Genomic DNA, 288358 nt, shown 5'->3' with positions numbered 1-288358 from the left:
CAACTTTACAAAAATCGACACTTATCTCAAGGAAATATTAAGTGACAGGATACAAGCTAAATTTTAGCAATCAGTTTCTCTCAACTATTACTGTGATTTATACATGTATATAGTTCATTGCCTGTGACATATTTTCCGGTTAAATTTTAGACTCATGTAAAACAGAATGCCTGCCGTGCTTTGACGGAAATTTACGGCGAAATGAACTTCGACCAATCTTCAAGTGCTCAAATTAGTGAAATTTACGAAAAAGGATTTGCTCAGTTTTGGAACTTTGTCCCCTTAAGCTTTTATTCAAAGGGTTGTCGTCAGTGAATCCAGTTTTTGACCCAAAAAGCAAGGTATTTTCACTAATCCTTCTGTTGAAGACGCGTCACTTAGCGATCAACATCCATATATCATACACCGCTTGAAAAATTCGGAGTCAGAAATTTAGCTTGCTGTGTCAACGCTGAACTTTTTAAGCTGATGTAGAAGTTCTTTCACCGATCATTCTGTCGAAGAACTGTCATCTGGTAAATCAAGTATATCATACTGTGTTCCATTTGAAAAGTTCAGAAACATCTATTAGTGTCACTACATTCACATTATACTTTCAGGACTGATAACTAGTCGAAGGTACTTTTACAAATCTTACTGTTGAAGAACTATCATTCGTGAAATCAAATATCATATTATATTCAATTTGAAAAATTCAGAATCATCCATTAAATTCACTTCATTCACGTTAAACATTTATAACTGATGTCACGTTAAGCATTTGGAACGAACATCGTCAAGGGTGCAAACATTCTAGCGACAAAACTTTTTCAAATGTGTGCAAAACTCATTACTTGAAATTATTTTTATCTTTCTGATGCAAAAGCTGTCAATTATTGTCACAAATGATTGATTTAAACACTTGCACCATCATCCAGTACAAGCACTATCAATTATGCATCTCAAGCAATAAACTTTTAAAGAAGAAACATCAGTGAAAATTCTCCATAAACTTCTTGTCTTCAACTTTTTGGACCAAAGTTGAAAAGTTCCTGCAAACATCTGACCTCTTATTAGCCATTAAAGTCCCTAAATTCTTCGCTGAGGTAATAATTGATCATTAAGCTATTATTCATTATTAGACTCATATATATTTTTTGGTAATGATAATAATGCTGTCCATGTCTGTTTATTAGTCAAAAATTGTATATTCTCCTTCCCGTCATAGTGTTCTTCACTGAGTAGCAGTTTCCAACTTCAACTTCGTATTCTAATATTATTTTTTAATTTATAATTGTGTGCACGATTTAGAGGTTCTTCCAAACATATTAAAGAAGCTTATCGATCTGTTTCTTTCAAATAATCAAGTGATTTCATACACTGATTGGGTATCAATCAAAAAATAGATCCAAGTGCCAAATCGAAATTATTTTGGAAATTCAGAAATGCGTACAGAGTATATTGAATGATGTTGCGTTGAAATTCAAGATTTAATAAAGGTGCGTACGCTGCAAAAAATTAGAAAGCAAACATTTAACCGTAACTTTTCATAATAAAACTTTGACTGCAAACCAGTAATTCAGTTTCATGTTAAATGGTGTTTATAAAAAACCATTTCTTCAAATTCTAACAGCTGAGAGACATTTAATTCTTTGAAATATGATTTCTCTTGCATTTGAAATTAAACTATGTTTCTGGTCGGTGATATTGCTCATTCTTATTTTGCCTTATACGATATCAGAGCATCGTAAACTCATCCCAAAATGCTCCAACTCCTGTCTAAATCCAGATAGCGTTAGACCATTGAATTGCTTCTGTGACATTAAATGTTCCATGATCTACAATGACTGCTGCTTGGATGCACCGTACAGAATGTTCAGAGTTAACAACAAGCGATGGCACAACAACCACTGCTTGTTTGTCCACGGGGAAAACAAGCACTTCTGGATGGTGGACACCTGTAAGGATACCTGGTCGGGACACGAGTATATACGTGAGAAGTGCGAAAATCATGACGCCTTCAGCAACGACATCATGACTGCCATCCCAGTGACGAGTCCATCAGAAGCTGTGACGTACAGAAACTATTACTGTACTCTGTGCAATGAAGAAGATGCCGAAAACCTATTGGAATGGCGGGTGAAGGCTCTGTGCAGGAATGAGTCCATCACTGAAGCAGATGTTCAACAAAACTTGACCTTCGTCGAAGATAGGCAACAATGGGGTGTGTGGAAGAATGGTGATCTCGAATTCCACGATTGTTTCTTATTGTTCCAAAGGCCTCCAGGTATCGATGATGGCATCAGGGAATGTGTTTCAGGAATGGTATCTACTTGCCCCTCTTCGTGGAAAAATATTGTGGTACGCAGAAAATGCAAGTCATACGTAGATCCCATAAAGTTTCCTGATAGTCCTGTGTACAGAAATATCGACTGTGCTGTTTGCCACAACAAAACGAAAGAAGATTTCAGGTGTGTCCACGATGTCACCAAAGGTTCCAGTGCTGTTATGTTGGACAGAGCGTTTTTAGTAGATTTGAGTGCTACTGGACAGTGGCTGTGATTGACAGTAGAAGAAATTAGGTTTTTCCATGATGTCCTAAAACGTTTGTTACTTTAAGCAGTGGTGTTACCAAATATTGTATTAATGTCAGTGTAAAGTGGATCGAGTAAACTTTTGACTAAGCAACTTTTGTCATTCTGGTGATTAATTCACGAAAATATTCCTTTGGCAAAGCAATAAAACTATTATTTGGCAACAATTATGCACACATTCAGTGATGCGATTTAGCAGGTACGCATCTACCAGTTTGCAAAGATCTGCTCACCGGTTGTAAAAAATGCACAAATGATTTGAAATGGCATGTAGTTAAACTCAATAGTTTTAAATGCGGCATTTAATTTCCATAACATTAAAGAAAAAAAGCTTTTCGTACTTTGGTTTGCATTTTACTTCGTTATCAAGCACGTCAGCAACTTTTTAATGCAATTTTTGAATAATTTCGACTATGATTTTTTTAATATTTTTTACACAATTATTTCTTGTGGCTTAAAGTATGAAATATCGCTTCCCTTCGAAAATGGTCTTTTACATCCAATATGGAATCCTTCTTTTTAGTTGAAAACAGAAAATTAAAAAAAAAAGTTATAATGAATTAAAATTCATGCTCTGCCTATACAGATATACTTCACTAATTGATCATATACATGTCAGAAATCATGTCAACATGTTTCGTATTTTATCGAAACCATGTCATTCGAGACTTTTTTATAAACAGTTTTTTTACTTATTTTTTAAACCAATTCATCATGTACGTGTCAGAACTCATGTTAATATGTTTCGTGTTATATCGAAACCGTGTTGTACGAAACTTTGAAATAATGTGAATCAAGGAATGTGTACCATGTTATATCGAAACCAAGTCTTATGGTGCAAATTTTATAATAGCAGAAATTTCGACTCAACAGAACATACAAACAGGGGCGTGCACAGAAATTTTAGGGCCCATCAAAAAAGACTTTTCCGGGCCCTCCTCTCTATTGTTTACCCCTATATTTCACCCCTAGTTTTAAAAATATTGGACCTTATTCAGGCTCGGGCCCGGGTCAACAGGTGTCCCTTCTCTCCCCCTCCCCTTGTGCTCACCCCTGCATACAAACGAAAACAAGCAACCAGAACATGTAACGGCCCACTGATCAAAAATTAAGAGTTGTTATAAACGATATAACTTAATTATTTTACATACCTCAAATTAAAACTGTTATGCACAAGTAAAACCTTTATCAACTTCCTTTACAAAGCAAAAAAGCGCATTCTATCAGAATAAAAAAAAAAAAAATCTAAGTTTTTCCATTTCAAAAAAGTTCGTCTGATCAACAATACCGAAACAAATTATAAAATAAGTAAATAAGAATTATTCCATTCATTTTATTTTATACTAGTGGTACCCGCACGGCTTTGCCCGTAATAGAAAATTAAAAGGTCTTTTGGTTCGCCTGTATATTTAAAAATAATGTATGGTAAATTTTCTCGCCAATTGGCTTGTACCCATGTTACGGTTCCACGTTATGATAATTTCGTAATTTACTCGTCTTTCTTGTAACATTTTTGTTCTTAAAATTGGATTGGAAAAGAACCACATCGAAATTTCGAAAAATCGCTTCGAGGTGCACACCCTTATGCTACAAACTAACTTTGAGCCAAATTTCATGAAAATCGGCCGAACGGTCTAGGCGCTGTACGCGTCACAGAGATCCTGACAGACAGAGGGTCATTCAGCTTTATTATTAGTAAAGATTTTGTTTCAAACTACATTTTTTTATTAATCGTTTGCCAAATTTATCTTATGTTTAATCTTAATGTTATTTTCTTACAATGCATTGGAAACAATAATTTTGATCATCTTTTTGTTTTTAGAGCACTGATGAGAAAAATAAATTATTTAAAAGTTAGTACGGGGGAAACCACACAAACATTCGAGCGAAAAACGGCAAAATGTTCGCAAAAGTTTCATAAAAACAAAGTAAACATTTATTAGTTACTAGCAAAAATACCCGGCGTTGCCTGGGTCAGTAATAATTATTAGAAAAAATCGTTACTTGCTTTTGTTTTTTGTTTTAAGTAAAAAAATTTAAAACACATCTTTTTGACGTGATTAAAAATCGAGTTTCATCCTTACCCATAAAACTAAAATAGCAATAAGTATAAAGAACAAAGTAGTATTGATTTAGAAACGAAAGCACTATATTTAAGCATATACAAATTTAAAAAACATGAAATTAATCTTCTCATGTTTAAAAAGATTAATCTGTTGATACTTTTTTTTTAACATGGAGTCTAAAACCTTCTCTGTATGGCTAATTAAGTACGAAGTGATTAAAAAAAGTAGCTGCGCTCGTAATCCCCTTATACTTGCTTTAGTTATTTCGGGAAATTTCAATCATTGTGGCTCTTGGTGCGATTTTACCGAATTTGCGAAAGTCGTTTCGAGGTACCTTCGATGATGCTCCCCCATTCTTTCCTTACTTTGTAAAACGATATGATATTAATTTTCGTTACAGAGATATCGTCGCCAGATGCTGAGATATTTTTGGTCACCATAAAATGGCACTAAACAGTTTCATCCGAAATGTTACCAAAATAAGTAATAAAATTTGGTGATTGTTTGAAACTGTGCAAAAAGAAAAATTAATGGAAGTTTTTGTGCTGTTTATGGATTTGCCTAATTTAGTTGCTGGATTATTTAACACAGTAAAAAAAGTCTTTTGAAAATTCTTTGATTGGCGATATTTTGTTTACATGGTGAAAGCTGAGAAACATTATGACGTAGTCTTCGGCTTCAAAAACAGCAACGTTGAAAAAACTGCCAAATGCGGCAGCTACGGAAATCTTTCTGCAAAAATTTTGGCGATCTGCTGGTTGTTTGGATAATGAGTAAGTGTTCAATTAGCATAAATAATAATAAAAACCATTAATTACATTAAAGTTCCGTTTAAATGGAAAATCATCAGCCAAATCATGTATTATTTGCCAATCTTGTGCAAAAATCTTACTTCAAGATTTGACTTGAGAAAAGCCTTGAACAATCACGAAAAGCAGAGAAAGTCAACAATACAACAATTGTCGCTATCGACAGGGAGTTGAGATGATACACTAAATACTGTATTGAGTTGAGGAAAGCCTTCGAACATGGATCTAAAAAGCTCATAACTCGTTTTTTATTCTACTTAGAAATTTCGAACAGGTGCCATCTTCAGCAGAAAAATCAGAGCTTTCGATGGACATATAATGTAAATATGTGCAAGTATTTTTTCATCCCAATATTAGAGAATTTATACAAAAATTGTGTTTTATTGCCCCCCTAAGGGGGTTTTGCCCCCCATAACGGGACGAAAACTACCCTATGTGTTATTCTGATGCATAAGCTATATTATTGTAAAGTTTCATCAAAATCCGTTCAGTAGTTTTTGCGTGAAAGAGTAACAAACATCCATACATCCATCCATACATCCATACATCCATACAGACAAACTTTCGCATATATAATATTAGTAAGATTATCATACATTTCTTAACAGTTGTAACAAAGCAAAAAAGGAAAAAATTCCATCTTTTAAGGGGTCACAGTACCTTTCAAACATTTTTTTAAAATTTAAGTAAATTTTATATTTCTTTGAAACCATAACATGCATACTTATTTCTTAATCAATAATTTATTTTCAAAATTTAAAAATACTGCCTACTTTTTTTAAAAATTCGAAAAATTGAAGAAAATTTCAATTTTTTGAAATCCCTAAGGCTTTTTTATTTTTGCACTAATTAAAAAAAATTTTTTTTTGCTAAACGATCACTATAATCATCTCTAAAAATCTGTGCATTCATTTGCTTATGAGTTTATTAGAAAATTTTCTGTGATTAATTATGTAAAAAATCAAAGTTTTTTTTTTTTTAAATTGGTTTTTAAACGTTTAACATGCTCTAAACATTTGAGTAATTTATAAAATGCTTATCCAATGCACAGTTTTGTCAAATATGTTGTCCCAATTGCAAAAAGTATTACTTTAAAGCTGTATCTTTAATAGAAAAAAATCCTTAGGGATTCTAGTGACATGAAAACACAGTTTAAAGTTTTTCTTTTAAACAAGAATACATAGGGAGCATGTCCTAAAACCACTCATAACTTTTTAAATATTTGAACTAAAGCAATGAAACTTTTTCCCTGTGTTCAGAATAGTTTTTAGTTTTGAAATAAGCAATAAAATTTTTTTGATCGTTTCATCATGTTTGAGGTACTGCAACCCCTTAAAATTCGTTTTTCATTAAAACCGTGTAGTATTAAATTCAAGTTTTGCACCGTGTAATATCGAAACCGTGTAAAAGTACTAATTGCAAATTCGGTACCGTGTAATGTCGAAACCGTGTTGTAGAAGTATCGTGTTATACGAGGGAGACGTCTGTACATTCAAAATAACAATCGTTTAAATTTAATAGTAAAAACACTGAAGATTAAGCCATAATGCTAATGCTATTAGCGTTTTGACGTCACTGCTGTTAAATGATTTCGTTGGCTTCCAATTTTGGAGGCTCCAGTTGAAGGCTAACATTTTCCCCCTCTGTTACTGCTTTAATTTGTTTAAGGGGTTTCAGTATCTGAAAAATGATGAAACGATCAAAAAAACTTTTATTGCTTATTTCAAAACTAAAAACTATTCTGAACACAGGGGAAAAGTTTCATTGCTTTAGTTCAAATATTTAAAAAGTTATTCGTGGTTTTAGGCCATGTTCGCCATGTGTTGTTATGCAAAAGAAAAACTTTAAACTGCTTTTTCTCGATGATGTTTTTTTTGTGTTTTCATGTCATTAGAATCCCTAAGGATTTTTTTCTATTAAAGATACAGCTTTAAAGTAATACTTTTTGCAATTTGTATAACGTATTTGACAAAACTGTGCATTGGATAAGCATTTTATAAATTACTCAAATGTTTAGAGCATGTTAAACCTTTAAAAACCAAATTAAAAAAAAAACTTTTATTTTTTACATAATTAATCACAGAAAATTTTCTAATAAACTCATAAGCAAATGAATGCTCAGATTTTAAGAGATTATTATAGTGATCGTTTAGCAAAAAAACTTTTTTTAATTAGTGCAAAAGATAAAAAAAAACTTTTTTTAATTAGTGCAAAAGATAAAAAAAAAACCTTAATAATTTTAAAAAATTGAAATTTTCCACAATTTTTTGAATTTTTCAAAAAAGTAGGCAATATTTTTAAATTTTGAAAATAAATTATTGATTAAGAAATAAGTATGCATGTTATAGTTTCAAAGAAATATAAAATTTACTTGAATTTTAAAAAAATATTTGACCCCTTAAGTTATTTAATCATGAAAGTTCAAGAATAACAAATAAAGAATTTACTACATCACGAAGCTACTTCAAGCTATCATGAAGATGAAGATTGAAGAGTCTGATGAAACAACAATATTATTTGAGAACTTTGGAGCAAATCCAAACCTCCAGAAAGTTCTGACGCACAATTTCGTTATGATTTTCTTCAATTGATACGAATTTCGTTTTTTCTTTTTCTGTAAACTGATGGTTTTTAAACACTTTAGAACAATTGGAATTTTTTCTGGGAATCACACAAAAAAAAAAAAAAAAAACATAACTTAAAATAATTTTGGAGGCTTAGGCCGACTAACTTGATGCATTTAAAGTGGTGTGGTATCCCCATAACATTATTTATTTATATCTACTGGACATGAGCAATGAAGTTCTTCTTTAATGATGCGTTCATTGAACTCGTTCATTTGAACGATTTCGTTTATTTAAAGAATTTATTTAAATTTTAAAAAGTCAAAAAATATAAATAATTAAAAATTCATTAAATTATAAATAATTAAGCACCGGAACAGTGGATCCAGTTTCTTTTTACTTCCTTTTCCAAAAAAGGAAGTATTGTATTCGCGAAAAAATTTTCACCCAAAAATCGGCCTTAATTTCCATTTTGCTCACCCCCGAATGAATGTTGAGTTTTTTTTTTTTTCGACCCAACCACACGTGGATATATGTCTAGAAACGTAGAGACACCTGAAATATCTATTTTGACGACCCCTGAGTTAATTACAACGAATTTTCTCGTGACGTCCGTATGTACGTATGTATGTGCGTATGTGTGTATGTGTGTATGTATCTCGCATAACTCAAAAACGGTATGTCCTAGAAAGTTGAAATTTGGCACGTAGACTCCTAGTGGAGTCTAGTTGTGCACCTTCTCTTTTGGTTCCATTCGGATGTTCCTAAGGGGGTCTTTTGCCCCTTTTTGGGGGGAAATCATTGTTAATTTCGATGTAAACTCAAGTGGTGTTATAATTTGTCGGACACTTGGCGATGTATCGCCAGTCTTTTAGTCGCCAAGTTTTGTCGCCAACTTGGCGACAAATTTGCGATTTTTTTTAAAATCTGGTTTTAATGTGGCCATTGTTGGTGATATTTAGAGAGTAAGAGAGAGAATCACATTAAAATTGCCCAAAAATATGGAAATGACATTAAATTGGAGTAAAAGGAAGTCATATGATGCACACATCAGCTCGTTTTGTAGGTGATCATTAGTCGTTTTGGGGCAGAAGTACTTACCAGCGTAAACAAGATAGTAACGAAAAGCTAAACGAGCTGACGTGTGCATCACATGACTTCCTTTTCCTTCAATTTATTGTCATTTACCCGTTATTGGCAATTTTAATGTGATTCAATTGTTTACTCTCTAAATGTCACCAACAGTGGCCAAATTAAAACCAAATTAAAAATTTAAAAAAAATGCCAAATTTATCGCCAAGTAGGCGACAAATCTTGGCGATCAAAAAAAGGTGATATATCGCCAATTGACCGACAAATTATAACACCACTTGAGTTTACATCGAAATAAACAATGATTTCCCCCCAAAAAGGGGGCAAAAGACCACCTTAGAAACATCCGAATGCAACCAAAAGGGAAGGTGAACAACTAGGCCCCACTAGAAGTCTACGTACCAAATTTCAACTTTCTAGGACATACCGTTTTTGAGTTATGCGAGATACATACACACATACGTACGTACATACGGACGTCACGAGAAAACTCGTTGTAATTAACTCGGGGGTCGTCAAAATGGATATATCGGGTGTCTGTAGGTTCCTAGGCATATATCCACGTGTGGTCGGGTTGAAAAAAAACTCAGCATTCATTCGAGGGTGAGAAAAATGGAAATGAAGGCCGATTTTTGAGTGAAAATTTTTTCGCGAATAATACTTCCTTTTTTACTTTCTTCTATAGGGTCTGGTGGGGGAAAGTGGTCAATGGGGTAAAGTGGTCATAATTCAAATAAATGGCTATAGCTTGGAAATTAATGTTCGAATAAATGTAAAAAATTTATTTTAGGGTAGTGCATTTATAAACTATATTTCGAATACAAAATTTTACAACTGGCAAAATTTTATTTGGTAAAAAAAAATATTTTGTGTAAATATGAAAATTCTTAAAATCTAAACACCTTTTTTAACTTTCTTGGGAAATTTTGTTTGTTAGAATTATGAACAGATTGACTGCACAGGAAGCTTCCTACATGTCTCAAGAACTCTTACTCATTAGCAGTTAGCTGAATCTATTTTAGGTAGTTTTTTAGAACAATTTTAGTAAGATGGGGTAAAGTGGTCATAATATTAGGCTTAACGAATATTGTTCTTCTAAAGTCACTAAATCTTTAAGTATAAGGCAGATATAAATTAAACATTAATTTCACTTAATATGTATTGTTTTTGCAATAAACAGGGTTAAATATGTGAGCATATGCGTATGTATACGCATATACTCGTGTAGGCACGTATATATATTCACATAAATGCACCAATAAACACGTATTTGGGTACCTGCAAGTATTTTTTATCTATACAGATATACATTCGACTATACACGTATATTCCTGCTTATATGCTCGTATATATACGAACAATTATATACTCAGGGAGACACGTATATACGCGTACGTACTCGAGTAGACACTTGCATACAAGCATATGATATACATGTACACAGGGTGAGTCTAAACTCTTGGTCAAATTATTAAAAGGTGTTAGACGGGAGGATAAGAAGCAAGAATCATAAGAAATATCCAGAATCAAACTCAAGGCTGACGCGCTACATGCACGCAAAGTCAGAAACTGATGGATGCAAAACATGTCACAAATTTATTACACAAAGACAATTTTACACAACATTTTAGGTTTTAAGAAAATTTTAAAGTTATTGATGAAATTTGCGACCGGCAGATGTAATACATGCATCGCAATCACTCTGTTGCAATTACAAGACTTTTGAAAAACTTTCATCAGTCGCTGCACCTTCGTTGCGATGCGTGTATTAGAACTACTAGAGGCCGTAACTTTTAACAACTGCTCTAAATATGTCTTAAAAACTAAAATGTCGGATAAAATCATCTTTGTGTAACAAATTTGTGACCTGTTTTGCGAACGTCAGTTTCTGACCTTTTGTGCATGTAGCGCGTCAGCGACCATAAGTTCCTTATGATTATTTGCTTCTTATCCTCCCCTTTCACACCACTTAGATTTTGCAAAAATGTTTGGATTCATTCTGTAAGCATACATGTATATTAGCGGATATACTCGTGGATATACGTGGATACATGCACTGGTGTATACACGTAAATGCACGTATAATACGTCTAACAGGTATATAATCGTGTTTACACGTAAACGTACGAATATACTCGTGCTTTCATATATATTTACGTGAGTAGACACGTACAAACACGCACTGGATATATCCACGAATTAACTCGTGTATACTCGTATAAGTATGTATGTACACTTATATATGCGTATATACGTCAACTGTACACGTATATAATCAGGTATGCACGCATATACTCGAGATACAAGCGCAAAACACGCATATGATGTTCTTTTCTATGCTTTACTCGCATATACACGTGATACGTATATACTCGTGTAGACACGTATACACTCCTATAGGTAATCACGTATACATGCATGAGTATATACGTGTATACACTCGTGTATACACGTATATACTTGAGTAGGCATGTGCATGCATCTGATGTATATATGTATATATTCATATATGAACATGTTTACTCATGTCTACACAACACGTATAGTTTACTGGTGTATACCCGTACATATACTTGTAACAATAAAAATAACCGAAATATACAAAAAATAGGGTTATTTGTAACGGTTTTGCAGTTTTTTTAAACTACGACCACTTTACCCCATGCTGTGACCACTTTCCCCCATCCCATGGGGGAAAGTGGTCATAAATACAAAGGGAAATGAAATTGTTATAAAACTACTTAAATTCAATATTTTTTTCCTGAAATGCAATGTACCGTGTTCTTTAATAATGCAATGTAAAATAACAACAAAAAAGTTGAAGTGTATAAAGAATTTATTGTTTTTATTATCCACCTAAGTTGAAAACCTACGATTTTATGACCACTTTACCCCACCAGACCCTATCTAATATATAGAAGAAAGTATTGGATTCGTGCAAATTTTCGAATTTCGAATTTTGACGGATTCGAACGTTTTGAGGTGTGCTGAGTTCATTTCGACTATTTTTGGAAAATGTCTGTCTGTCTGTGTGTGTGTGTGTATGTATGTATGTGTGTGTGTATGTATGTATGTGTGTGTGTATGTATGTATGTGTGTGTGTATGTATGTGTGTCACGTCTGTGTGTGACCAGTTTTTTGTGGCCGCTCTACAGCAAAAACTACCGCATGAAATCGAACGAAATTTGGTACACATATGTGCCCGTATGTGAACTTGTGCCCATTAGTTTTTGGCGCGAATTCCTCCAAGGGGGGTGGAGCAATGGGACGTTTTTTGAGTTACGCGTGCTTGCTATTCCTCAGGAAGTAACTGGCGGAATCAAACAAAATTTGGTCTATATGTTGCCATTAACAGGAGCAGGTGCTGATTCAATTTTGGTGTCAATAACTCAAAGGGGGGTTGAGCTATAGAACGTTTTTTGTCGTCAATTGTGACTGCTGTATCTCAAGAAATAACGAACGGAATCAAACAAAAATTTTTTGACAAGTAGCCCTTAGTGGGTATAAGAGCTGATTTTATTTTGGTGTCAACAGCTAAAAAGGGGGTATCGCAATCGCCCGTTCTTTTTTTCCATTGTGAGTGCCCTATCTCAAGAAGTAATGCTACGTTCTGGTTGAAATTTGGAATATATGTGAATCCATACGTAAACAGGCTTTGGTTCAATTTTGACTCCAATCGCTCCAAGAGGTGTTGATTTTTTTTTTTCGAATAAAAATAGTTTTATTAATGCAACAATAAGAAAGATAAATCGTAATAGATTGTCGTCTGCGTATTTCTCGTGATTTGAATTGTATGGAAATGATCGGAAATATTATCTCAATGATTTAAAATTTTTAAGTGTTGCCACTAATGTTTGTTAATAAATAAAATATTTGTAATTAATTCAAGTAAGGCTTTTAAAGTAACTTTCAATTTTCGCTCTTTGTTTTCTTTTTACAATAATTCAGACATTGGGATGGTCGTCAAGTTTTTGCATGTGTAATTTTGTTTCTGTTAGGAATATTGCTTCCTCGTCAAGCATGGGGAGGGATCAGAAAAAGGAAAAATATAGAAGAAAGTTTCGTGATGGCCACAACATACTAGTTGTAAAAGGAAGTAAAAATAGGTGATGCTGAATGCTTTGTTAATTAAGTAAGAAAAGAGAGAACCAAAGCAACTTATTTACTAGTGTAGTATTGCATAAGTAAAAGTAAAAATGAGTGAACGAACGAACTAAAACACATATGTGTTTTCAGTGTTCTAAACCGTTCACCATTAAAAGAACGAACAAACAAAGTGTAGCAAGAGTACCATTAGTGCATCAGTAGGTACAATGTTCCAAGTTCTAAACTGTTTATTTTGTAGGAGATCGTACTGCAATATTCATTTTAAGGGATCTGTCTTTTAGACCAGTTCGTTCATGAACGGGTCTTTATAACACCACCATATCACACGCATCTTTATAAACCACCATAGTAGGATTGGCAATATGTGTGTTAAAACCAAGATTTCTGGTGGGGTTGACCCCTAAAACCGCGACTGACATGTTACGTATGAGTGTTTAAATATATTGTTTGAGTAGAAACTAACTGCCCCCCGCTGTCCCCCCCCCCCCAAAAAAAATAATGGATAAAAATATACTGGGAATGAGCGAAAATCTCCCGCGAAAAGTTTTAAAGGGGTAATTAATTCCACTGCATCTCTTTCTCTTTCTTTACTCCTCGTAACTCCTCAACACGAATGAATGTTCTTTTTATTGTAGTTTGTATCCTTATTTGTCCTGTCAAGCTTCAAATTACTATGACCAGCTCCAGAGAAATCATTATCAGTTGTGTCAGACTTTTAAAAAAATAAAAAGAAATTTCTTAAATGTTTTCTGACCTTCGTTCTTGTATTAACTTCTCTTTGGTATCAATTTCTAGAGTCGTTTGGAGCTTTGCTACGCAAATCATGTAACCTCACCTTCGACGATCAAATGTAGATTCATTTAACGAGCGATAAAAATGCACCACTGACACTTAACTGTTTCGCTGGTGAGCTGTTATTAATTTACTTTTATGGTCGCGTGAGTGAAAAATCGTAATCAGCGATTTGTTTGGCATTATTACGATTTTTACTTCCTTTTACAAAAAAGGAAGTATTGTATTCGCGAAAAAATTTTCACTGAAAAATCGGCCTTAATTTCCATTTCACTCACCCCCGAATGAATGTTGAGTTTTTTTTCCACCCGACCACACGTGGATATAAGCCTAGGAATCTACCGACACACGAAATATCCATTTTGACGACCCCCAAGTTAATTACAAGAATTTTTCTCGTGACGTCCGTATGTACGTATGTATGTGCGTATGTGTGTATGTATCTCGCATAACTCAAAAACGGTATGTACTAGAAAGTTGAAATTTGATACGTAGACTCCTAGTGAGAGCTAAATGTGCACCTTCAATTTTGGTTGCATTCGGATGTTTCTAAAGAGGTCTTTTGCCCCTTTTTGGGGAGATATCATTGTTAATTTCGATGTAAACTCAAGTGGTGTTATAGTTTGTCGGACACTTGGCGATATATCGCCGGTCTTTAGGTCGTCAAGTTTTGTCGCCAACTTGGCGACAAATTTGGCGATTTTTTTTTGATTTTAAATTTGATTTTAATTTGGCCACTGTTGGTGATATTTAGAGAGTAAACAATTGAATCACATTAAAATTGCCAATGATGGAGAAATGACATTAAATTGGAGTAAAAGGAAGTCATGTGATGCACACATCAGCTCGTTTTTTCTTGAGATGAGTGGAAGTTGTGATTCCAATAAATATTCGGCAAGTTTTTTTCTCTTACTCTTTTCTTATCCTTTTTCTTTTTGCATCAATGCAACAATTTCGTGTCCATCATGCTATTTAACGTTCGAACTAACACGGCAAATTGGAAAAAATGGAGAATGAAATAATGAATCTATGAGCTTAAATAAATTTAAAAATGAGCAGAAAAAAATTTAATTTTCAGCTTCCCAGCTAGCACACGAACGTTGGCCCAAGGTTATCATATTACATCGGACCAGCGTCGGCATCTTATTAAAACGGTACGTCAGAAAACGGTTATCTAACGGTTGGTCATTGGTTACTTTCCAACGTTTTTCTAATGTGAAATACGACAGTGAACTATTTCCAAACGTAATTTCGATGTAAAAAACAACGCTTAACCAACATTTTCTAATGTTGTTCCAATGTAAAATACAGCGATATACCAACCATTTCTAAACGTTATTTCGATGTGAAAATACATCGCTTAACCTACATTTTCTAACGTTATTTCACTGTGAATTTCAACGCTAAACCCAACGATATTCTATTTTAATTGCAACGGTTCACCAAATAAATGAAGTGTATTGCAAACGAGCTGTACTAATTTAGGCGTGAATGTAAAACAGGTTGTTGGTTGGAATTCGGTTGGAAATGCGTTTAGTTAGAATTCGGTTAAACACACCTCTGATCGTTTGAATGATCGGATGAACGCATGAAATGAACCAATATCTAATCAAACGTATTTCCAACCATTGCGATGTATTTTCAACCTTTTCCCAATGTAAATCCGATGGTTTGTGCTACCTTGGTTGTTATGTACATTGTACAGAGTGTTCTACAAGAGTGAAAAGTTTGAAAAATAATGATAAAACTAGAGCTCCGGGCAGCTGCCCTATTTGCCTGACCAACCTGCCTGCGTAATCAAATCTGCATATACGACAGAAAGACAGCATAACGTATTTCGCTTGTTCTGGAGTTGGTTTTCACCTGTTGCCACCAGTGGCGGCCCGAAGCTAATATTTTGGGAGGGCAGAAACTCTGCCGAATGGAAATTCAAATTTTGCCAAATGATGATAATTTTGCCGAATCGTCGGGCAAATTTGTCGAATGGTGATTATTTTGCCGAATCGTCGGACAAAATTTACCTAACATTGATAATAGGGAAGTTGCAACCTATTAAATGTTCATATTTTAGCTATTGGATATTGTTAATTGACCCTCAAAACTAAAAAATTCAACATCGCCGAATTTTAAAACACCGTGGTTGATTTTTAATGAATTTTTAAAAATCCACGCTCAAAAGTGCGCTCTTCTGAAACGTCACGAGCCTACGTCACAGGGCGCGAATGGGCAGCCTTCCTCCGAAGATCCCTTGTTTTCGCTAGGGACATTTTGAGCGCGCTGATATTTTTATTTCTTAGAAATTCAATAATCCTTTTAAACACGTATGGAGGTTGGATTCGTTAAAGCACAATCTAAATAATCTTCCTCAAGTAATATCAATGATGATATTCGAATATTTACGAGAGGATGAGAGGTTTAATGTTCCAGAAACGCGAGGAGTTAAATGCGAGGAGATAAGCCTTTTACGTTTCGTCTTCCAAGTTAAAAGCACGTTCTCCGGTTTCTCCCATGACATGGGAACCGGTTCGCTAGCGTTTCTCTCCTATCGGAAAGCGCATGACGTCACTTCCTATGCCATTTGACGTCACAAGGGCTTGAACTTTAAAAATTAATTTAAAAAAAACTACTTATTGTATTGCAAAAATTTTTTCACCTATGATGTTCATACATGTTACTCTATCATATAAAAATAAAATTGAAAAATCGAAAACTTCCCTATTTTGTCGAACTGCCACACGAAATTTTCCGAACAGGGTGAAGTCACAACGCCAGGAGGTCACAGTGACCTCTAGTGACCTCCGATCGGGCTGTCCCTGGTTGCGACAAATCTTTGCTTTTCTGCGTAAGTTACTGATTCGACATCATGAGTTACTGAATTCGACATGCCCATTTTCCGATCTCGTACTCCGACTCTCAATGGCCTTCGGTTTTGTCCAATTAAATTACTTTCAGCCGGGTAACCACCACTTGTTTACTGCTATGGAATATGATTTCGTCGCATGAAACATTTAAATCCTCAATAACTCTCATTAGTCTGTCTCAATCGATGTGAAATGAACATTTCATTTAAATACACCGACTCGGGGGGTTTTTGCAATGCCTTAGCACTCCCAGATTTTTCGCAAATTTTTACAATCATAGTAGTATTCGTTTTTTTTTACTTCCTTTTACCAAAAAGGAAGTATTGTATTCGCGAAAAAAATCACTCGAAAATCGGCCTTAATTCCCATTTCGCTCGCCCCCGAATAAATATTGAGTTTTTTTTTTTTTTTTTCAACCCGAACACACGTGGATATATGCGTAAGAACGTATAGACACCCGATATATCCATTTTGACGATACCCGAGTTAATTACAACGAGTTTTCTCCTGACGTCTGTATGTACGTATGTATGTGCGAATGTGCGTTTGTATCTCGTATAACTCAAGAGCGGTATGTCCTAGAAAGTTGAAATTTGGTACGCAGTATCCTAGTGGGGTCTAGTTGGCGACCTCCCGTTTTGGTTGCATTCGGATGCTCCAAAGGGGGTCTTTTCCACCTTTTTGGGGGGAAATCGGTGTTAATTTCAATGCAATCTCAAGTGGTGTTAAATTTTGCAACCACTTGGCAAAATATAGCCAAGCTTGGTGTTTTTTTTTTTTTTATCTGGTTTTATTTTGGCCACTATTGGCGACATTTAGAAAGTTAACCATTGAATCACATTAAAATTTCCAATATTGGGAAAATTAATCTGAAAAAAGTTTTTTTTTTTTTTTGCTTCGGTTCGCAACAAACTTGGGGTGAAAATATTTGAAGTGTTTCTTTGCTTACATCAGGCAGCTCGTTTCTTCTTTGAATGGATTTTTAGCGTACTCTCTTTCATCGTTGCAGAAAAAACTGTTTGATTGAAATAATATTTTAAACTTTCTGCCAAATATTTCCCATTAAGGCAAAACAACTCCGTATTTTCATTTTTTGATCCCTTCCCTCAATTTTTTACTTGAGCACCTCCATTGATTATCAAAACCCAAATAATTAAATGCAAATTATGTAAAGACGCTGGCTCATGATTTAGAAAAACAGGCTTGGTCTTCCCTCTCCTGAATTTTAAAACCATCATACAATTGAAGGGCTCTTGGCAAAAATGTGACAAGCCACATATAGTAATCTTTCAATCAAAGTTTTTGTTTCTCATAACTAAAATTGAAATGAACGTGACAATGGATTAAGTCATTTGGAGGAAAACATATCTGGTTTTAGTAGATAGTAATGCCCACTACTATCTTTACTAATGATAAAGCTGAAAATCTGGGTGTCTATCTCTGTCTGAATCTATCTCTGTCAGGATCTCTATGACGCCCATAGCGCCTAGACCGTTCTGCCGATTTTCATGAAATTTGGCACAAAGTTAGTTTGTAGCATGGGGGTGTGCACCTCGAAGCGATTTTTGGAAAATTCGATGTGGTTCTTTTTCTATTCCAATTTTAAGAACAAAATTGTCATAAGGTGGACGAGTAAATTACGAAATTATCATAACGTGGAACCGTAACATGGGTACAAGCGAATTGGCGAAAAAATTCACCACACATTATTTGTAAATATACAGGCAAACCAAAAGACCTTTTAATTTTTCTATTACGGGCAAAGCCGTGCGGGTACCACTAGGTAAAAATAAATTCACATCATGTGGCATATCGCATTCTTGCCGCGAGCCCTTCAACTAAAAATGTGTGCGTGAATTCTGCACCCCTGCCTATATCGTCGGTTCAGAGGAAAAACTCACAAACTGCACTTTGATTAACTTCCGGAAATGTGGAGAAAATGTAAAAGATGGTTATTGAAAAATAACTAAGTGCAAATTTTTGATGCAATATGTTTTTTCTTGATGTTCAAGTTTTATTGTAATTTTGGATTCAACATCCCAGCTTTTAGTAACCAAATGTGGTAACACCTCAAAATGGATTTAAAATGCGCTTAGTGAGTTTTTCCTCTAAGTTTAACGGACGATAAAATACAGTGAATTCGCGATAACTCAAATCTAAAGGGACCGACGAAAAACTTCGACTTATCGGAAGTTTGACTTACTGCTAGTTTTGATTTTCGACATTTTAATATTAAAAACCATCGAATATTTTAATTAATATGTTCATATAACAAATAAAATTACAGAATTTTACAAATTACTATTAAAATTACAGAAGTTTTTTAGTACAATATGCACAGTTTAATCAAAAATATTGAGAGAGAAAAATCAAAATAATGGTTTTGATTTCGCTACTGCTGGAACCAATTGAATAGAGCTGATTCTACTTCAGGAAAGGTACACTTCTTCATTCGTTTCAAATTCGGATTCATGGATTAATACCGTTTTTTGAAGCTTCTCTTTTTCTTTTAATATTATTGACAGTACTTGCTTAGATATCTTTAACAGTAAAGAAAACTCACTCTGTCTCTCAAAAATGTATCAGCAAATGATCGAACTAAAGAATGAATGGGAACGCACCTAAACTTAAGTCAGCCTTTGAATAAAGGTACAGTCAGTTAATTTGACAAATTGATAGCTTAAAAGCAAATTCGTAGTCAGGCAACATGTCAAAATGTAAACAGAACAGAACAACAAAAGCACGTATACTAAATAACTCCTTTATCGCACATAGGCTCAACAGGTGCTGTTCTTGCTTTAGAGGTCTATTGGGCAGGAATTGTAAGTGAAGGTGAATTAATTTTTCTCTCATAGTCACTTCTTTCTTTCTTTTTTTTTTCATTCTTCCGAAATAAATTTCAAGTCATCTTTGAAAAAGACTTCGAGTTAAAGAAAGTTAACTTTGAGATATTGAGAATAATTAGCATGGAAATTAAGACAAAGGGGTTGGGACTTGCTTAAAACTTCGAGTTATAGTAATATTCGCGTTATCTCGAATTGACTGTATGTTTCGAGTATATTTCCTTTGCCCCCTTTCTCTTCCCCTTTCCCGGGAAACTTTGAAACTCAGGACCGGTACAGGCTTATAAATAAAAACTCCTCCGAAAATTCTGGTCACGTTAATGATTTCTTGCAATTACAAAACAGTCACAATCGTAATGGATGCTGAATCTTATTTCGTCTTTAATAACTGGATTGCCTAAAACTGCCGTAATAACTTATAATAACACCTCAGCCGGAAGCGGCGAATCTTCTGAACATCACCCTTCTCTTTCATTGTAAAAATATCAAGTAATATTTACGAAATACGAGTCATTTATTACTTCCTCGTCTGTCAGAAAAAAACCTTAACCTTGACTGAGGAAAAGTGCGAAATTCTTTTGTGATTTTCCCAACACTTCGGACAAACCGATTCCTTCATTGTGTCTTTTGTCCTTTCTCTCCTTAGAGGACGCATGATCGGAGGCTGATTGACATTGCCTAAGGACATCATTAATTCTCAGCGAGGAAGATTTTTAACTGTTTTTCGTGCGAAAGATGCATTTTGTGCGCAAATGCAGAAATGCGAGAGTTAAACTGCCGCACGAGAGAAAAACGAAGGGAAAAAATCGAAATCCATTTAATTTTGACTGATCAAATGTTTCTCAATCCTGGATTGCTTGTTGGCAGGCCCGGCTCTTGGGGTAGGCAACCTAGGCAATTTTAGGGGCGGCAAAATTCGAAATTGATTTTTTTTTAAAGTATGAATATCTGTTTTAGCGTGTTAAGATTCACTAATTCAATGCTAAATAAATTTAGAGTGTGTACCAGTGCTTGGATATGCAAAACATAGTTCGGAATTAAACTAGAAGTTCAATTTACTTTTAGAGGTGTCATATTGCGCGGTTTAAAAATCATTTGAAAATATTAATATCTGTTTCAACGCGATAAGATGCACTACTGTAACGTTGATAAAAATATAAGTTAAAGCGTGTACCAGTGCTTGGATATGCAAAACCCAGTTTGAAATGTAACTAGAATCTTTCTTTATTCTAAACATTTAACAATTATTTTTATTTTATTAAAGTATCATTGTTTTATATTAGTATTATTATTATTCAATGGGGGGGGGGGTGCACTTGTCAATATCGCCTAGGGCGGCAGAACTACTAGAGCCGGCTCTGCTTGTTGAAAAAGTTGCAACGCATATAAGAATGCGGAGTCGGACTGGTTTTGGGGTAAATGAGTTGGAGTCGGGAGTCGAAGGCTTTAAAATTCCAAGAGTCGGAGTCGGTCAATTTCCTTCCGAATCCGCCTTTCTGCCAGTGCTGCAGAATCGGACTGGGACTGATTTTGGAGAATAGGAGTCAGAGTGGAAGTTGAAGATTCCAAAATTGCAGGAGTTGGTCATTTTCCCTCCGACTATGAGCCCTAGGTGGTACAAACAATTTGATGGTTGTCGAATCAAATTTCAGTGACGTATCTAGAAATAAAATTCGAAGGAGCATTTGGTTAATTTCAGTTTCCTCTTATTGTCAAGGAAAATTTCCGAGTTTCTTTCGGGGATATATCCCTAAATCCACTCTTCCGGATACGCCTTTATGAAACTTTACAAATACTCCTGAATTAAAAAGAATGATCTAGACAACCTCAGATAAGCTACAACGAGTGATAGGACGTAGTTTCTATAGCAGAAACCACGCTTCTAAAATCAGTGCCTTGAACAAAATACAGGACGTTTGGTAAAGCAAAAGTCAGAAGAGGAGCTCCCAAACCACAGCACGTGGGTTCGAATCCCTAATGCCATGGATACTTTGTTAGTACGCACCAGGCTTGGAGTAATCGCCGATTACGTAATCGTAATCTGCGTAATCGATTACATTTTTGTGTAATTGTAATCATAATCATAATCTGTCAATGGGACACTCGTAATCTTGTAATCGTAATTTTAATCAAGTGTTTCTTGCATAATCGTAATTGTAATCTAAGTTTAGATAATCGTAATTTTGTTCCATAATCGTGTAATCCCGACTTGCTGAAAGTGAAAACTTTCAAGTTGCGTTTCTACAATGCTATGCAGATAATGGGATCTGGACTGAGGAAAAGATAAGACTTCAATAGAAACGTACAAAGGACTAGGCAGCAGAGCCTTTAGGCCCTGCTGTTAAAAGGGCTCGTTGGCGAAGGGTCATAAACATGCCGCATCTTAGTGGGTTTTGTACCCTGTAGGTGTCATTGTCAGGAACGCGTCCCCAAGTTGGATTGGTCATCAATTTTCCTTTTCATCTGTGAATGACAGACAAACAAGCGGAGCTACCGCCTCGGAAAGAGAACAATATCAACAGTGCTGTACGAACACATGTTTTCGTTTCGACAAAGTTCTAAAAAAACAGTTTTATGCCTTTGGTGTTTTTTTTTAACTTTCATTGGCGGAAGAGGAGGAATTTTGTCAAAAAAAGAGCGAATTTGGATTTGCACTTCATTGCTCATTCACACGCACTATCTTAGCGGTTCTTTGATTTTTGTGATAACATCACTCTGGTAAGTGATTTTTCAAAATATTTTCACATCTAATTTAATCTTAAATTTATGCTTTATATTTCAATGCTGATACTTTTTAAAAGGTATGATTTTAAAAACATTTGTTTCAACCTTTGTAAAAACATTTTTTTTTGAAACTGAGATATAAAAATATCATTATAAAATGCTTATGCATGTGGGGGGAAAAAAATGCCTGGAAATCATAGCAAAACTTATTATACTCATTTTTACTTTTTAAAGTGCTTTCCAATTATATTGCTTTGAGAGTGTTAAAGTACCAGCTTGAGGACCTCCTGACCAAAAATTTGCAATACTCTAATACCGACAGTAAAAAAGCTGTTGTCAGCACTAACTTCTAGAATGAGTCACTATGAAGAATCGGAAGCATTTCAAGTGGCTTCATTTTTAGACCCAAGGCTCAAATGCAACTGGTACGATTCAAGCACAAAAAATAAAATAAAAGAAATTATCAAGGAAGAAATAATGTCTAACAAAGACTGTCATAACATTTGCACTGAATCAGAAGATAAGGACACAAAAGATGTGTCACCAAAACAGCCTGCAAAAAAAAGGGAAATTTTTTGCATTTTTAGAAAAACCAGCCAGCATTTAGAAAAATAATAATTATTTAATACAGGAGAAAATCGAAAGCGAAATAAATGCGTATGAAACTAGCGCACCAAATGGGCATAATATTGATCCCCTAGAATACTGGGGATCCAATATTCATGTGTACTCATTACTGAACAAAATTGCTCCCAAGTACTTGTCAATTTGTGCATCATCTGCACCTGTTGAGCGGCTATTCAGTATTGCCTGAAAGTTTTATACCTCACAGAGAAAGAGGATGAAACATGATACATTTAAAGCATTGGTATTATTAAAATGCAATAAAAAATTGTCTTGATTGCAGTATTTATTTTGAACATTTATTTTCTTATCATTTATTTATACTATTTGAATATATTTTAATACTATGCATGTTTTGCAAAATTAAATACAAAGGGTTTTTTTTTTCTTCAAAAAATAGGTTGAATTAAATAATATTATAGCAAATTGTAGAGAATAGAATGTAGAAATACAGTACATAAATTTTAGGAACTGTATTGGTTGTATGAAAAATAATAATGAAATTTAAATCATGTACAAAATGCATTATAATGTGGCAAGTCATTTGGATATGGGACACCTAATTACCTGTGCAGGATATATGGTCAAAATAGTTATGTAGCATTTAAAAGCACAATCAAAAATCATAATTTTTTAACTATGACATTGTTGCCGCAAAATAATAATGAGAATAATATAGTATATGTGCGCATGTATTTTCCTCTCACGAGTCTGTAATCGTAATCAAAATCGTAATCGGCACATCGTAATTGTAATCGATTACATTTTTGACATAATCTAATCGTTGCTGTAATCGTAATTACGTTTTGGCAGAGGATTATAATCGTAATCATAATTGTAATCTCCTATTTTTCGAGCTGGTAATCATAATCGTAATCGATTACATTTTCTCGTAATCAACTCCAAGCCTGGTACGCACATATGAAAATATACTCCAATAGTATTGAAAGTATTGAGGGGGTTTGAATCAACCCTCTAAGAGCTCTTTGTTTTACCAATCCTAATACGGTAATTTTGTAAGCATGCAAAAACTGTTGTTAATATGCCGCCAACCAGGGGCGGACTGGGTGCAAATAGTCTTGTTTCCCAAAATGGCGCACAGGTTCATGGACAGGGGAAAAAAACGAAGGTTTGCAGGTTTGAGGGTGGGGAAAAACTCCGAAGGCAAATAGGTTTGAGGGAGGAAGAAAAACTTTGAAAGCACACAGGCTCGAGGGTGTTAGAAAAAACCGAAGACGCACCAGCTCTGGAACGTAAAAATAAATAAATAAATAAAAAGTAGTAGAGATTCGAGAACGTAAAGAAAGATTGAAAAAAAAAAATAAAATAAAATAAAATAAATAAATAAAAATAAAAGAAAAAAAATTAATTTGAATTTTGACCTCTTGAACTCAAATTATGTTTTTCGCAATCACGAGTGTGTGTATGTAGGCGTGTGTGTTTGTGTGTGGGCGGTATGTGTGTTTGTGTGTGGGGTATGTGTATGTGTGTGTAGGCATGTGTGTTTGTGTCTGTGTGCTGGCATAAGTGTGTGGGAAGTTGTGTGTATGAATGTGTGTGCGTGGGGGCGGGGTATGTGTACGTGTGTGTAGGCACATATGTTTGTGTCTGTGTGCAGGCATGAATGTGTGGGTAGTTGTGTGTGTGTGTATGTGTAGGTGTCTGTATGTATGCGTGTGTGTATGTGTTTGTGTGTGTATGTGTGTGTGTGTATGTGCGCTTGTGCGTGTGTAGTTGTGTATGTATGCGCGTGTGTGTAGGACATGGATGCAACCTGGAGACGGCTTTCGCTAGAGGAGCAGCACCGTGAGAAGCCGGTCGACGGTGATGCTGCAGAGGGTGGCGGTGGGAAAATAAAATGATAGCACGCCAAAAACTGTCAAATGAGAGCAATAAGCAATCGTGATGGCTCAAAAAAAAAAAAAAAACTTCACACTGGTTTGAGGGCGCAGGAAAGAAAAAAAAACGAAGGCGCACAAGAAGGATTGCGCACCGATCAGCGGGCCAATGAGCAGGCGGACCATAATGGTGCGTACCATAATGGATATATAATGGTAAGTAAACGAGCTGATGTGTGCATCACATGACTTCCTTTTACTCCACTTTAAAGTCATTTTCCCATTATTGGCAATTTTAATGTGATTCAATAGTTTACTTTCTAAATATCACCAACAGTGGCCAAATTAAAACCAAATTTTTAAAAAAAATCGCCAAATTTGTAGCCAAGTTGGCGACAAAACTTGGCGACCAAAAGACTGGCGATAAATCGCCAAGTGTCCGCCAAATTTTAACACCACTTGAGGTTACATCGAATTAACAGTGATTTCCCACAAAAATGGGCAAAAGACCCTTTTAGAAACACCCGAATGCAATCAAATGGGGAAGTGCACAACGCGACCTCACTAGGAGTATACGTACCAAATTTCAACTTTCTAGGACGTACCGTTCTTGAGTTATGCGACATACATACGCACATCTGCACATACGTACATACAAACGTCATGAGAAAGCTCGTTGAAAAAAACTCGGGAATCTTCAAAATGGATATTTCGCGTGTCTATACGTTCTTAGGCACTAATTCACGTGCGGTCGAGTCAAAAAAAAAAAAAAAACTCAACATTCATTCGGGGGTGAGCAAAATGGAAATTAAGGTCGATTTTTGAGTGAAAATTTTTTCGCGAATACAATACTTCCTTTTTTGTAAAAGGAAGTAAAAAATTAAAAACAAAAATAAATAAATATGAAGATGTATTCAGTAAATTAGCGCCAATTAGCCAGGGCCAGTTCAGTCATTTCCAGCCGAGGACTGCAGTTTCGTGCTTATTAGCACTCATCAACCCGGCATAGGAAAGTGACTGAGCTGGAGATGGAAAATCTCTTAAGGAAGCCAAGAGGGCCAAACAAACTGGTAGCTAATGTAGAATTAGCACAGAAGCCGAGTGATTTCGAGTTGAACCGAACCATTGCTTCGGTCACTCGGCTGGTCTGCTAATTCTATATTAGCTACCAGTTTGTTTGGCACTCTTGGCTTCCTTAAGAGATTTTCCATCTCCAGCTCAGTCACTTTCCTATGCCGGGCTGATGAGTGCTAATAAGCACGAAACTGCAGTCCTCGGCTGGAAATGACTGAGTTGGCGGTGTATTTCAAATATGAAGATGTTGATACAAAACAAAAAGCAAAAAAAAAAAAAACTCTTTTTTTTTGGCGAAGAAATTGCTTTTTGTGTTCAGGTTTCAGAATTTCAATATAAATTAGCCAATAATTTAGCTAGAATAGCGATAGAAAAAGTCTCCCCAAGTCTGTACGGTTTGACGGATAACTATAGGCTGCTAGCGGGAATTTCAATAACCGGACTGAAGAGTAATCTTACCAGAAACAGTCCCAGTCATAAGTCGAAAAATATTTTCTTCGTGCCTGTCGCTAGACGGATATCCGTTTGACCACTTCCTGCGGAAAACAAATGCACACCATACTAATTTTGTGGGAAGACTACAAAAAGAAATAATTGGACGCCAGAACCTTGCAATCTTCTGTTTTCCCCCAAGAATGGCATTTCCGTCAAAATGGCTGAAAAGTGGAGACAAGAGTTTGATACGTTTAAATGGCAGAAGTGATTTTCGTATGAGTTTGATTAGCGAATTTGAGAATTTCTGACTTGAAGATAAGTGTGTTGACATTATTTCTTGTAGAACTGACAACCCTTGTTCGCATCCGTGCCTTAAGATATGCTCGGAACATTTTTTTAACCTTCTACCTGGATTTACATACATCTCTGGTGAGTGGTTTTAGACTAATGTATAACTGGCTAAATTATAGTATATTATACTGGCTAAATTAAAATATAGTTAATTTCAGATGTTCAATCGAATCATAAGCATTAGAACTCTGTTATTCAGGATATTCGTCTAAAAATTGTCGTGTACAGAATTTTGTTCTCTAGTTTATTCAGGTGTTCAAAAAGCTTGAATATGTCTATGTGTTGAATCTCTTTTTAACATGAAATGTGTTGAGTATGTATATTTGAGCCCTTTTCCCGAAACTTTTGAAACGGCGAGGTTTATTTTTTGTCAGTTTGTAATTATTCGTGTGATATTGTGTTGAATTTTGTGAAAGTGAGACTAATTTTATGACTTCTCTCTCTCTCTCTCTTTTTTTTTTTTTTTTGTAAAAAAAAGGGGGTGGGGACAGTGCGAGGGAGAAATCTGGACAAATTATCATATGAAAATAGCTATTTTAATTTTAAGATTGCTTTCTGAGAGAATGTCTTACTAATTTTGTTAAGTCCGTTTTTCGACATCTCGATTTCCGAAAAGGGTTTACTTTTGTGATCTTGGTTATCATGAAAACGATGTTTTAGAGGGGTACATTGAAATCTCGGTTTTGGGAAGGATAAATTTTTGTAATCCTCGTTTTTGTGGTTACTACTTAACACATGATGAAATAGTGTAGCAGCTATACTGCAATTGTAATATTATTGGTTATTGCGAAGTTTCTTATTTCCATTAATCATTCGTGAGTTGCATGTTGGCACTTGGGATGTTCCGCCTTCCGCTATAATTGATGTCATTACCTAAATCTGCAGTCATAAAAAAGAAATAACCGAGGAAAATTTGTATTAATAGCCACTCTTTTCAACCATAGCTCTCTCATATCGCCGGAAGGGGAAAAAAAGTATATGAAGTCAGATTTAAAAAAAAGCTTGTCAAAGAAGATAAACTATGACCCCAAACTTAAACTATCAATTATATCTGACTGGATGATTAGTGACGTCGCATTTCCGAGCTAGCTCGGCAAAGCATCAGACGGCTTATCGCATTCTTGTATTTGATCTTGGGTCTGAAACCTGTTTTTGGAACTCCATCGCAAAGGAATGACTTTGGAATATTATATTCTTATTAACTCGAAAGGATGTAACGTAGGTGAGTAGATTTTATTTCAAATTGCGGTTTGTTGTTGTTCTGGACATAATATTAATGCGTGTTTTTGTACGGAGTATACACTTAAGTGCATTTGACCCATGCTAATCCGTGTTCTGGACGTAATATTAATGCGTGTTTTTGTACGGAGTATTTACTGAAGTGCATTTGACCCATGTTAATCCGTGTTCTAGACATAATACTGCTGCATGTTTTCGTACGGAGTAATTGCTGAAGTGCATTTGACCCATGCTAATCCGTGTTCTAGACATAATATTGCTGCATGTTTTTGTACGGAGTAATTGCTGAAGTGCATTTGACCCATGCTAATCCGTGTTCTAGACATAATATTGCTGCATGTTTTTGTACGGAGTAATTGCTGAAGTGCATTTGACCCATGCTAATCCGTGTTCTAGACATAATATTGCTGCATGTTTTGTACGGAGTAATTGCTGAAGTGCATTTGACCCATGCTAATCCGAATTAGATGGGACAAAGCAGCCAAAACTTCGGACAAACTGGAAAATTGCTATTTCACTGGCTGATTTAATGTCAGTTTTATTTGCATTGTGCGTGCGTGTATAATTCCTGCTGTTAGGGACAATTCCACGGATGACTAATATTTTGAAAGCAAACTGCAAGCATTTTGTAACATTCAATGTTAAGTATATACTATACAGAAGATATTTTCATTTGGGTTAATTGAATTTTTTAAGCAAAATTCTGTACCTCGGAGCCAAAAGGACGCAAGTCCAAAAATTGCGATTTTCCGTTTGTTGGTGCATTGTTTGCATAAGCCTATTCCTCATCATCGAGCCATGTGAACGTATTTTTTTTTTTTTTAATACTTTTCAATATTTTACCACTTTTAACAGAGCGCGCTTCCCATTCTTCGCTTGCGCCAGAAAAATGTTTTTCCTCTTTCCTGTAAAATCACCATAAATTACGTTCCTCTGGCTCTGAGGTACGGAATTGATGGTATAATTTTGAAATCCGAAATACATTTTGAACTATTTCAGAAGAATTGTTAAAAACGTGGGAATTATCTGACATGCTTTTTTTATTGATGTCAATCAGTTACGATGTTTTAAACATTTTTTTAAAAATCATTTAGCTTAAAAAATAATCTAATCCAGAGGAGAATATCTGTTGAAAATGTGTACTTTGCGTTGAATGTTACAAAATACTTGATATTTGGCGTTGAAAAGTCAGTCGGTTACCCGTGGAACTGTCCATTATGTATAAGTATGTAACGGGCAGTAAAAATGTCATAATTAGTAGGTTCACGGTGGCGACGATCCGGGGGGGGGGGGAGGCAAGGGGGTAATCACCCCCTCACTTTTTATAGCTAACTTATTTATTTTATTTTCCAGCTTAGGAACAAAACCTATAAATTATAAATTATAAATGTCAATATTTTAGAACTTAATTATTTGTTTTACTTTGCATGCCTGTTTACAAAACATTACTTAGCACAAGCAGTAAATTTTAGCTTATGTATTCATTGTTTTGATATTAGTTAATCAATTGTTTTACTTAAACAAGTCACACTTGTTTAATGAAATTATTACCAAGTGTTTGTGATGTATCAAAATACTTTGGGATAAATAATGCAAGTCTAATTTATGTCGAAGTGTTTCTTCGGGGAAAGTTATTGTGTACATAAACTCATCAAACTCTTAAGAAAAAAACCTGACTTAAGTTGTTGGATTTACATCAATTACCACTTATCTGTTCTCAAAACCAGCCCTAAAAATTTTTCATACTTTCTCTCTCTCTCTCTCTCTTTTTTTTTTTTTTTCTTAATTTTTGTGCTGCCGCTAAAAGTCCTATGACTTTTTTTTTTTTTCAGTTCCTTATGTTTGTCATTAGAGCGAAAATCAGAAGAATATATACATTATGCCGAGGTATAATGTAGCTAACAGCACTCTTAAAACACGTTAATTTGTCATATTCTATTTTCATTGTCATTTACAATAACTTAAACATAGACAAGAAACATGAATACCAGCGAGGAGAGGGGCATTTGAAATTTGGGGCAGAGGGGAAGGGGAGGTTTTAATTTTTGGCAGATTCTTATTCTTGAAGGATATGTTTCGAAACGATTGAGGGGGTGTGCCGCTACTAGTGGCGGATGGAACAACATGAACCGGCCCTGGCATTTACAGGCCAGTCGGCCCCGATAGAAGCGCACACATAAATGTTGATATGTGTGTGTGTGCGAATTTTATATTTATGACTAATCTAAGAGGATAAATGATGCAAGGTAGGACTTGAATAAGTATACTGAATTTATTTTATGTTATCTTTAAGTAATAGTCAGCTTATTTATTTATTTATTTTTTCACCGGGCTGCTCCTAAAAGAGGAAAATTAGAAAGATCTGACCTTTCGACGCAAATTCAGATCACAATCAAACAGTCTATAGTATTATGGCCAAAAAAAGAGATCAAAGAACTCGGGGGAGGGTGTGTGAAATTTACAACCTCCCCCTATGTTTTTTCAAATGAAAGACAGCCTCTGTTTTTAAAAGGCGGTCACACATCACTAGAATTTTCAGCGATCATATGAGGAGAATTGCGTTTAAACATGCGGAGAAAAATGATCAGCAATACGAACAAGTAACCTAGTAATCAATGTAATATCCGTGCAGATGTTGGGGGGTCCGGGGCACTCCCCCGGAAAAATTTTTGAAACTGTAGCTCCAAAAACACATTTTTAGTCGATTTTTAGTTGATAGGCTATGCATGGGAGAGAGGTAATTCTCAAATTTTTTTTAAATTGGAGTCGTAAAAACGCAAGCCATCTTTGCTAACAATAGGAGAAAAGACTGGGGTTCAGGAATTCTTTCTAGGCAATATTTCTCAACTGAAGTTCCAATAACTCAAATTTAGACGACATTCGAAGCTCTTTGGGGAAATCTTGAAATTGAAGCCTTTTAACAAGTTCGTTACGGATAAATTGTTTCCCTCCGACGGCAATATTTGCTGGCACACCTTAAATGCAATGCTGATTGAGGAGAAGAAAAATTTTTGTTTTCATGCGTTATCGCGGAAAAATGTTACGATATTAGAAAAGGGGGATTAGAAAGCACTCCCCCAGAAAATTTTGAAATTTTAAGTTTAAAAAATGTAGGGGAATGGGGGGACAAAGGGAGCTAAGATTACAACTTTTTCAAAATGAACAAATTGGAAATTGTTTTGAAAATCTCAAGTGATACAGAAATAACAATGTATTTTATAATAAAACTTGGATTGAAACATTATTTTTTACTTTTGGCTGTACATTTATACAATCACAAAAAAAAAAAAAAAAAAAAAAAAAAACGGAAAATGTTCACTTTTTCTTTTTTTTATGGAGCAAAGTGAAATATAAAATATTTTTCTAATGAGATGTTGTCTATTTGTCTATAAAAGATATGTTTGTTCAAATGAATAAGTAAATAGAAGAATGAATAGATAATGAAACAGTAAAGAAATAAAGTAATTAATTAATAGATGAGGAAAATAACTGAGTGAATAAAATAATGAATGAATATGAAAATAAGTGATTGAATAAATATAAAGAAATCATTTTATGGTGAAATGTAAATGAATTAATTAACAAAAGAATATGTAAGTGATTTGATAAATGATCGAATAAGTAATCGAAATGAACTATTTCACTTTGCCCTGCATGTACGTGACTAATTGTGCAAAGCATTTAAATTACAAATCAGATCTTAATGCTAAATAAATACTGCACCGAATATTAGTAGATCTCAATCAATATTTAAAATGTCAATGAACTTTATCATTTTATTTAAAAAAATAAATAAATTTTGAATTACAGCAAAGTATTACAGTATGAGTAACAAAATTGCTTGTAGCATCAAATGCTTTGATCTTCAGAGATGTTTTTTTTTTCCCCTAAAGAAAGATATTATGAACATAAAATGAATTTATAAGAAATATATAGTGGAATAGATTACTTGTATTACTATCAGTTGATGTCTCCTTGACGCAGGGACGTTTCAATTTCAAAAAAGTTTTTTTACATCTCCCGTGCGTGAAATCGGCGGCCGTTTAATTATTTCAAACGTATCTTAAATACAGAGAGAAAGTTCAGTTTCTCGTTTAACAGCCAGTAACTATTAGATCTAAGTATTGACTATGCGAACCAAATCATAAGCATAATATTTACTCAAAAATAAAGAGGTCCACAGTGTTATCGCTCAGGAGTTATTCTCGAGTTGGTAGTCTTAAAAATGCTCTTCAGACGATCTTAGGTAATAATAAGAAAAAAGATCTTCGAGGCGTCTCCCCGAGAAATTTTCGAAATTGAAATCCAAAAAACTATTGTAGGCTATGTTTGGTAACTGTAAGGGAACCGGCAAGTTTTCGAAATTGATGCCAATAAGTATGCTGGCGGTTTATCTAATCTAGCATGTTTATCTATTCATTTTTTGACCGAAGTTTATCATGGGTTTGCACTATACATTGAGTATTCTTTTTCTTCGTTAAAAAAATGTTTGACACATGCATTTCGGCTGCCCTTATTTAGGGAAATTATAATAAATTGGTTTCTAATAATCTTCAAAAGATTACATTTTCTTTTAAACTTTTGCAGAAAAAATGCTTTTTGTCGCTTCTGTTCCAATCGTTAGTATCTATTTCAATTGTTTCATACTGACGTTTTCCTTTGTTTTAAATCCCTAAATTGAAATTGGAACTTCTGAAATTGGCCATTTCTGAGAGTGGGTGGGGGGGGAGGGCAGGGTCACCACCCACTCTTGATTTTTGATAACATCTCATCTTGATTTTTGAGGACACTGGGCACGAACTTCATTTGGTGCGCCCCTCCTCCCTCCCCCCACCAACTTTTATTTAGTCCCATATAGTGAGGAATTAAAATATTTAGTCTTCACCTGGAATTAAAATTTAAATGTCATGACATGAATATAAGCACAAAGCTAAAAGTTTTTGATGTGGTTCATTTAAAATTCATGTTTTGAGTTTTCGTTTAACAATCGAATCTGAACTCTTCCAAAACTTTTTCAGGTATCATTTGTGTTTTTAAATAAATGTGTAGTAAATGTTTAAATAAATACATTCTTATCCTAGTAAACAATTTCAACCATAAAAATACATTAAAAAGGAAAACAACACAAATGCTTTCTAGTATATTAGTTTGCAATATGCTTCTCAAAAAACTGTAATAGTTTTTTTATTATTAATTTATTTTTCTTATTAATGTCATTTAGATATTTATTTTCTTGAAAAACACTGATAATTCTGAAATGGCTTTGCGCTGCAAAATACTGTCGTGTGATTGGTCAACTAATAATAGGACTAAAATTCTCTCTAAATTTCTTTTTTATGGAAAAAATCCCTATAGGTAGAGTCTTCCTGTGGGTCAAACCTACCTAGTTTCTCCTTGTTAAGCATAGAGAAATTCACTGGATTTTCATTTTGTCCTATTTCGTGCATTTGTCGAATATGTTTCGGCGTCAAGAACTTTTTACGAAAATGCGGACAAAATATCAACCCTAATAAATAGTATGCTATAAATACAGAAATAAAAAAGTTTAAATGCACCATGTTTTTAAAATGAACCAAAAAGTATAAAATTTCTCCAAACTTCGTGTAGATTTAAACCTTTTACAATTTCAGAATTTCCTAAAGACTGGAAAATTTGTGATAATGAGTTTTTAACAGCTATTAAAATACTTGTGAGCTTTAAAAGGAAAATTATGGGGCGCTGGCAACGAAAAATGCATGCATTTATAATTTAACTATTTTATCGCTCTGCAAATAGTATAAAGGTCCTAAGTGGCGGGAGAATTTTGAATCCGCTTAGTGGTGCATTGAAATGATATTCATAACAGAGATCAACCGAAATGGTAAAACCTTAGCAGCCAGGAAAATATTTTATCCGCCCGACATTATTTCTCAGAGTTTATTGGAAAATTCAGTGAAACATGCGGCTTTTAAAATTTCTCGTTCTGAAATTAATTAGTAGCGAAGGTGTTTGCTGGACCCTGTTGAGAAGCATTGTTTTTCAGTTCTGGATATCTATACAATACTTGAGGAAATCAAGATCAAGACAACAGCTTTCTAATAGCCTAATCATAGCCAAAGTGTGAAGGGCAATTGTAGAAAACTACATTTTTTATATCTACCTATTCACTTCTAAATTAGACTGACACCTATAGTTTGATTTTGATAGGCGAGTAATGACTTGACAACGCTTATTTCTTGCGAAGTTCAGTCCAAAAGGCATGTGTTATTGGCGCGGATTTGAGTAGGAATACTTTCACAAAACAGCAATGAAAGTAACCCAGCTTAATTCAGTATTAAACATCCTTCCTCTTTATACCCCGGAAAGAAGTAAACCTATTCAAAGTCACGGTTCAATTTATCAGAGATGCGCTATAAATTTTACTTCATTGAAAGTATGTACTTCAATAGTTCTCACGCAGAGAGAAAAATCTCTGAAATTGCTTATAATCTAATTGCGATGGTTACTGTGACCTACCAAAATACTTTCAGTTTCGGCAAATTTTCTCTTATGATTCGGAACATTGGGAGATTATTGTCATGTTGCCTTTTGTTTCAATGCTACTATTTGTCCCTCCTCATTAAGTAAATCAAGGGTGGTCACCTGGGGGAAGGGGGTCATGACGCAGAATGCGCCATTGAAATTTTTAGGGCGGGTGTGTTGAGGTGTTTTTTCCTTTTTTTTATGAGGAAGGGGGGTGCTCTTTCTTTTGCGAGGTCTTTGCGATATTTAGGGGGTGTGCCCTTGCTTTTGGGGGTTGGCACCCCTTAGTAAATTGCGAATTTTCCCCTCCCAAAAGTAACAGGACGAGATGCCTCTGCAAATACCTAAACTTTTCCTTAAAATACACCGCCAGATCAGCCATTCCATCCGAGGACAGCAGTTTCGTGCTTTTTAGCACTCATCAGCCCGGAATAGGAATCACATGAGCTGGAGGCGAAAAATCTCTTAAGGGATCCAAGAGAGCGAAACAAACTGGTAGCTAATGCAGAATTAGCAAACCAGATGAGCGACCGCAGCAATGGTGCGGTTCAACTCAAAGATTGATGGCAAAGCATGATAACATAATGGCATGTAACTTACTACAAAATACCTAAACTTTTGCCAATCTGAACAAGGGCCAACCGGATAATCAGTACTCTGCTGTCTGTAAAGTAGAAATGTGGATCAAAAACAATAGAAAGAGATAAGAAGGAACCCTGGAAGTCATTTCATGTGTCGGAAATAGTCCGGACGTGAATATGATCGACGACAGTCGGAACGAATAAAAAAATTAAAATATTCATGATCAGGTCATGAGCAACAAACCCAATTCATTGATACCTTTGTTAGAGAGCACCAGAACCCAAAAATGCCTGCACTGTTAAAAATTTTCCGGAAAATTTACGGTAATTGTTACTGGCATCCATGTTGCCAGAAACTATTACCATAAAAATCAAATGTCACTGTAAAATTTTACGGTTTCCTCGGTAAGCCACAGCAACCAGTTGGCGCTGGGATCGCTTATTTCTCCGGTATAAATTACCGTAAAAATCAGCGATGTTGCAAGTCCGCCATTTTACAGTAACAATTACCAGAAAATCTTCCTGGATTTTTAACAGTGTGTCTCGATTAAAAAGCATTTTTCTTTAACGTTGCCAAGAGATTTGCTGCTCATTACATAATTTAGAGAATAAGGAAAGTATTATATTGGGGATAATGTGGGGCAAAGTGAAATACTTCAGATGACTGAGCTTTTTAAAAATGAACAAATTGGAAATTTGTTTTGAAAATTACAGTATATAAAGAACATTGTACTTTATTATAAAGCATGCATTGAAACATTATTTTTTTTATTTTTGGCAGTAAAATGGTGCCCTCAAGGAAATTTTTCACTTTTTTTTTCTTCACGGGGCAAAGTGAAAAATGAAATATTTCGAATGAAATATTTTCCATTCGATTGTGAAAAATATTTTTGAATAAGATTATGAGCAAATAATAGGATGATGTAACAAATGAAAAGATAATGAAACAATAAGGTAATAAATTTATTTATTTATTAAGTAATACACGAGGAAAAATAAATGTTCGACTAAAATAGTGAATGAATAAGAAAATAAGTGAAAGACTGAATTCATAAGTGAATTATTAAATGAAAGAATGTAAATAAATTCGTTAATTAATGAATACGTAAGTGATTCAGTAAATGATTGAATGAGTAAACGAAATAAACTATATTTCACTTCGCCCCATCCACATTGCCGCGCATGCACTTGACTAAGTGTGAAAAGTATTAACAATACAAATAAATACTGCAATGAATATTAGAAGGTTCCAATTAGTATTTAAAATGCTAATAACATGAACTTTATTATTTGATAATATCGAAATAATTTGTGATTTACAATATAGTATTACAATTTGAGTATCAATTTTTAAAAATTGCTTGTATTATATGCTTTGATTTTCTGCGATATTTTTTTTCTTGTCTAGAATAAACTACATGTGTTACTACATAGTTAAAATATCACTAGATAGGTGGCGCTAATAGCCGAGTAAATATTTCACCATTTCCCCGTTATTTCCCTTTGCCCACCGTTCCCCTTCGAATAGGGTAATATTTAGTTATATTATGAAAATCTAATGGAGGGTGTCTTAGCAGCCAATGCAATCGCTGAAAAGTGATGATGTAGAAAAATTGAGCATGATCAATGTTTAAAAATATGAACGAATCGAGAAATAATCAATGATGAAAAATATTAATAAATCGAGTTTAAAAATCATAAGAGATTTACAATTTCAAGCGAAATCCAAAAAAATAAACTGAAAGTTTGCACAATAGATTAAAGGAAAACTGGAATTGCACGAATTTGTGGCAATATATATATGTATATATACAGTTGAACACCGTTAATACGAAATGCCAAAAATCCATGAATTTGTACGTATTAGTCGTTATTCGTAACAACCGTGAATGAGTGATACTGTGAAAAAACGATGAATGCTTACCTATATTAGAACAGGGTCATTCCATAGAAATGTCAACCTCAACCTCAGAAATTTTTTTTCCACAAAGCCTTAATTGTGACCTATCATTTCATTCAACATACTTTCTAGTATATAAATCCAGTAACAGTTTGCAAAAATTTCCTTCGGTGTTTTTCTTTTGGCTCTAAACGTGCGAGGTTGTAGAAAAGGCTTAGCATATGCAAAAAACATGCGTCTACGTTTTCTTGTGTAATGTAAATTTTTTTGCAAATTTTTAAAAGAACTATGTTTATTCTAAATTATTAGATGTTGGCCCAATAAAATTAACTGTTCTTTTTGCATACATTATAAGATAAGTATTTTAATTAGTTTGGTTATTTCGCTGAAAATATTTACGTTACATTAGTCACGAAAATTTACTATTTTCTGCTTAAAAACGAAACCATATGATTGAACCAAACAGCACTTTTTATTTTCTTACATCAGTGTCATATCTACTTAAAAAGTGCAAAATATTTATTTTAGTATTAGTAGATATAAAATAATTAGTGTGACTAACGTAACATTTGAGCTGTGACTAACGTAACAGTTTGCATGTGACTAATGTAACATTTTAAAAATGACTGCTAATATTTAAATCTTATTTAATTTAATGTACATTTTCATGAACAGTTTTGAATATGTAGGCATTCTATATTGATTAAAAATTTAATGGGTGAAAAATATCAGTAATATTACATTGTAGATCATCTGTTTACTTAGAAAAATACTTTTTACAAGTCTTTAAAAAGATACTTCCAATCTAAAGAATTATTTTAAAAAAAATCTGAGTAAAGCAAAATGAGTACTTTTCTGAATGTGCATTTAACACAAGAATCCAAGTTTAAAAATTAGGATAATAGAAATACAGTCTTAACAAAGGAGAACGTCTCTATTTTTTAGAAAATACATCTCTACCTAAGAAATATTTAATATTTAATTAGCCCAAAATAATGTTATTCAGTTTGTAAAAGCAGCTTTTTTTTTTTTTTTTTTTTTTTTTTTTTTTTTTTTTTTTTTTTTGCACATTCAAATTGAGTTAATTGAACTGAATCCCTCCATTCAATTTCTTACACTGATATAGAAAAAAAGTAAAAAAAGAACCATAATGCAGCCCAAAGAAGTTTCCTGAAAAGTGTAAAAGTAATATAAGAGCAAGAGATTAATCACAAAAAGGTTTTTTATATGCATTCATTGCTTGTTATTCGATGGTTACGTTAGTCACTTTACGTTAGTCACACACAGTTTTTCGTAAAAAAATCATTATGAGTCAAAAAAGCGTCATCTGTAATAAATCTGTAGTACATTTTAAAAAATAGATTGTTTACCTCTTACAAATATATCGGCCAATTTTAAATGCCTGCGTAAGTTTCAGAAAAATTTGCCTTGTAACATAAGCATTGTTTCTCAAGGTTGCAAAAATGTTACGTTAGTCACGATGCCTTTTTTGGTGGAAAAAAACCTGCCAGCGCTTATTTTGCTTCAAATTCTTGATAGAAATGTAAAATAGTCACCTGTACATTTTAAATCTGCATATTAAACCAAAACACATTTATTTTTACTCCCGGTGTAAGTAAAAAGAGTTTGAAAATCTGCTGCGAATGTTACGTTAGTCACTATGGAATGACCCAACATATCACTACTAACATACACATTGTAACCTAACTATTAGTAAGTTAAGAAAAAAATCACTTATTTCTTACGAATGTCTCGATACGCAATCGGATTTATACTACCGAACAAAATAATGAATAATCTCTAAAAAAGAAAGTTACAGTATTCAACCACGAACATTTTAAGTATAGCGGTCTGAAGTTTTTGTTCTTTTTAGCCGATAAGTTCAATTTAATGTACGTATTATATGTGAACTTGTAACTAGATAGCAAACCAAACTTAACGGACAAAATGTTCGCTTTAGCCGTGTTTTCGTATTAAATGTGATTGTATTAAGACAGTTCAACTGTATACAGTCAAGTCCCGACTTACGCGAGGGATGCGTTCCTAAGTCGAAATTTTGCGCTGCGGAAAAATGTACGTATACAATTTTTTTAGAAACATACCAAATCCTTTTAAGCACTTATAAACACCCCCTCAACTGTACATTACAGTTTCTTACATAAAGAACTAAACTTTTGCTGTAGGTATTTTGAAAAAAAAAAAAGTTGTTTTATTCAACATGAAATACTCCAAGGTGTAAAAATGAATGATCAATGAGAGGAAAATACCTAAATAAAACAACACGGTACGCAGAGTATGTCGTAATAATAAAATGCTGCGCTATAACAGTACTGTACAGTAGATACATTAATAATATTTATGGGGAGTTAAGAAATGAAGATGATGATGATTTAAGCTTCATTATTTTTAAATACGTTTGTTCTGCCTTTTCTTAACGTTTTCATTTATAGAAACAGCCCTTCTTCCTTATCCCTTCAATCCACAATACAAAAGCAGCATCTATTTTCAAATTATTTACTTTGGTTAGACATTACTCTGCAAGCTTCAATGTTGAAACTAAGTTCTGAACTTTTACGGATATCTTTTTGTTTTGACTTCTGTAATTGTATGTATGGGAGATTCACTCATACTTCTTGTCGTGCTACTGTCGACGTTTTGTATAGTTGTTCAAGCATATCGAGAATCTTTACCCCCCCCCCCCCACCTTTTTTTTTTTTTTGTTTTGTCAGAAGCTTTCTTTTTCGTCCCATCTTCACAAACTTGAAATATAACAGCGCACTAAGATGCCATTATATTTCATTAACTTTTATATTTAGAATGAAAAAAAAGATAAATGAAAGATAATGAGTGGTTATTTGGTGCACTACCAGCCGGATGCGTAAACTGATTTGGTGTGAGAACTTTCACCGTCAGTGATGCTAAAAGGAAGTAATAATATTCCCGAAATCAGTATTTAGTAACCAGTAACGAAGCCGATACTTACTTCAAAAACAATTCGTGTTGTGAACTCCGAATTCGCGTTAGCTATAAATTGGTTACTCGTGAAAAATTCGCGTTATAGCCATGTCGCGTAAGTCGAATCGCGTTGTAGCGGGAGTCGACAGTGTGAATAAATGCGTTTGAAATGAGAATAGGTGTTCAATGTGGGAGGGGTATTTTGTTATTTGAAATTTTGGCACAATCGTCAAACTTTTGGCAATTATTGCTTCATTCTGGAAACATCGGATATTCGAAAATATCATCTAGAATATATTGTCATGGACAAACCATTCGACCCGTAAATGATGACAGAATTGTTACTTTTTCCCTTTCGAATGGCAAAAATCAAAATAATAAACATATTTTAATACTTTTAGCATACTTCCCCGGAAAAGTTGGGAAAAAGAAGAAAAGAACATAAAAGAAGACTTGCTTAATGCATCATACAAATGTCGCAAAATCTATCAATACATATAATAAAATAAGATGTTTGTGTGTGTGTGTGTGTGTGTGTGGCGCGCATCCCGGGAAAACGGTAAGGCCTAGAAAGATGAAATTTGGTATGCAGGTACAGTTTTTGCTGAAGTTGTGCACCTCGGGCTTCGATTTTTGATATTTTAATTAGAAAAAAAAGTTATTTAATGTTATATGTGATTTTTAGCACTTTTTCTTACTTTTAACCTCACAGACCCCGAACCAATCGCGCCAGACAAATATTTTTTGTACTATAGTGTCGGAAATTTAATTTTAAATATGATGAACAAAAAAATTTTGAAAATAGAGCAATTTTTGTATTTTTTACGAATTTTTGAAAATACCTTTAATTTGCAGCTTTTCATGGGTTTTATTTTTTTCTAATATCATCCTGCGAGAAGTATCAAAGCCTCATTTCTAAAATTTAAGTTGATAATAGTAAAAACATTTCTCCCTCTTCAGAAGAAAAAAGTTCTTAAAAATGAGCAATAGTTTTTTTTTTTTACAATTTTTTTAATGCTGAACACATCATGTCTTTCCACGCATCGGTCGAAAAAAGGTTCTTCATTCCTTTATGCCTCTGACGTCACTACTTGGATTGGATTGATTAATAATGCTGCCAAATTTATTTAAACAGCCGCCTAAGGCGGCAAACTTGAATTAAAAAGGTAAATGACAAGGTAAATGAGCCGTAGGTGGCTGCTTGCACAGAAAGGCGAATGGCGTAAGAAGGCGAACCAGCTGGTCGCCGCAGGCGGCTAGTATAAAAATAAATAAATAAATACTGAAAATATAAAAGAATTAGAAAGTAAAGCTTTAAGATGGGAGGAAATTTGTCTGTCGGTCTGTCTGTTCTCCCTAATAACTTGTGAGGAATTAATCTTATTCAAAAAAAAAACTTTTTTGCTCGAAAGATCTGGACGAAAAAACCTTATTTTAGCATTCGATTTTTTGTTTGGAATAATTTTCCGTTCAATTCTGAACAGTTCAGCAATTTTTTATCATAAGCGCTCACGGAGAAATTTAAAATAATTACATTAATTCCGAATTAAAGGGTGGTTTTTACTCAATTAAGCTTTGTTAGAAAAAACTCTTGACAAAAAAAGGGTATGTATGTTTTTTTATGGGGGGAGGGGGTTCAAGGGTATTATGAAGAATTTAAAAAAAAAAAATTAGCATTAACGACTGCGAGAGACTTTCAAACCTTATTATCCTAAAAAATTTTTTTTTAAAAATCCTAGAAAACACCAAAAATTACTGTAGTAGTAGAAAAAACTGCTAAAAACTAAACAGTACAGAAAGCTGCAGATTCCTAGTACGTTCTTAATTTTTATTTTCCAATCAAAAATTAGAAAAAAAGTTACCAATAAAAATCGAAATACCAGCTCTCATAGAAATGACATTGATTCAAGTTAGAGATTGATTGACTCCGGCAACAAAATAAAGGGAAATCAAAATGCAAATTATTTTAATGTGCATATAAATGACTAGTAGTACCCGCACTGCGTTGCTCGTGCTAAGAAATTAAAGGAAGTCCGTTGAATAAAAACATCCATGCAACCCTCCCCCCCCCCCCCCTTTCTGATATGAAATAATCATTTTTCTTCAACTAAGATGCGTACACACCTTTTCAAAAAAAAAAAAAAAACATTCAAGTCTCTGGAATTCGAAACTATTCGCCAAAACACATAAAAAGATAGCCTGGGGCGACCAACTGGTTCGCCTTTCTAATGCAAGCAGCCCCAAAGGTGGAGGGGGGGGGGGACTCTCAATGCTCATTTTGTTGGAATCAAAGTCCACTTTTATGTGAATACTTTATTTTTTTAAAACCGGGGGGAGGGGGAATTGATCACCCGTTGAAATTCCGTAAATACGGGCCGTAAATACTGACCATCGACCTCTATTTATCTATCGATCTACCTATACGATCTTTGCATATCTACCTCTGATGGTAATTAACAATCTTTTTTCATGTATATAAAAGAAATATAGTTAAAATAGCACCAAAAAAAAAAAAAAAAAACTTTGTTCCCCGTAGTATGCAAAAGATTTAAAAAAAAAACTCACTGCTTTTATTGAATCAAATGCACGCAAATATGTATTATTAAATAACAACAGTAAAACGTCGGGGAACGGGGTGGGAGAAATGAATAACATTCCTAAATGGAAATAAAAAAAAGAAGCAAAAGCAAGCGCTGCAGTTGGATCACGTGGTCATGACGTCAATTCCATGACGTAATGACCATCCTAAATTGAAGATTGACAAAACTTCGGCTATGCTTGGAAGTCTGCTTCGCATTAAAAAAATTGCACAAAAATAACTATTGCGTATTTTTGAAAATTATTTTTTTTTCTGAAGAAAATGAAATGGCTTTATTATTATAGAGTTAAATTTCAGAGAAGAGGCCTTTAAACTTTTTGCGGGATGAGTTTAGAAAAAATTAAACCCAGGAAAAATTGCGGAATATTTTTTTTTTTTTTAATTCATAAAACATACAAAAATCGCTCTATCAGCAAAAATATTTTTTTCACCATACTTAAAAATAAATTTCCTACATTTTAGTACAAAAAAAAATTTTTTATGGTGCAAATTGGTTCGGGATCTGTGGGGTAAAAAGTACTAAAAATTGCTAAAAATCACATAAAACATTGAATAACTTTTTTTCTAGTTAAAATATAAATGCAAATTATAGCTTCCTCAATAATTGGACAATTCAACACAAAAAGAATTTTCCAATTCGAACCAGTAGTCCCTGAGATTAGCGTGTTCATACAAACAAACAAACTCTTCATCTTTACATTATTAGTATAGATTGTCGGAGGTAATTTCTTATATTTTTCATTCCGAAATTGAAATTTATTGTTTTAATTTTTATCGACTGTAACTTCAACGTGCCCCCCCCCCCCCTTTCGGTAAGAAAAAAGCGGCAGATGACTTTAGCTTTGATATTTTCTTTCCTTCAAACGGTTAGAGAATTATTTAGTAAAAAAGTTAAATAATATATTAGTTGCATTGGCATTGTATAACTTTTTACCTATTCAGATTCGATATAATATTTCAACAGAAAATTTCTTTTGTAATTCTATTCTTTATTTTTTCTTTCTTAAAATTGCACTCTTAAATATTAAACAAAATTGTTGAATTTAAAATGTCCTTAATAGAAAGTTCACTAATGTTTGAAATTTACTGAAAAATAGTCCCTTGTGTTTGTAATAAATTATGCGTCATAAAAAAGAATTATATTATTTTTTTTTTACATGAGAAAAGCATACCTTGCCTCTTAAAACCAGTTTCAAACGTCCAAAAGCGGTTCTTGAAATACAGTCGACTCCCGCTACAACGCGATCCGACTTACGCGAAACGGGTATAACGCGAGTTTTTCAGGAGCAACGAATTTTAGAGCTAAAGCGAATTTCTCGCACTCAACACGAAAATATTTGGAAAGGAGTCAAGATGCAATGTTTAGTAGCCAATAACAAAGCGTTTCGGCTTTGTTATTGACTACTAAACATTGACTTCGTGAATGTACTTTCATCCTTTTAGCATCACTGACTACGCAAGTTACCACGTACCACACTATGAACATAGCTTTATTAGTGTGTATATATCACCACTCCTCATTTTTCGTTTATTTATTCTAAATATTAAAGGTGATGAAAATTTGTGGCACTTAGGCACGCTGTTTCATCTAAAGTTTGAAGATGGAAACTAAAAGCGAAAAATTGCGACAATTTATTGTAGATTATAGAAACCCTGAAAGAGGGGTGTTACCACAGATGTAAATGTTATAAAATTAAATGCGAAGCTACTGTATTAAAAAATATATTAGAATAACGATCCGATTGCGCAGCACAAATCATCATCTTTAATTTTTAAGTTATAAATGTAACCTGTTTTATTTTTATGTTTCTTTCTCCCATTGATTGGTTTTGTGCATCGTAACAGCATTTTATGTTGAATAATGCAACTTTTTTTCAAATTACATAAAAAAATTCAGCTCTATATGTAAGAAACTGTAATATATAGTTAAAAAATGGTCTAAAACAGTTTAAAAGGTGTTAAAAATGTCAAAAATGATTGGGTATGTTAATTAAAAAATCATGCACACAACGATTTTCTATAACGCGAAATTTCGACTTACGCGAGGAGTCTTGGAACGCATCTCTCGCGTAAGTCGGGATCCGACTGTAATACGCAACTTCAACTAAGTGAGAAACTATTCATCTGATGCAAGAAAATCGGAGGCGGAAAAATTGCAAAGTATAGGCTCGTTTAGCTCCAGGACGGAATTTCTTGTTTGCACTTCTTGTTGCGAAATAAATATTAATTTCACATCAGATCTTGTGAATTATAGGATTCATTTAAATTTTATGCTTGTCCATTTTTGCATTTATTATTATATTGCAACTTTTCAGTCCAATACAAGTTGACGCGTCATTGTTGTCCTTTGATAAATTTACTTAATAAGTTCTGTTTGAAGAAACAGTTCCGTTTTTTGTAATTGCGGCCGAACTCGGGGAGACTGACTGAACAAACTTACTTTATACTTTTGCGCTCTACCTTTGAAGTTGTGCCAATAAATGGGATTAAAAAACGCTTTAAAAATTTGTGAAGCAAGCCCGATATTTCCACGAAAAATTAGAAGTAAAATAATCTTTATTTAAGTGGGCTCAAAACTAGTTTGCCTCCAGTTTTTTTTTCTTAAATGTAACTATAGTGTTTAGGAATAGCCAGTGGTTTGCCAGTTTAGTCATACGTCAAGAGGTGCGTGTAAAAGCAAATAGGTCCACTTTGAAAAACTTTCGGGAAAACGCGAAAAAATTATTTATGTTGAACTTTACACCAACAAAAAGTTGTTAATATTGCTCGGTTTGTGCTTAGTGTTAATATTTTGCGTTATGTTTTGATAGAAATGTGCTAATTTAACGTTAAATAGTGAATGTGTTCTGTTTTGTTTGAACTAGGTGTGTTTGTGTGTTTTTTGCGTGGACTAGGTTGGGATATGTTCTCTTTTGCCTGGACAGTTTGTTTTCCTAATTTATTTAGCAACCCCCCCCCCCCCCAAAAAAAAAACAATAATACAGTGACCTCTCACCTATACGCAACCAAAGGGGACAACGAAATTTTCGCGCACAAGTGAAATTCGCGCATAAATGAAAAACCGAAAAATAAGCTTAAATGCAATAACTTAACATCAGTTATACTAATACTAATAGGACACTACTAATACTAATGAATACATACGCACATAATTTCCGCTTATGCGTTGTAATTTAATAAAAATGCAAAATTAGAAGTTGTACGTTTTGTCATTTTTTATAAACTGTACAGTACGTAAGCAAATTCCCCAAAACCTAAAAAATATGTCGCGTGATCAGAGCTGATGCAAAAGATCCTCGATAGGCTATGTGAATGCTTTTTTTTTCCTTGACCACAACTTTGACCGCTTGACCACAACTTTTAGTGACGTCAACCTTTTCGTATGTAACCCCCTCGGTTTCAATCACAAGACTAATTTCTTCCCCAATCACACACTTGTGCGAAAAAGAACGCGTTCTTGGAAGAATCCGAACAATGGAATAAAGGCGTGTGAATGTATTCCAAGAGATAAAACAAGGAAGGTACAATCTTCCGATAAGCAAAGCGTGAATACGCGATTTAACTAAAACTTAAAAAAATATTATCGCGCATAAGTGAAAAAAGCGTATAACAGAGGTCGCGTATAAGCGAGAGATCACTGTATATAGCATGATAGTTTCAATTTCAAACCTAATCTGTAGCAATAGCAGCAAATATCACTAGCTGGTGATTTAAAGCCGATGTTAAACTCGCAAAGTACTCTACGAAGCATAAACTTTTTAACCTCTAATGGGACATCAACAGAGTTGATGTCACATTGGAAGTTAAAAAGTTGTAGAACTAGAAAAAATTTGTGACACTAAAATCGTAATGCCAATAAATTCTCTTCCAACTTTTTGGGATTATAGTGACTTTTTCGTCCTTTTAGCTTTTTCAAGAACTCTCGAATAGAATTCCCCCCCCCCCCCCCCGACAGATTTTCTACTAGTTCAATCAGCACCACGATTCTCTTTTAGACTTTGATTTGTAATCAACTTTTTAGCTATATTACTAAACGTTGTTGGATTCACTTGAGCAAGGTGCATAATTTTTTTTTACTCACTGCAACTTCTTTCTTCTTTCCCGTTACTATTGAAAATGCTATAGTTAACACTGAATCCATGTGTGCATTGTAGGAGTCAAATGACCAAACTACAGCTTCACATTGGCTGAGGTGGATTTGCTCTTGTTCGCTTAGGATACATGTATGGATAAGTTCTTTTACACGCAGAACTTCAATTTTCAAAGCTCTAAAATAATAGCATATGTTTTTACTTTCTTCTATATCTAATATATAGAAGAAAGTATTGGATTCGTGCAAATTTTCGAATTTCGAATTTTGATGGATTCGAACGTTTTGAGGTGTGCTGAGTCCATTTCAACCATTTTTGGAAAATGTCTGTCTGTCTGTGTGTGTATGTCCGTGTGTGTGTCACGTCTGTGTGTGACCAGTTTTTTGTGGCTGCTCTACAGCAAAAACTACCATATGAAATCGAAAGAAATTCGGTACACATATGTGCCCCTATGTGAACTTGTGCCCATTGGTTTTTGGCGCGAATTCCTCCAAGGGGGGTGGATCAATGAGACGTTTTTTGAGTTTTGCGTGACTGCTATTCCCCAGGAAGTAGCTAGCGGAATCAAACAAAATCTGGTCCATATGTTGCCCCTAACAGGTACAGGTCCTGATTCAATTTTGGTGTCAATAGCTCAAACGGGGGTTGAGCTATAGAACGTTTTTGTCGTCAATTGTGACTGCTGTATCTGAAGAAATAATGAACGTAATCAAACAAAAATTTATCGACAAGTAGCCCTTAGAGGGTATAAGAAATGATTATATTTTGGTGTCAACAGCTGAAAAAGGGGTGGGGCAATCGAACGTTCTTTTTTTTTCAAAGATAAATCGTAATAGACTGTCGTCTGCGTTTAGCTCGTGCTTTTAATTGCATAGAAATGATCGGAAATATTATCTCAATGATTTAAAATTTTTAACTGTTGCCATCTTGTGTTTGTTAACAAATAAATGTTTGTAATTATTTTAATCAAGGCTTTTAAAATAATTTTCAATTTTCATTCTTTGCTTTGCTTTTGAGACAAATCAGGAATTGGGATGGTCATCAAGTTTTGGCATGTGTAATTTTGTTTTCGTTGGGAATATTGCTTCCTCGTTAAGCATGGGGAGGGATCAGAATTATAAGAAAGGTATAGAAGAAAGTTTCGTGATGGCCACAACATACTACTTTTTTTGGGGGGGAGGGGGGGGTGAAACCAACTACACTACCATATAGGAATGAGGCTAACAAATACAAGTCAGTTATTACCTCAATTTTTCAATTTTGGGGATTTGTTTGCTTTTAGATGGCACCTTCTCATGTGTAACCCTGAGACGATGAGAATAAATAAATAAAAACAAGGAAATTGATCAAAATAGAACTTTGTATCTGTTTCTTATGTTTTAATATTTTAAACATTTTGGCGACCGAGAGATGTTTACTTAGTACTATATTCTTTGTTGTTCCTAGCTGGAAATGAATATAATAACAATTTCTAAATCAGCCATAATCAGAAATTTAAAAAAAAAAATCGCGATACGGTTTAGGTAAGAAGTTTGAAAAAAAATGTTCGCGTATTTTTACTAATGCTCTTATAAATAGCACTTTTTTTTTTTGGTCATTTCGAATAGCATGGGCTGGTTCTCAAGCAATGCTACGACACATTTCTATCATGATTAGCAGCATTTCCATCACTAGTCAGCATGATAGGATAGACTAACACGCCCTTGTGTGCCTGTTCGAAACGAAGTGCAAGAAGTGACATAAGTGTTTATTGTTTGTCATTTAACAAAGCTTTTATTTTTCAGGAAGATAGCAAAAGAGCATGCAGCATCCGCAGAAGCTTTGTTCCTACAGCAGTCGGTTTTTCCTGTGAGCAACATCTTCAGTCATGAACATTGAGAGACAGTTCTTCCTCTGTGTGCTACTCGGTTCGAGTTTGGTCCACATCGCTCGCTGTTTGGACTACAGCGATCTGGAAGGATTCGGGCTCAACTGTCCCAACAGATTCAGTTGCTCCCTTATCAGTAACAGACAGTCATTTGGCAGCCGGAACTGTGAATGTGATCCCGCCTGTGTTGCTTACGATGACTGTTGCATCGATGCGAAGCCCTTAGTCCGAAGGCGACAGAGGCCCCGCCCTGTTAACAACAAAAGGCTTTGCCTTCCTTATGGTGGTTACAAAACTTTGGGCGTATATGTAGTCAACCAGTGCGCGAGAGGCTGGGACGGACCACCAGAGGTACTCTTCAAGTGTCGAGGGCCCATGGATCTTAGGGACCCACTAAACGCAGTGCCGCTTACCAGTGTGTCGCAGGGTCGCACTTATCGCAACAGATATTGTGCAGAATGCAATGGCGGCAATCCGTCTGATCTACTCACTTGGAGGATTCACCTTGATTGCGAAAATCTTCCCCTGAACGTCTCCAACTCGAATGTGTGGGAAAACCTCGAGTGGAGTGAAACCACAGAGCAGTGGGGGGTGTACAGGTGGAATCGCAACAGGGGTGAAAGGACGTTCTATCCTTGTATGCTGGTGTTCGATATCCCGCCATCGGCCACCACTAGTGTTCGCCACTGCAGGGCGGGGATGATATCGACTTGCAAAAGGGACTGGACCCGAGAAAGTGTCAGGAAGGCTTGCGAGTCGTACATGGCTGCGGTCTACACTGGATCCGAATCGTACCGCAATCCGCATTGCGCTGTATGCAATCACTTGACTCTTGATAAGTTCTCGTGCGAAGAGGGCTTGACTTCGAGGAAGAGACCTCTCTCGTTCGCCCTGCTCTTGGATGTCAATGGTGAAGGTGATCAAGTAGGCGTGTCTCGCCAAGTCACGCCCCGGTGTCCTTCTGGGGAGATGTACGACCCTTTCTTCAAGAAATGCAGGGAATTGGTGTGTGCCCTCCCCGGATATAGGATGAGAAATGGAAAGTGCCAACCGCCTTGATATTTTTCCTCGTCGGTTTTTACCTTTGGATTTGAAACTGTCAGTTTTACTGGATGAATTTTAATGTCTGAAACTTAGTGCCAAGTATTTAATTTTTAGCCTTATTGTAAGTCATCGTATGAGTGTTCCCAGCAACTCGAAATAAGGATTCCTTTATCCAATCTTTTCAGTATGTAGGGTAGACTAATCAGTGAATGAACACTTAAGCGCATTTTTTATTTTCAAAAATTCGCAGCATCGTTAAAAATTGTGGTACCTGCCACATGACAGTAAGAACGCATTAAATGATGAACGCATTAAAGTTACTTTAAAAAATAATGTAAGAATTTTTATGGTTCTGTATCAAGGCTTTTTGGAGTGGTTGAAATGAAAGAAAGTGCCCCGACTCAATGAATGAACTCTCCCCTCCCCCTCCAACCATTAGACAAACACAGCATTTTCTAGTCATTTTCTTTCTGGAAATGGGTAGAAGGGAGTTACAATTTCCAATTCATCATTGAAAAATGTTTTTAAGCATTTTTTTTCACAAAAACTACGAGGAATCCACTAGGTGATGGTCATCCACTGGTCGGTCTACCCTAATACTCAATTTTCTATAGGTGTCAAGATAGTGATAAAGTACTTTTTTTTAAAGTACTTTAAGTTTGGATATTAATCGAAAAATATAACAGCTTGTATATACAAATATATATAAATGACTTTAGACTTACGGCCCCAAAAAATATACTTTCATTTTCAATCCTTCTGTGTCGCTGTTGGATGAAACTAAGGTGAGATTGCTAAGCCATGTACAGGCAAGCGTGTTTGGGAAAGCACGGCCACTTGATAACCTTCACCATTGGTCACTTTCCCCGCGCATTTCTGGAAGGGGTGTTCAACCCTTCAGAAAAAATACAGAGAATAAGTACGCTTACTCCTTGGACATATAATGAAGATTCCTACCACGTTATCTTTTTTTATGTAATATGTTTTGTCAATTTTTAGCTTTAGATTTCGTGTTATGGATGAATAATTAAGATAAATTGACAGCTTATTTACTCATTTACTTGTTACTGATGCACATTTAATAACTGTGTATCCAAATGAACCCGTTGCTCAACTCTTGCTTATGTAATCAAAAGAAAAGTGTAATGCTTTATTTTTTGCGTATCATTGAGATTGAGGTTTAAAGTGCAACATTTACTAGGCTAATGATTTTTTTCCTCCTGATTATCTTTTATAGTTTGCTTATCATTTTGTTATTTCAACTTGAAACAGTTCATCAAGAGTGATTTTTTTACTTTTAATCCTCGGAATTATAAGTTTCTAACAACACTAAATTATTTTACTTTGCATGCCAGCATTTTATTATCAGTAATGTTTTGCATTTACCGTTTACAAACGCGTTGAAAAATGTAATGAAGTTCTTTATTGTTATTGCCAAATGAATCGGGTGTTATCTTTATTTTCAAAATATCTATTTGTGAAACCATAGAAAAGAGACAGTTTGAATCAAAACTTGTTTTGCTTCCTCTCTGTTGTGTCATTTTATTTCTCTTTTAAGTATATGTTTGAAATAAAAATGTAAAATTTTGGATTTTGTCGTGGAATTATGATTAGCTTCCATTATATATAGAGAGAGACATCGATTGTTTTTTTTTTTTTTTTTTTATTAATGGACTATTTTTCAGCTCACTTTGTCTGTCATCATCCCTTGGTTTTGCTTCGATTTTTAACTGTTGCCAAAAAACAATGAAAATAATAGTTAATATTAAGTTATAATTCTTCCGCTTTTTAATTGTTACTAAAAAACAATGAAAGATTAATAAATTTAACAACTTAATTTCAAGGCTGAACCTAAGCAAGCATATATTTGTGGATGTTTCTAAAACCTTTTTTTCCCCTATACTTGTTCAAAAGTGCTTTTAAATTCGAGCGCACAAATCAGCAATATTGAAAAAAGATCTTTTATAAATGTAAAACATTCTTTCTTCATGTGCAGTACATTTGTATTGAAACGATAATCAATACCCTTTTTATTTTCCTTTTCAAAGAAGGATAGGTAACGAATATAAAAACTTTAAAATAAAATATAAAAAATGTTTTTTAACTTTCAAAGACAATTTCTATACGCTTGGTTCGCACTAAAAAAATAAATAAAAGATATATGATTTCTTGATTGCAGTGATCTTCATATCTTTATGTTTATGTTAATTCTAAAGCAGCCAATAAAATTAAAATTAAAAGTTTGAAAGAGGAAATATAGGCAGTATAGTAAAAGCTATATGTACAAAGCCTATTTCTTCTCCCAGATTTTTAATATTAATTTTATTGGCTGCTTTAATATTAATATAAACATAAATATATTAAGGTAAATTTCAGTTTTTGAGTGTGGCAATCAAGAAATCATATTCTTCTTTTACTTCATACTTTTTAGAGCGAATCAAGTTTGTAGAAAATGGAATGGCTCTGGAATTCAAAAAAAAAAAACATTTTTCATATTTTATTCGATGTTTCAACACAATTGCCAATCTACGTTCCTTTGATGGTTATAGAGTAATATGAAATGATTGCGAAAACGAGTGACAATCGTTTTTAAACATAAATGTAAAACTTATATCAGGCAAAAGTTCTTGCGAATTTTTAATTTTTTGGAAATATATATGTATAAAATACATGTTTTTACCCCTTAAAAATGGGCGTTTTTGGAAAAACTGCCAAAAAATGATCGATATATTTTTTTAAATCGAAAATGAATACACAGATATAGTTTAAGCATTTTTTTTTTTTTTTTGCAATTTTAGTTGTGTGGGGAGGAGAGTGACTAGGATACAGGGAGGTGAGGAAACTCTAGTTGAAGCTAACCTTACCTGGCAGCGTCTTAATGCTGTGATTGGGATCTGCGTATAGCTTTCACAATGCTACCAGTTAGCGGAAAGTGGTTATACAATCAAAGCGTAAACGATTTGATTACATGTTTTTTTCTTTTTTTTTTTTTACACGCTTTTATTAGCTTCACCTGTATGTATAAATGCATCTTGTTACGGAATCTTGCAGCTCAAATTTCGCCCACTTCCTGCGATCGGATTCTTTTGAAATTTGGCACGCGACCTCAGACCCGATGACAATGCAATATTCTATAATCAAATTGATTCATTAACTCTTTTAATTGTTAGTTTCCTCCAATTTTAATCAATATTTTGGCATAAATCCAACAATGTGAAAAAGGAAAAATTAAAAAAAAAAAACATTAAAAATTGCTCGGAAACATTATTTAAAAATATCTACAAAAACCTTTAATTTTTCTGCTTCAGACAAAATTTGTTCCAATGTTCCAAGGTAATTAGAACATGAAATATAATTGTTTTCAACTAATTTCATGCCAAAATTTAGGTGAGCCTTCAATTGGAAATTCATTGCTGATCAGATCATTGTTGAACAAAACTTTTATTCAAATGCATCTCAAATTTTCAAAGTAATGTAGATATGATTTCCGCACACATACATCGATGACTGAGATGGATTAGCTGGATTAGACAATTACTCCACAGGCAATTTATCAGCGAAGTTGAATGTTTTTAGAGCTTGGCTATTACACTTTAAGGGGTACAGTTGGTCTTTTTGGAGTTCGAGAGACCACGTTTCGAATGCCACCCGAGACCTTTAGTCGCTTTTTTTTAGGCAAATTTCGTGAATATAAAAGATTTTGAACAATGTTGAAATGAATATTTTTTCGTAAAGCAAGTTAAACTAAAAAGAAAAAATAATAAAATAATAGTTTAAAAAACTAAAAAAACACGCTTTCGTAGCAAAATGAACTAAAAAGTGAAAACTAATCTTTGGATGATAGTAGTTGACCAATCACTTAATTGTAATGTCATACAAAAAAGCGTGGGGGGCTTCTTATCAGTTGTCTTGAATTTCTTCCATTTGTTGTACATGCAAAAATGTAAATAGACAGCACCCCACGGTTTTTTGTATTACATTAAAATTGAGTGATTGGTCAACTACTATCACCCAAAGATTATTTTTCACTTTTTAGTTCATTTTGCTGCAAAAGCGTGTTTTTTTAGTTTTTAAAACTATTATTTTATTATTTTTTATTTTCAAAGTATTAAAATTAAATTAAATCGAATGGTCATACAAGATTAAGAGCGGTTAAAAATTTATTTTGCCAATAAAAATGAATACATTACCTTTTCAATACCAAAGGATTGCTTTATGCAAGGAAAATTAGTTTACACAGGAAAAATGCTACATATTTGTGTCATCTGTGGTAAATAAGTTCAATAACGATCTAGCCTATTTATTTTCTTGGAACGGATTTCCGACGGGCATTAGAAACAAAATAACATTCAGTATCATTAAAAATAACTGACACTGTTGCTGATATCAGGCAATTTCTCTGGAACTTGATGCACTAAGGTATGTGTGTTCTCGAAATGTCAAAATTCTTCGAGAAACAATTAAGGATACATTTATTAACCTGCACGAGCTCTTAAAACGCTCCCCCTCCTAACAAAAAATATCGCTTTTAAAAATTGGTTGTTATACCTCTATGGTTTGATTTCTGAATAGTCCAACCAGGCCGTGGCCTAGGTCGCTTGCTATGTAGGGTTCCAAAATGGCAAAAATTGCTTTCTCCAATGGCTAAAATTGCAGCAATTTCAAAGCGTTATTTTTCAGAAAAAAAGATGAAAATAAAATGTCCCACAAACACACAAAAATAAAATACAAACTAATTCCAAAGAGTTGAAATTGCAATTAAAAAAAAGTTGAGGAAAAAATTGTAGAAAAATCGTTAGCGATAAAGTTAATCGGCAGCAGATAACTCTGCATCGGTCGAGTATGTTTTTCCAATCGATTGAATGCTGCTAATTTGCTAATCCTTAGTTAACAGGGTAACGAGCTCTTATAGGGTGTTTGGTATTATTATCCTACACGTTACTTCGTAATAAATAATCTTTTCCTAATATTCCAGCAAAAAGTAAATAAATAAAATATAGTAGAACCTCGATTAAGGGACACTTCCGAATAAGGGACACCTCTATTTAAGGGACATTTTTTCTGGCCCCAGTCCCTTTGAATAAGGACCTCCATGCATTTACCTCTAATTAAGGGACACCTCTATTTAAGGGACATTTTTTTCTGGTCCCAGTCCCTTTAAGTAGGGATCTCCATGTATTTACCTCTAATTAAGGGACACCTCTATTTAAGGGACATTGTTTCTGGTCCCAATCCCTTTGAATAAGGACTTCAATGTATTTACCTCCAATTAAGGGACACCTCTATTTAAGGGACATTGTTTCTGGTCCCAGTCCCTTTGAATAAGGATTTCCATGTATTTACCTCTAATTAAGGGACACCTCTATTTAAGGGACATTTTTTCTGGTCCCAGTCCCTTTGAATAAGGACTTCCATGTATTTATCTCTAATTACGGGACACCTCTATTTAAGGGACATTTTTTCTGGTCCCAGTCCCTTTAAATAGGGACTTCCATGTATTTACCTCTAATTAAAGGGACACTCTGTTTGAGGGACAGTCACAAAGCCAAAAAATGCAGAAAATAATGTATAAGCGCATAAGAAACAGTGAATTTACTGAAATTCAAGTTTCACTTTTCCTCCAAAAATATAATTTGAGTTAAGTTTGACTTAAACATAGGTATGTGAAGGAAATAAGTAATGTATTGCAAGAAAAAAAACTTGTTGAAATTAACATGTACGGTTTGCGCGCTCAACAACTTTTTTAAGTAGGTTCAGGGCCGACGGAGAGTGCACAGCAACTAATTAGCTTTGCATATAAAACTTAAAATTTGAACATTAATTTTAATTCACATACTAGTATTATATTGTAATTTACGTAACATAAAGCAAATATATGTAATGAATGACTTCAAAATTATTTCTGTATGATACAAAACTTTGCCATTACAAAATTTTTGATTAAATTTTAATTGATAAAATAATATAAACTTAGAAATTTGAATTAATTATGAATTTTATTTAGCATATAACAAACATTTTCAGTATTTAATCATAAGGATTAATTGTCTTAGTGTTAATGTTTATTGTGATATTATACTACTAAGTACATGGCATGCATCAATTCATCCTCTTCCCAATAAGGGACACCTCAATTTAAGGGACAATATGTCTGATCCCCTTAGTATCTTTTATTGTGAGGTTTTATTGTGATATTATACTACTAAGTACATGGCATGCATCAATTCATCCTCCTCCCATTAAGGGACACCTCAATTTAAGGGACAATATGTCCGATCCCCTTAGTATCTTTTATTGTGAGGTTTTACTGTAAAATAAAATAAAATTTGAGTCGTCTTATCCAGGATTTCTTCCAAGAGCGACATCTATTGTCCGCAGGTGCAAAGCCAAGCCCGAGTTTTAACTCGGGGCCCTCCTTCCAACAATTGCAACGCATGCAATCACGACGCATAATAGGTATTAGTACAATACAATTCCACAAATAATAGCAATTTAACAATAAATTAGTATTAATAATTAATAAATAATCATCTTTACTAATAATAAAGCTCAAAGTCTCTCTGTCAGGATGTCTAGATGTCTGGATGTCTGTGACGCGCATAGCGCCTAGACCGTTCGGCCGATTTTCATGAAATTTGGCACAAAGTTAGTTTGTAGCATGGGGATGTGCACCTCGAAACGATTTTTCGAAAATTCGATTTTGATCTTTTTCTATTTCAATTTTAAGAACATTTCCCGGAGCAAAATTGTCATAAGGTGGACGAGTAAATTACGAAATTATCATGACGTGGAATGGGAGAGAGAATGAACATAGCCAATTGGCGATAAATTCACCATCCATTATTTGTAAATATACAGGTGAACCAAATGACCTTTTAATTTTCTACTGCGGGAAAAGCCGTGCGGGTACCACTAGTTTAATAATAAATTAGTATTAATAATTAACAAATAATCATAAGTAATAAAGTAATTTCAAAACAGATATTCGCTCATACGCAAATGCTGTGGCTTCAACACGCAATGAGGGGGGGGGAGGATAAAAATTAATTTCTTAGTGTGAGAATAGGCAGGGCCGACGAGAGGCCATGTCAGCCAAGTCGGAAACTTAGGGCCCGTCCTTTAGGAGACTCTCTTTGGAATTGGAGCATATATTTTTTACGAAGAAGGGATCTCTTGGGACTAGAGTCCACCACCCCGGCGCAAATCAACCCTTCGTACGAGACACTATTATTTCGAATCGTTCCTTCTAGAACAGAATATTGAAATTCCGTGATCAAGTTTACCCAACCCTCTTTTGCATCCTCAATTTTCCTGTCCTTCAAGAACAAAAACGTGTTTTGGAATAATGAAAAAGGTCGTCGCGTGTTTGATTGCAGATAACTAAAGGGCTGCATAAAAACTGTATTGAGATTTTGATCTTGAGATCTGGTGACTTTTGTAAACAGGAAGTTCTAAAGCGATTCAATTCGACAAAACAAAATGGCTCTTTACAATTACTCTGACAAAGATAACTATATTATTGTCTCAAATGAGTGATGAACACATTCGGCGATAACAAGGGCGCCCATATGCAAAATTGCAAGGTGGGGAGGGCTCAGATATTTTCCCCCATGGTTTAGCGGGATATTTTCCCCATGGAAACCGATTTCAGGACAGATTAGAGTCAATAAAATTTGACATTTTTAAAAACTTATTCATTAATGGCTCAAAAAGAAATGTTTTTACATTTTTGCAAAGAAAAAAGCACTAAAAGCAAGTAAGTTCTAATTTGTAAGGGGGGGGGGGGGCTCTAGCCCCCCTTGCCCCCCTATATGGGCGCCCATATGCAAAATTGTAAGGGGGCTCAGATATTTTCCCCCATGGTTTAGCGGGATATTTTCCCCATGGAAACCGATTTCAGGACAGATTAAAGTCAATAAAATTTGACATTTTTAAAAACTTATTCATTAATGGCTCAAAAAGAAATGTTTTTACATTTTTGCAAAGAAAAAAGCACTAAAAGCAAGGAAGTTCTAATCTGTAAGGGGGGGGGGCTCGAGCCCCCCCTTGCCCCCCTATATGGGCGCCTTTGGGCGATAAACATTTTGAAAGGTATGTTACACACGAAAATGAATTTTGAAGAAATTGCACTTATTTTTATAAGAGAATCAAAAAAGAAAAACATGTTCTGAAATAGTGTAATAAATTATAGAGAAAAGGATAAAGCTACTTCACGAAAATGTTAGAAAGGCTTCAGAATTTTTTTTCGTCTGGATTCATTTATCAAAAAATATATCTCTATTGAAATAAAACAAGAGATATTTCAATATATACAGGGCGAGTCCAAACTTTTAGACAAAACTTTAAGGGATCTGACAATACAAAGCAAGTATCACTTGGAAGATATGGTCGTAAGACGCAATGCGGATGCGCTACATACACACAAAGCCGGAAACGGTAATAGCAAAACAGGTTCATTGCGATGCATGTATTACAACTACAGGCCGCAAATTTGAACAACCGCTTTAATCCGTTCTTAAAAAGTAAAATATTGCGTAAAATCGTTTTTGTGTGATAAATTTGTGACCTGTTTGCACCCATCAGCTTCTAGCTTTGTGTGCATGTAGCGCCTCAGCATTGCATTTGCAACCAAATAAGGCAGCGAGAGCAGAGGGATGCAATTGGAAATTTTAAAGTTTTGAGAAAAATGCTTTTTCAGTTCAGATCCTGGGTAAGCTTTCATTGAAATGTTTTTCTAAGTCATGCTGAATAGCAACACCCACCTGGGCTACTATAATTATCTCTTGCCCCCAAACAAAGGGATATTTTCTTACCACTTGTACAGGCCGAATTGTTAAATACTTACCAATTTGTTAATTTTGGCAGAGCCTGATTACCACAGGCGCATGTGGGACACTGGCCCCTCCTCTTAGATTTCAGGGGGCCAAAAATCCCCTTAATTTATCATGCTAATTAAAATAAATAATGATTTCACTCAGAATCTACAGTATAATGATGTCATTGATACTGTCTGCCTCTGGCAAGTTGAGCTCTGCTGGTCGGTTGCTTAAACGATTCCCTTTGTTGCAAATAGGGGTGAGGAAACATGGCTGAAGGTCACAAAGATTGATGGCCTCTCTCTGCGCTAACAATTCCTTTTCTTACTGTTTGCTCTCCCTTGAAAGAAATGGAGTTGCTTGAGGCGACAGCTCAACTTCTCAGAGGTGAACAGTGTTTTTGCAAATCCCAAGACAAAGAATCTCTTATTTGTTGATAAAAATTCCCCTTAAAAATCTAATCTCTTTGCAAATTTTAAAACAACTTCAAGTTTAGTCTTTATTTAATATTAAAAGTTATATCATTAACGTTGATATTTACGGTAAACTGACAAAGTTTAACCACATCTTACATAATTATCGTATACTAGCTCTTGCCCGCGGCTTCGCTCACGTTGATGTAGTTTTCTTTTCAATTGATTCAAGTTAATGTTCATTACAGGCAGAGGTCAAATAGTTACCAAAACATTGTTTGTCTCTAGTTTCGCCAACATTTCAAATTGCCTGCCCCCTTCAATGTATCAAAAGGTATGATTAAAACTGAAAACTAGGGGGAAAGGGAGTAAATGAACTGTTGGCAAAATTGAGAAGAAACCCAATAATCACAAAAAATAAATCACGAAAACGTTCAGGAGTTGTAAGGAGGTCAGTTTGGGTAATTCCCAAAAAATCCAATTCGAGTGAGGTCAACTATTCTTAAATAATGTAAAACAGTTCACTTATAATCCCGATCTCCATCAAATACATAATCGCCAGCGCTACACCGGCAATCTAAATTATTGTATAATGTGTAACTTCTTACCGTAAAAATCGTCCCAAAATAGGGTCAACAATGATGCTACCCGAAATGTTTCCAATAAACAGTAAAAATTTGGCAATTGTTTGAAATTGTGTAAGACAAAGTAATGGAAGTTTTTGCGCTGTTTATGAATTTGCGAATAAGTTGGCGAATTATTTTACGTGTTAACAAATTTAAAAAAAGAAATATCAAAGAAATGGCGATATTTGGTTACATGGTGAAAACCGAGAAACAGTATTGCGTAGTCTTAAGCTTCAAAAACAGCGACAGGTGAAAAAAAATGCCAAATGCCTTAGCTATTGAAATGATTCCGCAAAAAAAGTTTGGCTACATTCCAGCTGATCGATTAAATACCCAGTCAATACAAATAAATAAAAAAAAAAACATTAATTGCCTCAAAGTTGCATTAAAATGGAAAAAAATCAGCCAAATCCATGTATTATTTGCCAATCTTGTGCAAAAATCTTACTTCAAGATTTGACTTGAGAAAAGCCTTGAACAGTCAGGAAAAGCAAAGATAGTCAACGATACAACAATAGTCGTTATCGACAGGGAGTTGAGATGATACACTAAATATTGTATTGAGTTAAGGAAAGCCTTCGAACATGGAACTAAAAAGCTCATAACTCGTTTTTTATTCTACTTAGAAATTTCGAACAGGTGCCATCTTCAGCAGAAAAATCAGAGCTTTCGATGGACATATAATGTTAGCAAGTATTTTTTCATCCCCGTATTAGAGAATTTATACGAAAATTGTCTTTTATTGCCCCCCTAAGGGGGTTTTGCCCCCCATAATGGGACGAAAACTACCCTATGTGTTATTCTGATGCCTAAGCCATATTATTGTAAAGTTTCATCAAAATCCATTCAGTAGTTTTTGCGTGAAAGAGTGACAAACATCCATACATCCATACATCCATACAGACAAACTTTCGCATATATAATAGTAGTAAGATTCATCAAAATCCATTCAGTAGTTTTTGCGTGAAAGAGTGACAAACATCCATACATCCATACATCCATACAGACAAACTTTCGCATATATAATAGTAGTAAGACTATATTTCTTCTACCATAAGATTTAGCATGGTTGTGTTAATACGCAAGCATTGAAATATTTTATAGCTTCAGAATAAGCGGGAATGGGGGGAGGGGGCGCAAAATGAATTTCATGCCCAGCGTCTTCAAAAATCTTAGCCGGACATTGGGGTGGGGGGGGGGGAGGCTGAAATAGATGGTGTGCCCCACGTCCAGTATCAGAATTATCGGGCTCTGCATTTTGGCACTTACTTCCCTTTGTTTCTCACTGCCTCATATGTTCCTATGTGATTTTTACTTCTTATCCTCCCCTTTAACATTCCTTTAAAGTTTAGACTCACCCTGTTATATGGTACCATATGAAAGGTCAAAATTGGAGAGCGTCTACTTTCACCGGTGGTTTACTGGAAATATTCGGTCTTTCGCCGATGTCTTGGATGCTGATATTCACTGGCTAACTTCGATATTTACAAAGATTTCTGACTCGAACGGTAACATATATACTGCATGTCTACTTTTAACCGGAACGACGTATATATTTTTCTAACCGTTGGTCATAGATACTTACAACAACAAAAGTGATCAACCTGAAGTGCTGAGTTACGATATTATAGCATTTTGACTTGAGGGGAAAAAAAAATAAAATAATAGTTTAAAAAACTAAAACAAAAACACGCTTTAGTAGCAAAATGAACTAAAAAGTTAAAAGTAATCTTTGGGTGACAAGTATGTAAAAGAATTGACCAAACAGTTAATTTTACTGTAATAGAAAAAAACGTGGGGGGCTGCCTATTTACATTTTTGCATGGATAACAAGTGAAAGAAATTTTAGACAACTGATAAGAAGCCCCACACGCTTTTTTTCTATTACAGTAAAATTAACTGTTTGGTCAATTACTTTATATACTTGTCATCCAAAGATTATTTTTAACTTTTTGGTTCAATTTGCTTCAAAAGCGTGTTTTTTTAGTTTTTTTAATTTATAATGGAATGTATCTTAGTATTCCATTGCATTATTTGCATCAGACATTTTGAATGCTTTCTGGTAACTTCATGTGCAAAGATTGTTACACTCCGCAGCTCTGATTTGTACGTTGTAAGTAATTCTAATAAGCCACTGGCTATTCGTCCAAACGAAAGTTGGACCCACAAACATACAAATTAAGCTAATAAAAGCGTGTTAATTAGAATAAACTAATAACTTATCGTTAATAAACTAATTTGATTATAAAATATTGCATTGTCATCGAATCAGAGGTTGAATTCTAAACTTTTAAAGAATCCGATCCCAAAAAGTCGGCGAAAATTGAGTTGCAAGATTATAAATTTAATTTCGGTGTAGGCGGGATTGGAACGCACGACCAATGATTCCCGGAGGCGGACGTCAGCGAAGACCTGCGCCTTAGACCGCTCGGCCACGAACGCTCACGAAGTGGTGGAATGTACTAACAGTAATAAGCCACTAGCTGTTAGTCCAAAGGAGAGTAACTCACAAACATACAAGTGAAGCTAATACAAGCGTGTTAAAAAAGTGATTGCCGATAAAACGAAGCGATGATGAGTGGATGTGATTTCTAACTAAAATGCAACACTAATCTGTGATCTCTCAATATAATGATTCTCTTATAGCCATTACATTTTGTACTTTTTGTCGAGATCTTCCACATTTTCAATATCCATTACATTACAACGCAAAGTGTTCGCTGTAACTTCCGTCATTTTGAACAATCATTGTGAGTTTTTCTAATATATCACATAATAGAGTTGCTTAGGCGGAGATCTTTTCCATATTGAACAGGCCTACGTTTTCACACAGTTTGCGATCAATCTTTCAAGTTACTGCAAACAGAGTTTTGTAAGATTTCAAACTCCTTTAATATCAATATGATATTTTTAAAAACTTACACAAGCACGAACTTTAGCCTAAATGCAGTATTAAAATGACATATTGTTCACATTTATGTTCATGTCTTATCAACACTGTTGAAGGTTATTGTTTTTCAATGATTTTTAAAGCAAAAAGGAATCATAGTATCTGGTGACTTAAGAGGGAACACATTTTCGATTCTTTAAAGTAAAACCTGGAATTGGACATTCGATGGTACGACACTTTTTCGAAAAAGGATCATAAACCTCTTCTTCACCACACGTTTTGTCAACATTTCCAACCGCGTCCCCATGTCTGAGGTCTATGTCAAGCAGAAGTCCAAAAGACATGGTTGGGCTCTTGAACAGTCTCGTCGCATTGATCGAATCGTGGCAAGACAGATTCGACAGATCCTCCACACCATTACAAATGGCACAGTGAACGTTGCGATATGCCTCTTCGTTAATATATATTGCACCCATGTAGCTTTTGCACAGTTTTCTGGTTCGTGAATCTTGCCACGATGTGGGACAATCGGAAATCAGGTTGGGACGACAATGTTTCACAACATCTTTGAGGCCTGGTGGGACATGGAAGTGGATCGGGAGGTACCGAAACTTCCAGTCTGATTTAGAATCCCAAGACCACAGCCCCCATAGTCCCTTTTCACTGATGTACACCATGTTGTTGAGCACAAAATCTCTGTTCTCTGTGCACATTTGCATGTAGTCATTCAAGGAGGAGCAGTCCATCATGACTTGCCACATTGTGAGATCAGTCACATTTTCGCTGTTGCAGAGGGCACAGAACAGAGATTTGTACGTCTTCTGCGAATAAGGATTCGTTACTGGTATGTTGTTGAAAGGATCGCTCCAGTTTTTAGACGTCTGTTCACATCTCCGCCGGATAGCCATTGCTCCTGCATAGCTGGATGAGCAATCCTCTATCATGAAGATAGCTTCCTGGGACTGCCCAAGGTATCGACAGGTGGCAGGTCGGTCATACTTGCTGCTGATGTTCAAGACATGCGAATCGATGCAGCAAGTGTCGTAGAGCACGCAGAGGCTGCTGCAGTCGCAGTTGTGGTCAGCCGAGTTGTCGAGGTCTCTCGGTAGGGCGCAGGTGTCTTTGGGGCTGCACGACGCGTTCAGCTTCAGGATCTCGTTGTAGCTGTAAGCACGGGATTGGTGGAACCAGAGAAATGCTACTGCAATATGCAGTTGTAGAACTTGGGAGAAATTCATCAGGCAGTTTTGAGCATTTGTGGTCTGGAGGGAATCTGCCTGAGAAATAAAAAGATGATATTCAATTGGAAAAGAACGAAGAGAAAAGAAACATACATATTCAAAAAAAAAAAAAAAAAAATCCAAAATAAATAAACCAACACAAGAACAGACTTTGTTTCTGATAAACTAAAGATTTCACAATCAAGAATTGCAGCCAGATTTCAAAACTTTCTTTTTTTTTTTGGAAATATTCATTTACATTTTTCCGAGTTCTCATGCTCCATATTTGATTACTTTGTTTGTAAAAGTCATAGTACTTCATATATTTCTGACAATATTTTCAAATTTTTTGTTCATCATACTACAAAAAGGACTGAAAAAAGGTACTACTACATCTTACACAACAAAAAAAATTTAATCACTTAAAATGCTAAACTATCTAAAATGAAATAAGCATTAAAAATATCTGTGAAGTAGGAAATGTGCATAGTTGTAATCTTTAGATAAACAAGACACTAACTTTAAACGTGTATTTCCGGACTATCTTCGGAAACTAGCGGACCGATTTCGTTCAAATTTTCAGTTTGTGTTGGTTACTGTTGGAAAGGTTTATAGACAGTTTCCGGAAAAAAAAAAAACCGTTTTTTATGTTCGAAATTAAATTTTTTGATCCAAAAACGGATTTTTCTTCTCGAAAGAATTATCGTATCGTCTCAACTTTATTTTCATTGGAAAGAGTGGAAACATTACATTATTAGAAATTTTTATACCTATGGTAAAAAGAATAAAGACGATTCATTAAGTGAAAAAAATTGATAGGCATTTTAAGCGAGGAAAAAGCAATTTTAAATTTGACGTTTGAATCTTTGCCGGTTTCGATCAAATGTGGAGAATTGTTTTTAGAAAATCGGAATCCGAGGCTCACCTTAAGTCAGAGCCCCTACATGTACTCAGGTCGAACTATCCGCCATTTTGGATAAAGAGAGTTGGTTTTGGCTAACCCCTTCCCTCTCCCAATTAGATAGTGGTATTCGAAAACTAATAATTTTACACCTATGCTCTAATGACATCTAATAAATATGTGAAGAAAAAGGAAATTTCAACATAAATGCAAAAATAGAGAAAAAACTTAATTTTTGCAATTTTAATGTAAAGATTTTTTACCTTCTCAAGTTCGAAAATATTTTCGCACATTATACGGTTTTTCGTTGTCAACAATATTGCATCTTGAAGTTGTGTGAACTTTTAATAGAAAATTAACTTAGCATTTAAAAAAGGAAAAGCAAAGTTAGCACCACAACTTGTGAATTACTAACTCATTTTTCCAAGAATGCCATGAAGTTGATCGTAAAAATGAATGATAAGCAAAAAATGATGATCATCCAAATCGAAAATATTTCAAATGGCGTAATATGACAGTTTAGTTTCTTTTGTGAACGTTCAATTCGTTTTGCTACTTAATTATAAGAATACATATTTTTGTCCTTTATTACCCTTTAGTATTTATCATAACTATGTTCCTGTAGTGAATTTGTTAATTCTTTGAATTTCCAACAGTTATAGGCAAGCTAGTATTATTTGGAGCTTAACATTTAGTGTATTAACAATTTTATCGAAAATTTTAAACTTGTGAGTAGATAGTCATAATTTTACTTCCTTTTTTACAAAAAAGGAAGTATTGTATTCGCAAAAAAAATTTCATTCAAAAATCGGCCTTAATTTCCATTTTTGCCACCCCCGAATGAATGTTGAGTTTTTTTTTTTCGACCCGACCACACGTGGATATATGCCTAGGAACCTACAGACACCCGAAATATCCATTTTGGCAACCCCCGAGTTAATTACCACGAATTTTCTCGTGACGTCCGTATGTACGCATGTATGTGCGTATGTGTGTATGTATCTCGCATAACTCAAAAACGGTATGTCCTAGAAAGTTGAAATTTGGTACGTAGACTCCTAGTGCGGCCTAGTTGTGCACCTTCTCTTTTGGTTGCATTCGGATGTTCCTAAGAGGGTCTTTTGCCCCTTTTTGGGTGGAAATCATTGTTAATTTCGATGTAAACTCAAGTGGTGTTATAATTTGTCGGACACTTGGCGATAATCCCCAGTGTTTTGTTCGGCAAATTTTGCCGCCAACCTGGCGACAAATTTGGCGATTTTTTAATTTTTAAATTTGGTTTCAATTTGGCTACTGTTGGTGATATTTAGAGAGTAAACAATTGAATTACATTAAAACTGCCAACAATGGGGAAATGACATTAAACTGGAGTAAAAGGAAATCATGTGATGCACACATCAGCTCGTTTAGTAATACGTTTCCTAATTAATTATAAGACTATTTTTGCCCTTTACTACCCTTTAGTATTTATCATAACTAATGTTCCTGTATACTGAACTACTCGACTATTCGTGAATTCTTTGAATTTCCGAGAGTTGTCGGCAACCTGGTATTCAATGGAGCTTAACATTTAATGTATTAACAATCCAATCGAAAATTTAAAATTGGAGCGTTGATAAACATAATTTTTTCGATAATTCCTTTCATAACAATAAAAAGTACTCTTATTGTTTACTAAACAATGTTTACTTCTTTTCCACTTCAGAATTCTAGCTCCAGATTTCAAACGCATCTTCAGTTAATTATCGATTTTTTTTTCTTTTTTCTTCTCAATTTTGACATTTGAAAGGAGAAAATTCTTTTTGTGTATTTATTACAGTTCACTGAGGCACCGTCACTCATTTTTATGATCCTAGCATTCTAGTTTGCCTTCTTATTAAGTTGTCCCAAAAGTTCAAAAACACTTGCTAAAAACGAAATTTTTAGCTTTTTTTTTTTTTTTTTTGCTATTACTTGCAAATAAAATTTCAATTTTTTGCAAGTGCTTATGAATTTATGGGACACTCTTAGTTATAGTCCAGCTCAATGGTAGCGGATCAATATCAGACGACTCTTTTGGTCCAAAATGGCGGATGAGTGGACTCTCTCGTTATATGGGGCCTTACCCTGAGCAAGTCCAAACGACTGTAAAGAATTCTCCGAGAATAAAATCAAAAATTAACGATGAATGGAATTTATTTTCGCAGAGAAAATTAATTTTTCGTTCTGTTACCATGGTTACGTCTTTTATTTCCTTTGTTTCGCTTCGTTTCGTTTTCCTTAGCATTTTTAATAATGCACTTTATTTTGCAGACGTTACAAGCCCTTTCGTCTTATTAAAATGAAAAATTGAAATATTTTAACTGTTCGGTGAAAGTCGTCCTCTTTTACTTTCTCAGTTTCTATGGAAATATGTTCAGTAAAGAATTAAAATATCGTATAGTAAGCGCTTCTGCAACGTTCTTTTCTTAAATATTGAGTTTTGGGGAAAAAATGTATTAGTTTGCTTTTTAAGGAAAGAAAACTTCCTTCTGCTTTGATAAACTTTTGTACGGCTTCTGTTCGTTTCTCTAAGCAACAGAACTTGTCTTTTTAAAACTTATGTTTTACTTTCATACTTTTAATGAATTCTATTTGAATTGTTACTAAAATTTAAAATTCTTTTATTTTGCGATATCGAATTATTACTTCTAATTCTAATGTATAACGTTAATATTTCCTTCTAAATAATGAAAACGTTTAAGTTCGAGCAAAATTGAATGCATTTGCATCAAATATAACAAATAAGTGTGCTTATTATAAAATAGGTCTAAGGAATAAATTCAAGAAAAAAAAATGTTTTAGAAATTCACAAATCGTAAAGCTAAGGTAGCGGACAGTGGTAGTGGTAGTAAAATCACGTAAGGTAATGGGACAGCAGTGACGTAATAAATTGGCTAGCATTTGACTACAACTTTGTGGTATTTCGTCCAATTTGAAGCCGAAAATTATGCACCAAATTTAGTGCCAAGCATACGTGAAGACAGTTCAGCTCAAGATTGTTGGCACTCGACCTTGGACAAGAGAAGCGTGGGTTTCTGCCTTTAGAGCAGGAATCAGCAAATGGAGGGAACAAGTTCAATCACTGGCTAAGCAAGTGTTGAGGCAAAGACTCCAAGTCACGTGACTGAACAGCGACGGATGACTGACAAGTTTTGCGTGAAACTAGCGAAAAAAACCCGATTTCTTCCAATGCTTTAAAATCTATCGAGTGACTTGGGGTCTTTGGTTCTCGAAAGAAGGTCTTCACTTCCTCCAATTTATCTCTCCTCAAAGGGTTCTGCAATCAAGCCTTGACGAAACAAGTTTTTGTTTTCGTGAAGCGGAGTTTTTGGCTTGTAATAAGAAATACAGTTTCAGTTGAAAACTGATGCCTAAGTCCCAGATGAGGAGTCATTGTGGAAGTCTTAATTTACCTATCGCGTTTACAGTTCTCTACATTGACTACGTATTCGATGTCTTCGACACTTCCACAGAGCGCCAACAATACTGAGCCACACTTTACATGCAACCATTTCTTTGTTCTCTTATGCATTTTTCTCGGAAGAAGTATCGCTATCGATGTTAAAGAGACCAAATAAGGGGTAGTCATAGGAGGAAATTTTTCAAATCTACCGAAAATATGTAGAGTTAATAATTATTATGCTCGTAAAAGACATTACCTGTAAATATACCGGTGAAACAAATGGCCTTTTAATTTTATACTACAGGCAAGGAGGCCGCTAGTACTAAATAAAATATACTGTTAAAAATTTATACTACTAAAGTAATAAAAAATATGCAGTTTCAAATAGAAAAAAAAATAACAAAACATAAAATATAAGAAAAACTAATTCTGCTAAATTTCTTCTGTATAAATCTGTATTGCCGCCATAGCCTCGGAATAGGTCGTAACGTCCTAAATGAATAATTAGATGTTAATTTGCTAACACGTAGCAGTATGGTGGAAGTTAAAATTTAAATCACTGAATTACATTAATTGTCGGCTAAAAAAGAAAAAAAGAACGGCAGCTAATGAGCGGGAAGAAGTGGAACTTGCTCTTTCAACAAATTCTACGATTCAATTCTGAAAAGTTATAACTCCAGTTCTAATCAACTGAAAAGCCAGAACAAGTTCCATTTTTTGGAGAAAAAATCACCCCATGTTGGTGTGAAAAGTTTTAAATGTGCGCGTAGGTTTTCATTACCAATTGTGCGAAGAAATGCAAAATTGCATTTTTAAATAATATCTCCTTTGTTCAAAGCCCTCGGAGGATGAGATTGGGCTACGTCAGATTGTTGGAAAATTTTAAATTTTTTTATACCTGGCCCGACCCTGAACTCAAGGCTGTTTTCGTGATGACGTGCCGTACAAAAAACATGTTTGTTTAAAGGATGATTCAAAAAAAAAAGTCGGAACGCCCCTCTCGGTTGCATAGATAACAATAAGCAGTCCTAGATTGCATTTTGTTGCTTCCTTTACTTCAAATTTAATTCTTTCTTTCTTTCTTTCTTTTGGTGCTTAATTGCACAGGTTTATTTTGATGAGGACTACAATCTGAGTGTTTTGCCTCCCTTACTCATGATATATATATTTTTATTGGACATATAAACAACACATGAAAGAATTTACATCACAAAGAAGGGAAAGTAAAACCGGAGCGGGGGTAGTAGTCGAACCCACCGCCTCAAGTGAGCCAATGTCAAGCAGTCACTTAGACCGCTCGGCCACTGAAGCCCCCGAAATTTAATTACACATTATGAGTAACTCCGTGACCGAGTGGTCAAAAGAACTAGCTCCGACAGCTGCCTTCGTGCAATAAAGGTGGTCGTGAGTTCGAGTCCCACCTTCTACAGGTAAATATTTAATGCATTGTTTTGTATACAGTAAACTGTATCAATAAAGTGTTATTAATGGGCCTCCGTGACTCTGTGGTAGAAGCTTCGTCTTCTAAGCCGGAGGTCGTGGGTTCGATTCCCACCGGTGCCCTGGGTGTTATTTCCTTCTCTTGTGCTGTAAGTCTTTTCTGTATGTCCGGAGGCAAGGCGCTTGGCCACGCAGTCCTCTATGAATGTGAAACTATTTAGCTTCCGAATAAATAAATCAATAAAGTGTTATTATCATGTGTGACGGAGGCGTGGCGTCTTGTTCGCTGTCCTTTTTGAATAACGTGATGAGTGGCACCTAATGTAGTAAGAAATAATAAAATAATTCCCGCCTTCAAAACCATTCGCATTCCATGAAAACATTCTGTTTTTTACAAATTACCCATCTACTGTTAATAGCTAAGCAATTCCCAAGAGAAACAAATATTGCAGACGATAACTTAATCAAGAGCAAAAGAAATATGAAGAATTATGGCCATTGAATAAAATTAGCACTGCAGACGATAAATAAATGTAAAGCACTGCAGACGATAAATAAATTTTCAAATATCAGTATAGCTGATTGGCTTTTTGTTGCCATAATGAGGATAGTATTTTCCAAAGTGGTTATTAATTAGTTGAACCAGAGTGTCGCTGTTGGCAGTAAAAGAACATGAATGTGTTTGTTGTAGTTAATAGTAGTTGTTGTTGTTATTTTATTCTTGTGGAATCGATGAATTGTATGCCTGTAGTATGGATAGATTTTGCTGCCTTTGCAAGCGAATAAGTGTAATATTTTCTGCCAGGAAAATGAAATCCTGAACATTTTAGCTATGCTGTTCCACTGCTAGTATAATGTGACGTACAAATTTGGTGTTGTCAATCCTGCAAAAATGACTATTTTCTTCGTGGTGAGTTTTAAGGGGAAAATATCGCTGTTTTTAAAATGGATTGCTGTGTCTACATCAGTCAACAACTATCAATCTACAAAGCATGAGTAGTAAGTTTCAGTTTTTACTATTAAAACTAATATTGAACTAGAGATACTTTCACATGAAATACATTATTATGCATGTGATTTTTCTAAAAAGTTCTGTGTATGTGAAATAACAAGTAAATATTTTTTTATATTAGTAAAAACTGTGTACGTAAAAGATTTTAAAAGGATTGTTTTGGGAAATTGAATGTTAAACACGATCTGAGGGATTATCATGAATATTAGTGTGTAAAAAATATAATAGTGTTCAAGTGAGTTTACGAAAGAAAGAACTTACACTAGCATTCTTACATTTAGTGTTATTGGACATCTTGTTGTTCAAGACAAATACTAGTTTTTGAGTGAATTTTTAAATGTAGTGCACATTGGCTGAGTTCAATCTATATCTAGCAAAACATTAATGTGCGAGTGATTTTTGAGAACATTATCAAATGAATTAATCCTTATTACGCAAATGATTTCTATAAGCAATCGTATTTCACTGGTTTCAGAAGTAATTATATGTGATAATTTTTTTTATTAGCAATAGTATGTTGCTTGTACAAATGTTTTTTACGTGAATTTTTATACATAAATCGCATGTTCGTGCAGTATTAATATGAAGGTCATGTTTACAAAAAGAAAAAAAAAAACTGCAAAGGAGCATTGGTATGTAACTAATTTTTGTAACTAAAGGTATCATGAGACATTTATATCTGAACGATTTTTTTGCAAATAATGTATCAGTGATACAATTTTTACTTTTTAAATGATTTTTCTCAGCAAAATCTATAAGTAAAACATTGGGACGTGATTGTTTTTTAAAGCGAATCCATGGTTTTTTACAGAATAAGAAGAAAATTAGTTCATACATTTTACAAGCAATAACAGTTAGATATTAGTAAAACATAGTATATTTATGATCAGTAAGTAAATGAAAAGTGACTGTTAAATCGCTAATATTTTTAAATTTTGCTTGTTCAAAAGCAAAATAAACCATGACTGATGGTTTAACTTTGATATAGATTGATCTAAATTTTCATGGGAACTCGCGGAGGTTCAGCTCATGTAAGTCTTCTTAGTTGTATGGTAATTTTACATATTAGTAGTCGGAATTACGGCTGTTAAAATATGAAGAAAAGTTCCGACTACTATAAGGCTCTTTTGCTAGAAATAAAACCCTGGATTGAGCAACATTATTAAGGGGTCTCAGGAGTTTTAAAATCTTAACGCAACGCGACAAATATCCATTATTTAAAAGATTTTTAATAATTTCTATACAAGCTATGATTAAAATTTTAAAATTTAATTGGTAGCTGAAAATATGGAAAAAAAATGCATAGTATAACATACAGTAAAACAGCACAATTTTACTATAGGAAAAATAAGAATTTTTCTTTCTAGAGTTAGAAAAATAGCGGCCCACTCTCTCTCTCTCAAAAATGCATTTTTAATTCCAATATTAATTGTAAAGTATTGCTATGTACTTTTCTCAAGATCTGAACCTAAATTTAACTTTAAAAAATTACAAGTTTATTTTTTGAAATTTTAAAAATAAATATGAAAAACTGTTATCATTTAGGGAGAAAATTATTATTACTACTTTTTAAAATTAAGTTTTATTTATGTTTTTAAGTAAAATTTAGGTTCAGGTCATATAGATAGGCCAGGCAAACATGCATGAAAAGTTTTTTGAAAATATATAAAATACTTTTTGACATATGTAAGCGCAAAACGAAAAATAGAGCTCTGAGAAAAAAGGGCTTAAACATCTACTGCTAACAAAAATCTCCATGTTATAGTTTAGGCTTTTTTACGATAACTTGAAAACTTTTGTGCGGATGGTAACAAATTAGGTATTAATTTGTTCAGAATTAAATAATACAGAACACATATATTTTTTCCCAAAAAATGGACATTTTAAAGGTTATTCTTAAGACGAATGTACTGTACGTCAAACTCGTTATAAAGTGGGAGGTCAAATTTATGTTTATTTAAAAGAATTTTTTCCCACGCATTTTAATCCTACTTTGCCAGCATTTTTTTAAAATGCGTACCTTATCTATATGACACGGTTTCACATTTATTTCCCTGTAAACATCATTATAGATGTTCATGCATATTTAAATATTTAGATTTCTACTGTGTAAAAAATATTTTTAAAAAATACTGCTTCTGGCTGAAACTTGTCGTAAGTTTCCATACGTATTTATACGAAACATTATTATTTACAGAGGATCATGTTGATGTAAAAGTTTAGCTTTTTACTTTATGTAAAAAGATTACAGTTTCTGGCTGTAACAATTAAAATTCTATACACCCTTTTTGTGATCATCAGTATATAAGTGCACAAAATACATTTATAGGTAACGTAGGTGTTCCAGATTAGTTATTGTTTTTAAAAAAACCATTTCGAGGATAAAACAAAGCATAATTGTTTTCCTGTAAGTACTACCTAAAACGTAACTAACGACCAATATTTGTCGTTTATTACGTTTGAAAATGAGCCTTTGCTCGGTTAGGGGAAAAAAAACAGGTGTTTTAATTATTTAAATTCTTTTGTGCTTACTCTGAGGCACTATTATGTTGTATTTTTGTTCTTTGCAGGCTCTATACGGTTTTTGTCTAATTCCAAACCTCAGACGCTAACAAAAACATCGCCTTTCTTTACATTTCAAACTGTTAAGATTATTAAACAGGCGTACAAGGAAGCAGTGTGAGGTTACGCATAAGATTTTCTATTATAAAGAAAATGTCAATACAATGTCCGTCTGATCGCTTAGTAATTCAAAACTTATCAGTCTTAGTAATCAATGCAATGTCAAAAAATAATAATAATTTGAATTTTGACCTCTTGAATTCAAATTATGTTTTTCGTAATCACGAGTGTGTGTGTATGTAGGCATGTGTGTTTATGTGTGTTTGTGTGTAAGGGGGTATGTGTATGTGCGTGTAGGCATGTGTGGTTTTGTCTGTGTGCAGGCATGAGTGTGATGAGTGTGTGGGTAGTTGTGTGTATGAGTATTTGTGTGTGGGTGGGGAATGTGTATGTGTGTGTAGGCATATGTGTTTGTGTCTGTGTGCAGGCATGAGTGTGATGAGTGTGTGGGTAGTTGTGTGTGTATGTGTAGGTGTCTGTCTGTATGTAAGCGTGTGTGTATGTATGTGTTTGAGTGTGTGTGTGTATGGTGTTTGTGTGTGTGTGTAGGTGTATGTAGTTGTGTGTCTGTAGTTGTGTATGTATGCGCGTGTGTGTAGGGTATGGACGCAACCTGGATACGGTTTTCGCTATAGGAGCAGCATCGTGAGGAGCCGGTCGACGGTGATGCTGCAGAGGCTGCTGGAGGGAAAATAAAATGATAGCAATAAGCAATCATGATTGCTCAACAATCAATCTTAGTAATTCAATGTTCAAGATGGGAGAATGCTCTACTTTTTGAAATTTTTTCGAGAATCACAAAAACCGTTTTGTCTTTACATTTAGCACTAGAAAGTCACCCGTTAAGGGATGACGGGTGAAAATTACTTCTACATTTTTACGAAGCAATTGCCTAGTTAGTGATGTTTTGATAGTTGAAATTTTAACCCTAACTCCAGTGGATGAACCCTAAACTCCAGTGGGTAGCGTTCATTGTTGACCACATTTTCGTTTCTTCACTCGCCAAAAATGACTCTTACTAGTAAAACAGTTAAGAGACCGGATTTAGTTCAGCCTTGTCAAAATAAAGCATTTCGCTGCATGTCAAACACTATCACAAAATATTATCAAATCATCATACTGTGGCGCGAGTTTCATTGTTGATGACTTCAGAGCGTTACTCTATCAGTGAATTCGCTATTATATTGATGAGGATTATCTTCCTCTAAGAAACCAAATTCAACGTCGCTTTGATAAATTATTTTACCTGAATGCAACTAATTTTTCCTGTTGGCGCTGAAGCTCTAAATTCTTAAATAATAGACATACATTTTTGGAATTTTAACAATAACCCAAGTTCTATTTGGTTTTAATAAGAAAACAATGTTGTGACAGAAAACTTTAGTTTCAAAATAATTCAACGAAATAGATGTTATTTTCCTTCGTTTTCTCCCCCCCCCCTAAAACATAGCTTATTATTAATTCTTTTTAAAAATATATTATGGAACATTTCGTTGGAAATCTCGCGTTCTTGTACAAGAAAAAAAAAAAAAAACTTTAAAAATTAATTTGGATTTTGACCTCTTGAATTCAAATTATGTTTTTCGCAATCACGAGTGTGTGTGTGTTTATGTGTGTGTAGGCGGTATGTGTGTTTGTTTGTGGGGGGTCTGTGTATGTAGGCATGTGTGTTTGTGTCTGTGTGCAGGTATGAGTGTGTGGGTACTTATATGTATGAGTGTTTGTGTGTGGTGGGGAATGTATTTGTGTGTAGGCATATGTGATTGTGTCTGTGTGCAGGCATGAGTGTGATGAGTGTGTGGGTAGTTGTGTGTAGGTGTGTGTGTATGTGTAGGTGTCTGTATGTATGCGTGTGTGTGTTTGTGTGTGTGTATGTGTGTGTAGATGTATGTGTGTGTAGGTGTTTGTGTATGCGTGTATGTGTAGTTGTGTATGTATGCGCGTGTGTGTAGGTGTCTGTATGTGTGTGTAGATGTATGTGTGTGTAGGTGTTTGTGTATGTGTGTGTGTGTGTAGTTGTGTATGTATGCGCGTGTGTGTAGGACATGGATGCAACCTGGAGACGGCTTTCGCTATAGGAGCAGCATCGTGAGGAGCCGGTCGACGGTGATGATGCGGAGGGTGGCGGTGGGAAAATAAAATGATAGGACGCCAAAAACAGTCAAATGAAAGCAATAAGCAATCGTGATTGCTCAAAAAAAATCATATTTTCTTCCTACATTTCTTTGTTGTTGTTGTTGCTGTCGTGTGCCAGCTAGACTGATAATTTGGGGTGCGCTGCTTCACTTTTCCAAATGTACCGTAATTTGGTGTGAAGTCCGACTTCCACAGTACACACATGCCATAAGGACCCGTTTATAAGGCAACCATTCACAGCATAACAACACATTCCCACAAAGCAAGGACAAAGATAGTAGAGTCCAAGCCCGAGCCTTGATTCAAACCCGGGCCTTCCTGTCGCAGTCAGACTTTGCTGACCACTAGACAAGGCACACACAAAACCGGCAAAAAACGAGGCTGGCCCCTTCTTTCATCAGATCCTCAATTGCTATTGTGCACAATTGGCGAAAAAGGAATCATTTACATTTTAGTTAATACTCTATTTTCATGTTTCTCGATTAAACACAATATATATTTAGAAACTAACATTAGCTTACAGTTTCGGCCAGTAACTAGCGCTATATACATAAAATGGTTGAACTCGACATTATCGGTAAAATCTGCGGGTAATATTTAGCTGTGTTTATAATACAAAGTAAATTTAAATGTATCCTCCACTAAATTGACACAACTTATTATCCAAATGTTTTTTTGATATCGGATTGTCTCTTGATTATGAGACACCTCTGAATAAACAAACATTATCAAGTAAATAAATTAAGTAATAGACAGTAAGAGAATAGGAAAGCTGCAACCTATTAAATATTCATATTTTGACTATTGGATATTGTTAATTGACCCTCAAAACTAAAAAATCACCATCGCCGAACTTTAAAACACCGTGATTGATTTTTAATGAATTTTTAAAAATCCACGCTCAAAAGGGCGCTCTTCTGAAACGTCACGAGCTTACGTCACAGGGCACTAATGGGCAGCCTTCCGCCGAAGATCCCTTGTTTTCGTACGGACATTTTGCGCGCGCTGGTATTTTTATTTTTTAGAAATTCAATAATCCTTTTGAACACACTATGGAGGCCGGATTCGTTAAAGCACAATCTAAATAATCTTCCTCAAGTAACATCAATGATGATATTCGAATATTTCCGAGAGGATGAGAGATTTAATGATCCAGAAACGCGAGGAATTAAATGCGAGGAGATGAGCGTTACATTTCGCCTTCGAAGCCAACTTCGCGTCCTTCGGCTTCTCCCGTGGTGGAAGAGCGCATGACGTCACTTCCTGCGACGTTTGACGTCACAAGCGCTTGAACTTAAAATATTAATTTTAAAAAAATTACTTATCGTATCGCAAATTTTTTTTCACCTATGATGTTCGTACATGTTACTCTATCATATAAAAATAAAATTGAAAAATCGAAAACTTCCCTATTGGCAAAAAAGAAAGGAAACTAAATGAATGCAAATGGCTTCAGCTGAAGTTCACACTGTTTATTTACTTTGTTTTTAAGAAAAGTAAAAGAAGTAAAGAAGCAATTCAAATCTCGGAAGAAAATTTTCTCCGAAGTTTCCAGTCGAAAACTCGTCCTTCCGAAATGGAAAACAAACTTTTATGACGTGGGAAAAAGCCTTGAACTCGGAGCGAGGCGTCAGTTTTGATAGAATCGGACAAGTCGCTGCGCCGGTTTAAGTAAAACAGAAAGTCTTAAGAATAATAGCGTAACTTACAAATGGCCAACTGCGCAAACTAATCACTGCATAACAGGGGGTTGGTTATTATTCAATTGATATTGTAACTAATCGCAGGGGTCGAAGTAGTCCTATATATCCTATATTTTCAAAAAAAGCCTCAAAATCGTCCTATATTTTTCAAAAATGTCCTATATTTTCTATATTCCCGTTTTATACCATATATATCTTTTAAAAAGAACGGTAAATAAACTTTCTGACATCGGATTTTTCGTTGAAAGTACGTGCCTAAACGAATTTCAAATTAAAAAACTCAACTGACTAAATTCTGCAACAGGCATCTTCTCTCATTGGCTACAGCAATGTGACGTCACTCTATAGTGGATAGATAGTGTCTATAAAGTACACTTTTTTCAAAAATTATTCTTTCAACTACAGGAAAGTCATTATAGATGTAAGGTATTTTGTTTGAGGTTTTTTTTTAAATAAAATCAGAATAACTGAATAATATATGATATGTATTATTTCTTTTTTCATAGCAAAATTATTCATATAATGTGTCCTATATGTCCTATATATATCCTATATTTTTTGTGGAAAATGTCTTATATGTGACAAGTCAGTCACTTCTACCCCTGTAATCGTGAAATGCATACCCACAAACTAAGCAAAAACAAGCTGGACATTCATGAATTTAAACTTGACTGAAAGTGTTATACCAGAGGTGCCCACCTGGGGGGGGGGGGGTCATGGCGCTGGGGGGACTGCGCCATTGAAATTTTTAGGAAGGGGGTGTTTTGTGGGGTATTTTTCTCATTTGGGGGGCTCCTGCTTTTGAGGACTTCGCGATATTTAGGGGGTTGTGCCCTTGCAGTTAGGGGGGGGCACCCCTGGTTATACGCATCAATGGCCGTAATTATGATGCTCAACTCATCTAAAAACAGGCCCGTCATTTGGGCGATGAGAGTGGTCCATTGACTCCCCCTCCCCCAAGGGTCGACGAGAGGTCATGTCAGCCTAGTCTGAAACTAGGGGCCCTTCCCTTGTGGGGGCCCGGCTTGAACCGGAGTAGTATAAATTTGACAAGTTTTATAGGGGGTGGGGCTCGGTGGTCCTGCCTCCTCTCTCCTAATTGAATTTTGAAACATTATGATGCATTTTTCTGAAACAATGCATTGAATATGCATTACGATGTGCTCCAAAACCTATAAATTCGTCACACTTAATAAGTAGTTATGGCCTAAAAATAAGCAATATTACTGTTTGACCACGGATTGTATGGAATTGGCAAACATCCAGCTAAGCCGACTCCATCTGAATGAGGGGAAAAATAAAAATTTCATGCGCGTATTCCGCTTATTTGAATGAGACTCTGCTTAATTTAGAAGCTAAAATACATCTGCAAAATCTGACATCCCTGAAAACTAATAGATGCTTCCATTTCCGCGAGTAAACCGGATGTTTGCCTTTCCATACAATCCGTGGTTAGACAGTAACTGGTAAAGCCTCTTTTGAATGCGGTTTAAACCGAAATTGAATCAAATAATATGTATTTCACGTAAAGGAAAAGGTTTGAACGAAGTAAATACTATACCAAAGGAATGAGTAATTATGAGAAAAGACTGCGGATGAATTTTTGATATGTTTCTTACAATATACAAGCAAGCCCGGCTCTTGGGATAGGCGACCTGGGCGGCCGCCTATGGCGGCAGATTTTAGGGCCGACCTTTTTTTAAAAGTATATGATAAAAGTCTGTTTCAGTCTCGCAAGATTCACTGCTTCAAAGCTTTAAAAAAAAAATAATAATAATTTAGAGTGTGTACTAGTGCTTGAATATGCAAAACATTGTCCGGAATCAAACTAGAAATTCAATTTACTATTGAATAGTAATAGAATAGTATTCAATTTACTACTAGAAGCGGCAAACTGCACGATTTAAAAATCATTTGGAAATATTAATATCTGTTTCAGCGCCGTAAGATACACTACTTTAATGTTAATAAAAATCTAGTTTTAAAGTGTGTACCAGTAATTGGATATGCAAAACCCAGTTTGGAATGTAATTAGAAACTCCGTTTAACCCTTAATAACCTAGAGTTTCAATTTTGATACCAATCTTTTAAACCGAACCGAATGTTCACATTACTATTAGTTTTTTTTTATAGGTTGGCTGTACGTATTTTACTGTTGTATAATATTCTTTCCAACGAAATTAAAAAAAAAATCAAATGTCATTATTGTTTTATTTTATCTATGACATATTACTCGCGCGGCAAAGTGAACAAGTAAACACATTTAACTAAAAGTTTTGTTGAATACAAAATATTGTGTATTGTAAATATTGTAAAATAAATATTATGATTTTTTTAGCTATATTTCCCTTCATCTAGACCCTCAAGCAAACACAGTAATATTAAAAATAAATCACTTTCGTAAATCAGGCTACTAAGGGTTAATTGTAAACACTTAACTATTATTTTTATTTTATTGAAATATCATTATTTAATGTTAGTATTATTATTATTTAATGGCGGGGGGGGGGGGCAGCACTTCTCAATATGGCCTAGAGCGACAGAACTAATAAATCCGGCCCCGTGTACAAGTTTTTTTTACTGTATAGTAAATGTTTATATTCATTACAGAAGCTTAACGTAGTTACGGGGTTAAAATTACTAAGTTTTGAGAAAATGAACAAGCAAATAAACCAAAGAATTTAACCTTAACCCCAACCTTCCTAAAAAAAAACCTGATAATTGCTCAAAATTTTTTGCACATTTTCTTTTTTAAATTTTAGAGCTTCATTAACAAGAAAGCATTTTTTTTTTTATTTGTAAAAATTTTACAGAAAAGAGTAATTTATTAACAGTACGCTATCAAATACAAAATCGCAGTAAAACCATTTAAACCGCACGTCTCAAATCTTCAGTTTTGAACACTAGATATTCGCAACTCCAATAAACTATAGGGGGCGCTGCAGCCACTGTCTAATGACGGATGAAAAAGGTAAAACTAACAAATGCAGTAACTCATAACTTGCATCTACGCTTCGTGAATGGCAGTAATTTTTCATCGTGTTTGCGGTAAACTTTCTTTTCTATTCTGCTGAAATTATATTACATCACAAACTGTCTGAAGCCTGTAGCTTACCCCAAAGAAAACACGTGGAATGGAATGTTTTACCTTTTTCTTTAGTATTGTTATTTACCGCAAGGTAGCGTATTCAAGTTCTGAAGTTGCAAATATTCCCCCCCCCCCCCCAAAAAAAAAACTTGGACTGATGCGTAAAATAATTCGAGAGAGATTTCTTTTTAAATTCGTTAAAAGAAACGAAAATATTTGAAACTTATTTTATTTGATGAATTTTAATTAAAAATCTATCGATTTTTCCAAACGATTTTTTTATTATTATTTTTATTGATTGAATACTTTTAATCTGTTCTTAAAAAATGTTTTTTAAGGTTCGGAAATAGATTTGTAAATGCAATTTTAAAAATCATAGATGTAATTTTTTAATGAGTCAATCAGTATTTCTTTTTTTCTCATTCGTTCTAAGATGTATTTAAAAAAATTGTCTGTAGAAAAAAGGGGGAAAGAAGAAAAAGCGTAATGAGTTTGTTGACTGAAGAATGTAAAAAGTTACTAAATCGATAAATAAAAAATAAATAAAGAAGAAATTTGAGGGAGTTTTTTTTTTTTTTTCAGTTTATTTTATTTTTATTTACTAAGTCTTTATTTATTTATTTTCCCTTTAACGATGTTCCTCTTTGGCTGGAGCGAATAAAAAAAAGGGGTTGCTCTAAAAATAGCTGAAAGTGAAATCGATCGATAAACTAGTTTGATTCAACTTCACGAAATTTATTTTCAAACCCAAAACTCAATTTTCCAAAACTTCAATCATTGAATCTCTTTTTTTTTTCTCTTTACATTTTTGCTTCATGCGTCAATCTTTTTCATCATCTGGAGCATTTTACAATAGTTTTGTAAACTAACTGTAGATAAACGTAACATCAATGTGAAATTAAACGTCAATCAAATGTTACTGTACTGACTGATGAGAAAGGATTTCACAAAGTTATTCATTGTAAGCGAAATTTTGCAATAAAATTCAAATTTTGATGGGAAAAAAATAGTATCTAAAATAAATAAAATCATAAAATTTCATAATGTCTCGAACTATCTAATAATAGAAACGTTTTCTAAAGAAAATACCATATGAAGCGTTTAGTATCAAAACCAGCTAAATGAATTTTTAAAAATTTATAGGAGAAACACAGAACATTTCACGTCTTGCTCATTTAATTGTTACTAAAACTGTTTTTCGTTCGAAAAACATTAGGTGTATGACTTCATTTTTGTTTACTTTTTTTCAAATTAACACTATCGTGTAATTATGTACAGATAAAAATAATTCGGATTGAGTTTATTTTAAAGGAAATTTTATTCTTACCTTATTTTATTTTGACATTTTGATTTTTCATCCAAAGAAATTCCAGTTCGTTAATGAATTTATTATATAAAGGTAACGTTGAGGTTATCCGTTCGTTGCGATATGGTAAAAACCTGAACTGAGTCGCTTTTGAAGTAAAACAGGTTTTTGGAAGCGGTTTTTGACCTGATTGAGAGAAATTCATTCCAAATCATTTTGTGGCGTGATAGTCGAGACCAGTGGTGCCCAACCAACGACCCGTAAGCCTTATCTGGCCCACGAAGCTGATCTGTATGGCCCGTTGTTTTGTTTCTAGTTACAAATCGAAAAGCAGGAGCAATGATAATGTGACACATTTGAAGCCAAATATTCAGAAATTGGTTTCTGAAAAACATACAATTGATGAAATACGCATCAAGTAATGTTGATAACAGCAATTATTTCTTAGTAATTTTTCAATTTTACTTTCCTTCTCCGTATTTCCTCACGTTATTTAGAAAAGAATGAAATATTTTGAAGCCTCTGACCCGCGAAAATGGTTTCAATATGAGGTGCGGCCCTCGTGCAGAAAAAGGTTGGTCACTACTTGTATAGTGAAACAAGTGTCAGATAATGTAAAAAAATCATAGCTTTTGAGTTGGTTTTAACACTGCACGCCACATACTATTATTTTTTATTATTATTAGTTTCCAAACACACTGAAATGGCCATTGCAGACGTAATTCACGGGCTAACCGTTTGTTTTTGTTTGACCTAACAAAACCCTTATAGCCTATGAAATTTAAAATTTGAAAGTTTTAGATTTTTTTTAAATTTTTGAAAGTTCTGCTCCCTCTATATGAATTCTTGGGCAGTAAAGTGGTTTCGTATCTACTTTGGCGAGGGTCTGATACAAGGGCGGATCCAGAAATTTTTTAAGGAGGGAGCGATTGTTTTTCAGCTGACCTCTTACTACGTGTCTGATTTGCACCTACTGGGGGTGAGAGGTGGCATGACATTTTTTATTCAATTTAGTTAAAATATCAAGAAGTTCCCCGAATCTATTTCTTTCATTTTCCGTTCATAGAAGTATCCTAAAAATACGTTTTAAAAGTTCAATTTCGTAAAAATTCAGGGGAAATGTTGTCGAAATCCATCTAAAATTGCGGTTTTAGGGACTTAAATTTCCAAAAACTACCGGATTGAAGTCAGTGAACACACTTCTTCCCATATAACCCGATTCCTTTCCTTAAAGTCATCTCAAAGACGGCCAACACTTTCGTTTTAGGACTACAATTCGGGAAAAATTTCCGGAGCAGAGTCCCTCAAGGGAGTGGCGATCGCCCCCATCGCCTCTCCCTTGAATCCGTCCTTGGGATGTCAATAGGATCTTTATACAGAGCATACACACACATACATATACATTCATCTATGTTATATAAGCCTTTGAGGGTAGAGACGGTAGGAAGCTTCGGCCAGGCCGAATCATCGGGCGTGATTCGTCCGACTCGATTAATAACAATTTATGTTGTGAATATTCTTTTTACAAAAATCATATTTGCGTAAAATATTCTTTTTTAAGCAATGCACAGTTGTACCATATAGTAAAACATGGAAGAAAATTACATCTATATATATATATAAATGAATGTTTGTCTGTATGTCATCCATGAACTCAAAAACTACCCGGCAGATTTGGCTGAAACTTTCACCGTTTGTTATTTTTGGTACTGGGAATGTTTATAGACCAGTTCGAAAAAAATCCGATCGATAGTTCCTTTTTTATTCCAATTTAAGTCACAATCCAATGGATAAATACGAATAAAATTATCCGCTGCAGAAATTAATTCGCGTGAAAGATCTCATTGATAAGAAGTTAGCTGTTGCCATTTTTCTTGAGTTTGAACAAATAAATTCTTTCGTTATTGTTTTATGGCTTTTCATGCAACGGGGGGGGGGGGGGGGGGGATTTAAAACGTTTTCTATTTGATATTTTTAGCGATTGATTGATCTTGCAAACTGCGTGAGTACAAAATTTGAGTATAGTCACGGCTTCACTTGATACCTGGACCGATTATTATGAAAATTGCTACATATATGTATTTTTCCACGGAAAAGGTGCATAATATGCTCATTGAAGCCACTCGCCACCAGGTGGCACTGCAGAGTAGCAACTTCTGCCCCGTTCAACCGATTGTCATGAAAATCAGTATAATGATGTATTTTTTTGTTGGCGTAGCAACGCGCGTCGGGTACAGCTAGTGTTATATAAGCCTTTGAGGGTTAGTAGGAAGCTTCGGCCAGGCCGAATCATCGGGCGTGATTCGTCCGACTCGATTGATAACAATTCATGTTGTGAATATTCTTTTTACAAAAATCATAACTGCGTAAAATCTTGTCTTTTAAGCAATGCACAGTTGTACCATATAGTAAAACATGGAAAGAAATTACATTTAACTATAAAGTTCGCGTGCAGTAAGCCTTTGGACCCAGAAACTGTCCAATAATTAACAGTATATTCCATTTAACTTGAAAGTTCCTAAGAAATAAAGTCACATTACATTATATTTAATTAGTAATTATATGAACAACTTAAAAATTAAGCCATTTAAATATGGAATTCTTTAAGCATTTCAAGCTTTGTGACTAAGGCAAAATTAGCGTCATTGTTTTAAACATCTGCTAGGACAGTTGTGCCAGTCATAGGCATCCTTAAAATATAATAGTTTACTGCGTTATAGGTTGAGTTTTTTTTTTAACTTATTAATCTGCAGAAAACATCTAACCTATTTCACAGTCATTTATCAGGATTATCAGCAGAAATTTAAGATTATAAAACGTCCAGAGAATTATCAAAAAATTAAAAAAAGCTGAACTTGTATTATTTTCTTTTCATAAAACAAAACATGAGAATGTCCATTACTTGCACTTCCACCGTTGATCCAAATTTTAAATATTTAATCCAAGCAATTAAAGCCATATGCAAAATGAACATTCATATTAGACTGAAATAGAAAAGTGAAAGACTTAAACTTTTGATTTCATTTTTTATTTTATAAAGTACTAGCTGTACCCGACGCGCGTTGCTACGCCAACAAAAAAAAAAAAAAAGAAAAAAAAATCATTATACTGATTTTCATGACAATCGGTTGAACGGGGCAGAAGTTGCTACTCTGCAGTGCCACCTGGTGGCGAGTGGATTCAATGAGCATATTATGCACCTTCTCCGTGGAAAAATACATATATATATATATAGCAATTTTCATAATAATCGGTCCAGGTATCAAGTGAAGCCGTGACTATACTCAAATTTTGTACTCACGCAGTTTGCAAGATCCATCAATCGCTAAAAATATCAAATAGAAGACGTTTTAAATCCCCCCGTTGCATGAAAAGCCATAAAACAATAAAGAAAGAATTTATTTGTTCAAACTCAAGAAAAATGCTAACTTCTTATCAATGAGATCTTTCACGCGAATTAATTTCTGCAGCCGATAATTTTATTCGTATTTATCCAATGGATTGTGACTTAAATTGGAATAAAAAAGGAACTATCGATCGGATTTTTTTTCGAACTGGTCTATAAACATTCCCAGTACCAAAAATAACAAACGGTGAAAGTTTCAGCCAAATCTGCCGGGTAGTTTTTGAGTTCATCTATGACATACAGACAAACATTCATTTATATATATATAGATTTCAGAACTGCTATGAAACACCCTGTATATACCTTTCTTTATAATATGCAGTAGTTATTGTACTATTACATACTTCAGCAGTGCTTTCTAAATTATGATCTGTTATTTAAATACTGGGATAGTAAATTTAGAGAGAATCTCATAAATATTTTTATCCAAGCTCGAAAACTTTCAATTTTTTAGCACGTGCTCAAAACTTTTTAACATTCCTCAAAAAAAAAAAAAAAAATCTGTAATTTACTTTAGTGGTGACTGCTTTTAGTCCAATAAGTTAAGTAATTTATTTTACATCACTTTTGAAACAAAAGAAAAATGTCTTTAAAATTCTACAAACAATTAGTGCTCCTTCAAAATTTCAAGGAAGAATTTTTTTAATTTCACTTTATCGTCACTATTATTAAAATTTCATTAAAAAAAGTGATTTATCTATATCAGTTCAGAAATTTAAAAAAAAAATACTGATGTGAAAAAATTAGTTTCAATGTTTGTAAATAAGAGGTAAAAAAATATTTTACTTTTTCAACCCGTTTCTAACCTTTTTACATGTGTATAGTTGTGTAGTATTATGTGTATAGATAAATTTTATTAAGTGATGGAGAAACACTAAAATAAGTTAGTTCACCTTTTCTTTAAAAAAAAAAATATCTGGGGGTACTTATGCAAGGAACTCTTCTTCTGCCATAGTTGATAGAAAAATGAGTCCACAGTACCAGTGAGCAAAATGTAGGAAAAAAAAAATCCACTTGATTTCATGTTTTCTCTGTTTTATATTTTCTAGTAAATAAAACTTTATAGAACTGATTTTGGATTAACCAAGCTCTTACAAAAGAAAAGTTTGGTTCCGAGAACTTTTTATATATATAAGTTAAATTCTTCACACTTGAACGAAACGTTAGCACACATTTCCAAATATTCAAATGTTCATTACCCTCGAATATATTAGTGACGGAAAAAAATAATTTTCTGCTACAAATTATTTTTTAAAATTATTTGTCATTAAATCTTTGTTAGTAATGCTGTGGCAGATTTATTTTTGCACACATTAATTTAAAATGGGTAAAAGAAAAAAAAAACCAATTACTCCGCTTTATTTCATGTGTTTTATGCAATGTTTTTTATACTATGATTTTCATGCAAAGTTTTCTAGTGAATTAAAAATCTACAAAATAAATTTATAAACTTTTCAAGTAAAATTATACGCAGTTAGCAGAAAAGTTACCGAACGGTACCTGCTATTGAAACCATTAAAAAGCTTTAGAGAGGGAAAAAAAATTCTGTTCCAAAATATTTTTTTCATTTATTTGCTATTGATTGTTTAAAAAAAAAAAAAAAAAAATCACGCAGAAAGTGGACGAAAGAAAAATGACAATTCATCCACCCCCGCTTGATGTCATATTTTCTCGATTTTATGCTTTGCAGAAAAAAAAATAGCCCCAAAATTAATAGCTGATCAACCAAGAACTCATTTGCAAAACAAAATAAGTTCAGTTCGAAAACATTTTAAGTTAAATGATACTTCCCCCCCCCCCCCCCCCCCCCCCGCCAAATTTTACGTTATCTTTATCTTATGTGTGCTAGTAAATAAAAAATCTACAAAATAAGTTTCTGATTAACCAAGAACTTACTTGCAAAGAAATAAGTTCCGTTCCAAAAACATTTCAAGGTACATTTTTGCAGAAAAACAAGCATGCATCGCCTGCAATATATTTTCTGTCACAAAATTATTTTATAAATTATTTGTTACTTGTTAACAATTTAATAGTTTTTTGACAGATTTTTCTTTGATTTTCCTATTTTTTTCTTGGCTACAGAAACATGACAAAAGAAAAAAAAAAATCACTCTTTTACCTCCACTTAGTTTCAAGTTTTCTAGTAAAGAAAAATAGACAAACTGTTTTTTGACTAACCCAGAATTTGGTTGCAAAGAAATAAGTCCAGTTCCGAAAACTTTTTAAGTTAAGTGATTCACAGTTCGCAGAATAACAAGCACACAGTACCTGCTAATCCAATGTTTACGACCATCGTGTAATTTTCTGTCACAAAATTATTTTTAAAAACTATTTGTTGGTACTTGCTTGTTAATAATTTTATGACAGATTTTTCTTATTTTTTTTCTTTTAACGTAGAAACAAGTCGAAAGAATAAAAAAAAAAAATCATTCATTCACCTCCACTTAGTTTCAAGATTTCTAGCAAACAGAAGTTGACTTTTTTTTTTGACTAACCCAGAACTTATTTGCAAAGAAATAAGTTCATTTCCGAAAACATTTGAAGTTAAATGATTCGCAGTTCGCCAGAAAAACAAGCATACAGTACCTGCTAATCCAATGTTTACGACCGTCGTGTAATTTTCTGTCACAAAATTATTTTTAAAAACTATTTGTTGGTACTTGCTTGTTAATAATTTTATGACAGATTTTTCTTATTTTTTCTTTTGACGTAGAATCAAGTCGAAAGAATTAAAAAAATAATAAAAATCACTTATTCACCTCCACTTAGTTTTAAGATTTCTAGCAAACAGAAGGTGACTTTTTTTTTTTTTTTGACTAACCCAGAACTTATTTGCAAAGAAATAAATTCAGTTCCGAAAACATTTTAAGTTAAATGATTCGCAGTTCGCAGAAAAACAAGCATACAGTACCTGCTAATCCAATGTTTACGACCGTCGTGAAACTTTCACCGCCACAATCGAATCCATCGCTTCAGTGGCTATGTCAACATTACGAGGAAAAACGGAGGACTCGAGTTATCCTTGTTGATGGTTCTCAAACGCTTCCAAACCTGAACGGGAAATTTATTTTTACCTCAACGCGTTCGGTTAAACACATTGACCTTCAAAGATTCACTTTCGTTTTTTTTTTCTTTTCAACTTTCCGCTTTGAACGCCGCGTGCAATTAATATTGACAAGCTTTCCGTAGTTCGTTTGTTCGTTTTTGAAACATGTTCGTTATTAATCATACCGAATAATATGTCGTTGTGTTTCTAGTTGAAACAGCGGGTTGTCGTGTTTCATCGACGATGTTGTCAGGGTTAATAAATAGTGGGTGATGGTTTCCAGGTAGATATGGCGAATGCACAGTTGCGTCTGTGGTGGGTAACAATTTCAAAAAAGTTTGTCCTACGTCAAACTTCAAGAAGAAATTAAAGTTTTAGTTACAGGGAGGGTGAGCATAGGTGGAACTTTCTAGATAACCGCATTTGAGAGAAAAATGGACCCCCGTCACTTTCACCATGATTGCAGGTTGTGTGCAATTGGATGATGAATTAGCTGAGCAGCAATTTGGCATGGCACGTGTCAAATGTGGTTTCAACATTCACATGAGTGCCTAAGGTGATGATAAGTCCCATTTTGAACGGGACAGTCCCATTTTATTGCATCCTGTCCCGTTGTCCCAGCACAATCTGAAATATCCCGTTTTCCGAAGGGACAAAACGGAACAGCGAATGCTTCAAGTAAAAGTCACTAGGTGGAGCTGTTTAAGCATTTTCATACCAATAAATTAAACCATGCAAAATTATATCACGTATTTTATAAATACCCGAGCGTAACGCACTCATAAAAAGGCTATTTTAGCTTATGGCTGATTTGTAGGCTAGCGAAAAAGCAGTTTCAAATCAGTTGTTAAAGAAATACCGATTTTAAAAAAAAAATGTTTGAAATTCTGCCAAGAATTTCGTTATTATATAAAATCAACACCAAATGTTATGATTCCATTTCTGTTTTTGTCTGTAATTAAATATATATGGGAATATTTCTAAAGGAATTGCTTATTCGATTTTGTGAAGAAATAACAATAAATCATTCAATGATTGTTAAGGAAGCAATCCCTTTGTAAATTACAAGCTATTTATGCAAGACGATGCATATTTTTTATTACAAGTGTTCAAGAATTGAGGTTATTTCTTTAATATTAATAAAGCAATGCATTTTTTTCCAGTAATATATTTTTATAATCATTTCTACCCATTATTGAACCCTGATATCACCTTTCTTCCTTTGAGGTTAAAAAATGCGATAATTCTTCCATTTCCAGTTTTTTACCACAGCGAACGAAACACTTTCATTTCTACATACAAATCGTTAATTTTTGATGACCTTTGTGGATGTTGAACACGTTGAGTGACATTTTTGTATTAATGGGGATTTTTTCCGTGTGAACATACAATTACCTGACTTATACGTATTTTTTTTTCGGTGCCATTTTCGTTGATGAGATGATATCTACCAAAATTAAAGTTGGAGGCTTGTTTACTTTCTAGCTTGTCACAAATAGAAAAATGTCGTTTGTGTCGCGGACACGTTTACTACTCCAATTTCAATTTTGAATTTTAATGGAACCTTTGAAATTTGTTTTTTACGACTCGATATATTTATTTAACTGGGTAATTTACATTTTAATTGAGATTTTAATGATATTTATTTTGAAGAGGTTCTAATGAAGAGGTGGATTTAATCACTTTGGGGGCACTTTGCGATGCATTTTTGGATGCCAACCTCGTCTAATGCAAAAGAAATTTCATGTGTAGTTTTGATCCCTTTCGCGACCCTTATGTAAAGTGGATCCCTTGCAATTGCGACATTTACAGCATGGTAAATCTACCATTGAATTAGGTGGCTCTTTATATTTCATTTTAATGGAGTTTTTAATATTGTAAGTTTAGTAGGATAAGTATTTTACACTTAAACGGAACCGTTAATGCTACTCAATGGCTTGTTTTGTATGATTTTGCTTTTACATGGCTTAATTTATCTTTCTTATATAAAAGTTTGGTAAGACCCCATTTGAAGTATGCTGTTCAGTTTTGGTCTCCTTACCTTAAGAAAGATATTAATGTATTGGAAAGGGTTCAAAGGCGGGATACAAGGCTAATAAATGGACTTTCTCATTTAGACTATGATTCCAGGCTTAGAAGGCTAAAAATGTAGTCTTGAGCAAAGAAGTGACCGAGGGGACATGTTTCAGTTGTTTAAATTTATTAGAATGAAAGATGTTACGGGGCTGAAGTTTAGTACTGAAAACAGGACAAGGGGTCATTTTTTTAAGCTATTTAAATCTCAGGCTAACATGGATATAAGGAAAAATTATTTTTATAGCAGGGTAGTGGAACCTTGGAACAGCTTACCGGAGGAGATGGTAATGAGCAAGGGAGTAGATAGTTTTAAGAGGGCCATCGATCTTCACTGGGGATTGTAAATTGACTAGGACCAGTCTAGCTGGGCCCAGAGCCTGTTGCTGGTCGTCACTTTTGTATTTGTTTATTTGATGAATTATTTGAAACTTAAGTGGAACTCTTAATCTTGTTCAGTGTTTGTTTTATTTAAAAATGAGATAAAGACAGCACATTGAAAATATGTTGCAAATGAGTAGTTTCCACGTAACTTTGCTAAACAGGGGAACAAATGCTATGGTTGCTATACAGGTGAAGAACTACGCCAAATAAGAAGTCGTTAATTTCCAATAGCGATAAATCCATTGTATCGACAATTCACCGATATTTTACCCGCTAACCTTGACAATTTTGTTAAATTGAATAGAACCTCTAACACTGGGACGAAATTAATATCTGAAAATCGCAAAATTTACAATTCATCATATCCTCGCTACTTTATCGGTCTAAATAGATCCTAATTACGTGAAGCAAAGGGAAAAAAACATATTTTCAGATTTACGTTTCGGTCATGTGACAGATTCTTCCACTCATTTACTAATGTTAGTAGAGAAATTTTTGAAATCACTTTTAAAAAACTTCTCTGTAGCAGAAGTATTCTAATAACGTTGCATTTTATTCGACCACAAACCAAAGACAATTTAAAACTTGTAGTAAATCTAATTTTTCACTCAAACTAGTGTCACATATCTCATGCAACATCCTTTGCACATGATCCATTCTTGATGACGTAACCTGGGATCGCACATTTCATGGATCGACACTTTTTGAAGAACGGGTCATAAACTTGATCCTTACTGCATGCGCGAGTTTGACCCACCTTTTCACCATCTTTTTGGTTCACATCCAGTAGCAACGCAAAAGACAAAGGATGTTGAGTTTTACGACGTTTTGACAGTGGACAAGCGACCTCCAAGTTTGAATCCTTATTATTGCATAAGGCACAGTGAACGTTGCGATACATTTTAAATTTCCCACCAGACATAATTTTAATTGGCGCATAGTAAAGACGACATTTCCTCTGCAAATCAGAATTTCTTATTGGTGGTGGACATTGGGAAATGATTCCAGGATAGCATGGCTTCACTAATTTGTATAAAGACTCTGGAACTACGAAATTTAATTCCAGTCTTTGAAATGTTCCTTGTGCTCCTACCGTCCCCCAAGCATTTTGCTCAGAATTAAATTGAAAATTATCTTGCAAGTGACTTCGATTTTGGGTACCAGTAACAGCTATGTTCCAAAATACGACATGATTGGAATCAAAATTGCAGACCGCGCAGAAGTAGTTCTTGTACGATATTCCAGTTTGGATACTGGTAATCGGAAGCTTCGACATTGGATCATTAAGAACATCTTCTTCCTTTTCGCACTTTTCATAAGTTGGTGACTTCTTTTGCCAGCGCCTGGAGCAACTGGATACCATCAAAACGTACCGGGACGTTAATTTAACCTTTTGGCACTTTTCAGTTGATAAATGAGAATTTTTCTGCGTGGTGGACAGGAAGGGAGAGTCAACACAGCATGTGCCACTATAGCTACACTGTCGTCCACATTCGCAAGTGTAGTTGTCCCACAGGTTGTCCAACTCTTCGGTTCTGCCTCCAGAACAGGAATCACGCGGGTAGCATGATCCTCCGAAATGTTGAACTTCTGAATACGTTACTGTTGATGCGTTAATCAGATGGCCGAAGTAAACAGTAGATAATATTATTGTTATGGCGGATGGCATTCTGACGGTGGTAGAGGAACCTGAAAGGAACAAAACGATGACATTTAATTTTAGCAACATTAATACAGTATTGTGGTAGTTAATTGGAAAATGCTATTTTTTCGCTTTATCACACGTAAGCGAACGAGTACGCACTCAAATTCAGATCAGATTTAAAATGGCAGTTATTGTCAAACTAGTAGCTGTTTGTACGCATCACATAAGTAGCAGGCATATAAATTCTTCCGCCAAGTGGCTAGAAGTTGGCAGTTTTAGTTGCTCGCTTGTTGTCGGAGTAATTAGAGTCTTAGATATCAGCCCTGAAATGAATGCTAAAGTGATTGCACTAAGTGATTGCACTTGATCTAAAACGTTAGAAGAAATAGGCAAAATATGTGGAGTGAGTAAATCAAGTGTCGGGAGGATATGGCAGTGTTTTAAGACGACATGAAATGCTGGAACCAACCGTATTGGAAAATGCGGCCGAAAAAGATCAACTTGCGCTTGTGACGACAAAAGTTTACATCGAATGAGAGTTATGCATTAGAGATGTGCCGTTCATGAACGAACGGGTCAAAAAGAACGAATCCTTAAGATGAACGGTTCCGTTCGTTCACTTAAAAAATGAACGACCGTTCTTTTGAACGGTGAGCAGTTTGGAGCATTGGGTTGATGTACTTGTGATAAAATCGCAGTTTCTTAATTTTATTTTTTAATTGCATTCATTTTTAAATTATCGACACTCAATCAATCTCAAATTTCGTTTTTCTCAGCACAGTTAGAGCGAGTTCGAGTAAGTGTGTACCCTAAGTTTCAAAGATCAGTTTCTGAAGGATCGTGCTCTGTTAAAAAATCTTGTACATTTTCCAAATTTTTACGGTTCATTTTCAGGTCCTTTCTTTAGGTTTTCAAGCATATATTATGGCAATTAAACCGCAAGCAGAAGCTTTAAGATCTCTTTTAAGGCAGTTCTTCTAAGGGTCACACTTGCCCCACATGGCGGGGTAAGAGTGCGACCCTTGACCATTTTCATTACCCATTTATATTTACATTGAATTCTGCATGAATGTTACGCTGTATTAATGAATTTTAAAGTATATTTTCCGTTAGAAACCTATAATGTATAGGGTCTGGTGGGGGAAAGTGGTCAATGGGGTAAAGTGGTCATACGTCAAATAAATAGCTATAGCTTGGAAAAAAATGTTCGAATGAATGTGAAAATTTTATTTTACGATAAGGCAGTTAGAAACTAAATTTTGAAAACAAAATTTTACAACTGTCAAAATTTTATTTGGTAAAAAAAAATATTTTGCGTGAATATGAAAAATTTTAAAATCTTAACACCTCTTTTAACTTCCTTGGGAAATTTTGTTTGTTATAATTATGAACAGATCGACCGCACAGGAAGCTTTCTACATGTCTCAAGAACTCTTACTCATTAGCAGTTAGCTGAATCTATTTTAGATAATTTTTTAGAACAATTTTAATAAGATGGGGTAAAGTGGTCATAATATTACGCTTAAAGAATATTGTTCTTCTAATGTCCCTTAATCTTTAAGTATAAGGCATATACAAATCAAATAATAATTTTACTTAATATGTATTGTTTTTATAGTAAACGGGGTTAAATATACGAGTATATGCGTATACATACGCATATATACTTGTGTAGGCACGTACATAGACGTAGTCACATAAATGCACCAATAAATACGTATATGGGTATCTGCAAGTATTTTTTACCCATACAGCAATACATTCTACTACACACTTATATGCTCGCTTGTACTCGTATATATACGAGCACTTATATACTCAGGTAGACATGTATATACGCATACGTACTCGAGTAAACACTTGTATATAAGCAAAAGGAATACAAGAATACAGGATGAATTTAAACTCTTGAGTAAATTATTAAAAGGTGTTAGAGGGGAAGATAAGAAGCAAAAATCATAAGCATTGTGTTTGTGACCCACAAACACAATGCTGACACGCTACATGCACGCAAAGCCAGAAACTGATGGATGCAGAAAAAAGGTGACAAATTTATTACACAAAGACAATTTTACACAACATTTTAGGTCTTAAGAAAGTTTTAAAGCGATTGATGAAATTTGCGGCCTGCAGCTGTAATACATGTGCGTCGCGTCGCAATCACAAAGCACTCTCTGTTGCAATAACGAGACTTTTGAAAAACTTTCATCAGCCGCTGCGCCTTTGTTGTGATATGTGTATTGGAGCTACTACAGGCCATAACTTTTAACAACTGCTCTAAATATTTCTATAAAAGTAAAATGTTAGGTAAAATCATCTTTGTGCAACAATTTTGTGCCCTGTTTTGCATCCATCAGTTTCTAGCTTTGTGAGCATGTAGTGCGTCAGTGATTATAACTTTCTTATGATTCTTTGCTTCTTATCCTCCCCTCTCACACCCCTTTGATTTTTGCCCAAGAGCTTAGATTTACTCTGTAGGCCGACATGTACATAAGCGTATATTCTCGTATATATACAAGTACTGGTGTATACACGTAAATGCACGTATATACGTCTATACAGGTATATAATCGTGTTTACACGTATACATGCGTACATACTCGTGCTTCCATATTATATAAACATGAGGAGACAGTACCAAAGACGCAGTGGATGTATCCACGAATTAACTCGTGTATACCCGTATATGTATGTATGTACACTTATATATGCGTATATACGTCTACTATAAACGTATATACTCAAGCATGCATGTATTTTCTCGAGATACAAGTGCATACGCGCATATGATGTTCGTTTATACGCATATATACTCGTATATACACGTGACACGTATACACTCTTGTAGGTTACGTAAACATGCTTATATACTCGTATATTCACGTACATACTTGAGTAGACACGTGCATGCATGTATCTGATGTATACATGTATCTACTCATGTAGGAACGTGTTTACTCGTGCATAACACGACACGTATATATTCGTGTATACACGCATGTACTCGTGAATATACTGGTCACTACAAAAACAACCGAAATATATAAGTATTAGGGTTATTTATAATGGCTTTGTATCTGTTTTTAACTATGACCACTTTACCCCATGCTATGACCATTTTCCCCCACCCCATGGGGTAAAGTGGTCATAAAAACATAGGGAAAATTAAAGTACTATAAAACTACTAAAATCAATATTTTTCTTTCTAAAATTCAATGTACCATGTTCTTTAATAGTGCAATGTAAATTAACAACAAAAAAAGTTGAAGTGTTTAAATAATTTATTGTATTTATTATCCACCCAAGTTGAAAAACTACGATTTTATGACCACTTTACCCCACCAGACCCTAGTTTTTGTACATAATTATGCTTTTTAGCTAATTTAAACGAGAAAAACAAATGAAATAAGTACTCGAATTGAAACAATAATGTAAGAAGCAGACACTTTATTTATTAAAAAAGAGGAAAAGAAGTAGCTACGTGCAAAATGATACAAAAAAAAAATATGTTATGAAAAATCATGACACTGTGATTTAAAACTTATGAATGTAAACGAGAAATCGAGCTGTCTTTCTTCGACCCACAGTTAACTGTGGGTGAATGCAGAGAATTTCAACTCAATTTCTCATTGATTTTACTTTTATATGTGTTTATAGATAAAGTAGCACCAGTTTTCGAATGTATTACGTAGCAATCTCTCTTAGCAGATTGACTTGATATCTCTTATACATACACTGCTCAACATTGAAAATGCAACACCAAGAAGGAGTGGTCAGAAAGTGATGAAATTTGGAAAAAAGAGACAGCAAGGAATAATAAATGATCGTAATTTCAAAATGATAGGAAGAATACAGAGCGAGAACGGCGTCGGCTCAGTAGGATGTAGAACCACCGCGGACAGCGATACACGAAGAAACACGTCTAGGCATAGAGTCGATAAGGGTGCGGATAAGGCCCCTACATACACGAGCCGACGCATCAGCTTAAGATCAGCCTTTTTGGATCGGAGCGCGTGTTTAAGTGGTTGTCTTTTCTGGCGAGTTATCGGGTTGGTGATTGTTCACTGTAAGCATTTATTAGCGACACGTGAATTTTTTATAAAATAAAATATTACTTTCTGCAAATTTGACGAAATCCGAAACTTTTGCTGTGGTAACCCAAGCCGTGCAACAATAAAAAATCCGATCCAAAATGGCTAAACTTAAGCTGTTGCGTCGACCTATCTATATAGCGGCTCTAGTGCGGATGGTGTCCAGAGGAATGACTCTCCATTCCCTTTCAATCATTTGCCATAGTTTGTCTTTTGAACGAGGTAGGGACAGAGTCTGCAAACGGCGTCCAATCACATCCCACGCATATTCGATTGGTGACAGGTCAGGAGAGTATGGTGGCCAGGGGAGCATCTGTGTGCCTTGGAAAGCACGTTGGCTGATGCGAGCACTGTGTGGTCGGGCGTTACCCTGCAAAAAAATTGCATTAGGTAGCCCTTGAAGTTAAGGGATTGCCACCGGCCGCAGCAAATTATTTCCACAGGACGTTCCACAGTTATTGCCGAATCAGATCTGTCTCCACGTCGAAGCCACACACGTATGCGGCGACTATAACTGGATAAACAGAAGCGGGATTCATCTGAGAACACGACATTTCGCTATTCTGTAATAAACGTCGCTCTTGTCCGGCACCATACTAAACGCTGCTGTCTATGTTGTGGGGTCAATGACAGTCTTCTTAGCGGACGCCGTGATTTCAGACCACGTGCGACCAAACGACAGGAAATGGTTCTGGTTGACACGGGAACATTCAGGGTATCTTGCGCCTGCTGCAGAATCGATGAACAAGTAACTTTTGGGTCTGCTACAGCTTGTCGGTGGATATGTCAATCCACGCGTTCTGACGTCACTCTGGCTGCCCCTGCACCCCTCAATCTTGCCACATTTCGTTGTTCCAACCATCTTCGGCACAGCCGATGCACCGTGCTCGCATCCATGTGGGTATCAGCTGCGATTTGACGTACGGACCAACTTCCCCTTCTAAGTCCGATCACCATACCCCTCGTAAAATCGTCTATCTGCTGGACGTGCCTTCGTTGACGGCGGCCTGGCATTCTCTCGTGTTACACGTATCCTCCAACACAAAAACAAAATTTCTTCGATAATTCTCCAGTCAGAAATAACGACACGAATATAGCAAGTTCCTTCCCTTATATCTTACTTCATGTGCGTCGGAGAGCTGCGTATTTCACATCATTTACATAACTTAGTGATGCACGTCTAGTCTAAAATTTGCATAAATTTCTGAACACTCCTTCTTGGTGTTGCATTTTCAATGTCGAGCAGTGTATTTTTATTTGCTTATTCTGCAGAAGATATGGACCTAATCTCCCTTTTTTATTTTCTAAAAATTTAATATTTTCTGATTTTTGGATTTCTTCAGTCCGTAAATCTTTATCGTTGATTGCTTTTTAATTCATTACGGTCACATAATCGTTGCTTTTATCTAAACTGTGTTCTTTACACTAATTGAAGAATCGCAGTAACTCTTCCACACAGACATATCCAGCCTCACCTAGCTTTTAAATGCACTACAAAAGTTTGTTTTGGAATACCAAATTATCTAACTGCTACGTTAAAATTATCTAATTGACCAATCATTTTACAATTTTTACAAAGACTAATGTTGCTTAGAGTTTATCCTTCAAATACGATTTCTCTTGATCCGTTCTCTCGAGCATAGGTTCTCACCATTTTCCAAATTGAATGCGAAATTGGAATTCATTATAAGTTATTGAAAAGGGTAAATAAAGAGTGAACTGAAAATAGGAATTCCAAGCAAAATTAAAGGCAAATGAAATGAGTCGCTTGCCCCCACAACATGGAACGCACTTACCCCATTTTACTTTAAAATGAGTGAAAGTGCGAACCCCTCTTATAAACAAAGTCTGGTTACGGTTACAGTAATTAATTAAAACACGCCATCTACGTTAGTAGTAACTTACATGAGGCCTTAAAAAATACAACTTACACTTGCTGAGAGATCGCCTGCAACTTTTTTCAAATGAACGAAGTCGTTCAAATGAACGAGTTGAATGAACGGATCAAAAGAATGAACGATCCTCTGATGAACGGATCATTGAAAAGAACGACAATGCCCACCTCTATTATGCATCCTTGACTGACTAGTTTTGATCTGTTCAAGTCCATGGTGGCAGCTGGAGTTGACATTGCACCTTCAACAGTGAGATACTGGCTTTTAAAACGTGGGCGGAAAGCACGTCGACCGTTCAAGAAGCAGTTTGTCACGCTTCGCATGAAGAAACGAGCTGATGTGTGCATCACATGACTTCCTTTTACTCCAATTTAATGTTATTTCTCTGTTATTGCAAATTTAATGTGATTCTCTCTCTAACTCTCTAAATATCACCAACAATGGCCACATTGAAACAAGATTTTAAAAAAAAATCCGCCAAATTTGTCGCCAAGTTGGCTACAAAACTTGGCGACCAAAAGACTGGCGATATATCGCCAAGTGTCCGCCAAATTATAACACTTGCGTTTGCATCGAAATTAACAATGATTTCCCCCCAAAAAGGTGCAAAAGACCCCTTTAGAAACACCCGAATGCAACCAAAAAAGGAGGTGCACAACTACACCCCACTAGGAGTCTACGTACCAAATTTCAATTTTCTAGGACATACCGTTCGTGAGTTATGCGACACACATACGCACATACATACGTACAACGTACATACAGACGTCACGAGAAAACTCGTTGTAATTAATTCAGGAAACTTCAAAATGGATATTTCGGGCGTCTATACGTTCTTAGGTACATATGTACGTGTGGTCGGGTGGAAAAAAAACTCAACATTCATTTGGGGGTGAGCAAAATGGAAATTAAGATCGATTTTTGAGTGAAAATTTTTTCGCGAATACAATACTTCCTTTTTCGTAAAAAGAAGCAAAAAAGATTAGAATGGGCGTAAAAATACAAAACATGGAGTGAGAAGGACTGGGAAAAGGTTTTTTTTCCCTGACGAAACACGTTTTGTGGTTCAGGGATTCGTGAAAAGGAGCAAAGGAGAACCTTTTCGTCCGCAACACATTAATCAAGCACCCAAGTATCCGCCCAAAAAGACGTTTTGGGGTTGATTCTGTGTTTCAGGCACAGAATCCCTTGTTCCCGTAGAAGGAATGATGACAGCTACGAACCGATACTGACCCAAAATGTGCTTCCAACCATGTCTAAACTTTGGCCGAACTAAGATGGCCTTTTTCAACAAGACGACACGAGATGTCCTACATCGAAGCAAATTGCCAATTGCTGCTTTAAAAACAAACTCACTGCACTGGATTGGCCCGGAAACTGACCGGGCTTAAATCCGATTGAAAAATTTGTGGACTATCGTTGAAAAACGTCTTCATAAGTTTGACAGTACTACGATGGAAAAGCTAATTTCGTCTGTTATTAACATATGGTATAAAGACGTTGAACTTAAAACTATATGTGCCAGTCTAGTACATTCCATGCCAAAACGTGTCTGTGATGTTATCAAGCCTCGGGAAGGTCATATTAATTATTAGTTTCAAATGTATTCATGAAAAACTTGAATAAACTTGATTTTTTTTTTTTTTTTTTGAAAAAAAAATGCATTTCCCAATTTATTGCCACAATACTGTAATTTAACATTATATTTAATTTAACGTAAAAAAAAGGGTCGATTGAATGTTGTTAGTAGTTTCGGCAGTAACGCTTTCGTTAATACATTTATCAGTTGCACGTCAGTCCAAAGCCTGACTAACTAAAAGTGAGGCCCAAGGCGCACAATACTTTAGAGGCCACCCCCCCCCCTCTCTATTCTATCAATTTAAGTCAATGCGAAAAAAATGTTTAACATTTACTTAAAAGAGGATTTTTTTTATTATTTTCTCAAAAATGCATAGTTTTTTAGTGCAATGCATAGGTTTATTTTTTAAAATTTGGGGTGCCTTAGACTGATGGGGCCCCGTAGTACCAGGCCTAGTTGGTCTGTGAATTAATCAGGCCTTGCGTCAATCTCATTGAAAAACTTATTCCCAATTTCAGTATCGTAGTGCATTATTCTGTACTGCCTTCAATTATTTACACAAAATTATTCTAACTAGCTGCGTCGCCCGGCTTTGCACGGTCCACCTCGAAAATAAAAGTTATGTCAAGTGACGCGAGTTCAACACTCAGGCTTGAACCAAAAAAAAAAAGTCAGTGAAACTTTGCGGCAGATTGCGGAAAAACCTCAAAAAGTAAACATTTTAAATCCCCTGATTACAGGAAAAGCCTCAAAACAAAAACTTTTATCTCAATGATTTTCTTCACGCTATACATTTTAATAAAGAACAGCATTGTTGTGGAAAGTCGAGATGAAGCACTGAATAATAATTTGAATGGAGGAAAGCCTTCGAAAAATAGGGATTTTATGTCGAAATCCAAGCATCATAATTGATATCTCCGCTAATTATTATCGGAGGATTATGTTAAATAGCCAAACATGAAGACGGGAGGATGACGAATCCATCAATACCTGGTTCGATGTTCAGTTCACTGTCATTCGGGAGAAGAAGCTTGGACATACATAGATACGCTCAGTTTTTAATTATATAAGAGATTCTTACAAGTGATAATTTTTTGAAACTGCTTTTAAAACTTACAAACCATTATAACATAATTTTGATTACATCACATGGGCAAAGTTATGTAATAATACGTCATATGTTTCCAACTTCATTTGTAACTAGAAAATTGCCCATCAAAAGTATGACGGGTGAAAATCGTTTCTACATTTGATAGAAGCAATTTCCTGTTTGGAAATAGTAAAACCTGTAAAGTTGACCACCCTTGTAAGTTGACCACCTGTCTATGTTGACCGCTTTTGTCAGGAACGGAATTAGTCTTATCTCATATAATGAAGGAAAACCTCTGTAACTTGACCACCTCTCTATCTTGACCACCTGTCTATCTTGACCACTATTGTACGCCAAATTTAGTTTGGAGTATTGTAAAAAACCCTTTGTAAGTTGACCACTTGGTTTATTTTTTTAAACTTTCTTCAGCAAATTATTTTAGTTTATTATTTATTTACTTTATTATTATTATTATTATTATTTGATAGCTTTGTAAGAATGTTTTTAATGCTTTGATGACAGACTAGCATTTTACTGACTAAACAGCAGCATAAAGCTTATGCTGCTCTTTATTCTCCAAACTTGTTTTTCATTTGTTGTTCTATTTGAGATAGCTTTTTGTACTTGTTCAATGAAAATAGGTGTCAGTAGAAAAGTTCAAAATCTTTTCTTTCAGTTGCAATATGTTGTGGCAACACAGGAATTGTGCAAAAAGAGCTGGCCCGGATCTATATATTTTGGGCCCCCCTGTAACAAAATATGTTGGGCCCCTCCCTAGTGGTCAGCAGTGTCTATTTGTAAAGTGCATAAGTCTTAGTGCTAGTTTTTTTTCTATTTTTTCTTCAATTTCTAGGGCCATTAGTCCCTTTAAGGAAGTGGGCCCCTCACACTTCGGGTACACAGATCTGGGCCTGCTAATGAGTAAAGTTACATGTTTCTGGTGCAAGGGATTAAGAGATAGGACATTTTAATTTTGACTTTATGAACTGGGAGAGTCGAGCTTGTTACTCTTTGTGCTGTACATAAAAAGGCTTCAAAAAGAAAGTTAGTTGAACTTGAGATTAATAAAAAGTATGAAATATTAAAATTAATTGAAAATGGAGAAAGCCAGAGAAAATTAGCTGGCATATATGGAATTTCTAAACCTACAGTGTCTAATATAATTAAAAACAAGGAAAAAATAGCAAAATTATTTGAATAGTATTTTTAATCATTGTTTCACTTTTAATAAAATGTTAAACACTGAAAGTGAGTTGAACAGAAAGAGTAAGGGTGAATTCCTCAAAAAATGAAAACATGGTGCAAGAAATGACAAAAAAAAAAAAAAAAAAAAAAAATTACCGCCTTTTATAAGTTGACCACCTGCCTAAGTTGACCGCCAAAGTGCTGCACCGCGAGTGGTCAACTTACACAGGTTACTGTATTTTGATAGTTGATATTTTAACCCTAACTCCAGTGGATGAGCCCTAAACTCTAGTAGATAGCGTTCGTTGTTGACCACTTTTTCGTTTCTTCATTCTATTAAAATGACATTCTTACCAGTAAAACAGTTAAGTTACCGGATCCAGTTCAGCTTTGTCAAAATAAAGCATTTCCCTGAATGTCAAACATTACCAAAAAATATTGTCAAATTATCATTCCGTGGTGCGAGTTTCATTGTTAGTGACGTCATTCCATCCAATGTATATTTTCTGAGGTATGTAGCTTGACAGCTTGTCTTTTGCAATTTCAAAACAGGGAAAAAAAATGTTTATTTCGAGTCAATACTTAAAGAATACGATCTTGAACCTTGTTTTGAGATTGTTTACTAAGCGTAATTTCTAACTTAATTCGCTATAAGTAGTTAATACGTATATTTTTGCATTGATTTTTGCTTTTATCTTTAAGAATGTGTATTCCAAAACAATTTCGTTAAAACAAAAAGCGAACATCCAGAAGATTAACGTTAGATAAAATGAATAAATGTTTATATGCAAAATTCATTAAATAATTCAATTGACCACATAAGCACACCTTATGAAAGTCATCTTTACGTGTATACAATAATTCCGTGCATACAATACTATTAACAATGCTGCGGGGTAAATCTCATTTGGAGTTACACTAAAGTTACGAGTTTTTTTGAGCAATCACGATTGCTTATTGCTCTCATTTTACTGTTTTGATGTCCTATGATTTTATTTTCTCACCACCTCCCTCTGCAGCATCACCGTCGACCGGCTCCTCACGATGCTGCTCCTATAGCGAAAGCCGTCTAAAGGTTGCATCCATGTCCTACACACACGCGCATACATACACGCACCTACACACATATATACATACACCTACACACACACACACACGCATACATACACACACATACACATACCTACACGCATATACACACACCTACACGCACATACACACACCTACACACCTACACATACACACAACTACCCACACATACACATACCCCCCCCCCCCCCACACACACACAAACACAGGCCTACATGCACACACACACTCGTGATTGCGAAAAACATAATTTGAATTCAAGATGTCAAAGTTCAAATTAATTTTTTTTTAATTATTTTATAGGTGGATCTCAGAACTTCGTTTGTACAAAAATGAGAATAATTTGCTTTAACTCTATAAGTTATTTAAACAGGGTGGTTAAAATTAAAGTTTCCCTACTAGGAGCCACATTAGAGTGTGTCCTAATGAACTAAAGTAATTGAAACTTGGTACACAGGCTCAAGGCTGTATTTAAGGGGTGGGTTAAAACTCATCCCAAAAAGAGCTCTTCGTTAGTTCGTTCGTCTTTTGTTCGTTGCTTCGTCTTTTTTTTTTTTTTTTTTTACTTAGCTTTAAAAAATTACGATTACTATTTCATTATTCATTTATTTTGCTTACTTATTTTTTCAACTTCATCTGTAAAAGGAAACAATTATTGTTGAAGAATTGTTTCACACAGCTCAGTGCACTGTCTGAAGTATTTACTTTTAGTGCAGTTATTCTTAACATTAATTCCTACAAAATAGTACAGCGGTTTCCCTCAGATTTTGAATACCTGGCGCTAACATGAGTATCACAATTCTTTAAATTTGAAAGTACCAAATTCATTATTTAACGTGTTTTATAAACGTCAATAAATATGAATTTAAGAATTGTTACTTCGAATGTGCGTATATGAGTACATGTACCTACTTTTTTGAGTTGTTAAAACGACATTGAATATTTAACATCGATAAAGTTATGTAGTACACACATGAGATTTTTAAAAAAATTATTTAAAGAGATACTTCATGTTTTACCGTTTGCTCATGTTAATGCCAGCAGCATCCCCCAAAGAGCCTAGTGTAAGGAAAATTAATGGAGGATAAGAATAAAATCCAATTGAATTGATCATATGCAGGGTGTTCCGTTTTAACCTGCACGACCTTTATTTTCGCAACCGTTAGTAATCGATGTATGTTTCCAATTGCAAAAATTTTCAAAATCAGTTTGAAAGTTTGAAGTAAAAATAAAAATAAATCAAAAATTACAAAATTTAATTTTTTATACGGGCCCCATGTCCCCTAACTTATGTTTAGGGAAATATTCTCCATTGGAAAACAATTCCAATGCAAAAAGTTTGAAATTAGTACGACCAATATTCACCGAGATATGAAACGCAGCGTTTTGTGACTTACACCAGTTTTCACTCGCCGTCAATAACGCCTTTTAGGGGAAAATATAGCAGTTAACATGTGTTTAAAATTATACTTGTGCTTAGAGTGTGGTTTTTCAAACTGTTTGAGGTTTTGTCGTGTGTTTTTGCGTATATCACGGCATAACATTTGCATTTATTTTTGAATAGCAATGAAAAATATAAATACCTTCAGTAAATTACCGTCCATTAGCCAGGTGGCGGTGTATTTCACGTATAAATACCTTGTTTTTTTTTACTTTGGCGACCTGTCATTTTTCTGAAAGTGCGGTAAGTTCCAATCTCATCTTTTGTATGGTCCCTCAAAACTTTAACCTGGAATATCTCACTGAGTTCTGGTCGCACAAATGTCAAGCTTTTTGTGTCAGTAATAACTTTCAATGGAGATTGTTTCCCTGAATATAAGTTAGGGGACATGAGGCCCGCATAAAAAGTTAAATTTCGTATTTTTTGACTCATTTTTATTTTTGCTTCAAACTTTCAATATCTTAACTCTGCATCTGATTTTGAACCTTTTTGCAATTGGAAGTATACACCTAGGACTAACGGTTGCGAAAATAAAGGTCTTGCAGGTTAAAACGGAACACTCTGTAGATTTCACGAAAAATGTGTTTGGTAAAACCTTTCTCGAAACGAAAATCTGGCACCGGCCGTATGAATCGTGTACTAACCCATTGATCTTTATAAAGAGTCACACAGAGTCTCTTCATAAAGAGTCACTATATCACAGTTTCTTGAAGATTTTGCCTTCTGCCAATAACATTGCGGCTATTAAAAGAACATTTTTTTGAATTATTTGCAGTTGACTACCCGAAAATGCAAATCCGTAGCAATTGATATTTATAGAAAATAACATTGAACCGAGGATTGTATTTAAAATGAAAAATTAAAAAGTGTATTTAAAGAAAGCTTTTTCATAAAGCTTTTAAACCTACAGAATTCACGCCGTGAGCAAAATACCCACACAAAGAAAAATATATTTTTTATATTTTGCTTCATGAAATATTTCATTTTTTTCATTAAATACTATTACAGTCGTCTCTCGCTACTTCGCGCTTCGACTTTCGCGGCTTCATTATATCGCGGTTTTTTCTAGGGTTTTTTCTTCTTCTCAAATACAGTAATTAGCCTTTTTTATGCGCTCGTGTAAACTTTTTTCTACAAAAGAATAACAAAGTATATGTCTTTCAAGTAAGGTCTGAGGGGTTAGTTGTATGTGGAGGTACAAAATCGCCGAAGAAAGTGTAGGGAATCGCTATCTCATTTTAACCGTTAAGCACTAACTGGAAAGTATAAATCACTGTATTATTACTAGGGGATAAATACATCTGTAAATGGTGTTCAACAATGCACTAGCTTTTTAAGTTGTATACGTAAATGCAGAGAGGGGGAAGAACGGGGGCTCCTGCTTTTACGGTCACTAACGGGCAATTGATTCATCGTCGAACAAGTTGAGGCTTTATAATAGACTAGTAGTAGTGTGTAAGAACTGCATGTGTGTGTTGTTTATTCCCCAATAATTAACAATGTGATATCTATTACGTCTAACATACCTAATTTTCTCATATTTTGTGCAATATATTAAGTTATACAAATGTAATGATGGCTAAGGGTGCTGTTTTATGTCTAGGGGGCTCTAACTATGATAAAAACCTATTTAAATTGCCGTAAGTAAGTTTTATGCGCTCTAAGTAGAAAAATATATACAGAATCCTACTTCGCGGAAATTCAGTTACCGCGGTAAAGTCTGGAACGAATTAACCGTGATAAACGAGGGTTGAGGGGCTTTGGTGTTGAGAACAAGTAATAAATGAAATATTTTTAACTAAAAAACATTTCAAATATTTTTTTTCTTTTTTGAGAAAAATGTGGTGTGAGAAAACTTTTCACTCGTGAGTTTTCCAGTCACTGACTTTGACGTGGGTTCTCGAGAGTTAAAAGTGAAGACTTGAATCGGAGGAAAACCTATTTGAGGAGTTTCTTGAGTTTGAGGAGTTTTAATCTATGTATGCCTTGAATTACTTCAGTCACAATATTAATTTGTTGTCTTTATAAACAATGAATTTTATAATTACTATTATTAATTTGTTGGCAACAATTAAAAAATTCGTTCCACCAACCCAAACCAACAGTACAGTGCAAGAATAAAAAAAGACTATTTAAAAATGGCACTTACCGGCTCTAACTAAACGTGTTCAGCAACAACTTCACATCTGAGTTTGACAGACATAATGCCAGACGATGGCAAGCAGTCTGATTCAGACAGATTTTTTTTTTTACATCATTATTTTACATAAACTGGGAAAACCCACATAATTAGCACTTTAAAACTGGTTTCGAATAGACTTACTTAGCTTGTCACTCCGTTCTTTTGACAATGGAACTTTTAGTGCTTTTTGGAAACTTGGAAGAGTACTTCTTCTCTCGTCAAGCATAAGGGAAATTTAGCTTGAATCCGGATTCGAAAGGGCAAAGTGTTGACTCTTTGAGTCTAAAATAAAAACTGCTGTCACGTTTTTGATACGTTAAGGTCCTGGTTCCTCCATCCTTACCTGAAATCTTTTTCCACCCATCAAATAGTTTGTCCTAGAGTACGCACAAATATTGTTTGAGTGTTTTGTGCAGAATTTTTGCTCCCACTGGTGCAATCTACCAAAAATGTGTTTTAAATGAAAGTGTGAGAATGTGAAATAAAGAACAAGAAGTTCATCCAGAACTAAATGAGTCTGCTTTTTCAACATTGATTTTCGACTAGCAGCCAAATACGTATCTAGCCAGCTCAACATGGGAGGAGGCAAGCGTTTGGACAGTCGGAGACGGGTCAATTGCCCGTCCCCCAGATTTAGGGATCAATGTAATTATGCTCTTCTGCATGCATTTTGTTGTTTTTAGAATTGAACTGCATTGAGTATGTACCACCCTTTGATCCTCCCCCCGCTAGAAGATTCTCAAATGAAAAGCCTAGAGGAGGATTTTTGCGAAATTTAAACTTTACCCTGGTGTATAATAACATTTTTTCAAATTAAAAAAAAAGAAGCTTTTTGAGCAATCACGATTGCTTATTGCTTTCATTTGACTGTTTTTGACGTTCGTTTGATTTTTCCCACCAACACCCTCCGCATCACCACCGTCGACCGGCTCCTCACGATGCTGCACCTCTAGCGAAAACCGTCTCCAGGTTTCGTCAACATCCTACACTTACGCGCATACATACACACACCTACACGCATATACATACATACACCTGCACACACATACATACACCTACACATACACACACAAACACACACACACCTACACACTCACATACACACAATTACCCACACACTCATGCCTGCACACAGACACAAACACATATGCCTACACACACATACACATACCCCCACACACACCTACACACATACAAAAAACTACCCACACACTCATGCCTGCACACAGACACAAACACATATGCCTACACACACATACACATACCCCCCACACACACCTACACACATACACACAACTACCCACGCACTCATGCCTGCACACAGACACAAACACACATGCCTACACACACACATACCCCTCACACACAAACACACACGCTTACATATACACACACACTCGTGATTGCAAAAACATATAATTTGAAATCAAGATGACAAAATTCAAATTTTTTTACTTATTTATTTATTTATTTATTTGTTTATTTTTTTGAGAGAGAGTTTTTGCCAAGTGAAGAGTTTTTGTTACTGTATTACCTTTCGTTACCTTCATAGTGGTATTAACCGAACAAAACGTGGATAACATTTTCTTTGCAATGAGCTCCAAAATATGAAATATACACTTAAAAAATCTATTGAAAACGTATTAGGGAAGAACTCATCGATAACTTTTAGAAATTAAAGCACATGTCAATGGATTTGTTTTCTAATTAATTTTCTTGGGGTTTTATTCTGTTTTATTTTAAATATTTTGTTTTGAACAGGGTGGGAGCTGTTCTCTCTTGCCCCTGTTTGAGTACAATCATGACAACAGTTGTATTTCTTCCTGAAATAATTTTTCAAATGTAGTCATTCAGGAAAACTTTGAGTCACAATGTCTTTACTATAAACTGCTCCACTTCTAATTTAATAGTTCTGGTCTTTTTTTGGTATTAAATAGAAGAAACACTTTGAAACTATTGTATATTTTTCCGAAATTAAGAAATAATATTTGCGAAGTTCATTTTAAATTATTATCCCGGTTTAAAATAATCTCACCATTTATGGTCACTTTGAGTCAATGGGATACAAAAAAAAAAAAAAAAACACCTAGTCTGTTTCTTAGATGAAAAGATTCAAAATTCTTTCGCAGGCAACAATGTTAAAAAAATTTGAACTGTTCAAAAAGCACCAGCCAAACCATTAAAAAAATCTAGAATTTGAATTTAACAACTCGAATTTAAATTACGTTTTTCGCAATCACTAATTGCGATAGGATCCTTCTGGTAGGTTTTCTTGTTTTTTTAAATGGCTGGTATCGCAATTATAATTGCGAAAAACATAATTTGAATTCAAGACATCAAAATTCAAATGAATAAATAAATGATGGTGAAGTAATGAACAAATGAATGCATAAATTAATTAATAGTTGAGAAAAATGAATTAGAGCATAAAATAGTGAATGAATGAATAAATGAGTAAATAACGAAGTAATAAACGAATAAACTAATTATGAAGCGACAAAAAAATTAATGAGTGAATAAAATAGTGAATGAGTGAATAAAAGAACAAATAATGGAATAATAAGCGAATAAATAAATTTAAATAATAAATGGTAGAAATAAATGATTAAATAAAGTAATGAATGAGTAAATAAGTGAATTAATAAAGGAAGGAATGTAAATCAATTAATTGCTAAATGAGTGCGCAAGTAATTTAATAAATAAATAAATGAATGAATAAGTAAATGAAATGAACTATTTCACTTTGCTCCATTCACTTTACCCCGCCTGTACGCGACAAATGTAAGTTGTTGATTGAGCTACATCAAAAATGGAATGCAAATCAATTAATTGCTAAATGAGTGCGCAAGTAATTTAATAAATAAATAAATGAATGAATAAGTAAATGAAATGAACTATTTCACTTTGCTCCATTCACTTTACCCCGCCTGTATGCGACAAATGTAAGTTGTTGATTGAGCTACATCAAAAATGGAATGCAAATCAATTAATTGCTAAATGAGTGCGCAAGAAATTTAATAAATAAATAAATGAATGGATAAGTAAATGAAATGAACTATTTCACTTTGCTCCATTCACTTTACCCCGCCTGTACGTGACAAATGTAAGTTGTTGATTGAGCTACATCAAAAATGGAATGCAAAATAAGATGTTTTAGTAAACCTAGTGCAACTTTAATACAGCGAAATAAAACATTTAAATGTTTTAGACTCCCCCTTTGTTCCTTCCCATCACCACAAGATTTTAGTCATTTATTATGCTGCATACAATATTACAATGTAAAAAGAATATTATCAAAAACTTAAAAAATAGCTTCCAAACAGTTACTTTAGAACTATTAAATGATGCAGCGAGCGGTGTACTATATTATAGTCGGTGTACTGTACTATATTAAGAGTCGAAAACAAAGTTCATAACCTAAGGCGATAACAGAGCGGTGTCTTCTAGTTTTTCTTAAGTCAAGTATACTAAAAAATTTGAAGTAACGCGAAGTTAACCGAAATGGCTCACTGTTATATAGGTTGACTGTACGTGTACATCTTTTAAACAGTTACAATAGTATTCTCAAAAAAAGCATGCATTTAATATATTGAGAAAAAATGCAGACGTTTTCTGTCAGTACACTCGAATATTCAAAAAATAAATATTTTTTTTTAAATGATAAATAAATAAATAAAAATTTTAAAAAACATAACTGTGAGTAGATCACAAATTCAATTTTCGTGCTTTCGAGCTTTTCGGAATTACATTTTATTAAATACAAACTTTTTTATGTTTGTAGCCTGTTTCTGCGTGAAATAAATAAATTAATAAAGTGATAAATTAAAGTTTCACATCTTGAAAAAAACAATGAATATTTAAAAATAAATGTTCTGAAGGGCTTTGGAAATGGGTACATGGGTTCCCCCCCCCCCCTCCCTCCCCAATGGCTTTTAAACACACCGGCAAACGAAGAGTTGACGCACTTGTTAGAAGAGGATTAGGTTCCAAGGCTCCATTGTTGTTAGCTTAAAGATTTATTTCTGCACTCCGCCATTCTTTTATTTTCGTTTAATTTTTTTCTCTTTTTTTCCTTCCTTTTTTTATTCCTTTACTTTTTAAAACTCATGTTTTCTGTTTAATTTTCTTTAGGCTTCTTTTTTTGTATATATTTAAAAGTAAAATTCTTTTGAGCTCCCAAAAGCCTTGAGCGCATTACTGAAATGAGGGGAAAAAAACCCTCCCCCAACCCCCCCCCCCCCCCACACACACACACAGACGCATTTTCTTTTTTAGAGAGATGATTAAGTTTAAAGACTGAAGTTTTTTTCCCTTTAAAAGGGGAATTTTCGTTTTTTTTTCCTGTTGGATTTTTTTTTTTTTTTTTTGGAATAATCGAAAAATCGATATTTTCTTTTTTCGCTTGTAGCGTGTAATTCCTTGTGGATGTCAGCGAATAAAATACCGTTGCAGGCATTTTATTCTCAGCCAATGTTCCAAGAGAGCATTTATGTTCAAATACGCTTACTGGAAAAAAAATTATATAAGATTATTTTTAAATTCAATGAAAGTATGTTAATGATAAGTGTTAATTACTACTAAGAGTAAATTGTTGCAAGTTTTTAAATTAATTTTGGTTGGATGAAAATTGAAGACCTGGTATGTATGATAAGTTTCGAAAAATATAAGGGTTCGAATCCTGTCACTAGTTATGAAACATTTCTAAGTTCAAAAATATGGAAAAAAACGATAAAGTTAAAACAAGCGAAAAAAATAATCAAACTTCAAAATGTACGAAAAAAATTGAAATCGCGAAAAAATAATCTAAAATAATAATATAAATCATGCGTGTACAGTAGGGTGGTTCAGAAAAACTTTTTTTCACTTAGAGTCCAGGACACGCCCCATTTTTTTTAGACATACTTATAGTATTATGTTGTAAAAGTTTTAGCTTCATACTCAAATTTTAAGTGGGTGCTCATGACCCCTCAATTTAACATTAGCCGTACCATTGAAAGTATCACAAGTTTAGAAACATTTCATTTCCCTATCTATTTTTTCCTATTCCTATTCAGAGTCACAACTGGCTACAACTGTATTTATGTCGAGGACTGCGTACTAAGTGCCTTGCCTCCATTATTTTATATACCGATAGGTGGCAGCACCATCACCGGATCGAACAGTTAATGAGAATTTAGAACTAGTCCAGGAGCTAATAGCTACCTAGTGCTAGCACCCCCAGAGGTATCGTTTCACTTGGAGGACATGGAGACCACGAGCATATTTAACGTCGCCCAGTCCCCTTTAATGACGACGGTGGGTCTTCGACCATCGAGGTTCGAACCCAGGACCCTCCAGCCCCGAATCCGACACTCTACCGATCGGGCTACCACGGCCCATCTTTTTTTTTCGTAAATAATTATTTTATTGCAACGTATATGCATATTAGGGTGTCCCAAGATATAATGGCGAAAAAAAAATTTGTGAAATCGAATACGCATACCCTCCAAATTTTTTCCTTTTCACCTCAGAAACATGAGAAAAAAGTTTTATTGCAATAAAATAACGGGAACCCGTGCCGACTTGAGGTCAAAGTTGGACTTGAAATCCTGTACAGCGACTACAGTGGAAATATTGCTAAGTGTATAATTACTTACAACACGTGACATTAATTTATTTAAAGCAGATATTTACAGCAATATTAGACTACAAGAAACATTACTGCACATTTTTTTATTTCAATGTTTGCTTTTTGCAGTCAGGATAGAGTTTCTGGTGCTCTTGAACGCAACGTAACACAAATTGTTTTTGTTCCTCATCAGCTGTAAGCAAACCATGAAAGTCCTGCATCATTTTTACCGCTTTTTCAGCTGCATCGTTTACTGCTGTAAACATTGAGACAGTCTTTTTCACATCAAAGAATGAAATATTATTGACCATACCATAAATGCTGGATGAATTTTTGTAGAGCAGCTTTTGAGATAATTGGGTCCACATTTTCGTACACTTTTTCAAAAAGCACAAATCTTTGATGGGTGCTTTGACTGCCAAAATGCATTGAAGCCATGGTTTCACGTATATTGTTACTACAAACAAGCAGACATCAAACTTCGTATCTAATTTTAGTTGTGAACTAAATAGTAATAGTTTTAAGGAGTAAATCGCTCGAGCCGTCCATCGAGCTTGGTGCATGACTCCCGTTTGTCTTATTTTAAATTCATTTTCTGTATCTCCACCTAAAAATATGATAGGCAGTACTATCAACTCTTGGTAGTCATCCCTGACCGTAATATTAGAGAGTTCAGCACGGCAAAAGTCAAATAAATTTTCCAAGTTAGGGTACAGTTCGGAACAACTCCGCAGCTCCTCCATAGCACTGTATTTTAATTAGATAGATCAGTTCATATATATGATGGCGGCAAGCAAAGGAAAGCATTTCTCTATCAAATATTTGCTCAAGAATAGCGCAAGAACCACTTAAAGGACCTGTTTTGGAAGCTTCAAGAATAAACACATAATCTCGTATACTTGGACACCTGTCCAATACAGTAACTGACTTCGGAGTAATAAAATGGCTCCTCATTACATATTTACTTGTTCCAGGTTCTGATAATTCTTGTTCCAGTTTCTGGAATACTTGTTCCCAGTTCTGGAATGCTTGTTCTAGGTTCTGATATACTTGTTCCAGGTTCTAACATATTTGTTCCAGGTTCTGATAAACTTGTTCCAGGTGCTGCTTTATATGTTTCAGGGAAATCTTCTGAATTAATATTTTCACTAGAGCTCGAAGAGGAATTTTCTTGTACAGGTTCATACAATTCCGAGGATGTTGAAGCGGAATCGTATTTCATGCGCCTGTTTTCTTCTTTGACAGCTCAAAGTCGAGCCCTTTCCTCATTGTCGGCCAGTTTTTTTTTCAACCTTACCTAAAGTGACGACATCGGCCAGGCTCTCTTTGGAGTTGCAAGAAGATCCCATCTTCCTCTATTTTGATTAACCGAAGTGCATCAGCATGTGCAATATTGAATAAATTGTTTAAGTTACTCTCAAATTCCTGTTGGCGCTGCCTGAATACTTCCTGCATTTTTTTTTTTTTTTTTTTGCAATTTTTTGGAGTCTTTCCAAATTTGATACTGATTTTTCAAGTTTATTCACACAATTTGGCAACGATTAGGTGGGAATGCGTCATCTTTTCCCAAAAGTTGATGCATTCCCGAATATCGAGATTTGCACTTTCACTGATGGTTAAATTTACTTCTCAAATGTTATAAAACAAAACAGACAGAACTTGTCCATTAGAGACAAGTTTCAAACCTGTAATTTGGTGTTTTACGACTCCTATTAAAAATATCTCTTTTTTCAAACTTCGCTATTCCAGTGCCATGTTTCGTTCTCTATGAAATTCGGGACTTTTGCATAGAATGGTAACAGATTTAACAACAAAGATGTACATTTAATAAAATGATGAATTTTCAATTTTAAACTAAAGTTTTTTTTTTTTTTTTTCAATTTTTTGTTTTTCAAAGGCATCTGTTTAAATTTGCGTTGTAAAAAAATCAATTGACTTTCAAAACTTACTACAAGTTATTTTCTTATTTTCTATACTGCGCTCGCTGACCGGAATGTATTCGTACTGACACGTTTGACGGTTTGCAAGTTGCCACGGATAAGCCCCCCCCCCCCTCCCCCAACATATGTTTTTTTCTGTTTTCATTTGTTTTCTATGCACAATTTACAGCTGTTTTGAGCTTCGCAAAGTATCGCGTCGCCAGCGTTCGCTTGCTTATGAATACACGTGCTATTTGCACGTTTAGGCTTTTAGGCGCAAGTCGGCACGGATTACCGTGCTTCAAATTGCATGAAACTTTTTTTACAACGGTTTTTATGTAAAAGGAAAAAAAAATAAGAGGGTATGCGTTAGAAAAAACGACTTTCATTTTTTTGGGACACCCTAATGCATATTACTCGTGTATATTAAAATATGTAGCATTGTTTTTTCAGTTCAATTTATTTTTTCAACCCCCCTCCTCATACTTATGAAGTTCGGGGGCGGGGGTTGAGCACCCTCTTTCAGTTGAAATTGGAAGCTAAAATCCTTCCAGTATATTAATATCAACAAGTCTAAAAATATGGAGGGGTGTCCCGTTATGTAGGAGAAACTTTTTTTTTAACGTGTATTTTTGAACCACCCTACTGTGTGAAAGACTTTTTAAAATGTCTATTCAGCATTTAATCAGTTAGACATAAACCATTTCAATTTGTTGTCTTTTTTTAATTAAATTTATTTATCCATTTATTATTTTTTTTGATTAAGAATTACAGTGGAACTTGCTTACAACGAGCGTGAAAGGACCGCGATATTTTCACTCGACGTTAAATCCCGGTTATCACAAATTTGCCATTTCAACTGCGCTTGCGCGCGGACTTAGCTGATTTCAAAAATCTTGCTAAACTTAATTACCAACATTTTAAATTTGGTAATAAATATGAGATAGTAACAGATAAAAATTAGAAATCACAAAGTTTTCTCTGATTTAGTTTTTAGGCCTCGGTAAAGATTGAATTTTGCGTCTTAATTATTAATGGATTCGGTGTCTGATTTGTCTGTCCTTTTTCAGGACCAAATTTTTAACCTCAGAAGAGCGTACTAGAATTGCAGCATCAATTCTAATACAAAGCCGAACCCCCAACCTAAATAAAAATGTATAATACTAAATTGTTTACGCCTAACGTAAAATATCCGCAAAAGACGGATTTCTGTACTAATACTTCAATCATTTTTGAAGTACACAACGTGTTTTACATTTATGTTAAAAAATATTTCCAAACTGATAAATATTGAAGCGTCATTTTTCTCTTAAGAATATCAGTTATTCTCATATCCGTAGTTTCATATAATGTATTCCGAAATCGCTGTGAAATTACTCTAATCGCATTCATTAATTTATTGGGACTCTAGCACAACCTAAATATAAACAAGCAACACGAAATCTTAAAACAGAAAGCCCAAAAAGCTAAGTCCGCGCGCAAGCGCAGTTGAAATGGCAAATTTGTGATAACCGGGATTTAACGTTAAGTGATATTTTCGCGTTATGAACGAGTGCTCGTAAGAAACGGGTTCGTGAAAATATCATAGGTATTTTCATATTTCTGTACAGAACCATTGAAGTTGGTTATTTGCTTTGAACTGTCTTCAAGTCTCTTTCTTGTTTTCGAGGAACGTGTAGCCTGAAAAACATCATCAGTTGCTTCCGAGGCTTTAAATTAATTTGAAGTTTTTCTGCACTTTGGAAGCCATTTTGAGTATGTCGAGGATTGTTAAGCTTCAAGTTATTCACATTTGTCCTTATCGCGGTCGCTTTATTTTTTATTTTTATTTTTTTATATGAATTCGCTTGAGTTTGAGCTACAATATCCTCCCGGAAGTATATCTTGGAAATGATAACATTCTCTTCAACAATTATATATTTTTTAAATGCTCCTCTACTCTACGAATTTGAAAATAATAATAATAATAACAAAAAGGAAAAAAAAGGCCGTCATTACTTATTCTCAGAAATTATATCTTATTTCTAACTTTCGGTTGAATTCAAATAGTAAATGGAATAATTTTTTCTAAAAATAGGACAATCTTTTCCGAAGAGAACTCAACAGAAAATTTGCGAAATACAAAAATATTGCTCGCTTTAAACGAAGTTTGCTCGCTTAAAGCGAGTAATGTTCCCAGATTTAACATTGTACCAGCCAAATCTTTTTTATTTCCTCGCTAAATCCAAGTTCTCGTTAAATCAGGGCTCGTTATAAGCGACTTCAACTGTAATACCGAAGCTATATGGTCTTTGGTAATACTGTCTGTGACCTCATCCCTGAAGAGACACTCCAAAAATGCCACATTTATCACTAGTTAATTCCCAATTTGCCGCTTTGAACGTTATATTTTTGCAACATGATTTTCGAATCGTGAAAACAACAACTAACAGTTACATCGTGAAAAAAACTAGGACTTTTACCTTTTGGTAACTGAACAAGATTAAAGGCTTTTAATCATTCTTGCATTATTTTATCATGTTAAATTTTTTTGAATTTATCCAAGTGGAACAAGAAATGTTTAATCGTCAAAAAAGGAAGCATGGGAATAAGGTATCCGGACAAAATCTTTGAGCGAATCGTGTTTTGAGTAAAATAAAATATATATTAAATTAAATAACGCACTAAACACACTAAGTGTTAAAAAATGTTTCAAACATCTATTTCAAGGCTACAATGGAGCCCCTCATTCGTACTAAAAGTGTTCGTTACGCAACAAACTAGTATGTTGTGGATATCACGAAACTTTCTTTCATATCAACCTTGTGAATTCTTGGATTCGCAGCAAAATCCCTCTTGTAATCGCTACTACGAAATTCTGTTATTCCGCAAAATCGGAAAGCCATATCATACCAGTGACCGATAGGACGATAATTCGAATCCATCGCTCTATTCTATACACGGATGCCCAATATTTAATGAACTAATTTATCTTTTTATTCTTCGTCTTTTTTTTAAGTGAAACTTTTTATGCGAGGGCTTTTAAATTCTGATCCGTAAGCTTTTTGTGTGACGGAAGTGACGTAAATAATTTTTAATTGTTGTCAAAAATTGAAAAAAAAAAAAAAAAATAATAATAGTAATCATAAAGTTAAATTTCTTCCGTTTTTTAGCGGAAATAATTATTTGAACTCTTTCACTCGTGGTTGCTTGGGATTGTTTAGCCTGGAGTCCCTGTAGGGACTCGAGTTTAGCCTGGTGCTTTGGTGTGGAGGGACGTTTTGAAAAGAGAGACTCTAGAAGTCGGAGGGGGACCAGCGGTGCTATGTGCTGGCTCTGACAGTTGAAACGATATATAATTATTGTATATATAATTGTTGTATATAGTGTACAGTAACCTTGAGAAAGTGTGCAAATAAATACTCCTACTTAGGAGTTAGATAAATTTGGTTCAGTGGAGTATTTTAATACTCAACACACGAACCACAGTCGATAGCGGGAGGAGAACGCAGACACCGCTACGCCTGTATTACGGTGAAATTTTGTTTGAATTTAAAGCCAAAACAGGAATTAATGTAGCCATTAAAGATCGTTAGTTGCTTGACTTTTAAAAATTAGGGTGAAATGGTAAAATATGAGTTTTAAATAAAATTCCACTTGCATGAAGCTCCATCTTTTGGGCTTTCTTCCCATAAATGTGGTTTTTTTTTTGCAGAATTAAAGTAATAATAATAATTGTTATGAGCAATACTATTTTACAATCTTTATATGCGAAATCTTAAATCATAGTTACGTATTTTTTTTTAAACGGAAAACCCTTTCGTCAAATGTCCTTTCATTCATGAGTTCACCTTCTTTGAATTGAAATGAGAGTTTCTTGTGATTCGGAAACATATTTCTACAATTTTATTACAAATTTTGTGCATTTTATACGTTGTTTAATTTTATTTGACAACCCTTAACATTTCAAACAGAACTTTTAATGTCATCACTATCTCTTCTGGTCGAAAATATTTTGCCTCAAATGAAAATAAAAATGGCTACCTTCATTAAACTGCATTTTTTAAATTACGCAAGAAAAATATGACGTTGCTTTATGCAAAAAGAAAGAAAAAAAAACATTCTCTCCCAGCGTAATCTCCATTTAAGTTTGGAAAATAAAGTAGGAAAAAAAACGAGTTGTAAAAAATATTTATCAAGGCTTTGCAGAAAAGAATTTAAAAAAAAAAAGAGCAGTTAATTAAATTTTCGAACATGAGACGTAGCGAGAAAAAATAAAACGTGAGGGAGAAAAAAAACTAGTTACTAGGGCTTTTATCTAAGAATGTTCAAAGCTGATGCGAGCAATACCAGCAGTAAAAATAGATCGATAAAACCGGGGAAGAAGAGGAAAAAAATAATAAAAGGGAAATAAAAAAGGGGCGGGACGGAAAGATAGGAACAAAGGGTTTTGTTATGGTAGGCGTTGTAGGCGATACACTATGTTTTATTAAATTTTCACTGTTTACTTTTAAACTAGTTTTATTTAAGTACAGCAAATTTATTTATTAATCACTGAACTTCCAAAAAAGGAGACATGTGCAGAAATCTTATATTTGGTAATTATTAATCTTTTACGAGGGCTATGATTATTAGTTCTAGTGAAAATATGACCCTAATTTGAAGAGAAAATTACATACAATGGGTTTCGGAGCTACGAAGAACTCCTTCTTCAGTGCAAAAAATGGAGGCTTGTAAGGAACCTGACTTTTCTGTTATAGGTCAATTTTTGCAGTGAAGAAAGTGCTCCTGGCATATTTTTTATAAGCTGTTTTAGTGATGTCTTGAATAATCGGTTAATTTCTTACAAGAAATTATAGCTACATATTTTTTTTTCCACATAACTTATGTTAATTCTAATAAAGTATCTGATATATTTGTTATTTACCTTTACACAACACATAAGTAATTAAAACACTCTTGAGTTATTTACTAAATTCAATTACTAAACTAGTATTTAGTGATGTTAGTCGTCAATGATATGTGCTTTGAAAAGTTTCTCCAGGCAATAAGAGATCAAAACAGCAGATTGTGAAAAAAATTTGGATCACGAAACAGAATAAACCACTGGCGAAAAATAGAAAGAGAGAAAATAATATGCATCTCTACATAGTATAAAATGAAGTCCCCAAAAAGCGTCTGTGCGTTTGAATTCGCAAAACTCAAGAACGACCCGGCCGATTTTGCTGAAATTTTCACAGTTTGTTCCTTTAACTCCCGAGAAGGTTAGCAGACCAGTTCGAATAAAATTCGATGAATAGTTCTTTTTTTATACCAATTTACGTCCAATTTTCACATAAATTCTCAAATATGGGGGTGAAAAATTACTTGCACATATTAACATTACATATCGTTAGAAAGGGTACAATTTTCCGCGTTCTACGCAATTTGTTTCAATGCTCTAATTTTATTACGGCAGGAGTTATTTGCGTTTTTAGCTCGAATTTTTTTAGGCTTAGCTGAAATTTAGGCAATACTTTCTTCATTAAATAAATCAATAAAAAGTGAAGGAATTGTCCCACAGTTTTCTTTTTGAGGCCATTGGAAAAAGCGACCTTTTTTACTCCAGATATAACTCGATCTATGGTCGAAAAAATAAGCTTTTACCTCGAAAGGAAAAAAAGTTACAAGCCTTTTTAAATCAAGTTTAAGAAATCTCGATTCCATTCAATTTGTGAACCATTTTCTTTTGCATTTCAATTCCTTAAACTTATTTTTTACGCATTTTAAATTCATCTTTCTGGCTTTAATTTCTTAAACGTATTTTAATATCTGTCGTCATTGATTGGAAGGGAAATCATGATGTTTTTTTTATTTATTTTTTACGCCTGATTGTTGAATATACGTCACTTGACACGATTTTTATTTTCAAGGTAGACCGGGCAAAGCCGGGCAACGCAAATAGTTAGTTGATAAAATGAAGGTGTTATGAGAGTTGGTGTTTTAATAAAACTGCTAACTACATCGAAAAATTAAAAATAAAACAAACAATGAGTAAAAAAATTGCTTAAAATATAATACATGAGTTTACTAAAATACCTGTTGAACTAAATTTGTGTGAAGCAGAATTTTTTGACCAATCACTGGGCTGAAAGGTTCAGATCTTTGTACGTTCAAACACGCGATTTTGGTCAGAACCACTTACATGTTGACAACCTAAAATTAACCTTAATGTTCAGTCTAGTTTAACATTGGTCTGAGGTTGAAGCTGTAAGGAATTGAAGCAAAATACACTCGAAATCGCTTGTAACTAGCCGTGATTTAACGAGGTACCCGGATTTAGCAAGAAATGTCTGAATGGTGCAATGTTAAGTCTATGGGAGCAAAACTCGCTTTTGATCGAACAATCACCACCAAAAACGAGCAACACTCAGTGATTCGAAAAATTTTGTTAACTAACATCTCAGGCTATCCTTTCGAGGAAAAATTCCTTTAACATTCTAAAGTCAACCGAAAGTTAGTGTGAATCATAAATTCAAAGAACAAGTAATGACGGCATCTTTATTTTATTTCATTTTTTTTTTTTTTTTCAATTTTCTGATCAGAGGAGCATTTGAAAGGTAAAACATTATTGACGCCAATGTTATCATTTACAAGGTACTTACTTCTAAGGGTATTGTAGCTCAAATTCTAGCTAAAGCAGATGAAAAGCATAATGAAAACGAAGACGATATCGACAAATTTGAAAAGTTTCAAGCAGAACCGCCCTTAATATAGTCAATGGCTTTTGATGGGCAGTAAAGCGTCAATTTTTTTTTTTTTTTTCGAATCCTGTTGTGCAAATGACAATGTTTTCTAAGCCAAGAGTGTTTCTTGAAAATCAATAACACTCACAGAGAAAACGAAAAAAAAAAGAAAAATTTAAAGTAAATTAATCATCGTCTTTGTTTCCGCAGAGAAATTAAAATAAAAAAAACTAACAAAGCAAGTACTTTTTATGAATTTTTTCCACTAACCCATTTTTTTACAAGCACTCGGTTGTAATAAACAAATATCGAGATCCTCTTTTACTCATTACAAACGAGTTTGACTGAATCTTCTAAAATATTTGAGTGAAGAAAATCTCGGTTTAAGTTAAAAACTGATTTGGTTTACACGCGATCAGCAGTCTCTACAACGATAACGACAAAGTTTAACCGAGAAACATTTCGTGGTAGTGCCTTGCTCTCCTGTCGAAGTGATATTTTTTGTTGCATCCTGCTCTTGGTTCTGCATCTATGATTGTATTATCAATATTCAGCATTCAGCAACATTCAGCAACATTTTTACGACATCAGCAATATTGCAAATACATTCAACGCTGCCGTTAAACTACAGCTTTTTTCTTTTTTAATGTATATATATCTTTCATGTTACCTCGTTTTTAATGACTTGAATGTACTTTCTCATTTTTGCAAAATATTTTTCAATAAACCGATATTCATAATAGAATAACAGATTTCTTTTAAAGTACTAAGCACTTTTCATAATGCACTCAAAAAAAAACAAAATAACTTGTCTGGGTCAGAAAAGACAGTTTAAGTATTCCTGTAGTTTTCAAAAATTCCAAGAAAATGACACCACAAACGAAGAAAAGAGCGGTTCAAGTCATAAAGTTATTTTTTTTATCATTATCTAGCTTTCAATCATAACTTTGAATGTTGAAACATGCATATTTTTTTTGTTGGGAAAGTTTGGTTTGAAATGACTAGAACCGCTCTTTTCTTCGTGTGTTGTGTCATTTTCTTCGAATTTTCGAAAAGTACAGGAATACGTAAATTGTCCTTTCTGACCCAGAAAAATTATTTTGTCCTTTTGAGTGCATTATTAAAAGTGCTTAGTATTTTTCTAAAAATTCTGTTCTTTTATTCTTTTTAGTGTAAATGTATTTCAGAAATAGAATGATGTTACCATCTCGGAATTTCACCTCTTTTTTTCATATAAATGCTTCATACTAAAAGGAAAAAAAAAATTAAGTCTCTAAAACTTTAAGCATTTGGCACTAAAAATTGTTCCTTGTTCCCCTCTAGGATTTGTTTATGTGCTAATTTAATTAGAACCGTTTTAATATTAAAGGTTTGCGAAACTTATTCATTTTTCACAACATACAAGTTACTCGTGATAAAGATCCTAATATGTGTCTTTACTTAGCCCTGGTTTCGATTATTGGCATAGATGAGGATAAAAATCCTAAGAAAGCAATGATAGTGGATAAATTTCATGCTTGCTCTGGAGAAGTCTTGATTAAAATTTTTTATTATGATTACGGTTAATATTGCTGTTGTAAGGCAACAAAATTTGTAACAATGGGTTTTATATTTAAACATTTAATGAGGAAGGAACATGTTATTTGCTGTTTTCCATCCTAACCGAAAGAATAATTTTACTTTAGAATTGAATTTTTTAGCGTTAAGTTGTACCTTAAGGCAAATCATTTAGTGGAATCCCGACGTCTCTAAGTGGTCTGATTGCTGAGATATAAGCAAAAGCAGGATTCAGATTTTTCCCTGACAATCAGGCCAAGTCTAATAAAAGTGCTTAAAAAGCACCAAGCTTTTCAATAGATAAGTAGCACTACAAGTTTTTACAGAGTTAGCGAAGTGTTCTCAGTTGAAACCACTTCAACACAGAAGCTTGAGCTATACTTCTATATAATAAGAGTTGTTCATTTCCGTTTATGCTGTTTTGCGACACCTCTTACTTCTTCTGTCCCAACGATATCCTCTGCAGCATTTAGCTCCTTTTGGTGGCGTGCAATTGCAGCCAAACATGTTGCACAACGGTTTTACGACCCCCTGTCTATGTAGTCGGGGCAGCTGCCGCTTCATTCTTGGTTGATTGGCCGCTTCCTGGCCAATCAAGCTGTCGCTTTTATTTGGGTACGCCAATGAGAAAACTCCAGAAACGACCAGAACAAAAAGTATGACGATGACGAGCTTCATGATTGGCTGGGTTGCCTCTGACCTGTAAATATATAAATATAATATCTCAAACGAAAAGCACTGGCTTAAAATGAAGATCATTACTGGTTCGAAATGAAGTATAGTCTCAACTGTTGCTCTTATTGCTTTTACTGATGACACTTTTTTATCTCAAACTCGCGTAGCAAGTCAACCCCAAGCAGGAGTCTTACTTTGTGGTTTAAACCGGTAGATAGCAACATCATCAAGCTGTTCCTCAGCAACTTAGGTTTGGTTCTGAAGGAAAAGGAGAGTCTCCGGGAACCCTGCACCTATAATAACTGCACGTTATCGATCACTAAACTTTCGGACCTACTAATTTCAAAAGCATGTTCGCCACATGTACTCAATAGTGGATATTTTATGGAAGACAGCAGTCGAACCCGATTCCGATGTCCTATCTATTATCGGCCTTATCACTGCATGCGGCTTTTGTAAATTTTTTTTTCTTCAATGGCCGTACCAGACAGTTGCAATTTTTAAGAAAATTACAATACTTTGCCACACAAAACGTTGATGCTCTTTTGGTTACGGGAGGTTTGGAGATATATTACTGTCCGAAACTCAGAATGTTTTCTTTTTTGAACATAGTAATGAACCAAAAGTAACTATGTCTACTCCTTCTTTGATCGTAGAAATGAATCAAAAGTAACTATGTCTATTCCTTCTTTGACCATAGAAATGTGAACAATTCTGTATTAGCTACCAGTTTGTTTGGCACTCTTGGTTTCCTTAAGAAGTTTTCCACCTCCAGCTCAGTCACTCCTATGCCGGGCTGATGAGTGCTAAGAAGCACGAAACTGCAGTCCTCGGCTGGAATTAACTGAGCTGGCGGTGTATTTCTGCCTTAGCCCTGGCTATAGGGCGGTAACTTACTGAATATACCTGCCTTGCCTGCAACATTCGAGTTGAACCGAACCATAATTTCGGTCACTCGTCTGGTCAGTGCTAATTCTATATTAGCTACCAGTTTGTTTGGCACTCTTGGCTTCCTTAAGAGGTTTTCCACCTCCAGCTCAGTCACTCCTATGCCGGGCTGATGAGTGCTAAGAAGCACGAAACTGCATTCCGCGGCTGGAATTGACTGAGCTGGCGGTGTATTTCTGCCTTAGCCCTGGCTATAGGGCGGTAACTTACTGAATACAAAAGTAACTATATCTATTTCCATTTTTTTTCCTGGCTACGATACTGACCGTACATAAGTGTTGTTATTAAATTTGTATGACATAATACAGTATTTTGTTTAAGAATAGGATAATGGGTATTGAACAATATCCTGTAAGATTTCATTCAAGTATCCTTTTGCAGAGCTGCAAATTTAATGTGACCTTTTCTATGGAAAAAAGTTCCCCACCCATGATATAGAGTGCTATTCGTAAAATGTTCAGTTGAAAAAAAAAATTCAAAATTCGAATAATTGGTCCGTTGTCATTTTGAAATGATAAATAATCCTCTTTGTATCTCTAGATATTGTTAAAACAGTAACAAAGCTTAAACGTTCCTGTTTAAGCGGCGAAAATTGATAATTGATTTTGAATTAATTTCTAAAAAGAGACGCAGATCGTAGATGAGAGCAAGGCAGATCAAGTAGAATTTTTATTTCGCAAGGAATTAAATAATTTATTGAATAATTTGCTGGAGGCGAAAGTTTTATTAATAGGAGCATAAACTGTTTTCAATATGTCAACATAAGAAGTTTTACAACAAAGTAATGTCTATAACTTTTATTCACTTGCATATAGAACAGCAAATCGTAACTGCAATCACCATTGAAGGAAAATCTGATAGATTTTCTGGAGGGAAAATATAATCTCAGAATTTATTTTATCAACAAACATTTAAAACTCGGTTTTACACGAAAAATTTGATGTCACTCTTACCTTAAATTGAAATTTGAAAACATAGGTTGTGAACGTATGTAAAACACAAGGTGAAGCATGTCACCCCCCCCCCCCCCGTATTTGGAGCAGGCTCTGTATAAGTGGTGGTGGGGATACGGTGGTGAAAGTGTTATCGTTAGATAGCAGTGGGGTCTGGTGGGGATGAATGGGGCAAAGTGGTCATACGTCAAATAAATGGATGTACTTGGGAAATAAAGGTTCAAACAAGTGTAATTATTTTATTTTAGAGTTAAGCAACTAGGAACTATTTTCTGAATTCAAAATTTTATTGCTGGCTGTATTTTATTTAGTGAAATTCCTTTTGTGTACACATGAAACATTTTAGTTTTCCCGAATTATGCATTCTGCACAGTTTTTTGTTTTAACTACATCTTGTATATATTATTAATGGTATATTTTAGTAGTAGTTTTTGGAATAAAGCTAAAGAAAAACACTTGATTTATTCAAAACTCAGAAATGATAATTACAAAAAGCACTTAAAATGAATTATGAACAAATTTATGACACCAGGGCCACCCCGAACTCCTATTTTTGGGTAGGAGGAAATTCTCAGTTTACCGAAGAATGAAACTGAACTTTACCTAATGATAAAATAGTAGCGTAGACTCGTAATTTCATCTAATGAGAAGATAAATTAGGCATCATTAAAAAAAATATTGCCATGCGTACAAATTTGATGAATCGTCTAAATTTAAATACTTTGTGTTAGGTCACACCGACTTCTCGTGACCTCTCATTGGGTGCTTCTGCCACTCAGAGTAACTTTAAGCCATGTGAGGAATGATATGCAAAATAAGTTATTTTAATAAAAATTAGAACAGTTTTGAACCAGAAAAATAAAATTTCGAAATGCTGAAGTGCTCTTCATATTTATTTCATAGCATCGCGAAATTTGAATCACTTATTCCATGGCACAGAATATCAAAATGTGGGACCAGATGTTTCAGCAACTTTGAATCAGTATTCAAGAGTATCTTCCAAGCAGTAACTTCAGAAAGACTGGAAGAAGAAGTTGTGTATAGTGTTGCCGATTTTTCTTTAAAAGTCAAAAGTAGAAAACGAATAGGGGAAGGTTGCCGTCAATGAACCGGTTCCATGACTAGACCGCGAAGATATTTCCCGTACCAGAGTTAGTGCAGACGCGTAATCAGTTTTAGTACCTTCCTTTGTCTGAAAACAATCTACTGCAGAGTCGTCAAGTAGCTAAAATTATTTAATCATATTGTTAATCGGTCAGAAAAGATTTCTACTTATACTAGTGAAAAGTAGTAAGTAGAAAAGATTTCTACTTACTAGATTGTCTTACTATTATTGAGATTTTCATTTAGTTATAACATGCTCTGAATATCACTGATCCATTAAACGTAAACATTGACTTAAAAAAATTCCTTTTCAATTACAATTTTCCATACTTCACGTTTCATTATGATTCGTCACAGCAGTAACACCAATAAGAATATTCAAAATGACGCAATTGCTGTCATTGGACCACTAGGTGTTTCCTGACAAAGTGGTTCATTCATTGAAAATCTCAAATATTGTTGTAACTTCAGCTCAATTACCTTTGAAAATTGTTCAATTGTTTTAAAATAAATCTGACAATAAAAAAAATAGTCTCAGTAGTTCATGAAAATTCTTATACTTAATTATAATTTGAAGGCAATTTTTTTTTTTTAAATAAAATTGGTTAGATCATAATAATACAGTTTCAAATACGTTTGCTGTTCCAAAAAGAAAAGTCCTAAGTTCGTAAAATATGGCCAGTGGACAGGTAAGAGCATGTAACGTGCTACAGTAGCTTATATAAATGGTGGTATGGACCTTAGCGAAGTCTGCCTACAATATAGAGTCCTGAAACCAACTTTAAACATTCGCATAGAAAATAAAACCGGTTTGTTGTTACCTTAGTTACTTATTAAAAATTTAGAAGATAAGCTCTGCGAAATAGGAGTATGATTAGTAAATCACATTTTGAAACTAGAACAGAAGTTTTTCAAATTACTTCCGAAAAATTGGGGGAATTGGTCTTTCTAGAGACTGAGAAAAATAACTGTCCCACAGATTTAATTAATACGAAAAGTCTGATAGTACTTTATTCTCTGGTAGTTTGAGACTTAAGCTTCTGGTTTCAGTATTAAAATGGTCAAAAATGTTCTCTGACATTTTAGAGAGCAAGTTCAATCTTGCTTCGAACGAAAATTTTCAAAATCGATTTAACAAAATTATCAACAGTTCAAAAGAGGTTGAAAAGATATTAGCTAAGATCAGTGTTGCACAGGTTGGAAGAATATCAATTGGTGAACCAGGTGTGATGACAACAACTGTGTGTTGTGTGAGTGCTGGGGTGCTTTTTATGTTCCTCTTATCCAAAAATAAAACATTTTAGAAAATAAATCCATTTTTCTATCACTTATTGTTACTTGTATTGTTTATTGATCACCTGTTATAAATATTTGTAAGTTACGCATTGATTTTTTTAATTTAAGAATGTGGTCCATCCATAGCAACCAGTAGCCATGAATGGACAACATGGTAAAATATTTATTTTTAATTTTCATTCTTTATTGCGTATATTTATCATAAAAGTGAATATTGTTTTAAAAGAGAAATATACTGAGAAATCGTTCCTATAATTAACATGAAATTAGAGTTGGATTTCCTTTCTAAAAAAATCGAAAAATGGTATATGATTCATTGATTCCCCTATTATAACCTTGCTAGCAGAGTGTAGCATTCATACTTCTGTAGTTTCTTTTGAAATTAAAAATATTTCTTAAACTTAGGAAGGTAATATTTGAAGTTAGGGTGAGTGTTTTGGGGTAAGTGGTACCCTTTTTGAGCATAGTTCGTTTTTTAAAACTTATACAAAAGTTTTAAAACAGAAAAATTTAAATTTATTGCCATATCGTGGACATTATTAATAAGCAAAAATTCATTATTTTCTAAAATGATGCTTTAAACATTCTTAACAATTATATTTTTTGAAAAATCGGATGGATGTCCCACATACCTCATAATAAGGGGTAAGTGGGTCAGCCCCATTTTATTTTAATTAAAATGAAGCATTTCTAAAAAAGGGGTAAGGGGGTCTTACATGGTAAAGTATGTAAATTTTTTATTGTGAATTTATTTTTTGTAACTGCATCCATCTATGAGATATATAGTATTTTTAAAATCTATCACGGAAAATTTTAAAACAAAAAACAAAACAATTTCATTTGTGAAATTTATTGAAAGCCTATGGGGATATATTTTACTTTTACATATAAAGGTGTGTTGAAAATAAAATTGAAAAAGAAATCGAAAACACTAAATGACTGCGTCTATGAAAAGTTGGCTAAGGAGGAACCCTTATCGCTTCATCCTCGGTACTTATTCTAACATCATCTGCACAATGCTAATAAAAAGTTATTATGTATATATTTGTTCTTGCAAATTCAACAGTATTATTTAATTTATATCATCAACTTCCAACAGTATGCCTACTTAAATCTTAATGATTTTTTTCATGTATGTTTCACAAGTACATAATCACCAGCTTTAGCAGTTTTTGTAGCTGAACTATCAATTCCTACTAAGTCCTCATAGTTGTCTTGTATTTTAGTTGATTTTGAAATCCTTAAAATTATAGGAGGACCCACTTACCCCATAGTGAGACGACCCACTTACCCATTATAGCAAAAATGTACGGGGTAAGTGGGACCCCTCCTCTTAAACATTTATTAATAATATTTTAACAAAAATTCTTGTTGCTATATGAACTTGAAGTTAAATTATAAGTGAAAAATGAATCATCATAAAAAAATAATAAAAAATAACTTGGAAGCACTTCTTTGAAAAATGATGCTTGAACTCGCAAAAAAAAAATTTCAGATTTTTTTTTTTTTTTTTTTTTGACTAAGTACTATGACACAGAAAAAGATCCCACGAATCCCAAATATGTGCAAAAAAAATCACTGTGATGAAATTTAACGTGATCTGTGCAAAAAAGTTTTAAAACTTTATCCATGTTTTTGTTTTAGGGCGTTGACTGACGCAAAGTTTAGTTCCTTCGTCGGCTTTGGTAATTTCAAGTAAATAGACGAAACGACTGGAGCATAAATAACCTTTCAATCACTTCCAGAGTTTGGGGAACAGCCAGAAATCGCGATGTGCTAAGTCAGGAGAGCAAGGAGCCTATTGAACTACAGGAGTCTTGTTTCCCAGTGACAGACGCTATTGACAGACGGGGGAAAAATCCACATCGCGCTTTATTTATATCTATCAAGATTTTACAAAAAAAAATAATAATAATAAAAGAAATTAATTTGAACTTTGACATCTTGAATTCAAATGTTTTTCGCAATCACGAGTGTGTGTGTGTGTGTATATATATAGGCGTGTGTGTGTGGGGGGGGGGGGTATGTTTGGGTGTGGGCGGTTTGTGAATGTGTGTAGGCATGTGTGTGTGGGTAGTTCTGTGTATGTGTAGGTGTGTGTATGTGTTTGTGTGTCTGTATGTATGCGTGTGTGTATGTCTTTGTGTGTAGGTGTATGTGTGTGTAGATATATGTCTGTAGGTGTATGTGTGTGTAGATGTATGTGTGTAGGTGTATGTGTGTGTGTAGGTGTATGTGTGTGTAGGTGTAAGTGTAGGCAAGTAAGTGACGCAACCCGGAGACGGTTTTCGCTAGAGGAGCAGCATCGTGAGGCGGTGGTGCTGGCGGGAAAATAAAATGATAAGACGCCAAAGCAGTCAAGTGAGAACAATAAGCAATCGTGATTTCTCAATAATAATAAGTTGGATATTTTTCTATCAGCCCTTGCATATTAACCAGCACCGACAAAAACTCTAAATTCCTAGAAATCAGGGAAAACATTTATACCCCAGACACATAATTTCTTTAGGTTTATACAGGGCCGACGAGAGCCGAGGTCAGCCAAGTCGGAAAATAGGAGCCCAGCTCGAAAAGGAGCAACATATATTTTACAAGTTTTACGGGGTGAGGGAAGCCCGGAGACCAAACTGACTTGGGGCCCCCCTTGACCGGCGGCCCGGAGCTTATATGCAAATTCAGTTTAACATGGTTTCTGAAAGATTTAACCACTTGCTCAGTGTAGCATGGTCCACCTATGGTTATTTTTATATTCAATTGCATCCTTAAATTTTGCTTCTGAAAGTTGGAAAGAAAATTTCTATGCAAGTTTTTACAGCATGAAATGTCTTCCCGCACCTTGTATTAGACAAAAAAAATCAGAATTTTAAAAAGAAAACTATACCTGATGTCTTGACAAGAGCTGTTTCTTTGCAGGTAACAATTCAAATGACTGAGACGCATTGCTGATGAAATTTTCAAGGTTCTTTCGAATACTTCTCTGTTTACTCTTTGTGCGCCTCTTATGTATACGGAACGCGTCCACCACCCCTTCCTGTTTCAGGTTTTCAACTCTTGGTAATCGTTGCGTACTCAAACAATCATTCTGACGAGAAAAAATTAAAACTTTGTCCATTGCCCTTTGTAGAACAAGAGTACCAGACAAAACCCCAAAGTAATTCAGTGATAGTAGTTGCATAATTTCAAAACAAAAAAGTATTCTGCTTGTATAATGACTTTTTCAATGGATTCTTAATTTCTGTGCCTCAGGGTCAGACAAGCGTGAATCCAATAATCACGAATGTTATAAGGGAGCGAGTTCATGGGTGCCCCACTGGGAGGTCACTATGACTTTCCAGAAAAATGTCCTTATTCGGAAGTTTTGTTTGACGATTAGGCAAAATTATCATCGTTCGGCAAATCTGGGTGAATCTCAATCTTTTTATGCACCACAAAAACGTTTTTACGCTCTCCTGCAAAGTAGTAATAAGCAAGACAATCAGGGGTCGAGGTTTTCACCAATATATTGGGTATTCAGCAGACCTTGGGCTAACGGGGGTTTTGTTTGAAATTCTTGGATTTAATTCACGAAGAAGATGCATTAAATATTGACAATATGAAACAAAATATTTTCTCTAAAATTTAGCTTTTTGAGAAACCAATCTAGATTGCATATGTTTGAAATTTTCAAAAAGTTTGCATAGGTAAAAAAAAAAAAACTTTTTGCTCTGGCCCTCGATGTTATTTCTCTCTTTATGCTATACAGTTTTCTTGCATATCTTGTATCTAATGGTTGTATCTAATCAAGACATTAGCCTTTTTTTGTGAAGTAGAAGGTTTTACACCGTTTTCAAAGGTTTTGTTCCGATGAAATAGTTATTGAAAATTCAATTTTGGCATTTGATATCACAATTGTTCACTTTATCATTTCTCATTTAATAATTGACCAACTACAATAGTAGCAATTGCGTAAAAAGTGAATGAGAATTCTTATTATACTATCTTGGTTTTTTTTCTTCTATCTAATGAACTTTACGAGCTCAATCTTTGTGTTTTCAAAAACTCCTAATGGCAGCCTTGGTGTTACGTTAGTCTGGCTTTGAAGCACAGATTTTTTTTTTGAGAAAAGTTTATTATACTGGCTTTATTTGAAGCAACTAGGAGCGAGTAACTTCGAGTTAAATATTGTAGCGGTAAGTTTTTTCTTCTTTTTTAAGCAGAGAACGGGAGTTTTGATTCTTAGTAAAAAAGGAATTTTTCATAAAGATAGTGAGTATATTTTCGCATGTGTATGTGCGGTGATTGTATATGCGTTTGCAAATGAGCACACTCCGTAAAAAAAGGTGAAGATGGATCAAGAAATTTCAAGAGAAAAAATATCCCAAAATTTCGTTTCTGTAAAGACTTGTTTTCTAATTTTATTAATCAGTTGGTACACTTTGCTCGGCGTTAATTTTTCCACAGTGTTTATGCACAGTATTATTTATTTAGTTTAAAACTTGTTTCTTCCTCTTAAATCATCTTAATGTTATCATTAATTTGCAGTTAATTGCGCATAGACGCAATCAGACATTTGTGCAGATGCGCAGATGATATATCCACAGTAAAACTTCCCTTCCCCAGGGGCGTGCACAGAAATCTTCGAGCCAGTTACAAACGACTTTTACGAGGCCCCTCCATATTGTTTACCAGTACGTCCCTACATATATTTCACTTCTCATTTTAAAAATCTCGGGCCTCCGTCAGGTTCGGGCCTGGGACCAACAGTTATCCCTTCTCCCCCCCCCCCCTGTGCACATGTATATACATATATTAACAATCACGAATTGCTTAGTATCTTCACTCGACCGTAGTTGATGTTCTTTTGATTTTTCAGTTTACCATGACGACGAAAATAGATCTAGTTCGTTCTCATTATTCCTTTGTTTTAGAGAGACTTTTTAAGTCAGTTTTTAAAGCTTCAATTTCTTCCGGTTGAGTTCCATCTAAGTTAATAATATGCAATTTTACAAATTAACATAATATATAATTATGCAAAAAATTTATAATTATACCACTCAGGCTGTTGAGAGGGCTATTAAACTGATTACTTAGTCGGGTAGGTTGGGATTTTGGAATGAGACAAGATATGAATTTATGTAAAAAACTTTATACTTTCGATCATCAATGCAAAAATTAAGTCATAAGCCAAACTTCAAACCTTGATCCAAACTTAGAAACTTGTTTAAACTAATATAATTATTTGAGAACATTTTTTTTTTTTTTTTACAAATGTATAAGTTCTTAGAAATTGCAGGGTGGAACACAAAGTGCCACCCCCTACTTGTGGTGGGTTCTGGGTTGTTAATGCAATAACATCTAATTTCGTTTCCAACAAAAAGTAGTTAGTACCTTGCACATTTATTGTGAAAAAATTTAAACTGGAATCTAAAAACACGAAATACTGCAATGTGCAAAATAAGCTAAAAACGTCGATTTTTGTTCATTTGGCGAAACTTTGCAGCTCATGTGCGAAATAAAAGCTGTAAAAGAATGTAAATATGTTCAAAGATATATGAAAAGAATGTTAAAATGAAGCATTTAAATGGTTTTAGAATAAACATTTTAAACATTTGGATTTTCATAAAAATACTTGAAAATTCAAGCTTTGCAGCCATTGCGCGATCAAAAGACATAAATATTAATTATTTTTTCCAAATAAGTTTTCCCGTGTTTAGGATGGCAATACACATTTTTTTTTTGCTATTAGAAGTTTTTTTTTTTTTTTTTTTTCGAAAATTTCCATATTTTCGGCCCAACCTATTCTGCAACCGCTAAATAGTTATTACCCCTATAAATCGCGAATTTCTCTAACTTTTCCGATCCGAGGCACCCTTTGGAGAGTTAGAATTTTCCCCCGACACCCTGGTCTAGTTTTAATATAAATTAATTATTGATATCATGGGGGGGGGGGGTGCCGTGGTACCAACTTCGAGAACCCCTGATGATTTACGCTTTAATGAAACTTTGGTGTTGCGGAGAGGAAAAGTTGTTTTCTCTGTATCGATACTACATTAGCAGAGAAACAACTTTTACAGAGTTCATCCAGCTTTAGAAAAGGGAAATTTCGCAATACTATTTTGACATCTAAATATGGCTAAGATACTTATAAGAGTAAAATTCATCCGTACCAAAATTCAGAAAATTTAAGTAATAGGGTAAATTTACTCACATTGGGGCTCGGTACATCTCGAGATAGTTTTAAATTTTTTCCCGAGATTTTAAATTAAATCTCAGTTTTTGCAGATGTACTTACATAGCAGCCCGATCTAATATTCAGATGAGTTTTGAGTCTTTATTAAGTTTTTTATTTTGAAAACATGTCGAGTATTTTTCATGCAGGACTTCTATAAGTTTTTAATGACATTAAATAATAAATACATTAGTAACATAGTAACACCTATAATAAAAAATTACCATGCGGCGCAGCGTTGCGAAAATTAATCATCCATGTGCCGCGAGAATTAAATATCGTTCAAGAGAAAGCCAAAACCTTAGGTGTGAAAATAACCGATCACAGCAAAACCACGTGACCGTGAGGTATGAAATTTAAAGTTTCTTGGATTTCTCCTGGACCCCTTATCAGATCCAGACCAAATTATAATGGGACCATCTGGGTAGTATACCCTTCCAAACAAAAAAAAAAAAATCAAATCGGTTCAGTACTGTTGGAATAATTCGAAAATGTACATAAAAAGCCGCAATATGAAATCATACCCTCCTTTTTTGAAGTCGGTTAAAAATATGTTCAAATGAAAGGAAATATAATGAAATTTGTTTTTTTTTTTCTTTATAAAACAAGTGTTTAATAAGTTTTAGTGTTTAGTCTAGCAGTATGAAATTCTAAAATTTCATTGCGAATATAGGGTGCACTTTAGAGCATGTGGAGGAAGAAGGCTGAACCTGGGGGCACACGATATGCCTAGCGAACTTTTATTCAAAATAATTTAACTAAAAGGTTGCATAATACTTTCTGTTGCTAGACCTAGGCGAAGTTGCAAAAATAATAAGTCAAATGATTAACCAAAAATTTATTTCTATGAATTTATTTCAAAATAAAATATTGCTCCCGTTGTTTGTTATTCACAGAATACGTTTAATATTTTTTAAGACCCCGTTAGCTATATTACCATTCATTCTTTCATCAAGATACTTGTATTGTGAAAAATAACAATGCATCAATAATACTGTACATTTCAGCCGGATAAAGCTTTGATATCCTTTTCTTTCTGCTCATGATCCCTTCCAAAAAACAGTAAGCACAAAATGTTTGCCAAAGTGTAAGAGGTAGAATCAAAGATATTTCAAAACCACTTATTCCACACGACTCTATTTTTTCCTACCAACTTTTGGAAACCATTATTTCAAAGTAATTACGTTAAATGTCACTCGTTTTAACTAGCTGCAATTCAGTTTTTAATATTAATTATTTTAACAAGTTTTCTTCCTAAACCCATACTTTTTCGCAAAAAATATTAAGATTAACTTCAATTTTCACATTGAAAGGGAGAATTAGTTGCCATCTTTCTTTACCGGGTACTGAGTTCCCAGTAAAGAAAGAGAAAAGGAGAAAAAGAAAGATGCTCTTAGGAGAAAGAAAGATGTCCTACACCTGCATGGGACTCGATTAAACTTCATTCACAGGAAAGACAGACTATATGTAAACAAAGAATTGCGCCACTTGGTGACCTCAATTACGTACTTGGGTTTTAAAAGAGCAAGTTGGTGCCAAACAGACGACGAATGTGAATCCGATTGGTTATTTTTTTTTATTCCAGATAAAATCCGCAAAAGTGGCATAACGACAAACCTTCTTGAAACCTTATTTTTAACTTTCGGTTCTTGTGTTCCGTGAACAGAGTGTAGATCATTTTGCGCTTGCATACTACTCAGTGAATAAACGCTTTCGAATGCAAAAGCAAAACTTTATTTCCAAGTCGGTTCAACTGATTCAACTACATATGGTCACACATAGGGTCACATATTAATCTATAGAACACATTTCACTCCACGTTTAACTTCTTCTGCGGCACCTCCTGTTTCTTCGATCCCAGCGATATCCTCTGCAACACCTGGCTCCTCTTGGCGGTCTGCAATTGCATCCGAAAATGTTGCAGAATCCTGACGCTTGTCCAGCAGTCCCACCGCCCTGTCGTTTGAATCTTAAGTGGTTGGTGGATGTCTCTGCAATCGTGTCGGTGTCCTTGTTAGAAACTGAGGAGGATAAGACACCCGAGACTATTAGAACGAGGAGGATGACATGAACGAACTTCATGATTGGTTGGAGACCTGTAGAGAAAAGAAGACATTAACCATTAATTGTTGGTGCAACACGAAAAGCACTTATGGTATGTTTGGAATGAAAAGTAGTGACTGAAAACAGGACGACTTGTTGAATAGGTCTGTTTAGACTTATGAATGTACCCTGCCATCCGCGTTTTTCTAAGAACACTTTTGATAGGTCGGATGCGTAAAGCACATTTGAAAGAACAGCACTCAATGGAAGTCATAGGAAAGAGTTATGTTTTTTTTCTTGTGTAAATTCCATGTGTAAGTTTTGGTTGAAACGAAATCAAATGTTTAATGGAACAAAAACTCGGCCAACTAGCCCACTTTAAATTCTAAATGAATCTCCCATTCAACTACACAACATAAATATAGCAAATGTTGCAACCCTTTTTGTTTATTTTCAATGTCAATTATCGTGATAAAGGTATAGTATTCATTTATATTGCTAAATTTAAATCCTTGGTGTAAACACCAGGTATCATTGGACATTATTGTCTCTCTAAAATCATGCCTATTGTTATTTTTTACTTTAGTTTTTTCTAATTGTATGAGCTATAATCAGTATAATTGGCTTTTTGTTGGTCATTATCAGTTAGTTAGTTTTAGTATTACGATCAGTAAGGGTTTACAATAAGTGCGTGTCCTTCATATCTATCTTTAATGATTTCAATGAGCCTCACAATAACACTTAATACACTGCTCATCTTTTTAATATAATTCCAATCAAATCAAGAAGTTCATTCACGTCGTCCCTCTTGTTCTAGTTATCTTCAGCACTCCTTAATAAGAACAATAACATGATTGGTGAGACAACCACCAAGCATTTGAGATTCGAGCGAAAGGGGAAGGATTGGTGCTCTGGGGAATTTCTGCATCATTTTTGGCTGTAACTGCTGAACACCAAGACAAGCAAGTGCTGTAGAGGACTGAGAACGAATAAAGGATAACTAAAAAGAACTTAAACGAACAGACATTTGTTCTATAGAACAGCATTTTCCAACCTTTTTTTGATCCGCAAAAGATAAAACTGATTAAAACAGTTTCAGGGACCAGAAAATTTGTAGTATATTAATGAACTGTTATATGCAAGGCTACGGAGTCGGAATAGGATCCATTCCGGGAGTTTAAGAGCCTCCGACTCCTTTAACCCCGAAGTCAGTTCGACTCCTCAAACGCTGGCAGAGTCGCGAATTTTGAGGGAAAATGATAAAATCCAACTCTTTTGGTATTTTAAACCTTCAACTTCGGACTCCGCAGTCCTGGTAATATGAGCCAATTTTAATGTTCTTACTTTACGAGGCGTGTTTTTAAATTTAGGTACGTTTTGTTTTAGACACCAGTAGTTCGCGCGCATACCGCACCGAACACGTGCGTCGTTCACTGGCATGCCTCGGGAAACACTGTGCTCATTTTCAGCTCTGTAGCCAACCTGTACGGTTCAGTTCTATGCCTTTCATAATGTTTAAGGTTACCAACTCGCCCGCCGCATGTGAGGGTCGCTCAGTGATGCGTTTTTTGTCAACAAGGAGGCTGTCTGCTGCAGAAATTAATCGACAGAATTGCGAAGTGTACGGTGATACTGTTATGAGTGAAAGCAAAGTGCGTAAATGGGTAAGAGAATTCAAAGATGCATGGCCGTGACAACGTCTATGATGAGGAGCGCTCCGGCCACCTTCTTTGATTACAGACGAATTGATGGCATCAGTGAAAGCGAAATCTTGTCGATGCATTTCTGCAGCAGAGAGGTTCCCTGCTGACAAAAAGCGTATACCGCGCAGCTCAGACGCGTGGCGTTATTGGGGGACTGTTGTGGTCAGCGAACGATTTTCGAAGGCATTATTTTTCGATATTCAGGTCATATTTTATTTTTATAGGATTTTCTATTGGGTTTTCTTTTCCTTATTTCATCAACGTTTGTTTTTGTTCTTATAGTTGAAGATAGTTACTTATCTAAATAAATAATTTGATTTGTCGTATTATTCAATTTTGACTGTTCTTTACAACGTTTTTCGTATAGTTTATTTGGCGAAACATTTTAAATTGCAGAAAAAACCCTTTTCACTCGCTAAAGGGCAGTGTTACGGTATCGTGGTTGCTTGGCGCATTAAGCGATGAACTATGTAGTTGAAGGATTATTTTGAGTTTTAAAACTACTGTTAATCTCTTGGCGAATAGTTTTAAATTCCAAAAAGACTCCAATACGTTTTTTTTTTTGAAAAGGTGTGTACGCATTTTAGTAGAAGAAAAATGATCATTTGACATCAGATGTGGGCGGGGAAGGGGAGGGGCGTGAATTTTTTTTTTTTTTTTTTAAATTCAGCAGACTTTTTTTAAATTCTTAGCACGGGCATCGCCGTGCTGCTAGTTGTAAATATAGGGGGAAAAGATTCATCACACCAGCTTCCTCGCAAGCATTATGTTCTTGATAATACGAAATTGTTTCAATCCTATAAATAAAAAAGTCACAGTAGTACTAGGAATTTAATTTGGAAAGTGTAGAGCAGTGATTTTCAACCTGTGGTCCACGATCAATTTCCATGTGGTCTGCGAACAGCTAATATATACTACATAGATTCAATGAATAAACGCTTCCGATTGCAAAAGATAATCTTTATTTCCGAAACATCAGTTCAACCGAAAGATCTAAAGAACACATTTGCCTCTTTGTTCAGACAGACGAAATTAAATTAGCTTCGTTAACCTTGGATTAACCGGCTCTTTGGCGGCACCTCCTGCTCCTCTGATCCCAGCGATATCCTCTGCAGCACCTGGCTCCTCTAGGAGGTGTGCAGTTGCAGCCGAAAATGTTGCAGAATCCTGTCGCAGCACCGCAGTTGGGGCACCCCTGTCGCTTAAATCTTAAGAGGTTGGCTGATGCCTTTGTGATCATGGTGTCGTCCTTGTTAGGTGCTGCCGAGGATAAGACACCTGAGATGATTAGAACGAAGAAGATGACGTGAACAGACTTCATGATTTGTTGGATGCCTGCATAAAAAATTTATTCAACATTAATTATTGGCATAGAACGAAATGAATTCTGACAGAGTTGAGGACTAATTTATCAAAAAGGAACGTATCTATTTTCCAAAAATGGTCAGGAGGTGAGAAGAACAAATTAGGAGGCGCAAAATAGTTTTATCAACTTCTCTAGGTAAAGAATTGATTGAGCACAGGAGCACAGCAAATCATGGGCCAGAGTGAGAAATGTTTGTGTAAAAAAAAAACAAGGAGATATCGCTATCTTAATTTTGGATATGTTCCCTTTTGAACGAAAACCAGAATGTTGAAAATTCCAATTTCACCAAAACTTTAATATTTCATCTTCTCATATTCTCTTATCGAAGTACATGAACCTAAAAAAAGTGGATTAAAATTTGAGGATTTTGGACATATTTTCCTCTGGATCTAAAAGTCTTCGTACTACAGATTACTTCACGATATGTCCCCTTTTGTTCAAAATAATATGTGCAGAGGCCAGATTTGTTACCTTTTGATTAAAAAGCCACACATTACCATATAATCAATAAGGATTTTAAACGTTTGGACTTCTTGAGAGTAAGTGATTGGATAAAGGTCATCTGAAAGATTTATAAAATGTCATAAAATGAATATTCTAAAAAGTGGATTTGTTCGCTTTTGATAAATTACTCCACAGTTGAAATATAAAGCATTGCGAGTAAGGCTGGTTCCGTTCCATCTTGAGGCGCTAACTTGTAGCTTATTACCAAAGCATTTACCTCCGCTTTACGCGCTAAGCCACCTAAATTAATTTCAACTGCTAGTGTCAGCTTCAATGAGAGATCTACTACCTCCAGCTTGTTTATGACCATTACAGATTTTTGATTTATAGCAAGCGAAAAACTGAAGTATCTGGAGGAGATAGTGGAACTGTTTGGTATGTATTTGTAGTACTAAAGTTTCCGGGAAAAGTAGGGGAATGTGAGGCAAAGTGAAATTGTTAAGGTGACTGAGCTTTTTACCAAAATGAAGAAATTGGAAATTTGTTTTGAAAATTACTGTACAAAATGAAAGAACATTGTACTTTATAAAAAAAACTTTAATTGAAACATTATTTTTTAATTTTTGTAATAATTTTAAACCCGAAAAAAAGTGGAAAATTTTTCCTTTTTTTTTTCTTTTTCTTTTTTTTTTTTTTTTTTGGCAAAGTGAAAAAAGAAATATTTTTCTAACGAAATATTTTCTTTTTGATTATAAAGAGTATTTTTGATCAATTGAACTTGTAAATGTAATTTTTAATGAATAAATGAAAAGAAAATGGAACAATAAATTAATGATTAAATTAATTAATTAATATACGAAAAAGAATAAATAAGTGAGTAAAAGAGCGAATGAATAATAAAATAAGTGAAATACTAAACGTAGGAATGTAATTTAATTAATAATGAAATACGTGACTGTTTTAGTAAATGATTGAGTGAGTAAACCAAATTAACTAATTTTACTTTGCCCCATTCACTTTGCCCCCCATGTACTCGACTACTTGAGTAAAATATTTAAATTATAAGTAAACTTAATATTAACTAAACAAGTATAGCATCGTATATTAGAAGCTCCGAATTAATATTTAAAATGTTTATAACCAGAATTTCATCATTTTATAATATTAAAAACTTTTGACTTTCAACCAATATTACAACAAGAGTATCAATTTTTAAAAAATACTTGCATTATCAAATGCTTTAATCTTCGACGGTATTTTTTTCGTGACTGGAATGGACTACATGTGTAACTACATTGATAAAATATTACTAGATACGTGGCGCTAAGCGCAGAGTAGATATTTCATCTTTTCAATTTCCCCCATATTTGCGAGCATCTTTTCGCCCTCATATTAGAATTTTTTGTCCTAAAATAAAAATTCGGTATTTTTTGGCGCTCGAAAAACTTCCTACGTTCCTTTCCCTGTGCCCAAGTACCTCTCTCCCAAATTTGGTCCAGATATGGCGTAAACTGGATTTGTATAGAGAACATACTTATATACACATATATATTCTCTGTTTTATTTACATACATAAGTCTCAGTTGAAAAGCAATATTATTGAAAGAATTGAATTAAAAATATGAAACGCTTTGATGCAGATCAGAAAACACCAGCAACTAATTAAAAACTTTCGATTGGCATTAATTTTTTTTAAATAGGTGTGTGTCTGTTTTTGTAGATTAGCTGTCAAAGAACAAAACCGGTGCTGTGAAAAAGCTGTATGACCTACAGTCAGTTGCATTGACTGACTAAACCTTTATTAGTTGATTATCTGATTTTTGCTCAGCATCTATTTAGAGGGAGTGCAATAAATAATTTTCCTTCAAACCTATCCTCAGTGCTTTTAATTTTGGATCTAGGATAAACAGTTCTCGTTTCAGACTAAAACTCACACATTTATTATTTTTCCTGTTGATGAGTTTCGTTCCAGACAACCGATTAATACTTAGTGTCTTCTTTTTTGTACTTCCTTTTACAAAAAAGGAAGTATTGTATTCGCGAAAAAAATTTCACTCAAAAATCGACATTCATTTCTATTTTGTTCACCCCCGAATGAATGTTGGAGTTTTTTTTTTTTTTTTTTTCGACTTGACCACAAGTGGATATATGCCTAGGAACGTACAGACACCCGAAATATCCCTTTTGGCGATTCCCGAGTTAATTACAACGAGTTTTCTCGTGACGTCTGTATGTACGTGTGAATGTGCGTATGTATCTCGCATAACTCAAAAGCGGTATGTCCTAGAAAGTTGAAATTTGGTACGTAGACTCCAAGTGGGGTCTAGTTGTGCACCTTCTGTTTTAGTTACATTCGGTTGTTCCTAAGGGCGTGTTTTGCCCCTTCTTGAAGGGAAATCATTGTTAATTTCGAAGTAAACTCAAGTGGTGTTATAATTTGGCGGACACTTGGCAATATATCGCCAGTCTTTTTATAACCAAGTTTTGTCGCCAACGTGACGGCAAACTTGGCGACTTTTTTTTAAAATCTGGTTTTGATTGCCCACTGTTGGTGATATTTAGAGAGTAAGCTATTGAATCACATTAAAATTGCCAATAATGGGGAAATGACATTAAATTGGAGTAAAAGGAAGTCATGTGATGCACACATCAGCTCGGTTTTTTTTTTTTTTTTTTTACAGGTATAGAACTAGTTATGAAAATAGTTCACGTTATCCTCCTTGTTACAACCACCTCAGGTGTTTTATTCTTGACGCTCCCTGACAAGGACGACAGTATGACTACAGAGACGTCGACCATCCACTTAGTAGTTACCCAAAGTGGCTCAGGAGCTGCAAACGATGGTTTCATGGGATCGAAAGATTCAGTTGGTTTCAAATGCAAACCTTTATTTTAAGAGCATCAGTACAATCGAATCGTCTACAGAACATGATTTCCTCGTCTTTAAACACCTTCTGCAGCCCCTCCTCCTTCTTCTATCCCAGCGATACCCTCTGCAGCACCTGGCTCCTCTAGGTGGTCTGCAGTTACCTTAGAGCAGGAATTAAAATGGAGGGAGTAAGTCCGATCATTGGTTTAGCAAAAGCTGACCCAAAGACCCCAAGTCACGGGATTCAACAACGACGGATGGTTGGCACGTTTTTGCGTAAAACAAGCGAAAGAAACCTGATTTCTTCCAATGCTTTGCTTCAAAATCTATCACGTGACTTGGGGTCTTGGATTCATGAAGGAAAAAGTCTTCACTACCTTCATTTTATCTCTTCTCGATGGCAGTTACAGCCGAAAATGTTTTATTGGAAAGATGTCTCCCCAATTTCGACGACACGAAATTCCCCCTCTCCCTCCCTGTTTTCCAGTTTCCATTAACTTTTTGATACGAGGGAAGATCAAAAAGTCTTTATGCCTGTTTTTTATTCGCCAAAAACAGGTAGATACAGGTATTCACAAATATACGTAGTGTACAACGAACCTTATGTCTCCACATAGTCACCACGGCCGGTTCAGACATTTGTCCCATTGCAGCACTAAATCAGAGATTCCCCTGTGGTAAATTCTTCTGGCTGCCTGTGGAACCACCGTCGGACCGCGTTCTTAGTTTCTTCGTCACATATGAATCTCTGCCCTGCCAGAAACTTCTTCAATGGAGCGAAAACGTGAAAATCATTAGGGCAAGGTCTGGACTGTAGGTGCCCCTGTGAATATACAAAACGAATAATACTTCGCTGCTCATATGGACGTCTGAAGAACAACCGTCATCTTGCTTTGTATTCACAGTCATGTTTTGGCTAAAACAAACTAGGCGCAGAGACTTTTTCATTTGCCCTCGTATATTAATAAGGGGGAGAAAATTTGAAATGTCCGCGAAACTGGAGATAAACCGTTGGAAACGTATTAGTATCAGCAAAAATGTCGACAAAATTCAGTCAGTGAAAAGTAGTTCTCTCTTCCTGAAAAAATAGTTAGCATTGGTTGACATGAAAGAAACAATTTGCCAGTTACTCTCAATAACTGACTCTGTATCACTTTTCTCCCCATCTCCCTACTTTTGACGCAAAAACTTAAGGATTACCTAAGGCCCCTTTAGTGGAAGCGCCGACGCATCCTCCATTTTGGAGCAAACTGGATCCAGTGCTTCGCAGCGATAGCATTGCTGCTGATGTTTACATTTCTTCAGCATATGTTAAATTGAAGTCAAACGGGTGGTTGTTCGTCTGTTAATTGTGCAAACAGCACCACAAGAAAGGATTTCAGCTCTTCAGATTTCCAGCAGATGCAGAAAGAAGAAAGAAATGGATCATTAATAGCCGACGAAGTGACTGGCATCCTGGAAATGGAGCTCGCTTGTTGTGAGGGTAATATCGATTTATTTCTCATGATTTTACTATCGTTACGTTATAAACGCTCTGTAATCTTTGCTAACGTGTTGAAGTGTTCTACGGAATGTCTTTTATTCTGTACTAGTGGTGCCCGCACGGCTTTGCCCGTAATAGAAAAATTAAAAGGTCTTTTGGTTCGCCTGCATATTTACAAATAATGTATGGTGAATTTTCTCGCCAATTGGCTTGTACCCATGTTACGGTTCCACGTTATGATAATTTCGTATCTCGCCAATTGGCTTGTGCCCATGTTACGGTTCCACGTTATGATAATTTCGTATCTCGCCAATTGGATTGTGCCCATGTTACGGTTCCACGTTATGATAATTTCGTATCTCGCCAATTGGCTTGTGCCCATGTTACGGTTCCACGTTATGATAATTTCGTATCTCGCCAATTGGATTGTGCCCATGTTACGGTTCCACGTTATGATAATTTCGTAATTTACTCGTCCATCTTATGATATTTCTGTTCTTAAAATTGCAATAGAAACTAAACCACATCGAATTTTCGAAAAATCGCTTCGTGGTGCACATCCCCATGCTACAAACTAACTTTGTGCCTAATTTCATGAAAATTGGCCGAACGGTCTAGGCGCTATGCGCGTCACAAAGATCCTGACAGATATCCTGACAGACAGAGGGACATTCAGCTTTATTATTAGTAAAGATTTCCCTGTTGTGCGATAAGTACGCCTGCTCCAACATGGCGGATGGTCGGCCTCTCCAGTTATAGAGGTTCTACGATTACCCACTTCCACACGGTGTGGGAGAAGTGGTCCCTGGTCAGCTTGCTTCCATAGAGTATTGAGAATTGCAGTTCCTCCTCTCCTAACTGTATGACACTCGATTGTTATGGGGTCTAAGGACCCTTAACCTTCAAATTTTTCAATTTTCTGTTATATGTTATGCATAATTTAATTCTGAACAATTTGATACCTTATTTATTACCATACACCAAAAACTTTTCAAGTTATGGTAAAAATGCGTAACCTTTCCAACGTAGAGATTTATGCTAACAGCAGCTGTTTAAGTCTCTTTTTCTCAAGTGCCGGTTTCTCGTTTTGCGCGCATGATATCTTAGAAAGTTTGTTATATATTTCCGCAAAACTTTTCATGCATGTTTGTCTGGTTTATTTTTATGATCTGAACCTAAATTTTAACTAAAAATAAAAGTTAATATTAAAATAAAAAAATATTTTCCCCCAAAATTTTGGAAAATTTTGATATTAACTTATAAAATTTCATAAATAAATTAAATAATTTTTAAAAAATAAATAAATTTAGGTTCAGATCATAAAACTAAACCAGACAAGCATGCACAAAAAGTTTTACTTAAATATATAAGAAACTTTTTGAGGTATATATAATGCGCGCAAAACGAGAAACCTGAGAAAACGCAACCTGAGAAAAAGAGGCTTAAACAGCTGCTGTTAACATAAATCTCTGTGGGGAAAGTATACGCATTTTTTCGATAACTTGAAAAGTTTTTTGCCTATGGTAATAAATAAGGTATAAAATTGTTCAGATTTAAATTAGCCATAACATATATTTGTTCCAGAAAATCAAACATTTTGAAGGTTAAGGGTCCTTAGACCCCTTAAGTACCGGAAAGTTAAAAAACTTTCGATTCCAAAAGCAAACCTTTATTTTTAGGCAATCGGTTATTATTAGTACAATCGAATCGTCTGCAGAACATGATTGCCTCGTCGTCTAACTCCTTCTGCGGCACCTCCTGCTCCTTCGATCCCAGCGATATCCTCTGCAGCACCTAGCTCCTCTAGGTGGTGTGCAGTTGCATCCGAAAATGTTGCAGAATCCTGACGCTTGTCCAGCAGTCCCACCGCCCTGTCGCTTAAATCTTAAGTGGTTGATGGATGTCTCTGCAATCGTGTCGGCGTCCTTGTTAGAGACTGAGGAGGATAAGACACCCGAGACTATTAGAACGAGGAGGATGACATGAACGAACTTCATGATTGATTGGATGGATACCTGTACAGAAAAGAAAACATTTACTGTTACTTGTTTGTTGGAAACGGGAGGTGCTTATGGCAGGTCTGAAAGCACTGGGGGTAGTTTTGAAGTAAAAGCATTTAATGGTAATACAGAAAGAACTCCATGTGTGTGGGATGATTCGACTGAAGCGCAATCTTATATATATTATATTTCTGTAGCCTTTTTATCTGTCGCTACATGAGGTTTTTTTTATTTCCGGATCAAATTTCATGATTTCCCCCCCCCCCCTCATTTTAAAATTTATCGTGCCTGCTAATGACGAAAAATGAACCCATATTCTAAAAGTTGTATTTTCTGTCAAAAAAAAAAAAAATTTCTAAAAGCACTAGACTTAGTAGTTCGGTTAAATTAATAAGTTTACCTTTCGTTGTCACCAATAGAGCTGAGAAGCTCAATCGGCAGAGAATTTGCCTGTTACTCAACTGGACCAGAGCTCGTGCCCTGTCCGGAGGATCTGCTAGTATCGAAAAATTAGACCAATCCATTACATATACATGTAACGTAAAATAAATAGCATTCCTACTGCAAGAAAATAATTCAGCGGGGAACGCTTCTTGCTATTTCGATACGTTGATACAGACTGTAGTTCGTATGCAGGTAAAGTGACTACTAATCGAGCTTTAGCGCGGCTCAGAAAATTAAGCTTTGTCTTGAAACGTGTTAAGACTTGCAATAAGTACTTTTTCTTAAAATCCCTCCTCAGTGCCTCAGTTTTTATTAGGGTTTCCTGGGGGTACTTTTCGTTTTAGACCACCAATTAATGCTTTGAGTTGAAAATGTTGAACCTAACCATTGCTTCGGTCACTCGGCTGGTCAGAGCTAATTCTGTATTCGCTACCAGTCTGTTTGGCTCTCTTGGCTTCCTTAAGAGGTTTTCTACCTCCAGGTCAGTCACTCCTATGCCAGACTGGTGAGTGCTAATAAGCACGAAACTGCAGTCCTCGGCTGGAATTGACTGAGCTGGCGGTGTATTTCATGTTTTTCTGCCTTAGGCCCTGGCTAAAGGGTGATAACTTACTGAATATACCTGCCTTGCCTTCAATATTTGAGTTGAACCGAACCATTGCTTCGGTCACTCGTCTGGTCAGAGCTAATTCTGTATTAGCTACCAGTTTGTTTGGCTCTCTTGGCTTCCTTAAGAGGTTTTCCATCTCCAGCTCAGTCACTTTCCTATGCCGGACTGACTAGTACTAATAAGCACGAAACTGCAGTCCTCGGCTGGAATTGACTGAGCTGGCGGTGTATTTCATGTAATGCTTAGCGTCTTCTTTTTACGGGTACAGAATCAGTCAAGAAAATCGTTGTCATCATTGCCTCGTTATAACTGCTTCTTGTGTTTCATATTTAGCGGACCATTTCAGGGCTTGAAATAGGATCACCTAGACTAAAGGTTGCTGCCGAAACTCAATGGCAATCGATTACGTTACCACTCTGATTACGAATTATTCAGTGAATGGACGCTTTCGGTTTGAAAAAAAAAAGAGACTTTATTTCCAAGTCATTCGTACACTGAATCGTCTGTAGAACATATTTGACTCATCTTTCAACCTCTCCTGCGGCACCTCCTATTTCTTTGTTCCCATCGATATCCTCTGCAGCACCTGGCTCCTCTGGGTGGTGTGCAGTTACAGCCGAAAATGTTGCAGAATCCTGACGAACGACCCCTGCGTACCTGTCGCTTGACTCTTAAGTGGTTAGTGGATGTCTCTGTAATCATGTTGACATCCTTATTAGGGACTGCCAAAGATAAAACATCCGAGACGATTAGAACGAGGAGGGTGACGTGAACGAACTTCATGATTTAGTGGGTATCTGTATAATAAAAAAAACATTAAGCATTAGGTCCGGTAAGAAAAACTCTATTGGAACGCTCCTAGGAAAGCTTCTTGTTCCCTCTTTCTTTAGCCAGCCCCAACTCTCGGGTTCATAGATCATGAACTGTATTATCTTACTTATTTAAAGGCGTGTGTTTCAATCTATGTATGTATCTATCTATCGATGTATGTCATTGATGCTCCTGGTGAAGGACAGGGAACTGACCATCGATAGTATCGATTGATTCTAAATTTTTTAGGCGACGTGTTTGTCTAGGTTGCAAAATTGTAGAACTTCAATTGGCGGAGAGATAATTAAATTTTTTTTCCTCCCCACGGTCTTCCTCAGAAATGTAACGATAGTTTGCTCAGGGGTGCTGCCCATCCCCACCCTAAGGGCAAGGGTGCCCTTAATAATAATAAGGGCAAGGGTGCCAATAATAATAGGGCCTTAATAATAAGGACAAGGGTGCCAAGGGTCTCCCTCAATATTGCAGAGTCTCCCCCCAAAAAAGAAAGCAAAAGCCTCCCCCCCCCAAAAAAAATTGAAAATAATGCCCTTCAAAACAGCCCCTCTAAAAATTTCAATGGCGCAGTCTGCGCCATGACCACCCCCCTAGGTTCTGAACTAATGTAGTTCAAAAATACATGCAAAAGAAAAAAGTTTCTCCTACATAACAGGACACCCCTCCATATTTTTAGACTTGTGGATAGTAAGATACTGGAAGAATTTTAGCATCGTATTTCAACTGAAAGAGGGTGCTCAACCCCCTCTCCCAAGCTTCATTGGTATGGGGAGGGGGGTTAAGAAAATACGTTGATCTGAAAAAACAATGCTACATATTATAATATACACTAGTAACATGCATACACTGGGTGGTTATAAAATAACGTGATGTTCAGAGTCGTCTAGTAAGTGAAGTATTGGACGAAACATTGCCAAGTTTCATGGGCGTACATAGCAGACCATGAGATTTCGATTTCTACAATAAAAAGAAATAGTACCAAAAGTCACCACCAGGTGGAATTTTGGTGCTGCAAGAGTGTATTACTGTGACTATTGAAATAGTAAATGCTAACTGATAAAATATGCATTAATTTTATTCACAAAATATGAGTTTTTCCAACAAATGAGGTTCAATATGACCAACATCGAGATTTTCCAGGTACTGCATAATTGCGCAAAATTTGCCACCCCTCTGGGGGAGGGGATTAATTTCGCCTACCTGTAACATTTTTCTAGCTTTGAAAGTTGCGATATCGGGAACATGTCGCAGATACACAACACCGTTACGAAATCACCATGGTTAAAAATCACAAGGTGAAAGATTGGGCGACACCACGGTCTCCATACCGTAGGAAATGCATGACTAATAAAACTGGTATCAAAGAAATGTTGCCGCCATACTCTCAGTACCTAAAACCCAACATGGGGTGGTGCACCATCTTACATGAATATTATTCAGAAAGAAATCCTTGCTGCCGCGCCGAAATTTCTTCCTGAAGACTTTTGGTAAAATTCTTCTCTGGTTACAAATTGAAATTTCTTGTTGGTTTTATTGAACCTCATTTATTAGCAACAATTATTTGTAGCAAAACACTTCATGTGTGCTGCATTTTTTGGCATTTAATTCTTCAGTATTCGCAAGTAATACGCTTTTGCAAGGCCAAATCCCCCCCCCCCTGGTGACTTTTGATACTATTTTTTATGGTAGAAATCGAAATCGCATGGTCTGCTATGTACGCCCATGAAATTTGGCAATGTTTCGTCCAATACTTCACTTGCTAGAAGGCTCTTAACACCTCGCGTTATTTTATAACCACCCTGTACATTACAAATATATATATATATATATTTTTTTTACAAAAAATAGCTAGGGAAATTGTTTCTAAATTTGTGACATTTTCTATGCTACAGCTAATGTTAAATTAAGGGGTCATAGAGCAACCTCTTAAAATTTGAGTAAGAAGCTAAAACTTTTACAGCATAATATTATTAGTAAGTCTAAAAAAATAGGGGGTGTCCTGGACTCTAGCTGAAAAAAGTTTTTTTGAACCACTCTAGTGGGCACCCCTGGTTTGCTTATCCTTTCGACGTTGGCAGATTGCCTGTTTCTAGCGGAAGCGGAAGAACTAAGGTGCGTTTTCTGAATAATTTTGAATTGCCTCTTCCTTTCCGTTTATGGAATATTAAAGGCTTGTTCGGAACTTGGTGAGGCTCCAGCAAATATGGGTCAAATTACAGGAATGCCGCTCTGAAAATTAATGTACTGCCCATTAACTATTGTACCACCGCCGCAGGTGGCAAGAAGGTAGCGAAGCTCCCAAAGTACCCCCACCAAAGATGCTTTAATCAACCAGGCCCGACGAGAGACCATGTCAGCCTAGTCGGAAACTAGGGGCCCGGGCCTTGGGAGGGCCCGGCGACATTAACGTAAAAAAAGAAAGGAAAGAAGGGAAGAGAAAAGGAAGAAAATGTGACTGGGGACTTCGAATAAGAGAAAACGCAAAGATTTGTAAAATTTACTATTTTGGTATTGATTGCTATGGCACGTAAAATAGAGTTACTTGTTTTCTAGCAAGCAGTTTTGATTCCCCTCCCCCTCCTTTTTTTTTCTTTTTTCCCTTTTTTCTCCCCCCCCTTTTTTATTTCTCCCCTTCCTTTTTTTCTTTAATCTCGTTTCTTTTCTTTTTTTCTTTTTTAGGGGGGCGGGATGGGCCCGGAGACATAACTGAGAAGGGGCCTGCCTTGACTCTCTGCGTCTCCGTAACCAACCCATCGCAGGGGGCAAGTCTTAAAAAATAATTGATTGCCCTTCGGTATTGTGATATCAAAACACACAGTAATTGAGAAAATATTGTAAAACATGTGCTTGATGAGTATGTTCTGTAGTGCACTAGTCTTTTTTTTTTAATATTAGTTATTGGTACATGTATAGGTGTGAAATAACCCCCATTTAGTTTCTAACTAAATCTAACCGTATCAGAAAAAAAAGAATAAGCTATAAATAAAATAAGCGTCACCTTGTTTGTCGACTGCAAAATTCAAAATGGCTAACTGATCCCAAACGAGCTGATGTGTGCATCATATGACTTCCTTTTACTCCAATTTAATGTCATTTTCTCATTGGCAGATTTAATACGATTCAAAAGTTTACTCTTTAAATATCACCAACAGTGGCCAAATTAAAACCAGATTTAAAAAAAAAAATTTTAAAAATCGCTAAAGTTGGGTTTTGTCACCAAGTTGGCGAAAAAACTTGGCGACCAAAAAACTGGCGATACATCGCCAAGTATCCGACAAATTATAACACCACTTGAGTTTACATCGAAATTAACCATGATTTCCCCCCAAAAAGGGGCAAAAGACCCCTTTTGGAGCAGACGAATGCAACCGAAAAGGAAGGTGCACAACTAGACCCCACTAGGAGTCTACATACCAAATTTCAACTTTCTAGGACATTCCGTTCTTGAGTTATGCGACATACATACTTACATACGCACATACATACGTACATACAGACATCACGAGAAAACTCGTTGTAATTAACTCGGGGATCGTCAAAATGGATATTTCGGGTATCTGTACGTTCCTAGGCACATATCCACGTGTGGTCGGGTTGAAAAAAAAACTCAACATTCATTTGAGGGTGAGCAAAATGGAAATTAAGGCCGATTTTTGGGTGAAAACTTTTTTGCGAATACAATACTTCCTTTTTTGTAAAAGGAAGTAAAAATGGTACCGCTCAGACTTCATGCAATTGTTTATTTTATTTTCAAAATGGCTGTAGCAGAGTAACTATTATGAACCACAAAAAAGGTACATAAATGAAAAACGACTGTTTTAGAGGAAAATATTTTTTTCTTTTGTAAGATGTACAGCTACCATTAATTCTATGTAGTAGATAATCGCGATCGAAAGGATTTTTTTTCCCCGCCACGCTAGAAAGAAAACAAGCACCGATGTACCCCTATTCTATGCTGTAACTCCAAAAAAAAAACCCCCGAGTTCAAAACTTGAAGAAACAAGAAGGCTGTTGTGACAATAGAGCAGGAAAGGAAGGAGCAAGTCCAATCATTGGTTTAGCAAAAACTGAGGCAAAGACACCAAGTAACATGACTCAGCAACGACGACGAATGGTTGACGCGTTTTGCATGAAACTAGCGAAAGAAACCTGATTTCTTCCAACGCTTTGTTTTAAAACCTATCACGTGACTTAAGGTCTTTAGGTCACGAATGAAAGTCTTCACTCCATCCCTTTTACCTCCTCTCAATGGCTGTGGCACGTCCGCCAACACCCATTTATTTTCCGGACAGAAGTTTTCTCGGTTTTCATCTGATGCTATACTCAAATGCAGAAAAGACACTATTTTATGTGCTTCAAGGAACAACTTTTCCGAAAGGTGAAATACACCGGAAATATAACGACAAAAAAATTGTCTGGGGCCCAAACTTTCTTCACCCGAAGACCACACGTGATACTGAAATGAATCTCAAGGGCAGAACACGAATAAAATTTTTTTAAATCTTTAATATTTTTCGAGAAAAAATGGAAAAACACGAGAAAGGATGGTAAATTACAAACCAAGAATTGCTGTTGTCATTGCTTCAGTCTTAATGTCTTCTGTCTCAAAATTTGCAACAATCATTATTAATAAGGAATGAAATTTTTTTGAAATGAATGTTCCAGAACCTAGTTTTTTTTTTTTTTTGGTAACAGTTGGCATATCAGCCATGGTGTCATTACACATACAAACATATTTTGTGCGTTTTGTCCCCCCCATAAATATAAATACAGTCCAGCCTGTTAATAGCGAAGCCATATATAGCAAATGTATGTCTATAACGTAATAGCTTCGATTCCCCCTCACATTTTACGCAGTATCATTTAACTTTTTGTCACAGAAATAATAGCTATAGAAGAAGAACAGAATAGCTATAACGAAATTTTTTTAACAAGCATACCTCATTTTACTTGAAAAAATAAATTGCTTTTCAGCTTACACCTGTTAGTTAACGCTGAATAAACACGTTCATTCTATTTACTATATTTAACAGAATAAAAAGAACGAGAAAGGAAAAAACAAACAAAAACCTCTGAATAAGCGGAAACGTAAAGAATAAAATTTCTTTCTGCTTGAGTATTCGCATACAGGGGCGGCTCCAGGGCAGTGGCGTAGCTTGGAAGGGGCGGTCCGCCCCGTGCGGCATTTTCTAGGGGCGGCAAATTGACCCTTTTCAAGTGGGGACAAAACGTATTTTCCAAATAAGGAAATTCTAGTTTTTTAATCTGTTCCTGCAGGCCAAAAGAAACTCTCCTCGGAATCTGATATTTTTGTATCACTATTAAATTTAAATTACTTTGACACAGGAAAAGTGCTTTTCTTGATAGCATACGAGTACAAATCCTCGTTTTTTTCTCTGAGGGGGACGCAATGCAAGTCATGGGACCGATGTTTTTTTTTTTTTCGACTGTAGAGGTTAACTTCAATGCTTGCTGCAATGATCTATATATTGAGATTAAAAACAGGCTATCCATGAGTAAAATTCAAATAAAAGGCCTTAAAAACCAATTAAATCCAAATTACATTAGCATTAAAACTAAAATAATCTTTATCTTTACTAATAATAAAGCTGAAAGTCTCTCTGTCTGGACTAGTTAGAGAATGCAGCTAATATATTTTTCCCCATAGAAAAAAAAAAAAAAACTTGAATTGTTAAAAGAAAAAGAAATAAAAAAAACTCGTCATAAATACATTATGTCAACAAAAAAAATCGTTTGCTATGATCTTTTTCTAGGGTAAAAATAAACCACTTCATCCCCCTCCCCCGTTGCTACAAAATAATAAAAATATTTTTTTTTTTAAATGTGCACTTGAAAGTAAATAGTTCTGATCAACGAAAAAAAAAAACATCCGCACAGCTCTTACTGTTAAAACATACATGACTCCGAATTTCTCCCTGTTTTATGCTGCCGAAAATAGAATAAATAAATTAAAAGTTTTGAATGAAAATAAAAGCATATCATATCAACAATCATTGTTTCACAGTAAGAACCAGGGCATTGGTGTCGTGGAGCTGGAGTCGAACTCATTTTGCGGTAAATGAGTCAGAGTCAGGAGTCTAAGGTTTAAATTTCAAATGTCGGAGTCAAAATCGGTCATTTTCCCTGAAATTTCGCAACTTTGGCCAGTGCTTACGGAGTCGGAGTCGGACTGATTTGTACTAGGCCGAAACGAAAAAAAGAACTTTTTTCAGAAACTCGATATTTCATGTTGATAAACGTTTCCTTTATATCCCAAATGTACCACATCAGGTATGTATTGATTTAAGGGAAGCTTTTTGTTTTCAAACAAATAGCAGAGGAAATGTCAAGATGCACTGCGCATTAGAAACCAATTTATTGTCTTCGTATGACTTTTGACTACGTTTTATTAAAACCACATTTAATTCAACTTTGCAAAAGAAATTTAAATTAGAGCCGATATCGAAATTGCGGTGCAATTTAAAACAAGAATATTCTTCTATGTGTCGAAAAGCGGGTATTGTAACTTTTAACACCTGCAATTACATAGTCAAAAAAAAAAAACAGTAAACTTACTAAAATTGACGTAAAAATTCAACTTCATTCCATGAAGTCTAAGGTTAAGTACATTTGCGATAGTAAAGTATTTGCTACTCGTCTCGTTTAAATTCAAATGCTAAACTTTTGTTCAAAACGAGTTGATTAAAGATAATTTGAGAAATTTTTTTTACATATGAAAGCTACATTTTGAAAGCAATAAATATTACTTCATATGACTTCCGTTTTTTTTAAAGCCATTTTCAGAATATTGCATACAACATATTGCAGAGGCAGCGATTGGGACTGAAAAGGGGGGGGGGAGGATGGCCAAAAAAAAAACGTCAACTAAAAGCCATAGGGCTTTTAGCGGCAGCAAAAAAAAATGGAGAAAAAAGAGAGAGAGAGAAGTACAAAATTTTGCTATGGCTAGTTTTGAGAGCAAGTGAGTGGTAATTAATGTAAAATCTAACAGCGTAACTCGCGTTTTTATTGAGATTTTGATGAACTTTGCACACAATAACTTTCTCCGAAGACACACTTAGAGATCATTAGACTTCTATTATTTACCTCAAAGTATTTTGAGGTGGCAAAAGCACTTGGTAAAAATTTCATTGAACAAGTATGGCTTGTGTTTAAGTAAAGCAATTGATTTACTAATATCAAAACCATGAACTAAAAGTTACTGCTTGTGCTAAATAATGTTTCGTAAACAGATATAAAGTAAGACAGATAATTATGTTCTAAAAATTTTGACATTTCTGCTTTTTTTATAGTTTGTAGCTTTGCTTATAAATTGGAAAATAAAATGAATAAATAAACCATAAAAAGTGCGTGGGTGGTAGCCCCTCTTGCCCCCCCCCCTCCCCTGAATCGCCGCCTCTGACCTATTTTATCGAAGAAAAATCAGGGGTTCCTTGAAAAGAAAATGGACGTTACAGATGAGGGTTCCCCTTGAGAAAAAAATTAAAAAATGCTCAGCTCTATACTTATTTTACAGTTATTGGTTGCAGAAAATGAATGAGTCTTAACTTACGTATTCCGCCGTTAAGCTTCCGTTAATACCTGAAATGCCGACCGAAGTTGCTGTCTTTTTTCGGAATGAGGAAACGGAAGATTCGCATGGGGATGTCCGTCAGCGACGCTTCCTTTGCTGAAATAAGAGAGAATCGAAAACTCAAACATCAAGATTATTGTGGATTTGATTCATAATTATTTAATGCTGATATTTGCGTAATGATAACTGATTTGAAATTCTAGACCTTGAATACGCTATCTTGCGGTGATTTAAGAAACTACCGAAAGAGGTAAAACATTCCATTCCACGTTTTTCTTTTGTGGTAAAATATCGGCTTCAGTCTGTTTATGGCATAATTAGAGATGAAAACAGTCTGAAAAAAACCGGAAAATTTCAGAAAAAAAACGAAAAAAAAAACGTTTTTTTCCTAAGAGTTTAATTTCCACTCTGGAAAAATTGAAAAAATTTACTTTTATGTGTATTTCTGTCAAGCAGAAAAAGATGTGTGGATTGCATATATTTTTTAATGCTTAACCCTTTATATGTTCCAAGAAGCACAGAGCTATTAAAAAACCCTATTTTTATTCATAAAAAGTAAATTTTTCAATTTTTTCCAGTTTTCCCCGAAAAAAATCGGTTTTTTCCACCACTTCAAAATTTCCAGAAATTTTACATCTTTAGGTATAATGTTATCTATACTAATAATATAAAGCTGAAAAGTTTGTTTACTTGATCGCGCTAATCTCAGGGGCTACTGGTTCGAATTGAAAAAGTATTTTTGTGTTGAATAGTCCATTTATTGAGGAAGATTATAGGCTGTATAACATCACTCTATGACTAATAGGAGTGGAGCAGCAATAAATTGAAATTAAATCAGTAATAATCAGGATGCATTTCTGTAGCATCAATAGCTTGAACTTTTGTTGACCGAATAGTTCAGTCAATAAAGCGTTTGGCCAGCAACCCTAGGGACTCGGGTTCGAAACCGGCTGCGGGTGGGAAGATTTTCATCATTTATTACCTGGCTCATTTACAAATTAATTAATTCATGAACCAAGAATTTTCAATTATTTTTTATTGATTTTTTTTTTTCGATTTTCTTATTTACCTTAAAACATCATTGTGGATAAGGGTGTGTACTTTTTTACTTTTTATGTATCATATATCTATCATAGCGTGATGTACTTAAAATAGTTTTTTAATACATTGTTGTCTTATAAACACGGGTGAAAACACTGGGCACAGCTAAAAATAAATAAAGGAAAGCATAAATTGTTACTCAATATTATTACTGACCCAGGCAACGCTGGGTATGGTGTATGTTTGCTAGTAGGAAATAAAGGTTCCCATAAACACGATGAAAAATTACTTTTATTCACTAAGCTTAAAAGCAGGTGTTAAGTTGCGGCATTTATTTCTTTACCTCTTTCAACCACCATTAACTATAGATTACTGCAATAACAAATTGACTGATTGGGCGTTTTTCAGGTATTTGTATTACTCTTATGTAATCTAAAGAATCGCCATCTTCATAGCGTACATTTCGCACTATCTGCATAACTTGAAGAAATGGCTGCCTCTCAACCTTTTTTTGGTGCAATTGCACAAAAGCGCTTTCATTGATAAACAATATTGCTCATTAACTTAGCATAACTTTAATTTCTCAACTCTTCAAATTTTACGCGTATTACAACAAATAATTTGATAACATTGGTATCCTCAAAGTTAATAAAATAATAGTTTAAAAAACTAAAAAAACACGCTTTCGTAGCAAAATGAACTAAAAAGTGAAAAATAATCTTTGGATGATAGTAGTTGACCAATCACTTAATTTTAATGTAATACAAAAAACCGTGGGGTGCTGTCTATTTGCATTTTTGCATGGACAACAAATGGAAGAAATTCAAGACAACTGATAAGAAGCCCCCCACGCTTTTTCGTATTACATTAAAATGAAGTTAATTGGTCAACTACTATCATCCAAAGATTATTTTTCACTTTTAGTTCATTTTGCTACGAAAGCGTGTTTTTTTAGTTTTTTGAACTATTATTTTATTTTCTTCTTTTTAGTTTAACTTGTTTTACGAAAAAATATTCATTTCAACATTGTTCAAAATCTTTTATATTCATGAAATTTGCCCAAAAAAGCGACTAAAGGTCTCAAGTGGCATTCGAAACGTGGTCTCTCGAACTCCAAAAAGAGCAACTGTACCTCTTAAAGTGTCGAGGTCTTAAAGCCGAGGTCTAAAAACATTCAACTTCGCAGATAAATTGCCTGTGGAGTAATTGTCTAATCCAGCTAATCCATCTCAGTCATCGATGCATGTGTGCGGAAATCATATCTACATTACTTTGAAAATTTGAGATGCATTTGAATAGAAGTTTCGTTCAACAATGGTCTGATCAGCAATGAATTTCCAATTGAAGGCTCACCTAAATTTTGGCATGAAATTAGTTAAAAACAATTATATTTCATGTTCTAATTACCTTGGAACATTGGAACAAATTTTGTCTGATGCAGAAAAATGAAAGGTTTTTGTAGATATTTTTAAATAATTTTTGGGAGCATTTTTTAATGTATTTTTTTAAATTTTTCCTTTTTCACATTGTTAGATTTATTCCAAAATATTGATTAGAATTGGAGGAAACTAACAATTAAAAGAGTTGATTAATTAATTTGATTATAGAATATTGCATTGTCATCGGGTCTGAGGTCGCGTGCCAAATTTCATAAGAATCCGATCGCAGGAAGTGGGCGAAATTTGAGCTGCAAGATTCCGTTACATGATGCATACATACATACATACATACAGGTGAAGCTAAGAAAAGCGTGATAAAAATTAAAAAATAATGTGAAAATTGTTATAAATTTTTATTGAGCTTTGATTTTTTTTTTCTTACGTGATTTGTCTTTCGTATTGTCTTATGTCCGTGCATTGTCTTATTTCTGAACAGTGCCTTTCAGTACTAGGCGTCTTTTATTTGAAGATAATTAAACATTAGTATTATTATCACTATTATAACTTGCCGAAAACGGCAACTAGCTGTTTCAGCACTCAACATTATATTAAGGTTAAAATTTTTCAACAATTTTTCTTAGCTATCCAGAAAATTGTAATTGGAGTATATAGGAAGGGAGTAGAATTGGAAATGACTTTGAGAAAACAAAAGGGACTAAAAAATGAATAGCAATACAAATTAACTATGCGACCCTTCCGACGAGTGCATTAGTAAGCAAGGTAGCGAAAAATTCAAAACTATAAACGTACCACGATATTTATATTATATTGCAAAAAAACCAACAGTGCTGACTTTGTAAATACAGTAGAACCTCGTTTATCCGGCCCCCGTATATCCAGACATCTGGTTTATATGAATCAAATTGGAAGAGTTAAAAAAAATTATGTTCACTTAAATAAAATTCTAGATAATGATCGCGAGAACGGAACTATAAATGTGTCAAATATTCGTTATTATTTTGATTGAATGTAATTCCTGTATAGGTTTTGAATAAATTGAGAAGTTTACTTTCAAAACGGATTACATCCACTTCTGGAAAAAAAAAATATTTTTCATTTTCAGAATCTGTAATATAAGCCCTATCGATCCATGAATTTCTTTCTTCTCGAAATGGTTTACATCTACTCTTAAGAATGCGTAAACAATGGATTTACCGCTTAAACGGTGTATTCTATATCCATCCCCTTATTTCTCGCCAGTTCTTTTACAGCAAAGTGAAGCTTATCCATTATTTGCCGGTAACAACTCATTCACTTTCATATCAATAGGGCACATATCCAAATTTAAATTTACCACTTCCAATTCAATTCTAGTCCATAAATAAAATAGCGGAGCGAGGCACTGGCTAAGCTTTTCTAATCAAGCATTATACCCGTCCGTATTAAGAGATCGCAGCACCTTGCGCCTTGTGCAAGTCTGTTATCAGTTAGGCAAGCGCGACCTCAAATTATGATTACTAAATTAATATTGCTATTAAATTGCAATTGATTTCTGATTAAATTGTGATTAGTTATGATAAAAATTGTGATTTATTAATTGTGATAAAAATTGTGATCTACTAATACCTACAACACTGTTATTTGAACTGGCTTGGGTAGTTTTATTGTTCATATACTTAAATAGATCGAAGATCCTTTTTTTCTTTTTCTTTTTTTTTTTTTTTTTTTAATGTTCAATGAAAAGAATCAAGTAAGTAGGAAGGAATAAAGACGAGTGAAAAAAAAAAATTTTATATTAAAAAATGTTGAATATTTTGTTTTAATCGGATAAAGTTTATTTCTGAAGAAAATATGTTTTTTTTTTTTTTTTTTCAAAAGAGATGATATCCACTGTTTTACACCAAAAAGGATTATATCCAAAATAAAATTGGCAATTAAGGTCTGATAAAATTGAGGAAAAATTCCTAGACTTGTGCCAATTGTCACTTGTTATCCTACCAAAAAAATCGTGAGAAATTCGAAATTCTAACATTTAGTGTTTCTGCGTAAAACATTTTTTTCGTTTTGTAAAAAAAAAATTTAAACCTGGATATAACCCGTTTTGAAAGTAAACTCCTCAATTATAGTCATCAAATAAACAACACGACGCATTCAGAGTGTCAGTCCGACACCACTGCAACAGAACTATAAATGATAATATGTTGGCGAGTAACAATCCAATGTATTTTTGGTTTCTTACTGTAATAAGGTAAGCCTGTTTATTTGTGAAAGTGTTTTGTTTGTTACCCTATCCATGTTACCTGGATTATCCGGACTTTCGTTTATTTGGATTGCTTTTGGTACCTATCATTCTATTTTATTTGCTACCCTCATATGTATAATAGCCAATGATCGAGTAATGCTCCTGACGTCACCAACAATGAAACTCGCGCCACGTCATGATAATTTGATACTATTTTTTACTTTCTTCTATATCTAATATATAGAAGAAAGTATTGGATTCGTGCAAATTTTTGAATTTCGAATTTTGACGGATTCGAACGTTTTGAGGTGTGCTGAGTCCATTTCGACTATTTTTGGAAAATGTCTGTCTGTGTGTATGTGTGTATGTGTGTCACGTCTGTGTGTGACCAGTTTTTTGTGGCCGCTCTACAGCAAAAACTACCGCATGAAATCGAACGAAATTTGGTACACATATGTGCCTCTATGTGAACTTGTGCCCATTGGGTTTTGGCGCGAATTCATCCAAGGGGGGTGGAGCAATGGGACGTTTTTTGAGTTACGCGTGATTGCTATTCCTCAGGAAGTAACTGGCGAAATCAAACAAAATTTGGTCCATATGTTGCCAGTAACAGGAACAGGTGCTGATTCAATTTTGGTGTCAATAACTCAATCGGGGGTTGAGCTGTAGAACGTTTTTTGTCGTCAATTGTGACTGCTGTATCTCGAAAAATAATGAACGGAATGAAAGAAAAATTTATCGGCAAGTAGCCCTTAGTGGGTATAAAAGCTGATTTTATTTTGGTGTCAACAGCTAACTAGTATGTTGTGGCCATCACGAAACTTTCTTCTATATTTTTCCTTTTTCTGATCCCTCCCCATGCTTGACGAGGAAGCAATATTCCTAACAAAAACAAAATTACACATGCAAAAACTTGACGACCATCCCAATGTCTGAATTATTGTAAAAACAAAACGAAGAGCGAAAATGGAAAGTTACTTTAAAAGCCTTGCTTGAATTAATTGCAAATATTTTATTTGTTAACAAACATAAGATGGCAACAGTTAAAAATTTTAAATCATTGAGATAATATTTCCGATCATTTCCATACAATTAAAATCACGAGAAATACGCAGAGGACAATCTATTACGATTTATCTTTCTTATTGTTGCATTAATAAAGCTATTTTTATTCGCAAAAAAAAAAAAAAAAAAAAAAATCACCACCTCTTGGAGCGATTGGAGTCAAAATTGAACCAAAGCCTGTTTACGTATGGATTCACATATATTCCAAATTTCAACCAGAACGTAGCATTATTTCTTGAGATAGGGCACTCACAATGGAAAAAAAGAACGAGCGATTGCGCTACCCCCCTTTTAGCTGTTGACACCAAAATAAAATCAGCTCTTATACCCACTAAGGGCTACTTGTCAAAAATTTTTTGTTTGATTCCGTTAGTTATTTCTTGAGATACAGCAGTCACAATTGACGACAAAAAACGTTCTATAATTCAACCCCCGTTTGAGCTATTGACACCAAAATTGAATCAGCACCTGCTCCTGTTAGGGGCAACATATGGACCAAATTTTGTTTGATTCCGCCAGTTACTTCCTGAGGAATAGCAAGCACGCGTAACTCAAAAAACGTCCCATTGCTCCACCCCCCTTGGAGGAATTCGCGCCATAAACCAATGGGCACAAGTTCACATAGGGGCACATATGTGTACCAAATTTCGTTCAATTTCATGCGGTAGTTTTTGCTGTAGAGCGGCCACAAAAAACTGGTCACACACAGACGTGACACACATACACACACACACATACACACACATACACACAGACAGACAGACATTTTCCAAAAATAGTCGAAATGGACTCAGCACACCTTAAAACGTTCGAATCCGTCAAAATTCGAAATTCGAAAATTTGCACGAATCCAATACTTTCTTCTATATTGTAACGGATTCGGTGCGGCTTCCAACTTTCTTGAAAGGATGACACAGTTCTTGATTAAAAAAAATACAGGAAATTTATTTGCACTATGTACAGGAAAGAGCGTCAACAACTGCTAAATTATTCATCAGCAATTAAGCAATTATCACACAACACCGTAAACTCAACGTTTACACACGTATTTACTTCCAAATACGAAAACAACACAGCGAAATGCCTCGCTATAAACAGAGCTAATACACACTCTTAGTACAAATTCTCAATCGAAACTAACTCTCTATCCAGCGTAACCGTTTATATACACACCGAAAAGAGAAATCTCAAAGATTCCAGAAAATGCTACAACGTTCTACAACTACACTTTCATTGATAAAATCAGTGAATGAAATAAGAAAAAAAGAATAGGGGTTGTATACTTTAGCCATATGTTAAGGGGTTGTATATTCATTACGGGAAACTATTTACAGGTTACCTTACTATAATAATTACTATTTGCAGGATTTGTAACAATATATTAGATATAGAAGAAAGTAAAAAGGGGGTAGCGCAATCGCCCGTTCTTTTTTTCCATTGTGAGTGCCCTATCTCAAGAAGTAATGCTACGTTCTGGTTGAAATTTGGAATATATGTGAATCCATATGTAAACAGGCTTTGGTTCAATTTTGGCGCCAATCGCGCCAAGAGGTGCTGATTTATTTTTATTATCATTATTTTTTTTAGCGAATAAAAATAGTTTTATTAATGCAACAATAAGAAAGATAAATCGTAATAGATTGTCGTCTGCGTATTTCTCGTGATTTTAATTGTATGGAAATGATCGGAAATATTATCTCAATGATTTAAAATTTCTAACTGTTGCCATCTTATGTTTGTTAACAAATAAAATATTTGTAATTAATTCAAGCAAGGCTTTTAAAATAACTTTCAATTTTCGCTCTTTGCTTTGCTTTTGCAATAATTCAGACATTGGGATGGTCGTCAAGTTTTTGCATGTGTAATTTTGTTTTTGTTAGGAATATTGCTTCCTCGTCAAGCATGGGGAGGGATCAGAAAAAGGAAAAATATAGAAGAAAGTTTCGTAATGGCCACAACATACTAGTTGTTAATATACTTGACTTGCAGGGGAATGCTTTATTTTGGCTGAACTGGATCTGCTAACTTAACTGTTTTACTGATAAGAATGTCATTTTAGGAGGATGAAGAATCGAAAAAGTGGTCAGCAATGAACGCTATTCACTGGAGTATAGGGTTCATCCACTGGAGTTAGGGTTAAAATTTCAGCTATCAAAATACAGGGTGTTTCACAATGAATAGCGGGGTTTTAACATATTATAATACAGATGGGGGACAAAATAATATGAACACCTGTGAAATAAGGAAAAATCTTTATTAATAGGGGGTTGGACCATCCTTTGATTGAAGAACAGATTGAATGCGACGGGGGATGGATGCATAAAGGTCATGGACAACATTTAAAGGAATATTAAGCCATTCCTCGTGCAGAATGGTCTCTGATTCCGAAAGTCCGGATGGAGGTGGAAATCGGGAACGAAGTTTGGACTCTAAATATCCCCATAAATGCTGAATAATATTTAAGTCCAGAGACTGAGTGGGCCAGGCGAGATGTTCAACTTCACTGTCATGCTCTTCAAACCATTTTTGGACAAATCTGGCAGTGTGTATGGGGGGGTTGTCGTCTTGAAAGAGCGGTCGCTCTCCAGGGAGAACAGTCTGGACAAACGGATGGACATGATCCTCTAGAATGCTCAGATAGTGATTAGATTTGACACGCCCATGCAGAATAACAAGTGGCCCAAGACCACGCCAAGATATCGCACCCCATACCATAATTGAGCCACCCCCATGCTTCACAGTCGGCAAAAGGCATTCAGGATTAAATGCTTCTGAGGGCGTTCGCCAGACATAAACGCGCCTGGTAGTCTGAAATAGGGTAAATGATGATTCATCTGACCATATTACCTGTTGCCACATCTGTGGGGACCAAACTTTGTAGTTTCTGCACCATTGGCGTCGCTTGAAAGCATTAGTTGCTGTCACCAAGGGTTTTCGAATTGCCACTCTGCCATAAATGTTCGCAGCATGAAGTTCCCTTTTGACAGTTTTTGTTGAAACGGGGTCCTGGAGATGGCTGTTCATTTCAGATGTTATCTCGGATAGGTATTGCTTGCGCTTTCGGGCTACTATGCGCTTCAAAGCTCTTCTATCCCTATCAGCAAGCTTTGACTTTCGACCACTGTGGTGCTTTGAAGACGTCGTCTTACCTTCTTTCGTGTCTACTGTCATAACCTCTGACACCGTACCTCTTGCACACCCCAAAAGCTTTGTTGTTTCCGTAACCGATGCTCCACTTAAACGCGCCCCAACAATCATTCCTCTTTGGAACTCTGTAAGGTCTGACATCTCAACTTATTACAGAAATTTAGAACCAAGCACGCAACATTTGTGACTACTGTTGAGACACTGATAGGTTCCTCTTCACGCTCACCAGGTGGCAGACTTCTGTTGCAGGTGGCGTGGCTGTACTATAGGTGTGAAATACGGCATACTTTTTCATAGGTGTTCATATTATTTTGTCCCCCATCTGTATTTATTACACCAAACTTACAGCCACAAGTGATATATCAAATGAAAGAGAAACTCAAACAGTTTTTTGTTTGTTGGCATCAGTGCGCATGCGCGTGGAATGTTTCTGCTGCAATCCGCTAGAAAGCGCTTGTAGCAAAGATGGCGACTAAAGAACAGAAAGCGTTTTGTGTTTTATCTTTCAGCAAGATGGTGCGCCGCCTCACTGGCATAATGAGGTACGCGATTGGCTTAACCTAACTGTACCCGACTGCTGGATTGGCTGTAAGGGGCCTAATGACAGGGCTTGTTTCCCATGGCCTCCACGGTCACCCGACCTAACGCCGTGTGATTTCTATCTTTGGGCGTTTATTAAGGACCGTGTGTATGGGCCTCCACTGCCAGCCGACCTTCCCGAATTAAGGAACAGGATTGAAACAGCTGTTGCAGCAATTACTAATGAGACACTCATCAAAGTCTGGGAAGAACCCGCATATCGTCTTGACGTGTGCCGAGTGACGAATGGTGCTCACATTGAACATCTGTAGGCTATTATGTAAAAAACTGTTTGAGTTTCTCTTTCATTTGATGTATCACTTGTGGCTGTAAGTTTGGTGTAATAAATATTATAACATGTTAAAACCCCGCTATTCATTTTGAAACACCCTGTATTTCTAAACAGGCAATTGCTTTGTTCAAATGGAAGCAATTTTCTCCCGCCATATCTTGACGGGCGATTTTCTAGTTACTATAAGATCAGATTTAGAGTTATATCCACATGTCGACTCTCGATAACTCGATTTCCTAAAGGATCGGCTAAAACTTTCGAATTATTGGTAGTTTGAGCTATTGGAAAGTTTCTCACAGCCTTCTCAAGTGTTTGGGCACCGAATGTAAACTTCGAGACAAAAGGAATATTCGAGCTATAAGGCTTCGAGTAATCAATACTTGACTGCATTTGAAATTGTACACAATGGTGTATAGGATACAAGCAAATTGTACCTTTTAGTTAAGAAGCGTTTAAACAGAGTTAAGTTACTAAAAAAAAGAACATATTTGCAATGAAACAACAAATGAAACATTGAAACTTTTCGTGTTTCTAAAATAAATATTTTAGTTACAAATTTTAGTTACAACTAAAAATTTTGCAAAAAAGATTTTGTGTAGTAGAAAATTAATTTTCGCAATCTCCAAACGTCAGGCCTGGACCTTCTACCTTTTCGTCATTTATCAGTTTAATGAAGCTCTGCGAACAGATCTACCAGTTATTCTCATTGAATACCAGCTGCGGTGCCCAGCTTAGCACGGTCTACCTCGAAAATAATAGTTATGTCACGTGTTTATTAGGTTTAATATTTTAAGCCTATTATATTATAGGCTTAAATAAGGAAATTCCAAACATGCGTTCTTTTTTGCACAAATCAGCAATTGGGGGTGGAATTAGTCTTGTGATTGACATCGAGAGGGGAGAACGGGTTACATAGGAAAAGGTTGTCGTCATTAAAAGTCGTGGTCAAGCGGTAAGCATTGACGTTGCCTTGTATAAAAAACTAGCGTTGATAGGATTGGTATGAAAATGCCAATTTTTTCACCATTGAATGTGAAACTATTTTGCTCAATTAGAAGCAAATTTTTCAATCTTCTTTACTTTATATTATACTAATAATAAAGCTGAAAGTCTCTCTGTCCGGAGGATGTCTGGATGTCTGTAGGATGTCTGTGACGCGCATTGCGCCTAGACCGTTCGGCCGATTTTCATGAAATTTAGCACAAAGTTAGTTTATAGCATGGGGGTGTGCACCTCGAAGCGATTTTTCGAAAATTCGATTTTGTTCTTTTTCTATTAAAATTTTAAGCCCGTTTTTCACAGAAATTTAATAAAATGGGAAAGAATTTGTTCTGAAAATTACACGGACAGAGAGACTTTCAGCTTTATTATTAGTAAAGAAGATAACAAACGTACAACTTCATTTTTAAAAAAAAATACAATGCATAAACCGAAATTATGTGCATATTGATTCATTAATATTAGTAGTGTACTATTAGTATTACTATAACTGATGTAAATTTATTGCATTTAAGCTTATTTCGGGGTTTTTCGCTTATGCGCGAATTTCACTTGTGCGCGAAAATTTCGTTGTCCCCTTAGATCGCGTATAAGTGAGAGGTCACTGTATATAGAAATGGCTAAAAAATCAAAAGGGAAAGTTTTACTTCAAAGCAAAGAGAAAGAACTTTTTTTTTTTTTTGTTCACAGTCGAGAGAAAAAAGTGGCAACAGTAGTTCAAAAATGATTTTATTCACGCTAATTTAAATTGAGCTCGTTGGCAAACGATAAATTTCAGATTTGATATTGAAGTTTCATTAGGCCTTTTTTTTTTTTTTTTTTTTTTTGAAATTCGAAGGAAGTAAAGCCACTTCAGGGGTATATTTTGCGGGCTTTCCAATGGGACCTAAATCAGGAAAATCGGATAATTATTTCGGATAGAAAGAGCCATTCAATGCCATTTTCGGGTTTCGGGTCCTAAAATTAAAATTCGAACGCTTCGTTACTTTTTTGGCGTTTAAAAACCCTCCTACATTCCTTCTCGGGTGCCGAAGTACCTAACTGCAAAATTTGGTAGATATCCGACGTAAACTGCGGATTTGTATAGGGTAATGCACCCATACATACACACATATAGCTTTAGTCGAAGTCACGCCTCTCTTTTTTTAACACGCTTTTATTAGCTTCACTTGCATGTTTGTGAATAACTATCCTTTGGATTAAGATCTAGTGGCTTATTACTGTTAGTACATTCACCACTTTATGAGCGTTCGTGGCCGAGCGGTCTAAGGCGCGGATCTTCGCTGACGTCCACCTCCGGGAATCCCGTCTACACCGAAATTAAATTTATAATCTTGCAACTCAATTTTCGACCACTTTTTGGGATCGGATTCTTTTAAAATTTGGAATGCAACCTCAGACCCGATGACAATGCAATGTTCTATAATCAAATTAATATATTAACTATAAGTTATTAGTTTATTCTAATTAACACGCTTTTATTAGCTTAACTTGTATGTTTGTGGGTCCAACTTTCCTTTGGACAAATAGCCAGTGGCTTATTAGAATTACTTACAACGTACAAATCAGAGCTGCGGAGTGTAACAATGTTTGCACAAGAATTCACCAGATAGAATTAAAAATGTCTGATGCAAATAATGCAATAGAATACTAAGATACATTTCATTGTGAAAATCGAACACACGCACAACGATCTCATTTAAGAGTTACAAGTGTTAGCAATATTTAGTATCTAAATCTTATTTAAAAAATTATAGTTTAAAAAACTTAAAAAAAAAACCCGCTTTTGTAGCAAAATGAACTGAAAAGTAAAAAATGAAATAATAGTTTAAAAAACTAAAAAAACACGCTTTAGTAGCAAAATGAACTAAAAGGTTAAAAATAATCTTTCGATGACAATCATATAAAGTAATTGACCAAACACTTAATTTTACTGTAATAGAAAAAATGCGTGGGGGGGGGGGGGGCTTCTTATCAGTTGTCTTAAATTTCTTTCACTTGTTATTTATGCAAAAATGTAAATAGGCAGCCCCCCACGCTTTTTTTCCATTACAGTAAAATTAAGTGTCTGGTCAATTACTTTATATACTTGTCATCCAAAGATTATTTTTAACTTTTTAGTTCATTTTGCTACTAAAGCGTGTGTTTTTTTTTTTTTTTAATTATTTTTTTTAGGTTTTTAACTTTTTTTTCTTTATTGTATATAATACTTTTTACAGCAACACCTTCACTTGTGATAAATGAGTTTTGGACATTATATAACATAGAAATATAAATCAGCGATGTACAATGCTGATAATATGACGAAAAAACAAATAGACAGTAGGAATTCCATTAACAGGTAACGTTTTATTACATACTTTTCCCATTAATGCTATTTTGTAATGAATAGAAACAAATATATGTTACTCAAAAATCGTTTACATATATAAGTGTTTAATATAGCAGTTATTAAACATCAAATTGCTTTTACAATGAAATGTTATCATAGTCATAAAAATCTATCGTTCAAACTGCGGAAAATTTAGTATACCCTTTTTTTTTTACCTTCAAGAAGACAACTTATTCTTTCTTTTTACCTCAATGTCATCTAATTAATTTCAGAGGCGGTTAAATCGATAACCATTATTTTACTGCACGAGTGTCTACACTACACGTAGAGTAGAAATTTTGTTTTCCACCATTAGAAATTTGAAAGCTTACCTGAGCACCACAGTGACACAAGAAAAATTGAATGACGATGCAGGTGCACAGATCATAAGTACGAATCGAAAGATAAATCAAACCTCGAAGCTGTGGAAAATACTTTCATTCATCACACTTCGTAGAGTCGTGTTATGGTAATTTACTCGCCCATGTTATGGTAATTTGCTCGTCCATATTATGGTAATTTACTAGCCCATGTTATGGTAATTTATACGCCCATGTTATGGTAATTTACACGCCCATGTTATGGTAATTTACTCGCCCATGTTATGGTAATTTACACGCCCATGTTATGGTAATTTACTAGCCCATGTTATGGTAATTTACTAGCCCATGTTATGGTAATTTACTCTTCCATATTATTGTAATTCGCTCAGTGCAGAGGATGCCAATGATGGTAAAAATAAAATCATAGAAAAAGAACAAAATCGAATTTTAGAAAAATCTCTTCGAACTGCTCACCCCCATGCTATGAACGAATTTTGTGCCAAATTTCATGAAAGCCGGTCAAACGCACCTAACAGAGATCCTGACATCCAGAGACACAGACTTACAGTTTTATTATTAGTAAAGATTATAAAGTGAGAATTAGAGATATTAAACGGAAGACTTAAAATGACGTCAAATTGACGACTTGTTAAAAACTTAAAACATTCTCGTGTAGTTTTGAAATGCTAGTGCCAACTTGATGCAGTTCATTTAGTTTCGTATATCTATTCACTTACGTTTCCATACACCTATAGAATTCATTTGTGGTAACAACCTGAAAAAATTTTGAAGAAAAAATTTGCATTACAAAAATTATAAAGCAATTTTTTGAAAGGAAATTTGAAAACTTTATCCTCTGTCAACCCCCCTCCCCACAATACCCCCTTCTTTCCGTTTGGACTTCGTGTTTTAGAGGGAAAAAACTATGCCAGGTTTTATGAGAGAGCTATTTCTGGTGGTCTGAATTTGATGGAGTTGAATAAAAATTAATTTAATAATGCCTCAAAATATCACTTCATAAAATTAACAGATAGGATTTTAATTATGAACACATATACATTTAGGAGGAGGAAAATGAAGGGAAAATTTTAAATCATACCTAGCTTCCTGGCACAATGCTGTTTCGATCTCACTGACTACTCAAATGGCCAAAAATTTTAAGTGACCACCTTTTAAAATTTCCAAGGTCCGCTGGAACTTGTTTATTCCGCGCACGGACGCACTGAACTTTTGATATTTTCCAGCTTACAACTTGCTTGTTATTCATGGCATTGAACGTCTCAAAAACTCGCCCCCGCAAGATGAAATTAATTTTCGTCTGTTGCTCTTCTGACCGAACACTCTGCAAGAGGGCGGTGATGTCATAAAACTGGGAAAATCCGGTTAAATGTTTCCTTTCTTGCATAAGAATTCATTATGCGGTAACTTTCACTTTCAAAAATGTCCGTTCTTTAGTTTGAAGCAGTGGTCTTCAAGGTTGATCAACCCAAGGAATTCTTGGAACTTTTTTGAGAACCTCCTGCCACCACATGGCAAAGGTTAACACACTGCTTCGAGGGTTGGGAATAGAGAAAAAATCTGCTGCCAAAACATTCAAGGGTAAATTTTAGTCAAGAAATGAATGAAATTTTAATGTTTGGCTTTAATACGTTAGCTGCCATGTTAGACACCGGTGACTGACACTGCAGATCGGCAACATCATCGGTGGCTGACACTAAATATATTCTGTTCAAGCTACTCTGAGGTTCAAGGGCCGGAGTTCATCTGTGACTGATAGTATAAAACGCGATAGGACACTAATATATTCTATCATAGTAATTTCAGACAGGTTATTAGCATTTTTTGACAGATTACTTGCTATCAAAGATTATTTGTTAGAAAATATATTTCTTTATCAACAGCACTAACACACGCTAAGCTGTATGTTTGAAAAATTGAAATTTACTATGATTAGTCAGATCTCCGCCAGTTCTAAGCTATACGGGGTGAGCACAAACGATGACTAGATTTTAAAAAATTAACATTTTTGAAACTGCTGTACATGTTACTATAAGTAATACATGAATGCAACGAGAACTATACCAAGTTTTCTTCAGGTTACAAATGAAGAGGTTCCAATCAAAACCGCACATGTAAATTCTAGACAATTTTTGGGTAGTCACGAGAAACGTGCTTCTAAGTAACCTTTTATGGAAAAATGTATTTATATAGCCTGATTTAGTCACATTAATATCCTCAAGAGAAAGCTTTCAACTGTAGGAGGACCAATGAACATGCAATTGAACTTTGAAATTAGGAGATGTCTTCATTTGATTGGAAATAATGGACATGTTTTTCTTTGATTAACATGGTAGCCCATGTTTTTTGAACGAATTAGGATCCTAATGTCATTCACGGAAGTCCACTATAACCTCAACCAGTGGCGGCTGGTGCCTTGAAAAAGTGAAGGGGCCAGATCATGAGTGCACTCGCCTCCCCCCCCCCCCCGGTTTTTGAAAAATAAAAATACATTTTTTTTTAATTCTTTAAATTTTTCATTCATTAAATTCTTTTTTTTTTTAATTCTTTTAATTCTTTCCGGTGCTGCAGTACGCTTTCCTTGCAGCACCGGTAAGGGGCTGCAAGGGAGGCACTTTCACCCCACCTCATTAATTTTACTTTTCTAACGGATGAATCGCGGACTATACGCAGGAAATGCGGTATAATCCATTTTTTATTTCAAGCACGTACGCACAAAAAAAGAAAAAAAAAGAGGAAAATAAATAAAAAGTTATAAATTATTGTCTGAAAAAAGTGAGGGGGCCCGGGCCGCCTCCGGCCCCTCCCACGAGCCGCCACTGACCTCAACAGTAAGTTGCAGAAAGCTTGAGTATACTGCACTATGTTGTTCTCTGATTAAAACAATACTCGCATGTTCTTGTTCTAACTTAGAACTCGAGGTTTTATAGCAGAATTTAGGAGAGATAGGATTTTTTTTTTTTTTTTTTTTTTTTTTTTTTTTTTTGAATGAAACTAACAATACAGGGTTTTATGAACCGTCCTGTAGCTTTTGAATCGGCTGCTAACTCAAATTTTGTTGAAACTGGACATGCGTGGTTTTGATAGGTACTAGCCCAGGTAGCACAAACCATCGGATTTACGTTGGAGAAAGGTTGAAAATGCATCGCAATGGTTGGAAATATGTTTTGGTTAGATATTGGTTTTTTTCATACGCTCATCCGATCGTTCGAAGCATCGGAGGATGGTTTAAAACCAACCTATATCCGACTAAACGCATTCCCAACTTATTTCTAACCTTCGAACCTGTTTCACATTTACGCCCATTTATTGCAAGCTCGTTGCTGATTTGCGCGCTCTGCGAAGCGTGCGTAATGCGTCCCATAACCGTTCCCCCCCCCCCCCCGCCTCTGCAGTCTTGTTGAGACCCAGGACTTGAAAGGGGTGAGGGAGGAATGCGCCGGGGGCATTAGCCATTTTCTTTTTCATTCCAGAATCATACACAAGCACACGAGTCGTACTTGCTCACGGCGGGTGTTCAATCCTCGCAAGTACTCAAGTCTTCCAAAGTAAATCAACTATTTTTCTTCCTTTCAATAGATTTAAAACTAAGAACTTTTTTTTTTTGTGTGTGTGTGTGTGATTATTAAATGCATTCTACTTTAATTTGTTTTCCAAGCACGACAAATCATTGTGGCTGTGCAGGTCCAGATTTTTTCGTTTTAAACTGCTTGAATTTTTTCTACAAATTCGTTTTGGCAGGGGTTTTTAGGGAGAGGTTGTTTCTAGGGGTATTTTCTCTTTTTCTGGGGGGGGGGGCGTCTCCGATGAATCGAAATTCTTAAAATTTTTGCGCATTCGAACTGATTTTTTTTTTTTTTTTTTTTTTTGATAGATGTTTTAACTAGTTTTCTAGAGAATTTTGTGAATTCTTAGAATTCGTTTCAGAATTTCGTGTTGTTCCTTTGTTTAACTTCGGTAATTTTAAACGCACAGTATTTAAAAATAGTTTGCTAATCATACAAATTACACGTGCAATTTACCATAGAAATAAAATTATGTCTTTGAATAAACTTTTCTCTTTGATGGATAAAATACATTAAAATTCCTTCCCTAATAATAAAATGAAAAAAAAAATCAATGAACATGAACTTTTGAATGAAATTGGAGAGTATAATAGTTCGGCAAAACAATAAAATAAGTACTTTTCATGATATTCAAGTTTAACCCACGTCATTTTAATTGTTATGGAGATTTACTAACTGAATGTGCAACGTATGTTTTTTCTTTTTTTTCCCTTAATTCCTATTTCAGGTCAAAGCAAAATTGAACCTTCAAACAAGCTAGGTTATTTTTCATGGCAGAATTTTAAAGTAAAAATTTTATTCTGTCTTAAGAATAACCTTGCTCGTAATTAATATTTCCTGAAAAAGAAAAAAAGAAACTAAGGTATGCTTATGAAGATAATTTTCGAGTAATTATTCAGAAAAATAAAAGGTAAGAATTATCAATATCTTAAATTTTTGTTCATATTTTATTGAAACGTTTGTAAAGGATAGAGAAATGATAAATTGCATGTCAAATTCAGCCATTTTATCATTTCATGTTAATATGACTGAAAAATTATTCTTTACACTCGCTCTTCTAAGAGCACCTCGTAATACTCAGAGGCGTAGGAAGTATATAAACGTAGGGGGAGCTGGGGCTCAAGATAGGGATTCAAGGGACAGAAGCAATAGCGCCACCAGATTTTTTTTTTTTTTGCGGGGAAGGGGGGGGGAGCACTTGAAAAAAATTTTTTATTTGAAATGATTGTCGATCCTTTCGTCTTCCTCTCCCTTTCCCAGTAATGTTTTCAATCATATCTGAGTAAAAAACTGGCTGACCGGAAGGAAACAAAGGGTAGTTGTAAGGGGAAATTATTCTAATTGGAGTGAGGTTTTTAAGTGGGGTTCCTCAAGGATCAGTGTTAGGGCCTGTTTTGTTCATTGTTTTTATGAACGATATTCACAAAAATATTTCTGGGAACATGAATTGTTTTGCTGATGATGTCAAAGTTATGGGGACTGTAGAAAATGAAGAACAAGCAAAACAGCTGCAAGGGGATCTAGATCATATTACGGAGTGGGCTGATAAATGGGGTATGGCTGTTAATGTTGGGAAATGTCAAGTGCTACATTTAGGGCATGGAAATAAGCGTACAAGTTATTATTTGCAAGGTTCAGTCATTAGTCAGGCAGACAAAGTTACTGATCTGGGGGTCCTAATAAGTCAGGATTTAAAGTTTAGCCAACAGTGCAGCATTGCTAGTTACAAGGCCAATAAGATGCTTGGGTTTATCAATAGATCTATTTCAAACAAATCTAAAGAAGTTCTTCTGCCCTTATATAGATGTTTGGTAAGACCTCATTTGGAGTATGCTGTTCAGTTTTGGTCTCCTTATCTTAAGAAAGACATTAATGCATTGGAAAGGGTTCAAAGGCGAGCTACAAGGCTAATAAATGGACTTTCTCATTTAGACTACGATTCCAGGTTTAGAAGGCTAAAAATGTATAGTCTTGAGCAAAGAAGAGACCGAGGGGACATGATTCAGTTGTTTAAATTTATTAAAATGAAAGATGTTACGGGGCTGAAGTTTAGCACTGAAAACAGGACAAGGGGTCATTGTTTTAAGCTATTTAAATCTCAGGCTAACATGGATGTTAGGAAAAATTATTATTTTAGCAGGGTAGTGGAACCTTGGAACAGTTTACCGGAAGAGGTGGTAATGAGCAAGGGAGTAGATAGTTTTAAGAGAGCCATTGATCTTCACTGGGGATTGTAAATTGACTAGGACCAGTCTAGCTGGGCCCAGAGCCTGTTGCTGGTCGTCACTTTTGTATTTTTATTAATATATAAATTGAGGCAGTGAGAAGCAAAGGGATGTAAGTGGACATTTTCAAGTTTCGAGTAAAACGCGAATAAAGATAACGTCTCAGGTAAGCCTTCATTGATATTTTTTCTAAATCATGCTGTACAGCAGCACCAACCAGCGCTACTAGTATTATCTCTCACCCCGAGACAGAGGAAAGGTTTCTCTACTATTTGTACTGGGTATCTCCAAATTTTTAATTTTGCTACTTACATCCTCTTGCTTCTCTCCGCCTCAATAGTATATGGAGAGAATGAGGTGATAAAACTTCTGGTTTTTTTGGAAGGGGGTCGGTCAGTTCTCGAAGATGAGTACACATCAATAGGGGGGTCCTGGGGCTTCAGTCCCGGAAAATTTCCGAAATCTTAGTTCTAAAAACGTAGTTTAGACGGTCTTTGGTAATGTTAAGGAGAGAAAATGTTCGAATGCCCTCCCTGGAAATTTTTCGGAATTTGTCTTTAAAGCGCGAATTCAGACCATATTTATGACGTTAGGGAAAATGATATGACTCAAGGATTGTCCTCGATCGATTTACATCTCTTTCCCATTATTTCAAAATTGAAGTTCCAAAAACGCAATTGAAGACAGTCTTCAATGATGTCAGGGAAAGGGGGAGATTCTAGGGCTCTCTGGAATTTTTTACAAAATTGAAGTCTTAGAGAGCGTTCCTCAATGAGGTTATTGGAAAAGATTCCTTCCCCTTAAAGTTTTAGAAATTGTAGTTTTAAAAACTGAAATTTCATCCTTTTTTGATATCATAGAGGAGTTTCGGGTGTCGCTCTCCGAAAATTATTCGAGATAGATCATATTTGTTAATGTTAGAGGTAGAGACGTACGAGTACTCGGTAACTACTCGGTACTCGGTCTACTCGGCCAATTTGCCGAGCACTCGGTACTCGGCCCAATTTTGATCAGATACTCGAGTAGTTGCAAAAATTGAATATTGTCCAAGACATATATTAAAATTTATAAAAAAAGCGCAAGCATATATAATTTTCTGCAATCATTTACAAGTGAAATTTAAATTTTGAGAATAATGAAGTCTGTAATGCTTCAATGGAATTAGTCTTTAATTTAATGTCCCCAAAGTTAATAAAACTTATTTATTAAAAATTGTGCAAAAAAAGTAAGTGTAGAAAATATGGAATTTTTATATTATAAATGGATTTTTGCTACAAACAAAAATTAGTTATAAGAAATATAAAAATACCTTTGCTTAAAAAATAAATGGAAATAAAACAATGTTAAAAGCACAGTGCAGACACGTGTTTTGGCATTACAAGGAATTCCTTTTTCAATGCACAAAATGTGAGCTCGTGGATTTAAAGGCATCCGCCAAAAGTCGGATTCTTCTGTCGAATGTCTTTACATTCTTTAGCTCACATTTTATGCGCTGAAAAAGACGTTCCTTGTAATGCAGAAACACGTGTCTGCAGTGTTCCTGCACATTTGTTTTATTTGCTTTTAAAAATTATTTATGTTTGGCGGACTAGAACTATAATAGATTGGTATAATTTGTTTTAATTCCAACTTGATTAATTATACCGTTTATTTATTTATTTTTAATTTTAAAAATAATTTTTTTGTAAAATTTTTGACAAAAACAAAAAATTTCAAATAATGCGTAATTAAATTTCAGCAGGAATTTAATTTTAAGAACTGTTATATGGACAAGGAGGTCTATACAACTATTCCAATAAGTTCAAAATTCATCACATGTGTGTCCGTGGTTCTTCTTAAAACATAATTGGTACTTGGTAACTCGGCCGAATAGTGAAAGGCCAAGTACTCGGTAACTCGGTACTCGGCCGAGTAATGAAAGGCCGAGTACTCGGTACTCGGCCAAAGTGCTACTCGGTACGTCTCTAGTTAGAGGCATAGCAATGTTTTGAAATTGAACGGAATATTATATAATCTATCATATTGTGGAGGGCAAGGTGTTCAGTCATGGGCTCTCTTCCGCGAATTTTCAGGATATTGCTCTCTAAAAACGAACATTGCAACGCTTTTTAATAATTTAGGAGGTAGGGGAGGGCTTCTGCAGCGTAGCATTTAGAAGACTTTCTTTTATGAGAACTAGAAACAAAGGAGAAGAGAAACAGTGCGCCTGAAATGTGTTTAAATAAAACGTTCGTTGTATAGTTCAGATAAATGTTAGTAAAAGTACTTCAGAGAAACTATGAAATATTGTTGGTGCTTTTTTCTAACAATAATAAGTGAAAAGGAACATTTTTAATCGTGAAAATGGATATGAAAAGTTTCCCAGAACCTCAAACATTTTGAGGGGTGCTCAAGTGCTCTCTTCCACATGCATTTTTTTTTTTAGCATGAAAACATATCTGTGACAAAAAAAAAAAAAAAAAACCTTAATTTTGAGAAAACAAAAAAAAGAAGAATAAATATAACTTCATAAAGTCTAGATGTTCAAAAAAAAAAAAAAAAAAATTGTTTTCAATAAACTCGCAGTTTTTAACATCGTAACAGTATTATTAAAGTTTTTTTTAATATAAATATTCTAATGGAGATTTCACTACCGATTTTGTTTAGTGAGAATTTTTGTTTCTATGTTGTAGTACCTTAGAATTCTTTAAGTTATATTTATCTTTGCAAATTTTTAACTTCATGAAAAAAATCAATCCCTCACGGTTTAAATATAACAAAATAATGGATAAAAAGTTTTTTTTTAGTTTCTACCGTGGGATAGTTCTGGATTTTTTTTTAAAGTTATTATCACAGCAATGATATGTATCCGCAAAAGTAATTTCTGGGTATGTTACTGATTTAGGTTGTTTCTTCTGACAATATTTTCAATCAAAAATAATGAATAAAACTTTTATAGAATTTTAAAAATTTGTTCGAAAAATATGTATATCAGGCTTTTAGTCTATGTCCCCTGACAGAAGATCACTTTTGGTTCCGATAGACCATCAAATAATGATATTTTCGCAATCTGATCGTATCTTTTGATCGAAACGTGGAATTTAACACCCGAAACATACGATCATAATCCCTCGAAAATTAGTTTAGAATTATTATTTGTTCTATAACTACATTGCTAAACTTTTGAGAACTCGCTAAAGAATTTTCTTTGATCGGGGCTGAATTTTTTATGAAGAAATGAAAAAAATAAAAAAGAGAAAGAAACGATGGATAAAAATGATAAATAAATTTGTTTGTAAATTGGACTTTTTTTCTTTTCTTCCTCTGCATTGTTTTTCCTTTTCTTTCTTTCTTTCTTTCTTTCATTTTTTTCTTTTTCTTTCTTTCTTTTTTTTTTTTTGATAATTGCAATAAACAAAAATATTATATGACCACTCAGTATTTTAATTTAACTTTCGTTTCATATTTTGCAAGTTTGTTTTAATCAACGAATTTAAAAGGATTCGCCGGAGATTCTTTAGATAGCGTCCGGAAGGTCAGATGTTGTTTACCTTAGAAACCTTCTTTTTGATACGTGTCTGGAGCACCTTCGTATTTAAATACAAAACTGGCTCACGATTATCTCTTTTTAGTGGAAGTGTGAGATACAAATGGCATGCAAAAGTAAAAACATTAAACTGAGCTACAGTGTAATGTGTAATACACTTGCGAAAGACAAGCTCTAAGTGGAGAGGGCGGAAAACACCCGTATGTAGATAACTTGTCTTCAATACTTTTCTTTTTCTTCCGGGAATCGAGAGGTTTGAAAAGAGGGAAACACAAATGTACTGACCACTCCATCTCTCCCCTTTCTTTGTTGGTTATTATGTGGAAATTCCTAAAAAAGGTAGATCTCATTTTTGAAATCAGGTTTGAGATAGACAATGTACTGCAAAGAGCTATACGGTTAGAATTTTTCCGGGGGAGCTGAGCCGGTCTGAAATATTATAGAGGGAGCTCAAGCTCCCCCAGCTCCCCCGCTTCCGACGCCTATGGAATACTTATTTTATTAATGAAATGCTACAGTTAAAGTTGATAACATTGGAAGATAGTTGGTTTAGCATTGAAATTCATAGTGGAATAACGTTAGAAAAAGTAGGATAAGCGTTGTTTTTTACATCGAAATATTACGTTTGGAAATTGTTAGTTTACTGTTGTGTTTTACATTGGAACAACATTAGAAAATGTTGGTTAAGCGTTGCTTTTTACATAGAAATTACGTTTTTAAATGGTTAGTTTTCTGTTGTACTTTACATTGGAATAACATAGTTTGAACGTTGTATTTTACATCGAAATTACGTTTGTAAAGGGTTAGTTTACAGTTGTATTTTACATTAGAATAACGTTTGAAACTAACCAATAACCAACCGTTGGATAACCGTTTTCCGACGGACCGTTTTAAGGTACGTTCCGACGTAATGTTCGTGTGATAGCTGGGAGGGTTTCGCGGATAAATCGGCCATAATCTGGCAATTATTTTTCGATATGAACAACAAAACGTACCCTGTGGATAGTATAGTGGAGGATTTCATCATCTTAAGTCCAATTTTTATGTCTTTTGAATTGTCGAATTTAGCAAGTCTCTGGAGCACCAACTAACATCTGTATGTAATGTTTTTCTAGTATGAATAAATCATGCTCTTTCTATATTCAAAAAATTAAGATTTTTTTGTCGTTTTTAAATTTGAAAATTAAGTTCTTTTTCAGAAATTTTACTTCAGAATCAAGTTTTCTATCAATTTAAAACCTTTTAGAGCTTAAAAAAGCCCTTGGTACAAAAATTTCTCGTGTTTTTGACTGACCAGCTTATCTTGATGTGTTTGACAGTTTGGGCCAGTTGGAACCTCACCAAAGCCGTTTTTGTCTTGGGCAAAAAAAAAAAAAAATCTTTTGAAAAGTTAGTAAATTATAACAATAATAATAAGAAGAATTCAAAATACCGAAATATTATTTTGCATCTTTTTTTTTTTTTTTTGCAGCAGGGGACAAAAAAAAAATAATAAACATTAAAACAACAGTGAAAAGTTACTGCAAACTTGTTTGGATTACTTAACACCTGACGGCCATCTTTCACTCTTACATTACTCATGTAATCTAACTCTAGATTTCTCTGAGGAAGATTATTTTTACTGATTAAATTGTATTTTAAAATCTCTTTGAAACTGCTATTAAAATTGATAAGATCTCTGATTTTTTCCGGTTTTTTTTCAAAACAGGAATTATCAGAGAAGAAAATACGTTTCAACTGCCGTTTTTTGAAGGAATCTCCTATATCAGCCCAAACAAAAGGCACTGAAGGAAACTTTAAGTTCATCCGCAACTAAGGGGAGTCAGTACCAGTGGCGTGCAGATCAATATTTTTTAGGGGACTAGTTGGTTACGGTAAATTACTATACACAAAAGTAAAAAGATTTATAGATATATCATCTTCCCTATTATTATTAACTTCAGTGTTATGCTTCAAAGTTGATGAGCAACATTGCTCACTAAGATGAAAATCTATTCGAGTTTTACCAAAAGTTTTCAACTGAGTAATGGCTTGGTAGTGTCCTTGGGTTTTCTCGTGACGAATCGTTGCCTTGTGGAAATCGCTCATATCTGAAAATCCATTGGCATTCCAGACGCCTTTTTCCTTTTCAGAAAGGACGCAGGGCCAGCAAAATATTTTTTTCTTGACTTACAAGCAGTCAGCCATTTAACAGTCTCAAAGTAATCTTTCTTAAAATGCCGATTGTAATTTTTTAGCTTCGCAGATATTGCTAGGTCAGGAGTAGGCCTGCTCTGCGAAATTATTTGAGCTTTCTCTTGGTCAAATCAAAGCTCCGAACGAACGGTTTGCGAGAACGTCCAGCAGGCAGCACAATTCTCTTCCGAGCTCCAGGGCAGTCTGTGCTGTTGCGCATGCTCCTCAACTACGTCCAGTTGGGGACTTGTTTTTTCGACCGAGTCCCCTTCCATTACAAAAGAAAACCACAATGGACGCAGGAAAATAACTTTGACTAGTGAATTTGTTGTTTCCTGAAGCTCACATAGAAACCTGTACACTAGGTACGGAAACAAAAATTTATCCGTTGGTTTAAAAAATGCATGAAATAATCAAATAAGCTTTCGAGCGAACGCCAAGGATCTAACAAAGCTATATGAGATCTGGGGAACAGGTTCTTAAGAGCTAGTCCCTCGGACAAGTCCATTTAAGACGTCGCACGCAGAGGAGAAAGGGAGGTAGGGGCAGTAAAAGAAGTAGCGCTTTCTAATAAACTTGTTTTTCTGCTCACGTTTTTTCTTAATAAATTATTCTGCAAAGTAATTTTTTTGAAGGGGCAAATATTTAAGGGACCAGCCTAGTCCCTCTGGTACATGGGCGGCACGCCACTGGTCAGTACCCTAAATACTTTCAAAAATTCGATTTGATTTTTATATATTTTGAAACTCTATTTCAATACCTTTTTATTGATACAAACTTCTTGATCGTGCTCATATTAGAAGTAAATTAAAAAAAAAAGCTTTAAAAAATATAAACCTATTTTGATAAGGTATGATTTTCCCCTTTAAATTGGAATATCTCGAAATGGTATTTTTAAAACTAAATGTTCCTTTTTCTTTGAAAATAAATTGTGTTAGGCTTGGAAATTTTTACAACCTATTCCATACATCTGATTGCATATACTAAAGTAAATTTTTTCTCATAATCAAAAAATATTTTTTATAGAGCTGATTTCGTGTTTCAAAATGGCATTTTTTGACAAAAATACAGTGACATACACATTAGTATTTTTTTAAAAAAACTAAACTTTCTTTCTGTAAAATTTTACTTCAGTATAGAGAAACGAGTCTACTTTAAGGTACGGAAAAAATTTCATAATTGTATCTTTAACAGATTTTCAGAAAAGGTTTGAAAAAAAAAAAAAGGTTATTATCCTAACTTTTCTAAACAGTTTGGTACCAAACTTTTAATGATTGTCAAAATACTTCCGGAGTTATGAATAAAATGGTAGGGGCTGTTTACTTTGTGGACCATTGTGAGTTCTAACTTTAGAAGCGTTTTCTCAAAACGTAAAATTTCTGCTTACTTGCTTCATATTTCAACAAATTATTGTTATATCGCTCTAAAATTTTGTGCACATATTTGTGGGACCTATTCTAGGACTTATACCTCAATTTAAGTAAAACTAGATGAAAAATATTTTTTTAAGGACAGGTTTTACATCATAATCATAATTTTTATACAAAATTGTAATATTAAATGCTATAAAAAATATTTATTACTTTATGAGATGAAAAAAAATATATATGGCATCTTACTGTGACATTTGGCTGAAATTTAAGTCCATTTTGGAAAACATAAGCCCATTTAAGTCAGAATCATGCGCGGAGCAAAGCATTAACTTTTTGCGATTTGGGGGAAAGTCATATTACATTTTGCATCATAGTCTTAATTGTTTTGAATGAAAAATCAATTTGAATGTACTACATGTCACATTCATATGTGTATTTGTAGTCACAAAAAAATCATCTTGCCAAAATAGTTTCTTAGTTAGATAAAAAAAATTTGAAAAAAGAGCTGTTATCGCATGCTCGCTTTTGTTTTCTGTTTTAAGTGAAAGAATTTAAAACACATCTTTTTGACGTGATTAAAAATCGAGTTTCTTCCTTACCCATAAAACTCAAATAGCAATAAGTATAAAGAACAAAGTAGTATTGATTTAGAAACGAAAGCACTATATTTAAGCATATACAAATTTAAAAAACATGAAATTAATCTTCTCATGTTTAAAAAGATTAATCTGTTGATATTTTTTTTTAACATGGAGTCTAAAACCTTCTCTGTATGGCTAATGAAGTACGAAGTGATTAAAAAAAAGTAGCTGCGCTCGTAATCCCCTTATACTTGCTTTAGTTATTTCGGGAAATTTCAATCATTGTGGCTCTTGGTGCGATTTCACCGAATTTGCGAAAGTTGTTTCAGGGTACCTTCGATGATGCTCCCCCATTCTTTCCTTACTTTGTAAAACGATATGATATTAATTTTCGTTACAGAGATATCGTCGCCAGATGGTGAGATATTTTTGGTCACCATAAAATGGCGCTAAACAGTTTCATTCGAAATGTTACCAAAATAAGTAATAAAATTTGGTGATTGTTTGAAATTGTGCAAAAAGGAAAATTAATGGAAGTTTTTGTGCTGTTTATGGATTTGCCTAATTTAGTTGCTGGATTATTTAACACAGTAAAAAAAGTCTTTTGAAAATTCTTTGATTGGCGATATTTTGTTTACATGGTGAAAGCTGAGAAACATTATGACGTAGTCTTCAGCTTCAAAAACAGCAACGTTGAAAAAACTGCCAAATGCATCAGCTACGGAAATCTTTCTGCAAAAATTTTGGCGATCTGCTGGTTGTTTGGATAATGAGTAAGTGTTCAATCAGCATAAATAACAATAAAAATCATTAATTACATTAAAGTTCCGTTTAAATGGAAAATCATCAGCCAAATCATGTATTATTTGCTAATCTTGTGCAAAAATCTTACTTCAAGATTTGACTTGAGAAATGCCTTGAACAATCACGAAAAGCAAAGAAAATCAACAATACAACAATTGTCGCTATCGACAGGGAGTTGAGATGATACACTAAATACTGTATTGAGTTGAGGAAAGGGAACCTTCGAACATGGATCTAAAAAGCTCATAACTCGTTTTTTATTCTACTTAGAAATTTCGAACAGGTGCCATCTTCAGCAGAAAAATCAGAGCTTTCGATGGACATATAATGTAAATATGTGCAAGTATTTTTTCATCCCAATATTAGAGAATTTATACAAAAATTGTTTTTTATTGCCCCCCTAAGGGGGTTTTGCCCCCCATAACGGGACGAAAACTACCCTATGTGTTATTCTGACGCATAAGCTATATTATTGTAAAGTTTCATCAAAATCCGTTCAGTAGTTTTTGCGTGAAAGAGTAACAAACATTCATACATCCATACAGACAAACTTTCGCATATATAATATTAGTAAGATATATATATATATATATATATATATATATATATATATATATATATATATATATATATATATATATATATATATATATGAGGAGCAAATATTCAAACCATGTTTTCTCCTTCGGATACAGTTTTTCAGGAAACACAAAAAACTAATATATTTAAAAAAAACTTGTATTAGACCCCAATTATCATTTTTTTAGTTGTATTACTGATTACTAGTAAGACTTGTAGGCGTACTTTACCTAATAAACTTAAAATGAATTAGAAAAATGCATTTGAAATTTGGAGAAATCATGTTTTGACCGAACTCAAAGGAGGAAACGTGTTTTGAATGTTTTCAATGTGGATAAAACACTTTTTGAATGAAAAAGATAGTAACTTAAATTGCTACGATTACATTTTTTAATGGAATAAAACTAATTAATGACATAATAAAACTGATTGTTATAAAATAAAGCTAGAAATTTATATGTGAAAAAAAAATTGTCCTGCATAATCCTCATCCAAACAATCGCACACTACTTCCTCCGTTTCATCATTGCGTGCAGGTAAATAATAAGTAATGTCTTTGTACCAATTAAAATCAGGTTGATTTTGCCCCTCTTCGCCATACATTAAGTTTAAAAGTTTGTCTACGTCTCTTTTCTTTTCAACTGATATTCCATGGCTAAGAGGAAGAGATTGTAAGACAACACTTTTCACAATGTGCATCTATTATTTCTTCCATCCCTAAATTAATAATAAAAATTTAGGTAAAAGCACACCGCTCTAAAATAAACAAACAACCCCCCCCCCCCCCCCAACATAGTACCAAGCAAACAATAACATAACCTCTGAAACACTAGACACATTGGGAAATAGCTGGGTCACGTGATCAGTAAGAACAGCTCTAATTGGTTGACTGGAGGAATCTCTGTTTGACTGGAAACTGGTTCTGGAGGAAACACTTTTTGAATGATACCTGAATTTTATAAATAGGTTTATAATGTGAAAAAATATGTTTTGGTTGAAAACAATAGCATATTTTTGTACCATTTAATGTTGAGTTCAAAGAAAAATCACTAACTCATTTTTTTTCATTTTTGGAGAAAACACTGTTTGAATGTTTGCTCTTCATATATAAATAAAATCTTTTTTTTGGTTATTCTATACATTTTTGTTTATATTTTTTTACTGGTAGCATTTTTGAAAAATTCTATAGTTTTGTTTTCGTTTTCAAAGGCCGAATTTTCGATAACTAGAATTGTCTTTCGCTTTCCCTGCAACTTCGACTTATTGAAATTTCACTCTTTGGAAACCTTTTTCTGAATGTTAGGATGGTTTTAAAATTCGATCGCAGCTTAGTATCGAATACCATATTTAAAAATAAACAAATAAATAAATAAATATAGATTCATTAGAGTCCCTGTAATGAACAGGTAGCTCTCCAGGGATTAATGTTGCTCCTCTGCGGAACTCAAAGACAGTCTGTGACTGTAACTGTATAAAGCTAAATGCATGTCTAAATCCAAAGTTGGTCCTAATCCAAACCAACGAAACCGCTCATTAAATTTTAATTATTAAAGCAAACTGTGCGATAATTTAAAATTTAAAAAATGTCATAAGTTTAAGTAAGAATTTTAGTGACATTTAGAATTTTACATGTAAGTTCTTAATTGATCTGATAATTTGAGAGCTTAAAACTATACTTCTGAAATATCGGAATCTTTGTTGTTAAACAACAGGGCGATGAGATTTCCATACATTTCGTGATGAACTAGAATACCCCAAAGAAACTGCAGTAAGTTAGCCTGTTTTTTTCAATTGCATCAGTAGTAAGATTTTGATTTTAAATTTGCATTGATTAATTTATAAGATAGTTCGTTTTTTATTTTTTGTTCTGTGTTTAAAATGTTAAACCAACAAAACTTTTTGATGGATTTTCAGTTGTAGCCACCATCCGCTGGAAAACGTTCAGAATGTTCGATAAAAGTGTCCATTTCCCAAAAATATTTTCATCCGCTTTACTTAGAGTTTAACACACTCTGCGACTTCAAATTTATTCAGTTTTTGTGGTAAAAAAATGGTAGTTTTTGAAGTACATTAAGTGTTTCATTGCCCTAAAATAAAGCACAAAATGTTCATGAAGCTCTAAAAAAGGTAATAAATTTTTAGACTTGGCCAGGGTTTGGTGTGAACCATATTGCTTTAAAACTAGTAGTTTAAAGGGAAGAAAAACCTACTTTTTTTTTTTTTTTTGAAATGGTTTTTTTGAAACACTAAATCGTTTTTGTTAAATATTTCCATAAATTTCACGTATGATCAGAAGATGTATACTCCAACTAATGAAAAGAAACCAGCAAAGCTTTAGAAATAAATTATATATTTTATAAATTAAAAAACTTTTTTTTAATGTAATGCAAAATAGTTTTTTTATCTTTCTTAAATCAATGCAACTTTTCTTATTAAATGCATAAATAAAAGGCAGACCAACTATGTTTTTCTAATATTAGAAAGAGAAAAGATCCAAGTAGTTTGTTGTCTATATCTAAAGCTGAAACCCAGTTAAGTACCACAAAGTAACCAGTATGGTGTTTCAATTATATTGACTAATTTTTCAGTATTGCTTGGGTGAACCTCTAAATTGGCTAACTGACATTTGTTGCTCGCCCATTTTTAATAGTACAAAATTTGTTTAAAAATATCAAACTTTTCTGCTAGCTAAAAATTTTCTGAGAATGGCATTTGTGTGTTTGTCTATATTATCTGACTGAGTAATTTTTTAACAGGTATTAAAGCAACTGGACACTCATCATATGATCCCAAGGCCACATGTTTCAAGTTCCAGTCGGAGTTTTTAAACAGCATACCTCGAACAAAGGTACAGCACAACAAGATAGGATGGGAGTTTACCAGAGTTGGCATTTTTTTTTTTTTTTTTAAATTTTGATACAATTAATGGTTAACCATTCAAAATGAAACTGTCTTTTTATGTTACAGGAATTTTATAGAATAGGAATAGAAACCAGAAACCTTCATCAATTTTTTTTAATGATGATGTTTTTTTTCTTCAGATTTTGTCATTTTATATAAAAGAAATCAGAAGCGAAGATTATAAAATACAGAAAGCAGGGTTGTTTGGCTTTTGACATGTGTGAGTTTTAACCAGGGTCTTATCTGTCAAGCCAGCTCATCAAAAACTGGTTGAATATGTCATCAGTAGGGTTTTCCATTCTTGAAAAAATAGCCCCGTACAAAAAAAAAATTCCTGCTTTTTTTTCAGCACATTGTAAGTTTTCAGTCAGTTGCTGAACTTAATAGTAAATAAATATGTTGATTATTTTCATTTATAGAACATTTTTGTAACAAAATATTATGCACAGGTAAGTTAAATATTATGCACTGCAGTACGTGAATTACTTTAGGTGAGAATAGAAAAAACGTTTTGTATATAAATAACGTTTTATATTTGGGTTTCATTTGCCAATTTAGTCATTAATATTGGAAAACATTAGTAGCTTTATGACACTTATCTGTTTATTAGTCAATTTTTATATCTGCGTCCTTATAATCAGGGTTGGTATTTTGTCCACTGTTTTGTAAAAAGTCCAGGACGTCGGAAGGAACTGGACAAAATGGATGAAACTGGACAAAATGAAAAATCAACTGATTATCCATACATAAATTTATTGTTATAGTGTAATACAATTATTTTATAATTCCAATACATTATATGTTATGAATTAATAATTTAATTTAAGTAGAATGATTGTTAACTTTAGAATTAAGTAAATCCAAAAAAATATATATTAATTACACATTGGTGCAACTAATTTTAGATCATAATTTATTTAAAAGTTAATAAAATATAACAATGTGAATAAGCTACTGGGCGTGATTACACTATTATGTATTACAAAAAAAAAAAATAATAATAATAATAATAACAACAATGGAATAGTCAAATGAAATGCTTGGAGAAGTACATACAAAATGAAGATTTATGGACTAAAAACATTTAACTGTTTTATGTTTTTCGAGTTTATTGATGTCACCCCATAGTAAAATATTTATGTACTCTGCATGTTTTTATGGAAATGCAATGTCATACAAATTACTACTTTAGTAGGATGTTGGGTACTCAGAACAGTGTACCAGAAGAGACTATAATGAGCAAGGAGTTAGATGGCTTTAAAATGGCCATTAATCTACATTGGGGACGAATAAATTGACTGGGAGCAGCTTAGCTGGGTTCAGAATCTGTTGCTGATCAGCACATTTATATTTATATTACAAGAACAGATTTCACTTTATGTCAACATTTCCTTTATTAGTACCTAGTAGTCTCCCCCACCCCCCTTTTTTTTTAAATATGGTTTTTAATGTTTTGAGACTCCATCCTTTAAAAACTTTTGTTTCTACTTTTTAATTTTATAAATTAAAAAATTATGGGCTATAAACCTCCACATCACAGATAAACATAAAAATGTTCAGCTGATGTCCTTGTTTTTAAAAATGCTATTACATGCGTTATTACTTATTAACACTCATTGGATTTTTATACATACTTACATCAACTTTAACAAATCTTAATTTTATCATTTTCAATTTAAAATATTTTTCAAACAATTGTTTATATACATATTTATGTATGCTATTTTTACATTAAAATATAACTTGAATAGGAAGAATCTATATAATTACTTATTATTTTCAATAATATAATTATATACTATATTTATCATTTTTAAATTTCAAACTTTTAACTAAAAATTTTCAGTTTACCAAAAAAGTGGACAAAATGACATTTTGTCCGGGACGGTTTTTTTTCCGGGGTGGACAAAATATGACAACCCTGCTTATAATAGCCTCTGATAACAATTTATTTCAAACTACATTTCTGAAACTTAAAAGCTGCTTTACAGTTTTTTTCGTGAAACTGCTTCAGATTTGATGGCAAATTTTCTTTTAATGTATTATTATTCAAAATGGCAAAGTAAGTTTTAAAATTTATTTTCTAAATTATTAATACTACTTTTTCCATTCTGACAGTTGCGATAAAGGTGAAAGATATTATAGACAGGGAACATATATATATATATATATATATATATATATATATATATATATATATATATATATATATATATATATATATATATATATATATATATATATTGATCGTGTTTATGAATATATTTCAACTAGAAAATTATTTTTTATGAAAGAAGAAAGAATTGCATATCATGCTGCTTTTCTGCTCTTGAACACAACGTATTGCAGGTTGTCAAATCATATACAGAACTTCAAGTAAAACATTAGATATAATATTCAATTGAAATGCAAAAAGCTTTTCCTATGTTTAGACGATTTTTTTAAAGATGTTGAATGAGTTTTTTTTTTCTGTATTTTTGGGACGTTTTTTGGCTCAGAGCTCTTTCAACTGTATATCTCCTTCTGGACTAGGGGTTTTTTTTTCAAAGCACTTTTCATGCTTTTATTAGTGTTTTTGTAACTTTTAATTATTAATTTTTTAAACCGTTACCATGTATTACCAAAAATCTATTTATATGTATGGCAAATTAATCAGGACCAATTTTTGAAAAAAGCATGAATAAAATGGAAGACAACGTTGCTCAAAAAACCTCTTTTACTCAATCTGATATGAACTTTGCAGATGCTTATAAGTTGGTGGTACAGCCATATATATATATATATATATATATATATATATATATATATATATGTAATCATAGTAATAAAAGTGAAAAATATTGAAAAGATCACACCAAGAGCCCATAGATGCGCAACGCAGCAAAACTAAAGCCAAGTAAATATAAAATTAAGCAAACAGAATTTCAAATATTAAACAAATTATAAATAATTAATGATGATAAAAAAGAAAAATGCAAACAGCTATTAAGCAGGAAAAGATAAGATAGGAAAAGATAAAGTGTGAATCCAGAGCTCATCAGCCGTGGAGGATTCATTAAATATGGTCAAAAGACCAAAATTTTAACTATGAACTAAAAGAGAATGTTTAAGCAAAAGCACCACTTGCTAAACTAAAAACAATAAACTAGAGCTCTTATTGTTTTTAGTTTAGCAAGTGGTGCTTTTGCCCATTGTTACTCTATATTGCATGTACTGGAGCTTAAACATTCTCTTTTAGTTCATAGTTAAAATTTTGGTCTTTTGACCATATTTAATGAGTTCTCCACGGCTGATGAGCTCTGGATTCCCACTTTATCTTTTCCTACTTAATAGCTGTTTGCATTTTTCTTTTTTATCATCATTAATTATTTATAATTTGTTTAATATTTGAAATTCTGTTTGCTTAATTATATATATATATATATATATATATATATATATATATATATATATATATATATATATATTCGTGCAGCTCAGAGAGTCAAATTTTGTCACCCCGAACCTCTTGTGCCTAGTTGGTTGGCTTCACTTAGGATGGCAATTTGAGTAATCCGTGAGCGAACATCTCAAAGTGTTAAAATCATTTTTGTGTTAGTGTGACTGAAAAGAAACTTCTATATTCTTTGTAAGATTTTCTGATTGTTAGTTTTTCCTGAATATAAATACTGGTAGCCATCTTTATACAAAATAATGTCATTGTATAAGTAATTATTCTTCATATTCCACAGAAAATTTCATTGTGAGAACTCAAATGTTTTGAATATGCATAGATTAATTGATGTGATATATCATTGTTGTGTTTTAATTAAATTGGTTACTATTAAGTTGTAGATTTCTAAAACTTCATGCTCAAAACTGGATGTTATTTGTGTCAAAAGTTTTATATATTTTCTTTTTTTAATCTAGGTTCTATACTTAAAGCACAGTTGAAAAGTTATAGAAGAAACTAAAGACTAGGAAGATCAAGTCCAGTGTTAAACGTCATACTGCAGGTTCGTACAGTTCTGAAGTATTCAGATTATCCATCAACAGTCAAATGTATTTTCTTACTGCAGATTCTGAAAGTGTTATTTTTTAACTCCTAAAATTAAGAAATGGTAAAGTGATTTGCAATGGTTTGAAATTACAGTAAAATCGCGTTAAGTGGTCACATAAGGGGCCAAAAATTTTCGACTGCTTATGCAGAGTTATAGCAGGAAATTAAGGAAGAAAAAAAAAAGCCTTACAAATACTCTCATGAATAGCTGCAGAATTCAGTGAGAAAAACAATAGCTTATATAATCAATGTCTATATATTAGTGGAAATTTAAGAATTAATAAAAAGATGGAAAAGCACTCGTTATAGTTACCTTGTTTTATTTTTTCTTACTTAATTTTGACATACTTAGGGTACATTAAAGCAATCCATCAAAATTGACTGATGAAATTGTTGCTTGCTGAAAATAACTCTCTCTTCTAACATACTTCAAGCTGTTAGTTCTGTGTCTGTTGTACCTTGAACAACGGATATTAAATACTGACAAACTTTCTCCAGGCATTGATATTGTCTGTTTGCTGGGTTGATTCACACATTTGACAGAGTCGCAGCAAGAAGTATGCTTTGAATGACCAGAAGCAAGGAGTGAGATTTTAAGGAAAAAGGACTATCACACAGTATTTCAACTAAGTCCCAAGCTATTTTCTAAGATCCGAGGAGAAACGAGATTTTTAGAAAAAAAAAATTTGAGTGACTAGTTAACCGGGGTAAAATTAAATTTGGTGACCAGTAAAAGAGGATTATTTTACATTACTGTGAAGGAGGCCTGGTCGGGACCAAAGGAAAACAATAACTTTAATGGAGTGACCACTTAACCGGTTGACTACTTATTCAGGTTTTACTGTAATTACTTGTCTGTCATTCAGTAATGTTATTGACTGTTGGTTAGTATTTAATTTGATGTCGTAATTATGTTTGGGCTATATAGTCCAGGGGGAGAGGATTTTGGGGGCAGCACATTTTTTTACCATTTCGAGAAACAGAAACATTTTATCTAAAAGACTGAGCCTTCATTTTTTCTTAAAATATTTCAAACATTTTTCATGAATTGCCTAAGCAATTAATAAGGCAAGATGCCTTATTTCCCCAGAAAAAAAGGTTTAAACTTCGTTGTTATATATATACATGTATATATACAGCACCGTTTATACATTTCTCTTTTATATGTTTTTTAAATTGATCCCTGTAGAGTGTTCAATACATATTAATGCATACCTATCATACTTTTTTTTTCATTTATACATTTTATCGTACACTCCCTTCAAAAACATATTAGCGATGCTTCACGGTATATACAGGTAGTTATCAAAATAACTTCAAACAGTCTGACAACTGTGTGGGGAATCGCTACTCTGCCACAAATGTTCTGTTAATAAAGGTGCCTTTTGACTATAATCACTCACACTGGTGAATCCAGATGGTGATTGAGTTTTGTGGTCACTTTTGCTTCTATTATTCGCATTTTAGACATTACAATTCGCTTCAATACCCGTCGGTCTATTTCACTGAGCTTGTCTTACCGCGCTGTGTGTATGATGTCATGACTTTAGATACTGTACTTCTAGAAACGCTAAACAGTTGAGAAGTTTCTGTTACACTTGCTCCAACTAGACGCGCTCCAACAATTTGAGCTCTTTTAAAATTTGAGAGGTCCGACATTTTACGCGCTTGAAAAAAATCCAATGTTGGATGGGAAGGTATGATTGAAACTAACTCTTGCCCAAACAACGTAATATATTTAGCAGAGTGAAATTGGATTTCGTGAATCAGTATAACTGAAGACGAATAGCTCATTAAACATCAATTAATTTATTAAAAGATAAAAAACAAAGTATATGGCTTTGACAAAAAGTAAATAAGGATAAGTATATCATTATTGCAAATACCCCGTTGACCTAGACTAATAAGTATTATCAATTGACCCGACTATCGTTCATGAGGAACGAAGTCTTCAATGGACAAACGTCATACTACTTCAATTAAACAAAAAAAAGGCTAACAGCCTAAGCTTGCTGAACAAACAGCAAGTTGGCTTGCCTGACATGAGCCAACGCATCTAGGCTGTGCAAGAAGTGAGAGAGAGATCAACTGATAACAGCTTCGCTTATATTCAGAATCTCATTAGCATATCTTCACTTCAATGCTACCTGATCGTGATCTTCAGTGGCCAAGCCCGAAGCGTGTGCACGTGACGTCACATTTTCTAGAAGAATTGACGTTAAAGTAGTCACGTCATGGGCAACGCCCACTACACGTGCCGTTCTCTATTCCAAGACTAGTTATGTCACGGATTCTAGCGTTCGTTAAGGAACAATGATATGAAAACTGCAAATATGTAAAATGTTATCTAACATGATAAAAAATGATAATAAACCTTCACTTAGATTGACATACTATGTCTATCATCCAAAACTTCCAGAACTTCAATTAAGCCACCATATACTACCAGAATATGTACATTGCTATTTATATAAAAAAAAATCAGAAATCTAGTTTTATTCTTTATTACTTATGAAGCACATTCAAAAATCACTTTTATTCACAGGTGTTTCCATTATTTTGAAAACTACCTGTATATGTATATCTTAAGAGCGCTGAATTAGATGATGGAGGTCTAATTTTTCGCAACTCTCGCCGAGATATATGCGATTGAAATATTGTATATAATGGTACATTTCAGAAGTGTAAGTCTTGTTGTATTGGATAGGATCCAAAAAAGTTTCATGCAGCTTTTATTAGAACTAAATCGGGACTACTTCATACATGGACTTCAAATTTAATGTAGGAATTGAAAACTTTAAGACTTGAGCCATTAAAATGTACCATTATATGCTATAACTCAATCACATATCTCGCAAAACTGGGGTAGTTGAGGAAAATTAAACTCCTGACCATCGGATTGATTCTGCGCTCTCATGAAAGAACGACATTCCAAATTTTTGTCTTGGGAAAACAAATTTGTAGCGTCTTCTCATTACTTTTGCTTTCCCCCCCCCCCCTTCTTCATTAACCCTCTTAGGTAAAATTTCTATACCTCCTTTTAAAATTTCTGATTTATCTTTTAACAAAACATTCCTTTATCACTAATAGTCATTCCTTACTTTTCAGATAAACTTCTATCTGACCCATTCTCTTCCTTCTAAAGTCTGTACTTACTCTTCAAAAATGCTCTTTTCACAAATATTTTTGAGATATTTCCTAAGCTGCAAAGTATTTTAGTTGGAACATATTCTACAGGAGAATGAGTTCCTTGGGAGATAGTTTATGTGTAGTCTGAAGAAACTGAAACATGTGAAGTTTAGATTGATTTAGTTGTGAAATATTGAAATGTATTTCCTAAAAATACTCATACAAATTTATTTATCTTACTATACTTTCAACAATTGATATGAAATTACGATTTTTTTAAAATTTCTTTCCCAATTGACTGTTGAGAAATGTTTTTTATCAGTTTGAGAAATTACTTTAAGCTACCATGGTTTTAATGAATGTAGCTAAAGAAAATCAAGAAAATTTTCCAGCAGTTAATGTAAATATGAATTCACATAGAGAGTTTAATCTCAATCTTTTAATATGAAGTGATTTTGATGGAGTATTTGTTAAAATTGTCAAAACTGGTGTATCGCGAAACATCAGCGAAAGCTTTTCATTCATTACTTGCATTTAAAGCGTCTAAAGATTCAGTCTCTGAAAGTAATGAAATGCTTTAATATGGTTTGTAGTTATTCAGTAATAAATCTAAAAACATATGATAAAACTAATGATGGATGCAAACTCATGTCCTGTTTTAAATGACAGCAGTAGTATGAACTTCAGAAAAGCGGTAAAAAGTTCCACAAATCATCCACATAAAAACTGTTCTCAGACATTATTCAACCACAGTAAACATTCAGAAATGACTAAACTAAACTGTAGAAAAGAAAGACTAAATTGCAGTTCAATTGCTGGAAGAACTGCTGCTCAATCTAGCGTCATAGAGGCACACATGCAAGAGTGCACTTTAGAAAATTGTGACTTTTGTAAAATGATATGCTCTCAGAAACAAGATCAAGTGAATATTTATTTTGAAGAAGGGCCAAATTCTACTCTAATATTTAAAAAGTCGCTAAGTCCGTGCAGTTCTGTAAAAACACGAGTGGAGAATCACCGTCAAGATGACGCGAGTTATGAAATTTGTGAGATGATGTTCACAGTGGAGGAGGAATCAAATGATTTTCTAAGTTTTGATGATGGATTTAATTCTTCTTCACAGACTGAAAATGCAATTCGTAGTGAAGGTTTCGTTGAACAACAACCTGAAGAAAATGGTCCTGAACCATTAAATTCAGCTACTAACTCCAATGAGGCTGTTCAGTGTAATGATTTCAAGGAAAAAACAAGCAACCAATCAAAAGAAAGGCAATGTGTAGAAAAGATATTTACTCAGATTTCAAGTGAGCATGATAAACTTCATGACTCAAGTTCATTTGATTCTTGTTCCAAAAACGAGGCTGTTCAGAGCAGTGCTTTAAAATCTGATATAAGTAAAATGAACTCCAAGAAAACTGAACACATTCATGATGAAACATCAGAAGATCATCTGACACTTAGCTCTGCAGAACTAATACATTCGTCTTCTGACTTGGGTGGAATGGTTCAATGTGATGTTCTCAAGAACAAAAGAAGCTTTCCTTTCAAAGAAAATGTATCTAGTGACATTTGTGACGTAGCATTCAGTCAAGACAAAAGTTCAAAAGAAAATACTAAATTTTCTGATTGGAAATCTTTCAGTTCAGCAATCAAAACTGAGGAGAATGTTGGAGGTAGTGATTTTAAAGATAAAATACCCAATCTATCAAAAGAATATCTATGCGAAAAGGGGGTAATGTCTTGTATTCCTGATGAACATTCGAAAGAACACCTTAAGTTTCACACTGCAGAATCACCTTCTAACTTGAATGCAATGATACAAGACCGCAGTTCCAAAGAAAGCAACCAGTCTACATTAAATGCATGCTATGAAGTGGATGAGATGGCACATAGTCAAGCTCCCAAACCTCTTGGTGCAGCTTCAATGCATTTAACTCCACAAGCCAATGAGACTGCGTTAGGCAACTATTTCAAAGATAAAATAAGCAACCAGTCTACATTAAACACAGACTGTGAAGAGGAAGAGGCATGTAGTCAAAAAATAGACTCAAAAGAGCATCTCAAACATCTCATTGCAGTATCAAACGATTTACCTCCTCAATCTAAAGAGATTGTCCGAGGCAACTATTCGAAAGACAAAATAAACTACCATTCCTCATTGAATGCAGGCTTCGAAATGTTTGCGATGGCCTGTGATCAAGATGTCGACTCAAAAGAGCATCTCAAACATCTCATTGCAGTATCAAACGATTTACCTCCTCAGTCCAACGAGACTATCCGTGGCAATTATTTCAAAGACAAAATAAATGACCAGTCTACGCTTAATGTTGGATGCAGTGTGAGTGAGGTGGCATCTAGTCAAGACATGGACTCAAAAGAGCATCTTAAGCATCTCATTGCAGCATCATTCAATTCTCCTCCACAATCCAATGAGACTGTCCATGGCAACTATTCAAAAGACAGAATTAACGACCCGGCTACATTGAATATTGGCTGTAGTGTGGGTGACATGGAATCTAGTCAAGATATGGACTCAAAAGAGCATCTAAAACATCTCATTGGAGCATCAATCAATTTTCCTCCACAATCCAATGAGACTGTCCATGGGAACTATTCGAAAGACAAAATTAACGACCAGTCTGTATTAAATAAAGGCTGTGAAGAGGGTGAGATGGCATGTGATCAAGATATGGCCTCAAAAGAGCATCTTAAACATCTCATTGCAGCATCAATCCATTTATCTCCACCATCCAACGAGACTGTCCGAGGCAACTATTTCAAAGACAAAATAAGTGACCTGTCAGAAGGAAATGCAAGGTTGAAAGTAGTATGTACTCAGAATGAAGGTTCTGAGGAACATCATCAGTATCAAAAAGCAGAGTCTCTCTGTTTACCTTCAACATCAAACCAGACTGTCCGAGGCAATGACTTTACTCACAAAATGGGCGACCAGTCCATAAGAAATGCAAATTGCGAGATGAGTGAAAGGGCGTATGAACATCTTAAACTCCCCAGCTCAGGATCGTTCCATTTGCCTTCCTCCAGTGAGATTATCGTGGGCAATAATTCTGAAGACACATTTGTCGACCAGTCCATAGAAGCGCATGAAATGTGTGAAGTGATATTTAAAGAGGAAGAAAATGTGGAAAAGCCTAATAGCATTCTTTTTGCAGGAGCATTGCCTCCCAGCGTGTACAGAGAAAGGAGAAGTGCTAACAATGGTCTGTTAGTTAATCCTTTGCCTTATTGTGAAGAGATGCCACGTTGCGGAATCTGTGGGAAGATGTTTTTCAGCGACAATGAGTTGAAAACACATTTCGGTACTCATTATAAGAAAGACACTTGTTCTGCTCACGATAAAGTCATTCCTCAAAATAGAATTTTAGTGGATCAGACAAGGGTTAGAGAAAGTTCACTAAGTGGTGGACTGTCATCTAGTGAAGAGTCGCATTTAAAAATGCAAGAAAAGAGCCAAGCTAAACAAACATCTTATGTGTGTTTCTTTTGTCACAAATCTTTTACCGAGTTTAAGAATCTCAATGAACACGTCAAATATCACAATAAAAAAGAACCTTATTCCTGTACATTTTGCAGAAAGGTGTTTGGGCTTGTGTCCCAGCTAGAAATCCACGAAAGAACTCACATCATAGAGCGACGGTATTCCTGCTATTACTGCGAAAGCAAGTTTGCACGTCACAGAGAGTTGAAAGAGCATTTGCTCGTACATACCGGAAAAAAGGCTTTTGTTTGCAAGTATTGCAACAAAGAGTATTTATTCTTATCACACTTGAAAATACACATGAATGTACATGTCAAGGATAGGCCCATGTCTTGTCAGTTCTGTGGGAAGAAGTTTACTTCTCGCAGTGACTTTCGGGAACATCTAAAATTGCACAAGATAAAGCCGTACTCCTGCGACTACTGTGATAAGAAGTTCGGCGAAGTTATCAATTTGAAAACTCACATGAGGATTCACACTGGTCGAGTGATATACTCGTGCATGTATTGCAAGAAAGATTTCGGATTTATTTCTCAGTTGAAAATCCACGAGAAGACTCATACTCGAGAAAAGAAGTATTCCTGTCACATGTGCAAAGAGTCCTTCACGCGACATAATGAACTAAAGGAACATGTCCTGGGCCATACTGGTAAGAAAGTCTTTTCCTGTAATTATTGCAACAAAGAATTCTTGTTCATGTCACACTTCTCGAAGCATTTGAGCATCCACACGATGTCAAAAGCATTTTCCTGTGATCGTTGCGGCAAAGTTTTCCCGTCACCTGATTGTTTGCGCAAACATATACAATTGCACAATGAGGAAAAGCTGTTTCCTTGTGACCTCTGCCAAAAAGTGTTCTCAAGCCTCCCTCAGTTGCAAAGTCATTCCTCAACGCATACTGGGGAAAAGCCGTCTCCAGGGAACTATTCTCAAAACTTGTATTCGCATAGAAGTGAGTTAATTGAACAGACTCAAACAAATGCTGGAGAGTTATCGTTTGCTTGTGAATATTGTGAAAAGGCATTTGGAGAAAAAGATCAATTAGAAAGGCACCTACAGACTCATTCAGAACACCCAATGTTTCTCGTAAATTTTTTGCAAAATTGCTCAAAAAATATTGTCAGTCTTAATGAAGCTTAAGGATGTCTACAGGGGTGATTGTGACTCCATAAAAAAATACCTGAACTTTTTTTCCAAGAAGAAAAAGTGTTTTGATGGGCATATATATACACATTACCTGTATGTACACATTATTTATATACATTATTATTTGCTGGGGCTAAAACTCGAAGTTTTAATTGGACTTAATACGTCCATGTGCATGGAGGGAAGTAAATTCTTTTAATTTTTTAAAATTTTTCAAAGAATGTTTAATTTTCCTTCACTGTATCTGAATCCTTAAAAATTAATTATTCATTTACTAAAAGTGCATAAAGATTTCACAATTAAATAAGTTTGGGGCAAAAGGGGCAGCATATATTATGATCACTGTGCAATAGGGCTGGGCGATATCCGAATTTTAATACCACAATATATTGCTCTCCAAATATCGATATTTTCGATACATATAGGTCGTTAAATTCATTTTATGGGGGAGGGGGGACTGCAAAGCCTATTACATAAGCATCTGCAATAGAGAAAAGCCATAGTCCATCTTGGTGAATAAATATTTTAGCAATTTATTCTAATATAGCTACAGCAAGGATTTTCGTGTGTTTGTGTCGGGGGGGGGGGATCATGAGGCAGATTATACCATAGAAACTTTCAGAGAAATGAATTTAGAAGAATTTAAGTCTTTTAATTAGTGAGTGGCAATTTTTGAGGAAAAAGGGGCTTGGTAAAATTGAGGGGTGTCTTCACAGTTGGGGGGGGGGGGGCGGGATGGGCACTCCTAGTTACATCATCTGCATATTAAGATATGCAACAGAGAAACGCTATTACACATTTTGAAAAGAAAATATTATCGGGGAAAATATCAAGTAACCCTCCTTCCTCTTCTTATCTAGCCTTTATACTATCTTCAAAACCGGCTGTTCTTCATCAATTACCATAGAGATTGTAAAATATGACGGTAGCTTACGCTTTATACCAAGCAAAACGTCTTCAATTTGGACTTTCGGCTTTTCATTAAACATCAACCTAAATTTTACAAAAGTGGGATTTTCTGAAAATATAGGAGATCCGGTATTTTCGAAGAGGAAGATACCGGAAATCAAGATGAAAAAACCGGAAATCCGGTAAAATACCGGAACGCAATCACCCCTGTGTCTATTAGTAGGTTAGAAATGATGTATGTTTCAGTTAGACCAGTGGTCTTCATACTGTGTCAGCTGATGGGGGAACTCTTTGAATTGTAAAAAGTTTTTTTTAGGGAACCACTTCCCAGATCTTTTTTTTTTTTTTTTTTTTGTAATTTAGAGGAAAACTAAGCAGCTTTTGCTCTTTTATGCTCATAATAAATACAGTGGGACCTCGATAACTGAGCACCCCAAGGGAACAAAGAAACATGTTATCTTAAGTGGATGTCAACTTACTGAGGTTCCGTAATTTTAATGCCTAAAGAGTTTCTGTATCACTTACTAATGGTTAACATTCACATCGTGAAAACTAGTTCCAGTAAATGAATTTTCTTTTCTGTTTTTTTTTTTTTTTTGAAAGTACATAATAAAACCACTTATATTATTCGAAAATCTTATGAGGAATAAATCCATAACTTTTGAAGTGATAAAAACTTGTCCATCATTTCTGTTAAAAAGTCCTGCTCAAACTTATTTGAAAAACTTGTCATAATGCCCTCTTTCTCTAGAGGACTACTGTAATTTCGGATAGATAAGCCGCGGTTTATACGAGTTTTAAAGTTGAAATTTAACATCTGCGGCGTATCTGAAGAAATTTTCCACCCACCCTTCTTTCTTAGTGCTTTTCATGGTCGCCCAATCGAGCATCAATGTTAAAATTCATTAAAAAATGCTAGTAGAGCTCTCAAATTGCACCATGAAACAGGTTTCTCATTAAATTTAATTTCTCACACCCTTAAACCTGCGTTAGTTTGTGCCGATTTTACCGCTGTTCGCTGTTGTTGTTCCTTCCAGTGTTGCCAGATTCGTGATGGTAACATACGTTTCACAATGCTGAAAAATGGGGGGAATAGCTAGCTTGTCTGAGTTAGTCCCTGTAGTCTGAGTAATGTTTTAAAATATCTTGATGATAAATTTAAAAAAAAAGAATTGATAAAGGGTAAACAATTTTTTGACGAACTGCTAAGTATAACACAATGATTTGAAAACTTCTCATCCAACCAAATGTAGATATCTGGCAACACTAGTTTTTTGTGTAACCGTAACATTTTCTGACCTTTTTTTTGCACAAAGTTTATTACATTTCTATCTGTCAACAAGTGCAGTTGCTTGTTACAGTTTTGTTCTAACTATAACAAATGATCGCATCCTTACATATATATATAGAGAGATATATATATATAGAGGGGATGGGGCGCCATGTTTTGATACGCTCTTCTGCAGCGTATACGATAGGGCGGCTTATCCGATAAACTTTTGTTTTTAGTTAGTAAATTATTGCAGGTGCGGCGTATACGATAGGGCAGCTTATCTACCCGAAATTACGGTATCCTCGGTTCATTTGAACTATCTTTTCCTAGCCTTTTAGAAATGCGCCAAGAGCACCGAGTGTGATGGCTCTCTCCCCTGGGTAAAAGTTGTAATTCCCTAAAAGAGCTTTCTAGAAAAGGATTGACTGACCAAAAAAACGCAGCTTCAAGTTCTGCAAAACGGTCAATAGGAAAGAATGTTGTTAGCAAAACTTGGACTAGAATAGCAAATGACATATAGAGGTTCCTCCAAATGTCTATCAAGTTAGAGAGGTTTTCGACAATTGAAATTATTATTGAGCCAACCAAAAGAAAAATTAATGTTGAGTTACCGAAGTTTCACTGTACACAAATATTTGTTGACTTATTTTGTAATCTATTTTAGATTTTGGCAATTTTTAGTGAAATTGTAGCAGTTTCTACCCAGTATCAATAATGTCACTAATTTTTAATTACTGGATTATCTTATCTTCAACCATAATGAAAGACTTATTATTCGCTTTTATTATCCTTGCTCTGCCCTCTGTTGGTGCTACAAGCTTTTGCATTATGGCCAAAAATAAAAATAAACATATTAAATAGCTTTACAAATTAAGTTCAAGGCTGAACCAATCAGCATAGAAATGTGGATAATTTACTTTTGAAATTTGACAAACTTGGCACGTAATCCAAGTTTTTTAATCCTTCCTCAAAAAAAAGAAAAAAACAACATTACATATTTTTTTATTTAAAATTTTACCCAGCTGAATTAATTTATTTATGTTATTGATGCACCAAATATTGGATTGATATTTGGTATATTGCTTCTTCGGCAGACAAACCAAATATTCGGTTTGGCCAAATACTAATATTTGGTAACCAAAGAGTAAATGAATTTAAATATTGAACAATTGGTAAACAAATACATTTTTTGTTTGGATGAATGAATGTTATAGTGTAGTGCCATGGCACAGAATTCATTCAAATTATTACTTAATATTATTATCACATTCAAAATAATTTTAATGTAAAGGAATATACATTCAGATGTCAAATTTAAATTTTGTTGCTTTTTCATTTTTCTTAAAACCGTGAGATACATAAAACAATTCCTATTGTTACTAGCTTATAAAATATGAAACTAATCAGAAGGAAATAAACTCATTAAGTGTTTATCAGTATGTTAAGTCTAATATATTAACTGCAATTTTTTTGTGTAAAATATGCAGCAAAAAAATCACAAATGTGTAAAAAAAAATGATTAGCCATTTACTTTATATTAATTTGCTTTTGTTTTTGGAATAGTGTTTTTTTAATTAATTTTAAATTAGTAATTTAATTATACTTAATGTAGATAAATGTATTATCATAAATGGAAGTGCATGTACATTTCACAAAAAATTCAAAATAGATGGACATTTTTTATGTTAAACTAGCAGTACCCGCACGGCTCTGCTTGTGCTATAAAATGAAATAAAAAACTCTTAGAACAAGTGTAAATTTCCCTTTCCACTCCGAAATAAAAAGAAAGATTCTACTTCCTTAGTTAAATGTGCACACATAATTTTTTCTAAGCTCCAAACATAGTCCATAAAGTAATTTTAAAAAAAAATCCTGATAAAAAGATTACACTTGTTCGTCAAAATTCTCTCTTTCGAAGAAAATAGCATCTAATTTATATACTCTTAGACTCATTTAAAATTGCCGTAGAAAAGCGTTTAAAGTCAAAAAAATATGATAAATCTCCCAACCCAAAGAATAGATAATTTTGTTGAAATGCTCAGTACTTAAAGAACAGAATGAAAATCCATGCCGCTCCTGATAACAAGGTATTTTATTGAAACATCTGTTACAGTTACAACAAAGGCAAATTATTACCGAAGAAAAAAATCTTGTCATCAAAATACCCACTCCATCTGAATCAGCTGAAACTACACAGATATTCCTATCAAAAAGTCACAGATTGTATCATAAAACGTAGTTTATGTGTCTAAAAACGAATTTTCACTGTGCCTCTAATTTCAGTGAAGGACAATTCCACAAATATGAAAATTTTTACGAAAGAATTTTTTTTTTCATTAATTTATTGGAATGATTTTGTAAACTATATCACTCATTATGCGTTGGGGTCCTTTGTGACTTTGTGGTAGAGACTTCGCTTCAAATGCCGGTAAACGTGGGTTCGATAACCTCGGATGCTTTGAGTGGTGTATTTCCTTTCTTTACGCTGAAAATCTTTCTCATGTTGTCTTTCTTATGTGTGAATAAATAAAAAAAGTCGAACATCTCGAGGCAGTGGCCCTCAATCCTTCCATGGTTATTAACTATGGACACGTAAACAACAACAGTACTGTCATATAAGTTAAAGGCAACAATTTTTAACTTAATATGGTCATTTTAATGGTAATGAATGGACTTTAAAAGCCACTCCACCGCAGTCATTCCGTCAAAACGCATAAACTTGAATTTGTCAACCCAGTGCATGAAAAATTATTTAAAAATTAACAGTTTCTTATTGTTACTTCTCTATCAGGAAAGTATTCATCAGTTGAAAGATTAAATTAATACACAATTTCACAAAAATTTTGTTTTGTTTTAAGAAATCCAAAAACTTGGCTCAGAAAACTGTCATTTCATCACGGAGCAGAAAATAGCACAAACATTGAGGAAAAAGGAATAGATTTTTTTTTCTCTTGTCTTGTTTTTCATATTTTAACAATGAAGTGCATAGAAGTAAAAAAAAAGTCAGCTGAAATGAAAATAATTTCACTCTAATCGCTTAAACCTTTAAAAAAAAAATGCTCTGAACTAAAAGGCATTATTTTCTCTATTGTAATTAAAATTACAGAGCTGTGGACATTACCGTACGCTGCGGATCGCTGTAAAATAAAATCCCAACAAAACATAAATGTGAAAAGGAGCCAGGTTCGATCAAAATGAAGCCCTGGGTAGATGCTGTCACCGATAAAATATTTCAGATCGAAACGGGTACCAAGTTCCATAGCTGTTCCTTATAGAAGTTGGATTGTTCCTTGTTTTTCAATTCATTCGTAAAACATTTTTGTTTTCTTTGATTCTGGATTTTAAACTTGCGGCAAGTTTTGGTCATCAATAAACAATTTCCAAAACATTTGATCTTCATTGGGGGCTAATAAACTGACTAAGATCAGCCTAGCTGGGACCAGAACCTGTTGCTGGTCATCACATTTGTATTTGAATGCAAATAATTTATAAATTATCTCCCCTTCATGTCAGTGAGACATCAGAATATTAATACTCCTTGAAAAAAAAATGTTATTGTTAGGAATGTCTTAAGTGCTAATGGGGGCATTATGTAGATAGGACTGCAAGTAGAATCTAAGGTGAAACGCCAATAATAGTCCCATTGAAAAAAGAAAAATCTTGATTCATTTCTATTGATAGAATTATATTGATAGATTATATTGCAGAAATAAGCAATTTTTTAAAATATTTATCTTAGTGTTCCTACCTTTCTATTAAAAATGTAAAGGGGGTTAAGATTATTTCAGAGAGCTTCATTTAAAATTTAAGAAAAGGCATTTATGTTTAGCAGCTGTTGTATTCATATACAATGTGACAAATTAAATTATAAATTCAACAGTGCTGTTGTATTTCGTACATTGCGAGATCGCGTGATCAAAATATCAACACATTTACTTTTTGAAATCTGTTATCAAAAATTTGATTTGAATTTATTTCTACTTATTCAGTTTTTAAGTAATCAATTCGTCAATAATAAATCACCATCAATCAATAGGTTTTATGATAGTTCTTTATCATTCACTGGAGATTCTCAGGAAACAAATTCAACTCAGGAGCACCACTCAGAACCTCATACAATTTTATTCTGCAGTGTAAGAGCACTCTGGTCTGACACTCTACCGTCCATTCTACCAATGCGTTGTCTGTTTAGTGTAGCATCATATTGCAATCTGAACGTTGTAATTCACATGAAAACAATTTGTTTTCACAATTTCTCTGGCATGCAAAATATGTTGTTGTAAAAGCATTGTCTCATATTTTGTTCTAGCTGTTTTGCTTTCATATATCCCTCTGTAGATGATGTTCAGGAAAAATGTCTTCAATAAATGTGTTTTTATAGTCCCTTGTCTTTTTCATTAAATAGGATTCTCACATTCATAACTTTCAATACTTTCTCGCTTTTTTTATACAAACCTCTCTGGCTAAAGCTGTATTTTTATGAAGCACTAGTGGTACCTGCACGGCTTTGCCCGTAGTAGAAAATTAAAAGGTCATTTGGTTCGCCTGTATATTTACAAATAATGGATGATGAATTTCTCGTCAATATGCTATGTTCATTAGCTCACCCACGTTATGATGATTTGCTCGTCTATGTTATGATAATTTGCTCGGTAAAATGTTCTTAAAATTGGAACAGAAAAAGAACAAAATCGAATTTTTGAAAAATCGCTTCGAGGCGCACACACTCATGCTACAAAGTAATTGTGTGTCAAATTTCATGAAAATCGGCCAAACGGTCTAGGCACTATTCGCGTCACAGACATCTAGATAGAGATCCAGAGAGACGGAGATCGAGACTTTCAGCTTAATTATTGGTAACTAGTGATACCCGCACGGCTTTGCCCGTAATAGAAAAGATCAAAAGGTCATTTGGTTCGCCTGTATATTTACAGGGTGGCGACAGATCAGGGAAAAGTCAGGCAACTTTATTGATCAGGGAAAAGTCAGGGAAATATCAGGGAATTTTGAAAAAATAACAAAAAATCAGGGAAAATTGATTTTATGAAGAAAAAAAATTTTTTTTTTTTTGCTTTTCAAAATTAAGTACTCTAATTCCCTATGCATTTTCCACCAATTATCTGTTCAAAAAAAAGTAAAATTAATGAGGTGCGATTATACACTGCCGTATATTTGTGCGCGTCTTTTTTCCTCAAGGTCGAAGTATTGAATCTTACTTATTAACCACAGGATGAACTTCCTAAGATTGCTTCTTTGTCTGTTAGGTTGTTTATTTTACCTAGCTTGAAATTTCCTTTTACGCTTTCAATGCTACTTAAAATAAACAACCATACAGGCAAAGAGGAAGCCTTCATTATTGCCTTAGTTCCTTTGCCTTTATTCCATTGTCTCAAAGTAATTAGTGTACTGTAATCACGATTTCAAGAAGAAATCTTTGGTTTTTGAATTAATACTATAAAAGCTTAAAAGTTATTACTTCTTCACATTTTTAATTTAATTGCTAAAATTGAAATTTCAATTAAAAAAACTTTGTTTTTTGCCGTTATACTATTTGTTGTCGCCGCAGATTGTAAAGGTTTTTTTTTCTTCAGACTTAAGTGATTCTTTAATTTTATAGCCAAGTTGTATTCTTCTTCTATATATTTTGAAATTGATTAATTGCTTTTTTTTCCTTGCATTTCAAAGTTGTTTGTTTCAAAAGCAATCTAAGATTTTTTTTTCGTTACATACTGAAATCATTTGAAATAGAGTTAACTTGTGTACTTAAGTAAATATCTTTATTTTTTTATTGTTAAAATGCTGTATTCATTCATTAAAACCTATGTTCTTTATTAGAGAAAAGCTCCCTATGAATGGATGTCAAATGGTTTCATCTGTTTGACATAAATATGTCAATTAGTTACATAAGAATAACTACATTACTTCTATTCTTCACTATTACTTGTTATTTTTGCAACAATTATTATACTGTTTGAAAACTTAGTTCAAAATAATTTCAATTACTTTTAAGTTTTATCATAAATACACATATGTTTTTAAGAGTAATTTTAATAGTTTTTTATAATACTTATGCTAAGTGGTTTCTGGAAGTTTTTTTTTTTTTTTCTTAATTTTCTATAATCTTTCCATGTAAAAAAATTTAATGTAAGGTTTTGTAGTTTTTTTCCCAAAAAAATTGACTTGATATGTTTTTTTTAAAAAAACCATTTTATTAAAAAAGTAGTATTTTTTAAAAAAAAATATATCTTTAGTTCAACAACTTTACACAACAAAAAACGTTTAAAATACTGCATTTTATACAAACATACAATGGATTTCAAGTAGAGCAAAGAAAGAAAACCATTATCATTGGTAACGTAAATCAGGGAAATTTGGTGAACTTAATCAGGGAAATCAGGGAACTTTTTTTCACAGTTCCTGTCGCCACCCTGATTTACAAATAATGTATGGTGAATTTTCTCGCCAGTTGGCTTGTACCCATATTACGGTTCCACGTTATGATAATTTCGTATCTCGCCAATTGGCTTCTGCCCATGTTACGGTTTCACATTATGATTATTTTGTAATTTACTCGTCCATCTTATGATATTTTTTTTTTCTTAAAATTGGAATAGAAAAAGAACCGCATCGAATTTTCGAAAAATCGCTTCGAGGTGCACACCCCCATGCTACATACTAACTTTGTGCCAAGTTTCATGAAAATCGGCCGAACGGTCTAGGCGCTATGCGCGTCACAGACATCCTACAGACATCCTCCGGACAGAGAGACTTTCAGCTTTATTATTAGTAAAGATTACAGTAAAAGACCGTTATAACACTGACCTATATAACACAATTCTCTATAAACCACACTACTTTTCAGAAGTAAACAATAGGTTTTGAAGTTAAAAAACTCCCTCTGTTTTGTCTTGAAAACATAAAAATTGTTAGGCAAATTAAATTTTAAAAGTTTTTCATCTTTCCATCTTAATTCAAAGTTTTTAAATGAAAATTAGTGTTCACAGTAAAAAGAAAATATCAGATGGCTCTTGAAAATGCAGCTGTTATGCAAACCATGAAGCTAGTAGAAGTGCAGGATAATGCACTTTCTTTTGATTGTGAAACATATTTATTTGTGAATAACTAACTCTAATATTGTTGCTTTAATACTCATTGCAGATAAAACTCATTCTGAAGTGCTAACATATAGATATATTCTGAATATTAGTTTCAAAATTTGTGAAATCTTTACTAATAATAAAGCTGAATGTCTCTCTGTCCGGAGGATGTCTGTAGGATGTCTGTGACGCGCATAGCGCCTAAACCGTTCGGCCGATTTTCATGAAATTTGGCACGAAGTTAGTATATAGCATGGGGGTGTGCACCTCGAAGCGATTTTTCGAAAATTCAATGTGGTTCTTTTTTTATTCCAATTTTAAGAACAAAAATATCATAAATTACGAAATTATCATAACGTGGAACCGTAACATGGGCACAAGCCAATTGGCGAGATACGAAATTATCATAACGTGGAACTGTAACGTCGGTACAAGCCAATTGGCGAGAAAATTCACCATACATTATTTGTAAATATACAAGCGAACCAAAAGACCTTTAATTTTTCTATTACGGGGGAAGCCGTGCGGGTGCCACTAGTGATCTATATAATGCAAAAACCTATATAACGCAAAAGCTCTGGTCCCAAGGTGTGCGTTATAACGGTCTTCTACTGTATTATTATTCACTTTTTATTAGCATCTCTGACAACCAGGGGCGGATCTAGAAATTTTCGTAAGGTGGGTCCGGTTTCAATGACCTGCGTACCTCCAACATAAAAAAAAAAGGATAAGTTAAACAGGAGTAGTGATGTAAAATACCCAGGTATTTATTTTTAGGGGTAAATACCCAAAATGGGTATTTACCTGGGTATTTATTTCAGAAATTTATATTCAACTAAAATACTTTTCTGTATGTATTCCGCTTTGTATATATATAACCAACCATATACAAAACAGTAAATTTTTGCCCAAAAATTGTATTTTGATCACATATTTAAAGAATTATTATGTGAAACAACTTAGCAATCTAATATGATATTCACATTAAAAGTGTTGGATATGCCTAATCAATGTTGATAGCCAAATTTCAGATATAAAAAGCCATTCTGCAAGTTTAACTGGTTACCAAAAAAAAAAAAAAAAGCAAACATCATTTTTTTAAGGTCTTGGTCTTTTACAACCCAGTAATATATCCCTGCAGGACATCAGAATGTAAAGAAATGCTGCTCAATTTATTATTACTATTTATTTACCTATATCTTTTGCAGGAATTTCCTCCAAACTTAGTTCAAGAGTTATGCAGTAGATACAATAAGTTACATTTATAACTTAAAAATTGAAGATAGATGGTGATTTATGATGTGCAATCTGATCATCATTCTAATATATTTTTAAATACAGTAGCTTCGCATTTACTTTTATAACATTTACATCTATGGTAACACCCTTCTTTCAAGGTCTCTATAATCTACAATACAAGAACAGATTCCAATTTCATAATGTTTGTATTTTGCTTAAACACTACTCTGCGAGCTGCATATTAAAAATAAGCAGCTAAATAAGGTCTCGACTTAACGGATTGCCATTCTTTGGACTTTTAATTATACATATGAAAGATTCACTCATACCTAAGTAAGTGTCGTGCTACCTTCGACCCACTTTCTAGTTGTTCAAGTGTATAAAGAATCTGTACCTTTTCTTAAATTGTCACAAACTTTCGCTTTTTGTTTCCATCTTCAAACTTCAGATGAAACAGCGTGCCTATAGGTGCTACAATCTTTCATCACCTTTCATATTTAGAATAAATAAATGAAAAATGAGGTGTGGTGGGTTATACACACTAATAAAGCTACATTTATAGTGCAGTGTGTGGGAACTTGCTCAGTCAGTGATGCTGAAAGGATAAAAGTACATTTGTGAAGTCAATGTTTAGTATTGAATATAACAAAGCCGAAATTTAGGATCATGATTCCTTTCCAAATATTTTCGTATTGAGAGCAAGAAATTGCTTTAGCTCTAAAATTTGTTGCTCCCAAAAAAAACTCGCGTTATAGCCATTTTGCATAAGTCGGATCGCATTGTAACGGGAGTCGACTGTATATATATAAAGATAATAAAAGTGAAAAATATTGAAAAGACCACAGCAAAAGCCCATAGATGCACAATACAGCAAAACTAAAAAGCCAAGTAAATATAAAAAGTATACAAGTCAAATAATAAATTTTAAGCATTTTATACGAAAAATAATGATGAGAAAAAGGAAAATACAAGCATCAATTTAATAGAAAAACATGAAAGGTTGAATCCAGAGCTCATCAGCTGTGGAGGATTCAATAAATATGGTCAAAAGACCAAAAAATTTAATTACAAACTAAAAAGAGTGTTTTATGCAATATAGAGTAACATTGGGCTAAACGCACCACATGTTAAACTATAAACAAATAAAAAAGAATTATTATTCCCTCATGCTTCCTTTTTTTTCTTTTCATTTTGGATATGACTAACCTAGATTGATTTTGAAATCCTGAAGTTCATCATTGAATTGCTTATACTTCTCCAATTATGACATTGAAAGATTCTTTGGTTCACACGATATGTTTCTTTCATAATTTCATCAAGTCTTTCAATGAAAAAAATTAAAAACTATGTAATACATATGTATGTATTAAGTTTACCAATTATTTCATATCTAGATTTTTTTTTTTTTAATTTCCCATTCACTTTCTGTAATTTTTTTTTTTAAATACCCAGTTTTTGCGTATTTACCCAGGCCTTGGATAAATACCTAAAAAATATTTACCTACCCGCTGGGTATTTACCCAATCCACATCACTAGTGGCACTACAAGAAAATAGTTTTTTAGGAGAGGGCGAGGAGGGGGGCATAATAGGAAAAATATCCCATCACTTTGATTAATTTGATTTACTCATCAAATCTCTGAATTTTGAAATTGAAGACTTAAAACGCGGTTATTGGCCCTATTTTTTGACTTTAGGGTAAAGAATGGAGCTCTGGGTCTCTCCTCGAGCCGTCTTTTTTTTTTTTTTTTTTCAAAAATAAATAGATATCAATTCTTCCTCAACCCCCCTCTAATTTTTTGAAATTACAGTTCCAAAAACGCAATTGTAGACAAAATTTGAATATTTTTACAAGAAAATGTTCTGGTGCTCTCCCCTGGAATTTTTTTCAAAACTGAAGTTCTAAAAACGTAAGCACAATATTCTATGATATTATGAGGAGGGGTTCAGAGACTATTCCACTTAAATTTTTCATAATCGGCTGTTTAACAAAACCAATTTCTTGATGATATTTAAAAAAGGCAGTTCGGGGGCTTTTGCTGGAATAATTTCTGAAAATGAAGTCTAAAGTACCGGATTGTAGGACCATATTTGGTAACATTATTACAGACAGCAATCTTTCGAAATTGAAGCTTCAAAAAAGCAATTTTAAGCGATTTTCGAACTTAAAATTATAAGCGATGTTGCAAGGTACTCATAATGTTCCCCCGAAATTTTTACAAAATTGATGATCTGGAAATGAAAGTTGAGATGTTCCGTAATGTTTTTGGGGGAAGGGGAGAGAGGAAGGGGGATTTGGATGAGAGACTTTACTTTCAGATGAACTTGAAAAAAAAAATTAAGAAAGGAAACGGTGGTGGGGAGGAGGGAGGGCAACTAGCTAACCAATTAGCTGTAACAATTGAAAAATCTTAATTCAAAGATTTCTCTTTGAAAGAATTCAAGATTTACCCTAACATTATTATTTTTTTCGAATTAAAATCTCTCCCGCCCTATTGTGTTTCTCAGATACATTTTAGAAGGTTCAACAAGCAGAATGCTCTTTGACAAATAAATGTCTTGTGTTAGTGATCGGCAGACTTCGCACCGGTCTTTCTTGAAGGAAAAGTTGAGTAATTAGGATGTATATTTCAGGGCAAAAATGAAACGAAGTAAATTTTAAAAAATATTTTCTGACCTCTCCTTCCCCTTTTTGCATATACAATCCATTTTTTTCATTTTTTTTTTTTTTTTCTAAATTTCAAGCACAGGCACGCACAAAAAAAAAATAAAATAGGGAAATGAATGAAAGTTATAAATTACTCTCTGAAAAAAGAAAGTGAGGGGACCTGGGCCCCCCTGACCCATCCCATGAGCCGCCACTGTTTATCAAAGTATCACTACATTATTTTGATATAAATGCTATATTAAAAAGAAATAAGAAACAATTTTGGAAACCCTTTTCTGTATCTGAAAATTTTTTTGGAAGCTTTTTCAAATTGCCGGCTCTTGAAGAAGCTATTTGTAGTAAGGGAAACTCATTGGCAGCCTTGCACTAGACTAGAAAACATTCAAAAGCAAACCCACAAATTGCTGAAACAAAAGCCAAACTTGTAACAAATACAGAACGGAAGCTGAATCATTAACCTAATTATTATTTCGATTCCATTTTATGTGAAAACCCTTTCAGAACTAAGACTTACAGTCTGCTGGTGAGAACTGTTTTGGAGGTTGGATTGAAGTTAAAAGATTGGTTGAATCTTGATTAATTTTAAGTTACTGGAGACATGTTTCCATGATGGCATAACATAAATGAAATGATTTTCTAAAGATCAGGAGTGAAAAAACCTACATAACTATTACCTAAAAGCTCTTAAACAAGGCAAATTGAAAACCTAAAAATGATATGAGTAATAAATAACAGAATTTTTTAAAAAAATACTAAGCACTTTTCATGATGCACTCAAAAGAAGAAAATTACTTTCCTGGATCAGAAAGGACAATTTAAGTATTCATGTAGTTTTCAATTATTCCAAGAAAAGGATTTCACAAACAAAAAGTGATCTCAAGTCATTTCAAACCAAACTTTCCCATTAAGAAAAATATGCATGTTTCAACAGTCAAATTTATGATTGAAAGCTAGATCATGATAAGACATTCTCTACATGACTTGAGCCGTACTTTTCTTAGTGTGTGAAGTCTTTTTCTTGAAATAATTGAAAACTACAGGAATACTTAAATTGTCCTTTCTGACCCAGAAAAGTTATTATGTCCTTTTGAGTGCATTATGAAAAGTGCTTAGTTTTTTAATTATGTTACTTTAAAATTTTTTATTTTCAAACAAAATTTCATTTTAGAAATTAATTTTTTAGCATGAAGTTTTACCTTATGAAAAAACAAATCATTTATTGAAATCCTAAAGTCTCTAAATGGTCTAGTTGCTGAGATATAAGCAAAAGCAGGCCTCAGAATTTCCGGGACAAACATGGCAAGTATAATAAAAATGCTCTAAAAGATTTAAGTAAATGAATTCAAAATAAAGGAAAAAATATTAAAGCATTTAAAACAAGCAACAGTCACTTGTTTAAAAATTCATTATTTGCTGTGGAGGGGGGGGGGGGAGCAATACAGTAGGCTGCCCAAAATTTTATATTCCTCCCTTTACACAGTAATGCCAATAATCACATAAACGGCCATGTTCACCAGCCAAGTTGAAGCTCGGTTGGACTCCTCAACCACACATTAAAATTTTCTGATTGGTTGGAGAAACCTTCATTTAAGTTTTCAAATGTTTGATGGAGGTTCGAACAGACGTGTGAATATACCGATAAGTACCAATACCAACAGGTACTTGGATCTAAAATGACAAATCCCTAAAAGCACTGAAATCACAGTCTTGGTTCATTTTTATGATCCAATTTTGCTTAAGGCTTTAAAAATATGTTTTTAAATTAAAAATCTCACCTTGATCCATTAGCTGAAAAACCAAGATATCATGGGATTATAGGTTCTTTGAATGACCTTGTCGATTCAAGTTTTGTTCTAACATTTTATATTTTTTCCATCTCTTTCAATGCCTTCAAAATAATTGCCACAGTATTAATGCTCTTGCAGACCCCACTGAGCTAGTTTTACTTTTCTTATCTTCTCATAGTATTTATTTTGACTCAAATCTTTTTTTTCCCTACTCTTTCCCCCTGCATCATGTTGCTTCAAACTTTATGTTGATTCTTCACTTTCATATTGCCAGACCGATAACAATTTTCTTTGTGGCTCATTAAACCAAAGGAATATGCAGCAATTCCAAGGTGCAACTGTTGGGTTAAAAGTCACATTCTGTGCCAAAAAGTTAATTTTCTATGCACTTGTGCTAAACCAGTCCTAGTTTTGAATTAAGACAATCTTTTGATAAGCAGAACGATGAAGGACAATCTTAAATTTGTCTTTTCAAAAAGTCGAACAGCTGCATTTTGTCAACTCTCGATAACTCAAAGACTTATAACTCAACTATCGGGGTTCGTACGCTCCTTCAAAACTCCTCCAATACTCCTTCATTCAGGAAATTTTTTCGAAGGGCCCTTCAAACTCCTTCATTTTGGTTTTAACTCCTTCAAAACTCCTTCTTTTTTAGTTCAAGACTACATAATCTTCCTCTATAACAGAAACTTAAAATGCTTCGATTGACAACTAACTTTGTCTCAAAGGTGATTTTAATGTAGTAATTTCGTGCATTTATTTTTTCGATTTACAAATGGATCATAGTTAATTCATAAAAGTTGAAGATGAAATTTTTATTAGAAAAATAAGACATTTCATAAGTGAAGTAAAACATGCTTAAATGGTGCTTGGCTGTTTTTTCAAGTTTTATGATCATTGTTTTTCCCTCCACCACACTCAAAGCAGCAAAAGTCAGGTTGTCTAATTATTATTTAAATATTTAAAAATACATAAGTAGATGTATTATATTAAGTGATTGTGTTAAAAAAAAAAACAATTGTTTAGTAAATTGCAGTTTTGACATTGCAAAAAGAGTCATCCACAAGTGGTGTCATGCTTTGAGGAGGAGATGGGGCTAGTGAAATTGTGACAAGGGGAAGAGAGAGGGTGACAAAAAGTGACATCACAGTTATTGTAACATTATGTTTGTAAAAAATATGACGTGACAAGAGGAGGAGTTTGGGGTGAAGTGTGACACTTTGTAATAAAGGGTGCAGATGGTCAAATATATTGAAAAAAAAGTGTGACATCATTTAATGACACTCCATTAATACTCCTTCAAAATCTCATTTTATTCCTTCAAAACTCCTTCATTTTATTTCTGAAATTGAGTACGAACCCTGACTATTCGTTTAACAAGTTTGCATTGAGTGCAAAACGTACCTCTGGGAGTGCTGGACCTGGGATTCCTCGGTTTCTGGTCTCGATCAAAAATTCTGAACTGTCTTCAGGGTTCGATCCAACTGGTTAAACCAGAAATAGTGGTAGGAATGCGGGACCCTGGAGTAAGAAAACAAATCAAAGAGGTCCCAAACTCTTGAGAAGGTTGTGGGAGCTCCCCACAACTCTAAGGTTTTACCCGGCCCCTTGGGACTTCAAGTTATTGAGAGCCGATTGTACATGCGGAAATGAAATGAAAAATTTTTTCTAGCTTGTCCTGTAGATGTAGCAGATTTGATTTTAATCTGCTGTATTTACTGGATACGAAAAATGATTGATCACATTTTATTTCAGCATATAAATACAGCTGTACCATTCCGCCTGTCTCTCCCTTACATATACAGGGTGTTCCGTTTTAACTTGCAAGACCTTTATTTTCACAACCGTTAGTCCTAGGTGTTTACTTCCAATTGCAAAAATGTTCAAAATCAGATGCAGAGTCAAGATATTGAAAGTTAGAAGCAAAAATAAAAATGAGTCAAAAAATACAAAATTTGACTTTTTATACGGGCCCCAGGTCCCCTAACTAATATTTAGAGAAATAATCTCCATTGAAAACTATTACTGGCGCAAAACAACTTGACATTCGTGCGACCAAAACTCAAGGAAATATTCCATTTCAAAGTTTTAAGGGACCATACAGAAGATGAGATTTGAACTTGTCGCTTTTTCGGAAGAATGACAGGTTGTCAAAGTAAGAAAACCAAGGTACTTATATTTTTCATTGCTATTCAAAACCAAATGCTAATGTTATGCCTTGACACGCAAAAACACACTTCAAAACCTCGAAGAATTTGAAAAACCACTCTCTATGCACACATATAATTTTAAACACTTATTAACCGCTATATTCCCCCCCCCCCCCTCCAAAGGTGTTATTGACGGCGAGTGAAAAGTGGCGTAAGTCACAAAACACTGCATTTTGTATCTCTGAATATTGGTCGCACTAATTTCAAATTTTTTGTGTTGGAACTATTTTTCAATGGGGATTATTTCCATAAATATAAGTGAGAGGACCTAGGGTCTATATAAAAAGTTAAATTTTGTATTTTTTGACTTTCAAATTTTCAATACCCTAACCCTGCATCTGATTTTGAACATTTTTGCTCTTGGAAGCATTCATTTAGGACTAACGGTTTCGAAAATAAAGGTCTTGCAGGTTAAAACGGAACACCCTGTATATAAGCCTAATTGCATAGAGTAGGAAGGAGGTTCAATTTACTGAGGTGTTTTCGCTCTGCAGAAAATCTGGATTTTATGCAATTTCTGGCCCGAATGTTTAGGGATATCTAGGATTCTTTGTGAGTCGCATATATTTCCTCTCTGAAAAAAAAGTGAAATTAATGGAGCAATTGTGTAACTTGACATGTTTTTTACTAAGGGTTCTCAGCACTATTGTTCATCACTTACTAGTGTGAAATTTCTTCCTATTTGGCTCTTTCAAGAAAGGGGTTGAGGATGGATGTAAATCTAACAATGTTAAGATTTTAGGCAATTTTTCAGATTAAACTTGGTTTCACAATCACAGCTATTTTCATCCCTGCAGTTACTCATAGATAACAACTCATGAGTTGCTCTAGAGTCAGCCTACTATTGCTAATAACAGGTGTCAAAATGAAGTGCAACCCTGTTCTTTTGTAAACGTTGCTTCTCTTGTTGAATACAACTATCCATCTTTTTTTTTAAAACCATTTTTTTAACACCCTGTATTCATATGAAAAAAAAGCAGATGTTAATGACTATGTTTCTTTTTAGAATTCTCATAAAAAATGGAACATAGATCAAGAAAAAGAAAAAACAAGACCACATCATGCATTTCAAATCAAACATCTATAAACCATGCAGCAAAATACTCAAACAGAAGCTCTGCAGTTCTTCAAGAACAATTTGATCACAGCAATATTGTAAATTCTTCAAATCAGCCTAATCTTCTTTCGCATACTAAATTAGCTCAACTGAATGCTAACAAAGTATTTAACAGTTCAGTTAATAAAAGGCCAATTTCTTGTGTTGCAAGAACAAAAGAAGGTTCGGTTGAATTAAGTAATGAAAGAAAGAAGTTATCGAAGAAACGGACAAACACATCCAACAGATGCTCAAATTCTCTGGAATCTGATACTTTTAAAAAGCCAAGAACTAAGTGCTATAAACAAATGCGTACTTCAAAGCAAACTGTTAGTATTTGTCCTCTAGAAATATCTCTCTCCCCTGGCACCCCTGGAAGAAATGCGCCATTTACTTCAACTGCGGCTGATGGTAAAGGAAGACAGAAATTTCCTATAGATGGAAATGTATGCGTTGTGAGTGATTTAGAAGACAGTTCTAATGATAATTTTGTGGAAGCTTCTGCGGCTTTTCTTTCGATGTGTATGGATGAAAGCAAGCGTCATTCATACAAATCACCTCTGGGGACCAAGTTTTCAAGTGACGTAGAAGAATCTGTCTTGAGTCAAGTGTTAAACAGGAATTCTGTTGAAAAGTCGCTCCTAAAACTGCCTCTTATATCTGAGAACATTTGTAATTTAATTGGAGTGTACTCGGCATTAGAAAAATGCAATCAAAAAAGGGAAGAAATATCACAAGTACAGCCTTCAAAGACTTCATTTGGGAAGAGTGGGAAGAAAAAGATTTTGTCGGATGGAAGCATCAAAGTCAATTACGTTAAAGCTAAGCTTGTTAAGGTTCCTGATAAGCCTAAAAAATTTTCTTTACGTGATAAGGAATTGGACGGAGAGATTGAAGAAAGCGGAATTCCAACATCTGAAACATGTATTGCCAGCATAATCTGCCAACAAACCAATGAGGCAAGAAATAATGTCACAAGCGATGCTTCTTCCTCTTTGACTAAAAATAGTAGAGAGGTCGTACGTCAGAAGAAAAGAGTTTCATTCGCTGAAAATATTGAAATTAATGGTGTAGGTGTTAGTAACAAAGTACGACAATCAACCGCAATGGAAACATATTCTGTTGTCAAATCAAATCCAACAGTTCCACAAATGTCTAAAAACAGTCGTAATCCTTTAAATGAAGTGCACTCAGAGTTGGAAAAGGAGGACAAGAAGGGTAAAGCCAAATCGAAAATACAATCATCAAGGCAGAAAGTTGCATTGAAAAACCGAAATAAACTTGGAAAATGTGGTGAAAAAATTCCTTTGCGTGATTATAAATTTGACGGAGAAACTGAAAACATTGCCACTGAAGTTTGCGATCAGAATAATTTAGATAGTGATCCTTCTATTGGTACTAACAACATGGCGGGAAAAAGTATGAACAGGAAGTCAGTCAGGCATCGGAAGAAGAGGTGTACTTTCTGTGGAAGTGATGAAGATGATATTGAAAGTGTTCGTAATTTGCGACGATCGATGCGTACCCGAAGGGCCCCATTGAGGCCTTGGCTAAATGAAAGGGCAAGATATCGGATTCTCAAAAATGGTGATATCGCTTTTATCGATATTACTGATAAATGAAAAAATATATATATCTTCCCAATTTTTACAGAAAGAACCAAAGATTATTGATATCCAAGTGCAAGGGAACATATCCTAATGATAATAATTATCTAACTTTTAAAATTTTGTTCCTCATTCTTCTGGTAATTGATCATTTGATTTTTTTTAAAATAAATTTTTACAATGTGAGCTTATGTGTATGTCTCTCTTTTTTTCTATTTTTTCACTTCTCAAAGTACAATTTGTCAAGCATTTATCAGATTTCTAGTCCTTAATTACATTATTTAAGTCATTTGGTTTTGAAGTTACATAGACTTTTCATAAATGTTTATTCATAAAACGTTGCTTTTAATTCTCGTTTGAGTAACATTTATTTTTTTAAAGAATTTTCCTAGTCCAATTGTGCCAAAATGAGAAATACGATATTAACAAGAAGATTCTCAAAATAGTAAGTGGTATTAACATCGTGTTTAATGAAAATGATTTTCCGAAGACATTATAGTAGCTGTATATATAATTATAGTAAAAGTGAAAAATATTGAAAAGACCACACCAAAAGCCCATAGATGCACAATACAGCAAAACTAAAAAGCCAAGTAAATATAAAAAGTATACAAGCCAAATAATAAACTTTAAGCATTTTATACGAAAAATAATGATGAGAAAAGGGAAAATACAAGCATCAATTTAATAGAAAAACATGAAAGGTTGAATCCAGAGCTCATCAGCTGTGGAGGATTCAATAAATATGGTCAAAAGACCAAAAAATTTAATTACAAACTAAAAAGAGTTTTATGCAATATCGAGTAACATTGGGCTAAACGCACCACATGTTAAACTATAAACAAATAAACAAGAATTATTATTCCCTCATGCTTCCTTTTTTTCCTTTTCATTTTGGATATGACTAACCTAGATTGATTTTGAAATCCTGAAGTTCATCATTGAATTGCTTATACTTCTCCAATTATGACATTGAAAGATTCTTTGGATCACACGATATGTTTCTTTCATAACTTCAAGTCTTTCAATGAAAAATATTATAAACTATGTAATACATATGTATGTATCAAGTTTACCAATTATTTCATATTTAGATTTTTTTAAAAATTTCCGATTCACTTTCTGTATTTTTTTTTTTTTTAAATACCCAGTTTTTGGGTATTTACTCAGGCCTTGGGTAAATACCCAAAAAATATTTACCTACCCGCTGGGTATTTACCCAATCCACATCACTAGTGGCACTACAAGAAAATAGTTTTTTAGGAGGGGGGCACAATAGGAAAAATATCCCATCACTTTGATTAATTTGATTTACTCATCAAATCTCTGAATTTTGAAATTGAAGACTTAAAACGCGGTTATTGGCCCTATTTTTTGACTTTAGGGTAAGGAATGGAGCTCTGGGTCTCTCCTCGAACCGTCTTTTTTTTTTTTTTTAGAAAAATAAATAGATATCAATTCTTCCTCAACCCCCCTCTAATTTTTTGAAATTACAGTTCTAAAAACGCAATCATAGACAAAATTTGAATATTTTTACAAGAAAATGTTCTGGTGCTCTCCCCTGGAATTTTTTTCAAAACTGAAGTTCTAAAAACGTAAGCACAATATTCTATGATATTATGAGGAGGGGTTCAGAGACTATTCCACTTAAATTTTTCATAATCGGCTGTTTAACAAAACCGATTTCTTGATGATATTAAAAAAAGGCAGTTCGGGGGCTTTTGCTGGAATAATTTCTGAAAATGAAGTCTAAAGTACCGGATTGTAGGACCATATTTGGTAACAGCAATCTTTCGAAATTGAAGCTTCAAAAAAGCAATTTTAAGCGATTTTCGAACTTAAAATTATAAGCGATGTTGCAAGGTACTCATAATTTTCCCCCGAAATTTTTACGAAATTGATGATCTGGAAATGAAAGTTGAGATGTTCCGTAATGTTTTTGGGGGAAGGGGGATTTGGATGAGAGACTTTATTTTCAGATGAACTTGAAAAAAAAAATTAAGAAAGGAAACGGTGGTGGGGAGGAGGGAGGGCAACTAGCTAACCAATTAGCTGTAACAATTGAAAATTTTTAATTCAAAGGTTTCTCTTTGAAAGAATTCAAGATTTACCCTAGCATTATTATTTTTTTCGAATTAAAATCTCTTCTGCCCTATTGTGTTTCTCAGATACATTTTAGAAGTTTCAAAAAGCAGAATGCTCTTTGACAAATAAATGCCTTGTGTTAGTGATCGGCAGACTTCGCACCGATCTTTCTTGAAGGAAAAGTTGAGTAATTAGGATGTATATTTCAGGGCAAAAATGAAACGAAGTAAATTTAAAAAAATATTTTCTGACCATTCCTTCCTTTTTTCGCGTATATAATCCTTTTTTTTTTTTTTTTTTTTCTAAATTTCAAGCACACGCACGCACAAAAAAAAAATAAGAAAAAATAGGGAAATGAATGAAAGTTATAAATTACTCTCTGAAAAAAGAAAGTGAGGGGACCTGGGCCCCCCTGACTCCTCCCATGAGCCGCCACTGTTTATCAAAGTATCATTACATTATTTTGATATAAATGCTATATTAAAAAGAAATAAGAAACTATTTTGGAAACCCTTTTCTGAATCTGAAAAATTTGGGGGGCCTTTTCAAATTGCCGGCTCTTGAAGAAGCTATTTGTAAAGGGAAACTCATTGGCAGCCTTGCACTAGATTAGAAAAATTCAAAAGCAAACCCCAAATTGCTGAAACAAAAGCCAAACTTTTAAGAAATACAGAAGCTGAATCATTGACCTAATATTTCGATTCCATTTTATGCGAAAACCCTTTCAGAACTAAGACTTACAGTCTGCAGGGGAGAACTGTTTTGGAGGTTGGATTGAAGTTAAAAGATTGGTTGAATCTTGATTAATTTTAAGTTATTGGAGACATGTTTCCATGCTGACATAACGTAAATGAAATGATTTTCTAAAGATCAGCAGTGAAAAAACCTACATAACTATTACCTAAAAGCTCTTAAACAAGGCAAATTGAAAACCTAAAAATGAGAAAAATGTGGAACAGCAAAAGACTCATTGCAAAGATTATTTAAGTTTTTATGAATATAAAAGGATTCCAGTAAATCTAATAAACATTTGCAGACCTACAACAGTAGGTGAATTAGATTTTCTGGAATCCTTTTACATTCATAAAAACTTAAATAATCTTTGCAATGAGTCTTTTGCTGTTCCGCATTTTTCTCCGATCTTATTCAATTTTACATGTTAGAATACGTCATATTTTGCCTCAGCACTCGCTGATATCTGATTGTTCAATATTTTTCCGGTTACACAATTTAAGCTCTCCCTTGACCTTGATTCATCCATTTGCTCATTTCGCACTGAGGAAGGAGTTTATTGCCTCCGAAACATGTCTGCGTTTTTAAAAACTTCTTATCCTTTTTGTGCTTTTAAACGTTGTTCCATTTTTATCTAATTTACCTTGCACAAAGCTATCGCTTTTCAATATCCTATTTTATCATTTTTTGACCTCATTTTCCATTTTTTTCTGACAAAAGAAGATTTACTGCTTATTGGGTACTTATTCCTTTTCACCACTGTAAGAATCATTAAAAAAGGTAATAATAAACACATTAATTATTAGTTCAAGAATGTTATTTTACACCTTTAAGTATGCTTAATTTAGTACCACAAATTAAATCTGTGGAATGTTGATATAACATTTTTAAATAATAATTTAAGTATATTTGAGAAACGAATGGAGACACGCCAAAAGAGTGACTTTCTGGTTATTAAAAAAAGATTTTAGGACAAAATCAATGAGTTATTGTTTTAATGGGAGCGGAATAACATCGGAAAACATATTTCTAACTATTAAAAAAAGAAAAAAAAATCTAGGCCAAACAATCCTTGAGTTTGGCTCCTGGGACATAATATGGTGAGGATTTTGGAGAATCATCCAAATACATTTCTACCTTGGCAGTGCATGTACTATGATATTAAAATAAAAACCTATTGTATTCCCAATTAATGTAGGCCCTCGAAATAACACACACAATATATTCCTTTGCAACAATATATTTCTTTGGTCCCCAAAATATCGTTGTAGCAAGGTTTTACTGTATTAAGATTTTGGGCAATTTTTCAGATTAAACTTGGTTTCACAATCACAGCTATTTTCATCCCTGTAGTTACTCATAGATAACAACTCATGAGTTACTCTAGAGTCAGGCTACTATTGCTAATAACAGGTGTCAAAATGAAGTGCAAACCTTGGTTCTTTTGTAAACGTTGCTTCTCTTGTTGAATACAACTATCCATCTCATTTTTTAAAAATCATTTTTTTAATACCCTGTATTCATATGAAAAAAAAATCAGATGTTAATGACTATGTTTCTTTTTAGAATTCTCATAAAAAATGGAACATAGATCAAGAAAAAGAAAAAACAAGACCACATCATGCATTTCAAATCAGAACCATGCAGCAAAATACTCAAACAGAAGCTCTGCAGTTCTTCAAGAACAATTTGATCACAGCAATATTGTAAATTCTTCAAATCAGCTTAATCTTTCGCATACTAAATTAGCTCAACTGAATGCTAACAAAGTATTTAACAGTTCAGTTAATAAAAGGCCAATTTCTTGTGTTGCAAGAACAAAAGAAGGTTCGGTTGAATCAGCTAATGAAAGAAAGAAGTCATCGAAGAAACGGACAAACACATCCAACAGGTGCGCAAATTCTCTGGAATCTGATACTTTTAAAAAGTCAAGAACTAAGTGTAATAAACAAATGCGTACTTCAAAGCAAACTGTTAGTATTTGTCCTCTAGAAATATCTCTCTCCCCTGGCACCCCTGGAAGAAATGCGCCATTTACTTCAACTGCGGCTGATGGTAAAGGAAGACAGAAATTTCCTATAGATGGAAATGTATGCGTTGTGAGCGATTTAGAAGACAGTTCTAATGATAATTTTGTGGAAGCTTCTGCGGCTTTTCTTTCGATGTGTATGGATGAAAGCAAGCGTCATTCATACAAATCACCTCTGGGGACCAAGTTTTCAAGTGACGTAGAAGAATCTGTCTTGAGTCAAGTGTTAAACAAGAATTCTGTTGAAAAGTCGCTCCTAAAACTGCCTCTTATATCTGATAACATTTGTAATTTAATTGGACTGTACTCGGCATTAGAAAAATGCAATCAAAAAAGTAAAGAAATATCACAAGTACAGCCTTCAAAAGAGAAAACTTCATTTGGAAAACAAAATAGAGCGTTAGGTGAAAAAACTTCTTTATGTGATTATGAATTGGACAGTGAGACTGAAGAAAATGAAATACATCACCAAACTAAATTGAAAAAGATAGACTTAACCAGTGATGCTTCTTCCACTAAGTCTGAAAATAAAGTTATAAAGAGTATGAAAGGTCAAGTCAAGAGTGGGAAGAAAAAGATTTTGTCTGATGGAAGAATCAAAGTTAACTACTTTAAAGCTGAGCTTGTTAAGGTTCCTGATAAGCCTAAAAATTTTTCTTTACGTGATAAGGAATTGGACGGAGAGATCGAAGAAAGCGGATTTCCAACATCTGAAACATGTATTGCCAACATAAGCTGCCAACAAACCAATGAGGCAAGAAATAATGTCACTAGCGATGCTTCTTCCTCTGGGACTAAAAATAGTAGAGAGGTCGTACGTCAGAAGAAAAGAGTTTCATTCGCTGAAAATATTGAAATTAATGGTGTAGGTGTTAGTAACAAAGTACGACAATCAACCACAACAGAAACATATTCTGTTGTCAAATCACTTCTAACAGTTCCACAAATGTCTAAAAACAGTCGTAATCCTTTAAATGAAGTGCACTCAGAGTTGGAAAAGGAGGACAAGAAGGGTAAAGCCAAATCGAAAATACAATCATCAAGGCAGAAAGTCGCATTGAAAAACCGAAATAAACTTGGAAAATGTGGTGAAAAAACTCCTTTGTGTGATTATAAATTTGACGGAGAAACTGAAAACATTGCCATTGAAATTTGCGATCAGAATAATTTAGATAGTGATCCTTCTATTGGTACTAACAACATGGCGGGAAAAAGGATGAACAGGAAGTCAGTCAGGCATCGGAAGAAGAGGTTTACCTTCTGTGGAAGTGATGAAGAAGATAATGAAAATGTTCATAATTTGCGACGATCGACGCGTACCCGAAGGACCCCATTGAGCCCTTGGCGAAATGAAAGGGCAAGATATCGGATTCTCGAAAATGGTGATATTGCTTTCATTGATATTACTGATAAATGAAAAAATATATCTCTTCCCAATTTTTACAGAAAGAACCAAAGATTATTGATATCCAATGACAATACAAAGCACTTCTGTTAAGTGAAAGGGAACATATCCTAATGATAAAAATTATCTAATTTTTAAAATTTTGTTCCTCATTCTTCTGGTAATTGATCACTTGATTTTATTTATTTATTTTTTAAATAAATTTTTACAATGAACTTACGTTTCTCTTTTTTTCTATTTTTTCACTTTTCTCAAAATGCAATTTGTCAAGCATTTATCAGATTTCTTGTCCTTAATTACAAAATTTAAGTCATTTGATTTTGAAGTTACATAGACTTTAGTTAATTGTTTATTTATAAGACATTGCTTTTAATACTCGTTTGAGTAACATTTATTTTTTATAAGGAATTTTCCTAGTCCAATTGTGCTAAAATGAGAAATACGATATTGACAAGAAGATTCTCAAAATAGTAAGTGGTATTAACATCGTGTTTAATGAAAATGATTTTCCCGAAGACAATATAGTAGCTGTGTCATTTAGACAGAATGCTGCAAAAGCACTTATTTTCATGAGTTGTAATTTTCATGAAAATTAAGACATTAATGATGTTGCGAGTTGGAAATTTTACAAATTTTACATGAACTGAACCAAAAGCATTTATTATATATATGAAGTTGAAATTTGAGGCGAAAGTTTTCGCTATTACGACCGCCTGCAAAACTTAATGCTTTTACAACGATACAATTGTTTTTGTTGCCGTTTAAATGGGACACAATCTAGCGGGATCTAGAAATAAGGGGCCATTGATTAATAATTATGGCCCCTAATTATTAATGGATAATTAGGGGCGTAACATAATTATTAATTCATGTTAATTACGTAAGAGTCCCGAGGGGGAGGGGCAAACTCATTCATACATAGTCTTTTCCAATTCAATATTTTATATTACAAATCGCGTGGTCAAGTGGTTTGGCAGGGATCATATTTCACTTGTGCCTGGAAGGTAAAAAAAAAAGTATTATGATGAAAAGTTTTTTAATTGTTTTACAAAGAATAAACAGTGCAAAATATAATAAAAGAATTGATCTTTGTATAGCATGTTTTATTTTGAATTAGTATTGCGTCATATACAAAAAAAAAGTAAAATCTTTGTCTAGATTCCAACTTTTTAGTACATATTTCTTTGCACAAAAAGTTTTTTAAAAATAATTTAATTCTGCTATTTAATTTAATAACTATTCCAGTGATGGGAGATTCGTATACATTAGACAAAAACTTACTTTTAACTGTGAAAATGGTATTCCAAAGAGTAGATGTTTAATAATATAATTTTATGCAATATGTTGTTGACTCCAATAAAATAGTATAACTTATCTGTTAAAAAAATCAATCTTTGATTTACGTCACACACTGGGAGTTTTAGTGTTACCGATTCTTTTCTAACAACTTTTTATTATTTTGAAATGCGAAATGGAATCTTACGTACCCTTACATGGGGGTAGGGGGGTTCACAATTTGCCAAAATCATCCTTATGTAATTAATTAATGAACCCTAAGAGGTTAGCTTCAAAGTGTTAGGCAACGGACAGGAGTGTTTTTGATACGCAATTTTCAAAAAATTTGGGCTGACAACACATTTTAAAACTTAAAAATTATTTTTAGAAAAAAAGCTTTTAAAATGTGTGTGTGTGTGTTTTTTTTTTTTTTTTTTTTTTTTTTTTTTTGCAATGATATTTGTAAGATGCATATTAGGAGTTTTTGCAGGGGAGGAGTCGAGCTTCCTTATAGTTTCAGAGAATTTCAGTCTTCAGAAAATTTTACTTTAGTTCACTTTCACTCCTGGCAACAGAAAACAGCTTGTTGTTTTGAAAACAATATATGAGATCAATTTTGTGAGGGGGGGGGGATTTTAATACAGAAAAAGTTAACGTATAATCCGCAGGTCCTAAAATCGGCATGAAGAAAATAAATCTTATAATCCGTGAATTATGTGATGCAAAAAAAAGTTTTGATTTGACATACAATTTTAGCACCTAAATTAAAAACGTGAAGAAGTAATAACTTTTAAGGTATATTCAAAATTAATCTAAAGAATAATTATTTCTTCTCGAAATTGTCATTATAGTACGCTAATAACTTGAAGACTAGTCACGAAAGGAGCAAACGGTCTAATTTTGTCCAAATGAAGGCCTTTTCCTTTACCGTATGTTGTTTATTTTACATAGCCTGACTCGCATAAGAACATTCAAGCTATGTAAAATAAACAACCTACAGGCAGCCTAACAGTCTCTATTGGCGAATCCTGCTGTAAACATTCAGGTTAAATGCGTTGGTGTTGAGGGAAAAAAAACAGATAATCCGCGGCAGCGTATAATCCGCACCTCATTAATTTTACTTTTTTAACATAATCCATGAATTATATGCAGGAGAATACGGTACATTTGTGGATATTTTTATGGAGGAAATGCAGCGAGTTATCTCTATGCAAGGAGTAGGGAATTCCAATTAGGACCTGTTTACATTCAAGCCTGTAGCTGGCAAAACCTCTAGGAAAAATGCAATCAACTCCAGACCTGTCATTTCGAATTTTTCCAGGGGAGACGGGGGGTACAAAAGGTATACCCTCAAGGTAAATTACCAAAATCCATGCTCACTTACATGTAAATACAGTCGAACCTCCATATATCGGACTTCCACATATCGAAATTTTCTATATATCGAAATCCCAGCAAATTTCTATGTTTATTGCATAGAAAAATTGTTTCCATATATCGAAAAAATTTCTATATATCGAATTTTTTTTTCGAGACATTCGTAGATTTTTTTTTTTTTTTTTTTTTTTCACTTTAGACCGTTTGTCTCATGAAAAATAAAGGTTAGGGGAGAAAAATATGTTCACTAAAGGTTGCTACGAAACTCATAAGAAATCTGGGTTTGAGGGGTGTGTAGATAGGTCGTTGTTTTGTTCTAGAATTCTTAAATTCCCTCAAGTTTATTTCAAACATCTTAGTTGTAACCAGTAACATTGTAAAATCAGTTTCAAGTCATCCCTTTTGTCTGTTGATTGTCGTTCCTAGTCGTTTTAGCTGCAGTAAAAATCATTCAAGTTAAGTAGATTAATTTTTTACTTTTCTCTCGATTTGTCAAAACGAAAATCCCTTAATGTTGCGGATGTTGAATTGAAAAAGAATGAAGATGTATGAAGGCGCAAAAATGTAATTTCTGATATTTTTTTTTAATTTACTTTCAATTAATCCGATGCTCGTATAAATTAGGAATTAGGTTTCATACACGAAAATTAGCTTTAATTTAATGTTTTAGGAGATTTTTGGAATAAAATAAGATCGTTTCTATGTATCGAAATTTCTATACATCGAATTTTTCCCCCGGCAATTTGCTACTTCGATATGGAGGTCCGACTGTACATTAATTTTCCTAAGCCCGGGAGGGGGGATTGACTCCCCCAAATGACGGGTCCGATTAACCCGCTTTCTGCCTGGTAAGGCATAGGTAAAAAATTCTTCATACAAATGGCGATGCCCCAGTTTTTCCTCCTTGCATGGGGAATTTTCTTAGTGTCATTAAAAAATACGCCAATGTTTAGTTTAATGTAAATGGGCTCTTGGTTACTTAACTGAAAGAAAATCTTAAAATTATGTCTTTGCTTTGACTCTTATATAAGTGCTAACCCGTACGTGTCATAACCCTCCCCCTAAAGCGAACAAAGTTTAGCATAAAACTACATTCATAGATTTTCAATTTCCAAAACTTACTGGGAGCAGCCAAGGGGAGGTTGCATGGGGTCGGACTGATGCTACGAATACTTTGTCCCATGTGCCCAAAGTCTAGTTTACTATTCAGCCTCGTCCGAATACTGTGTATATTATTTTCACACATTGAAAGATTTTTACATTTTCAGCTCTGCTTATTATGCTTCGTGGGCATTTTAAGTGAAATCTGATTTAACTGCTGTGCATTGTTATTTCAAAGGGCTCTAATGAATGCCGGGATGTTCGTGATCCGAAATTTTTGGGCTGACAACACATTCTTAACTGAAAAATTATATTTTAAAAATATGGTTTTTACCAATGATTTTCGTATGCATATTTAAAGAGTTTTTCGGGGGGGGGGGGGGGGGGAGGGCGACCTTCCTCAATTTTTCTGAAATTTTCTGTCTTCAGAAAATTTTACTTGAGTCCACTATCACCCTTAAATGAATTGCAACAGAAAATGTCTGTACTACATATCTTGACTATCTATTAACACATAAAATAAATCTATGCAAAATTTTCGGAAGAAGCTGAAAAATCTTACATAATTCAAAACTGAGCGTATGTATCTATCTATGTCCAAGTTACTTCTTCCGAACGCCGATGAACTGCCCATCGAGCCACTATCGATAGATTCCTAATTTTCCCCTCTTTATGTTTGGCTATTTAACATAATCCTCTGATAATAATTAGCAGAGATATCAATTAAAAACTATATTAATTGTGACACTTAGATTTCCACATAAAATCCCTATTTTTCGAAGGCTTTCTTCGATTTAAATTATTATTCAGTGCTTCATCTCAACTTTCCGTAACAATGCTTTTATTAAAATTTGTAGCGGTGAAGAAATTGAGAAAAAATATCTGTTGCCATTTTTTCCTCGAATATGAACAAATAAAACTGATTTTTGTTTTGAGGCTTTTTCTCTAATCGGAGAATTTAAAATGTTTCCTTTATAGTTATTTTTCCGCAATCTACCGCATACTGATTTTTTGTTCAAGCCTGATTGTTGGACGCGTCACTTGACATAACTTTTATTTTCGAGGTAGACCGTGCAAAGCCGGGCGACCTAGCTAGTATTTTTTATTTTTCTTCCTGGCACATAATGGTTGATTCTTATTTTTCCTCAAAAACATTTTTCTGATGCATAAATAATTTTAAGTACAAGTATAAAGTATACATGAAAAAAATCATTTCAGTAATACAGTAAAACCTGTGAAGTTGACCACCTGTCTAAGCTGACCGCTATTTTCAGGCACAGAATTAGATTTTATCCTATAACTCAACCTCTATACGTTGACCACAAAATAGTGCACGGCAAGTGGTCAACTTACACAGGTTTCACTGTATGATTTTTTTTTTCTTTATGACAAGTCCAGTTCTCTGTAAAAATTGTTTTGGACAATGACAAGTGCTAAAAATTAAAATAAGAAATAACAACGTCAAAAAGCACAAATTTTTAGTTACTGCAGATTAGTGATGTAAAATACCCGGATATTTATTTTTAGGGGTAAATACCCAGGGTAAATACCCAAAATGGGTTAATACCCGGGTATTTATTTCAAAAATTTGTATTCAACTAAAATACTTTTCTGTATGTATTCCATTATGTATATATACAACCAATCATACACAAAACAATAAATTTTTGCCCAAAAATTGTATTTTGATCACATATTTAAAGAATTATTGTGTGAAACAGCTTAGCAATCTAATATGATATTCACATTAAATGTGTTGGATATGCATAATCAACGTTGATAGCCAAATTTCAGATATAAAAAGCCATTCTACAAAGAGAAAAAAAGCTTAACTGGTTACAAAAAAAAAGCAAACATCAATTTTTTAAGGTCCTAGTCTTTTATAACACAGTAATATGTCCCTGCATGACATCAAAATGCAACGAAATGTCGCTCAATTTATTATTACTATTTATTTACTTATATCTTATGCAGAAATTTCCTCCAAACTTAGTTCAATTGTTCAGGTGTATTCTGTATCACATATATATATATACACACACACATAATATACATAAACATTTGAAATTCATTTAAAATTTTTAATCTTTTATTTTAGGGTTTATGTTTAAAAAAGAAAACAGTCACCTTTTAATACTACCTAAAATTTTTTTGCAAAATGCGCAATTACTAGGGGATTTACCTTGCCTTCGGATAAATACTCAAAAAAATATTTTCCTTCCCACCCTACAGGGGAACAAATGCAAATGAGCAAGGCAACACAAAAGAAAATTTTGCTTTTTTTTTTGCTTATTAGTGTGAAAACTGTTTCTATATTTTCCATGTTATCACTTAAATATCAATGAAAAAAATAACACCATAGTGTCTTAATAACTTCTCAGTTTATTCTTCCAAACATCCCTCATGCTTAATTTTTTTTTCATTTTGGATATGACTAACCTAGATTGTAATTTTGAAATCTTGAAGTTCATAATGAATTGCTTATACTTCTCCAATTATAACATTGAAAATAAAGATTCTTTGGTTCACGATATGTTTCTTTCATGATTTCATCAAATCTTTCAATAAAAAATATTATAAACTGTGTAATACATATGTAACTATCAGTTTTACCAATTATTTCATATTTAGATTTTTAAAAAAATATTCCCATTCACTTTTTGCATTTTTTTTTGTAAAATACCCAGTTTTTGGGTATTTACCCAGGTCTTGGGTAAATACCCAAAAAATATTTACCTACCCGCTGGGTATTTACCCGATCCACATCACTACTGCAGATACGTGTTTCGGCGTTACAAGGAACGCCTTTTTCAATGCAAAAGAAATGAGCTCATGGATGAAAAGACATCCAGACATCAACATACAGCTTTTGTCGGATGTCTTTTCATCCATAAGCAATTTCTTTTGCATTGAAATAGGAGTTCCTTGTAACGCCGAAACACGTGTCTGCAGTAATAATCTCGGGGCATAAAACTGGTCAGTAAAATTCATTATTTAAAAAATTGATCATTATTAAAAAAAATTAGTCAGTTACTGTTTGACCACGGATTGTATGTAATTTGACAATGTGCCAAGTAAAGACGATTCCATCTGAATGAATCTAGTAGGGGAGAAGGGAAAATAATGATGGGATTTTTTAATGCACGCGTTTTATAATGTCACCAGTCCCTTATTCATTTATTGCATTCTCAAAAATAAAATAAGGGGAAATAAAAATAGTTACCATGGAAACAACAAAAAGAAAAGAAAATATTTTCTTTTCGTTCAGGAACGTAAAAGCAAAATGCTAAGCTCAAAAACTTTGGTGTGAATAAAAAAATCAAATTTTGCCGTGAGAATATAGATTGAATATACTTTAAATTTAAGAAATGTTGCTGTGAGCAAATTTTCATTTTTACTAAACTAAGGCTAAATAATAGAGAGGCAAAAGTGCACATCTGGAACAAACCAATTAACACCCCTATAAACTAATAGATACGTCCATTTCCGCCTATAAACGGGATATCAGCCTTTCCATGTAATCGATGCAGACAGTAAGTCAGGTAGTTTTGCAAATTTACCAAATAATTAATTTTAAGAAAAAATTCGCTGTCAATTTTTTTTTTTTTTTTTCATTTTCTTATAAACTCTACAAATTCTCAAAAAAGGCAATAAATTGCCCATATAGTAACTATTTTGCTTTACTTCATAAAAATCGTTTGCTACTCTTTTATTGGATTGGGACGATCTTGTTTTATGATCTACTAGTGGTACCCGCACGGCTTTGCTCGTAATAGAAAAATTAAAAGGTTTTTTGGTTCGCCTGTATATTTACAAATAATGAATGGTGAATTTTCTCGCCAATTTTCTTGTACCCATGTTACAGTTCCACGTTATGATAATTTTGTATCTCGCCAATTGGCTTCTGCCCATGTAACGGTTCCACGTTATGATAATTTCGTAATTTACTCGTCGATCTTATGATAATTTTGTTCTTAAAATTGGAATTGAAAAAGAACAAAATAGAATTTGCGAAAAATCGCTTCGAGGTGCACACCCCCATGCTACAAACTAACTTTGTGCCAAATTTCCTGAAAATCGGCCGAACGGTCTAGGCGCTATGCGCGTCACAGACATCCTACAGACATCCAGACATCCTCCGGACAGAGAGACTTTCAGCTTTATTATTAGTAAAGAAGATAAAGATAAAGATTCTTTCCCATTTTATAAAATTTCTGTGAAAAATGGGCTTAAAATTGGAATTGAAAAAGAACAAAATCGAATTTTCGAAAAATCGCTTCGAGGTGCACACCCCCATGCTACATACTAACTTTGTACCAAATTTCCTGAAAATCGGCCGAACGGTCTAGGCGCTATGCGCGTCACAGACATCCAGACATCATCCGGACAGAGAGACTTTCAGCTTTATTATTAGTAAAGATGACAAACCTAGCTTTTTTCCCTCTTTAAAATTGGTTTTCCTTTGAAATATTTTTCTGTTTTTGTTCAATGAACGTTGGAGTTCTCCCGAACCGCTTCTCCCCCCATCATTATCAAAGCTCATCTAAAATGCATTTTTGAAACTGCAAATTAAATTTCCGGAAAGCTCCCGGACCTCCCTTCCTCATCACGGATTGAATTGGCCTTCTATTCCCTGCCCTGTATGTGTGAATCAAATTTCTAGCGACAATTTGAATGAGAGCAACAATTTCCAAAAGTCGAAATCTTGAAATCGAAACCTATTAATTGTATGCAATCCCTGGAGCGAAGTATGTTCACATACGAGTATGAAATTTACATTTTCTTATACTTTTGAGGTATATGTTCACATTTTATTACCCTTTTTTTCATTTTAGAGCATTTATGTCTCCAACAATGCAGTAAAATGTTTCCAATTTTCCTCTAAACTCCTTGGCTACCCTTTCTTGAAAATTTTGGGTTCCCATTGAAATTTTCTTCCTTTTTTCAAAGAAAAAAGAAAAAATTTTCTAAAGAATGGTTGCCAATTAGCATGAGGAAAGGGTCCATTCATACAAAATCATTGAACGCAAGAAAATGAGGAAGGGAAATGATTTTTCTCACAAACCAATCAATCTTAATATGCTATTGTGAATAAATGTTGTGAAAAATAAATTACTATTGCAAAGGTGCATTATCAGGTGAACTGTGCTTCAAGTATCTGGGGGATACACAGTAAATTCCAATATTTTTCAGAAAAGCTATTTAAAAATTTCGTGGCAAAGTTTTATACTGAGCAATAACAAGATTTTAAGCTGGGCTAAAACAACTGAAACTATACTGCCCTAGCCGAACACTAATTTAGGGTCCTCTCTACATTAAACTTTACACACCAGCCCCCCTCCCCTATTTAACATATGTTAAGCCCTAAACCCATTTAACCTGTTGGATGACACCCGGAAGACGACTGCATGTTTGTGTTTTTTTTTTTTTTTTGGTCTAGACCAGGAGTCCAGGAGTCAAGCAACTCCTAATCTAGCACCTCCCCCCTCGCCCTTCCTGAGTTATTGATTTGGAATGGGAACTTGGACGACATAGACCACGAACATATTTGACTTGTCCAAAGAACCATTGACAAACATGGAGGGACTTCGACCGGTGGGCATCGAGCCCGAAACCCTCTAGTTATGAGTCCGACTTTTTACCGATCAGGTGAACACCATGGCCTCTTTTCGATACGTAATTGCACTATGTGAAAATTACAGCGGTATTCTGATCAAAATGGCATCACGTTCGTGACTGGAGGAACTTGGATTCAATAAGAAGCCAGAAGAAGACCCTCCATCATGTACGCTGATCGTGACGGGTGCATGTTAAATCCATCGTGGCCACAAAGTTCTTAAGTTCCCAATCAAAATCAGTTCTTCAGGGGTTGCTCGGTTCCTGGTCCATATCAAATTATTAAGAGCTGATATATCTTCCAGGTCTTCGTATGCAACCGATAAAACCGCTCTAAGTTAGGCCGGTAAGCATGGGAAGCCCTGGGAATGCGAAGTACATGAAGATTTCGGCCATAATGTTCCGTATACGCGGTTCTCAATGCCGAAATTTCTAGGCAGGTATTAGTCCATGGTGACAAATTTTGAATTTCTAAGCATGCACAGACTAAGGCTATATAGTTTGATAAATTTTCAGAGGAAAAGAGATTAAATATTTCCTTTTTTACTATTTTTCATGCCTTTAGTAAAATTAAATGTATAAATATTCTCAATTTATCTCAATGCGCAATCAAAATGTCCACACAATGCGTTTACAAATAACATAAAACGTCTTTTTTTCTTTTTTTTGCCATAAAAGCCTGAGTTTTGAAAATCTTCTTAATGGCGCTTAGTTGTTTTCAAAATTCCTTTATTGTTTTCATAGACAAAACTCAAAACTATAAAAAAAAAAGGCATATTATCCACCGTGGGAGAAAAGAGATATCATGTTTTTGAATACTACAAGCGGTCTAGGAAGATTGGGCGTCCGGAACATTAGACGTTGGGAAAGTTGGGCGCCGTCGATTGGACTCCGGAAGTTTTTTGGGCACCGAAAATGTTGAACAGCGCCCAAAACCTGGTCCGGGGCCCAATATGCTCGGCGCAAAATCTTCGCATTTCGTAGCTTGGGGATCTGTCCCCACTTTGTGACGCCAAATAATAAAGCTTTCAACTTTTAAAAGTGTCCTCACTCGAATTCCTAATCCGTAAAAATTGGGAGCTCAAGGCCTCTTCCTAGAGTTTTTATGTTGATGTTGATGGCGAAATTTCTACAAAAAGAAGTGCAAGTAGCTCTATAGTCCCCCACAAGTTATTTTTACGAGTAAATAACCTGAACCAGGAACGTCATTTGGGCAATAGGGGGGGGGGGGGGGGTCAATTGACCTTCCCTGGATCTCAAAAACATAACGTAAATATTTTGCGTGTATTTTGGTGTTCTTTTCTTATAACATGCATTGAGTGTGATGCCCTTTGTTTCTCCCTCTGGAAAACTTTGACGGGACTGGCCTGAATTTCTCCCAAAATCAGGGGCAGAGTGACCCATCGGCCAGCGGACCGGTGCACCCTTCTTCCTGTATGCCCTCAAACTTATGCGCTTTTTTCTTTCTTTCTTTTTTGCGCCATCGACCTTTGCAACTTTTTTTTTTAAGCAATCACGAACTGATTATTGTTCTTTAAGGCGTCCGTCCTTACGTCCTTTGATTTTTGACTCATAGTCAAAATAAAAAAAAAAAAAAAATCTTGCGCCGCCGAACCTATGCACCCTTAATGAGTCAAGTTAGGCGCCCTTCTAGAGGGATTTAGTCCGCCCTTGCCCAAAATGTCAAAATATGTATGAAATTTAAAAGAAATGCAGGAGCTCAGCTCCCGTGAGGACCTATATGCAAATGAAGTTCTATCTGGTACCTAGGACAATCAATTCTCTCGTTTGAACAAAACAATCATCAGGGACGTCCCCTATGAAAGGTCACGGGAGGTCGCGGTGACCTTCCAAAAATTTGCTTATTCGGCAAATTTTGTAGCACAATTCGGAAAAATTTGGAGCTCTCTATTCGGCTAAATAATTTCCATTCGGCAAAAATTTCCGCCCTCCAAAAAATTTTGTTTTGGAACACCCCTACCAACAGTACAAAAACTTCCAGTTAAATTATATGATACATTCACCCCCCCCCCCCCCAAGAGCATTGACGCACTCCCAATTCGCAACTCCAGCGCTCGAATACGCTACCTTGCGGAGATTTACAAAACTGCCGACAAAACTAAAACATTGCGTTCCATGTGTTCATTTTGGGCAAAACAAATAGTTTGTTATGTGTATTTTTTTTATTTGCGTAATTCATCATTTGGAATCGTCATCCGCAACTGCGTAACATCAAAAATATCTGATATAAACTGTGAGTACACATTTTATTTATCTTGTTCTGAGTGATTTTGAATAAATATCAGTTTTTCAATTCGATGAAAAAGAAATGAACTTAACAACATTGACTGGACACTTTTTCCTTAACCTAATTCCACATAAATGATTTAAATAACCTTTGTTACTACAGTATCCTACTGAAATAGACAGTATGCAAATAAATTTTCTTGAAAATATTTATCGCAGAACAGATTGAAAAATCCAGAAAGAACGTTAAGAATTTGAACAATAAAAAATAAAAGTTCGCCAAAAATCTGTTTATTGGGTTATGGTTTTAAAATTGTGTGAAAGAATAATGTATACATAAAAAGTAGTCGAAAACTTTGTACTGCATAGTGAATAAAATATGACAACGTATATAAAGTACAAATTGAGAATGGAAAAAGGTTAAAAAATGAATAATGTATCTTGACAAGATTTCGCATATCAGATAAATCATTTCCATGACGAATGACTTAAATGCATGATTTCTTTTGATATCCAATCATATAGTCATAAAAATAAATTATCTAGTGTTAAACGTTACTCTTGACAGTCTGTCACGTATGTGCACTATGTGACAAAAATGTCAACAAATGCCGGAAATGTCACGAAACTGAACTTAATATGTACTAATGTATAGAAAAAACGGTACGAAATGAAAATGCCGTTCGAAGCGAACCAAAAATTTATGAATTCCGAATTCAACATCGTGAAAATGGCTGCTTCAGAACAATTTACTGTGCGTTCTGCATAATTTTTTACTTTCGTAATACTTTTTGATTTCTAATCTCTTTCTACATGGGTCAGAATAACCAAAAGACTTTGAAAAATCTTTTCAAATGAATAAAGAACAAAAAATCATACATGCGAACAAAAATATCTATCATTTCCTAAGTTTAGAAGCAATTTTTATGATACAGCGTGCGTTTGTTTTAGTTTTTTCATCGGCCATTAGACAGTGGCTGCAGCGCCCCCTATAGTTTGTTGGAGTTGCGAATAGCGAACGTCCCCTCCCAAAAAAAGAGAAGAATACCATTTAAAACAACCCCCCTAAAAATTTAAATTGGCACTAGGTGGGCACCCCTGAAATATTTATACTTCTTTACAAATTTGCAAGACTGATACTGTTTTATAAATAATTAAGAAACAAAGTCCGAAATTGCGACCAAATACCCGTGGCTCGCCCGGCTATCGACACAATTTTGCGGTGCAATAGCTTTTCGGCTATTCCGCGGGCAAAATGGACGCCGCCATCTCTTTGCGGAGCAATAATCTATTTGGGTTATTACGCCGGCTATTTAGACCATTACGCGGATTGCCGGCGCAGTAGCCACTTTCACATCAAAACAAAACGTGAAGTCTATGCTACATGGATGAGAGAGAGATAACATTGTAGTCAAAAAAAAAAGAAGACATATGAGCATCTTTAACATCTTATTGCAGAATCAATCCAATGAGACTGTCCGCGGCAACTACTTCAATGGCAAAATAAATGACCAATCTACATTAAATGTTGGCTGTGATTTGGGTAAGATGGAATCATGTCAAAATATAGACTCAAAGGAGCATCTTAAACATCTCATTGGAGCATCAATCAATTCACCTTCACAGTCTAAAGAGATTGTCCGAGACAACTATTCGAAAGACAAAATAAATGACCATTCCTCATTAAATGCAGGCTCCGAAATGTTTGCGATGGCATGTGATCAAGATGTAGACTCAAAAGAGCATCTTAAACATCTCATTGGATCATCAAACGAATTACTTCCCCAAACCAATAAGAATGTCCGAGGCAACTTTTTCAAAGGACAAATAAATGACCAATCTACTTTAAATGTTGGCGGTGGTATGGGTGAGAAGGAATCTAGTCAAGATATCGACTCAAAAGAGCATCTAAAACATCTCATTGGAGCATCAATCAATTTTCCTCCACAATCCAATGAGACTGTCGATGGGAACTATTCAAAAGACAAAATTAACGACCAGGCTACATTAAATGTTGGCTGTAGTGTGTTTGACTTGGAATCTAGTCAAGATATAGACTCGAAAGAGCATCTAAAACAGCTCATTGGAGCATCAATCAATTTTCCTCCGCAATCCAATGAGGCTGTCCATGGCAACTATTTTAAAGACAAAATTAAAGAGCAGTCTATATTAACTGCAGGTTCCGAACAGGTTGGGATGGCATGTGATCAAGATACGGACTCAAAAGAGCATCTTAAACGTCTCATTGCCGTGTCAATCCATTTACCTCCACAATCTAAAGAGATTGTCCGAAGCAACTATTTCAAGGACAAAACAAGTCACCAAATGGGAGGAAACACTAGGTTTCAAATAGTCTGTACTGAAAATGAAGGTTCTGAAGAATGTCATCAGTATAACAATACAGAGTCATTCTGTTTGCCTTCAACATCAAATCAGACTGTTCAAGCCCATGGTTTCACTGGCAAAAGGAGTAACAAATCCAAAAGAAATGCAAATTGCGAGATGAGTGAAAGGGCATATGCTAAAGGTGAAAGTTCGTATGAACATCTAAAACTTCCCAGTTCAGGATCATTCCATTTGCCTTCTTCCAATGAGATTATCCTGGGCAATAATTTCGATGACAAATTTGTCGACCAGTCCATAGAACCACATGAAATGTGTGAAGTGATATTTAGGGAGGGAAAAGATGTGGAAAAGCCTAAAAGCATTCTATTTGCAGGAGCACTGCCTTCCATCCTGTACAGAGGAAGGAAAAGTGCTAATAATGGTCTGTTAGTTAATCCATTGCCTTATTGTGAAGAGATGCCACGATGTGAAATCTGTGGAAAGATGTTTTTCAGCGAAAATGAGTTGAAATCACATTTCGGTACTCATTATAAAAAATACTCTTACTCTGCTCACAATAAAGTTATTCCTCAAAGTAAAATTCTAGTGGACCGGACTAGGGTTAGAAAAAGTTCACTAAGGGGTGTCTCATCCAGTGAAGAATCTCATTTTAAACTGCAGGAAAAGAGCCGAGCTAAACAAACATCTTATGTGTGTTTCTTTTGTCGTAAATCATTTACCGAGTTTAAGGATCTGGATGAACATGTCAAATATCACCGTAGAAAAGAACCTTATTCCTGTATATTTTGCAAAGAGGTGTTTGGGCTTGTGTCAGAGCTAGAAATTCATGAAAGAACTCACGTCATAGAGCAACGGTATTCCTGTTATTATTGCGAAAGCAAGTTTGCACGCCACAGAGAGTTGAAAGAGCATTTGCTCGTACATACTGGAAAAAAGGCTTTTGTTTGCATGTATTGCAACAAAAAGTGTTTATGCTTATCGCACTTGAAAACTCACATGATGAGTGCTTGTCGAGTGCTGGGACATACTGGGCGGCCAAAGGAGGAGGAGGAAAGACCAGCTAGAGGGTGCCCAAAGAGGACAGTTGAAATACCAGTTAGAGGGCACCCAAAGAGAGCGGGAGAAAGACCAGCTAGAGGGCGCCCAAAGAAGGCATTGGAAAAACCAACTAGAGGTAGAGGACGCCCAAAGAAAGGGCTGGAAAGACCAACTAGAGGTAGAGGACGCCCAAAGAAAGGGCTGGAAAGACCATCTAGAGGTAGAGGACGCCCAAAGAAGGCAGTGGAAAAACCAGCTAGAGGGCCTATAGTTTTGCAGATCAATGGTGTATCCATACAATAATTGAGAGGGAGGGGTGACTAATGCCTTATATGGGAGTAGGGGGGTGTGTTTTGAAAATAACGTTTTAAAAAAAGTTAAGAAATGAAGCATGTCATTTCGTACGATTAAAAGAGTTTAAATGAAAATTAATCGTTTCAAGTGTCAAGAATAAAAATAAAGTATTTTGCCAGTATTCTGGATCGATTAACTTTACTCAAACCGTTCAACTATTGATTTGTTTGAGGACTCCGAATGTATTTTTGATAATCTATTAAATCTTTAATGGTATTTTTTTTCATTGTAAATTAAAGGTATTAATATCAGAACAACATCTCTTTTTTCCTTTTTTGTTTGAAAAGAAGTGTCTCTCGGGAAAATTTTATGGATTAGAGTCCAAAAAACGCAATTGTAGGCTGTTTTTGATAACGCTAGAAGAAGACAAAGCAAGGCCTGACTAATACTCTGTTGACGTATTCCAGGTATGGAATAAAAACTTTGAGGCAGGCCCGTGTCCAGGATTTCATAAAGGGAAGGGTTGAAACTTTTTGCCTTTGTAACTTACGTTGTCAAAGGAAAACTAACTATACGTGTTAATTAGTTAATTTTAGTTCGATAACTAGGCTTTTTTTTAAACGTTTTGTGTGTATGTTTTTTTTTAAAGAAATCTTATTTGTACAGTTGAACATTTTGTAAAAGCGGTAAAAAAGGCACACATATTCCTTTTATGCCACCTAACGTTAGTTTCTTTTTTTTTTCTTTTGTTTTTCCATCAAATAACATTGAAGAAGAATTTAATGATAATAAAAATTTTATTAAAAAAAATTGCTGTTTCGCATAGAAACATTTTTCTAATGTGTGAAACGACTAATTCATCCAACACTAAAGACGTACCATAAAAAAACCTAATAGTAAGCAAAGTAACCATTTTCCCTGCCCCTATGTTTTTTTTTTTTTTTTGGCTACATCATTGTCTAATATTCTTTTAAATACTTTTCCCCTGCATGCTTACAGCATTGCCGTACTCTTTAGCCATTCCTCCATCGTTGATTTTTTTAAGCACTTAGAAGCGAAGGTGCTTGGGAATCCTACAATTGAGGAAAATGTTAATTGTTAAAGATGGGGAAATATTAAAGAGGGCGAATACCGTATCAGAGTTTAACTCTAAAATTAATTAAAACTTAAAATACGTTTTGGAAAATCGTTTAATGATTCATTGATTTTTTTTTTCAATGGGAGGGGTGTAACCCCTAAAACCCTCCCCTTGGACACGGCTCTGCTTTGAGGGGTGCAATATTACTACCAAGCATAATGATGACCAAACGTGTCACAAAGCACTTTTTCATTAATAGAAGCAAGGTTAAGGCAGAGGGAATTGATTTTTAAAAGAAGAAAAAAAGTTTCATGAATTAATTTAGGAAACGTCTTCTTTTTTTTTAAAATTTTCAAACAAAACTGTCGCTTTGTATCTAAAGTAGTTGTTTCTATGTTTCTGAAATATTGCTTAATTCCGGAGAAGAAACAAAAAAAGCACCTTCTATAAATAAGGAGAACCGTCATGCCACGTATTTCCATGCAAATATGTAACAAAATGTTTTTTTTTTTTTTTTTGTATATAGAAAATGATTAATAAAATGCATAAGTAACACATAGCTAGTGATGGAAATACTGGCATACCGAATACCAGTATTTCGAGAAATTTTGCAATTTTGTAATGATGGTATTTGCTGAAGTAAAATACCTGTATTTTTGGTATTAGCTGTTAATAATAAATAGTTTCAATTCAAGAAATTTCAATTTAATTTATTAAATATCTACTTATATTCAATGGGGCCCATATGTAAAATTGTAAGGGAGGGAGGACTCAGATGTTTTTCCCATGGAAACTGATTTTAGTGCATATTAGAATTATTACAATTTGACGTTTTTAATAACTTATTCATTACCGGCTGGAGAAGAAATGTTTTTACATTTTTCCAAAGAAACAAGTACTAAAAGCAAAGAAGTTCTAATTTCTAAGAGGGGGGGGGGCTTCCCCCACCTCTTAGAAATTAGAACTTCCCCCCATATGGGCGCCTTTGCTTATATTTTGAATGAACATTTCTTTTTCCATGATACAGAATCAAAATCTATCAATTGATGTAAAAATTTGGCTTCAAAGCACTAATAGAATATCATTAAAGAAATGTAGCAGAAAGATTGCAAAATGATATTTATCAGAATGAATAACAGAGAGTTCTGTATAGTTAAGGTTTGCAACCTAATAATACAGGTTTTCAAACAGGGCCGTATCTATAAATTTTGGGCTCTCTGCAAAGAATCAGCAGGGCTCTAACTGCCTACTAGGTTGCTCACCCCCCCCCCCCCCATAATGAATTTTTAAAACAGGGATTTTTGATTGTTTTTAACTGCTTTAATATTTTTACCTAAATTTTGAATTCAATTGTTTTTTTATATCTATTTATTTATTATTATTATTTTAAGGTTTTTAAGTTGCCTGTTTAAACACTTCTAGGTAGTTAAGTTTGTTTTTTCTGATTTTTGAACTGATTTTCTGATTTTACTTATAAGCTATGTCAGCAAGGAAAAAGTCTCTCATAACTTAACATTGTTCCCCACCTCCAAGATTCAAAAAATCTTGTAATTGCAATCCAATTTTCTCAGCAAATTATTTGTGTATAACATGTGTTGAGTTTGTATTTTTCCTCAAATTTTCACTGAAACATTATACAACAACATTAACTTTTAAAATTTCAGTTTAGGTTCTTTAATTCATTTTTATTTATTGGTTTCTTGGGTCATGGGCCCCTCAGTGCAGGGTCTTTGGGTATGTAGATCCAGGCCTGTTTTCGAAACTTTCTTTGATTAAAGTTAAGTCATCAGTTTTGAAGGGGGGGGGTATAGTGGAGACCGGGGCATGTTGGCAAATTTTTTTAACTTTATTTTTTTAAAGGTTGTAAACGAAAGCAAAACAGTTGCTTCTATTGTTTGAATGCTTTGTACAGATCAGCAATAAAGGTTTATTTATTGTTTTGACACTGCTATGCTTTGTGTATTTGTTACATAATTTTTTCGAACCTTTGCAGAGTTTGCACACTAGCCCCGTCACAGGGGTAAGATAGCGGATAGGGAAAAGCTCATAATAGATATGAATGTTTTTTTTTACCTCGGGAGTGTTTTAAATTAGCGTGTTAAAAGTAACTAAAATGAAACTAGTATTAAAAATGTTTTAGTATTACACAACAGAAAAAGATGCACAATCAAGATGTGAATTGAACGTTATACTTGGGTGTGTTTCTCTCTAAACAGACCAAAAAAGAGTTTTTATCTATCAACTTTGTTAAAAACACATTATTTATCTTTTTACGAGTTCATCTGTCAGGAAAATTATTGTCCATGATCAATCATTTTTGGCTGCATGGTAGTTTTTTGTATGTAAATAATAACTTGTATGCCCATGCTTAGTTCCATGAGTGTCAAGTAGAAAGATTATAATAGAATATTAGAAAAAGTCAAAAAAAGTGGTCCTTTCGATCCCTTCTTGCAATTGTAAATCCCGCTTATGCTCTACATTTGGCACCAACATTTGCAGAGCTGAGCATCAAAATAAAAGATTTTATTGCAAGTTTTGAGATTAAAAACTAATCAATGAACTACATACCTAGAAAAAATTACAAAAAAAATGTGAAAAAAAAATCAAATACACTTGTTAAATAACATTTTTATTATACTTTACAAACAAATTTCCATAATATAATCCAATAAGTCAAATGCAATAGTTTTGCATGTTTTCTCTCTTAAATATTTCAAAATAAAATATTGCACCATTAAAACAAAACAACCATTGAATATTTTACATCATAAATATTACAAATCATATCACAAAAATGCTATACAAGGGTAGGGCAGGGATCTCCAACCTATAGCTCGCAGGTCAAAAGTGGCCCACAGGTGAGCTCAGCTCAATATATCAGCAGTCATAATTACTAGGTATGTTTAATTATACTTAGAGAATTTTTTATGAATTTACATTTTGTGAGTTTTTAATTTTCAAACAACAAATGCAATATCAATCATAAAAATATTCAGTACCATTGAGTAATTCAGTTCCTGTATCAGGGTTCATGCCCTTTAGGAAGAAAAAAATTCTAGCACTTTTCAAGGCAAAAAAAATTTTTCCCGAGGCGATATCATAAATTTGTACCAAAAATATTGTATGCAGATTTCATTTAATGCTAACATATAAATAATAAGCAATAATATAAAAAAGTAAAGGAAAACAAAATTGCCTTTTCTACAACAAGAGACACTTTAATAAAAGATGTGTGTCAGAAAATGTTCTGCAAATGTCTGAAAAGCTTAGTTATAAAGAGGAGCAGAGCCCAGAGGTTTAATTTTGCAATCTTCACAGTCAAAGAAGCATACTATGTTATAGAATCTGAAAGCTAACATTAAAAGTCAAAAAAAAAAAAACTTTTATTATTGCTTTTAACTTTTATGGAAAGAATTAAAAATAACCGAGTTCAATGGAATAGCCAGAGAGGAGGTTTTGAAGTCGACCCCCCCTCCCCCCCTGGTTTTAACATTTATTTCCAATATTAATAGTGGTTTATACACATATAAGAGCAGTTAGGACCAAAAACACCACCCAGAAGGTAATTTCCGGTTGCACTATTAAGCTAAAAAATATTAGAGGTTTGCAAATCATTTACGCAAGTATGCAAATCAATTATTCGTATGTATGTATTAGTTGTTCAGCCAATAAAGCATTTCAACTGTCTTCAACTAAATTTTAAAATTAGTACGAAAGAAAACATTTTATGTGAAAGTCCCCAATCCAGTCTCCACACCTCAAAATTCGCAAAATCTGCTGAGGATGTGATAAATGCTCTGGATGTAAATTTGAGATTGCTTTTACTGAACAACTTGTAATAGTCCATAAATGTGCAAGTTCAGATTCATAGAGCCATATTTGCAAATTGAAAAATTTCACAAGAAGTTGACATACATTATGACTAGTTTTATTTTAGAGACAAATGGGTTACTGTTATTGTTGAAATTATAATTAAAATTTAGAAAAGCTATAATATTCAGGTGCGACTGAGTTCTAGTTCATTAAAAATCACCGGAGAGTTACAAAGAGCAAATCGGGGGAGGGGGGAGTAATTATTAAAACTAAGACACCTATTACTTAAATATACATGTGTACAACAATTACTTTTGAAAAACTTCCATTTCATTTTTTATGTTAAAATAATTTATTAAGTCAAAATATTGTGCATATAAATATCAAGCCCAGAGCTTGTTGATAATCAGCAACAGGCACTGGGCCTAGCTAGGTTGGTCCTAGTCAATTTACCCCAATGAAGATCAATGACCCTCTTTAAGCTATCTACCCCTTTGCTTATTACAGCCTCTTCCGGTAAGTTGTTCCAAGTGCCCACAACCTGCTAAAGTAGTAATTTTGGACATTTGAGGTAAAAAGGGAAAATCGCAGTTAGGGGGATAAAAGCATGACGACTACTACTGGATTTCCAGTGAATAACCAAAACACAATCACCTCCGTTACATACAGTAATTGTTTTAGCTGACATAAAGAAAATGATATAATTATAAATTCCACTTTATAAAATTACATAATTCAACTTTATATTTAAAATACAAACTTTTAGTTAAAATGTGAGGTGCTCAATTGTTTAAATTAATTTTTTGTTTCAAAAAATCTATAATAACCGAAAATTAGCTAATGATAGTCAAAATTGAAAAATCTGTTTTGTATAGGCAATCAAACAAAACAGAAATAATTAATTTTTCAGATATTGAAAAAATAGTGTAAAAGAAGCTAATCTGATGCAGCATGTGTCAAAATAATTTCTAATTGCCAAAATATAAAAATATTTACGAGATGCGAAAGGTTAAAACCTCAAACAAGGGAAGCAAATTTTTGCGAATTAATTTTAATGTTAGCATGTTTCCCATAAAATCTATTTATATTTTACTAAAATTAAACATAAAATATGCTAATCTGAGGTAGCATATGCGAAAATACCATTTGATTAGCCAAAATGTTTAAATATTTGCAGGATGCAAAAAGATTGAAATTTCAAACACAAGAGAAATTTTACGCAAAATCCGAGCAAGTTCAATGTTGTCATGGATTTCAAAATAATTCCTTTGTTAAATATTGAAATTAAAAAAAAAACTATTCTGAGGTACCACCTGTGAAAATAGCTTCTGATTGTAAAAAACTTCAAGATATTTACAAGATGCAAAAGGAATGAAATCCCAAACACGGAAGTAATTTTTCAAGATGTTGCAAATCGAACACATCTTCAGAAAGTTGCATTGTTGAAATACTTTTTTTAAAATTTTAAGCACAATTTGATGATTTTTGAAAGAATTTAAGCACTTAAAAACTTTTTTAGGGTTTTAAAACCCTAAAAAAGTTTCTAAGTGCTTAAATTCTTTCACTTTCACTTCTTCATTCTCAAGCACTTGAAAAGGAACTTTTTTCAAGCACTTTTCAAGGTTTTTCAAGGGCGTACGAATCCTGTGTATTCTACTTTAGGGGCATATTCAACTTGATTGTGTTCGATTCAATCAAATTCTATCTACTAGTAGCATTGCGAGAAATTTACATCTTGGAGAAGTAAAAGAAATTTCTGACTGTGCTATTGTTAGATACAATTGATCGTATTCGATTTGATCAAATTCTGTCACAGTTGAATATGCCCCTTTATCTAACATTTAAAAAGATCATTACATTTTTCATGCTTTGTTTCGTTAAAAATCAACAATACGACCCCCAATAAAAAAGCCTAGATTGATATGGGAAAGTTGGGAAGAATGGGACAGTGCTGCATTTATTCTGAAATAAAATATGAAAAAGCTTTTCTACCTTGGCCATTCAATGCAGCAATGAGAGTCTACAGCTACTGTATCTACTGAGCAATCTATAAAAGTTTTTCATCTCATTTATTTCGGCAAAAATGCAGCACTTTATCATTTCTTCTGATTCTCCCCTACAGGAAAAAGATGTCTGAGAATCTTCTTAAGTCAATAAGGGATTAATAAAGTGATACAAAATGTTAAACATGTAATGAATAGTATTTTTTCATGAATAATAACTAATGATGACTAACTAAGAAATTTTAATGTAATGGATTTTTGTACCATTAGCTATCTCCATCTGGGGGAAGTATTGGACCACGAGTTTCGAATAACTTTTAGCTATGGTCCGTTGGCCAAAATGTTTGGAGATCCATGGGGAAGGGGCTGAATATAGAATGATGGTACATCCTAGTGTATGACGCCTTTGTTTGCTTAAATTTGCATAAAAATATTTTTTTCGGCTTGAATAAAAATGGTCTAGTAGCACATTTCAAAAAGTTTTAATAAAATCATATAAATTGATACTCTGTTTGGTCGTGCGTGCATATCTACTCCCCAGATTTCATTGGTTGCAAGGAATAAAAAACTAATATTTTCTGAAAGAACTTTTCATACAGACATGGGGAAGATTTCCATATCTGGCGATCTTTCTTCATTGGCGTCAATTTTTTGCTGCAGTACCTGTGCAAGAGGTATTTTTCGTTGCAAATCTAAACAAAGAGAACCGAAACATCTATTCACATAGAATTGCTATAAATCAGCAGGGATACCAAAATAAAATTTAGGCCAAAAATGAGACGATCGCGTCAGATTCCCAATGATCAAAATATCCCCCAGACATATCTTTGTTACCCTGTTTTAAAGACTATTTCTTAAGTTACTTTCTCTTATAATTTCTGCCGAATCTGCTTTTGAATTGATGCCAGAAACAATGAAAATAAATAGTAACTTTTAAGTTAATTTTGTAATAAAGTTAACACAAATTTATTTCAAGGCTGAACTTAAGCAAGTATAGATTTGTAAGTTCTGGGTTGTGGTCATTTGAAACTTTCAAATAATACAGATTTTTGAAGCTTTCTTTGATACTGGATGATGTCAGGCACCAATTATTGAAAAGAATACTTTTCTTTTGAGTGCAATGGAATGAAATGTGTAGGTTTATTTTACATCAGTTTATTTTAAACTATAAATATGCAAATAAATAAACATTTAAGAACTTTCTAACTGTGGTAAAGTTTTTAGCCTCATCTTCAAGCAACAGTAATCATACTATATTGTTAAAGTTATTAACATGTTGAAAGTAGCTGACTAAAAATATATAGAGAGAAATTATGTATAATATATGAGATATACAGGGTGTTTTGTTTCAATCTGCAAGACCTTTATTTTTGCAATCATTAGTACTAGGTGTATACTTCTAATTGCAAAACTGTTCAATCTCAGATGCAGAGTTAAGATATTGAAAGTTTGAAGCAAAAATGAAAATTAGTCAAAAAATATAAAATTTAACTTTTTATACGGGCCCCAGTTCCCCTAACTTATATTTAGGGAAATAATCTCCATTGAAAGGTATTACTAACACAAAAAACTTGACATTTGTGCGACCAAAACTCAGCAAGATATTCCAGGTTAAAGTTTTGAGGGACCATACAAAAGATAAGATTGGAAATTACCGCCCTTTCAGAAGAATAACAGGTCGTCAAAGTAAGAAAAACAAGGTATTTATATTTTTTACTGCTATTCAAAAATGAATGCAAATGTTATGCCGTGATACGCAAAAACACACGACAAAACCTCGAATGATTTGAAAAACCACTCTATGCACACGTATAATTTTAAACGCATGTTGACTGCTATATTTTCCTCCAAAAGGCGTTATTGACGGCAAGTGAAAAGTAGTGAAAGTCACAAAACGCTGCATTTCATATCTCGGTAAATATTGGTCGTACTCATTTCAAACTTTTTGTGTAAGAATTGTTTTTTAATGGAGATTATTTCCCTAAACATAGGTTAGGGGACATGGGGCCAGTATAAAAGTTAAATTTTGTATTTTTTTACTTATTTTTACTTTAAACTTTTAATATCTTAACTTTGCATCTGATTTTGAACATTTTTGCAATTGGAAGTACAGTTGACTCCCGCTACAACGCGATCCGACTTACGCGAAATAGCTACAACGCGATTTTTTCACCAATAAATAATTTTAAACCTAACGGGAATTCCTGGCGCAACACAAAAGTTTTCGGAAAAGGAATCGTGGTGTGTAAGAATCAGCTTTGTTATTGGCTACCAAATTTTTCTTTTTGTGAATGTACCTTTATCCCTATAGCATCACTGAGAGCGGAATTTCCCACACCGTTGCTTATACAAATAACTACTGCTCATTTTCTTTTTTTTTTCATTCTAAATGTGAAAGTTGATGAAATATAATGACACCTAAGAGCGCTGTTTCATCTAAAGTTTGTGAAGATAGAAAGAAAAAGAGAAAGTTTCTGACTATTGAAGAAAAGCTAAAGTTTATATGCTTGAACAACTATAAATGCGTCGAAGATAGCACGGCAATTAGGTATGAGTGAATCTTCCATTTGTACAATTAAAAGTCAAAAACAGGAAATCTGTAAAGGTTTACGGAGTAGTATCTAAGCAAAATGCAAAAATTATGAAAATCAAAGCTGCTCTCGTATTGTGAATTTAAGAAATCATTAAGAGGGGTTTTGTCATAGATGGAAACGTTATAAAAGAACTAGTGAAGCAACTGTTTTGTATTTTAACAATATATAAGAATAATGGTTTGATCACACAGCATACATCTTAATTTTCTTGAGTTACAATTACCATTATTGGATCTACTGTACATTACAACTATAGTGCATTTGTTTTTGTTATTACATACTGAACGTACCGTAGTGGCCTATTTTATGTCTTTCTTTCCCATTAATCATGATGGATTTTGTGCATCGTAGAAGTATTTTCTGTGGAATAAAACGTTATCTTTTAAAAAATACAAATAAAAACTCAGTTTTTTATGTAAGAAACAGTAATGTATAGCTAAGAAATGGTTTTTAACAGTTTGAGGTGGTGTTCACAAGTGTCTAAAATAATTGGGTATGTTTATAAAAGTTTTTACACATACCCTTTTCCATAATGCTAAATTTCAACTTACGCGAGTGGTCTTGGACGCATCCCTCGCGTAAGTCGGGACTTGACTGTATACATCTGGGACTAATGGTTGTGAAAATAAAGGTCTTGCAGGTTAAAATGGAACACCCTGTATATTACTGTTAGGATTTTTTTTTTTTTAAAGTGCAACTGTTAAAAGGAAGCAAAACAAATATTCAGAAAGATTCTTATAACCAAAAGTCAAATTTTTTGAGACATGTCTAACATGCAAAGGGGCACAGATAACAACTAGGGATTCCACTGGTGGCAGAACACTGATCCTTTTTTAGAGGTAATTTTTGTAAAAGGAAATATTTTCCTTTTACAAAAATTGTGTTTTAATTTAAAGTTTGCTTTTTTATTCCATTATTTTAACAATGAGTAATCATTGTTTGTTTTTGAATTAGTTATCTTCCTCAACACCTTTAATGGAATTGTGTAATAAAAACTGCAGACTTTCATCACTCTTTTATAGAAACTTTCAATCTCTGTGACTGTTTTTTGCATGCACAAAGAACTTTTTCTTTACAGCCTGCAGAAACTGAAGAAGCTGCATATATCAGCCTGAGTCTCTGAATCTGATAAGAACTTGTTGTTGACTCAGGACTAAACTATTTCTTACTAGCATTCCAGCCCTGATAAAAGTATAAGTTCCTCCTGATACAAACTAGTCCATGATTTCACACCTATCCTTTCCTATTCTGCAGCTTAACAATTGGGCCATTTCACAGCATTTCAGACAAATGTCGAGTCCGTAACATGACACTTTTTTTGCATAACTATTTAATTTGCAAATTTTTTAAAGTTTAAATTAGAGTGTTGGTAGGACTAACTCAAAATAGAATAATATGCTAATCAAACTGGGAATTAAAAAGTTATGGCAAAAAAAGTCATGTTACGGACTCTACATAATTGTCCAGACCCAATTGCAAACAGCCCACTAAAATCATGTTGTCTGCAAATGTACAGCATGGATTTCAACATGGCTGTTCAACTGCTTTTTACGAGTGAATGTCATGTCACAATAGTTACAAGAATAAGGCTTCTCCCCTGTGTGAATCTTCAAATGCGACCGTAAATCACCGGGACGGGCAAATTTCTTTTGACAATACTCGCACGTAAATCTCTTCTCGCCCGTGTGGACTGTGACATGAGATTTCAAGTCTGCGGCCCGAGCAAACTTCTTGTCACAATATTCACAGGGATGCCGCTTATCGCCCGTGTGAATTATCAGATGCCTTTTTAAATGTTCGATCTGGGTGAACGCATTGCCGCAGAACTCACACGAGTAAGGCTTCTCCCCCGTGTGGATCCTCATGTGTGCTTTCAGGTCGGCTGTCCTCGCAAACTTCTTCTGGCAGTACTCGCAAACGTGCCGTTTCTCCCCAGAGTGGATGATGAGATGGTTCTTTAGGTATTTTGCAGTGGCAAAGTTTTTCCCACACTCGCTGCAAGTGTGTGGCTTTTCCCCAGCGTGAATGTTTATGTGTCCTTTCAGGTGTACAACCTGGGTGAACGACTTCCCGCAAAAACCGCAAGAGTACGGCTTTTCCCCGGTGTGCATCCTCAGATGCCTTTTCAGGTCGGTGCTCATGCTGAACATCTTACCGCAGTGCTCGCAGAGGTATGGCTTTTCACCCGTGTGTGACCTTAAATGTACGATCAAATTACTGCTCTGTGCAAAGGTCTTGCCACAAATTTCACACGAATAAGGCTTAAGTCCAGTGTGAACCATTTTATGCGATTTGAAATCGGGCATACTTGTAAATATTTTCTTGCAATACTCGCAGGAAAATGTCTTTTGACCAGCGTGGGTTTTTAAGTGAGCTTTCAGATAATTATTTCGAGTGAATGTCCTTTTGCAAAAGTCGCACGAGAACTGCTTTTCTCCTCCATGAGTGGTTACATGCTGCTTCAAGTCTTCCTGCTTGGTGAATGTTTTGTCACAAAGCTTACATGCATGTGATGTGTCCTTTGTATGAACCAATCTGTGGTCCTTCCAATCTTGGTGATTGGAAAAGGTTTCTTCACAATACTCACACGAATAAGTCCTCTTTGCGGTATGTGTTCTTGAATGGAGTTTCAGGGCACTTTTCTCGGCGAATGTCATGCTACAGTATTTACAGGAAAATGATTTTTCACTATCATGACTTTTCGAATGTTCTTCCATGTCTTTGGATTCAGCAAATGTCTTTTGACAATACTTACAAGCATAAGGCTGCTCCACATCATGAGTTTTTAAATGTTCTTCCATGTCTGTAACTTCAGCAAAGGTCTTTTGGCAATATTTACAAGCATAAGGCTGCTCGCCTGAATGTGTCTCCAAATGCTTTTCCAGGTCTGTAAACTGGACGAATATTTTTCTGCAAAACCTACAAGCATATGGTTCTTCCACAGAATGAATCTTTGAATGCTCTTCCATGTCTTCAAACTGAGCAAATGTCTCTTGACAGCATTCACAAGTGTAGGATTTTTCTACATCATGAACTTTTGCAAGCTTTTCTAAATCTGAAATTGCAGTCAATGCCATTCCACAATGTTCACACAGGAATGGCTTTATGTCAGAATCCACTTTCAAATGCCTTTCCGTATCTCGAACCCGAACAAATGTTTTTCTGCAAAACCTACATGCATATGTTTCTTCCGCAGCATGGATCTTTGAATGCTCTTCCATGTCTTCAAACAGAGCAAAAGTCTCTTGACAGCATTCACAAGTGTAGGGTTTTTCTACATCATGAACTTTCACATGCTTTTCTAAATCTGCAATTGCAGTCCATGCCATTCCACAATGTTCACATAGATATGGCTTTATGTCGGAATGCAATTTCAAATGCTCTTCCATGTCTTCAAATTGCTTAAATCTAACTTCACAAAAATCACAGGAAAATTCTTGTTTTGTAAGTGCCTCTGAATGTTCCTTCATAGTTTAATGTGGCACAAAAGATAATTTACAAACTGCATTGAAAAGATGGTTCTTTACACGAGTGAAAGTTACATCACTTGACATTTTTTTAGCAAAATGTTTGTGAGTTTTGTATCTTAATTTCAAAGCCAAACTTCCATTACATGATTTTACAATGAGTCAGAATTTTACTGCCTTGCACAAAGGCTTTATATTTATTTATTGATTAACATTATTTTTTTGCGCTTTAATAAAAACTACCTCTTCATTTGTAAGTCATAAGGCTAGTCATAATCCAAAGGTATCAAAATTTTTCAAGTACTTGTGTCAACAAATATATAGTTATCACCATGTTCTTACTGTTTTGAACTTTCTTCCCAGAAACGTTTCAGTGGCATATAAGTGTATCTAAATTTCAATCTCACAACTGATTGCAACGGCTGGTGCCCCTACTGAAAATAAACAAATATTTATTAATGACCTTTTTAAAGGTACCTCATAAAGTATGCCAAATTACACTAAAATTTCAAATTCAAGTCAAGTAGTTTTCATACTTGCCGCAGTGCCAGAATACAAATAAACAAAATCATCAAAAAATATGAAGCAATTAATTATAAAAAATACTGATTTTGTCTATTTTTTGCTGAAAATCTGAAATTTTAAAGTTTTGTAATCCCCCTAAAATTATTCGGAAGCAAAAAAGACTTTTTAGGGTAGCAGAACATTTCTGTTCTAAGAATTTGTTTCTAGAGAGAGGTTTGGGGCTCTTGATCTATACATATGTGCAAATACCAAATAGAATTTAAAAAATAATAATTTAAAACACTGATATTGTTTGAAGTATAAATTTGTTACAAAAACTTAAAAGTATGGGCATAAAATTTTAAAAACAAAAAAAAAATTTTAATGAAAAAAAATTTTTTTTAAAGAAAATTGTAAAACATATGACATATAAACAGTAAATTTAACAACTGAAAAGCAGAAAAAAAAAAATTCAAATTAGAGAATTATCTCAAACATTTGCGGGAGGAAATTAACAGAAATGGATACAATTAACAATCACTGAACACTTTTTATTCATGATGCATGAATTTAAGCGATAGTTTAAAATTTTAATTAAATTAAATTCCAATTCCTTTTTATTTTTCGTTCTTTTAAGTTATTTTATGATGCCAAAAATTAAACCTTTTTATTTTTAACAAACTCATTCAGCATGGTTTCTTCTCTTAAACTTATTTTAAAAAATTTTAACTAAAACATGCATTTTTCTACTGATTATTAGGTAAAAATTGTCTAGATATAAATTGTTAGCAAAAAGGTCAATTGTGGCCCATTATTGCTGATTAATCAGGAAATCCCTAGTTAACACTCGTATAATACCATTCTAAAACACTAATAGGTATACAATCGAAGAATGCCAAACTGTGACTGAATAAATAATTCTCAGGAGATAAGTACTAAACAATGGTATACACGTACATATATATATATATATATATATATATATATGTTGAAGCAGTAGAGTCACTATAAGGGGGTCATAGGCGGATTTAGGACTGAGTTCCAAGGGGGGGGGGGAGGGGGGCAGGATTTTTTTTTTCTTTTGAACATCAGTTGTAATCAAGGCTGGATAAGGCCATTATATAAAGATCACTCCCCCCCCCTTATGTTGTTGTTTTCTTTTCCATGATGTAATATATAAGATCATGCCTTACTTTTTTTGTGTTAGTGTTGCTTGCTGTCCTTTTGAATTGAACTTAAGAGGGAAAATTGCATCCCTTTTAAGTGTGGTATAGAATATCTCAAATTTTAGGGGGTCCAGAAGTTTCTCCCCCTTAGGAATTTTTGTAAAATAGATTTGAAATTCTACATTTTGAAGTCTTATAAGGGGTAATTGGAACCTACAAAAATTTCGGGGAAAAAGAGGCAAACATAGTCTTTTGCAAATTACGATAATGCCCAGTAAAAACTGTTTTGGGGTTGACAAATCAATGACAGCAGTACTCAGAGAGAAAAAGCAAGGGAGAACACATGATTATGCATTGTTATTTGCTTACATTGGCTGTCGGTTCAATTCAATTATTTTCTGACCACGCCTCCAACAACGCACAAATACAACAATGAATTAAATACAAAATGATCAATAGTAAAAAAGGCTTTAAAAGAAATGGTGTACAGATTTTGAAAATAGGTAACAAGAGAGAAACATGCTGCCCATTCGATCAATTCATAATTTATACACTTGATAATAAATAAAATTGAAAGACACTTTGTTTAAGAATTTCAAAGACTGATCTAATTCATTTCATGGACCGGAGAACAATTAAAGTTTTTAAGGCACTTCATTTGCCCTTTCCAGTCTCTGAAATTTAGTACTAGCTTGTACAGTTTTACAGTATTATTCTAACATTACAAGAGCAACTATTTTAAGTTTAAAAGAAGAAAGAAAACTATATATTTTCCCATACACCAACTTATTATAAAATTACGAGTAGTGCAGAAAAGGAATAGAAGTAGTGTATTTTTTTTTTTTTTTTCCGGAATAAACAGATTAACAATATGCAGAAGAAGTAAGATTAAAAAAAGCAATACAAAAGAATTTCCAAAATACAGCATTCAGGATTAAATAAACAGCAAGCTATGAAACATGTGAGTCATGAAACATTATCTCAAGTAATATATTACAGAAACATGAGAACCATGATTTTTACATTTTTGCTGCAGGATATCGCAAGGAGCTGAATTTGACACACTTCGGCATTCCTCCCCCTACCCCCCTCCCATTTGTTATAAATTAAAAAACTTACACTTTGTATCCGTACTTGGGCTCATTTTCAAGTTTTTCAAGCACTTTAAAACAAAATTTATTTCTTCAAGCTTTTCTTTTCGGAACAAATCATGAAATTTTTGGGAGTTGAAGGCCTTCAACAAAGGGGGTGCACTAAACTATAGCTTGTTTTAGTTTATAGGTAAATCAGGTTTTTTTTAAATCTCTGTTTTAGCTTCTAATCTGTTGAAATAACCATGGTTTCTTTTTAAATATTACAGCCAAACACATAGCTCTATAAGTTGATATTTTCATTTATATACTTGCCCCAATCGTTATCAGTTCAAAGTAGTAGTTTTAAATTTTCAGCAACCAACCCAGTGACAGCTTTACCACTTGTATTAGAGTGCACATTCCCCCCCCCCCCCTCCCCCCATCAGAAAAGGACATTTGCTATTACAGTAGAAGACCGTTATAACGCACACCTTGGGACCAGAGCTTTTGCGTTATACAGGTTTTTGCGTTATATAGATCATGTCACAAATTTTGAAACTAATATTCAGAATATATCTATATATTAGCACTTCAAAATGAGTTTTATCTGCAATGAGTATTAAAGCACCAATATTACAATTAGCTGTTCACAAATAAATATGTTTCACAATCAAAAGAAAGTGCATTATCCTGCACTTCTGCTAGCTTCATGGTTTGCATAACAGCTGCATTTTCAAGAGCCATCTGGTATTTTCTAATTACTTTAAGTAATAATTTTCCTTTAAAAGCTTTGAATTAAGATGGAAAGATGAGAAACTATTTCAAAATTTGATTTGCCTTACAATTTTAATGCTTCGAAAGCAAAACAGAGGGATTTTTTAAACTTCAAAACATTATGTTTACTTCTGAAAAGTTGTGCATTTTATAGAGAATTACGTTATATAGGTCGGCGTTATAACAATCTTCTACTGTATCTTCATTTTCACTTCTGAACTATTCAAAAAAAGGGGGAAAAAAACATGATTTTTTTCTTTTAAAATTTTAGGAGGTGTGTTGTTACTATGTATAAAGTCCGTCCAAGACTGGGGGCATTGCCCCCCTTAAACCCGCCCATGGGGGGGGGAGACAAAGGCGATTCACCTCAGGTGACACCCAATGTGGATTTAGGAGTTTTTAAAATACAATAGAACCTCTCAATATATATAACGGAAATTAAAGGGACAGAATATTTCACCCTTTAAATAGAGGTGTCCCTCCTTCAGAGGTAGATGAATTAATACATGCTGTGAAATTCACTCAGTATAATTTTATTAAAAAAAAGCCTAAACTAATTAAATTTAAGATTAAGTATTGAAAATGTTTCATACATACTAAAATCCTGGATTATTCAAACTGGGTAAAAATAACAAAAATTAATTATAACTTAAAAGTTTTACCAAAACTTGTGTTGTATCGAACTTTTGTAACTGATTTTCATTAATTGCAGCTTTGAATTAATGTGTTAACATGGATTTGTTTGATGTCATGTAATTTACAATGCAATACAAAGCAAGGTACATGTTTCAAGTTTTCTATACAAAGATTGTAGACAACCCGTAATAAACTACTTTTTGGAGTACTAATAAGTGAGCTTGTGCCAGGGGTGGACTGGCCCATCTATGCACCTTTAAGCCTGAACAACTTTTTAAATTTTTTTTATAATTTTTTAAAATTAATCTTATTTTTTGGTGCAACTTTTTTTTTTTTTTTTTGCACTAACAAAACTGCAACTTCACTTCGCTTTTTTCTCCTTTTCTTTAAGCCTGTGTACTAGCTTTTTTTCTTTCTTTTCTTTTCTTCCCTTTTTGCATTTTTTTTCTTTTTTCGTTTTGGACTTTTTTTTTTTTTTTTGCATCTGTTTTTTTTTTTTTTTTGCACCCTTTGGAGAGTGGTCCCGCACCCTCGGGACCCAGTCCTTCCCTGGCTTAAGCTACTGGAGACATTTTTTGCGATTGGTTCCAGAGCTCTTTCCAGAAGCAAAGTTATTAGACTAACACAAATCAGAGCCCACTGGGAGAAGAGCTTTCAGAAGTGACAAAGGAGAACAAAACCAACGTGGATACCCATAAAGATGACACACAACCAAAAGTCTCTCACATTGAAAATTTTGAGCAATTCCTTGGCAATGAAAAAATAATCTTTTTCATTTGTTAGTGAAGGAAAATCAACTCATGGAAATGACGCGAGCAATCATGGATGCGTCAATGCCTCAAAAAACTACAAAGAAAAACAACTAACGACTGCCAACAGAATATTATAATTCTCTCTTTTCTATAGACACTAAGTTTATAAAAACTTTGTTTTTATAAACCATTTTCATTATACATGCTGTGCATATGTATCAGAATCAGAATAAGTGCACATTAAACTAATACATATTTATCCATTACTAAATGAAGATTTATTTTCATCTATCGAACCTAACCCCTATTTTAACACAACTATTAGGTCTTTCCTAATTTCCAGTGTTGATTAAAGAGGCATTTCAACGGAAAGTAATTCCTGCATAAAACACGGGTCCACTGTATTTTCAGTTTCATTCTTATTTGAACTCCTCAGTCTGGAATAGTGAATAACCAAGCTGGAGGCATATGTCATCCCATTGAAGCCAGAGTGCCAAAAAACTGGTAGATAAAGAGAATTTAGCTCACCAGTGAGTGCCCACAGCATGGAGTGGATCGACTCGTGAATTGAAGACAAAGCTTATGTTTCTAGCAGTAAGTACCGCCCCTAAGCCAGGACTACATGCAATACACCAGACAGCTCAATTATTACATCCAGAGACTGCAGTTTTGTTTGAACTCTTCAGTCTGGAATAGTGAATAAGCGAGCAGGAGGCAGATGTCATCTCATTTGCATGCAGTTCTTCCTTAGCCTTGGCTTAGGGGAGGTAACTTACAGCTAAATAACCAAGTTAAGGGTTAAATAAAAACCCAAAATATGAAGCTATGAATAATAATTTATTTTAAATTTTTGGTTTTTAAGAAGGAGATATGCACATGGTGGCATTAGAAGCAATCTTCCATGTAAGAGATGCACTTCAAACAAATTCACATTTAAAACTAAAAGCATAACTACACTATGAGGAGTTACAAAAATCAAGGCACAGTTAAAATTGTTACATGAAATGACAAAATACCTTAACTGATTTCATACATCTCTAATCTTGATAGAAGCCACATTTTAGATAAAATGCTCCATTTTTAGCCATCATTTTCTTATAAGCCATCATATGAGACATCAAATTTTTTTAGCTGGTCTGCAGAATTGAAAAAAGATGTTAGCATCCAATATTTTAATCAAATTGCAAGACACCCTACACAATTATTAGTTAACGGCAACAATCTGAAATAAATGCTTTTTTCCTCTATCATAAAAATCTAGGACGCGTCATTCCAGTTTCATTTGAGCAGCACAAGTTGATTCAGGTTTTGACTTTCAGGTCTACATTTTGTGAAAAAAAGAACAAAAAAGTGTATTAAACTAAAAATATTTTTAAAAAAACTACAATTTAGATAAAATAGTCAATTTTTAGCATATGAGCCTCAAAAGCAATGAATATAAAACTGCATTTTTCAAGATAATAATTAAGAATTATATGGAAAAAAAGGCACATTTTGCAGAATTTTCAATAGTTAGTATTGCAATAAACATCCTATTCCATTTATGAAAACATAGGCAATAGAGTCTTGCATACCAATATCTTGGGAATGTCCAAACATTGTAACTACGCCAAAAATTAAGATATAAATTTCTGAACTTGTTGCTAAAAACTACTTGAAAACTGAAAATCCTCATGAGACTACTTTAGTTGAAAAGATTTTAGCACTTATGCTTCAAAAACAATGAGGATAAGGTAAAATTTTATACATAAAATTTTTCATTTCTCAAGAGTATTAAAAATAATTTTTCAAAAAATGATTTGCAGCATATTTTAGGTTATTTTCATCAGTTTACAATTAAATAAAACACCCAATTCTGCTTTGTTTTAGAAACCTTAGGCACTTAAACATCTTGTCTACTTCGAACTTGTAAATGACCAAATATGGCGACTATGTTTCTAGCTGAAATGCTGAAGTATCGCCTTTCTGGTCAAAAAAAAAACTTTACCAAGTTGTATTTCATTTTTTTCCCTTTCTTTTTGTTAAAATTATCTGCAGGCCTCTGAAAAATCTGCAACGCACCTCTCACAATTTCTGTAACCGGGGTGGTACCACTGTTTCCTAAAATTATAGTTGAGGGATTGGTAGTTGTAGCTGAAGGGGTAGGGGGGAGAGTCAACATTAAATTTTAACTGGAACCATGCTATTGTATTAAAACTGGTCGCTAATTCTTAAAAAATAGCTATTGCCATGAAATGAAAGTAACTAAAAAGTTGCATTTTTATCTATTAATGAAATATATTACACTTAAAAATATATAAAGTACTATAAGTTTTTGAAAACTTAAAAAAAACCTGATTTATAAATTAAAAAATTCAACTTAAATTTTAAAAAATTTGACTTTTTTTTTAATCAAAAAAAAATTACAAACCTTGAGACAAAAGAAATTTATCTCAACTGCGAGAGTCTGCAGCCTTGTTGTGGTTCAACTCTTAAATTGTAGGCAAGGCTTGGGTACTTACTGCTTAATACACTATCTTTGCCTTCATGGGCCTTTGCAGCTGGCATGATTACAAGATATAGTCTAAAACTGCACTTTTAAGACTTCAATACCTAAACATTTTTTCGGAGAACCACTGAATTCCCTGAAGTCGCCAAAGATAGTCTAAAACTAAGTCTTAAAAACCTCAATTTAAAAAACATTTTCAAAGAAATACCCTTCCCTCCCTCAGCATCTGTAAGTTGGCCTACAATTTTGTTTTTTAGAGTTTAATATGGAAAACTTCCTACTAGAGCCCTTAACTTCATTAATATCATCAAAGATTTTCAATGTTTGTTGAAGTAATTTTAAGACTGAAATAAACTTCAGTCTTGAAAAGAAAGGGTGAGATCCTTATCTCCTTTCTCTCTAATGCTACTGAAAGTTGCTTAAAATTGCAGTTTTTGACTTCAGTTTTGAAAAGTTTTCCAGAGAGGGGCCCTGGATATCTCTTTTCCAATTGTCTTCTCTAACATTGAAAAAACATTCTAAGTCCTCAATTTTAAAATTTCTACATCCTGTTCCTAACCCTCTTCATCTTTAAATTTTGGTACTTTATTATTTTTATTTATTTATTTTTTGTGCAGGAACTTAGCCCTAACTAGACAAAAAAATTTTAACTCTGCCCATGAGGGGGATGCCTACACTTTTGATTACACCACTGCTCTAAACCCTACTTTAGGTAAAGGTCCTGGTTAAAAAAATAATTACAGACAATTTTGGATGGCACAGTGAAAGCCATGGATTTTCCCATTTTGTCTAAACCTTGCGAACCTTATATACTAGCTTGGCACCTCAGTAACCCTTCCATCTACTAATTTTAATTTTATCAGGTTTAAATGCCACAGAAGTCTATAAGATGTCCCCAATTTTAGCATTGTACTAAAGAGGAGAGAGATTCTACAGTATCATTCATCCAAGTTAACTGCTAGCGACTTCAGAACTTTCGAACTCATGAATTTTACGAGCATACTCTCCATGTACGCTGCATAAATGCCCCATGCATGTGAGTATAATAAAATTCATCCACATATCAGTACCAAAAACTATCAAAGGTCTGGCCAGAGAAAATGTAGGTCCTTTTAAAAACCCTTCACAAAAATCTAATTCAGTAAAACGGACCCTTCACAAAATTATAATTAAATGAAAAGGACTCTTCACAAAATTTTGACTAACCAAAAGGACCCTTTACAAAATTTCGATTGACCAAATTGGACATTTCATAGACTCATTTTTTAATAAATGAGTACGCAAATCAGAAATCTAATCTATATTAATGGATAACTTTTGGTTTACATTTTGAAATTTCAGATTTTGTTTTTCACAATATTTTTTAAAATTCACAAAAACAGGACCCTGTGAAAAATTCTGGACAGACCCCTGATATACAAAAACACAGTGGTAATATTTCAGAAGCCAAAAATGAAGTTTTATTTCATGCTGAACTTCGAAAAACAACAATATGACTGAAGATTTTGACCCAAAAAGGTACAAAATATGTAAACCGCTTAATAACATTCAGATTCAAACATGCGATCATAATTTTAAGACTTGTCTGAAGTCATCAGTTGAGAAGCAATAGATCACATAAGAATAATTCTTGGAAGCTTTTCAGAGGCTAAATTCAATTCAGAGATTTCCTAAGATTGAATTCAACATCTGAGCAAAAAAAAAAAATATTTTTTTCATACCGCTTTATCATACCAGGTAGCATAGCAAAACAATTTGAATACATGAAATAATAATACTTGCTTGATTTTTGCATTGTTTTCAACTAAGCAATTGCAACTGTGATACTAATAAAAGACATGTTTAAAACCAGAAATTTTAAAGAAAATAAATCCTTCCCCAGTATTTAGTTTCCAAAAAAAAAAAAAAAGAAAAGAAATTATTTTCTTTCAAGAGAGCCAAACATTAAATTTTAATAATCATAGTCATTTTCTTTAAAGTAGAGATGTTTTACCAATTTATCGTACCTCAAAATAACTGCTATCATTTATTTTTATTCTCACTTCATCAGCAGAGATATTGAGAGGGAGCAAAGTGTTAAAAAAAATGTTTAGTAGAAAAACAAAAATAAACAATAAAACTGAGGAAAGTTGTAGTACATAAGTAAATCTTATTATGGTTGCGTTCGACAAACCTCACCAGTCTACCGGTAAGTAACCGGTACAAACCGCAGCGTTCTATCATCTATCGGTTACCTCACCGGTTGCCATTTTAAGCTGTTGATTGGTGGATTGGCGCACGTGATCATTAGCTGACACGTGATTAACTTACCGGCCGCTACCGATTGAGCTCGTCGAACGTAAGCTATGAGAGAATAACGGAAAGTAGAGATATGTGAAAAATAATAGTAATAGGGAAAAAGAAGGAAAAAAAACTGAAGTTTACTTGTTTTTTCTGAAATTTCGGGGTTTTTCGCATTTATAATTTGATTAACAATTCTTGCATTACTCCAGTTCATTTGTGCTTGTTGGCTGCAACCGTCCAAAAAGAGTCCGTTCTGTCTCCATGGTTCCGTAGTCTCTCTTCCTAACAAAACGGTTTGTTTTAAGTGTTTAATGCTCGAGTGTAATTTTGAAACTTCTGTTTGAATTATATTTGAAGAATTATTCTGCACTCGAAAATTGAGGTGTTATAAGATTCTGAAAAGGACTGGTTCTTTTTGTGTGAGTTTAATAAGATTACTTAATCGAAGATTTGTTGCAGTGAACTTTCGAATTGCGGTAATTCTTTTACCTGCTCATCAAAAGTAAGTTATTATGTAATATTCTCCTCGCTCTTTTTTTTTTTGGACAGAAAATTTTCATACATGGTTTTGTATCTTTTTAAATCTTCCTATATGTTGTCATAATTTGAATGGTGAATGCTGAGAGTTTAACCCGTAATAAGGAGGGAAACACATTGGAGATAGTAACCACAGCAGTATTAGGTTTGGGATTAAATTCGATTTGGATAAAGTAGAGAATTTTAGGTTTGTGCCCAATTTCAGAAATACTGATTTTGTGGCACTTAGGCAGAGTTTGAAAGCAATTTTTTCTTCTGGATTGAACAATAGCGATGTGAATCTTCAGTGGGCAGAGTTCAAGGAAAATTTAGCAAAAACGGTTGGGGATCATGTTCCCTTTAGGAGAAAGGGTGTCAACACTAAAATTTGGCCGATGTAGTTCTCCAGGGTAACTAAAGACGCTCTAAATTATAAGCAAGCCGCTTTTCATAGGTTTAGAGAAACAGGTCACAGTGCAGATAGGCTCCAATACTGTAAGGCAAGGCGCAAATTTAAGTATTTGGTACGGATTCAGAAAAGAGAGTTTGAGCAAAGACTGGCAGAAAATATAGACATGAATCCTAAGAGGTTTTTTGCATACGCTAATTCGGGGGAAAGTTCGAAATAGTCACATTGGGCCACTGGTTGATGTGCACGGAATTTTAATTCAGGATGATAGTGATATTGCTAATGTTCTTAATAACTTTTTTCGAGTGTTTTTAACGATAACTATTTCAACAGTTGACACCAGCAAGACACAAGCTATAGTACAGGTTTAGGACTTTGTATTTTTCCAGGGATGATTTTTTACTTCATTTGAAAAAATTAAAGAGACTAAGGCTCCGGGACCTGATAATATTTATCCAAAAATTTTAGTTGAATGTGCAGAGGAATTAGCAGATGTAATTGCAAATATTTTCAATGCGTCTTATAACTTGGGGACAGTGCCAGAGGACTGGAAGCTGGCTAACATTACACCACTCTTCAAGAAAGGGTCTAAAGGGAGTGCGGGTAATCATAGACCTGTGAGTCTAACTTCGGTGGTTTGCAAAATTTTTGAAACATTGATAAAAATTAAGATAGTACATTTTTTAGAGATTAATAATTTATTGACTAGTTTTCAGTATGATTTCAGGAAAGGTAAATCTTGTGCAACTAATTTATTACATTTCTATGACAAAGTTACCATGACTTTAGACAATAAGAAGCCTGTGGATGTTGTTTACATTGATTTTCAAAAAGCTTTCGATGAGGTACCGCATGTTGCTCTACTTAGCAATTTAGCTGATATAGGAATAGGATTGAAAACTTTCATTTGGGTAAAAAAGTGGCTGACTGGAAGGAAACAAAGGGTAGTTGTGAGGGGAAATCATTCTAAATGGAGTGAGGTTTTAAGCGGGGTGCCTCAAGGATCAGTGTTAGGGCCTGTTTTATTCATTGTTTTTATGATCAATATTCATAAAAATATTTCTGGGAACATGAATTGTTTTGCTGATGATGTCAAAGTTATGGGGATTGTAGAAAATGAAGAAGAAGCAAATAAGCTGCAAGAGGATCTAGATCATATTACAGAGTGAGCTGATAAATGGGATATGGCTGTTAATGTTAGGAAATGTCAAGTGCTACATTTAGGGTAGAGACGTACCGAGTAGCACTTTGGCCGAGTACCGAGTACTCGGTCTTTCACTACTCGGCCGAGTACCGAGTTACCGAGTACTCGGCCGAGTTACCAAGTACCAATTATGTTTTAAGAAGAACCACCGACACACATGTGATGAATTTTGAACTTATTGGAATAGTAGTATAGACCTCCTTGTCCATATAATAGTTTTTAAAACTAAATTCCTGCTGAAATTTAATTACGCATCATATAAACAATTTTGTTTGTGTCAAAAATTTTACAAAAAAATTATTTTTAAAATTAAAAATAAGTAATTAAAAGGGATGATTAATCAAGTTGGAATTAAAACAAATTACAGTGAAATCCCTCTAATACGGACACTAACAGGACAAATTTTTTTTTGTCCGCAATAGAGAGGTGTGCTCAGGACATAGGTTTAATAATGTTATTTGCATTGGAACTGGGGAATTAAAAATTATCCACATAACAGGGGTGTCCGCCTTTGAGATGTGTCCGTTAGGAGGGGTTCAGACCCCGAAGTGGTTTTCTTAGGGGGAAAAGTAGGAAATACGGATTCAAAAATTAAAAAAGTAGGAAAAGTAGGAAAAAAAATCACTTAAAAAAGTAGGAAAAAAATAGGAAGAGATAGGACTACACACACGTCAAGACGATTGACAATCATTAGTATGAAAAATAAACTGGTGGAAACAAAGATATTAATTACAAAAATATGAAAATAAAATCCAAACAAAGAAACACCTTTCAACAATACAGTAATAAAATTTTTAAGTGTGAAAGAATAAAATGCAGTATAGCGATCGCAAAAAAAACTCCACCAATAATAATAATAATAATACTCTTTTTTTGGTGCAATAAAACCATTTTTGTTAAAAATTTGTTTTGTCAAAAACAAAAACATTCCTTTGAGAGCATCCATTTATCATTTAAAAATACCAACACTTTCAGCTCCTGTTATCATAAACTATGATACAAAAGCAAAGCAAATATTAAATTAGTTTTAGTTAAAAATAATCAGCAGCTGACATGCATTCTTGCATAAACAGAGGCAGATGTTTGTTTTTTTTTCAAAAAAAAGGAAAACGACTGAAAATGCAAAACTAAAATATATGTGCTCTTAAATATGGGACATGAAATTTATAATAAAATAATTAAACTAAATAAATAACGTTAACGAAATAAGTCAACTAAAGGGTTTGTACTATGTTATGTATTTTTAGCATTGAACATACATTTTTGCTTCAGGCCATCTTTTATGGGGGTCAATTTCTCCCCTCCTTGGCTTTGGAAAATAAATGCTTAGCTATACAAGTTTGTGCGGTTTTTGTTGTTTTCAGATAAAATTTGCATTCAGTATACATCCTTCGCTAGCCACCTCCAAGGGGGGGGGGAGGATCAAAGTGACGAGCCAGTTATAATCAAGCAATAAAAATCAAGCAATAAAAACGAATATTGTTTTAATGGTTTGATAATTTTTACCTTCTTGTTCCAAAATTTTTGTCACAAAAAAAAAAAAAAAAAAAAAACGAGCTGATGTGCGCATCACATGACTTCCTTTTACTCCAATTTAATGTCATTTTCTCATTATTGGCAGTTTTAATGTGATTCAATAGTTTACTCTCTAAATATCACCAACAGTGGCCAAATTGAAACCAGATTTTAAAAAATAAATAAAATAAAATAAAATTTAAAAAAAAAATCCAAATTTGTCGCCAAGTTGGCGACCAAAAGACTGCCGATATATCGCCAAGTGTGAGCCAAATTATAACACCACTTGAGTTTACATCGAAATTAACATGATTTCCCCGCAAAAAGGGGCAAAAGACCCCCTTTGGAGCATCCGAATGCAACCAAAAAGGGAGGTGCACAACCAGACCCCACTATTATAGGTCTCCTTATCTTAAGAAAGATATTAATGTATTGGAAAGGGTTCAAAGGGGGGCTACAAGGCTAATAAATGGACTTTCTCATTTAGACTATGATTCCAGGCTTAGAATGCTAAAAATGTACAGTCTTGAGCAAAGAAGAGACCGAGGGGACATGATTCAGTCATTTAAATTTATTAAAATTAAAGATGTTATGGGGCTAAAGTTAGAACCACCACTGAAAACAGGACAAGGGGTCATTGTTTTAGGATATTTAAATCTCAGGCTAACATGGATATTAAGAAAAGTTATTATTTTAGCAGGGTAGTGGAACCTTGGAACAGCTTACCGGAAGAGGTGGTAATGAGCAAGAGAGTACATAGTTTTAAGAGGGCCATTGATCTTCACTAGGGATTGTAAATTGACTAGGACCAGCCTAGCTGGGCCCAGAGCCTGTTGCTGGTCATCACATTTGCATTTGTAACAGGGAAGGTGAAAAATAGGACGTAACAGTGAACGTGAGGTCTCAGAAACCACTCTATTTGAAATTGTTTAAGTAAATGTGTTATTAGTATACATTCCTGTTATTTCCCTTAGATGTTCTTTGAATTTTTATTAGCATTGGGGAAAAATAATTTAGAATCGAAATATACCTTTTCAGAGGAAATTTTGCTACAGTCTTAAGATTTAAAAAAAAAAAAAAATCACATGCTGCAGTAAATAACTAACTACTTGCAATAAAAATGAATTGATTATTTATTAATGATTCCATTTTAGCTCTTTAATATATACAGAACATTTAAGTACCAAAAAATTGAATTTTTCATGTTACGGGAAAATTTTGACAGCCCTTTAACTATTAGTATTTTGTGTTGTATTTCAAGGAATAGTTCAGCCTTCATTGTCCAAAGAGCATTATTGCGTAACATTTGTGAACATTTCAAACAAATCTCTACCTCCTCTAGAATATTAATTTTGCAACATGGATAAGATAAACGAACCATATATCTACGGTTCTAACGTTAAGAGCCATGTCTACAACTGCCAAAAATTGTAACAGCACTAAAAGGGAGGTGCGGTCTCATAGACCTCTTCTAAAGAATGCAATGAAATTTAAACCAGATTGCAAAGGTGTGTTCAAGGTCACAAAAAAAAAAAAAGCTATTGGGAAAAACTATTCAATTGGACTGAAGGTCTGTGAGACACATAACATAAATACACCTCACATAAACATTTAAATAGATTTTAACGCATTAATATTTCATACCTGTGTTACCTTTTTAATATTTATTAGTTGATTTTTAATTATTATAAAAATATGAAAGAATTAAAGCTACAGTTTGCTACTTTGAAAATTTGTATATATATTAGACTAAATACTGTCTTCATCTTAATTTTGGAGTTTGGTCGTAATATTTTCATTAGCATTAAAGTTATGATGTATTATTTGTGCCGAAGTTATATCTTGTCCCCCTGTAAAATAAAATAGGTGGCTATTATGTTTTTGAATACATAATAATATATGTGTAATGAACAGCTTTTGATGATCCAGTTCATTTGCCTTTTTGTATAACCCTCCTGCTTAATTATAGAAGAACCTTTAGTGACCATCTGATTTTGTTACTTAAATACTTTCTGCTCATAGGGCTTAGTTTGAATAGGAGCTTAAGTCCCATACTTATTTTCAATTTTGCATATTTTTTTTTTCCTTTTGGCCTGATAATCAGGCACCTTAAGCATTAACATAAGTTCTGAAGACTATAGGGCTCCTGCACTTTTGTTAGAACATGAACCCTGGCTGTGCTAGCTTTGGTGAGCTCTTTAGTTATCTCGTATAACCATCTTCGATTGATTACACTTGTTATGTAACAGGCGGGCTCCTAATCTTCTCTAACTATAGATGAGTTTTGCGTTTTAAAGTTAGTATTTACAAGTAAAAGTAGTCATACGAGGTAGGATCCGACAACGGTCACCAATGACAACCAAACAGTGGCGTAACTATGTACCGCACAACCCTGCAATGCGGGGGGGGGGGGGGGGGGGGCGTAGTCAGAAGGGGCTCGAAAATTTTTGAGCTCTATTTTCATTCAATTTTATTACATTTTTCCGTGAATCAAACTTAGTTTGAGAAGCTTATTATGGTTCTGGAGAACCAAAACTTAGCACTTCTTTCCAATCTCAGTGGAGATAGGGCCAATTTTAAGATATCGGGGCCCCCAGGCCGAACACTTTTTCGGGGTGTCATTGTTGCCAAACATTGCAATTTTTGCCATTTGCTAATACAGTTTTAGCCATTTGAGGGCCCCCAAATATCAGGGGCCCTAAGCTACGATCTAGTCGGCTTATTTGGTAATAAGACCCTGAGTAGAGAGGCTTACAACCTAGATGCTCGAAAACCACCTTGCTTCGGGGAAAAAATTATCATAATGACCCCGCCCCCCAAGTCACCTGCTTGGAGAGAAGGAAAAATATGAGTTCTAATGGCACGTGTGTCCGGAAAAGGACAACTAAGAGACACTTTTGGGTAGGATCTGGATTGGGGGACTCAGTGTCAGCCTCCTGCACGACACATTTTAAGAAAATTCTCACATCTAACAGAGAGATTTATGCTTGCAGAAGTTTGTCAAGGTTAAAATAGGGCCCGCTTAACGAGTGAAAGGGGTCCAAACCAGGCCCGTCATCTGGGCAATCAATGCAGTCAGGGAATTTAGATAATAAGCAATCATGCATTTTTGCTTGTATTTTGATGTTTTTCCCCAATAAAGTGCATTAAATTCATACCCTCCCCACCCCCTGGAAAACTTGACGAGCCCAACCTTAGTAAATTTCAACAGTTAATAGTTACTGCTAAAATTTCATTTAAAAAATGAACACAGCTATAAGTTGGATCAATGTCATTTAGCTACAGCGTGGAGCCGATAAGGAGAGCTGGGCTATCCCAAGTTTTTAAGCAATTAACTGAAAATTAGATTTTGAGGCAAAAATAAAATTGTGGGGACTTTCAGGGTCCCCACTTTCTTTGATTCTTGGTGGCCATGTTAAAGAGATAATCATCGATAAATGTTGATCGCGAAAAACAACATGAAAGCACAAATGAAATGATAATATCTTGAGTTCTTTTAATGTACACTTTAGACATTACAAAATTAAATATTCTTTCTCTTCTTGTTTTTTCATACTATATTTACTGTCTAAAAATTACTCCAATGCATTAATTGTACCGTTTTCTATGAGAACTTAAAAATAGTAATAAGATATCTGGTTTCCTATTGACTGCAATTAATCCCATAAAAGTATCTAAAATTTATCATCTTGTTTTTAAAAATATCCTGACTCGATTTCACTATAGCTGTAGTAAAGCTTGCTTTTAAATTTCTTTCTTATTTCAATTATTTTGTGGTAAAAAAACAGGAGGAAGGGATAGTTTGCAAAAGCCGCTCCAAAGAACTGAGTTGAATGGGACCTCCCAGAGCACTTTTAGTTGTATTCATGTAAGTGATCTTTAGGGAAATGGGGGTTTAGCGGTAAGTCTTGATCTTTTGTAATCACTTATCTTTCAAATATTTCACCTGTTTGAGCAACTTGTATCTGTAGACTCAGAATGGGCACTAAATTACCAGAAGATAAAGGGATCAACGAGCGAAGAATAATTTTCTGTGTTTGGTTATTTTGAGGTGTCACCAATACACCAAACGTCACCGCAGAATCTTTTTTATCTGATTCAAAAATGAAAGGAAGTTTTTTTTTTTCTCCCTTTCCTGTTCTAAAGTACGTCAGACGTCCACAGACGGCGAGTTTCTTCCGAAAAGCGCTCCTCTGGGATGCGGCTTCTCCTCTTTCATCTTTTCTCTTTCTTGCCCCTGCTCCTTTGGGATGCACTTTAGGGATTAACAGGGGGAGGGGGACAGGACCACAGAAGATAGATCTATCTTCTATGGTCCTGGGAGGGGGATTTTAATTGCTCTAACTCAAATGACAGAAAGTTTATTGACTGCTCTCTGTAACTGCAGAAATGGTATTCAGTTTTTATCCTTTATGATCCCGTACCATTTAAAAATTTTCCCACGATTTAGCAACTGATTTCGGCTCCCACCCCAAGAGATATATTTACTGCATTTTAGATGAATCGAGCAACAAGCAAGAATTCATTTCTTTGTCAGGAACCTTGAATGCATCAAAAGTGACCAGCAAGTACCTCTTTTCATTTAGAATATCATTCAAGACATTCTAAATTCTGTATTGTTACAAATCCTGTAAATAGTAATTATTGTAGTAACGTAACCTGTAAATAGTTTCCCGTAATGAATATACAACCCCTTAACATATGGCTCAAGTATACAACCCCCTATTCTTTTTTTTCTTATTTCATTCACTGATTTTATCAATGGAAGTGTAGTTGTAGAACGTCGTAGCATTTTCTGGAATATTTGAGAGATTTCTTTTCGGTGTATTTAAGCCGTTAGCGATGGATAAACAGTTAGTTTCGATTGAGAATTTGTGCTGTGTGTGGATTAGCTCTGTTTATAGCGAGGCATTTCGCTGTGTTGTTTTCGTATTTGGAAGTAAATACGTGTGTAAACGTTGAGTTTACGGTGTTGTGTGATAATTGCTTAATTGCTGATGAATAATTTTGCAGTTGTTGACGATCTTTCCTGTACATAGTGTAAATAAATTTCCTGTGCTTTTATCAAGAACTGTGTTTTCATATCAAGAAAGTGGAAGTCGCACCGAATCCGTTACAATTTGGCGCCCAACGTGGGGCTTCTTCTGGACTTTCTTGGAGTAAGTGTGACTTTGGACATTTTTTCATAAAGACTTTTTTTGAATTAGGACTTTATTTTTTATGGTGATTACTCGCGCAATGGATGAACAATTAAAACAACTTCTTGACGCAATCACCTCTGTGAAGAGTGATATGGCTGCTAATCAAGAACAATTAAAAAGTGACTTGACTGCAAGTTTTACAGCTAATCAAGAACAATTAAAAAGTGACTTGACTGCAAGTTTTACAGCTAATCAAGAACAATTAAAAAATGATATGGCAGCTAATCAAGAACAATTAAAAAATGATATGGCGGCTAATCAAAACCAATTGAAAAGTGATTTAACGGTGTTGAAAAATGACCTAGTTTCTAACCAAGAGGAAATTAAAAACGATCTTACTTCGGTAAAGACTGTGATGGAAAATAAATTTAATGAGATAGAGCATCGAGTTGATGCTATTGAACGAAAGTTTGAGGCAGTTGAAGGCCGATTCATCGCAGTGGAAAATAAAATCGAAGAGAAATTTGAAGAAAAATTAAGTTCCGTTGAAGGCCGATGCAATGCTGTAGAAAATAAACTGGAAGAAGAAGATAGAAAATTTCATCAACTTAAAGAAGACATCTTTAAAGACCTGGAAAGGAGATTGGCGACCGCGGAAAGCAGCTCTGTACAGTTTGGCGCTCCCACATCGGTTGCTCGACCGTCCATTAAACTTGCCACCTTTGATGGGAAAACTTCGTGGCAGGTTTACAAAACTCAGTTCATGATAGTGGCGGAAGCGAACGGATGGGACTCTGCTACCAAGGCCTGCCATCTTGCAGCATCCCTGAGAGGTGACGCAGCGGACATTCTCCAGACCCTTCCGGACAGCCTGCGCCTGGATTTCGCCGCCCTCACAGCTGCGTTGGAGCTTCGCTTCGGTGAGAAGTGCCAGAAAGATTTCAGCCGACTCCAGTTGAAGTCCCGTTTCCAGAAAACCGGGGAAACCCTGCAAGAGCTAGCGGCGGACATCGAGAGACTGTCTCATCTTGCTTTTTGCGACTGTCCTGCGGATGTTCGGGACAACCTGGCACTCAACTACTACATCGACGGGGTTCGAGATCCGGAAATCCAGAAAGCTCTACAAATGGCGGATGTCAAAGACCTGAGTTCTGCTGTTGTGTATGCGATGAAGTTGGAGGCCGCCCAGCAAGCAACCCGCAAAGATCGCCATTCAGTCTGCGGCGTGAAAACTGATGAGTCTGATCCGGTTTCGTCACGCTTTGCTGAACTGGAAAAGCAAATAAAAGAAATTGCAGGAATCCTCAAAAGGACTTCGGCTCCCAAGTACCAAAATGGACAATCACTTAAGTGCTGGAAATGTGGCGGCGAGGGTCACTTACGAAGAAACTGTGAAGCTCGCCAAGAAACCAGAGGGAAGAGCACCTCTCCCTCCCAGGTCCAGGAAAACTAAGCCATGGCAATCTCGCGGGGCGGAGGTCGCCAAATTGGAATGAGCCCCATCTTAAAGTTTTCCAGATTTCATCGACGAGTGGCGGCAGTAATGGACTGTTTGTTCACGCATACGTGAACGGGTTTCCCTGCGAACTGATTATTGACACTGGAGCCAATGTTACAATCATTAGAACAGATGTGGCTCGTCAATTTGGACTCAACATTCTATGGACGCCGCCCTGTGTTACCCTCCAAACTGTGACAGGTGACAAGATCGAGATTGAAGGTAAAGTAAACTTAGAAATTGTGTTTGGAAATGCCACTTACCATCATACGGCATTCGTTGCTGCTATCACAGACCCCTTCATTCTCGGATTGGACTTTTTAAAGAAGTATGACTTCAACCTCGACTTCAAGACTAACGAGCTGCACTCGACGAGAGAAGACATAGCAGTCTTTCCCGCAGAAAGTGATGTAAAATCCGCTCATCAAATAATTGCCCAAACAGATTTGTCAATTCCCTCAAGGTCAGAATCATTAATACCCGGCTCCATTGAAGAAAGCAATAGTTTTCGATTTGGACTCATTGAATCCCCCAACTTAAGCAATAACCCAAAAGGAGTGCTGGTGGCATCTACGCTTGTGGACCTTTCTAAAGATGTAATTCCTGTGAGAGTCGCCAACGTGAGTGAAAGGTCAAGGAATATCCGGAAAGGTGAAGTGTTAGCAACTTGTACTCCAGTAAACTGCATCATTAGAAGAATCAATTCCCCCGAGACTGTGTCTTCTGAGTCCTTGACATCGAAGTTAATTGGGAGTGCACCATTAACGAAAGATCAAAGAACTGCTGCGGAACAATTGGTGGACGACTTCAAGCATCTGTTTTCATCTACATCGGAGGATGTGGGCCGGACGAATTTAACGCAGCATAGGATCTACACTGGAGAACACCCCCCTATTAAACAGCATCCAAGACGACTACCGTTCACCAAGAAGGAAGAGGTTGAGACCCTCCTGAAAGAGATGAAGGAGAATGATGTAATCGAACCGTCATCCAGTCCTTGGGCCTCTCCCATCGTCTTGGTCCGAAAGAAAGATGGCTCCACCAGATTTTGTGTCGATTACCGACGACTGAATGAAATCACCAAGAAAGACAGTTACCCTCTTCCACGGATAGACGACACCTTAGACACTCTTTCCGGACACAAGTGGTTTTCGACCCTGGACTTGAAGAGCGGCTACTGGCAGGTTGAGATACACCCTGATGACCGAGAGAAGACAGCGTTTACAACTGGACAAGGCTTATGGCAGTTTAAAGTTATGCCCTTCGGCCTCTGCAATGCACCAGCTACGTTCGAGCGTCTTATGGAGACAGTGTTAAGAGGACTTTCCTACGAATCCTGTCTTGTCTACTTAGACGATATCATCATCGTGGGACGCAGTTTCGAAGAACATCTGGCAAACCTTAGGAAGGTGCTGCAAAAGCTTAAGGAAGCCAATTTGAAGTTAAGCCCGTCCAAATGTAATTTGTTCCGCCGGGAAGTGAACTACCTTGGTCACATCATCTCTTCTGAAGGTGTACAAACCGATCCAGAAAAGGTATCTGCGGTCAGGAGTTGGAGTCGTCCCGAAAACATCCATCAGCTGCGAAGTTTCCTGGGGCTCTGCACGTACTACAGGAAGTTTGTAAAGGGTTTTTCCAACATCGCACGACCTTTGCATAAGCTGACGGAGAGCAAGCAAAAGTTTGAATGGTCCAAAGAATGCGAAGATGCATTTCTACGACTGAAGGAGGCTTTAACATCAACGCCTATCCTCAGCCTGAAAAATCCTTTATCCTGGACACTGATGCGAGCAACGAGGGCATCGGAGCTGTTTTATCCCAAGAAATTGACGGAAATGAACATGTCATCGCTTACTGGAGCAAATGCTTATCAAAGTCGGAGCGAAATTACTGCGTCACCAGAAAGGAGTTACTGGCCATAGTGAAAGCTGTAGAACACTTCCATCATTACCTCTACGGCCGAAAATTTCTGCTTCGGACAGATCATGCCTCATTAACTTGGCTTTTGAACTTCAAAAATCCGGAAGGTCAGATAGCCAGATGGATACAGCGGCTCCAGGAATATGACATGGAGATCAAGCATCGAAAAGGGTTATCTCACGTTAATGCTGACGCTTTATCAAGGAGACCCTGTCCTGAGAACTGCCACTATTGTTCCCGAATCGAGAAACAGTATGGAACGACTAGCCCTACTGCCTATCAGGTGACAGTGACTTCAACATCATCAGAACCTGATCCATGGAGTGATGACCAAGTTCGAAAAGATCAACTTGAAGACCCCGACATAAAACCAATTTTAGAGTTCATGGAAAGTGACAGTCGACGCCCTAGCTGGCAGGACGTTTCCATCTTCAGTCCTGCAACAAAAAGATACTGGGCTTTATGGAACTCACTCCATTTACGGAACGGCGTGCTACACCGGAATTGGGAATCTGACGACGGCAAAACATCTAGGTGGCAGTTACTACTTCCCCGATCTAGGATTTCAGATGTTCTGAAAGAAATACATAGTAGTGCGACTGGAGGACATTTTGGTGTCTTGAAAACCCTCAATAAAGTTCGGGAGCGCTTCTTCTGGAGCAAGGCGAAGGATGACGTGGAGAAGTGGTGCCATTCTTGTGACGCCTGTGCTGCTCGTAAAGGACCGAAGAAGAGAAGCAGAGGGAAGCTACATCTGTACAACGTTGGAGCTCCTTTCGAACGAATTGGGATCGACATCCTGGGTCCTCTACCAAGAACTTCTGATGGGAACAAATACATTCTTGTTTCCATCGACTACTTCACCAAATGGCCAGAAGCATATCCCATTCCAGATCAAGAAGCTACCACCGTAGCAGAGACTCTAGTCCAACATTGGATCTCGAGATACGGAACACCTTTGCAGATTCATTCCGATCAAGGGAGGAATTTCATCTCTGCTGTGTTTAAGGGCCTATGTCAAATTTTCGGAATTGAGAAAACTAGGACAACACCACTACACCCACAATCGGACGGCATGGTGGAGAGATTTAACCGCACAATCCTGAATAATCTCTCGCTTATGGTATCCAGAAATCAACAGGATTGGGACAAGAAGCTACCTTTGTTCCTGCTGGCCTACCGCAGTGCTGTCCACGAAACTACCGGATATGCCCCATCTCAGATGCTCTTCGGACGAGAGCTTCGGCTACCTTGTGATCTCGTCTTCGGTCGTCCTCCGGATGCGCCTTCATCGCCTGAGGAGTACATCCAGGATCTCCAGGCCCGGTTGGAAGACGTTCATAACTTCGCACGAGAGCGAATCAGCATCGCGGCGGAGAAGATGAAGACCCGATACGACACAAGGTCTACTGGACATGAATTCAACGAAGGCGACAAGGTTTGGTTACGGAATCCCATCCGACGGAAAGGTCTTTCACCCAAATTGCAGTCGCATTGGGATGGACCCTACAAAGTCGTTAACCGACTGAATGACGTCGTAGTGAGGATCCAAAAATCACCTAATGCAAAACCTAGGGTTGTACATTATGATCGGTTAGCCCCATACTATGGCCATAGTTCATGAGTATTACGTAAACAACCATGGTTGATAACATAAAGGTTGTAGATAATTTTTGCTTTTAATGTTTAGTAATATTTCTTGTTATTATTGTGTTTTCTGTATCTGTTAGTTATTATTTAATGTGTGTAATTGTGAACTTCTGATAGAAGTTTGGCACCCTTTCTGGGGATTGTACTGCCCGGGACGTGCAGTCCTTAGGAAGTAGGCAATGTTACAAATCCTGTAAATAGTAATTATTGTAGTAACGTAACCTGTAAATAGTTTCCCGTAATGAATATACAACCCCTTAACATATGGCTCAAGTATACAACCCCCTATTCTTTTTTTTCTTATTTCATTCACTGATTTTATCAATGGAAGTGTAGTTGTAGAACGTCGTAGCATTTTCTGGAATATTTGAGAGATTTCTTTTCGGTGTATTTAAGCCGTTAGCGATGGATAAACAGTTAGTTTCGATTGAGAATTTGTGCTGTGTGTGGATTAGCTCTGTTTATAGCGAGGCATTTCGCTGTGTTGTTTTCGTATTTGGAAGTAAATACGTGTGTAAACGTTGAGTTACGGTTGTGTGATAATTGCTTAATTGCTGATGAATAATTTTGCAGTTGTTGACGATCTTTCCTGTACATAGTGTAAATAAATTTCCTGTGCTTTTATCAAGAACTGTGTTTTCATTTCAAGAAAGTGGAAGTCGCACCGAATCCGTTACAGTATCATGTTGTGTAAATAAAAGAACTGATAATTTTAAAAGAGATCGAAACGATGCTCGTACAATGTGCAGTGACTGTGATGAAGGTTTGTGTATTGTATTTTTCAAAGATTCGTCCCAGAACAACTCTCTGTAAAATTGTGAGTGTTGTTGTAGTATTTTGTTCATCAATTTGTTGCAAATTTTCCTAACATGAAACTGTACATGTATGCACGTAATAACTTATGAAGATATTATTACAGACTATGTTCCATTATATTTTGTAAAAGTAATGAATACTACCATGTAACATTCAAAACAATTAACAAATTAGTAGAAAAGTAAATTTAAATTAAAAAAAAAACAGCAAATAAATAAGTAAGAAAACAAATATAAAGTAATTGATACCAAGTTAACCATAAGTTTGGTATAAAGCTTACTCAAGATGCAAATTTACATTCAAAAATTTTTTTCCCCAAAGTTTTTTTCCCCCAGGTTTTCCCCAAGAAAAAAATTTCCCCCCAAAGAATTCCCCTCAAAACCCATTTCCCCAAAATTTCCCCAGAGAGCACCAGATTTCCCCAAAATGGGGAAAATTCTCCCAATCTGGCAACGCTGGTACACAAACCCTTTTCCACGATGCGAAATTTCGACTTCCGCGGGGGAGGGAATGGGTAATGCGTCCCTCGCGTAAATAGAGACTTGACCTTGATCTATACCTCTATGTTTTCAAATATCTCACCCAGTCCTAAATAACACATTTTTTAAAGTGTAGGAAAAAGACTAAAAATACGGATTTTCTTTTTTTTTTAGATGTATTACTTCTGATTCTCTTACATTGGTGCTACATGCAGCCTTTTTTTTTTTTTTTTGAATTAATAAGACATTGTTTTATTCAATACTAGTGGCACCCGCACGGCTTCGCCCGTAATAGAAAAATTAAAGGTCTTTTGATTCCCTTGTATATTTACAAATAATGTATGGTGAATTTTCTCGTCAATTGGCTTGTACCGACGTTACGGTACCACGCTATGATAATTTCGTATCTCGCCAATTGGCTTGTGCCCATGTTACTGTTCCACGTTATGATGATTTCGTAATTTATGATGGTTTTTTTCTTAAAATTGGAATAAAAGAAGAACCACATCGAATTTTCGAAAAATCGCTTCGAGGTGCACACCCCCATGCTACATACTAACTTTGTGCCAAATTTCATGAAAATCGGCTGAACGGTTTAGGCGCTATGCGCGTCACAGACATCCTACAGATATCCTACAGACATCCAGACATCCTCCGGACAGAGAGACTTTCTGCTTTATTATTAGTAAAGAAGGGTAAAAGGAAGTAGTGTGTCTGTATGCGGTGTTAATTTTGTGGTACTCTCTTGATTTCTTGTCATGTTTCTTCACTTAGTTTTTTATTCCCATTAATTGTTTTCCTTTCTTTTTAGCAACCAATTGGAATAGCATGACATCAGATTTTTATGGTGTTCGATTTCAATGATTGGGAGAATTTTTGTTACAGTTTTTGAACTGCAGCCATTTCCTTTTTGCCCAAGATTTTCCATTTCTTTCTTCGGTTTCAAAACTGTGGCGTTAGTATGAGCATAGCAATAAATGAAAATGTTTCAAATTGTCTAGTGTTCAACTACCTAACATTTGAGAGTAATACTAACTCATCAACTCGCGCCACTTAAAGACTACCTGTTATTTCCTGTATTTTGGAAGCAGTTCTTTCTCGAAAGTTTTCACTGAAAGATATGCGTGGAGCTTGAAAAAACACTGCTTTAGAATGGTACTCAGAGTTCAAGGACATTTTCTAGTGCAAGATTTCTCCAGTAGTGTCTAAGCTTACTAAACAAATGAGACTGTTGTACGTGGTTATGAAAAGCATTTTCTGCAGCTTCTCAGAAACTCATTGAGTAGTTGCGTTCTAGAAAGTCAACCTTTGTTTTCAATTTTAGGGAGAAGTAGTCAGACATGTCCCTAAAAAGTTATTTTAGTGCAGGTTATGGTGAAACTTACACTATGAACATCCATGATGTTGAAAATCCGTATAATTGTAAAATTTGTTCGGAGTCATTTTCTTATGCTTCGGACGTAAAAGAGCATCTGAAAAGCCATATTGGTGAAAAATCATATTTACGTGAAATTTGTTTTAAGAAATTTTTTACGGCTGGACACCTGAAGGTACACAAGAGAATAAATTTTTCGGAAGTATATCAACCAGAAGTTTAATTGAGTGGCTGTTTTCTCAAAAGCTAATCTTTATTTTTCAATTTTAATTGGAAGTCGTCAGACATTATGTTCGTAAACTTTCGTGCAGATTATGGTCGAACTTACACTATAAACATCCATGATGTTGAAAAACCGTATACTTGTAAATTGTGTTCAGAGTCATTTTCTTATGCTTCAGATATACGAGAGCATCTGGAAAGCCATATCGATGAAAAACCTCATACGTGTGACATTTGTTTTGAGAAATTTCCTAAGGCTTTAGACCTGAAGCAACACAGGAAAATGCATCCCGTAGAAAAGACGTATTCTCGTAAAGTTTGTTCAGCGGCATTTCCTTTTGCTCCCAATATGAGAAAACATCCGATTAGCCATTTTGGTGGAAAGACGTATTGGTGTAAAATTTGTTTAAAGAAATTTTCTAGGCCTGCAGAGCTGGTTAGGCACATGAGAGTGCATACCGGAGAGAAACCATATTCTTGTACAGTTTGTACCAAGGCATTTGCTCAGCGAGAGTCTTTCCAGAGACATTTGAGAGTCCACGCTGGCGAGAAGCCATTTCCTTGCGGGTTTTGTCCAAAGGCGTTTACTTGCTCCGCGGATAGGAGCAGGCATGTGAGAACTCACACCGGAGAAAAGCCATATGCGTGCAAAACTTGTTTTAAGAAATTTTCTCAAGCTGGAAACCTAAAAACTCACATGATGAGGCACGCTGAAGAAAAGCCTTATGTTTGTCAGTATTGTTCTAAGACTTTTTCTCTAGAAAAAGATCTCCAAACACATTCCAGTATCCATACTGGTGACAAGCCGTTGACCTGTAAGTTTTGTTTCAAAGGATTTTCTTTAGCTTCACACCTGACAGTGCATATGAAAACGCATACAGGTGAAAAACCATATGAATGTGGATATTGTTTCAAGAAGTTTTCTTCAGCTTGGAACCTGAAACAACACAAGATGGTACATGATGGCACGAAGCCATTTACATGCGAATTTTGTTCAAAGACATTTTCTGATTCTTCAGGCAAGAGAAAGCATCGGAGAATACATACTGGAGAAAGACCATACTCGTGCGAAGTTTGTTTTAAGGCATTTACCGATTTATCAACTAAAAAGAGACACCTTGTGACTCATACTGGAGAAAAACCGTACTCTTGCAAGTTTTGTTCAAAAACTTTTTCTCATACTGCAAATTTAAGAGTCCATCTTCGAAGCCACACTGGTGAAAAGCCATATTCGTGTGAAATTTGTTTCAACAAATTTTCTGAGGCTGGAACGATGAAGCGTCACATGAGAGTGCATTCTAACGAAAAACCGTTTTCTTGTGAAATCTGTTCAAAGGCTTTTTCTTGTGATTCAAATCTGGAAGGACACATGAGAAGAATCCATGTTACCGAAAAGCCATATTCGTGTGAAGTTTGTGCAAAGGAATTTGCTGAGGCTGGATCCTTGAAACGTCACATGAGAGTACATGCTGGGGAAAAACCATTTAGTTGTGAAGTTTGTGCTAAAATATTTTCCAGAGCTTCAAGTCTGGAAGCTCACAGGAGAAGAATCCATCTAACGGAAAAGTCATATTCTTGTTGAAGTGCAGGGTGTGATGATTTCTAGTGATTTAAATTATTTTAAAACATTAGTATTATTATTTATTTTTATTTTATTTGTTAATTTATTTTTTTGGTAAACTGCTAAGTGAATACTAACCTTGACACCAAGATAGAAGTGGACTAGCAGTTGCAAGGATAGTAGTAATGCAAAGGTTAATTGAACTTTTTTTAAAAATTTTCATGTTATCAGCCTAATGAACCTATAGCCACTAAATAGCTGTTCTGTTTCTGGCATTGTTATGTGGTGGACTAAGTTTTGTTAACTTTGTGGTGGACAACGATTTTTGTTAACTTTTATTTCCATTCTGAATGAATGTCAATAAAATTTTGCTTTTTAATTTGTTTTGCTTTTTTATTTCGGACAAATCAAAATGTGAAAATTATTACTAAGGGGTTTTTTTTTAATGGGGATGCGGTGGAGGCACTGCTGTTTGCAGACCTAGTGCGATCACCTGGCATAGCATCCACTCTTTCACATAGTACCACTATTGGTGGGATGTCATTGCCACGAGAATCTTGACGTCCAATTTCCCCACCAGAATTACAGGATGGCGATATATCAGTGAAAACTTAGGGAACTATCAGGGAATTTCGAAAATATAACAAAAATTCAGGGAAAATTGATTTGAAGACAAAATGCAGAGTTTTTCTGTCTTCTAAAAGTCTGCAGAAACCTCTTACATTATCTCCCCCCCCCCCCTCCACGGAATTTTTGTAGATTATTTTTAGCTGTGTTACTCTTGAAAATGATTTTACGCAAGTCCTGTTAATCTATTGTCCACAAATTCAGTTAGCTTTCTCTGAGTAGTAATTTTCAGTATAATTATGAATAAAAATTATGGAGAACATTTTTTGGTCTATTTTTTAAAGATTTTCACTATTAAATTCATCTACGAAATAAATACTGAAAAAGTCATAAATTTGAAGAATTTTTATTATTGTTTTTGAGATTTTATCTCTTAGTGAAAAGGAGACTTATTAATTAATGTAGCACCCCTATTTACTTTTAAACATTAAATATTTCTTTAATTTAAGAATGCTGATAAATTCTAGAAAATTCATTCGCTCATTAAGCACACAGAACTATGAAATATTACGACTTTTTCAAAAGTCCCGTATTTCCTTTTCCAGCGATGTATCGGATGAATCGAAATCTAAATGTCGGATGAATCGAATTGGGCAATGAGGGATGTCACTTTACCACTTTACCTGATATGATTTTAAAACTAACAAACTTAAGATATGTACCGACATTATTATTAAGAAAAAATAGTTCTGGTTCATAAAATAGGTTTCTTTGTTCTTTGACATATATATATATATATATATATATATATATATATATATATATATATATATATGTGTGTGTGTGTGTGTGTGTGTGTGTGTGTGTGTGTGTGTGTGTGTAGGAGAAAAGGGGGTACATGTGAACATGGTATGTTTTACTAGTATAACGTCAAGCAAAAAATCCTTAAAAATTATCAAGTTATGGCAGTACCAAGCCCTACTTCTTAACCAAACTTTCAGAACAAGGAGCCAGTTTATGTTCCTGTGGTAAACTTTTTACTTTCTTCTATATCTAATATATAGAAGAAAGTATTGGATTCGTGCAAATTTTCGAATTTTGACGGATTCGAACGTTTTGAGGTGTGCTGAGTCCATTTCGACTATTTTTGGAAAATGTCTGTCTGTCTGTGTGTGTGTATGTATGTGTGTGTGTATGTATGTGTGTATGTGTGTGTGTATGTATGTGTGTGTGTCACGTCTGTGTGTGACCAGTTTTTTGTGGCCGCTCTACAGCAAAAACTACCGCACGAAATCGAACGAAATTTGGTACACATATGTGCCCCTATGTGAACTTGTGCCCATTGGTTTTTGGCGCGAATTCCTCCAAGGGGGGTGGAGCAATGGGACGTTTTTTGAGTTACGCGTGCTTGCTATTCCTCAGGAAGTAACTGGCGGAATCAAACAAAATTTGGACCATATGTTGCCATTAACAGGAACAGGTGCTGATTCAATTTTGGTGGCAATAACTCAAACGGGGGTTGAGCTATAGAACGTTTTTTGTCGTCAATTGTGACTGCTGTATCTCAAGAAATAATGAACGGAATGAAAGAAAAATTTATCGGCAAGTAGACCTTAGTGGGTATAAGAGCTGATTTTATTTTGGTGTCAAAAACTGAAAAGGGGGTGGCGCAATCGAATGTTCTTTTTTTTTCATTGTGAGTGCCATTTCTCAAGAAGTAATGCTACGTTCTGGATGAAATTTGGAATAAATGTGAATCTATTTGTAAATAGGCGTTGTTTCAATTTTGGCGCCAATCGCTCCATGGGGGTCTGATTTTTTTTTTTTTTTTTTGTGTTAATAAAAATAGCTTTATAAATGCAACAATAAGAAAGATAAATTACAATATTCTCGTCTGCTTATTTCACGTGATTTTAATTTTCGGGAGATAATCGGAAATGTTATCGCAATGATTTAAAATTAATAACTGTTGCCATTTTATGTTTGTTAACAAATAAAACATCTAATTAATTCAAGCAAGGCTTTTAAAATAACTTTCAAGTCGTTCTTTGCTTTGCTTTTGAGGGAATTCAGGAATTCGGACGGTCGTCAAGTTTTTTTTTTTTTTTTTTTTTGCTGGGAATATTGCATTCTTTTCAAGCATAGGGATTGATCAGAATTCACAAGAAAGATATAGAAGAAAGTTTCGTGATTTCCACAACATACTAGTTTGTTTTGACAGATGCTGATGTACTTTTATCACTGTCTTCGTGTAAATTAACTGACTAATAAGCTAATTTTATTTATTGCAAACCATTATATGAACATTCACGTAAATTTATGCCAATGTTTAAATTTTGTAATTAAATTAAAAATTCTTTATTTTTGATAATTAGTTCTAAGCCCCAAAGCAGAATACTACTAAATTTGCGACGTACGTCGCGGAACAGATGCCTGAGCTGCAGAACAATTATGTTCAAATGTGAGAGGAAAACTCGGACAAATTTTCTGCAAAAATTCTACGGATTTCTGCAGAAACTGTAGATTTTCTGCAAATATCTTCCATTTCAAGATAGAATTTTGCACGAATTCTGTAGATTTCTTTAAATTAGGAGAAAATCTAAAATTCTCAGAAATTACGATAGTTCGGCGGAAAGCTCGCAAAAAACGTTGAACGCGATTAGTCATCTGCCGCAACTTTAGATTTATTTTGAAATTAAATATGTCTGCAGAATTGTGGAAAATTCTTAAGTTGGAAGATAGTTGGTGAAAATCGGCAGTTTCTGCAGAAATTTCATATTCTAAATATGAAAAGATTCTGATTTTTCTAGCGTTTTTGGTTCTCCTTTCCGATTTTTTTCCCAATCGATCTTCATCCATTGCAACTTCCTCCTCAAACGTACATCTTGGAAGCATGCCAACATTGAAACACGTGCATCGCCGAAAATTGCGTGTCTTGTTTGTTGAGATTTCAATACTTTTGCTTCTTAAAAATAATTTTAACTATTTTGAAAATTTTGAAGTGTTTTATTATTTGCTACTCTAACTCGACTCATTTTATTTATTATTTTCGTAATTTATTTATTTATTAACATTGTTTCAATCAAAAAAAAAAAAACGTAGTTTGAAACCTAAGTTCGGATTTTTTAAAAATTTTTATGTCTTTGCTCTTCCTATACATTTTAGAAAGCATATAAAATATTAACAAGTTTTAAAAACTAGGAAAAAAAACTTCCTGTACGAAAAGATGTTTATTTAGCGCTCCCGATTTGTGGAAAAGGTCGCATTGGCTGCTTGTGTATACAATACTTGAAGTACTTGCAGAACAATTTTGGTCAAGTGATTTTGCGTTGCCGAACATCGCCAAGTATTCTGCTTTGGGGGTTCTAAGTTAGATGACGGAGCACTTGTGAACACAACATATAGGGGCACATGTGAACAGTTTCCATATCCTCTCCGCAATATTAATACTACTGTAGGCTCTTTATAAGTGTTATTAAAAGAGATGTAGAGATTTATAATTATTATTTTGCTGCAATCAGTTTGAAAATTTATTGTTCATTATTATTGCATAATTATTAAATACTTATTTATTATTTTTTATGTTTTTAATTCTTCAATTACTAAATAGTTGGTCAAAAATTTAGTGATATATAATATTTGCAAGGAAAATAAAGACAAAATATTTTTCTTTAACTAAAAATTGAAGTATAGAATAATTTTAAAATTTATCATCGTATTCTGTATGAAGCTTAAACGCACTATATAACATGAATAAACTTTACATAATAAAATATTCCTTGCATTGCTTAGTCTTATGCAATTTTTTTCTTGCTCCAGTGATTAGAACATGCTATGAAACTTTAAAATTTGTCAGTGAGCAGAGTTATATAATTCGGAAAAAATATTTTCTTAATGACTGCTAGCAAAGTGACACAGTGTAGGTTACAACCCGAATGATGTATCCAAACACTTGAATGTAATTGGTATATAGGTATATGCTTCATTATAACGAGTTTTTCGTTGAAATATGATGCTCGTCTCACATTTTTCAATCGTGTTCACATGTTTCCCCTATAGGGCACATGTGACGGCACGGTGATTGAAGACATTTTTTAAAAATTCCATATTTTTTTAAAAAATCTAAAAATTCCGTGGCACAAAGAAAAGACGATTCAATCATAGGGACCCTTTTTCTGTGGGAAATTGCTAATATTTTCTGAGAAATTAAGAAATGAAAAAAAATGTTTACATGTGCCCTCTTTCCCCTATATATATATATATATATATATATATATATATTGACGATACGAGTAATAAATATTTACTCTATGAGCATGCAAGCATGTAGGGTGGTGTCTATATCCAATTTTAATTTGGTGCCCCTTTATTGATTTTTTGACATGTTTCATGACTTAGTTTTTTATTCAAACTAATTCTTTTCATTTCTTTTTAGCGACCAATCGGAATAGTATGACATCTGATTTTTATGGTTTAGGATTTCAGTGGTCTGGAGAATTTCATTTAACTTATGGACAGCGGCCATTTCTTTTCCGCCCAAGATCTCTATTAATTTCTTCGATTTCGGAACAGTACGTTGATAGTGTGATCAAAGCTGTAAATGAAAATGTTTGAAGTTGTATGATCTTCAAAGATTTGAGACGAATCTTAACTCGTCAACTTTTGGCACTCGAAGACTACGAGTTGTATATTTTAGGAGAAGACTTCTCTCAAGAGTATTCATTGAGAGACACGCATGAGGCATGCGAGAACTATGATTGGTATTCAGAGTTTAAGGGTATTTTCTGACGCATGATTTTACTTCGAAAGTGTCTAAGAATATAAATTATGCAGTTGTACATAGTTATCAAAAGCATTTTCGGAAGTATCTCAACCAGAAGTTTAATTGAGTGTCTGTTTTCTCAAAAGCTAATCTTTATTTTTCAATTTTAATTGGAAGTCGTCAGACATTATGTTCGCAAACTTTCGTGCAGATTATGGTCGAACTTACACTATAAACATCCATGATGTTGAAAAACCGTATACTTGTAAGTTATGTTCAGAGTCATTTTCTTATGCTTCAGATATACGAGAGCACCTGGAAAGCCATATCGATGAAAAACCGCATACGTGTGACATTTGTTTTGAGAAATTTTCCAAGGCTTTAGACCTGAAGCAACACAGGAAAATGCATCCCGTAGAAAAGACGTATTCTTGTACAGTTTGTTCAGAGGTTTTTTCTAGTGCTTCAGATATGAGAGAGCATCTGAAAAACCATTTTGGTGGAAAGACATATTGGTGTAAAGTTTGTTTGAAGAAATTTTCTAGGCCTGGATTCCTGAAACAGCACATGAGAGTGCATACCGGAGAAAAACCGTATTCTTGTACACTTTGTACCAAGGCATTTTCTCAGCGAGAGTCTTTCCAGAGACATTTGAGAGTCCACGCTGGCGAGAAGCCATTTCTTTGCGGATTTTGTTCAAAGGCATTTACTTGCTCTTCAGATAGGAGGAAGCATGTGAGAACTCACACCGGAGAAAAGCCGTATTCGTGCAAAACTTGTTTTAAGAAATTTTCTGCCGCCGGAAATCTAAAAGCTCATATCAGGACACACACCGGTGAAAAGCCATATGCTTGCGAAACTTGTTTCAGGAAATTTTTTGTTCTTGGAAACTTAAAAAAGCATAGGTTGACGCACACTGAAGAAAAGTCTCATGTTGGTCAGTTTTCTTCAGAGTCTTTTTCTCCAGTAAACGATCTCCAAACACATTCCAGTACTGGCGATAAGCCGTTGAGCTGTAAGTTTTGTTTTAAAGGATTTCTTAATGCTTCTAGCCTGTCATCACATATGCGAACCCACACTGGCGAAAAACCGCATGCATGTGAACTTTGTTTTAAGAAATTTTCTCAAGCAGGGAGCCTGAAAAAGCACATGATGGTACATAGTGGTACGAAGCCAGTTTCGTGTGAATTCTGTTCGAAGGCGTTCTATGATGCGGCAGATAAGAGAAAACACGTGAGAATTCATACTGGAGAAAGGCCATACGCGTGCGAAGTTTGTTCTAAGGCGTTTACCGATTTAACAACCATGAAGAGACACCGTATGACTCATACTGGAGAAAAACCGTACTCTTGCAAGTTTTGTTCAAAAACATTTGGTTATTTTTCGTCTCTGAGAGTGCATCTGCGGAGCCATACCGGCGAAAAGCCATACTTGTGTCACATTTGTTCTAGGAAATTTGCTGAGGCTGGAACCCTGAAACGTCACATGAGAGTGCATTCTAACGAAAAACCGTTTTGCTGTGAAATTTGTAGTAAGGCTTTTTCCACTGACTCAAATCTGGAAGCTCACATGAGAAGAATCCATGCTACGGAAAAGCCATATCCGTGCGAAATCTGTTCAAAGGAGTTTGCTGAGGCTGGAACATTGAAACGTCACATGAGAGTGCATTCCGGGGAAAAACGGCTTGCTTGTGAAATTTGCGAAAAGACTTTCTCCAGGGCTTCAACTCTGGAAGCACACATGAGTAGGATCCATGTTACAGATAAGCCAGAGTGTGGTTGAAATGTATGTTGTACGGTTTGGTGATTTAAGTCACGATTTTTTAAAAATATAAAATTTGTACGTGTCTAAAATTTGAAATGTTTACTTTTTTTACCGTATTACCCCGCATTAGCAGGCTCGCCGCCAAATTCGGAGGTCACAGGTCACCAGATTTTCATTAACATTTGGCTGGTCCTTTCTGGCACACCGGAAAAATCGAGGTTAGGGAGTAAAAAATAATATTGTAAGAATATCTGGTCAGATTAGAAATTAATATAAGTTCTACACAAATCTTATTAGTATTAATAAACAATTTAATTTTGTAAAAATATTTACTAACAATGTCATTTGTTATTTTAACAAGAAAAATATTGTTTAATAACGATTAATTTTATGAACAAACAACGATAAAATGAAAAGTTTTAAAAAAACCCCGACTGAGTCGCAACTGTAGAATCAAGAGAGAAAATTGAAAATCCTTTTAAAAGCCTTATATTATTAAAAATCAATTACAATTATTTTATTTGTTAACAAATAGAAACTGGTAACAGATAAAAATTTTAAATCATTGCTTTTAATTTCCTTGTCGGTCAAAAATGAATTCGGTGATCAATCGAGTGAATAAAGACTCAGCCGTTATTAAAATCTGCTTTAAAAAAACGTTATAATTGGCATTCTTTGAAACAAGTTCCAAACACATTCTACCTGACGCAGAAAAAAAAATTCTTTATTTTAGTAGTAATTTTTTTAAATTTTTGACTGTTTTCACTGCAAAAATCCTTTTAGAGATTTTTAATTAATATCTTCGTTAATTAATGTCATCCAAAGATGCAACCTAGCTAAGAACACTCTTGATCAACTCTCCTTTCCAACAAATTTTTTTTTCAAAATCGGTCCTTCCGTTTAGGTGTTAGAGTGGCACAGACAGACACGCCAAACTTATAACCCCCTTCATTTGTGTGTCGAAGGTTAAAAATGAAACTAAAAAAATATTTAAGCAGTAGGTTACCGTCCCTAAACCAATGCTAAAGAATTTACCATAGCTATTCAATAAGTAAAATTTAAACTTGCATCTCTAAAAGGAACTTAAAATAATTTATTTATGAACAAATCGCAGCAACAATGGTTGCTTCTGAATTGATTACTTTAGTGGCATTCCGTTAATAATGACCTACCATAAATAACAAGCACATATTTATGCTATCTTTATCTTTATATATATATATACTAATAATAAAGCTCAATGTCTGGATGTCTAGATGTCCGGATGTCTGTGACGCGCATAGCGCCTAGACCGTTCGGCCGATTTTCATGAA

General features: G+C 34.4%; 7 protein-coding genes and 1 long non-coding RNA gene across 19 annotated transcripts in view; 4 read left to right on the top strand and 4 right to left on the bottom strand.

The window, feature by feature from the left end:
• The window catches only part of LOC129227588 (uncharacterized), a 3211-nt gene extending 362 nt beyond the window's left edge, over positions 1 to 2849 (top strand). Inside the window, exon 1 of the mRNA XM_054862172.1 lies at positions 1 to 2849. This exon is cut by the window's left edge and continues 362 nt beyond it. Within this exon, the coding sequence (XP_054718147.1) occupies positions 1639 to 2541 (903 nt within the window). The 5' untranslated portion in view covers positions 1 to 1638 and the 3' untranslated portion in view covers positions 2542 to 2849.
• A 23641-nt stretch (positions 2850 to 26490) lies between these two features.
• On the top strand, positions 26491 to 51114 carry LOC129227493 (uncharacterized). Of its 3 annotated transcripts, none has more exons than XM_054862067.1 (2): positions 26491 to 26831; positions 48404 to 51114. In XM_054862067.1, the coding sequence occupies exon 2, from the start codon at positions 48487 to 48489 to the stop codon at positions 49543 to 49545; it is 1059 nt and encodes a 352-aa protein (XP_054718042.1). In that variant the 5' UTR covers positions 26491 to 26831; positions 48404 to 48486; the 3' UTR covers positions 49546 to 51114. The 3 variants fall into 3 exon arrangements, with proteins under 3 accessions (XP_054718042.1, XP_054718043.1, XP_054718041.1); XM_054862068.1 differs by having other exon boundaries at positions 26808 to 26831; positions 48408 to 51114; XM_054862066.1 differs by lacking the exon at positions 26491 to 26831 and adding an exon at positions 27842 to 27975.
• A 10890-nt stretch (positions 51115 to 62004) lies between these two features.
• LOC129227697 (uncharacterized) lies at positions 62005 to 87731 on the bottom strand. 6 transcript variants are annotated; one of them, XM_054862296.1, is made up of 2 exons: positions 87445 to 87731; positions 62005 to 63548 (listed from the first exon to the last, which is right to left on the bottom strand). In XM_054862296.1, the coding sequence occupies exon 2, from the start codon at positions 63511 to 63513 to the stop codon at positions 62446 to 62448; it is 1068 nt and encodes a 355-aa protein (XP_054718271.1). In that variant the 5' UTR covers positions 63514 to 63548; positions 87445 to 87731; the 3' UTR covers positions 62005 to 62445. The 6 variants fall into 6 exon arrangements, with proteins under 6 accessions (XP_054718271.1, XP_054718269.1, XP_054718273.1 ...); XM_054862294.1 differs by having other exon boundaries at positions 62005 to 63552; positions 87445 to 87730; XM_054862298.1 differs by lacking the exon at positions 87445 to 87731 and adding an exon at positions 87120 to 87150.
• Positions 87732 to 90440: 2709 nt separating this feature from the next.
• On the bottom strand, positions 90441 to 129953 carry LOC129227450 (uncharacterized). 2 transcript variants are annotated; one of them, XM_054862011.1, is made up of 2 exons: positions 129879 to 129953; positions 90441 to 91725 (listed from the first exon to the last, which is right to left on the bottom strand). In XM_054862011.1, the coding sequence occupies exon 2, from the start codon at positions 91703 to 91705 to the stop codon at positions 90665 to 90667; it is 1041 nt and encodes a 346-aa protein (XP_054717986.1). In that variant the 5' UTR covers positions 91706 to 91725; positions 129879 to 129953; the 3' UTR covers positions 90441 to 90664. The 2 variants fall into 2 exon arrangements, with proteins under 2 accessions (XP_054717986.1, XP_054717985.1); XM_054862010.1 differs by lacking the exon at positions 129879 to 129953 and adding an exon at positions 106201 to 106262 and having other exon boundaries at positions 90442 to 91725.
• Positions 129954 to 134922: 4969 nt separating this feature from the next.
• Positions 134923 to 169329, bottom strand: LOC129227421 (uncharacterized). Of its 3 annotated transcripts, none has more exons than XR_008580837.1 (4): positions 169124 to 169329; positions 154566 to 154682; positions 144781 to 145128; positions 134923 to 135301 (listed from the first exon to the last, which is right to left on the bottom strand). It is a non-coding gene; the product is annotated as an uncharacterized LOC129227421 (long non-coding RNA). The 3 variants fall into 3 exon arrangements; XR_008580836.1 differs by lacking the exon at positions 134923 to 135301 and adding an exon at positions 137891 to 138286 and having other exon boundaries at positions 169124 to 169328; XR_008580835.1 differs by lacking the exons at positions 134923 to 135301; positions 144781 to 145128 and adding an exon at positions 137891 to 138286 and having other exon boundaries at positions 169124 to 169313.
• Positions 169330 to 184387: 15058 nt separating this feature from the next.
• On the top strand, positions 184388 to 223890 carry LOC129227419 (uncharacterized). Of its 2 annotated transcripts, none has more exons than XM_054861973.1 (4): positions 184388 to 184639; positions 185628 to 185719; positions 189682 to 189767; positions 221854 to 223890. In XM_054861973.1, the coding sequence occupies exon 4, from the start codon at positions 221868 to 221870 to the stop codon at positions 223731 to 223733; it is 1866 nt and encodes a 621-aa protein (XP_054717948.1). In that variant the 5' UTR covers positions 184388 to 184639; positions 185628 to 185719; positions 189682 to 189767; positions 221854 to 221867; the 3' UTR covers positions 223734 to 223890. The 2 variants fall into 2 exon arrangements, with proteins under 2 accessions (XP_054717948.1, XP_054717949.1); XM_054861974.1 differs by lacking the exon at positions 221854 to 223890 and adding an exon at positions 215774 to 217638.
• Positions 223891 to 236740: 12850 nt separating this feature from the next.
• On the top strand, positions 236741 to 239426 carry LOC129227833 (zinc finger protein 112-like). Its single transcript, XM_054862446.1, has 2 exons — positions 236741 to 238899; positions 238942 to 239426. Exons 1-2 carry the CDS (start codon positions 236769 to 236771, stop codon positions 239022 to 239024), a joined length of 2214 nt encoding a protein of 737 aa, XP_054718421.1. The 5' UTR covers positions 236741 to 236768; the 3' UTR covers positions 239025 to 239426.
• Positions 239427 to 249996: 10570 nt separating this feature from the next.
• LOC129227867 (gastrula zinc finger protein XlCGF57.1-like) lies at positions 249997 to 251892 on the bottom strand. Its single transcript, XM_054862485.1, has one exon. The coding sequence runs from the start codon at positions 251890 to 251892 to the stop codon at positions 249997 to 249999; it is 1896 nt and encodes a 631-aa protein (XP_054718460.1).
• Positions 251893 to 288358: the final 36466 nt, after the last annotated feature.

The sequence above is a fragment of the Uloborus diversus genome, chromosome 8 (assembly GCF_026930045.1).
Source record: "Uloborus diversus isolate 005 chromosome 8, Udiv.v.3.1, whole genome shotgun sequence".
Lineage (NCBI taxonomy): Eukaryota > Metazoa > Arthropoda > Arachnida > Araneae > Uloboridae > Uloborus > Uloborus diversus.
Note: the sequence above shows the minus strand (reverse complement) of the source record. Positions and strands in the feature narration are given on the sequence as shown.

Excerpts from the sequence above, each read along its gene's own strand:
- LOC129227419 (XM_054861973.1), top strand. The coding sequence starts at position 221,868 with ATGGAACATAGATCAAGAAAAAGAAAAAACAAGACCACATCATGCATT.
- LOC129227867 (XM_054862485.1), bottom strand. The coding sequence starts at position 251,892 with ATGGAAGAGCATTTGAAATTGCATTCCGACATAAAGCCATATCTATGT.
- LOC129227697 (XM_054862293.1), bottom strand. The coding sequence starts at position 86,826 with ATGGTCGTAAACATTGGATTAGCAG. Across the intron at positions 63,549-86,801 it reads CGTAAACATTGGATTAGCAG|ATTCCCTCCAGACCACAAAT; the intron begins GTACTGTGTGCT and ends TTTCTCAGGCAG.
- LOC129227493 (XM_054862067.1), top strand. The coding sequence starts at position 48,487 with ATGAACATTGAGAGACAGTTCTTCCTCTGTGTGCTACTCGGTTCGAGT.
- LOC129227450 (XM_054862011.1), bottom strand. The coding sequence starts at position 91,705 with ATGCCATCCGCCATAACAATAATATTATCTACTGTTTACTTCGGCCAT.
- LOC129227833 (XM_054862446.1), top strand. The coding sequence starts at position 236,769 with ATGAGCATCTTTAACATCTTATTGCAGAATCAATCCAATGAGACTGTC. Across the intron at positions 238,900-238,941 it reads GCTGGAAAGACCAACTAGAG|GTAGAGGACGCCCAAAGAAG; the intron begins GTAGAGGACGCC and ends GACCATCTAGAG.